Source organism: Nelusetta ayraudi, unplaced genomic scaffold (genome assembly GCF_046127955.1).
Source record: "Nelusetta ayraudi isolate G7.1 ecotype Tasmania unplaced genomic scaffold, CSIRO-AGI_Nayr_v1 ptg000002l, whole genome shotgun sequence".
Lineage (NCBI taxonomy): Eukaryota > Metazoa > Chordata > Actinopteri > Tetraodontiformes > Monacanthidae > Nelusetta > Nelusetta ayraudi.
Window position 1 is genome coordinate 5,248,881 of NW_027466052.1, and position 246,442 is coordinate 5,495,322.

Genomic DNA, 246,442 nt, shown 5'->3' on the forward strand with positions numbered 1-246,442 from the left:
GCTTTCCTCCGTGTGGGTGACATCAGCCCTGGCCTGTCGTAGAAACTGGGAATAGCTTTAAATTAGTTATAAGCCGTGACGACAGATTTTATGGAAGCGGTCAGACTGAGGTCTGAGGATGTAGCGAGAGACACTCCGACACCTCTTGCCTTTAATGTCATGATGTTAATGTTCCTTATGTGTTTAAGCGCTCATAAAGGCCCAGCCGAAGATAAATATCGTTACGTTTACGTGCACTTTATCAAGTGTTTGGCCGTCCAGTGATTAATGCATGCGATCATTAAAGAGGTGGCTGTGTTTATTGCTACATTTGGACACGGAGGTGCCCAATGTACACTTTGTAATGGACACTGTCTGGCCTGTTGTAGTGTATTTAAATGATGAAATGGTAATTATAGGTGAAACTGACGACACCCACTTCTTTTCCTGACTAAACTAAACACCAACTGAACAACCATCTTTTTAAAACAGGTGACATTTTGACGTCTTTGGATATTCTCAGTGCTACTCTTATTTTTGTCTGATGCCTTTTTTTTAATCAAAAAATATAAACATATATATGAATTCTCACAATTAGCTCAGCACAGGAACTTAAAGCATATTTCTATATGTGGGTTCTCAACGTAACAAAAAACGATGCACAGAAACAACAGAAATGTCAGATTTCTGATCATTGCCTTGTTTGTTAACACTTTTGCTCCGCTTCCTCTCACACCTTCAGCCTGGTGCCTGCGAAGGGAAGGTTTCTGTAAATATTTGTCAACTGGGTCAGAGTGGACGCAAACTTAACGTTACGTTTGCTGCTGTGTGAATTTTCAGTCATGTATGCTGAGATTCGGCAAGCTCGGGGCCGAGAATCAATCTGCATTTGGATTTGAGTCGGAATGAATCTTTTTCAGGGGAGACGGAGAGATTAGCTGGCCCCTCCTCGAGGACGGTGACCGGGGATTCCCCATGTTGCATCCAGACCATAGCGGCGCTCAGTGTTAACCACAGAGCGTTTCTATTCCATCATAACAGTTTGCCGATGTGCTCAAATTGGTTGTTTACGTAAATAATGAAGTCTGAATGTCTGTGTAAAAAAATGAGGAATAAAATCCCACTGCGGTTTATTTTGTCAATCCCTCATGAGCACACAACCATCTTCATGAAATAACGCAATCAGAGATATTTCATTACGTTTTACATAAATGGGAGCACTTAAAATGGAAGGATCCTGAGATAATGAAAGCAGATGGGCCATTTGATTCTATTGCATTCGTTTCTGCAGCTGTTGGGACTTTATACAAGATAAAACTCTAAAGACGGTTTAAAAATCTCAAGTGGAAATGATTCGGAAGAGCTTTCCACGTTGCCTGGTCGAGTCCTTATTCCAGCAGCTGAACATGCATTAATAGTAATCGCATAAGCAGACAAATGATAGCAGAGGGATCGTTAGAGAACAGAATCCAGCGGGCCCCTGTAATTAAAGGTTGCAGTGTATTTTTACTGCCTTAGATGGGATGAATTAAGTTCTCGTTCCCACTTTCATGTGCTTTTTTTTTTTCCCCCCTCATGCTAATCCCGGGCTCAGGCATGTCCCAACATGCTCCAGATACTGTCTGTTGTGGTGAAGTTGTGTTGCCAGTAAAACAAATGACAGATGCAGAAGTAAGTAGGGAAACGTGGGCGTCTTATTCTCCAAAGTCAGGAAAAAAAATCATGCTTCATCTTTCACGTGATGTTTGCAGTTTTACAGGGTGAAGAAACTCCAAAATGATCGCCCAAGTATCGCACAGTCGCGTAAGCAGGGCATTCGGCGACGATGAGCTGCAATTCACTGGGGTTTATTGTCGCGCGCCCGCCGTCTTCGGCCACGTTGCCTGCCGAGCGCGCGGACCTAAACGCCAGCGCGCAGCGGCGGTTTGCACGCGATTATTTGCACAATGGAAAGTGTTTTCGGCGCAGCGGCGGCGCTCTTTGTCGCAAACCTGTTTTGTAGCCGCGCGGCTTGGTTCCTGCTCTTTATGTAATAGCAACAGTGTGCAGTTGCCCTTGAGATCGAACTGGCTGTCTTTGATGCTGAGATGTGCGCAGGCAACGGCGAGCATGAGTCATCCGGAAGCCCACACACAAATACTTTGAGCAGCAGCCTTTCCATTTCCCAACATCACAGCATTGTCATGAGAACACTGCTTTTCTGTTTTTTTGTTTTTGTTTTTTTTCCCCCATTTAACCTAAAACTTGTTTTACAATTAAACCTTTTTTTGTGTAATATTATTTTTGGAGGGGGCACTAACAACTAGAGAAGATAACTTCCTGTTACTGGCAGACACATTTTCAACTTTTGCAGAATAAACGGCTGTAGAACAGCAGCACTGCCATCGCGAGCTTTCTTAGGTTGACCGGCGTTGGTTTTCAATCTCTCTTTCCCCTAAATGTATTCGTCGAATTCCTTCCATGTCGACGTGATGTTTAGTGCTGACTGGCCAGATAGGACAGAAAGCGATGTTGTCGAGATAACGCTGGTGTCCACTGAGGTGAGCGATGTTTTTCCTCGCTTGCCGACGTAGCTTTATGTAATGTTTACATAACATTCCCCCGCTGACGGTGTCTACCAGGCCGTGGCGGTGGGTGGTGTGGAGACTCGTGTGCCTCTGTGGTCATGACTTGAGATTTGTGTTGATGCTCGACCTGCTGGCTGTGTTTTGTGTGGCCACTCGGCCTCGATGGCCATCTCTGCGGCCCTGCGTCGTTTTCAGCCGACGTTGGTTCCCTTCCCGTTTGGCATCGGCAAGAGATTTGTTCATGTGGCCTATAAGATAAAAAAAGGAAATCTTGCAGTATAAACATGTACATGTTCAAAGTCATGGCACAAACATGACTTGGAATACCTATATCAGTAACAAGTTATACCTGTGAAACACTTGACCTTTAGCGTGAATGAAAACTGCTGCTCTGTTGGACAAGTTGGAAGGAAACAGATAAGGGGCGGAGCTGTTGTTGCTCATCTGTGAGAGGTATCGGCGCCCTTTCTGACATCACGGAGGGCCGATTTCCAGGGCGTTTTGTTTTTGCACACAGTTTGAGAAAAGTAACGCATGCAGCTAGGGATGTTAACAATTAATCGATCATCAATTAAGTATTTAATCGATTAAATTAAATTAAATTAGTCGCAATTAATTGAGCCTTTTTTTTTACATGGGGAGTTAATATCGTACATATTACATAATGTGTTCCAAATTTAGGTTTGCAGGAAAAATGGCTGCTTATCAATTAATCGTTTGATAAGTTCAATCAACTAACGATTAATGGGTTAATCTAACCTTCAACAGTCCTTCCTGACGTCTTTTGACCCTTGACTGTTCAGAGACGTCGGTCAGAGTTTGGTTTTCTGTCACTTTCGAAGTTTACGTTGCGTCCTCAATCTCATTTTCTGTTCCTCTCGCGCCCCCTGCAGGTTGTCCACCTCCTGCTCCCCGTGACAGATGTTGTCGGACAGTTTCTAGGGGCGAGGACGGGGCAGCAGTGCCGGCCAGCTGTGCCAAGGTCTCGTCTCATGAGAGTGGCTGCACCCGTCAGGTGCTGCCAGTGACCAGGGCTGTGGCTGTGGTGGGCCCAGCCCCGGAGGCCTTGTCCTACATCCCCCGGGCTCCCGCTGACCTGCGCTGCTCAAAGCCATGGATCAACAGAGGGACAAGTATGGCGAGCGGCCCACCAGGGCGGCTAAAGTTTCCCAGGGAAGCCGCAGTGGACACTCGTCACGACCGTCCGGCTCTTCCAGCTCCTCCGGCGTCCTCATGGTGGGACCCAATTTCCGTGTGGGCAAGAAGATCGGCTGTGGGAACTTTGGGGAATTGAAGCTCGGTAAGCTGAGGCCAAGTCGGCTAATAAGTAGAGCTATCCGTCGATTAAAATTTTTAATCACGATTAACCGCATTGTGTCCTGAGTTAACTCCCGATTAATCGCACATTAGTTGCAAATTTCTTAACTTGCGCTATATGTAACGTAACAAGATATTTATTGTGTTTCTTATACTCTACCAAAACAATTACGTTCTTAAACTGTCCACATACTTTCCAAAAAAGAACCGCTCAAACCATGAGGTTTTCTCAAGCCTTGATCGCATTAGTCAATCGTGGTATTTTATTTTGAAAATTAACCAGATTCTCAACTTCGAAACAATAAGATTTTCTTTTTCTACCCTCAAGCACCATTTTTTTTTTGTCTTCTGTTTCAGGTAAAAATCTGTACACCAATGAGTATGTAGCTATCAAACTGGTAAGTGTGCATTGTGCTCATGTGCATGACTCACCGTCTCTGCAGATTTATGAATCATTTGCTAATTATGGTTTTAAAAAACGCCTGTGATGGTGGAGACACTAACGAGCTGTGACAAGAATTCTCCGGGTCAGTGTGTATTCAGAGAGAAAAGCTGCCGCTTCTGTTGATCTCTGCACCGTAATAAAACCTGAACCAGCTTCACGAAACTGCAGTCGGGTGAGATGTGCATTTCCTGCTTGTCTCTCAAATTCTTCCCGGGACGGCTGTAGAGGCAGACGGATGTGCAGCAAATGGCTCGTCAGTGTTCAGCAGCTAGGCGTGTCTTTCCCCCCCCGAACGCCGGACTGGAAATCATGACTCCTGACTCATTCTTCTATTATTGCTCACCAGGGAGCAAGGCAGGATCAAAGTATCACCGTTACCAGGGCAAATAGATTTCAGCTGCTCACAGTGCCGCAAGACACTCCAGTGTGTCCAGTGTGTTTGGAAAATGTCGTCCAGTTGGAAAGACGGGAGCAAATCTTCCCGAATGTTTGGACAAATGGAAAATTATTAATTTTTGACAAGGTTTATGTGTCATTGTGGAGACTCACATTTTTTAATCAGGGCCCACCCATTACTCTTAGGAACAAGGGCACAATTTAGCAGTTTTTGTTTGAGATAGAAGAAGCAGAAATAAAGAAAATATATATCCATAAAATGAACTGGCAGTTTTTCTTCTCCCTCATTCTGTTGCATTTCCTCTGCATACACAGAAATGTTTTCTAACCTTTTGTTTCTTCTTTCACTTTTTCAATTTTCGTTTCACTTCTGTTCTTCGGTCACATTTACTAACGGCCGGTCTGTGTTTTCCCACTGTGCAGGAGCCTGTGAAGTCAAGGGCGCCTCAGTTGCACTTGGAGTACCGGTTCTACAAAACCCTCGGCACTACAGGTAGAGTCCCGGAACTACCTTTATTATTATTATTTTTATTTATTTTCATGTGCTTGGCTTGGTTAAATGATGCTGATTTGATTGTTGTGGAAGATCGACCTGGGAGATTGCAATATTTCCAAAACAAGTGATTACTGCACTACGGTCACAGGTCCAAAGAAAAGCTGCATCCCCAAGACACAAGTTTTAATCTTCAGAACTTAATGTGTGTGTGCCAGAGTACAGAGAGGTTGCTGTGCTTGGTCAACGGTGACCTTGCATGACGGTTAATTAACGCTGGTGCGGTTCAACATGGGAGGCGTTGACACAAAGCTTACGACCCGCCCGCAAAACACACGCAGCGTCGGGCTGCAGGTGAGGAAGTCAGCTGCTGCTGCTGGGTCACTGCTGGCTTCCTGTCTGGTGCCGCGCCACTTGCTCTTCGGCTAAAAGGTTTCTGTTCACATCCACCCCTAGTGGGCAGAGTCTGGCAGTGACTGACTTTGAGCCTGTGGGGTGTCCGGTTACATTTAATGTTGAAGCTTTATTGCTGATTTACTGCTAAAACTTATTGGACCCTGTCACTGTGAGCAGCAGAACAACTTTAGACTGGTCTGGGTCCCATTACAAGGTGCCATTTTAAGAATTGATTTATTGAAGTTGGAAACCCCATGCATTTACGATGTCCTGTACTGCGCTAACAATCAGTCTTCAAGATCCAGTGTGTAAAATTTGGTTTTGATTTGTGATTTTATATTGGTAAAATCTTAATATACTGCCCATAAATATATTAATCAAAGTATACTCACACTCTAATGAAAGTAATTTCGTTTTCCTACCAATAGAACAGTTCCTATTTATATATAAGAATATACATAGAGCGTGAGTCTTGCTCCCAGTTAGCTGCCATCTTGCATTGCCATATTTCTAAGGAAGCCTGGTGTGGACAATCCAGCTCCCCTCACAGCGCGTTTCGCGTCCTCAAATAAACCAGTGAAGGAGAAGCAGGACAAGGTATTCAGGTTTGTGTGCGAAGGCCACTGTAGTTCACAGGCAAGCTTAGGAGAGGGAGGGAGAGTAAAAGACATTGCAGTCTAAAATGTAACCACTTGATCGCGCTGTTTCCTCTCATAAACTTGAAATATTACTCACTGGACCTTTAAGTTTACAAGTGCAGATTATTGTCGCGCAGTCGGCAACATTTAGCGCACGTGCTGCACCACTCCGTCAGGTTCCGAACTGGATGTTTCAGTAACATGACTTTGTCCCGCGCAACAGAGCACAAGAACTATTAATCACAGTTGGGTGTGTCTAACCCTCATCTGTCGACTCGACCTCCTCCGTTGCAAACGGAGCCCCGACGCCGCACATCTTCATGACTGGTTGAACTCGCTCCCTTTGTGCGTCTTCGTCAGGAATTGTGTAATTGCAACGAGAGACATTTCTCAGCTTCTCTGTCGCCATTCTGCTCAGTTTGTCTTGAGGGATGAGTGGAAGCCTGCCGACGCCCTGTCACGGCGGCGGCTTACCAGAGTCCTGCGAGGATTAAATGACTCCAGGAGTGAAACAAATCGAAGACGGCCGCGTTTAGTCCTGGCACTGAAGGAACTGACGGAGGAAGAAGAGAAAAACAATCCTTTGACGGGTATTTGTAGCGTGCTGGGGGCGTGTAGCATAATCTAGAGCCTTCGTTCCATAAACACACCCAAGCTGGAGCCAAGTGTGGTGTCTCCCATTAATTAGACTCCTGCAGGTCACTTTCTTGGGTGTTGGCCTCAGAGCCAACGGTCGATGTGGAAACTAATGGCCGTCTTCTCTGGGTTTTTTTTTTTTTTTTTGAGGTCTCTGTGCTTTTTGGAGCTCTAAATGCATATATGATCACCGGACTGGGAACGTAATGGCTATTGTTTTGCAAATGCAAGGGCTGGAAAAGGCCAACTGTGCGGAAACTCATTAAATATTTAGAGAGCGGGTCTGCCTCTCTCAGCGCTAACCTGCCTCCGTCCTCTCCTCCAGATGGGAGAACGTGACCTCGTTTCTTCCTCGGCTTCGTGCCTCCTCTCTCTCTCTTCCTCTCTCTCCCTCCCTCTCTCTTGCCAGCGCGCTCGTGACAGCGTCTGTGCGACAGGGTCTTTATGAATTAATGCGCTTTGCCTCAGATGCTCAATCAGGTGTTGTGTCTGCTGCTCAGCCCAACTGTCAGCGGGCGTTTCACGTGGAGGATTCAATTGAGCGTAAAGCGCCTCCCGTCCCCTGGATATCACACCAGGATGTTTGCCCTCATGCGACGACGCAGCAGTTTTCATTGGCTGCGCACATGGGAGTGCGGCGACGTCGCTCCGTCAGGACGGGGTCGCGTCGGAGACCAGGATGGTTTCTGTTCCGGGGTGGAGCGGCTGCATTGAGCGGCTGAAGGGCCTCGTAGTGAAACCAGACACCGGCTCTGCGACCGAGCATCGCAGCGCCACTGACTAAATGCAGCTCGCTGCATCTAACTGGCACGTGGAGGACCAGAGAAGGTCTTATCCGCGATATCCGATCCCTTCATAATGCAGAATTCTCAAATCGCTGTTTAAAAATAGAATCTCTGCTTTTGAGTTGATACTGGAGTGTCTGTTTCTCCGCGCCGGTTCTCCTCCCCAGCGTTAATCCTTTCAGTCATCAAGAGAGAGATTTATTTATTTATTTATTTTTCTTAAAAGGAAACAAAATGCTCACGGAAAAGTATCGCTTGTTTGAGAAACTGGTGCGGTGTCGCGACATCGCCGCTGCCGTGCCATGCTGGCTGCCGTCACGTCACCGCACTGTGTACGTTTCCTCCTGAAACGTGATCCAGCCGTGGACGACGTCAGGGATGAGATGGCTTCTGAGAAGCTGAGGTCACGCCGTCCACTCTCGGAATGGTGCGCCACCGCACTGCGAGGAGCAACGATTAGCCTGTGCCAGTCACTCCTCAAGTCAACTGCTTCAAGGTGGAAAAAAAATTTAATGAAATGTCAAATCTGAGATTTCCTGCCCCCGATGAAAGAAGGCTCAGTGAAACGTGTAGTCGGCAGTCAGTGGCGTCGTTTAGGAGAAGGAAAGAGTTTCACCAGCTGCGTTTCCATTACAGTTTTTTGCAAAATAAAATGCAATATTTCTAAAAATTCGACACAGTGCAATGGCGATTTGCTGGTGTTTCCATTGAATGGTGTGAAGCGCATAAGCCATAATTCTCATAAAATCTCGCCCCGTGACGACCAGTTTGCTGTCAAGAATGGCTGTTATATTTTTCTCTTTGATCACTTGGATCACGCCACAAAGTGATCCTCTGAGATTTTTTTTTTTGGACATGGACTAACAAGGAGAGCAAACCTGGTTCAGATTTTCATCTAGACGCCAGCATTTCTACTGTACTTTAAAGCTGGTTTGAGGCCAGCAGCAGTTCGTGCGTGCGTGCGTGCGTGCGTGCGTGCGTGCGTGCGTGTGTGTGTGTGTGTGTGTGCGTGTGTGAGGAACACACACAGGCACAAGGAGAACATGAACCGCACCACACCGCCGCCCTACTGCTTCCACAAGCCCAGCTTTAATTATTTCACAATGCTTGAAGAGCAGAGTCGTCTTTATGCTCCTCGCTGCCTTAACATACCGCTCTATAATGTATCCAAGCACAGGGTTAGTTTGGGATTCAGCGTGTTCAAGTCGAAGCAACTTCAAATGTGAATGAGGGAGTCAAGTCGAGGTTTGAAGCCACTGAGGGAAAAGAAGGAAAATAATGATATATAATATGCAGTAACTCTGAGTCCAGAGTCAGTCTTGCCTTTTTGGGCTCGGTCCATAATGAGTCAGCGGAATTCAAACCTGATTTAAGAAAAAAAAAATAGCAAAAGAATGGAACCAGCCTGGCACAGCAGAACTGGTCCCATCACAAACTTTGACTGGTTGTTTGACAATGGGTTCTATAATGTGACCGAGGGTCCGGAGCAGCAGCAGATGAACGGAGTGTTTTGGCAACCCACCTCATAGGAGAAAAAAAATATATCATGGGATATGTAGAAAATGTGCTTTAATGTCAATTGAAAATGAACAAAGCATTACAGTTTAATATCTCTCTTTGACGCCCCACGGTATTTAGCTCTTTATTGAAACACAGACGAAATGGATGAAATACAGCTGTTTTATGACGAACTAGTATAATTTCTTCCATTTAAAAGGGCCAGATTAAAAAGCTAAACGGGCCGCATATGGCCCCTGGGCCATAGTTTGCCCATGCCTCGTCTAGACAAAACGATGCAGTTATCATTTCAACAGTGATGGATGTGTGTGAGGGCGTATTGAGTGAAATTCAAATTCCTTATTTTTTTAAAAGGGACAAAGTGCATGGATAAACATTTCCATGGGAGAGTAAATATACCCAAGTTATCTGAAGGCTAATTTCCATTTGTAGTCCCTTTGCCAGGTGTGAATAGACTCTTCAATAAAATACACAATAGACATAGACAAGAAGACATCACGGATATAGAAACGGTGGATAGTTTGCCTGTGCTTAAATGAAGTGTGGTTGGCCGTCCCGTCAGTCGTGTCTGTAATCACATGCGATCGGCAGCATGAATCTGACACCGAAGGTCAAGGCTCAGCTTAGCCGGGCGTGTTCTGTGGCTGCCACGTGCACTGTATCCCTGCACTGCCCCCGGGCTGTTTCAGAAAATCAAACGGGAGAAGTCCGAGTGGAACCTGAAAGAATTGCTAGCCTCCGTCGCAGTTTGTGTGATTGTTTTTTATTTATTTATTTGTCCCGTGCAATTAAGAGCACGTGGTGAAGCAGCGGACACACAGATTCAGTCTGTTCCAGCAGTCCAGTAATGACCGTCTCCTCCTCTGTTGGGTAAAACCTTGACCGAGCGCGCTCTTCGAAGTGAGCGAGCCGCCGAGCCGCTTTATTTACAGCACACCTCCAATCTGACACATCTTCAGGCCTCCCACAGCCGCCCGGCCTTCTCCAGCACTCGTTCCTACGGTACAATTAGCAACCCACAGAACTGCATAATGGCGTCCAGGAGCACAGGATGGAGCGCAGCACGACTCCTACATGCCCATATGCCAGCTGACAGCATTTATGCCACCTTTTCATCTCGCGGTGCGTTTCCCATCGCCCAGCAGGGGAAGTCTAATATGTAGAGCAGCAGAGCCTTGATGGATATATTAGGAGATTCGTATCGTGCGGCGTTCCGACATAATGGAATTGTGTTACAGCTGCAGTTGTGCTTCTCCAGTAAATCTGATTGGAATCAAACACACACACGCACGCACACACTATTCAACTGATGCATTTTCATTTGTGAACATTTTTAAAGCAAGTTGACTCCCTTAGCATCAAATGACTTAAATTGAGACACAAACGTCTGATTGGTAAAGTCAAGTATGATAGTTGGTTGTTTGGCAGACAGATGATCTCCTGATAAGTGGGCGTAGATCAAAAGATAATAATAAAAAAAAAAAAGTTCAACCTTCCCCATGCTGCCGCCCCCTGCGGCCTGCTTGCCGTGTCACTGTTCCCTGCAGCCGTCCTGCATCATCACTTCATCTGCAGGAGTCGGGATCGTGTCACTGCTCTGATGTCTTTTGTTTGGTTGTTGAGCCTCGTCAACGCTCCCAACACGACAGGGGGGGCGGGAGGGGAGGGTCACTTATTGTAGAACACGCCGCACACGAAAGTTACACGTGAAGCATAAACCTGCTTTTACACACGTACTGTAAACACGGATGTAGTATTTCAAACGATGCGCTCGATGAACAACCCCATGATTAAAGTCTCCCTTATGGCTCCAGAGCATAGAAAGTAATTAGGATAACGGTCCCCCCCCCCCCCCTGCCGCCCTATTTCTGTGCAATTATAGTATTTGCAACGACGGCACGCACACTAAGCTGCCTGATAAGCCAAGGTCTGGATGAACAGCAGTGCTGCTCTTTGAAGTGTTTTTTTTTTTTTTTTTTTTCCTGTTGTTGTTGCAAGGACCATTTTACCAGGACTGTGACTCGCGGAGAGCAAGTCACTGCGATAAATCATTCTTCCCTGATGCCAATTAGCAGTTCGACCCAATTTTCCGTTCTTTGAAACAGAGTTCAGGATGTGGTCAGCGAGACAACAAAGGACGCAGATATTTCCAGTCACGGTGTTTCGTGAACTGACCTGATTTTATGTTTTATGCGCATAGACGACGTGACATCCTGCAAGATGTTAGATTTCCGTGAGAAGCCCCAAAAGTCCCCCTTGTTTTTGGAGGGTTTTTTTTTCAGCCCCCTTTTAAAGATTTCAGGAATAAAAGGCAAAATGGCGCACTGCTTTTTTTTCGGAGCCTCTTCAGTACGAGGAGGTGTGGGAACCTTCTTTCAGTAAAAGGGATCCAAACAACCAGCCTGCCATTATCCCCGCTGCCTTGTCTGGACGGCGCCACGCTGAGCCGCACAGTGACACGGCGACAGATGGGAGGGATCTTTGGAGCCAGGGCCACAAAGTCACACGATTCGGTTGTGTTCAGGTTGCGGTATGAAAATCAGCTCTCGACGCGCTGCTATTTGTGGGCACCCAGTTGTTGTCTTTGACCGGAGGGTTAATGTTTACCTTGCAGCTCCCTCCCTCAGGGCTGTGCTCTCACTGGCCTGCCATCCCTCCTCCTCCTCCTCCTCCTCCTCCTCCACCTCCCCTTGAACCAGTTTGAGGCCTCTTATCATTCACCTCCCAGCAAACATGGAAATATCATTAGTCAGGGAAGACGGCAATAATAAACACTCCAGTCTGGAATTCCTGTGGGCATATACATCACGCTGGCGGTGTATCATTCTTCTTTTAATAATCCCTCATTGCGCTTCCTTTCAACACTTCTCGAATTGGCCATCATCCTTGACATGGTGTGTTCTTGCTGCATCTCATGCCTTAAAAAGTCCACAGTGTAAAATTTTTAAGGAAGCCCGTTTTTAGTGCAGGAAAATCAAATTACGACACAGAGAATACACTTTTATTATTGTATTTATGGGCAGTATGTTAAACCTTTATCAGTATAAAAATCATAAATCATGCCAAATTTTACAAAACATTGTACCTACTCCACCCTCGGTCTCAAATATTTTCTCCTGCTGTAAACGGGGACTTTCCCCATCCTTCCTGCAACTATGCAGGAATGCCCTCTGAACATTTTTATCAACCATTTTACAGACGTGACTGACATGCTGCTGTGTGTGTTGTGTTTCAGCCGAAGGTGTGCCCCAGGTGTTCTACTTCGGCCCCTGTGGGAAGTACAACGCCATGGTTCTGGAGCTGCTGGGACCCAGCCTGGAGGACCTCTTCGACCTTTGTGACCGGACCTTTTCGCTGAAGACTGTCCTCATGATAGCCATCCAACTAGTGGGTCCCAAACTTCTTCGACCTTTTTAATGATCGCTGTTGTTTTTTTGTTGTTTTTTTCTGTTCCTTTGGACTTGCCACGGTGCTGTGGTCCTGCAAATTTTGAAACCTGGCATTTCTAAGGGATTCTGTTCCGTTGATTGCACAAAGTGCCTGCAACAGGCGTTGGCATGCTGAAATGTAAACAGGGTGCGCAGTCTGCTGTCAATTTCAACCCCAGCACAGCTCCAGGTGCTGCTGCGGCCTGCAGCTGCACGTCGGTGTTGCACTGCAGAAGTTGCTTAAGTCGCTCAGGTCGCAACTTCACACAGCCGACAGCAGGAGAGTCCCGCTGCCAGATGCAGTTGGAATTAATGGAAAAATGCCGGTGGCTGAATCATTCCCTGCACCTCAGACTCGGCCAGTTTTTCAAGTGAACGTGCAGGATGTTTCAGCTCCATGTCGGAGGGTTCTTGGGCTTCTGCGTCACAGCCAGACTCTCCTCTGTGTTGATCACACGCTGGAGGGCGCCCTCCTTGCTTCTGGCACAACTGAAGAATGCCACAAAGCACTGTGAGATGTCACTTCTACGCAATCTCCATATTCACTTCGGCAAAAAGAGGTGTTGGAATCCTTTAAGTCAAATAAAGGAGGTTGCCGCTCATTACGTTGCTTATAATGGGGACGTTTTTCTTAACAAATTTCACCTCAGAGTTTCTGCACAAGTCACATTTCCCTCGATCAACGCGCTTTTGTTGTTTTGCGCGAATAGAGCTGCAACGATTAGTCAAAGTAATCGATTACGTCGGCATGCTCATTTGTTCCTGCAGTGCTGTACTGGCCGCTGTGGGTGGCAGTGTCGCTCGTTGTTTACATCCTGCAAAAACGGAAAAGGCTCAACAACTCCGACCCAAAGTTTTTAACGTTTAGGAATATTTCCTAGAAAATGAAGCAGCGAATCACGTTAGCTGCAAACTCTGTGAAGCTCACCTAGCATTCCATGGTAGCACCCCGTCAATATGCGAACGCCTTTAACGCCGACACCCCAGTGTCGCTGTATAACAAATAACGTTGAAGATTGACATTTAGATAAATTTTTTTAAATGATATACGTCTTTGTTAATTAACCATCAGCCTATGACGCAAGTCTATAATACGTTTTTTCGCACGTCGGAAAATCGTGGAACGAGCTAGCTTAGCGAATGATAGTTCACTTAGGTGAATGCATACTTTACGGCAGTAATTAGTGAATTAGAGCCCCTTTCAGTACTGGCGTTTATACTGAATTGTAACACTTTCACTTACCACTTACCAACTGTGTTATTTAGGGCATATTAATTCGATCATTAAGTTGTAAGAAATCTGTTTAGGATATTTAACTGTGATAAACATCGCATATAACATTTAAATCGTGAATTAATATACCTATGATATTTTACGTTGAAAAATATAACAACTATGTCACAGATAAATGCTTTGTGTGTCATTATTTTTGATATATTTGTTTCAAAACGTATGCTGTCAGAGTACAGTAACAGTATAACACAGGTGTGAAGATTCAAGAAGGAAAGTTGGGTTAAACAGAGGTGTAAAATAGATGGTGAAAATAAAGAAGATAATCCTGACTAATCGAAAAAAATAATCGATAGATTTAGTCGACTACAAAAATAATTGTTAGTTGCGAACTGACGGCCCCGTCGCAGTGTCGACTCCCACCGGGATGTTATTTTTGCTCCTGCGTTGGTGTTGAGCCACAGTTATAATCACTCATTGAGGCTTTTACTCTGTCAACGTAATGGACCGCAGTGGTGACTGTGCAGCATAGTAAATGAGTCCACTGTTGAACAGTCAGCACAAATTGGCTGTTTGTTGATGAACGATTAATCTCTTATCATACGACAGCGTCGGTGTGAGAGTGGGCAGGAAATGTTTTAACCCCCATTCTGTCTGAGTTGGCGTGAGATCGAATCACATTTTCAACTTCTTCCTTTTTTTTTTCCACTCGTCCTAGATTTCACGGATGGAGTACGTCCACTCCAAAAACCTCATCTACAGAGACGTTAAACCCGAAAACTTTCTCATCGGACGTCAAGGGAATAAAAAGGAGCATATTATCCACATCATCGACTTTGGCCTGGCCAAAGAATACATCGACCCCGAGACCAAAAAACACATCCCATACCGGGAGCATAAGAGCCTGACTGGAACAGCTCGGTACATGTCCATCAACACACATTTAGGCAAAGGTAAGGCTCTTCACGCACACTTGCTTCTTTCTGTGAGGTCATTTCTTCTAAGATACGCTTTGGCGTTCCTCCTATGAAACGTTATCTAATCTGGCACTGTAGAGCAGAGCCGGCGAGATGACCTCGAGGCCTTGGGTCACATGTTCATGTATTTCCTGCGCGGGAGCCTACCGTGGCAGGGACTGAAGGTATGCCGACGTCTTGGAAGGCTTCCACTTCTCTTACAAAATCAGTTTTGTCCAAACATTTCTCATCTGTAATGGAGACAAAGGCTGAGAGCAAAAATCAAATGAAAGCTAAACCTACCAGTGTTTTCTGTAAAACTAATTTACAGTCTTTTTTTTGTTTTTGTTTTGTTCAATCCAGTCGACTGTAGAGTCAGAAGTCTGATTAAATGACACATACAAAAACAAACTATTGAAAAATGATTTCAGAGTATTGGTCATTAGCTCGGGTTCTCACCGCGCGACTCCTGTTTATTCCTGCAGGCTGACACGTTAAAAGAACGCTACCAGAAAATCGGAGACACAAAACGGAACACTCCCATCGAGGTCCTCTGTGAAAACTTCCCAGGTAACGCTGTGGATGACTATAACACACACACACACACACACAGATGAGACAGAGTGAGAAGAATCCTAACTACATAGATCAGTGGTTGTCAACTGGGTTCCTGACAAAAATTTATTCCACAAAAAAAAAACTGTGAAACTACCCACGACGCTGTGACCCAATCAAAACAGCTGTGCGACCTACCAGTTGAGAAACACTGTTTGTAAAATGTACCCCACCTCCCCCACACACACACACACACATCAAAAATCAGACAGTGGCGCCCTCACTGAACTTGCCTGTCTCTCCCGCTGTCGTGCAGAGGAGATGGCCACCTACCTGCGATACGTGAGGCGCTTGGACTTCTTCGAGAAGCCCGACTACGAGTACCTGCGCACCCTGTTCACCGAGCTGTTTGAGCGGAAAGGCTACACCTTCGACTACACCTACGACTGGGTCGGCAGGCAGATAGTGAGTAGACGCCCGCGCGCGCGCGTGTGCAAACCCTCCGCAGATGAAAAATCAAAGTCGGTCTGGAGGGAGCCGACCTTGGTTGACCCTGACTCTCCTCTGTCAGCCCACACCGGTGGGGTCTGTCCACATAGACTCGGGAGCCTCGGCCATCACCAGAGAGAGCCACCCGCACAGAGACCGGGCCTCGCAGCACCCACCCATCAGAAATCAGGTATCGGCGCTTTGAATCTAATGACATTAACTCTTGCCAATGTGTCTACGGTTTTCAACTCCATAATAGCAACCGTTGCTAACTCCAACTAGCACTCTGATTGTTGTCAGTAAGCCGTTAATGAGTATTTTGGTGTGGAAAGCTGAAAATTCTACCGTTGGTCAAGCCAATGTGACCGAACGCTGACCCCCAATTCACACCAAAAGTGTCTGCGGCCATTAAAGTCAATGTGCAAGTTCACAGCAGGCAGGGCCTTGGAAAAATACGCAGTGGTTCTATTTCTTTTTGTTACGACCGCGTCAATCGCAGCAGGTAGATGCGTTCAGGCAGGAAGTCATTGGAAAACACGGTGGATCCAGCCCATCGTAATGTACAATCAGCTGGATTTAGTTTTTATATGCGCTGTATTTTACTGTGAAAAGTCAATGTGACGCATCGGCTTCAACACCGTCCAGTTCGGCCCTCAAATAATAAAGCAGATTTCACTTTAAATCTGAAACTAGAGTTAACAAAAGGCATGTATGCTTTAAATACCTGCATTTTGTATTATACCAGCAGTTTGGTTTAATTTTTTTTTTTTTCTTTCTTTTTTTTCACACTCGGCGATACTTGAGACACAGTTGGGACGGGCAAAAGAGTTTTGTTTCACCGTTGTTTCCTTTAAATACACACAACACTACCTGGGTTGTCGCGCGATCTTGCAATCCTCGCATGAACCAATCAAGCCGCCGCGCCGGACGCACTGCAGACGCTTTTGGTGTGAATCAGCCTCGAAGTGAAACGGAGATGTGGTGAAAAGGTGAAGTGTTGGATTGACGTGGAGGTCAGTTTGCTGCTTGGCTTTCCCTCGGCAACGTTTCCAGCAGCAGAGGTGACGCCCGTCGAGCTGCGCTTGTCTTCCTCTCTGCATTTAATGCATGCGGCGAACGGCAGAGATTTAATCGGTCCCGCCAACTGATAATCGAGTCAATGATTAAAGTTGAGAAGGTTCGTCGGAGCCCACCTCCATTCGGCTTCAGGCTCCTTCGTTCTCTTGGCTGAAGCCTTTGCTTTTTGATTCACACATTCATTTTGCTTGTTTGTTTTTTTTGTTTGTTTGTTTGTTTGTTTTTCCTTCATCATTCGTCATGCTGCTTTGCACGGTACCCGGCCTCGCACCTCCCCGCCCCCCGTCACCCTTCACTCCTCCGCATAATTATCCTGTCACCCCCCGCACCGCCCCTCCCCCCCTCCCCCCACCTGACTCGCGAGCAGACGGCCGTGTCCGATCGACGAGGAGCATGGGAGGTGCAGCCCACGCGCCAAGCAAACTCCTCCTACCTGACCTCCCACCTGGCATCGGACAGGCACGGGGGCTCAGTGCAGGTACACACCCCTCACCCGATCAGCCGACAGCCCTTCCCCTCCCCCTCCCCCCAACACTGTGGAGTCAGATCTGTCTCATAGGATCAAATCGGATTAAATGCAGGGAGGGGGGAAAAAGTTCTCAGAAGAATTTGATTAAAATGGAGAAAAACTCAATTATGTTTGTGTGTGTGTGTGGGGGGGGGGGCGAGGGGGGGAGAGAGAGAGCAGTTCAATTTAACGGGAATCCACTTGACCTTAAAGATCCACTTCTTGCATCATAAATGGACAAAGCTCTCGCTTTTAATGGAGGGCGCGTATGTGTGAAATACACCGAAAAGGGCGACGGTCGTCCTGCATTTCCACCTCGTTGATGAGACAGATCGACAACCACGTGCCTCCCCCCCCCCCCCCGCCCCTCTCCTCCCCTCTACACCTGGCTGGGAAATGTGATGTTTCTGCACCACCACATGCATGTCATCTGGCGCCACCTGCCTCAGACGGCGACAGACAGTGTGGATGAGCTGAGGGCACTCAGTGGTTTCCAGCTTCCTTCCAAGAACATGGAACGAGGAAAAGAAAACCGCCTCTACTTCCTCCTCGGTGCTTTGAGGAAGGTCCAGGTGTCAGTCTGCCCAGTGGCATAAAACCTCATCTGATCTCAAGACCACTCAGACATTCTTGTCTCATTGGTATTGGGGTGTGTATTCAATACAACATGGGAAAACTACAACCCGTACAACCGGCCAGACTTGAAGACATTTTCTTAATAGTAAGTAAGTCATAAAATAGCTGTGTGGGATCCTTTGTTTAGTGTTTTAAGAGTTATTTCAATAAAGAGCCAAACACCATGCGGCTTCAAAGACACTGATTTTGTTGTTGACGCTGTTCATGTTCAATAGATATTAAAGCACACGCTTTCTACATATCCCATGATGTATTTTTTCCTCCTATGAGGTGGCTCACCAAAACGCACATTTTAGAAGCCCTTGCGGCTCCACCAGTCCAAAGGTTTGCCCAGCCCTGCACTGGAAGCTCACTCTGCTAAACGCCATTTGTTGCCCTGTTGCTGGGCTTCAAACGACGAGGAGCTTCTCCAGAAGGTGCCGACTGGAACGCGTGAACGTTTGATTCAGAGCCGCCAGTGACGAACCAGTAGTGGTTTCATCTTTCTCTTATAGTACTGCCACAGCAGCAGAACTCTCAGGATCGGCCGTTTAAAACCTGTCAAATTATCCAGTTTTATCAGATTATGCCCTCTGATTGTTTTTGCCGCCTTGTTTTGCTAGTATTTTTTTTTTGTCCTGATTTTATTTTCCTGAAGATTTTGCCTGCATGCCACAGAAGCAGGGAATGCAGCTGCAGGCTTTTTGTTTTAAGGAAGGATTCAGTGAATCGTTTGGCTGTCTCTCTCTCTCTCTCTCTCTCTCTCTCTCTCTCCCTCTCTCTCTCTCTGCCCGTGATGCTAACGGTGACTTCGTGTGCTGCAGGTGGTCAGCTCGACCAACGGGGAGCTGAACGCAGACGACCCGCTGGCGGCTCACTCCAACGCTCCCATCACGGCCCAGGCGGAGGTGGAGGTGGTGGACGAGGCCAAGTAGGTGTCGCACAGCCGCTCCCTCACTCCTCCTCCCGCTCCATCTGTCGCTTCCACACTCTTCCTCTCCCTCTCTCTCTCTCTCTCTCTCTGTGCCTCTCTCACCGTCCGCTGTGCTGTGAGATTGTCAAGCCCCGCCCCAGTCCAGCCCGCCCAGCTGTCGTCACCCCCCCCCCCCCCGCCCCCCCCCCAATCCTCCTCTGTCTGCCTGAGAAAGCTCCTCGGGGCAAGGTTCCATTTCGCTCTTGGCGCACATTCGCCGCCGGTCTCACACCGTCGGTCACGAGCCGCTTTGGCGCCAACTGACTCAAGATTTTTGAAAGACTTGAAAGCGCTTCTTACTTCACAAGGTGGTCGGGGGGGTTAGTTTGAGAATTTTTCAACCATTTCAATTCGTAGCAATTTTCACTTGTTACTGTCATTTGTAAATACAGACAGATAATAAAATAGGGTGCGTTACCCTCTCACGGTGTTATGATGCAGTGAGTCTGCAGTCATGGATCCAGTTTGATCCAGTTTGAACCCACAATGAGATACCAGCTGCGTTTCCATTTCCCCTAGAATTGCGCAAAACCTAAATATGGCAATAAAAGAACTGGTAATGGAAACGCCTAAAATGTGAAAAACCTCAATAGCAAACGTAATTCTTTACGGCTTGTGCGCTTCACACCATTCGATGGACACACTTGCAAATCGCAGTTGTGCTTCGTCGAAATTTTTAGAAACATCGCTTTTATTTTGCGAAAAACTGTAATGGAAACGCAGCTGCTGTAGCTCTCAAATGAATTCCTTCACTGATTGGCCAGCAGTGTATTTCACGGGCCTGAGGAATCACACTGCGGTTACCGCGCAACAAACAGCTTCCTTTTCTCCAATCATGTTTTCATTTGAATTTTGATGCATCGTATGAATATTTCATGAAAACACGACCTAGTTCCCTTGTTTGGCGGCGCTCCTGCGAGACGCTTCCAAATTCGGATTTTAATTTGGAACTCCAGGTGGAACGTTTCCGAAAAGCCTTTGGCTCAGTGGGATGAAGCGTCCATCGGGTGAGCAGCACAGAGAAAGTTTATTTGGGCGAGTCGGGAGGGGCGGGGGGGCTTCCTCTACTCCTTCGCAGTCGAAGTCGAGCAGACCAATCAGATTAGCTCGTACTCGCCCCAAGGTGGATGTGAGCGGCAGTCGTGTTGAAGGCTGAAACCACTGCAGGCGGTTGTGATCAATTCTTTAAAAATGTATTGAACAGTTGATTTCATGACCTGATATTATGTGGAAGCGATGTAAAATACTGCAGCCAGTGTGTGTGTGTGTGTGTGTGTGTGTGTGTGTGTGTGTGTGTGTGTGTGTGTGTGTGTGTGTGTGTGTGTGTGTGTGTGTGTGTGTGTGTGTGTGTGTGTCTTGTGGGCATGTGTGTGTCTGTATGTGGCATGAGCCCCCGTCCCATCATCCTTTGGTCTCACTGTATTAATCTATCTCACGTTTCTCTTGACACTCTTTCCTCTCTCTTCTTCTGTAGCTGCGTGAAAATGCTCAACCTGTGGTGAGTCCCTCTCTGCTCGTCCACGTCAGACAGACTCATGGGACAGGGAGTGGACCAGCCGCGGCTGGGCCCAGTGGGCTTTACAAAAACCGGTCCCGAACTCCCCCACTGGCGCAACCGTGACGTAGAAGTCGCTGAGAACTCGCTGACTGCATGCGCCGTCACTTTTCGGCCCCCTTCTGTCGTTCTCCCCGCTCTCGCGATTGCCCTGTCTTAAAGTGACAGGAGTTGAAAAGCGAAAAGCGCCCGCAAGTCGACTCTTTGAACAAGAGGTCACATGAGGGAAGAAACTGAAGAGGTCCAGTGTGTAATATTTGGCTTGATTAATAACTTTTATATTGGTGAAAGCTTCATTGTGCTTTACAGTGCCCATAAATACTTTATTAAAAGTGTACAATCACAGTACAATAAAAGTCATTTGGTTTTCCTACTCTTAGAAATATAGTGTGTGTGTGTGTGTGTGTGTGTGTGTGTGTGTGTGTGTGTGTGTGTGTGTGTGTGTGTGTGTGTGTGTGTGTGTGTGTGTGTGTGTGTGTGTGTGTGTGTGTGTGTGTGTGTGTGCAGTGTATACGTACATGCAAACATGTATGTAGATATATATATACATGTATATACGCACATATTTACACATACAAGTATATACGCACATATTTACATATACATGTATATACATACATATGTGTGTGTGTATATATATATATAAAATACACACACCAGGCTATAAGGAAGCCTGGTGTGGACATTCTAGGCTGCCTGACAGCACCTTCAGTATCTCGGGTGACTGCTCAAGTCCTCAGACAAACCAACGAAGAAGAAGGCAGTCAAGGTTTCCAGGTTCGTGTGCGCAGAAGGCCACCGTAGTTCACCGGCAAGCTCAGGAGGGGGAGGGAGAGAGTGAAAGGCGCTGCGATCTAAAATGTAACCACTTGATGTCGCTGCTTCTTCTACAAAATCTCCAAATGTCACACGCTCGGCCTCTAAGTGTCATCCTCACTGGCTCTTCCAGTCCCTCATGCATGGCGCGCCGCCGCTCGCTACTGACCGGTCAATCTCAAAGTGCCAGTCGCTGTCCTACTGTCGTCGACCCGCGGCTTTATTTCTTCCCGCTGTTGTGTGTTTTGACGGACCACTCAGGCTCACTGTGTCTTGTGTTCTTTGTGTGCACTGCTCCATTTGTTTGCGCTGTTAAAAAAAAAAAACGACAACACAAAAACAAAGACAAAAAAAACAACTGCAGAGTTTGGAGTGTCCTCGCCTCAGTCAGACGGGGACTGAGCCCGACTCATCTTTTAACTAGTCAAACCATTTTTATTTTTATTTTTTCAAGCTCCAATAAGACTTCCTCAGCACATTGAAGGTGTTTTCTTTGGACCCGGCCGCTGGAGCATCGAGCCTCTTGTGTCAGCACGCCGCCTCACCTCTGTTTCTCCCTGCAGGTGCTGCTGCTTCTTCAAGCGAAAACGGAAGAAGAACACGCCGAGGCACAAATGATGGTCCGCCACCGGCTCCAAGTGTCCGGCCCCATTGATTGTGATTTTCTTCCCAAAAATCAATAACGGTCCCCTTTGAGTAGAGGACGAAGCGGGCGAGTGAGAGGTCTGGACTGGGTTGTTTTGCGGAGGGACGACTTCTGACCCGGTGTCGAGACGTTCAAGATGCTTTGGGGTTGTTTTTTTTGCTTTCTTTTTCCCATGGGAGTCTTATTTTTGGTCGATTGTTTTTTTTTTAACGCTTCTCCTCTTGGTTCCGTCTCCGAGCCGCATGGAAGTGATGTTGCAGGCCAGTCCACTCGAGTGACCTTGTTGTCGGAGTTTTGCAGCGGATAATCCTCCTTCCCTCCCAGACGCCCATCACTTCGCTTTCTCCCGTGGAGCGGACGGATGTTTCTCCTCCTCCTCCTTTCTTTTTAGTGTCATCTCGCCCCCTTCAGAAGTCCCAGTTGCGGAGCTGCCCTTCCTGTCAGCCTTTTTGGACCCCCGCGCCCCCCATTCCCCCCCGCCCTCCCCCTGACATGGGACCGAATGTAAATCTCAACGCAGGAGAAGCCCAGAGTGCGAGCGCCGATCCTCACGTCCAGGCACAACGAGCTTCAGTCTGCCATTTTTGCGCCCTCCTCCTCCTCCTCCCCCCTGCACTTTTTCTTTTTTTTTTCACTCCTCCAAAGATGAGGTCCAACCTACGGCGCCGCTGCGGCCGCCGGGACCCCGGGAGAGCTGGAGACTGGAGACGACGCCTCCCGCACTGCGTCTCTCCCAGGACGCTCGCTGCTCGCTTCCAACACGGCCGCCAGCCACGCTGCCGGCCGATCACACTACAGTCTCTCCAAGCACCTCCCCCACCCACAACCCCGCCCCCACCCTCCCGGCGGCGGACCAAAAAAAACAACAAAAAAAACAAAACCTGCTATTTATGCTATTTATCTCTTAGTTGGCACCATTTTCCTGAGCTGAAGCAAACACACTGAATGTATGGACGGAGGAGGAAGTGACTTCATGGCGTCGCTCACGTGCACGGGAGGGAAATTGCAGTTTGGGAGTTTTTTGTTTTTGTTCTTTTTTTGGTTGTTTTTTGTTTTTTCTTCCAAGCCAATGAGGGGGGATGAAAAGGTAGATAAGTGAGACCAAAACTTAACGCACGAGATGGTCGTTGATCTTGACAACGCGGCGGCTGGCGACGGACTCGACACCGGTCTCTCTAGAGCAACAGAGAGGAAGAGAGAGAGAGAGAGAGAGAGAGAGAGAGAGACGGTGCTGACCTTCTCTTCTCTTCTCTTCTCATACTTTCTCTCGTCTTCTCTTGTCGGGACGAGAGACGGCCAATCACAGCCTCGCCTCGCTGCAGTCCAAATGCCTTAACGCCTCCCCTCCTCCACCTGCTCCGCCTGCTCCTCCTGCTGTCCCTCCTCTTCCTCCTGCTCCTCTTCATCCTCCTCCTCCACTGATGACACCCGGCCACCATGTGACTTCATAACCCCGCCCTCCCTCGCCACACTGAGCACACTGGAGCCCTAGAGAAGCAGAAGAAGCCAAACGGACGCCGGCGGTGCGTTCGGGTGTCACACGCTGTTTGCGACGCCTCCTAACGTCTGGTCCCGCCCCCCTCGCCCTCTCTGCCCCTCCCCTTCCTGCGAGCCAGAGCTGTATTTTACCTTTGTCACGGCTCTGCTGACGCCCCCGCCCCCTCCCCCACCCGGCACCTTGTCGCCCACCGCAGACAGACAGGGGGCGCTGGTGAGCGGCGGTGTCCTCTGATTCCAGTGTCCCGGAGGACTTGCCTTGACGCGTCACCTTGCCTCCGAAACACAGTGAATTCCGTACATGGCGTGTTTGTTTGTTGTCGTGTTTTTTTTTTTATTATTATTTAAAATCTTGCTAATGTGAATTTTTTTGAATGACTTGTGTCTTTTTTTTTCATTTCATTCCAAATAGCCATGGTTTTATTGGGAACGAGTGGGTAACAAAGAAACAAAAGAAGCTTGAGACCACGAGTGCACTACATTTGTTGACCCTCGGCTCTCCCTGACGAGGCCCTGCCTTCTTTATACTGTAACGTGCTTTTTACTTTAATCATGACTGCCTGTGCACTAGGCCGCCCTCCAGCTTCCCATTTCTCTCTCTCTCTGTCATTTTTTCATTTTGTGCCATGACGCCGCCCTCCTCTGCAGCCCCCCCCAAGACTCGCCAGCCCGGGACGGTTGCGGTGTTCCCGTCATCCGGGGAAGGCATTAACGTGGAATTTTTTTATTTTTTTTTTATTTTTTTTTATTTTTTTGCGAAGTATCTCAATCAAGTATGTAAAGCCTGACGACGTTGTGTGTATTTTACACTGTATAGCTTTTATTTGTTGTTCCTTCTCACTCCTGAGATGTCAGCTACTCCAGTGTCTAAGTTATTGTGTTCATGAAAGTACTTGAAAATGGAAAATCTGCGGGACCTTTTTTTTTTTTGTCTTTTTAATCTCTCCTCGTTTGGTTGTCATCGTGGTCATTTTTCAAGTCTAGGACTGAGGACGTGTTGCGGCTATTTGAATGACAGGTATATACTGGACTTGAGAAGCGTCGCGGGTCCTCCTGCTAAAGAGCTGGTTGAAAGCCACCGAGCAGTCGGCTGCGGTCTCGGTGCCGGCTGAGGTCCAGGCCTGCATCTGTGAGAACCGTCAGCGCCGTTTCTGCGGAACACTTTGCAGCTCTGCAGCGTTTCTCCTCGCCGCCCGACTGAAGGTTTGGGGCTGAGCGGAGCGGAGCGGCTCGGCGGGACGTGAGAAACTGAACCTCACCCGCCCAGGATGTTGACGAGAGGAGATGAGGATCAGTTGTGATAACGGGGAATTCTGTCTTTGGTTTTGGGATCCTCTCCACGTCGGGCGGCACCCCGACTGCTCCATCCTGCCACCTGAGCGCGGCTGAAAGTATTAGTGCAGAGTGAGACCAGATGAATATCTAGACTATAATAGCCTCCGACCGTTGGCCCCTCCCCCCGCCCCCGAATCCCCACAGTGCCATTCCTGAGACGACTACTATGAGCCCCATGCCTTTTCTTTTTTTCCTTTTTTTTTTTGAAATCATCATTATTTTAATATCTGTGCCAGGAATCCTGAAACTGAATGTGTTGTCGTGGCTTTTAATTTTATGATCACATTCCATTGTGTGTCCTCGTTGGTTTGCTGTCGTTCCGATGAGAGCGGGAAGTTGGTTCCGAGCAGGTTCAGTACCAGAAGTGTTTTCGGAGTTGAGGCTCGCTCCGTTCTCTCTCTCTCTCCATCCGTGTTTTAAAGGAAAAGAAGTGATTGCGGGTCGTCTCCCAGCCTCGTTTTGGATACTCTGATGATGATGATGTTGTTTTTTTTTTAGCTTTGAGCTAATGCAGAGCGATTCCTCGGAGGACTGGCATGGCTTAGCATGGCTTCTCTGCGGCGGCTCTCCTCCCTCACCCCTCACCTCTCGGCCTCTCGCACTGTTTGGCTCCGTGAGACGATCCCACTTCCAGCCCTGGTGTAAAAATAAATAACCCCTCCGTGTGTGTGTGTGTGTTTTTTGTCTTGTTTTTTTTTCTCTCTCTCTCCTCACAGTACATTCCGTTTCAGTTGGTTATTTCTGACTTCCTTCACGTCACGTCAGAAGCAGCGCGTGCTTAGTTTGGTGTGCGTGCAGGTGTGATTCACCTTCCTCTGTGTTGAAGCAGTGTCAGTCATTGTGCAGGACTGTTGTGTGCGTGTGTGTGTGAGTGAGCGAATTAATGGCTGAGGTCTCTTTGGGTTCTCTGGCACTTCCCCCCCCCTGTTGCTGTACTGTAGAATCGTCTTAGATTTACTGTATATTTTTTTTCTCGGAGGGAGAGGTTTAGGGTGACATTTACTGCAATATTGTGATGATGATTTGAAAATTGTAAATTGTACAGAGTTCACACGATACTCTTTGTTCTGTTGGGAATCCTTAAAAAGTATGTATTCTTTCACTTTTTTTCTCCGCCCCCTCCCACCCTTTCAAGACTGTGGAAAATTGTACAGCTCCAAGAGTTTATCCTCCCTTCAGCATTTTTCAGAGTTATGATTAAGAGAAATCTTAAAGCTGTAAATAAATATTGTGTTGAAATATGAATGTCACATCAAAAATGTATTTGAATGAGTTAGTCAAGGGCTTCAAGAATGAAGGACCCACATTTTCTTTTTTTATGGTTTCATACTTTTATTTTGCAGAAAGCTTAAGGTCCTTTTTATCCGAGACGGCTGTTTTTTTTTTCCCTCCTGGGATTAATATAATACAATGTTTCACACATGAACCTTATAAAATCACTTTTTATTCCCTCCACATGTAAAGGGAAACTCCAGTTTGCACCCTTTTTTATGTAAAATAAAAGATCTCTCCACCTTGTGTGCATGTCTGCTGTGAGATTCTGTACAATGGCCAGCATGATTAGTTTTCAATGTTTCATTTAATGTAACCTTTTCTGGTTCAAAATGAAATGCATAGATATTGTCTTTAAGCTTAGGGTGTAAGGAATCTAACTATGTGACATTTGCCCGACTCACAATAACGGTGTAGATGCAGCGAGTGAATGAAGCGACATCAGAGGATCAAAGGTCCTGACCTATGAAAAATCGAGGTCTTGATGAGATGAACATGTGGTTTGGCCTTGTGCGTACAAAATAACGCAAATATTTCAATTGGGTCTTTAGCCCTGTTTTAATAAACATAAATATTACAATTTCAATTGGTTGTTTTGCCCTGGCAATAAACTTGCTCTGTTCCAAAGGTGGTCTTGTCGCTGGGGCTCAGTTCCCAAAAATGGTTTGGGAATGATAATGAATGAAAAATGGCCCGAAACTCACCGAAATGACCGTTCTATGATAGGAGGAGCAGGAGGGACAGCAGGAGACAGAGTGGTAGAATACAAAATGTCAACATGTCTGAGAATTAAAAAAAAAAAAAATGAACGTACTTTAGTGTGTTGGAAGTTTTTGGAGGTTAAAAAACAAACAAACAAAAACAAAAAACAGCCAGAAATTCGCATTCACCCTGAAGGAGAATATTAATAAACACTAACATTTCAATTGGGTCTTTCGCCATGCGTGTTGCAGAGCGCGTCTATCGCTGGGGCTCAGTCCCTAACAATATTACTCAATATAATATGAATTGGTAGTAGTGCTGAATTTCTCCATGCACTACTCTTCCTCTGCCGCGAGGAGTCACAGTTTGCCGCCGAAATTTGACAGAGGAGGTTGTCGAGAGAACTTCCGGTGCTGCGTAACTTCCGGTGCCTCTCTTCCACCGGTAAAGTCAATATGGTGCGTACGACAGGAGTTTACCTTCCCTCGATCTTCACAATCCCGAGCCATCCTCGTGTCCTGCATGACTAATACATTCTTTGAGTCGTTAGCTTGATCCCACGCAGTTTAAACATCAGTTAATTTCCGGTTTCACTCACATTAAATACATTTAAACATTAAAATGTCGACGACGTCGGCTTGCTTACATTTTAAATACAAAAACACGACTTATTACGCATGTCAGCGACACAAACGGGATGGCGGTCTACGCCAGTACCATCCCAAACAAATTTCAACTAAAAAAAAAAAAAAAAAATCCTTCGTATAATGATGTAAAAATTCTGATACGGTTCTCGATCAGCTTTATTTCCGTTTGATGCCCCGCCCCCCACACGTTCATTGTGAAGTAATCAGTGCCGTGTGTGTGTTACTGTACCTGTATTCACTAGAGTTTGTGGTTGTGTTGTTTTTTTCCTCTCTCCAGGGGCGGGTCAGGACCAAGACAGTGAAGAAGTCGGCCAGGGTGATCATCGAGAAGTACTACACCCGTCTGGGCAACGACTTCCATGTTAACAAGAGGGTCTGTGAGGAGGTGGCCATCATCCCCAGCAAGCCTCTGCGCAACAAGATTGCAGGGTAATCTTTTTAAACCTCACGTTGTCTTAGAATTTAAAATAATAACGAACAAACATGCACTCCTGGCAAAAACAAACACACAAAACAGGATGAGAAGCTCAGACGGGAATGTTGACAGGTGTAATAACCACAAAGAAGTGCAAAATAAAAGCTTTTGAATGCAGAGAATAAAAAATCAATTCACATAGTTTGAGGGGGGGGGAATAGATTGATAGAACTAGATTGATGATTGGTGCACAAAATAGGCGCTAAAGTACTCATGTCTTCCACATGAGTCATGTTACATGTACATGTCCAGGCATAATGGCTGTTCAGGCATATTGCTGACCTACGTAAAGCATTTTGCCTGGTCAGCCAACCTGGAAAAGTCTAGCAGGAGAGTGACATTAGACAGTTAGATTGCTTAGTGATTAGACAATTAAATTCCAGAATATTTGTTATTTACACACTTGACAGATTGTTTTAAACAATTAAAACCATCTAAAAATCACATCAATGATCTGCAAGAAAAATATATATGCCCGTGTTTTTAGGTTGGAAGGTTTTTGATCGTGGTCCATGACCTATTTTGTAGCCGGCCACTAGGGGGCGAACAAGGTGGTTTGGCGCCATTTGCGCGGGTCTCGCCTCATCCTCATGAAGAGCGAACAGGCTTGCCGAGTCATGTGAAAGATCAGAACACTGTATACTAGTATTAGTTGTGAGTGACGCAATGAAAGCAGCTGCCTCCTGCTGAAACACAGGAGTTCAGACTGTTGCACACGAGGTCCATGTGCACAATGAATTCTTTCGCCAAGTGAATTGTGGGTCAGCCTGTGGCGGGACATGGCATTCTTCATGAAATCAAGGCAAGAAAAAAACTTGCAGATTGTAGCCTGCCCATAAGGATTTGTTAATGCAGTAGTTTACGTTTCAGATATGTGACCCACCTGATGAAACGGATCCAGCGCGGCCCCGTCCGAGGAATCTCCATCAAGCTCCAGGAGGAGGAGAGGGAGAGGAGAGACAACTACGTCCCTGAGGTCTCAGCACACGTTTCCTCCCCGTCTTTGAAGAACTCTTCAGTTTTCGATTGTGATTTTTGCTTTGCGACGGCGCTAAAGCTCGTTTTAGCTGAACTCTCAACAGCTTTTTCACCTTCTCATTTGAACAGATTTCTGCACTTGACCGGGAGATCATCGAGGTGGACCCAGACACCAAGGACATGCTCAAGATGCTGGTCAGTTCAAATAGCTTTCCTGATGGGATCAAGTTATTGTTTGAAATCTAGAAACTATAAACCTGGTCTCTTATAAATGTATAAGTACAATTGGTGTTGCAACACCAAAGCAAAACATTTGCGGTGGCAGTTTGCGCACACCATCTTGTTCTACAGAGATTTTTTTTTTTAAATCACAAAAAAAAAACGCTGTGTGAAAGCTGATAACTGCAGACAACACAAGAACTGAAGCTTTAGCCCTCCAGCGTTTAGACACCCTTGTTAATGCAAGGATGCAGTGAGCTGCCTGTGCTTGTGAAACGTCAGGAATATTATTGAAAACCTGAGACGACAACTGGACTGATGAGTTTTCTTCTTTCTGCAGGATCTTGGTAGCCTGTCCCAGCTGCAGGTCACTCAGCCAGCTGTTGGAATGGACTTCAAGCTGGCTCGATGACCCAACATTCACTGAAGTTATCTTAAAGTGTTGTCAGAAGTCATCCCATCAAGTTTTTTTTTTCCAAGGAAAGAAAAACTCAAATATTGAGACAGTGGCAAAACATTCAAGTCCAAATTGTCATTAAAGACGTTGCTGCACTGCGCTTGGTCTGTTGCACGTGTATGGCTTCCAAGATAGTTCGAAATAGGGAAAATCAGTTTGAAGGTTTATGGAAATTTAAATGTTGCTTTTCTGCTGCTGAAAGTTAAGAAGCAGTGGACATCAAGTATATCAGGATTGAGTCACATCTAAAATTACACATTCGGTTATCGGTCAAGTTTAGGAAGGTCACTCTTAATCTGATTTTGAATTGAACTAAATGGTGCTGAATGAGGTTGAATTATAAAACATACAGTAAAAAGTGGCGAATTTAAGAACTGAACCAGCCGATTCTTTTAGCGTCAGCTGAGCCTAATGATGTGGCTCACTAAGAGCACCTGAAATTCTTCACACTGCAGGCTGAAAGCTTGCGAAGCAGCCATTTTAAAGGTTAAACCTACAATTGTCACCGATTGACGAAAGCTTGATAAACGACAAACGGCGTCGCAAACACCAACTCAGCCAGAGCATTAAGAGTCGAGACACGAGTCTTAATGCTTAAACACCTTTATTGTGCCCAATCTGAACATACTCCACAACTGTAAGTAGCGGCAAACTTGGCAGACCACAATGAGGTAGACTTTCAAAACTCTAAAAAGTAGCTGGGCTAAAAAGGGGTGGGATGGGGGAGGGGGGGAGAGGACAAAAGCTTAGCGCGACAAACCCAACAGATGAAGAAAAGAAATGTCGTCTTTGGCACACGGCTTATGGTGCAGTCATGTCAAACTGGAACAGGAAGGGGGGGGGGGAAGCGTGGAATCATGTACCGGCGGTCTACTCAAGCTCTGAGTTGATTCATTTGAAATCGTCAGCTTTGTGGAAGTTCTTACATTCAACAGGAAACAAGCAGCTGTTCTACTATAGGCGTGTCCCGCTGCTGATGTACAAAGTGATTAAAAACCACTGCCACCTCTCCAAACGTGCTTATTAAAAAGTGCAAAACAAAATGGAAAAAAGAAAGAGTGAATTAAACCGTCTATACAAGCAAATATTCATTCACTCCAGCCTCGCCACCGGGCTCCATAGTCGCTCAACAAGTTAATGGACAGCCGGTTTTGGGCTGCACTCACGTTGACAATTAATACAAGTGGACCAACAACGTCATACGTCTAACATTTTTGTGCCCATTTGGTTGAAAAAAAATTTGGGAGGGCAAATTAAAAAAAAAGGAAAAAAAAAGAAAAAAAACAACAAATGTATGAGAAAAAGGAAAAACTAAAAAAGGGGTGGAGGGGTTTCTCCCATAAACAGCCGCCTGATAGAATTCTGTTCAAAAATTTCTCATGTCATGACTTAAAACCGTTTGTGTACAAATTAGTAAAAAACTGCGTAAAAATGTCTGAAATGCGTCTGGTTAAATGAAGCCCAACATTCAACTCCCGAAAACGTAAGAAACGCCGGTTGGCCTGCACAGGAAGAGACGGACGCCAACTGGAGGGTGATGGGGGGAGGGAGGGAAGGAGGGACAAAAAAATAAATAAAAGTTTAAAGGCACTGTATGGCATTTTGCCAATGAACGGCAATGAGACTTGCATGACTGCTCTTCACTATGCAACACGTAAACAAAAAAGGAAAAAAAAAAGAAAATGCCTTTTTTTATCATCTCTAAATCTACTTCTTAACCTTTAGGCCGACTCCCATCTCGCCATCGGGCCATCAGTCTGGGACACACACATACACACACGTACACAAAAAAAAAAAAAAAAAAAAACTGCGTGTGAAGGGCCCATTATCTCTCCCAAAGTCACTGTGCATAGTGCCACTGTGAACAGCAAAAAATCTAGCAAGTGCAAAAAGTGAACATTCTCTAGAGTGAGATTCCCCAGTGCCTGGTGGCGATGCCGCGGCGGCGCCCTCACACCGAGGGTCCGCCCGGCACCGTGCTCTGCTCAGCGGGCAGCCCGGCCCCCTAGAGAGAGGCTGGGCCTCCTCCTCCTCCAGCAGCCCTTTGGCGGTTCAGGCCAACGCGACTCTAGCTGGAGTCTCGGTTCTTCTGGTTGCGCATGAGGGGCCGGTGGTTGCTCAGGATGTCCATGGAGTGCTGCCAGTGCCAGCAGGAGCGGCAGTAGTACTTGAAGCAGGCCTGAGGGACAACAAGCCAACAGACGCCCTCAGTGCTGCGGTCGCTCCAAGATTAAATGAAACTTGCATGTTGAGAACTGGCAGTGTTACAGTCTGAGGTTCTCGTGCCCATGTTGCTTCATCGACCTCTCTGATGCTGAAAAAGCTCAGGACATCAGACCCATAAACCTACACCTACCCTGGCCACTTGCAAGAAAGCATTAGACATATTACAGCAGCAGCGCTTTCATTTATTAATATTCAAACCCTAAATAGCTACAACAATGCAGATTAATAATTAATCAATATTTATTAACCTGTAGGTTAGGGTTAATTAAATATTAACACCAACCTTAGCACTAGCTCTAACCTCACCGTTAACCCTAACCCCAGACCTAACCAAAGCCCCAACCCCAACACTCGCTCTAACCCCACCGTTAACCCTAACCCCAGACCTAACCAAAGCCCCAACCCCAACCTTAGCACTAGCTCTAACCCCACCGTTAACCCTAACCCCAGACCTAACCAAAGCCCCAACCCCAACCTTAGCACTAGCTCTAACCTCACCGTTAACCCTAACCCCAGACCTAACCAAAGCCCCAACCCCAACCTTAGCACTAGCTCTAACCCCAGACCTAACCAAAGCCCCAACCCCAACCTTAACCCCAACCTTAGCACTAGCTCTAACACCACCGTTAACCCTAACCCCAGACCTAACCAAAGCCCCAACCCCAACCTTAGCACTAGCTCTAACCCCACCGTTAACCCTAACCCCAGACCTAACCAAAGCCCCAACCCCAACCTTAACCCCAACCTTAGCACTAGCTCTAACCCCACCGTTAACCCTAACCCCAGACCTAACCAAAGCCCCAACCCCAACCTTAACCCCAACCTTAGCACTAGCTCTAACACCACCGTTAACCATAACCCAGACCTAACCAAAGCCCCAACCCCAACCTTAGCACTAGCTCTAACACCACCGTTAACCATAACCCAGACCTAACCAAAGCCCCAACCCCAACCTTAGCACTAGCTCTGACCCCACCGTTAACCATAACCCAGACCTAACCAAAGCCCCAACCCGAACCCCAACCTTAGCACTTGCTCCAACCCCACCGTTAACCCTAACCCCAGACCTAACCAAAGCCCCAACCCCAACCTTAACCCCAACCTTAGCACTAGCTCCAACACCACCGTTAACCCTAACCCCAGACCGAACCAAAGCCCCAACCCCAACCTTAGCACTAGCTCTAACCCCACCGTTAGCCCTAACCCCAGACCTAACCAAAGCCCCAACCTTAACCCCATCCTCAACCTTAACCCTAGGCCTAACCTTAACTTTAACCCAAGACCCAACCCCAACAATAACCCCAACGTGGTACAAGGCCTTTGTGTTGCGGTCAAACACCCTCTAGTGGATGGACGGTGCTACTAACCTGGTCTCTGCAAAAGAAAGGCCCAGGTTGGCGAAGGCAAACTTGACACATGGAGTCTTCCAGGTAGGGGTCAATCTGAACCTGAGAGAGGCAGGGGGAAGGGTGGGTGGGGTCAGCAATAATCCTGGCAACACTCCAACAACTCAATAATTCAACACTGGCGGCTTTCAAATTAACATTAACGAGCAGAGAAGAGTTCTGCTTCACTGCAAAGTCTTTAATTAAAGGCAAAGCTTCCTTTATGAAAGATACCTCATTTTCTAAGTGGAGGTCTGAGTGATTTGACTGGATTCTGCATTAATAAGATATTCAGCACGTCCAGTAAATTACAAACTTGAGATCCCATACAGCTGAAGGTACTAAATGTGCTTGGCAGAAAATAAATAAAAAGTCAAGAGTCCATCGCTGACCGATGTCACAGGACGCCTACAACAACATCAACTTTCAGTTTGTCACGCGACCTCTCATGAAAGCTGATTTTACTAGTGAACATCTTTCATGCACACCAACATTTCAAAGCCATGAGAAACTGTTTTGTTTGTGCATTAATAAAATGTCAAGACACACATCGAAAAATCCACTGCTACAACATCTACACTTTATCAAGATGCTGCTTGCACACATGCACAACAGTAGTCTGGAATATAGAGTCAGATTATTCACAGAAGCTTAGCAGATCTGCTGTGCAAACATTTGCTTGATGTGTGCTTTATGGCTTTGTGAATATTTAAAAGATTTTTTTTGTTCAATTAACAGAATTTCAAAATACTCTCCAATTCTGCACCGCCCTCTGAAAGACACAATTTCCTTACCTTTTTTGTAAACTTGGGGGTTTTGATCTCTACGAACGCTGCAGACACGGCCTTCAGGTAACTGCGCTGATTGTTGAAGGTGACACGTCCAGAACCTGAGCAGAGTGGGGGGGGGGGGGGGGAATTACAAGACAAATATTTGACTCAACCGTTTTCTTGACAATCGGAAACTGAAGTGAACTTTGTGGAACTTGAATGACTGGTTGCCATCTTTGGTTCAGTTCATTCAAGTTCACGTTGCTCCGAGCTACAAGTGGTACAGCTACAGCAGCGCTACGCATCAACTGATCTCAATCATTAGGAAACTTGAAACAAAACTCAGACTTAAAAAATGTTAAAAGTAATTAAAGAAAATAAAGATGTTCATAATAGCAAAATTATAGGAGAAACTTGGGGATAAAATTGGTTTTAAATGTGCTGACCAAAGTTTAAACCAGTAATAAAGGAATTTTTCCTCTTTACTTACTGCAAAAGGTCTAAACTTAAAATTTTAGATCTTTTGCAATAATAAAACAAGCAGGTATACATCTTAATCAGGATTTGAGTTAAGAAAATCTATTTTAAAAAAAAAACTTTTCTTAAGTGTTGACATTAACCAGGTGACCTCATCTGCTCCTCACCTATGGGGTACTTGTGTTTGTCCGTGTCGATGCCGGCATACATGACGCCACCGAACAGGTCGTTCATGATGCTGGCCAGCGCCTCGGCGTTCAGCATGCCATGCAGCGCGCCCACAAACACCGTCTTGCTGGGGTCCAGACGCTGGGCGGGGCAGCGCACGTAGTTGCTGTCGGAGATCACCCAGGGGATCACCTGCACCTGAAACAGGGCAAGGTTCCAGACCGCACCAATCACAAGTCTGGCAAGGTCAGGTTGCAAAGCCACTCTCCAATGGTTTTAGCAGCAGATTCAAATACAAAAAGGTGTCTTTTAGATTGAATGAAGGAGCTGGCTGGCGCCTTCAAAAAAAAAAAATAGCAGCAACCAGGAGCCAAGTTGTTACTACAGAGAGACGATGACACTGCAAAAGAGACATTTCTGGGAGCTGAATGGTAAAAAAAAAAAAAAAACAGAAGTGCACTGAATGCATTTTCTGTAGGTTAAGATGCTTGAGTTTGAACCTCCAGCCACCTTAAAGCTAGAAAGACTTTTCCACAGTGGTGCAGCCAGACGGCAGAATAAAATCTCCAGCAGGTCCAGGAACAAGAAGCTGGCAGTTCCCTCCTACAGAGGCCACAGGGTTGTGTCACGACTTCTATATTCAAGATTTAAAGCAGAGGTGGGCAGACTTTTTGACTGGTGGGCCACAATGGGTTCTAAAATGTGACAGCGGGGCCAGAGCAGCAGCAGATGGATGGAGTGTTCTGGTGACCCATAGGAGGAAAAAATATAGCATGGGATATGTACAACACATTAGCTTTAATGTCAACTGGAATGGAACAAAAGCGTTACAACAAAATGTGTCTTTGAAGCCCCATGTTATTCTGCATCTCTTCATTGAAATGACTCTTAAAACACTGATGACTTACAGCCATTTTATTACTTAGTATTAATGTAATTTCTTCAGGTTCGACAGGCCGGATTAAAAAGCTCAACGGGCTGCATATGGCCCCCGGGCCGTAGTTTGACCACGCCTGATTCAAAGTGTGCAACTTCAGGAAAGAAACCAGCTCACTGTTCCTCCAAGCTATTGACCCAACATAAACTCCTTCATTCATCATGAGAAGAGCGTTCGACTCACATCCTTGCACCTCATCCTGCGGCTGGACATCTTGAAGTAGTACTCTCGGTTGTCCTCCGGGTGAAAGGGGTCCTGGGAGCAGGCGTGGAGCAGCGCCCTCACCGACTTGTCGCTCTCAAACACCAGATAGACGTAGCCTGACAACACAGTTTGGTTGTTCACAATAGAGAAAATCCAAGACGGGGGGGGGGGGATGAAAACCGGGAAGCCAAAAACCACAGAAATCGCAATACACATATTGTGTGTGTGGAAAATTAAGATGTGAAAAATGTTCAATACAAGGGGCCTTTAATAACCGAGCTTCACCGTGGGACCGTCCCTGTCTGGCCCCTCCCCCCACCTACACACACACCAGCTAGTGAAGGAGGCCGAAAGCCAAGCTCACCATCACACTGTGTGCTCACCGCTGTGCCGCCGTCGCCAAACCAAAACAACAAAGAAAAGGGAATAAAATTTGCCTACCAGCTCGTGGTTACCTTTGGCCACATTACCTTTAGGAGGACAGCGAGGGTGTTTCCCATCCTTACCGGGCCACTCCACCGTCAGAGGGCCGTAGCCGCTGAAGGTGTTGATGAGGCTGGCTGCAGGAGTCAACACATCACAAGGACCAACCAGTGACCACCAGCGCTTCTTGTTTGACATTTGCATCATTCATTTTGCAACACATGGACTGTTTTTCTACAGCTGTTGCTCCATTAACTGTACTCTGATTATGAAACGACGAGTTTGGACTTTCATCACTTAACTGAATTCATTCTCACAAGATCTCATGCGTCAAATGTGGCCCCGTCTTTTAACAACATTCTCATTAATCAGCTCCACATTGTATAAAACCATGATAATCAATGGCAGAAGTATCAAAAGCCGTTTCCTTTCTTTTAGAGGTCCACTGTATTAAATTTGGCTTAATCTAGGATTTTATATTGTTAAAAGCTTTAGCACGCACAGACGAATTCAGAATCACAGAATAACCCAGGTGTCCAGCCAGTCAAAACAGGCTGAATTGTCATTGAATAATTTCAACTTTGGCAATTGTGTCACTTCAACTACCAGCTGCAGTCAACATCTGAAAACAATCAGAGTACTTAACCTTTTATTTTGTATTTGTAAATAAAGGGCACAATTGACAGTGACCCGAGAGAAAACAAAGGTCAAAGACCAGTAAGCGTGTTTAAAGTCAGGCCTCTCGATGTAAAGTGGACACCAACCTTCTGTGATGTCCCAGGGAACGCCGCCCAGAAACACCTTGCAGGAGTACAGAGGGTCCTTGTTGTTCCGCGGAGGCAGCTGGCCGCTCCAGGTGAACGTGGCCTCGTTCACAGCTGGCAAGTCGACCGCCAAAAAGGAGGTTAGTCGCCAGCCTCGCAGCCGCCACACAACCGCAAACCATCACGCCCAGTTACCTGCAGCCTGCCGGTGCAGGCGCGCCTCCCTCTCAATGCTGAACAGGTCGTCCGACTGGTCCAGCATGTCGGCGCCAGGCCACGGCGAGCCGGTGCGCCAGCGGCGGGAGATGGCAGAGGAGGCGGGGCTGGCGCTGGAGGGCGGGGTCAGAGGCGTGCTGGAGTCCTGCGGTTCCAGACGGGAGCCCAGGCGCAGGAGGTCCTTTTGCATGCTGGACGCCAGGTAAGGCAGGGGAGGAGAGATACGCAGAGCCGACTGCAGAGGGAGGGTGGGTGGGTGAGTTGGGGGGTGGGGGAGAAGAAAAAAAGATAATCATCCTACTGAAACCATGAGACGTACAAAACATCATTCTTCCACTATCTCTCCATCTTTCGCCATAAAACCAAGAGGAAGATTGGATGAAGATGAATCAGTTCTAGTGATGGTGATGACAGAATCCACGCTGACCAGCTATCGTTGCACAGCTGCAGCTACACTTCAGTTGTCTTAGCCATCCTTTTAAAAACGACAGCGTAAAAAAAAAAAAACAGTTAGCAGAAAATGCTACTGGTAATTACTAAGACAGCCTCCTGTGCCATCTTTCTTGATAAAATATTTAAAAATCCAGTTTTGTTTATTCAAGCAGCAGCAAGGGTTTGTTTTTATTTTTTCAATCAGTCATGATGAGCCACGTTCAACGAATCTGACCAGTCAAGTTTTAGACATCAAGTCCCATCGATTCAAACACATTTTTAATGGCGTCAGTCTGTTCTGTCCTTGAAATCACTCTGAATGTTCTCAGAAAGACGAGAAGTGTTTTACCGTCACAATCATGCAACGCCAGCCACAGCTGCTTAAGAATGGTCTAAAAACAACAACAACAAACAAGCCTATCATTGCCTATCCTGCACTTTGGGCTGCTGGGGTCATCTGGGGTCAATCCCAGTTGACTTGGGGTGAAGTCAGATTAAGACCCTGGGCAGTTTAGAAACGTTCACAGTCGAACCTACAGACAATTTGCAGGTGCCAGTCAGCAGGTCTTTGGCCTATGGGAGGAAGCCTCGTACAGTCAGGACGGCTCAAATGCCTTTGAAGAAAACACATTTTCAAAAAGATGGCGTTACCAGCATGTCGCAGAGGTGGTCCGAGCCCGAGCTGAAGCCGCTGGTCTCAGAGTCTTCGGGGCTGCTGGAGCGAGAGTCCAGGAAGGAGCTGGAGTCCAGGCGGTTGGCCATGCGAGCCATGCTGTCGAACTTGGCCAGGAAGTCTGCAGTCATGCTCTCCGACTCGGCGGGCAGGTAGCCAGACGGCTTCCCAATGATGCTGCTGAAGGGGCTGTTGGGTATTCCCAGCACTGGGGAAACAAGATGGGGGAGCAATCAGGGGCCATTTCGGAGCGTCTGGAGGAGCCGCTGCAGAATCCTGAGAGCCTCGTCACCCAGGCGCTCCAGTCTGAAATGTGAGCAAACCGCTTCTGCACGTCGAACGGCAGAATCGGTTTTGTGTGCCGAGTCTGCGGACCTGCCGAGTCCACGCGGCAGGCTAACCGGCCAAAGATGCAGAGCCGGAGGAAGCCACCTTCAAAGTATTTTCAAATTTACAATTTCATCCACCGCCAGCCGCGCTTCCCACAGACACCGCACGCCTTCCCCTTCAGCGCCGCACTACCTGGAAGACGCCTTAACCAAACAAAGTTTGGAGTCTGCACGGCCATCAGGCGGCGTGTGTCATCAAGCGACACAGAGAGACAGACAGAGAGACAGACAGAGAGACAGACAGAGAGACAGACAGAGAGACAGACAGAGAGACAGACAGAGAGACAGACAGAGAGACAGCAGGGCCGGAGGGAATGACTCGGCTGTGGGCAACATTCAAATCTCTGGCCCATTTTGTTGCAGGCCCAGTTTGGAGGGATCTAAATGAAGTTGCGGCAGTCTGTTCGGAAATGCCGTGGCAAATAATTTAGTCCTCCAAACGGGTCATCGCAAGTGGGGCAACATCAGGCACCCTGAGGCTGATGGCGTCCGTTCGCACGTATGTACGCAGCAGCAGCAGCAGCCGGCAGATCAACAGGTGTCGCTTGCAAAACAGGACGGAGGGATTTGCGGCGCGTCTCGTCGGGGGCAAATGAGAGAAGCTGCACTGGGGTTCCTGTGTCTGCTCGCACTGTGAAAAGCATCCAGGCAAAAGTGCCTAATCATCCTTCCGGGCGACGCTACAGCCTGCTCGCACATTGGCTGCTGCCTCTGCAATTCTTCTAATAAAACAAACCACAGAACTAATACATGACCCCCACCTCCTCCATGTGAGTTCAACCACGTTCAACCACCAGCTGCCCCCCCCCCCTCCACCACCACCACCTCGAAACATAGTTGAAATGCTTCAGTACTTACTGGACGGGGAGCTGGACTGGACCTGCGAGTGGTGTGTGTGTGTGTCCGCGTCCTGGCTGCTCCAGGGTCTGTCCCATCCGGACAGCCGGAGAGACTGGAGGCCCAGCCCCAGGTCGGTGACACCCGGCGGGCCCCTGGACGACGGCATCTCCTCGGAGCCTGGCATGACACCGCAGTTGGGGAAAAGCATCCTGCTGCCCACTGCAGCCAGCTCCGACTCTTTTGGGTCCAAAATCCAGTTCGGAGGTTCGGGAGGAAAAAAAAAAAAAAAAGGAAAAAGAAGAAGAAGAGAAGAGACAAGTGTTAAGGCAGCTAAGGTAGAGCAGCTGTTACACACACAGAGACACAGAGAAAGTACAGAGAGATTCAATGCAAACGCTGAGGAAGAAAGCGAGAGGAGACGCCCGCCCGTCCGTCTGTCCGTCTTAGCCGTTAGCCTGATTGACAGGGGAGCTAACCTGCTGCCTCTGTGCTCGGTGGAACTGCCATGCATCTCCGTCTGCATCACTGACCCACCTAGCAGCATGTGACATGGCTGCTGATGCACTCGCACACCCCTGCTAATGACATCAGCACCCCCCCACCTCCACCACCACCACTAGCAGCATCATCATCGCCGTCTATTTCTTCCGGGTTCCACGTCCAACGATGGTGATAAAAAACTAAAAAAAACAAAGAAAATCCTGCGATGCCCCCTTCCCTCCCTCCTCCCCGCCTTCTCGGCTCATTGGTAGAATCACTCCACTCTGGCAGAAATAGCACTTCTCCGAGCGGCTCTGATACAGCCGCCTGCTAAAGCTGCTGCTGCTGCTGTCTGCTTACACCGTTTCCTGTTTGAGCAGAGAGGGGAGGGAGGGAGGCAGGGGGCAGAGCTTCAGCAGCAGGGTGGGAGGCAGCATGGGAGTTGGGAGCAGTGACTCAGCTGTTCTTTTTTTGTTTATTTTTCAAGCACCCTAGATGAAAAGCGAAAAAACAAAACAAAAAAAACCCTCAACAATTCCAACTAACTACGAGATTGATTTTTCCACATTGGCACACGCAGGTGGAGCGTATCAGTGCCTTCAGACTCTCAAAGCAGCCGGAGCAGCTGACTGATGAGGTGTTGCACCAGCTGCTGCTCCTCCCTCACCCTCTCAGGCCTGGAAGGCACCCAGCTCCAGCCCTGATTCAGCACCACCCAGCCAGGGGCGGTGGGAGGGCACAGAGGGCAGACATTCAGCTCCGCCTGGGCACAGAGAGTCATCATTTCACCGTCACTCGCAATACAGCCAGCCAGCCAACGCCGCAACTGCTAGACAGTAAATATTATATCTTCAAGCGGATTAAGGCTGGAAATTGTCTGTGCCAATACGTCTGCTGCAAATCAAGTGCAAGAAGAGAGCACGCGAGGCACTCGTCTGCTGAGTTTTTATTTCGGTGCATCTCACGAAGAAGTAGAAGAAGGGGGGGGGAGAAAAGTGCTGCAATGCTGCGGACCAGCAACGCAGCATGAATCAGCTGCTGGCACCCGAGTGAAAACAAGGTGAAACAAGTTTAACAGAGGGAAACGCTCGTCCTTTAACGCCACGCTGGAAGTAACCCTCAAAAAAAACAAGATTACAGCGGAGGCTTAAATATTATGCCCAGTCATAGTCTGTCATGCTGGGTCAAAACTATTTAGCCTTAATGCATGAAGCAGGATTTTTGAAAGTTGGGTAAATCATGATCACGCACTGCCCTCATCACTGAAATGAAGTGCATTAATGTGTTCAAGACACATCAGAACATTATAGAAGAAACGGCTCCCGGTGACAGAATATGCGAGTCTCAAAATCTGCAAGATTTACTCATTTGCTGTGTCTCATTTCAGGGTCTGCACCCTTCAGACTGAGTGTCCTCCGTCTGAAGGAAGCGTTCTTCGAGTACCCAGCCTAGAAGGACGAACCAAACCCCGCCTCCCCGGTAACCACTCGGGACGGTCTAGCCTTCGGCGTATTTGCTCATTTCGTCACCGCCGTTCCCTCCGGCTGGCCAATCCCGGAAGTGACGTTTTTATAGTATCAAGCTAACCATTGGTTCGCCATCTAACGATGCCGTTGGATGATCAAATAAGTAAAATCCTACGTTTAAAACTGGATACTTTATGTGAAACTTCAATATTTAAATGTATATGTCGTGTATTTACCAGTACATGCCGCAAATTTCAGCTGACTTTCCAAGATCTCACGATGCTTTGCAGCAGCACGCAAAGCATCATGGGATACATAAGTACGCGAAGGATAGTAGCGGTGCAGCCTTGGAATTGGCTAAAACGAGTGCGTATTTCCGAGTACGCATTTTGAGCGTCCTAAGCACCCTTGGGAATTGGGACAAGCCTTCGCGCAGTGCTATGACGCAACTTCCTTTCAAAATGCGTACTTCAAGCATGCAGACCCCTGAATTGAGACACAGCAATTGTGTCTTTCAACAAAGTAGCAGGAGAAACTTTCGGCAACCAGTCTTAACTTGGTAGGAGCACATTGTTGTGAATGCATATTCTGCAAATGCAGAATATGCATTCTGTTTTTCCGTTTCCGCTCTTTTCGCGCCTGGACTTCGGAATGTTTTGCTGTTGACAGTGAAGCCACAAATGAAGAACCCCTGGAATGGCATGCAGTTTATAGCGGCACGTGACAACTTCAAATAATAATAATTTTAAAAAAAAAAGAAGAAACCTACCTATATACCTACAAATAACCGTTTGGACTGAATCAAATTTCCACTAGGGCAGCTAGTTTACAACTAGAACTACAGGAAGTCAAACCAGAGCCCCTCTGATCAGCCACTTTCCGCGGCAGGTGCCACGTCATAACTATGAGACGGTCTGGCTGTTGCCAAGTGCCATTGAGATCATTAGATAAGGCCAGTTTTGCTACATTCCTCCCAAAATACATATATATTCTGGAGGTACATTTAACATTTTAAGAGAATAATAGTTTATTGAGTACTTTTCCGAGACCTTCAACTTTAAATGCCGAGTCAGAAGTGTCACAACGCGCTAGCAGCGTCTGGCTTACAGCCGCCCTCCAGCGGCTTTAGCATACCAACATCCTCCTGCCAAACCTCGCGTGTTTTGCCAGACAGTGTGTGTGTTGGAAGGGGGGGGGGGGGGGGGGGTAAAGTGGGAACTATATTTACCACACAACATGTCAGGCTTTCCCCTGGCACTGTTGGGTGTGGTACACACGCCGGTGAAGTCCAGCGCGTTGCCCAGCATGGTGTTCATCCTGCGGAAGATGTCCGCGTTGCTGCAGGTGGAGAGGGCCGGAGACTCGATGTCGGTGTTGTCCAGCCTGCGGGGGTCGTTTCTCTACGAGTGTGGGGGGGGGGAAACAAAACCAAAATACAGAGACAAGTGATAAAATGATAAACGGCTGAAAACTACAGTTCAAGTTTTTTTTTTTTTTTTTTTTTTTTTTTTTACTTCGCAAATGAGAGTCAAACACTTTTAAGTTTCTTTTTGTTTTTGTTTAAAGAAAAAGAGAGAGCGTTCTCAAGCACTTTGAAGTTCTTTTTTCCGTAAACGGAAGGAAGGAATACATTTATCACGGAGGAGGCGACTGTCACACCCAGCAGCGAGTTGTTGACCTGACGTTTGTGCAGACTTGTGTTCACTCACCAGGGAAAATGCCATGATGTGGACAGCCTTAAGAGAAATGCCACAAAAACACCAGCGCCCCTCTGGAACTTTTCATATTTATGAATACTGTGCAGCTCCGGCTAATTTGCGCAAATTAGCAGAACGTGTGCGCACTGCGCGGCAATTGGTTGGCTCGTGAGGGCCCCAGCGTGTTCACGTGCCACACATCAGACAGAGGGGCCGCAACTAGTGCGGGTCACGTGAGAGTGACGTAATGTCAACATTTTGGAGTTATCCCCTCCACCCCCGCCTCCCCCCTCAAACGTTCAAGTCGTATTCAACCCACTTTCTCTTGCCGCTTCTCATGCTGTGCTCAGGGTCTTGAATTCCTGATTCCTGAGATACCAGCAACAACACGGAATAAACGTTATATTAACATGATTTAAATGTTTATTTCATAGTGCTCTGCCCAAGTGAAAGGCGATTTTAAAATAAATGAACCATCCAAAGTAAATGCTGCTAATGTAAACGTCTCCAAAATCGCAAGAACAAGTCCAGTGACCTCAACTTAACTTGTCTGCATTAAGATGACCTGGACCACTGAACCTCCGCAGAGAAAACTGATTGGTGGCTCTGCTGTTTCAAGGCTGTGTTTGGACGCACATTTCTCTTTTTTTCTTTAACTTTGCAGAGTTAAATGAAAAAAATATCAAACGAACCTGTCAAATGTACTTAAGTAGTGGCCCTTGTAAGTAAACTGTTCCACAGTTACATTGCTTGTGAAAATGACACGATTTTATATTGAAGTGGGTTTTGGTTTTTTTCAAAGAAGTCACCATAAAAAGCTGTTAAAAATCCAGTTAAGGGCGGTTCTTAAGAAAAAGAACGATGCAAACAAACAATATAGGGTCAATAGGTTCATCATCACCTCTGCCCGTTTGCGGAATCAGCCACTAGAGGGCGACACAGGAAAACATTTCGATGTTTGTTCCTGGTTGGAAGCGCAAGATATGTCGTTTTAATTATAAAAGAAACTTGCACACTATTTAGATTGTTTTTTATTGACTTCATTTAATTCAATGTAGGCTAAAAAATTCGAATGTCTTACCTTCAAAAAAAATTGGTAAAATTAATTTACTCCGTCCTCGCCAACACATTCCAATTATGACAGGTATCTTTGATTTCCTTTTGCAACGTCATCCGTGTTTTCTATTGACTGTTATTACTTTGAGGAATATCGGTTCATTCGGGAAAATATCAGCGGCGGAAAAATAACTTAACAGGAAAAGCACTCAAGGGACACCGAATTTCTGGTGAAAACATGAACACACTCAGATAGAGATGCAACAGTGTTTTGTTTTATGGGGGAGCGGGAAAGTGCTCACATTTACAGAAGAAACCTGAACAAAGGCCAATGTTGGGGCTTTCACTTCAAAGCATTTCCGTCTTCACACTATTGATTTTATGTCAATTCAAATATTCTGACAAGGCAATGTTAGCTGACCCATTTATTTTCCCCATGAAGGGCAAGTTCTTCCTCATCTTTCCTGCAGTGTTTGTGTTTGAACATTTTTTTTTTTTTTTTTTGCATCAGCTCTCTTTAAGCATTTATCAAACATTCTTGGGGGCTGAAAAAAAACAACTTAATTTTTGCATTGAAAAAAAAAAAGACAATTTACATTTCTTCAATGTAGCACTTTACCGTCATTGTAGATTATATAATAAACAATACATTGGTTAAAAAAAACAAACAAAAAAACATTAAAAATACTGTATGTTGAAATAAAAATTAAAGTATGGCTTGAAGCTTAAACGGCTTTAAATTAGACTTGAATACAAGAAGGTGCAGCTCTCGGTTAGATGCTGACAGAGAGAAGAAATGCAAGGCGGTGCCTCTGATGATGCTGTCAAATGGAGGCAACACTTAATGCGGAACCAGTCGCATGTATTTACAACGACTTAACTGCTACAATAAAAGGGCAGCACCTTTTGGAGCGAAGCAGCTGCCTGTACGGAGAGGATCCACTTAACAGCCCCGCACGGCGCCGTCACGGTCTGCCGAGCAGAGAATCTTCACCCGCTTCTGGAGACGCGAGCGTGGAGGCCGTGAAGCAAACGGACGCTAATGCACCAGTGCATTACAAATGAAAAGTTGGTGTGAATTATTGATGGCGACGTCTGACGTGTGCAAGTTCAATTCCTGCTGTTAGCATACAGTGAAAGAGAGTCTGATTGGCCGCAGCCACAAATGACAGATGTCCAAGCTGGATGCATTCACCTCTTTTATTCATAAGATGGGATTTCTTTTTTTTTCTTTTTTTTTTTTAACATTTTAGTTATTACATCTTATGCACAGCAGATACGAAGACATACATGTTCTAAACCACAAACTAAATTCCTCCGCCGCCGTAATCCTGCTTCCCATTTCAAAATGGCCCCTTCTCCAAAAGCAACCCTTTTACACGTTTGTAGTCCAGTTCACATTCTGAAATATTTTACAGCAATCTCATTTTAGCAGAATGGCACGAGCCACGTTCAGAATGACCATTCTCTGACATATGCCCACTTCCCCCCGTTTTTTTTTTTTTTTTAAACAAATTGCACTTTTTTTTCCTCCTCTTTAAAACTACATCGACAGGATTATAGGATCAAAAAAGTAACACCAAAGAACACAAGAGACGACTAAACATCCAACTTATACAGGATCATTATTTTAGTTGCATAAAAATGCATAAATATACATCACGCAAAAAAAGTACAAAAAAATATTTGCACTTTGTTTTGCTCAAATAATGACAGACATTGATATGATCGTAGGGACTGGGATTGTCATAGAACGTAGGGATGCATTCACAAGGTCCATGCAAGATAAGCCATTTTACACAACAGCCTAGCTTTCACAGAGGTAAGACCAAGGTTCTACGGGAAAAACAAAAATACTTGCCGTCTACGCCATGAGGCAACACAAACACTAAGAAAAATTAGGATACACAGAAGTCTGCGCTCTAAATTCATGCCAAAAAGACTAACATGCAATGACTCTTAACGCCTCTAAACCTCCCGGGAGCAGCGGCCCACCGTGAGAGGACTAGCTTAACAACAGTAGCTTCGATACGTCAAATTTTCCTCAGCAACAGCCATTCCCTAGGACTCGACTTAGGCTGCTGCATCAGCTTTTGCGTTTTCTCTTGTCTTTTGTTTTATTAAGTGCTACGATGGTACCGCAATAGTTGCCAAGGGTAAGCTCAGATTGTCGACAGCAAGGTGGTTCTCAAACTCTCCCCCAGACAGGGCTGAGGAGGAGATATAAATACTGTTTGCTCATAGTAATGCACATTTGTCCATTAAATAAACCTGATTAAATTAATGAAGAGCTCGGTAAACCTCACTTCAGCTGGACAAAGGTGTGGTTTCCAGAGGCCTGGGGGAGACAGAAAACAAAAGTCAGTCCAAAACGGGTCAATAAAGATTCACATCCGTCGTTAAAAAAAAAACAATCAAGAAATGAAAACAAAACTGCAATAGTTTGACTTCTAACGTGTCAGCGGCTCTCAGTCTCAAGACCATGTGTTTTACTTTAAAACTAAAAGTGTGCAGAAAATGCAGCGGTTCTGTACGTCTTTTTTTAAATAGCGCCTTCTGATTGTGTGTTTAAGACAAATAGCAGACGGGGTCATGGCGAGACAGGGGATGCACGAGCAGTTCCAAGATTTGCTGAATTGAACACATCAGCCTGGTGAGCAGCAGGTCTCTGATGGAGTTTTACTAGTTTCAAGAAAGTAAAAATGAGGGGAGGGTCTCTTGTAGGAGGAGAAAAGAATCATACTCTGCTTTTTTGACCAGTTCTAAGGGAACCAAAACAAGAAACTACCCATGTGCCATCTGTGACGCATTCCTATCACCTTTTCTTCTGCCCCAGCCCCAAACGGCTTCTCCAAATCATCCTACAAATGTGAATGCAACCACGACTGTCTGCCGCCCGGCCGCGACTGTCTTTACATATTGTTCTGGGCCCCCTACTGGTAACTGTGGTTTGTCGGACGACAACTATTCTTGCCAATTCAACTGTGCGTGAAGTGGTGAGTTCCTGCTCCACCTCAGTCACATGCCTCATTGCCTGCATTTCCATCCAGTGGCGTGCAGGGGCCGTTTTGCCTGCACCTATTGGCGCTGCCTCTTTAAACGAGACGCCTTACACATCGGCATAGGACTGATTCTCAATTTTGAATGGTGGACTGATCCGGTGACAGTCATTTACATTAGGTCCGTCACAACTATTGTGAGCCACAGACAGTCGGAGGAGTTATTTGGAGAAGGTTTGACATTTTTGGTTACCCTTCAGCAGCTGCAACATTTAATAGCAAAAATCTGTGTCGGGGAGTGTTTTTTTTGTTTTCAGTTTCTGGTTGAGTGAGCAGTTGGGGAAAGAGTGGGAGTGGGGTTTGGCAAGATTCAAAAGAAAGGAAAGAAAGGAACAATGCACTGTTGCACCAAAGGTTACTCACTAAATATCTAACAAAACTGCCGGGACTTCCATCCAGGCTGGGAAGTCTCAGAGGGAGTAGGGTACCAGCGCATCTAAAGAGACACAAACACAGTCATGTGGACACCAGAGCAAAACCAGCCTCCTCTCCAAGTTTGAAACATCACATCGGCGCACACACTTTATAAAAAAAGAAAAGAAAAGAAGAAAAGAAATCTTTATCAGGGACACGGAACACGGTCCCTTTAAGACGTGCCCGCTGAAGCCATGGGAATGTGGGTCTGCTCACTGAGGACAACAGTCCCGGAGTAATTAACCGGCATGGAAACGTGGAGCACTGAACCTCTCCATGTGTTAAACATTTCCATGGGCCAAAGCTGCTGGTGTGTGCCTCCACCTTCCCTCTCGATCTGCCATCAGAACGCAGCAGATGGAGAACTGCTACTACGGGACAAAGAGCTTTATTGAGGGCTGTTGCAGCTCCAGGAATTCAGACGGAGATCAATCGGGAGAGCCTGAAGTCGCATCGAGGTGCACACAGACCAACTAAAGGGGTGAAAGGGAATAAAATTAAAAAGAAAAAATGGTGAGGGGAGAGAAAAAGCAAGTGCTTCACAGTTCCGTCATCAGAGTTCAATTAAAATCTCGCTGCATCTTTTGTCGGCTTTATGTTCCGCGGCAGGAGAGCTGGACAGCCGGTTGGCACCTCCAGAGAGAGCCATCAGCACTGACAGTTCCTCCCAGCAAATACCTGACATTCCTCGGCCCCTGGTGCCCAACAAACACGGACTGTGTAATAGCCCACTGGCTCGCAGCGCTCGCGCTCCGCCGTGCTCTTAACATTGGGAGGGAGGAAGTCGGATCACAATGAACTTCAAATGACCCAACCAGGGAAATATTTTCCACTGCTATTGTTGCTGAAAAAGGTCCTGCCCGCTGCAGCGGCAGCGCTGCAGCCTTTTGGCGGCTGCAAGTTCAGGATGTAAACATTTATTTTTACACTCATTGAGTAGTGAAAGGTCCAAAACGGTTCTGGGTGAAACGCCGGTGGCTTCAGGCCTCGTTTACGCTTCAGCCACGGCACAATTTCCATTTTAAGAAACCCTTTCGTCATTTTGTTAACCCGTCTTTGATAATTAGAAGACATGGCTCGTGTCATCGGTACCACAGGCTTCCGGCCTCCAGAGGGACGTGCAGAGATCCATTAAAGCGCAGACGTAAATCTGTCCGAGGCTCATCCATGAGCCAAAAACGGCCAGATGACGAGCGCAAAAAAAAAAAGGGGGATTTAAAGGTAAGCGCACCGACATCAAAGAATGCACTGATGGCACGGGAGCCGAGACGTTTTCCATTTTAAAGAGGACGTGCGTTTAACACAGCATAAATCAGGGGTTTAGTGTCCGGCCCATTTCCGAAGCATTACGACTGGACACGAGGGCGGCCAACTGTTGCTATGTGGGCTGGATGGAGAAGAGCGCAGCCTTACGGGGGCTGCAAGATCATCTCAACACTGGTGAAACAGTTTAGGACTGCACAGTTACTTCATTTATCATCTTTTCCTCTCTGCAAATCATCTAAAATTAAATGACTAGCAAGATGAATTTCTCCTTCCAAAAAAAAAAAAATAAAAAAAAAAAAAATAGGGCACGTTCTGTTTTTGTTGAATCAGTACCAAGCCACTTTCACACCCTTTAATTGTGAGAATCTAAGAGGCGTTTGTGTGTGTGTGTGCACGCAAGTGTGTGAGAGAAACACGAGGGAAAAAAAGGAAAGGAGATAAGAGGAACACACACCGGTTGCTCCCTCACCTGGGCGTGGAGGGCTGCAGCAGCGGCAGCGGCCGCCGGGTAAGTGAAGGCGGCGTGTGGCAGGCCGGGGGTCAGCTCCGTAGTGTACAGAGGGTAGGGGGTCCAGGCATCCGGGGATGCTGGGATCAGTGCTGCCCCTGTCAGGTCATCTGTGGGAAGTGCAGGGTGAACAGGGAAGACAACAGAGAGGCTGACTGACCAGGCCTCCGGTGTGCGGGCTTCAAGACAAACACCACAGCGGTCCGGAATGTGCAACCCCGAGGAGAAATTAACAAATGAACGCGCTGGAAAGCAGCTTCGCCCCAGCTCTGCGTCACGACAAGGTTTGCTCTGATGCCGGGAGGCTTCGGTTAGGGACGCTCAGATTAGGATCAGGGTTACTTGCAATTATTCACGTATCAACTTCAGTCATAACTGTTTTACTTTACTTGACAAAAGTTAAAAAAAAAAACAAAAACAAAAAAACTTGCAGCTCGACGTTGTCGTCACCCGTTTAAAAAATAAATAAATGAATAAATCCAGCAGGTGCTGAGGCAAAGAGAGCCCAGACTTGACTGCGTCAGTCATATTCTCCAGCTGGGCGAAAGCAAAGCAGCCGTCTTAAAGAGTCAAGATGACACATGCACGTGGTGGTGAGTTAGTCCATCATTTGTTAGACTTTTTCTTTTTTTTAACAGCCCCGCCCCTCTCCCCCAACGGTTTGCTGTAAAATAAAAACTCCACAGTATCCCTTTCAGAAAGCTTTTAAAAACTAAATAAAAAAAACGAAAATCTCAGAGCAACGAGGCCAGTTGAGTCAAGTTGCGGCGATGCCGAGGTGAGAGTGGATGAGAGCCTAGAGTGGTGCAGCCGTACAACTTACATGGGTCCCGTGCAATGAAGTGAGCTCCTAGAGCAGGGTGGATATTTGTGGGGTTCGGTGTGGCCATCAGCTTACTCTTTGCCATCTTCGTGTTGGCTTTAGCAAACTCTAAGCGCAGGGTCTGGGGGCTTTCGGGGTCAAAACGGATGCCCTGGGGGGAGAGACGCAGGAGGAAGGGGATGGATGGGGAGGGGGAGAATAGTCTGGTAAGGGAGGTGGGCTAAGTTTGAGCGGGGGGGGGAGGGGGAGGGGGCTGCAGTGGTCTCGCGTGGACCCCCTTTTCCAGGAGCCGTGTCTCGACACCTCAGGATGTATCCTTCACACTTGGCCCGGCGCCCCCTGAAGGCAGCTCTAGCCGGACCATCCTTTGGGACGGCGGCCACGCGTTCAATTACAACGCAGCAGTTGGCTACGCTGCGTTCGGAGCTAGCTTAAGTCATCAGAAGGAGCCTCTGCTGTAGGAATTCAAATTCCAGAGTGGCACACTCGACATCGGCTTCAAACTGTCGCGCTGCACCCAATTCTTATTTTAAGCAACGTCCGCGTTGCTCCGCTGCACACAATCTGATGCGTGCAACTGCTAGCAGCTAATCATGCCATCAACCGCAACAGTCTTGTCTAGAGAGGCTGCCAACTCAACTTCCAACTTCTGAGCTGAGCAGAAGGTGCCATGTGGCTACAAGGATACGCTCCTAAAATATTTCAACAGACTTGCATCTCTTTTTCCTCATGATGCACATCAAATTAAAAGATGAATATCTGCATACGCGATTAAAAAGGCGTGCCATGAGGAGACAGAGACGAGGAAAAGGGGGCCCGACGTCGAGACTTCCTGTGTACTTCCTGTCAGGTGTTTTTTTTTTTTTATTTAAAACCCTGCGTGTGTTCTTGTGCCCTAAGCGTTGTGCCCACATGCAGGTGAGTAGTATCTTGGGTGTGTGTGCTGTCGTCTGTGTGTGTGACTGCTGGTGTGTCTAAAGAAGGGCTAATGCTATGAGAGAGAAGTGTTAGATACTGCCATTGTGGGCTACTGGGTGACCGAAAAAAATAAGAGGTTACACTACTGAAGAATGTGTTCAATGTGTCTACACATGTGGTTATAGAAACGGGTATCACAGTAAAAGCAGTGGTATGCAAAATAAAGAAAGCTATACCAGGACTAAGAGAGGGAATGTGTATCAAGGTCAAAGTAAACTACCGTAAGTCTACGGGATTCTGGCCTCTTTCCAAAAATGACCCTGCCATTGAATTGTGAAAGACAGAATGGCTTGGTGAAAATTTGGAAAAGTTTAAAAAAAAAAAGAAAAGAAAAAAAACTCCCAATCAATTTCATCTTTTACAGTTTTAGAGGTTTAAACAAATCTGTTAACACACAGTACACCAGAAAACAGGAGAGGCCTAATCAAAAGGAAATACAAACGGCCATAAGACAGAGGAAGAGAAAAAAAACCCCAAACTAAAACAGGGCCATGCTTACATTTAATGCATTTTTCGCAGCTTCAGCTCCTGAACGACTATCAAAGGTTACAAACCCGACAGGCTGGAAGACAAGAGGGAGAAACACACTGACTGCAAACAGAAGGAAGACACTGCATTTTGTTAAGACAACAATCATTTTTGTTTCCACAGTATTCAGGGATGTCATTGCGGTCACTTCCACTGTAACCCTGGCACCTAACGCTCTCCTAACTCCATGTTTTCCAGGCAAAAAGCACCAGTAAAAAGCAGTGAAGCAGGAAGTGCAGCTTCCATCATCCTTTGCACTCCACTTGGCTTGTGCAGTTCTACTAGTAGAGTGAAAACGTGGCAGCTGATGAAAGAACTGCAACAAGGATTGCAAAAGTCCAGATGCTCTGGTGGGTTGGAAAGCTGATGTGATGCATGAGGGCATTTTTTTTTACTGTTGTGGTTTGACAATCTGAAAATCTGAAAATGACAGAGAGCCCAATGTGCAAACACACGTACGGCACCTTTACCAATAATCCATTGTTACAGTTTAGAAGCCTGTTTTACTTTTAAAAATATTGTTCCATGCAAATATGAGCTGGATGCTATTATAATGTCACAGCTCGAAAATAATTATGCAGAACAACGAAAAGATAATACTAGCGTGTGTGTGTGTGTGTGCGTGCGTGCGTGCAAGTGCAATGGAAGGCATCTCACCTGTTTTGATGTTAACTTAATCAGTGACCCTTCGTAACCCTGCGGGGAAGAAAGATAGCCAATTATCCACCCAGGAGTCACATGCAGGAAGTCAGGCATGAACACTTGGCTATATGGAGAGCAACCTGCCAGGGTGGTGCACCCTCACTGCCGGCAGACGTCTGTAGCAATGAGACACTTGGTCCAGTCAAAAAAAGAAAAAGCAAATGAAAGAAAAGAGGACCAAGTATTAACTGTCCCTCCCGGCATGTGTGAGGTTTAAGCACGACTCAACAGAACTGGTTTAAAGCTAAAGAACGAACATGTTGAGGAAAAGGAGCGGGGGAATTTTTGCCTGAGCGCACTATTGACAGATGGCTGATCTCTGCTGATCCTGACTTGCAGCCTCAGAAAATTATACAACTTTCACTGGCTTTGATGAATCCAGAGCTACAACACAAACCACATTTACCTTCAGGGAGTCGGAGTCGAGGAAAATACGCACGAGACAAGCTTTTATTTAAAAGAAAATAAAAAAAAAATAAAACGGTGAGCTCGTCTGTGAAATCACACTTTGCTCCATTTGCACACACAGCCAGCCATGTTTGCACAGCGTACGGGGAGGAGGGAGGGGGAGGAGTGGGTGGCAAGATAAGAACAAAAATGTGCATTTTTCAACAAACGCCAATAGCTGCGTGAAGAAATAACAGTTTTCACGGCGGGCCGGCCCTCTGGTCACAACCAATTGCGAGGGCTACTCATTTACACATTCCACAAGATCATCCATGTGCGAGGGATACCACTTCCAATTTGGTTAGGTAGGACACGGGCGGGAGGGGTGTTTGTGGAAGCGGAGCCCCGTCAAAAGAAAAACAAAAGGGGAGGAAAAAGAAAAAAAAACCCAGAACAATGGACAAACACTGTCGTGGCCTCATTACCATAAATGCAAATATCCGGAGCTCCATCAAGAGAGGCTTGTTTGAGACGGAACAGATGAAAAGTTGGCAAACAGTTGCTTAAAGGGGTTTTGTGTCGCTCAACAAATCCTTCAAATTGGGCTCCTGATTTTTGGGCAGAAAACTTCCCACCGACTGCACCTGCTACCCCGTAGCTACACCTCTAATTGGACTCCGAGACAGTTCGAAAGTCCAGCCGTGCTCAAAACGCACGTTTCCCTCAAAAACCCACAGGAAGGAAGTGGGCGGCGTGTGGTAAAACGTGCCGGTGTTTTTCCATTTTGATTTTTTTTTTTTTTTTTTTAGAATTCCTTGTCCATTTATAGGAATAGAACACGGATGTCCCATTCCTGCATGGATGAGGGCGGTCGTGTCTTACCTTGAAAGGTCTGAAGAGGAGGTAAAGCTCCCTTGGCTTGATGTCGACCGGCAGGCCACTGACAAACAGCGTTCGTACCTGCGGACCAGGAGAAAGAGACGCCAGCACTTTAAATCAGCCCAAGAGCTCGGTGGTAAAAAAAATCTGCTTGTCTGTTTTGTCTGCTGTCGAGGCAGCAACGCAGCAGGAGGCCAGAAATGATTTCGCAATTCACCAACAAATCAAACCGCACACAGATTTGGTGCAGTTTGCCAGAAGTAGTGCACATACGACAGTTTCCAATTGTTTTTTGAAGACCATCGCTGCTGACAAAACGACAGGACCAGCCAATCAAATGACAGCCAACCAGAAGTTGTATTGATAACAAGCCCACAGATTTTCTCCTGGCACGTGTTTAAGCTAGCTTCAACAGCTTTGAGGCTAAACCACGACTTCGAGGGTTGCAGCCGCTCATTGGCCTTTTCTTTTTAAAGTCAATTTCAATGAATGTTGGCGCATACTGATCAAAGCCTCCCTACTAGAAAGAATTCTTGGCTAAACAGCAGTGTGTGTCGGAGTTCTCGTTTTTTTCTGGAATAATCACCCAGTTAAAAAAAAACAAAAAAAAACTTAATTTTTTTTTTTAAATCACCACTTCTCACAATTTTGACAACCTGATAAAAACGCAGCAATTTCCTGTGGTCTCAGGATTGTGTCAGTGTGTTTATGCTTCCCATGAAGAACGATTGGTTAAGAAGGGCTCAAGATTCACACTCAGAGCGGATGCAACAGAAGGTTCCAAAAAAGCCGAGAACCAACAGAAAAAAAAAAGGTCCACCTAATTTCTCGGAGATTGAAGCCAGACGACAGAACTAGAGGCTAAAACAGTGTGTCACCGCTGCAGACAGCCATGTGTGGCTCGGATTAAAGAGCTCTGACTGTTCCTGGAGAAATTCCCATGAAAATACTTCCTCGCAACTGTCATTGATTTTAGATCAGCTGGAAAATGTCTCCAGACTTAAAACACAGGCTTGAAGTACCAGACATCACCAGCAGGAGACTTCCAGTCAGGGTCTGAACAGCTGGGGCGAAACATCAATCCAACCTTGCACATGTTCTGATTAGACACCTGAATACATCAAGCTTCTCAGTCGGCTGCAGGAGAAGTGGAACCGTCAATTGGATTTTCTTCACATTAAAATGCAAAAAAAACCCACTTTATTTTGCATCAGATCCCTTATGCTATACAACCAATTCAAGACATAAATAGTAAACGGACACGCTAATCTAAACTCTGAGGGAACGCAACGATTCTCATCCTGCCGCGGCCCCCAGGAATCCCCCCCCCCCCCCCCCCACCCCGACAAGGACCCCAGGAACCCTCCCCGGCCAGGAACTGAGAGCCCAAGTGGTGCGCAGATCAATGTGGCCGAGGAAACAAAGTGTGCAGTGCGAGGCCCATTAGTTCCCAGCCGGTGGGGAGGCCCTCGGTACAATGAGGGCTGCCAGACGAACAGCGCTGGACAACAGTGCACAGCGTGACACCATTTCCTTCCTCTGACCCGCGGGCCCCAAACCCTGCCGGCCCTCCGGCATTTTTCAGGTGGCGCACAGCAGCGATTCTCAACCCTTTTTACAAGTCAGCGCATAGATACACACAAGGAGACGCTCGCCCGAGGCCAGCGCAGCTGGACGACAGAGACGATTTAATCTGTCCATCAGCGTCTCGTTGACGGAGCGACCGCAGGGCGGCGGGAGCGACGAAATCCAGGCATTTTTAATTAAAGCGACAAAAAAAAAAAATATCTGCAGATTTCTTGACAGAAATAAATCTATTCAAAAGGCCTTTTGTGTTGACATTTGGCTGAGGTGTAGCGACAAACGGACGAACGGGGCTTCAAAAAATAAAATCTGGGGCCTGTTTGCTTGATCTTTGCCCTGAATTGTCAAAGAGAAGAAACACAAGGAGCAAATTAGGCCTTAAGGAGTCAAGTGGCCTCATGTGGCTTTGTTGTAAGATAATGGGGACAAAGGAGGCGCAACAAAAGCGCCTTTGCTGTCTCTCCATAGGAGTCATTAGGAAGGAAAACACACAGACACACGGGGGCGGCTGCGTTTGGAAGACTCTGGTAAGAGTGGCAGGTTTTTCACTCAAAAAATAAAAAAAAACTCATCAAATTAAAAAAAATAGCCACAACTGATGTTTCACTGCCAAAGTCTCACAAGGCTTGAAGAGGCCGCGGCGTCAGGAAACTGACGCCTTCTCTCCCATTTTTATTTTAGGCCCTGCGAACGCAACTATGACGCATCAAACGATGCGGATGTACGGAAACACGCAGAAAGGCAATGGAGGCCTTTATTCAATTAAACTCAGTACGAATACGGGTTCTGTTTTTTTTATTTCCACCGGGCACAAATGAGCACTAAATGAAGAAGCTCGTAAACTACAATGGTTCAGCCTTTTAAAACACCAACAGTGTTCGTTCAAGCAAAAACAAAAAACAAAACTGCCACTACGTCAGGTGAACAGCGACAACAGGCCTCGTATCTACGCATTAAAAAAAAGGAAAAAAAAGTATGGCGGCGGTGATTTGCTTTGATTGCTCAATTTAAACCGCTAATTACGGGACACCTGGTGATGTGTCAGGAAGGACTTTTGCTTTTTCTAATTTTTATTTTTATTTTATTTTTCTTTGAAAAACGAATCTTCACCGGGAACGTAACCGTTAAAATGTTTCATCATGCGGTTTGTGGCAGCATCTTTGAAATTTCCTTACAAGGAAGAAAATTGAGGATATTTAAAAATAAATAATAATTAAAAGCTGAATCCTCAACTCGCTCACGCACACATACACACACACACAAAACCCAACAAGGAGAACCGGCAACTCGCCCCAACTAATATAACAAACATTAACGATAAAAGGGGCGAATTAAAAAAGTTTAGTAGAACTCGCCTCTTCCTCGATGGAAACGTTGTTGTTGTTGGGCTCGGGGTCCGTCTTGAGGCTCATGGTGCCGCTGGTCTCCTCGCTGGCCGCCGCTGCCTCTGCTGCCGCCGCCGCTGCTGCGCACACAATCAGCTCCTTCTTTCGGCTCGACTGCTGGCCGCCGCTGGTGGTGAAGCCGCGCTGGAGGAGCTCCTGGTGGCGCTTGAACTTGGGCAGAGAGGAGGCGCTGAGGTTGTGGAGGTGTTGCTGGTGGTTCTGCTGCTGGTGGTGGGGCGGCGGCGATGCTGCTGCTGCTGGTGGTGGTGCTGCTGCTGCGGACGCCGAGCTATCCGTGGATCTCTTCGGAGAGCAAGTGCTGCGGGAGAGAATCATTCATGAAGGGTGGAGGGAGGAAGAGGAGAGGAGGAGAGGGAAGGAAGAGCGGCGCGGGAGAAACTGGACGTGAGGAGGTGACTGCTTCGATCCCTTTCTTTCTCTCTTTCTGTCTTTTCTCGGTCTTTTTTTGCCCCCTTCCTGGCGGTGGTGTTGGTGTTCGTGGCGGTGCTCCGTGTGTGTGTGTGTGTGTGTGTGTGTGTGTGTTAGTGTGCGTGTGAGTGAGTGAAAGATAAAGGTGGGGGGGAAGGAGTGCGCGTAAACCGGAGCCCGGAGGAGTCTGTGCGCCCTCACATCAACGCGCTCAGCTGTGCGAGTTTGTGCGGAGGAGGAACAAGTAAACTTTTCTCATTGGACGACCGCGTCTCTCTCTCTCTCTCTCACTCTCTCTCTCTCTCTCTTCCAAGTACGCAACATGACCACCCCCACCAACCAGTCTCTCTCTCTCTCTCTCTCTCTCTCTCTCTCTCTCTCTCTCTCTCTCTCTCTCTCTCTCTCTCATACACACACACACACCTCCTCGTTTCAATTAGGTCATCAATTATGTTTGAGTCCGCTGTGTGTGTGAGCTCTAATCAGGCCGCAGATCCACCTCAGCTGTTGCAGGAAGAGGCCTCTCTCTCTCTCTCTCTCTCTCTCTCTCTCTCTCTCTCTCTCTCTCTCTCTCTCTCTCTCTCTCTCCTCTGTGTTGGGGCGAGCGGGTCCAGGGTTCAGTCAAATTTGAATTAAAAAAAAAAATACAAATGAAGTCTGCACCTTTTTAAATTTGTTTTTTCATTTAAAAAAATTAAAATAAAAATAAGGCTATTTTCCCCTTTTAAAAATGTTTCTTTTCTTTTCTTTTTTTTTTTTTTTAAAGAAGACAGAATTATTCACAATTAATAAAATACACAGAAATGAACTGAGATGCACCTCGTCACAGATTTCAAGCAGCTAAAGTGTTGCGTTTCAAGGTATTCTTTTGCTGTTTTCAGTCCATTTCTCATCTTATTTATTCTTTATCTGCAAACAAAGAGCATTCACAAAAAAGCAACAATTATGTAAGACGGTGCAACGCATTGCTTTTTGCCATGATTTCTTTTATTTCAATAGTCTATAATTAGTAACAACAGCAATATCAAAAATAATAATAAAATAAGCGATGATTTCCGTTTTAGTGTTTTGTTTATTTGGACTTTCAGTGCAGCCGATGTTCTTCTACATGTGGACCAACAAGCTGCCATCAGCCAACTCTGTTTATTATTTTCCCTTGAAACCCTTCCTTTGGTGGATCTTCCCTCCATCAGTCTAATATTTGAGCTTAGTATCATTTGCTCCTCCGGGTTTCCTTTTCTTTTTTTAAATAAGTGAAGTCAGAGAAATCCATTTGGAAAAGTAATTAGAGAATTTACAATTTTGTGCTCATCTCACCCACCCAGCAGTGTCACATTGGTAGACAGCGGCACCAGAACCAGGCCAGTGAGTGTGTGGTTTACCCCTCTTCCCCAGGGCTGATGTGGTGCTGGTGTGAGCGGACAAGTGGGCCTGCGCCGTGCTGCGTAGCTCTGCGCTGGACACGAGCCCACAAGCTTGCAGAGCGTTTCCTCACAACAAGGCGGCTCTCTAAAGGCCAGGCAGCTTCCTGACTTTGTGTCGGGACACAATCGGACCCTTCGGGTTGAGCGGGGGGCGGGGGGTTAGCGAAGGGACGGATGTACACCCCCGGACCCCCCACCTCCATCCCAAACTTGCTCTCCTGCTTCTCCACACGCTCGCTTGCAAATGTCCAGTCAGCTGACTGAGCGAAGATGCACAAGCAGATGTTTGGGCCAGAGGTTCTGTGGCACGTGAGTTATAAATACCAGGCTTTTGTCTCAGTGTTTGTGACCTTTCATTGTATTTTCTTATGCGGCAGTATTTTTACCAGCAGCTGTGGCTGATTGCGTGATGCACGAATTGAAACAATAAGATGTTAATCACCTTAAGATTTTTTTTTTGTTCAGTAAATTGCTCTGAAAAATTATTTTAAAAATATCTGCTTCTTTTATATTTTAGCCAACGGCCTGCTGCTCAGATATACAGCACAGACCAACATATACAAATACAATAAGTGATGGAGGTGATAGTCAGCTGGTAGCCAACACACTTAGGAATTCCTGCCCTGTCAGAAATAAAATAATCAAGAATTTATTGAATTACACTTAGCATTTAAGGATAAATATTATCTTTATACTCATGAAGGTAAAATTCAAAATAGCCTCGATTAATAAATGTGCTGCTGAGTGTCGAATTTGTTCAATGTGTGCTGCACTTTGTGTCTGCCATTAGGTTGCTCCAGCACAGAGGGACCCTGTCCTGATGGACATCATCAGCATCTTGCAAGATGATAACATCATCTGTTTCAATTTTATCACACAACAATTTGTTTCATTCACCATTTAAATAAAAAAAAAATGTCTTCCTTTGCCGGATGCTAAAGAGCTTTTTTGTTTGTTAATCTTGTTTAGAATTGAGTTGAAATAATTTCATTTTTTAAAAAAAGCTGGCATTTCTTTGTTTTTGCTGCTTAAGAGATAAAAAAACCAACATATTTTCACATATTTTAAAAATAAAAATGAAAAAAAGAAACGGATGGTGTATGTTTCTCCCTCAAAAGATGCCTAAAGCGGCTGAGGTGCTGAAACCCTCTGAACCCTCCCTGCCTAAAGACGTCACCGTCATCCTCAGTGCCAGTCAGAAAAAAACTCTGCAGCGATGCCGCTGCCGCTGTGCAATGTCTTATTTATACGGCAGCCAAATTTAAAGGACCTCTCGGTGTTGTTGGACGCTCAGCTCGCAGGCCTCCTCCTCTTTCCGAGCGTCGACATAGAGCCTTTACATAATTGAGGGCCGAGACTCTTATGGCTGAAATCATCAGGAGGCGTTTATTTTTTCATACGGCTGCAGAACACGGGCCTCTGTGCGCACTGAAATTACTGCTCATTAATTGACAAAATGGGGGGAGAGGGGGTATAAGGTTTTTTTTTTTTTTTTATGGTCCAGCAGCATGTCGTTCGACTCGTCCCACGAGTCCCAATCCTTGTTGGGGCTTCATCCTGTCAGCTCAGGAGAATGTTCACATCCATAGGCGCGGAATGTGAATCATTCTTTTACAAATTAATACAGTCAAAAAGTAGATGAGGTCATATGTTCCCACAAAATACTGAAAATGTTGGGACCTGTGTGTATTTTTTTTCAAATTATACAAAAATATTTGTGAGAATGAAATGCAATAAGGGCATTAAAAAACATTTAATGTATCTAGTCTTCTTTTTATTTCCTGATTATGTGCTTTTGACTCCTTCGAAATCATCTATATCTATCGATATTTTTGTCAAACATGGGACAGAATCCCCTGTGAATTCAGTTGTTTAGACACAAAAACAGAAAAAAAAAATCTGAAAAAAGGTATTTTTTGTTAAAAAGAAAAAAAATAGATTCCATCGTAAATCCTAAGAAATGATTTGAAACTGAATCTAAACCTCTCATTTGAATTGTGTAAAAATATCCACAATTTTCCAAACGCCCCCACCAAAAAAACACAAGATGTAAAAACATGGCTGGAAACAGGAAGTAAAAAAAAACCCTTGGTGCAGAGGTGTTAATAGAGATGTTATTCTGACCAATCCTCCTTCTTTGTCTGAGCTAATCCACACAGTTGAGGGGCTTTAAATCAGATCTTTACGCCGCCCTCCTTTCGCCCGCCGCAAACACCTGACAGCAGCCGAGGCTGTGCAGCTCAGAGGCTCCGAATGAGCCTCATGTTTTATTTGCGAAAAGCGGCCCCATTGTCCCATAAGTCACCTCGCACAGCACTCTTCTGCTTCACGCCACGTTGAGCCCGTCCCAGCGCGTTAGCGTCACCCGCTGCTAAAGCACTTAACTTGTGTTCTGCGTGTCCTCTGTGGTCGGGCCAAACATCCATTTGGAGGAAACTTTGAAGCGGCGTCACCCACACACAGAGCGAGGGGGAGGCGCGGGGAGGCGCCCGTGACGTTTCCTGCATGCTCTGCCCAATAAATAGCCTGTTTTGCGAATACATTAAAGCTAATTGAGGACATGTGCTCCTCCGCTCAGACGGTGCGGCGCTTCTGAGAGAGCGGGATTGTGCGGGCGAGGGACTTCACCGGCGATGCAAAGCCAATAGTATCCTTGGTGTCACGATTAGCGAGTGATGGCTCAACGACTGCGTTTGCTTTTTTTTTTTTTTCCCTAACACTTGTCAGACGTTGTCACACCTGCTGCTGCGAGAGCTCGGCGAGGGCAGCAGCGCTCCGACATCTGCTGGGAATCAATCACTCGGCGGATAGCGCAGCACTAATACGTACAGCTAACATAAGCTAAGAGTGGGTTGCATTACTCTGTAGCAGATTGAAATGCTAAAAAGTGCATCGTGTGTGTCACAGTAGATCAGTTGGTGCCCAGGTGACAGAAGCCAGCAGACGCTGCCAGACGAACGACACGGGTCATAGTCGGCTCAGGAGCCGTTTCACAATTTTCCGTCAGCTCTTTGTTGCATTCTGAGTCTTTAACAGCAAAGACCCATTTGTAATTGATGAATTGTAAATTAATGCAGAAAGTAAAACAAGTTGTGAATTCAATTTTGCTGTACGACCAAAACAAAAGGAAAATATAAGTTTCCCATGTATTTATATCACGATTAGCTAACACTGCTAGCATGCTAAGCTCAGCCAGTTTTATTTGGAGGCATTTTTGGCTCCTGGGAAGAATTCTATTTGAGTTGGTGTTACTTTGAGGTTTATTTTTTCATTCCTGTTCTCATGCCTGTTCTCACACTTGTTTACACTAATCAGCCCACCTTCACAAAATAATCTTGGTCATCATATCCTGAATTGTGTCAAATATGTAGCCTTCCAACAATCAACACCCCCTTATCAAGCAGGATCTGACATTGAAATTCCCTTTTGTGCTTCCATGAACAAAATACTAAAATGCAAGCAGACTCTTAATCCAGTGCCACAACTGGGGCTTTGCCTTCAGTGCATTGGGAGAGACTCATGGTGTATTTACAGACTGATTACCATATGATTCGAAGGTAGGCAGGCAGCGTGCTGGGTCAATCAGGTCAATGCACTATCAATCTATGAAAAAGGAGAAAAGATGAGCATATATATTGGTGTTTACTGTACTGTAAAGTCCATTAAAGTTAACTTAGTTGTCAATGTTAGCTTCATTGACCTGTATAGAGTTGTATCCATGTGGAAGTGGAATGTAAAAAGTACTTTGAAGTTTTGATTGTGTTCTGTCCTGCACTGGCCCTGAACTCAAATATGATACTACTGAAAGATACAAAAAAAAGTAACCAACCAGTTGGAACGGTCGTGCTTAATGTTGGCAGAGGCATCAGCTCATGAGACAACAAAACGTGCCTGCTCTTCACCGGACTGCTGCAATTCCAAGAAAGGCTGTTCCTAACTGTAACTACCTAGCTAGCTACATATCAATCACAGCACTTTACTGTGAACTGATATATTCCCGGGGCGCAACTTCAATATTTAGTCTTCAAGTTTTTGCCCTTAACCTCAGTTCACTGCCTCCAAACAACTCAGCAACAACAGCAGTGTATTTGAAAAATCTCCACTGGGTGAGTGCCAGCAGTGGCCATGTTTACTGTCTCATACGAAGCAGAAAACAAAACTATAAGCAGGAAGATGAAAGTCTTGCCAGATTGTGGGACGACCGTGAAATGGTGTCTTGCATATTGTTAGCTAACATCCTCATCTAACATAACAACAGTATTTCTCCTGGATCTTGCGAGGCCTCCTTTTTTTTCTCAAGCACTTTTTTTTTTCATGCAATAAGTTCTGAAGAATCCAGTGAACGCCAACGACCGCCATCTTGATCTTTTTTCTTATAAGATCTATTTTCTCCTGCTCTGAAGCACCCAGAAAGTTCCCAGCCAGAGCAAATGCTGAAGGAATGACCCAGTGGGACCCTTTCGAACACTCACTCTCTCAAGAAGCGGGACCAAAAAAAAACTCCACAGAGATTTTGTTGACATGGGAAAAACATGTAACCTTCCACCCCCATATTCTCACCCTGTTTCTAATTTATACGTGGCAATAACAACAACAACAGATCAGCAACACAACAAATCAGCTGACTCATTCACATGTCAAAGGGAACATACAGGACGCACGCAGCAAAACGTGCGCTTTCATGGAAAATAAACACTTTTGCGGCATTCTCCCGCAGCAATAAGGTCTTCACTTCCTGTTTGTGTATGTAATAGGGGACACGGAGGGGTTCTGCTATTTAAACCAAAGGGCAGCGGATTCCCAGCTAGCTGAAGGCTGCTGGGACCCTGAAAGTCTGCAGCCAGCATCTCAAGGGGTTGTGGAGTGGGTGGGAAAAGCAGGAAAAGGAGGAAAACAAGATAATCTTGCAAAAGCAGAATGGAAAAAAGGGGATAATTAAGCAGGGGAAGGGGGAGTTTTTCTCTGTCGTGCGACGGTTCTCCAGCAGGAGCGGCGTTTCTAAAAAAACAGCATGTTTGGAGGTAGAAGAGGTTGAACTGGGAAAGTGGTTCTGCTTTAATTTGTTGCTGCCTATATACAAGTTAACCTCTGTACTTAGTGTACACTCTTAAGTAGGAGAAAACAGGAGTACTGCAGGATTATGAGGATTCACTGTCACCTTACAACTTAATGAGAAGGGAGTCACTCGCACCCCCCCCCCCAAAAAAAACAAACAAATACAAAGTAGCATTTTTCAAGGATTGTCCTTGATATGCATCAAAACAAGCAGCTGTTTTGCCCAGATTTCAAGTCTGAAACTTGAACCGTTCATCTTAAAAAGCTCCAATCTGACATATGTACACAAAGTCAGAATACGGCCGGACCGATCACAGAAGCACACAACTTCTCCTCATTCCCAAGAAGACTGGGGAGAACTTTGCTTAAGGCTTCCCTTTACTCCTGACTTCCCTCGGGACACAGTTTAACGCACTGAAGAGCATTGCAGCAGAGCAGTGACACCAGTCAAGTGTCAACAGACTCAACTGCTTGTGAAGAAATCTGATTGGCCCGATTGAAGGTGGGCAGGAAGTTTAGAACCTCCTGTTTTCAGATGACTTCATTGGGTTCGTTCTCTGATGGACATGTGAAATAATATCCAATGGATTTGGGATTTTGGGGAAACATTCATCGGAGCGTCAAAATGACCAAACTGCCACAAAAACCCTCGGATTCCAACCCCTGGGAGGAATAAGGGGAAAATCACAATTAAATTATTTTCAATGTAGGCCTTAGACATGTTTATTGAACCACTTTGGTTTGAACAAGAGAAGCAAATTAAACCCAAATCTTTGCGTAGACGACAAAGAATAATTAAGCCAAATGCAGCTTGTTACTTTTGCTTTACAGTCTCGTCTGAGCCGTGGAACGAGGACACTGTGCAGCAGCCTGTGGACATTCAACCAGCGCCGGTCGTTTGAAAGACAGGAAGTGCAACTGTTGATAACGATCACGCCCACCAGAGCCGGTAACGCCTTCCTCCTTTAGACTCTCTGCGGAGAGAAACTGACGATCTTCTTGGGCAATTTTTTTTTTTTTTTCCTTTCTGGACACTTAACTCTCAGCTGTGAGTTTCGGTCGTGTTCCATCTCTGGGCCCCGGCCGCTGGAATGTAAACTACCGACTGCCCACACATAAACACAGAGGGCTTCCCAACAACAGCCTGATGAGGCCACATGAAACACAGGAAGGGGATTATTGTTCCCATTTAGAATTCCAGATCATCACATAATTAAGACAAATTTATTTTACATGGCTTGGACCAGGCTCAAGGAAAACAGTTGTTGTTGCTGCTGGATTTGATTTCTCATCGGGCACTTTGTCTTTCAAACTACAGTTAGATTAGCAGCGCGTGTCCGTTTATGCTATTTGGGCTCATCGTGTTTTGGCAGATGCGTGTTTATTATATTGATTTGAAGATGACGTGCTTGTCAGAGCGAAGCCTGCCCCCCAACCCCCTACCCCCTTCCCAACCCCCTGCACCGTTCGTCGCTCTCCTCTGTGTATTTTCTGGAACTGCTTTGGAACCACGTGTTTTGCATATCTGGGCAGACACCTCGCAGCGATTGAAAACAAGCAAACAAACACACCCCAGAGTTACATTTCCTGCAACTGTCTGCGGGACACTAAACAAAACCTGGCAGACAAGCGACGCGACGCGGCGAGAGAACTTTAAAAAAACGAATGTTTGTTTTGGTGCAAAGCAAAACCCAGAAAATCACTTTGCACCACACGCACGTCTGTCATGCGAAGCTTTGTTTTCTCGATGAGATGTGACGCGTGGAGCGTATCAAGCTTTCAAAGCACAGTGTTGACAGCTTAAGAAGCTTCCGTCTACCACTGCAGCCGGCAGAACTGCGGTGTGAAGGATGAAGAGGGCATTCGACTTTGGCTTTGTTTAATTAAAAAATGCTACGTTCATGAGACAGCACGAGCAGCTGAATAGGTCCGTCACCTCGTTAGGCAGAGAGACTCCAATAAGTCCATACTGCACTGCAGTCAGGCCACAGGAGGGATAAACAGCATCGTAAAGGCACAACTTCATATTCAATATAGATTTATAATTGAGCTGATGCTTCTTTTTACTTTAGCTTTCATCGGAACCTACGAAAAGACTGAAGAGTCAAACAGCCAATCCAATCCGCTGTGTAGAACACTGGCCAGGGCCTTGTCGTATCAAATTACAAAAAAACAAAACAATAAAGAAAACTAGAATTCGAAATCACACAATTTATCCTGTCAGAGAGCAGTTGTAATGAAATAGGGAAGCAACTGGCGCAAGCTCCCATCAGAAAGCACAGAAGAAGACAGGGAAGACGTAGAAGTTTGGTAAACACACTGAGAAGTCTTCAGTTGATTTGGTAAAACCCTTTGACAGAGTCACCACTCACCACTGGGCAGCGCCGCTGGCTGATGAACAGGGAGCTTCACACTGCTGCCACGAAGCTGAAGTAGCAATAAAAAAATGAAATGAAAACAGAATCTGGCTGGCCTACTTGAACAAGACGGATAGAAGCTTCTTCCAATGACCTTTAAAGTGGTGCCTTCCCTTTCCAAATTCTCTTCTCTTTGTCAGGGAGAGATGAAAGATATTTGGGAACCTGGAGGAACTTGGCTCTGGGTCCACAGAGTCACATGCTCACATCTGAAATGCCATGGCATCTTTTTTTTTTTGTAGAGAGGAAATAATTCCCATCCTCGGTACGGACGGCAGAAGTGATAATGAGGTGAAAATAAAATGAAAGAATATAACGTTACTTTGGCAAAAATGGCTCTGAGTATTTTAACACCACAGCTACTGAAACATAACTTGAAGGAGCTTTTCAGCACTGCCCCCTGATCCGAGGAGCACCAGCCTGGTTCCAGGACGACCTCTTTAAATCTCAGCCGGCCTCCATCGGCCAGAACTCTCCCAGGCTGCACGCAGTGCAGGCATGGCTCCCGTCCCGCAGACCTCAACAGAGCAGTTTATAGCAGCTCCGTCCCGCTCAGAGACACTAAATCAATCAGGTGTGAATAAACAGCGGCCCCGAGAGCCGAGCCGAGCCGAGTTCTTCTGGCTGTGGCATTTCAGAGTGACGACGGTCTGGCAAGGAACCGATGAGGATCCTTTTCTACCTGGATGAAGGACGGTCTTGTCTCGTCATTCCCCTCTCGTCTTCATATTTTCTTTTGCTTATCATTTGTCTGTCTGAGGAATTAGATGTTAACAGTCCTCTTCCGCTGCAGTGACGAGGAGCTGCTCAGGAATTCAGCCGCAGGTTTGAAAGCAAGAGCTCACAAGGCTCAGGATTCCGAAGGTCCTACGTTGTTGTTTGAATATTACTTTTCCATTCTGGGCTCTTGCAGGGGAATCTGTTATGATTATTCTCCCCACTAACCTCTGAAAAACCTGTACAGAGCTCCAGAAAACAGCATTTAGCCCCCTGTTTACAGCCTCTTGCTAAAACAGGTTCAGCTTTCTGTCTGGAAGCCAATGAGTTGCGATGATTACGGACCTTCCACTCGTTTGGAAGGGGATGAAAACGTGGTGGTCGCATGCAGAGGGCGGAGCCAACACCTGTCCAAGGAGAGGGGGTTGGTAGCAGTGCCCTTTGTGATGTCCCAAAGAGCTCATTTCCAGACGGAATGAGAATATGGGACAAGCAAACGAACTGAAAAAATTAAAAGAAAAGGACTATCACAACAGAGTATTTTTGGGGGGTCCACTGACAGGATAGTCATTTTTTAGATTTTCTAAATTTTGTGTATCTGTATTTTTTTTGTATTAGCACACACTGCTGGAAAAGTGGGGCAAGCAAATGAAGTAAAGGCTGAAGTTTTCTCAATTCTAGGGAATATGCACTGGCAGGGGAAAAATAATAGACAGGCAACACTGGTGAAATGAATGTTGCATAATATGGGCCCTTTAAATCAAGTTGACATAAACAAATCACTGGTTGTCAACATGTACAGAGCATAAAGGGGGAGTCAGGGGAAGAGAGGGGGCCTCACACTCGGTCGCGGTGATAATTCACAACAAAGTGACGTGCTGTAAATAATAGAGTGGCTTTGGAGTACAGAGTTTGGCTCCCAACTGTACCAGGAAGTTGTTCCATGCCGTCGTGTCACAGAGTTTTTTTTGTAACGTGAGGCAAAAACATCCCAAAGTTCAGGGAAGTCTTGAGTGTTGATTTCTGGAAACTCTCTGCTGTGCATCAACACACACACACACACACACACACACACACACACACACACACACACACACAGCTCCAAGGATTCCAGAAAACGGATGTTTTAGCACCTGACCGGTTGCTAAAACATCCGTATTCATCAGTATTTTACGCAGCATTTTTTTTTTTTTTTTTTTTGCTGTTGTTTGATCGCTGTCTTGCAAAAAGCAGGATATTGGAGCTGGCTCTATAATTGAAAACCCAGGCATTTAATCAATGACATGTTCACAACAACACTCTCGCCACTTTTAGCATATTTTTCCAGGTCAAAAAGGCGCCCTTGCGCATACAAACAGGTTTCGCAATTGGCCCTCACACGAAAGCGAGGCTGCTGCTGCTGTAGTATTTTCTTAAGGTGAATTTTTCTTTGCAAATAGCTTTAAATTGTCACCCATTACGAGTGAAAACCTGCCAACCATTAAACCGCAGAGGGAAATTTAGGTTGCAATTTAGAGCCTGGAAGCAGTGAGCAGAAGTGGGAGCGCAGGAGCAGCCAGCAGAACTAATTTCATCAAATATTAAACTTGTTGAGGAGACTCGGTTTAGCCTTAAAGGATTCCACTGGGATTTCCGCACAGTCCGGCTGCATGGGGGGAGCAGGAGGATCATGGGACATTTTGCACAGGAAGCAGATCGAGCAGATCTCATTGAGTGAAGATTAGCACCAAAGAATCCTCGTGTAGAATCAGAACTTGTCCGCCACCTTAGTCCTCTGTGATACTTAATGTGTCCTGGTTATCTATCAACTCCTCCTTTCAGGGCAGCAAACGTTTAAAAGTTGCTCATAAAATGAAACAATACAAAAGACAAAAGCAGTTTTCCAAGAAGTGATATGTGAGGCTATGTAAAGCTTTGTGACCTGGCAGAAGCTCCAACTCTGCCTCCTGATAGGACACTGATTGGTCTGGTTGCATCCTAATCAGCTGATAACAGCTGTTTAAAGCTTTAAAAGATGGACCTGTGAGAATTCACATTCAAATCTCAGCCTTGAAAGTTTAACAACTGTTGAGTTCTTTAAAGCCTTCCTTCATGTCTTTATTTTTATCACAGAAACTGAACTGGCCCAGAAATAAACCAAATGTAAAACGTCTGTTTTGCTTTCCTCCTTTAAGAAATAGCTAACATTCTTCTATGCTTAAAAAATGTCTGTCCAGTCTGCTGTTACTTCATTATCTGGTGTTTTGAAAAAGAAAAAAAAAGGGGGGCAAAGAGGTTTGGCTTGATAACAAAGCCCCGCCCACAACCCTGACGCTGAGGCTCTGGTTTCCGATGACACCACCAGGAACAGAGCACAACTGTAATAATGGCAGGAAGCTGAGAGACGTATGGTACATCCTTCTTTCGTCTATCCTCATTGGTCCGCGAAGACAAATCAGACACAAACCTTTAATCTCCGTCTTCTCCTCCAGCTGAGAGGTCATCGGGTGACTCCTTCCTCTGTTAAATAAAAAAAAAAAAAAAGAAATCACAAAAAAAAAACGGTCCACATCCTGCGGGGCGACTCGGCCGCTTCAGCAACGACCATCAATTCCCAACATCTAAATATTAGGAGAGGGAGTGACGCTCAGCCTTCCTTCAGTTTATAGTGTGAGAGAAAAATGGCAAAGCTTCAAGAGGGGAAGCAGGTAAGAGGCACGTGCTCTCGCTGGGGCTCAGCAAAACATAACGCAGCTCACTCTCAGCCCTGCGGAATAAGGGAGGGGGGGGGGTGTTGATGCGGTGATTATAAACAAAGGGATTGTGAGCCATAATATATCTGTCTGCAATGTATAATATATCTGGGGTGACATTTTCAGCCCACTCACAGAACAACAGAATTAAACCTAAAGCTATTGCTTATCTTTAGCCAGTATCTAACTTTCCTTTTTAAAGGTGCTGCATTAAAACCATTTTCTGATATTGAAGTTCCAGAAAGAGTTTGGTGAAGTACCTCACAGGACAAGTAAAAACAACCCTGTGTGTCTCTCTGGAAAAGCTACACGTAAAGCCCTGTGTTTACAGCCTCCTGCTGAAAAGCTGGGTTTTAGCTTCCTGTTGAGCATGACCTGTTGCTCGACCTTCCACCAGACCTCGGTCTCAGCAAGTACATTTTATGGCCTTTTCGCTTGTTATCTTAGTAATTTATGCAATGTTTTTTTTTCCTTAGACTAAGTGTATCCTTAAACTGACTCAGGGAGACGTACAATGTACCTGTTTTAACCAGCTTTTAACTTGTACAAATAAATACAATAATACAATAATACAATAATACAATAAATATCTATCTAAAGTGAATTGAACCTTCAAATTGAGTAACTGTGGTTTGTTGAACCCAGATGTTGTGACACAATTAGAGTTTTGGTTCTCCTATCTTGGGAAAAAAAAAAAATAGGTGACATCACAAAGGGCTAGAACAAGACAGGAATTGAGAATCTCGTAAGGAAAGTAGAGCTAAAAGCAGGGAGCATTTTTAAATTAAATTAAAATTAAATTAAATTTAAAAAAAAAACTGTTTATCTATGTGGAAAAGCTACATGTAAAGCCCTATGTTTACAGCCTCCTGCTAAAAAGCTGGCTTTTAGCTTCCTGCTAAGAACGACCTGTTGCTCGACCTTCCATCCTCGGCCTCAGCAGGCAAAGGGAATTTTTCACAATATGGGACCTTTTTAATGGAGTAATTGTGGTTCGTGGAACCCAGATATTGCGACGACACGATAAGAGTTTTGGTTCTTCTGTCTTGAAAAAAAAAAAACATTTGTGACATCACAAAGGGCTAGAACAAGACAGGTAAATGACTGAGACCACTTCCTGGAGAGCCGTTGTGAAAATTAATTTCATACGGCAGCTTTAAAAAGAGTTACTGGAGCAAAGATCCTGCAACACATTTCGAATTTGACGTCTTGTCCGCATTTTGGATGCCAGTCTACCCGACAACTGCCTGCATTATTTGTGGGAAAGAGGATCTCGAAGGGAAAGTGGAGCTAAAAGCAAGGAGCATTTTTAAATTAAAAAGGAAATAAAAACAAAAAAACAAGTGCGTATACCTCGCTGTCCTAAAAGCGTCTTCCATCAGGAGCGAGTCGTGGCTCCGCCCGCTGCAAAGTGACTGGCCCAACTTTAGTTTGGAGAAACGGAGGCGGACTACTTCAGGTGGGCGTTTTAAGGGACGTGGCAGGTGCTGGGGAGGGGAAATAAAAAAAGCGGGTGAAGTAATGGGTGAACTGAAGCAGACTTTTTTTGGTGGGGGCGATTGAGTTGGGGGTGTGGGGTGAGGCGGGGGAGGTAAAGTGATGTGCATTACCCGCGGGCAGCCAATAGGCTGGCACCGAGCCGCCGTCCTCCATCGCCTCCACTCAGCTCCTGCAGCTGAGACGTACTTAGCGCCATCCATAATGCATGCTGGCCGCCGCCCCCCTCGTGCACAGGCCTGTCATGGCCGGTTCCCTTCGACAACTCAGCCCAACTCTACTTTTGGCCCTAAGAGGACGTGAGCGGCTGCATAATTTAGATGCTGCACGCTGTTTTCTGGGCTCATCTCTTATCAAAAATGTAACAGGCTGAATTTCTGGGGGAGTTTTATCTAAAAGCGGGGAGGCGGGGCTGTTTCCCGCTGGAGACAATGGCTGAGGACTGGCCCGAAAAACTTTGGCAACTTACTTTTTTTTGGAGGGGGGAACTTTACAGTGACGTCAGTATCATGCATGGCTGCTAGAACGCACACACACACACACACACACACACACACACACACACTAGACAGGCCTTGAACCAACAAACTAGCAAGTTCTCGGTGCTCCTCCTCTGGTTCAAAGCAAATGACTTGAATTAATATGCTGTAATTCTGCTGTTTGCTCCGCTTGTTTCTCTCTGGAAGTCTGCCCTTTGTGATGTCACAACAGGCGCTGAAACAAAGGGCCAGAGCGGGACCCAAAAACCAAAACCAGTGTCTTTTCCCAGTAATCCTGACCAGCCAATCATGACTGTTGATACCTTGGCTACTTGCCACACCCCCAGCTACCAGGTGTTGACTCCGCCCTCAGTTTGTCCCCTTCCCAAACATTTCGAAGCTCGGCTTTAGCAGGAGGCTTAAACATTGCGTTTAACGGAGGTCTGAATATGCCGTTTTCTGGAGATCTAGACAGAATGTGAATGACTAACTATGCTCTGGATTCTCGAAATATAATCTGGGACCTTTGAGCCATTAGTTTAAATTTTGTAAAAAAAAAAGAAAAAAAAAAGGGGGGGGGGGCATCAAAGTCGAACATACATAGTGGAGTTGTAAGGAGCAAACAAAAGGCCCATTGAGGAAGCCGGCACAGCCAGCTGCAGTCAGACGGGTCAAGGGGACCCAGGTCATCAATAGAAAGAGAGACTGAAGACAGAAGGTGGAACACCTGCTGGAGACGTCTGACTTCACTCACTTTCAGAGAAAAAAGGTGCATGCCTGCTGACGTGTTAAAGAAAAGCAGAAGAGGTGGACTGATCAATCCATTGGCCAAGTAATCATCAGCAGTGGTTCGTTTGATCGTCAACCTTATTTCTTCAGCATTCAGGAGATCGATTTAGGTGTGAAAAGAACTTCAATTGACTGATAAGTATTTATTTTAGTTTAGATTAAAGGAACTAAAATCATCCATCCATCCATCAGAAGAGCTGGCTGGGGAACCTTGTGTCAATAAGTGTCATCCAATAGGAAGGACTTCCTCAACACTTCTCATGAGCACAACTGCATTAAAAAAAACAACTAAATATTATTTTGCATTAAAAAAAAATGTTATGCATACTTGTCACATTCGCTCAGTCCTTATTGTAGAACTCTGATCACATTTAGAGCCTTCAGCCTTCACTTTTCGCCACGGTGCTTCAATTCACTGACACTGTGTAGCGCACCAGGCCCTCAGCGGCACCAGAGCTACTTCGGCCCTGTTTGCACTTGGTCACTTGTAACTGTTTTGGGGGATTGGATCACGAGAACGGATCTCGCAGCATCTGTTCGCATGTAGCATTAACATGCGTCTCGAGCGTGCCATTTGTGATCGCATTTGCACTTGGTTACTTCATGTGTTTTTTGCCGATCGGAATACGAAAAACGAAATGATCAAGTGCAAACAGGGCCTTATGCTTCCTGCAGAGGACCCTTCGCTTAATCAGTTCAATCACTGCAGCACAGAGAGCAGCAAAACGCTGTTCAGTTACTTACGATGTAGGTCGGCAACGAGCAGCCGATGCATTGCTGACGTTCAGGTGCACAGACTTTTGAGTCCTTTCTCCTTATCCTTATTTGGAACCCCCGGCGTTCCAGTCATCTCCATGCAGCTGCATCTTTCTAGGGATCTGAGATCAAATAGCTGTAAAATCAAAAAGTCAAGTTGGTCGGAATTCTAAAACAGTGGCTTCTAAACAAAATAATGGAAGAAAGACTTCAATTAAGAGGCACATATTCTACCCATTTTCAGGCCTTTTTTCATCCCAAAACCCTCCACATCTGCAGAAAACAAATTTTAACCCTGTGTTCACAGCCTCCTGCTAAGCGGCTGGCTCCAAATGTGAAGGCTCCAAAGGGACAAAACTGCAACATCGTCTCAGAGGACCGGGGTTGTTTCCACTGAACTGGAAGAGGTGAGGCTACTCTCTGTGACATCACAAAGGGCCAATTTCCAAAACTGTGTGGAGCAAGCAAAAGAAACGGACGGATGGACTTTTCCCATTTCCTACAGGTCAGGTGACAAAAAGCATTGGTGAAGTGAACAGTGTATAATATGGCAACTTCACACTTTTATCATCATTTTGTACTGGAGAGCACATCTTCTTTTTCTGTCCCACTGGGTATTTATCCAGGTTTCAGAGCCTGAAGCACACACACGCACGAATGATCAGTGAAGGAGCGTCTCGAAATGGAGCACAAGATGAGATGGTGAAGTACATTTTGTTTGTGTATTTAATACGAACGCCCCCCCTGCAAATGTTTAACGTTGCCGTGTGTGAGGTGCGTGTGAAGTCCGACAGACCCTGAGCGCGGTGACGGTGGCGGCTGGCCCCTCCATCCCCTCTCCTCGGCCCTATTAGGGCAGCGCTGACGCCAAACGACGCCTGCGGCGGGACCTGCAGCTCACTCCCACTCTGCGCAGAGCCAGAGTGAGAATGATGAGCTCTAAACACAGTTCAGCCTCAAATAAATAACCGCCGACAGTCACAACAAACGGACCAACTTGTATTTGTTTGAGACTTTGACGACTTGTCGCGGAAGGGGGCCGTATATGGGAACTTCTACCGGCTCATTTCTACATACAACAATACAATGATAAATAATCCTTCCGTGTCGTCACCTGTTGCGCTGTCCGAGTAATAATGTTCCTACAGCTTTAATTGTGTGTTGCGTCGTAAGTAAAACAACTGCAATGACCCACTGGCTAAAACTGAGTAAAACATTTTCTTAGCCCTCATCCCTCCACCCCATGACTCTGAGATTTCATTTTTTTTTTCCCCCAAGAGTTCTGTGTGACAGGTTCAATTTGTCAGAGCTGCGGGACAGAATAACAAAGAAAACTTTTCCTGTGACCTTCTCCATCAGCTACACAAGCTGCGAAGTGAGAAACACGACCGCAGCCGGGAGGCCCCCTGAAGCTGCGTAGATGCACCGCTCCATAATAGGTCATATCAGCGGCACGGCATGTAATTACTATTTACTGCGACCGGACTCCATTTATGGCGAACCGTCTTGAACCTGCGACTCTGTAATCTCCAGGATTTGCCGGCTGCTCACAGAAATTACTGTCACGGACCAGAAGATTCTTTAATACCCGATTCCCAGTAAGGTCAGGATTTCACACACCGGTGCGCCGCCCCGCACCTTTAAATAAGCCCTTGATGCTGAGTGTTGTGGTCATTCAGTGAGAGGGAGACGGAGGAAGGAGGGAGGGAGGGAGGGAGAAAGGGCTGAATTGAGACGTTTGTCCGAGCCGCCGTCCGACTGCAGGTGTTTCTGATTGCGGAGGTCACGTTCTCGCTCGACGCACGCATTTACAGACGTCTGCGGCTTTAAGTGATCAAACTTCATCGTAATCAGTATTTTAAGTGCGTGCGTGTGCAGTGTTTGGATAATAGCAACAGTCCGGTGGGTGCACTGGTGGTGGGGGGGGTCTGTTATTACAGCTTCTCATAAAAGCTCATTGTGGACACTTTGTGGTTGACGGGGGGGAAACTTGAGTTGGTGTTTAGGATAAGAGGCTCTGTGCTTCACTGTCAGACCTTTGTTTTTGTTCATCTCAGGCTGAAAGTATCTCAAGATATCTCCACCAAAGTTACTCGTTTAGCCCTCTGGTTAAAGCCAGGGGAAGTACCGTTGCCCTCTGTGACATCACCAAGAGATCATTTCCAGAGCTGCATGGCTCAGCGTGCAGGTGTTTTCTGACAGGACAGAGGCAGAGACTACAGACTCACTTTGCATCACATGGGGCCCTTCACAGTTTCATCTGTGCTGCTGTGTTTTCTCAACTGTACACAATCCATGAGGCAAAGTTCCCTGGAAAAAAATCACCTGCAGCAGCTGTAACTTCCTGCGGTAGTTGGGTGTGTTAATCCTTCTGCAGATTTAAAGATGATTTACAATGCGACTCTTCTCGGTTCTTACCATCTTATTAGTTGTCTGCTGATGGAATGGCAGCATCGTTTTCATCATCACATCTTGGCTCTATGTACATTTTTTCAGGATTTTCACCTGAAAAATAACAAAGACAAAAGCTGTATTTTTTTTTTATTTTTTTTTTTATCAATTTGGTTTTAGAATTAGTTGTCAGCCTCAGTGCAGCTACAAAAATTGTGGGTTATTGTGCTATTATTGAAACACGTTGCTGCTATACAAATGACTGGGGGAGGGCATAGAAAGGGTGAATAAACAATTAATCCTGTTAAAACAAAAACATTAAGCTTCATCGTGAGTCAGCGAGGCAGCCGGCCACTCCAACATCTGCCGGAGGTGCAGGGCCACAGTTCTCAGATCAGTTACGGGACGGAGATCCGAGCATGCGAGAAGTCTCGTGTCATGTTTAGCCTGGTATGCTAACCGGTGTTTCTCCTCCCCCATGGGACTGAGCGAGAGATGGGAAGACGATTTTATAGGGTCACTCCCCCCGTCTTCCTGTCTGCTAACTCCCCCCCCCCCCCATCTCTCTTCCTTCCTCCTTTATCTCCTCCCTCAATCGTCCTCCTCCTCTTCCTCCTCCTCCTCCGGCGCTAGCAGGATAGCATACCGCCTGCCACTTGTTTGGATAAGTTAATGCTGAGATGTCAGCCTCCATTCTGATGTATACCACCTGCCTTGGCCTCCGGCTGACCTCGTGCTCCAGCTCCCACTGCAGAGACATTCCAGTGCTTTTTCTGGCGCTGTGTTTACACTACAACAGATTGCGCCGCTCTGCCCCTCTGTGTTCAGCACCACAATGGGCTCCTTAACCAGAGCTGTCCTTTGACAGACGACTTAAACAGGAACCTGGCCCAAATCCTTGGATGTCCCCACGAGGAAGTGTTGTTGAAGACATTCGCTTCCAACACACGACCAAAAATCCCTCCAGAAACTCTGACTTGAGGTTTCTGTTTGCGTGCTTGGAGGAGGAGAGGCCAGCGAGCGGCTCCGGTCACTCGGATGCCAGGATCCTCCCACTCAACGCTGCGAGAGCTCATGTGAACGCCATGATCTCACTGCATCTGCCTCTTTAGTGAATTAGTGCTGTTGATTTGCACTGTGTGTCCACATCAGATCTTAACTGGAAGATTTACCTCACGTTTTTTTTTTTTTTTGCGTGTGCGCCTTTATCTCATCTGGAATAAAATTTAAAAATGTCTCCACTTTTTTTTTTTTCCAACACGGGATGACACAAACTCATCACAAAGAGTTTACTAATTTGAACCAGCCGAGAAAAAGTACTTTAGTGCTTTTGCCAAGGAGCTCGTGCCTTCCTTTAATGTGCATTTGCCTGTTTGTTTCCCCTTGCAAACACTCCTGAACATATTTCCAAGAAATTTAGTGGGCGGATGAGTCACGGGCCAATGAAGAGCCTATTAAATGCTGGCGTGGACAGCGATAGAGGGGTGGATCAAACAGGCTACACACAAGTATCCTTCCCCAACATAATGAGGGGCATGTCCGAATGAATGTGACACCCAGAAAACACTGGCATTTACACAAAGTCTTGGAAGTGGTGTGTACCACTTCTTGCCAATTGAGTATATATATATATATATCATATAATGTAATCATTGGGAAATTGTTACTGTACTGATTCATTTTTTTTTTTTAAAGTTCTGGGCTAATCGAAACACAACTGTTATTTATTGCCAGTGACCTTATCTGACTATATTTACTATATATGCATTACTTTAGAGTATAGCCTTAAGGTATCGCAGTTGGCAGATTTGCATCTAATATGCTGAATGGTGAAGGTTGAAGCGAGCCAATAAATTCTACTGTCTGTCACACTCTCCTGTGTCATAAGCAGCCAAGAAGCAAGTGGTTAAAAAAACAAACAAAAAAAAACACTGCAAAGAAACTGTCGAGGCTGCCTTCTAAACATGAAAAAAAAAGATGTTTGCGGCTGAGCCTCTACTTGAACTCACTTTGTTCCATCAGGTGCAATCAATTTGACTAAGCAGGTTCTGTGGCAGCTGTTTAGTGATGTGACATTCTCAGTGTATATACAGATCAGAAGGCGTGACACAGCGGCCACATCACGGGAATTGACGGCGCAGCTTCACTGGCAGCAGCTGGTTTCAATCCAGCCGTGACCACCTACATGGTGACGAACCCAGTGCCCATTAGTGACCGCACGGTGATAAAACACACACTCGAGCTGCCGTCGCACTCACCACCTGTTGTTTGACTCGACAGAACCCAGTGAATGACGTCTGAATCAATCCCCAAAGGGCAGAAAATATAAAAATGTGAAGGCAAAATAAGGTAGTTATTTACATGGTCGCCGTTGATATCAGGAAGTACATAAGCTATTAGTTACGTTTCCACATTTACATATCCAAAGATAAAATCCCCTAAAATGTTTATATTTTTGAAGTTGATAAAAAAAAAAAAAGGGGGGGGGGGGGGGGTGTAAAAAGAGATATAGCATTACCTTATTATTTACAACGAACTTTTTCGCCATCAAGTGGTCAGTAGAGGAACTACCACATCGTTAACTGGAGACCTGAGCGGGAAGAAGCTGAATATCAATAGTGAATCTGTGACTATCGGGTGTCAGAAAAAGTATTTTAACCACTTTAACTTGTACTTACTTTGATCTATCTCGACACTCAGTAAGAGCAATAAATATCGAAATAAACAATGTTAAAAAAGTATTGAATCACTTAACGAACATTTCACGACCACGTCTTTGTTCTGTAACTGAAAAATGAAATTGTGCATTTTGCCAAACACGCCGCTCTAAATGTATATTCAAGGTGGTGGCGCCATCTTGTGGTAATAACGATAACTACACGTAAAATGTCAAGATACAAAAATAATTGTTCGAGATCTTGAAACAATTTCATAAAAACAGCTATAATGTATAGGTCAGCTTATTATCAGTTCATAAAACCACAACAGCAACATGTTTTTTTTCAAAACTTTTAATGTAAAAGACAAAATAATACAGGATTGGATGACATGAGGGAATAATATATTTCTGTGCTCATTTGTCCTTCTCCTTCTGCTCCTTCTCCTTTTTGTCCTTCTCAGCCTTGGCCTCCTCAGCCTCATGACGCTTGATGAGCTGCTCCACTTCTTTCTGTTTCAGCACCTTGATTTTTGTTTTGCCGTCTTCTCGTGTCAGGGTAGCAATTTCCACTATTGGTGATAGACAGACACAAGTTACAGATTGGCATAAAGAAAGCATCACAGAACAATGCAATTTCCGGGTATATGTTATCACCATTTACACACTGCAAGTCTCTGGCATAAAAAAAAAACGAAATCCGACCGCTTTAGCAAAGAGGAAATACTAGATTACCTTTCTCTGCAGAGAGTTTGCTGACATCCATTGTTTTGTTGAGGACTTTGACGGCCAAAGCCAGAGCGGAGGAGAGATTCATCTCTCCTTCTTTGTAGTCCTGTTTCAACATGGACACTGCAGCCTAAGACAGGAAGTCATCAGACATCACACAGGTGAGAAGCAATAGGAAATAACCACAACTGTTAGTATATGGCAGTTAATTAGATTTGAAATAAAATTTCAAATTCAAATTGGCTCAGACTAATATTTGGAAACTTGTCTCACAGGCACTGTATTTTCATTTAAACCACCATTAAAGCAAACATCCTAGCAACTCTACACAATAAAGATGTCCACCATCACCTCTAAACAGCACTACCTGGTTCCTCTCTGCAGCGGTTGTTGCATTCATTATATTGAGCTATTTCTTAATACACTTACAGCGCTGTTGTTGCCGATGCAGGTTGCCTTCCAGCCACCGTAGTTGCCGCTGGGGTCGCTCTGATACAGCTGGAAACCATAGTGTTTGTCCCAGCCCATGTAGAGCAGAGAGACACCAAACGGCCGCTTCCCTGATAATCAAAACCACATGGTTGTTGCGGAGAGACCAAAACAAGGATAATGACAGTGTTGCCATTGTTCAAGCTTCTCCCCAACTGCTTTAAAATTGTTTGCAAGTGTGGAAGAACGGTTGAAACATGGCAAAAACTGGAATACAGTGACTCTTACCTCCAAATTGTGTGTATGCCTGTTTGATGTCACACAGAGCAGTCACCAGCTGTTCACAGGGGATAGGCTCCTGGTACTGCAACAAGTATCTGTGGAGAGAATAAGCACAACTGGCCTTAATCGAAAAGTGGGTAGAAACAGATCACCACTGATCAGATGAGTCTGGGTAGTTTTGCAACGTAGATCAGGCATGCTAATGAATACCTAACCCCCTCTCTTATTTGAAAACTCACCTCTGTGCAATAAGCCGCAGCTCATTTGTCAGTACATTAGCATCTGACGTGATCCCAGCAACGCTGCAGGCCAGGTCACTGAAAAATACATTTTAATACCACAAACAAATTAGAAGAAGAAAGTAAGGCCGACTTCATTTCTGCTGAGAATTCTATTCAGCTCACTCACTCATTGAGCTTGTAAATCTTCTCAGAGAAGAAAACCTCGTCGAGCAGTTTGTGGATGTTGCGTCTCTCCGCTGCTAACAGAACCCCATCGTTGGCCAGTATCCCCAGACATGTTCCAGCATGGCCAATGGCCTCCATGGCGTACTCCACCTGATACAGGCGTCCTGTTTAACGCAGGACAAAGATTACTTTAGTCACACCTGAACAGGAACCACTCGAACCGAAAACCACACCTTTATGAAAAGCAGGGATGAATTCCGGAGTTGTGTTTAAATGTGTAAAAAAAAAAAAAAAAAAAGAATAGTCAAAGTGTGATTTCATAATTTTAAACTGCAGAGTTTAGGGCAGAAACAAACTTACCCTCTGGCGAAAATATGGTGGTTCTGGAATCATATCTGCGAGACTATGCAGTAAAAACAAACAAACAAAAATATGAATTAGCAAGAAAAAAATAGAAGTATCATGTGTTGGCGAATAAAATGCACACGACATGCAACTCGGCTTCTTACCATGTCTTGTCTTTACACTGCACAATCCTGCAAAACCAAACATCAATCCAGCTTAGAGTTGGTAAAGTAGGAGGCAGGGAACAAACATCGTTTGCTAACTAAGGATAAAATGTTTTAGTCTACTTCTATCGCGATTTAAAGTAATATATGTAGAAGATAAATATATTCTACCAAATAACGTTTTACACAAAAACTACGCTAAACAATTCTCCTGACAGTTTCTGTTAAGATTATTGACGGGTAAGCTAAGCTAACTGTGTAACATAATGAATCGGCACTATCTGGGCATGCTACCTCATTAGCAAGCCGGCTAACTAGTTTCTGAGTTCACAGAGAGTCAAAATGTACATTTGCGTACTAACTGTGTCCAACCTCAAACATTTCTGTTGAATAGAATATAGACATCACAATTACCTTGTGTCTGTAAAATAGTTTTAACTATGTGTCAAGCCTTCGGTCCCAAACTCAGCGGTCCACTGCTTTCAGTTTTGTGTTTCCTCGCTGCGTTACTTCCTCACGCCGTCAAACCGACGTCCTGTGGTTCTACCCTGCAGCGCCACCTTCCTATAGGATGGCCGAACTCCAAAGGTATGCGTTGAAAGGACAACATAAAATGCACTTCTAGACTTGTCAAAATTAAATAAAATTGACATATTGTGCAGATAATGATCGCATGAATTCAATTGAAGTATTTAAATTGTACATATTTCCATTATTTTAGTGTGTATAAACTTTAGTTAAATTTGATTTATTTTGATCGGTTTAGATCAGTTTAATCTTTAATTTTCTTTAGATTTTCTAATGTATGTTTCGCATGTTAAATTGTGGCTTTGGTCAGGCAGTTGTGTCTATATCAAATTGGTATCGTCACTTATACACATGCCACGAGTAAATCAGCGGAATCTAACCACACGACTTACAACATATATGCAAACACATGTGAATGGTGGAAGTTTGCAGTTTTGTGAAACAATTACTTACATTAAAAAGGTATTTTGAGTTACCACTGACTAGCTGAAAATGATTAGGATAAACACATATTAATGTATTGTGCGGTTATTACTACTAGTCTGTTTCTTTCTTCTATGTGTTACCTCACGGGCATCATCAGTCCATCATTTTTCGCTCCTCTCCACCGTGGTGGTCGGCAGTCATGGGACGAGTAAATGAACGCAATCATCACTAGTGAACAAGAGAAGAAGATGACGCGCCGCGGCCGTGTCGCTATTGGCTGTGTGGCAACGTTTAAACCAGGCAGGACGGGGAAGTTACCTGACAGAGCGGACAGGTCGCTGCACAGCTAAGTGGTTGCTAAGGCTAACGCTTAGCCTACCATATGGCGCCGCGGCCGAGGACTGCACATTATTATCATTATTAGCAAGTTGTTGCCGGCAGGATGCCTTCCAGTCTGAATTGACATTAACACATCTGTCCCAAGTGGTAAGTGCTCGCCAGTGACACACATGCTCAAGTCTGTATAACTCAGGGCTAGCTCGGGCGTTAGCAAACACATGATGCTGGACACATCACGATACTGCTCATCATGGGGTGACAGCATTTCGGACAAGGGTCGCCGCTGTCGCCGTCACCTTCACTTGGCGCCGCGTTATTAACGTTAATAACCGGAAGTCATGAGCGGACTGTACCCGGTATGGGAACACCGTGTCCTCTGACTGCTGCTTCCTGTCGTGGGGGTCAAGCTAATATAGCCAGTTGACGAGTACTTCTGCGTGTAAACCTGACAAACCGGCCACGTTTCCTGTGACATGGACACAACGCTCTGCCTCTGGTAGTATTTGCTGTGAGACGGAACCGACGTGGCTTTCTGGCTTTTAGCCTGCCATGTTGCCTGGCGGCAGCGCGACCCTTGGACCCCCCTCACACCGCGCATGCATAACTGATGGGTCAGCGAGGACACGAAGCAGCTTCAGCGTCTGCCCGTCATCAGCCAGGTAGTGGGGTTGTGTTTAAAGCCACTTCTAATGTACAGCTTTGCATCCCGTATATATATATTTGTTTTGATTTGATTTGATTATTAACAGACTCAAGGTCCAGTTCACAAGGTTAAAAAAAACCCCGAAAGAAAACAAACATCAGATTAAAAAAAAGAAAACAAACATCTGTATATATATCTATATATAGATATATATATATATGCGTTTGTGTACATATGTGTGTATATGTATGTATGTATATACAGTATATATGTGTGTGTATATAAGTATATGTGTGTGTGTAAATACACAGCAATCGTCTGATGACGGGTCGCCCTCAGCTGGCAGGATGCAGCAGAAACGCAACATCCAGATCATCGAGTGGGAGGACCTCGACAAGAGGAAGTTCTACTCATTCGGGGTGTTCATGACGATGGCCATCCGGGTCACCGTCTACCCGGCCACGCTCATACGCACCCGGCTGCAGGTGCAGAAGGGCAAGTCGCTGTACGGCGGCACCTTCGACGCCTTCTTCAAGATCCTGCGCTCCGAGGGCGTGCGAGGCCTGTACCGCGGCTTCATGGTCAACACCTTCACGCTGATCTCGGGTCAGGCGTACATCACCACCTACGAGCTGGTCAGGAAGTACGTCTCCCAGTATTCCGAGGACAACACGGTGAAGTCGCTGGTGGCGGGAGGTTCGGCCTCTCTGGTGGCGCAGAGCATCACCGTCCCCATTGACGTGGTCTCTCAGCAGCTGATGATGCAGGGCCAGGGGCAGCACCTCAGCCGCTTCAGGCTCAACGCCAGCGCCGAGGCGGCGAAGAGCAAGAAGGTTTTCGGACAAACCAGGAACATCGTGGCGCAGATCTTTGCGGCCGACGGTCTGCGGGGTTTCTACAGGGGCTATGTGGCTTCTCTACTCACCTACATCCCAAACAGCGCCGTCTGGTGGCCTTTCTACCACTTCTACGCAGGTCAGTGGCCGCACGTCTTGCGCCGGTTTCCTGTCTCTGATGTGAATGTCTTTGTTCATCTGCAGAAGACAGAAGAAGTCAGCACTTCTTATTCACATGTTTTCACGCACCCATCAGGAATTTCAGGTCTGGTCACAGATCAAGGAAGCAGCACTCAGTGGATTGTTAATTACATGTCTTCAACTGTCATTTTAACAACGTGATATCAATTCTACTCTCACTCTTTATTTTGTTACAAATGTCTGTTTCGGGATTTATTCATCTGGCTTGTGTGACACTTAAATGAGGCAGATTGTGGGATGTTTCCTTCATGAGCACAGAGGTGAAAACTAAGGGGCCGTCTACACCAACACTGGTATTTTTGAAACCAGTGTGTTTCTCTGTACAGTTTTGCCTTTGATCCACACATAACCGCGGTTGTAGGCTCCTGAAACCGGAGTCCAGGATGAACTATTTGGAGAACTCTGTTTGCAGCTGTCACATGTGGACAGGAGAACTGAGGAAAACCGCAATAATCTCTTGTCGGCATTGTCAAACATCACAGTGTGCGAGGGTAAACAGTGTCTCCATAGAGACTGGAGGACGTGGCCAGCTGTTGGAGTCATGGCGTTATGGAGCGGTTTGCCAAAACACTGCCGGCTCTGTTGAGCAACTGATCAGCGCTTTGTGATTTGACTGACACGACTCCCAATCCACATTTTGTTGAAATTTTTTTTTCTAATTGATTTTGAACTCATGTGTTACAGTGAGCAGTAACGCCACTTTGCTGTCAGTTTTACATGACATACACACAATGTATGACATTGCTTGAGGCGGATTTTGCGGTTTCATGTGAACGGAAGTAGCTTTTATCACCCCCATTGGTGTGAACAGGGAATTTCTTTTGTAACCGGAAGCCAAAAGGTTTGGTTTCAGAACCGCCCGTGTTCGCGTAGATGAGGCCCAAGGCGGCTTTAGAGGCAGCAGTGTCTCAAATCACCAGACACGCTAGTAAACTTACGGCTTTAAGACAACACGAGACGACAGAGAGTGAGAGATTCATGTGAATGCAATCGGCCTTCTGTTATTGGTCTTTTTGAGATAACCAATGAACGAGCAGCAGCCAACAATAGCCGAGTGTCACAGTTGCTGCGTTTAGAATCGCAAAACCCAAATATTGCAATAGAACACTGGTAATGGAAACACCTCAACTTCGAAAAGCTTCTCTTCTAGAGGTATATCGCAAAATTGTAACGGAAACACTTGTTTGCCATTTACGGGTCACCGGATGGGACCCATGTGGTCACGTGACCAGTTCACTTCAAGTGAAAATGGCGCGTTATGTTTGGACGAAGGAGGAGACGGAATATTTTTTACAAGTAATCAAAGCGAAAAATATAACGAGCATTCTTGACAGCAAACAAACGTGACAAACCAAAGCAAACGTAATTCTCGCAGGACGAGCTTTTATGAGAAGTACGGCTTATGTGCTTCGCACCATTCAATGGAAACACCGGCAAATCGCAATTGTACTCTGTCGAAATTTTAGAAATATCGCTTTTATTTTGCGAAAAACTGCAACGGAAACGCTGTTCAACGTCCCTTGTTCATTTGGCGTCCGTCCTGCTAATATTCCAGAGCAACTCTCCAAACTGGCGCCGAGCGACTGCCCTCACCTCCTCCTGCAGGCAATGGCCGGACCCCTGGCTGCCGCCACCGCCTCCACCGTCACCAACCCCATGGATGTGGTCCGAGCCAGAGTCCAGGTTGGTCCGCCAACGCGAGCGAGACAGCGCCAGCCAGACGCTTCCACTTTGTCTTTAGAGATTAGGAGGTTTGCCACGTCATGCATGTCCTCTGAATGTCTGTCCTGCTCAGGTTGAAGGAAGAACGTCGGTCGTGGAGACGTTCCGGCAGCTGATCCGGGAGGAGGGCTGCTGGGGGATGACCAAAGGGCTGTCGGCACGCATCATTTCCTCCACGCCCACCGCCATCGTCATGGTGGTCGGCTACGAGGCCCTGAAGAAGCTCAGTTTGCGACCGGAGCTGGTGGACTCCAGACACTGGTAGGCCGGACGCGGAGGGATCAGTCACGGCCAAAAATGGAGTCGGTCCGCACTGTTTTAGAGAATGATAACCTGTAGGCGAGCCACGTTCCCTCAAGAGTGGCTTGACGTTTAAAGGTCCCATGTTCTGGCCATTTTCAGATTGTTTTCCACCCCAGACTTCATTAGAGCAGCATCCTGCAGTTATTCCACAAAATCTCTCCATACCCAGAAAACGGCACATTGAGCCTTCTGTTTGCAGCCTCCCTCCGCTTCACCACTGCACTGTTGGACCTTCCACGTGTCGGGAAGGAGATCAAAACAAGGCGGGTTGTCACCAACCTGGGAGATGCGTTTATGACATCACAGAGGGACTATTCTGTTCTAGCAGAAGAAGTGAAGGATGGACTTCTCATGTCTGGGGACTTCACAATGTTGTTTTGGTCAACTGAATTTCGCCTAGTATGAAAACTAACAGGGTTGTTTTTTTCCACTGGTACTAAAAAAAAATTATGTGCGTTGCTGTCATGTGTGCTTCCAGCGACGGCTGGAGAATCTTGTTTTTATTGTCTCTACTGGCCAATGTTTGAGCCGACACTCCAGTAGAGAGTCGGCGCAACAGTTGATGTGTCTCGTAACTTTGGCCGAGTGTCGAGCCGTGTTCACACTCCCACGAAAACCTTGCAGCGCTAGCAACGTTTTATTTCTGTTCTCGCCTCACTGACCCCTTTGCCTGCTTCCTTTTTTGTTTTTTAGTTTTTTTTAAAAATCCGCATTAGTTGCAAAACCAAACCCAAACAGACGCTGCGTTTGTTTCGGACTGTAATATTATTCAAACCTCGGTTACGCCGCACAAGTAAGAAACTGAGTCAACAAAACGGGGGAGAGTAAAGGTCTGCGGAAAATATCTGACCGTGGAAGTAATTAAGACACAATTTGAGCAGGAGGAGGCTGAGTGATGCTGATCATGTCATGTCACTGTTGTGATGGTGCAATAATGTAAATGTTTTATCCCTCTCAGTACAAAACGTGATTGTATATATCCTGTAAATTGCGTGTCCAAGTCAAACATTCTGCATAATCCATATTTATATTTGAGGGGTGTGATGGGGACGAAGCGAGGCGTTCAGGTTCATGCAGTTTCTTTTTCTTACTTTGCCTTCGTGTTTCAGCTTTTTGTTTGTCTTTTTTTTTTTAACACCAAGATTTTTCTGTGAATAAATCAACACCAGATGCGGTCACTTTGCAGAGCTTATATAAATATATATTTTAATGCAAGATGGGTATGACATCAGATGTGGGCTCTGCATTGATGCTGATGAAGAAGAAGAAGAAGAAGAAGAAGAAGAAGAAGAAGAAGAAGAAGAAGAATGTGAATCCAAACAAAATGACTCAAGCTCAACTCTAAACCAGATTGAGGCTTGTGGTTGTGGCATTTTCATCAAATGTAAAATTTTATGGTTTAAGTCCTGCAGCTCTCTCACCTTCAGTGTCAACTGCTGTCATAATGATGATTCTCACGTCGACCTTTGACTCTTAAATGTGATTCTGGTTGTAATTCAGAGCTCAGCGGACGTTTCTTGTCAAATCTTCGGGTCTGTTTTATCTATTTTGCCAATAAAACGTCACTGCTGCTCAGAAAACGTTTGCCTTCACTGGACGTCGTGTCAGTTTCAAATTACTGAGGGCCAACTGCATTTCAAAAATCAAATATCCTTTATTGTCAGGTTATTAGGAATAATGAGTTAAAAACATTAAGAAAGAATCAGGGATTCTGTTAGGACGCACACACTCAACCACCCAAAAGACCCATTGACATCACTAGTGATGAGGTAGACTGTAAAATAATAGATAATTATATATTATTATGGATAATTTCAGAGTCAGACTAATGTTAAGTTGTCATAAAATGCCCAAAGTAAGGATGAAAGATGACTAAAATACAGACTAAAGCACATCTCAGAACTCTGAGGTCTGTTAAATCAATGTTGAAGATATTTTGGGGGAAAAAAAACATTGAAAGTCCAACTTAAGACAGAAAAATGAACGGACGTGAAAACAGTGACAAGGTTATAGAGGTGTTTTCACTGCTGTTTTCGATCACTTTTTCTTTATTTTTTCCCCCCGTTGTCTCACTAATACAAATTATACCCAAGAACAATACAAGGGGGGAAAAGAGTCACAAATCTTTCAGGGCTCCTGATTTGAATAAAGAGCCCTTGTCTGCATTCTTATCACAGACCCTTAGAGGTTCACTCTCCCCTCGTCAGCGGGACGAACTGATGAATGAAACAAACAGGGAGGCCTGGCCGGGACGTCCCGGCCGCTCCTTTCAGCCGACAGCCAGCAGCGGCATGACTGAGTGCTCCCCGTCCGGCTCCTCACATTAATTATCCGGCCGCGTCGGGGAGGCACTTCGTCAAAAAGACGGATGAGGGTGCTGTGAGGCGGATGGGGGTGAAGAGGAAGGGAGGCAGAGGCTCCCCCATTCTCAGGGGGGCGTAACTGTGGCAGCGGCATGTGTGTGTTTGAGGGATGAAAGGTGGGAAAAAGGCCCCGGAATCGCAGGGTCGACGTGAGAATGTGGAAATTTTGCAGTTGACCGTATTTCATCTTTGAAGGTTAAACGTGCGGTTTGAAAAAAAATGCAACGGCAACAACTGAATGAAATGAGGCGGGGCCAAAACGACAGGTGAGTAAGAACTGTTGTGTAAAAAGACATAAAGTTATAAGGGGATTAAACACAAAGTTTGGGGAATGACTAGAAACCCTCAGAGTGACTCTAGTGAAGTCACAATGAACCAATAGTTATCACTGGTTCCTCGCTAACAGTTAATAATGTGATTGACAAACACCGATCCAAGCAAAGCAACATAATAATACTTCACCCCTCATGTTGCACTTCGTCTAGCAAAGACTGACCCCGGCTCTGTTTGTCATATCAGTCTAAATTAAGTCTGTTAGAAACATTTTACAGTTTCTTTGGTTAACCTGAGTTGAAGATACCCTCATATGGTCCTCGTTACAGAATCTTTATTTTGGGATTAATAAAGTATTTCTGATTCGAATTCAGCGCTCGCAAATATGCAAAGAAATAAAACATAACAACAAACAAACAAACAAAGCATTAGAGGAGAAAGAAATTAGCATGAATGCACAAAGAGGAGCTAAATGAGTCATTTGCATTGAGATTAAAGCATTAGGAGTTTGTGTGTGTGTGTGTGTGTGTGTGTGTGTGTGATTAATGATGTGGGGAGGAGTGAGTGAGTGAAGGAGGGAGGGAGGGAGGGAGGGAAGGAGCAGTGAGTCGGACCCAGGCAGGCAGGCAGGCAGGCAGGCAGGCAGAGGGGAAAGAGCCTCGAGGATCAGAGGACGGCAGAACAGCGGAGGAGAAAGATGCCCAGCTTCGAAGGCACCTGGAAAATGAGGAGCAGCGACAACTTCGAGGAGCTGCTCAAAGCTCTGGGTGAGGATGAGTTCGCCCTTTTTGTTTTGTCCCTCTCAAGGTTTCAAAGAAGGTTTGATTGTCGCCTCTGTCGACGGTTTGTGGATGGTTTGTTGTTTCTGGGGAAAGGCAGAGGAACTGATGTGAATGTAAGAGTTCCAAAAACTCAAACTGCAGTGGAGGCGTCTCAGAGGGTGATTAGATCCCGCTGAATTTCAACAAGCTCAAGCTTTTTATTTCTCGCCCCATTAATGTTCATTTATTTTTGCCTCTTTTAGCCATATGACTTTTAGTCACTCCGAGAATTCCGACGCTGGCTCACCGTCCAGCTTGAAATAATAGACCTGCTGCCGTGTCTGACTGATTTAACAGAGAGGATGGATGGATGGATGGATGGATGGATGGATGGATGGAAACAGGCTAGACAATTTTCCACCCTGTCATGTCTGCTGTATGGAGACGCACTAAACAGAGGCGTCAGCTTCAGCATTCCTTCCTCTCATCACTTTGCTGCCTTCATATCTGCAACATCTACGCTCATAGCTGCTGCTAGCAGAAGATAGTTTTTTTGTTTGTTTTTTTAAAGGGAAACTAGACAGCTTTCATTTTTCATTTGTGAAAACTGGACACGTTTCTTGATTTTTTTTGGGAAGCAGAAGAAGACAAGGGGGAATAAAGTGTCTCAGAAGGAAGGAAGGTTCGAACCTCAATAAAGTTATATCCATATTGCCTGAACATATTATTTCAAGGAAGGGGAACAGCCATTGGATGATGCAAGAGAGATAGAGAGAACTGTCCAGGAGTTGTCCAGCCAATCAACCCTTTGTGATGTCACAAAGGTCACAGATGGCCACATGGAGGCGCGCAGTGAGCATTATACAAGTAAATGCAGAAAAACAAGAAAAGTCCACGTTCTACTTACCCTTTGTGATGTCACACAGAGTAGTATTACTGCTCCTAGGTTAGTGACCATGTCCCCCTGCCTGGGGCTGGGTTTTGGCTCCGCCCTCTCTGACCGCCTTGTTTTTTTTTTTTTGGTCCTTGTGCCACGTGGAAGGTCAGACACAGCATGGGTCTTAGCAGGAGGCTGCAAACAGAGGGTTAACTGTGCTGCTTCCTGGAGCTGAGGAGATTTTTGACTGCAACGTGATGCTTGTAAAAACGCTTTAGCGAAAGCTCATGACCGAGGCGAGAAGTGTAAAGAGACACAGGCAACGAAACCAGAGCAGATTAAGATGTGGCTCAATCTAGTAAATCAGGGAAAGAGTAATAACTACAACACGCACCTGCCGTGTGTGTGTGTGTGTGTGTGTGTGTGTGTGTGCGCGCGTCCTCAGGTGTAAACGCCATGCTGAGGAAGATGGCGGCGGCGGCGGCGGCCAAGCCGCACGTGGAAATCAAGCAGGATGGCGAGCGCTTCTACATCAGGACCTCCACCACCATCCGCACCACAGAGATCGACTTCGTGGTCGGGGAGGAGTTCAGCGAGGAGACGGTGGACGGCAGGAAGTGCAAGGTGGGCTGGGCAAACGCTGCGGGAAGGACATTGAGAGATGAAGGAAAAAATAGATAAATTTGGTTTTGACTTTATGGGCGACCCAGTGGCTGGTAGTTATAATAATACTATGATAATACAGTAATTCACATAGAAATACAATATCAGATACAAATCTAAAGTATTGATCCCATCACACAGATATCCATCAATACCAATAACCACATTGGTATCAGTATGATCAGCACTTGGATTTCTACACCCATCACTCTTCCTGTCCGCAAGAAAAGACAAAAATGCAAGAGAACAACAACATGAACAGAAACCAAAGTGAAACCTCATTACAAACTGCTGTTTGACAGAGTCTGGCCACTTGGGAACGAGAGAACAAGATTCACTGCAGACAGACTCTGCTGAGCGGCAACGGCCCCAAGACCTTCTGGAGCCGAGAACTCAAAGGGGACGAACTGATCCTGGTGAGAATCAGCAAACACAAACACGGCAGCGGGTTAGAGCGAAGCACTCCTGATTGGACCCCACAGAACCAGCCGCCGTCTCAAACCACAGACAGACTCCTGATCTTCCTGCTACTTCCGCGCAGATGCGGCTACAGCAGCTTTGCCGTGTGACTAGTGAAGAAGAGGTGGTTTGAGACGGGGCTCCTCATTCTCTTCATCTATATTTTTTTTTTTTACATAAGAATCGTTGAAGAAGTAAATTGTATGTTTTTTTTTTAAAGGAAGATTAACGCTGCAGCATCCACACCGTGGCTTTTATTTAGAATCTGTAGCTACCTCAATTGGGAGTTTTTCAAAGATGGGCCTCGAAGTGCGCAAGATCTTGGGTGATCAGCAAAGTAACCGGCGGCGTACTGACGACTTTTTTCTGCTCATCGTTGATGCAAATCAATTCCATGGTGTGACTCTGATGAACCCTGAAACAGCAGCATCGGCAGCAGACAATCAAACCAGACAAGTGCTGTCACGCCAAGTACTGTATTGTTTCAAGGTTCATCCAACACTTTGATAAAATTGCCTTCTTTGGAAAATGTGTAAGAACTCCCATGACGACGCTCTGCTGTCCACTTGATGGTTTCCATCTGTAACGTGGGCGTGGACAAACATTCTGCAACTCTGAGAAAACACATAACGCTGCCAGATCAATCTCCAGTTTTGTCTGGAGCTTCGGAGCGAACCAAAAGCCCAGGTTGCTTTTCTTCGAGGTTTCATGTTGATCTTATTTTTCTCCGCGGCAAAGATCCACATTCACGAACGAGGCACACAGAAGGCTGAAAGCCGGTGAGTTACAGTCGGCTGCAGCGCCTCCTCAGGCCTCAGCAGGGAAAAGTAAATCACGCAGCTGTTCCTCCGGGATATCACCGCCATGCCTTTGTCATTAGGCCGCCCTGCGTGATCTCGCATCCTTCAGAAACACTTCGGCCTCCAGTTCCCGTCATCTCGCTGAGACAAAGACCTTTTTCCCCTCCTTCATGTAAACATCTGGCTCTGCTTGGATTTATGGACCAGATGGCCGAAGAAGCCGAGTCCAGTCTGGCTGCAGCGGAAGACCTCCGGTTAGACGCTGTGACTCAGAGCAGCCGGGACCTAATCAGGGGAACATCAGGCTTTAGTTTGGCCTGAGAGCCGCTTTCTGAAGCCAGGACAAAGCTTTGATCACAGCCTTGTGTGGTTTTCTGCGCGATAAGGGCGTGTGCGGCGGTTCTGCTCACGGCTAACTGGCGGCAGGAGGGGCTCAGACCTCAAGGAAAACAAAGTTCACCGAGGAATCAACTGGTGGGAAATTCTTCTTGATGTCAGGATTTACCTGATGCTCAAGCAAAATGAAGAGACGGAAACTCCTTCACGGATCCCTCGGAGGGCCTCCGATTCACCTCACACGTCCAGAAAACCCAAGTACAGTTGTCTCGTCTACTGCTCTTCCACCCTCTGTGACATCACAAAGGGCTGCTTTACAGAACTGTGAGTTTTGGTACGCACCTTCTGACAGAACTGAGCGATAGCCGACTTCTCTCATTTCCTGCGCTGTTCAATGACGGGCTACAGACGTGGAAAAAACGTCTGGAAAACCGTTAAGTGACCTTTGACGTCGTCCCTCATCGCCAACAGCGCCATCTACAGTTTCCATGTCGTGACCCTTTTTGGTAAACACGTCGCTGGTCCATGTGGATGAATCTAAAACACATCCTCTACAAGTTTATTCTCACATAAACAGAGGCTGAGCTGCAGGTTCGACTGAACGCGACGCAGCTCCGCTGAGCGCCTGAGGCCACTGAGGTTCCTTGTTACTTTGTTCAGTGTTTCATATCCATCTTCTCCTGAAGGACGTGGCCCTCAATTGGTTCCTTTATGATGAGAAGAATGGAACCATATTAAAAAAAAACTAATAATCTGCACCGAGAGCCCATCTGCGACCTGGGTGATGGAGGCTGAGCCCCGGCGGTCCCTCCCTCTAATACAGGCGTGGGCAAACTATGGCCTGGGGGCCATAAGCGGACGGTTAAGATTTTTAATCCGGCCAGCCGAACATGAAGAAATGATAATAATAGTAACTAAGTCATAAAATAACAGTTTCTTCCATTTCTTCAGTATTTTAAGAGTCATTTCATTCAAGAGCTTTCACATTTTGTTGGAACTCTGCCTTTGGTCATTGTTAAATTGACATTAAAGCTGCATGATGTTTTATACATATCCCTCATACATATTTATAGGCCCCTTGTCAAATTTTTAGAAGCCATTGTGGCCCACCAGTGAAAAAGTTTGCCCGCCCCGGCTCTAATGTCTCCCTCGGCATCGCGCCACCTGCCATGTGGTGGCGCCTCGCTCCCATTTTTCACAGCTCCCCTCCTCGACCCACCGTGCCGCCCGGCCTGGGATAATGATGACGTGGGGGGGCTGCGGTCGGCCATTGTGCTATGCCCCCTGACGACCATAAATCTCTGGACTCATTCGCACCCACCTGCCCTGCGGCAGCCAAATGACCAGTGTCTACTGTCCTGCTTTGTCACTTCTGCTCCTTTAACAAACCAGGACACGAGGGCCAACCACTGCTCACATGATCTATTTGGCCAATCAGAACCATTCTGGAGAACGCCACTTGCAGACAAGTTAGGATGCAGCTTTTTGGGCCCATGGGAACTTTTTTGCTGCAGTACCTCGAGGGGCCACTGGAAAAATAGAAAAAGGAAAAAAAAAGATTGGATTGCCACCATACTGCCAGTCCAGTATCCAGTTCTTATACATCCATGGTCTTACTCCCAGCCGGCTGCCATTGATGTCACTGTTTCTTCTTGAAAATCTCCAAATATTACACACTCGACCTTCACAATTCCTACAGGGTAAAATAAATGCCACAAGAAAAGTGTTTCCACCGTCTCAATAGATCAATCATGCACATATCACCTGCGATGCCAATCTGCGTCGCAATACTGGTAAAACAGGAAGATGAGGAAAAAAACAAAACATTTTCATTACCTCTCAGATGGTTGCAGGAAAGCAGAAGGATAAATGAACCAACAAATGTCTTCATTTTGTCTTTATCTCGCGGCAGATCCTTGGAGCCGATGACGTGGTGTGCACGAGGATCTACGTCCGGGCGTAGAAGATGGCAGAGAACGTTTGTTTCTAAAGCGCGGACGCGATGTTTCATAAGAAAAAACAAAAACTCACTCAAATGTTTTCATATGTGATATTTCAATGCATTTGCAAATTGTAACTGCAACTATTTAATCTTTTTTTTTTTAATTGGGAAATAAAGTAAAAAATAAAAAAAAAATGTTGGCTGTTGCATCCTTCAGTGTTTTGCTCAAAAGTATGAACAGCGTCAAGATTAGAAATTTTGCTTCGAATATAAATTTCAGAAAAACGGTGAAGAGAAGGAATTGGCTGAGGAAACGTGCGTCTATTTAAAGGAGAGTTTAATGCCAAACACCGTACTAACACTCATGTACAACATCGGAAAGTCAGGAGAAGACAGAAAAAGACACATGAAGTATAATACAAATCATGTTGTTCTGTACAATCAGCTTAGCCAGACAGCATCAGCGTGCGTTGTCCCATAATAAACAGGAAGTAGAAAAATAAAAACCTAAATACTAGGGGTTCCCAAGATTGTCCGGAGCTGCTTCCGTTCGAACGGACATCAAAAACTACGACTGCAGAGGGAATGAAACGCTTTTATTTTCTACCGTGTTCCTTTTATCACCGGCGAGTGGGAAACGGTCTGAGCTGCGGCCGCGCGCCTTCATCCGCCTGACGACACCTGTCGGCCCTGAAACACTGCTGAAGACGCTTCTGTCTCGCTACAAGAGCAAAAATACAGCGTGGTGGCAAAAATAGTCAGAAAAGGGAAAGAAAGAGCAATAAAACAACAGTTAAAAAAGGAACGGTTTACATTCCTCTTTAAAAATGGATCAGACATTCATTTTGTATTACAGCAACAAAGGAAAATAAACAGAGCTTGTATGAATTGTGGTTTAAGGAATTATTGCTTGTTTTGGTTCCCCCCCCCTCGATACACGGGCTGAAATCCAATCAGAGTTGGGGCAGAAAACAGTAACTACTCATGCAGGTGTCTCTTGTTGTTGTTCAAGGACGTCACGTTCCCGGAGCTACATTCAATCTCCCCGAGTGACGGCGACGCGACCGAGAGCAGAAGTGTGCTGAGTCTATCTACGAAACAAAAGACTTTGGGAACAAAAAATGTAACAGGGCGCAAAGAAAAGCGAGCAAGAAAAAAACAAAACAAAACAAAACAAGGGACTTCTCCAAATCATCAACATCCTTTGGTTAAAAACAAAGAGAAAAACGTTTTTTAAAAGTTTCTTTTTCTTAATAAACTACTCTGCAGCATCTAGCTAAAGACTGGAGCTTTGTGTACGTTCGCTACACATCCATAACATCTGCTCATAAGAAAAAAAAGAAAAGAAAGAGGATCTCGGTATAAACAGCGTATTTACACCAGGCGTTTGGATGGCCATAAATTACTGAGGTGGCTCGACGGCAGCGGCGTCACCACAGGTGTTTTATAAATATATACATACATATCTATGTATATATATATTTATATTCATATATACACACACACATGTATCGTGGTGTATTCCACCTTTACCACCACTGAGGAGAACGTCCACAGGCTCAATGGATCACAGCTTCCTGCTAATTCTCCGTTAACTGGCTGAGGTTTGAGTTTCAATCCTATCTATGATCAAAGAGAGAGAGGAAAAAAAACAAGAAAAAAAAAACAGCATTTCACTGTTTACCTGCTGAGTTTTAGTTATGAAAGACTTGTTTTAAAAGCTGCAGGAACGCTGTATAATCGATCTCATGTAAAAAATAAAATAAAATAAAATACACAATTTGTATAATTATTGGCGCTTCCTTTGCCGAGACGCGGCGGTTTTCGTTGTCGAAAAAAGGTTCCCCGCTCACGACTCGCTCGGAGATAAAGGAGGAAGAATCGCATCCAGTTTAAACGTTGGCTGGGCGGAGCGACGGGATCGCGTGGCGTTCGTCGGGCGGGACTACAGAGTTCGGTACTTGACCCGGTACTTGTTAATGGGGAGATAGTGGAGCACTTCAGGGACGCAGCTGGTGGTGCAGGGCAGCAGGCCCTCCTGCTCCTCGCCCATCAGCCAGCCGCGGGTGCCGGCGGCCATGTCGCTGGTGACGTGCTGGCTGGCCCAGGTGTCGAGCCAGGCGTGGAAGTCCCGGTGCAGCCGGGTGTTGACCCGCTGGTGCGACTGGAAGAGATCAGGAAGAGCCCGTTTTAAAAAAACAAAACAAAACACGCACGCACGCACGCACGCACGCAAACACAAACAAAAGCAGCTCTCGTCTGTTTTTGCTGCTCCCAATCCTGACTTGGATGAACGACATCTTTCATAGCGATTCACAAATAAACACACAAAAGCACGAGAAAGGGGGAGAGCCGAGCAGATCCAGCGGCGTGTGCGTACCTGGTGAGCCCGCGTGAGCGCCGTGTGTCTGTACATGTAGTCCTCGGACTTGCAGACATAAACCATCTTGTAGGAGTTGAGCTTGAACATGCACTCCATCTTCAGCTCGCTGCCGCCCTCTTGTGTCTTGTCCGAGGTTGGCTTGTTCATCCTCTCCTGCTGCAGCTGCTCCCATCCCCTCTGGCACTTTCTGATCCGTCTCAAGTTCCTGCAGGGGGGAAAAACAGAAAACACAAGAGTGAAGCCGGGCGGCCAGAGAGGAAGCCAGCTGATCGAGTCACACAAATTCCAAAGAAAAGGTCCTAATTTCAGTGACAATTTAGTAATTGACAATGAGAACTGTGTTATTTTTAGACAAAAAGAAAAAAGGATTTCTTATGAAAATCTTTGCAGAAAGGGCAAATTTGAGAGGACTGTCCCTTTAAATAAATATATTTTAAATCCATGCACTGCAAACTCACCCATATCAGAAATAGAAAGGGAGTGAAACCATTCATAAAGTGGATCTATAAGAGCAGCAGTGCTGGTAATATTTGGGTGCACACAGTGCACACATGTTACCACCTAGAAAATGACCTCTTCAGACAACTATTTCCTCCTCGTTCAGATTGTGTGCAGCAGATAACAATCTGTGCAATCACTCACCCCACTTGAACAAACTTTTTTTTTTAATGTGTACTTACCGCCGAGGGTGACAGGTGAGCGGAAAAACCATGAAGCCTTTTTTTTTTTTTTTTTGCCTTCAGGCTTCCACTTAAGAGACATGACAGCGAAGACAACTTCAAGTCAAACAACTGTCAGAGAAGCGAAATATGAGCGATAAAAAAGTCGCTACGTTTGCAATCGTGAGGTGGTCAACACCCAACGTGACTGGACAAGAAACCGCAACAAACTGGGGATTTCGTTTTTTTGTTGCATTTTGTTGCTTGTTGTTTGCTCAGAGAATCTTGACAGAAGGCCACAGAGGAACTTCAAGCTTCACGTTCTACTTTTTATTTTTTATTTTTTCAAGACTTCTGAAGCACCTCTCGCTTGTTAGGGGGCGCTGACACTGTTTCCGCCTCTAGAGGGCGCAGCAGTTTGAGAGGAGGAGGGGCCCATCGTCAGCGGAGCCACTGATGGGCAAGTGGGACAGAAGAAGAAGAGCTGAGAGGCCATGTTGGGCGGAGCCTCACCTGGGGAGGAATACGGGCTTCTGGGAAAGATGTTCGCGGAGTTTTGGAGACGCAGAATCCGAGTTGAGGTATCTGCCCACGTAGTCGGACCACCGCTGAGGAGGACAAAGCAGGAAAACACACATGAGTCTCTTCTGCGTCACACTGGAAATCTTCTGCTTCATGATTTCAAAATAAGCCTTGATGAATCTGAGGGTAAAACTTAGATAGAGGCACAGTGTGTAAAATTTCTGCCACCAAGTGGTCAGATTTTAGACTGCAGCGCTCATTCGCTCATCCTCCCTCTCCCAAGCTTGCCAGTGAACTACGATGGCCTGCGCACATAATCCTGGACACCTCGTCCACCTTCTTCTTTGTTGGTTAATTTGAGGATGCGACTGTTCACCCTAAATGTGAAGGTGGGCTGCTCGTCCACACCAGGCTTCCTTAGAAATATGGTGGTGTAAGATGGCAGCTAACTGGGAGCAAGACTCTTGCTCTGAATATAAATAAGAGCCATTCTAAGGATAGGAAAAACAAATTACTTTTATTGTAGTTGGAATAGACTTTTATTATATTTGCATATGTATTTACCAAAATAAAAATCATTAATTAGATCAAATATTACACACTGTACCTTTAAAATATGTTAGCAGTAATTAAAATTGTAAACAAAGTATAATTGGCCCAATAAATACAATATTTGTGCTGTAGTTTTTCTACCACAAGCATGAACACATTATGCACTAGCAAATCACAGCTATATTTCAAAAAGCAAAAACACTACAACTTCTGATCCGACGTTTCCGCAAGCACAACAGAACCTCATCAGAAATGTCTAAAATGATCTTTTTGAGCTGGAGCTCTGCAGTCTATGCGCACCAGGCGCATGAACACCAACACGAACGTCAAGAACCAACAACATGACGACTTGGACGACGGTTACCTCGGAATCAGCCGGTTCATCAGAGTTCTCCTCCTCGGTGTCCAGCAGCTCCACCCCCAGGCTGACGGAGCCTCGGCTCTTGGCAAACATCAGCTGGACAAGCACAGGCAGAGGGAGTTGACGGCGGGCGTGCGGACCAGTTCAGCCAATAGAGACATCGCTACTGTATCAGGTCATCTCCTCTCACCTTGAAGCAGTTCTCATCCGACATGAGCTGTTCCGCTTTGCGCTGGTAGACGCTCTCGGCCGAGGACCGGGACGACTGCGTGGACAGGGCGCCCCCTGTGGCCTTGCTGGGACACTCGCTAAGGTAGAGCTCCGTCACACGGGCGCAGATGTCGTCGGTGACGAGGTGCTGCAGCTGTAAGGGTCACAGGTCACAGGTGAGCACGAGTGAGCAGCTTCTGGTTGGCTTCAGAGCGGAGAAGAGGTCTCCGCCCCAGCAGAACAAAACACAACATCCAGTCAGCGATTCTCTTAAAGTGAGTTTGAGAGAACGGTGACTTTTTAAATCTGACCCATGACGTCATGGGAATTGGTTTCGACTCCATTGTAAAACAGGCGGCGGGAATGTTGAGCGCAGACCTGGCGGACGATGTTCTGGACGAGCTTGTCCATGGTGAAGGCGATGTAGGAGTGGATGGTGAACATCTCCCTCAGGGAGTCCTCGTACTGAGCCGGCTCCATGTTTCCATCCAGGAGGTTCCGCACCATCTCCAGGAACACCGAGTAGTAATCCTCCACGTCGACGTCCACTGTTGGCGGAGAGAGAGGCAGAGAGAGAGAGAGCATTGTCAATAATATTTCTGTGAGCAAATAGTATCACAGTTGTGTGTGACAAGATAAAATGTTATATTTTGCAAGAAACTTAATCTGTAAATTTCCTGTAAAGAACACAGAACGACACGACCAGTCAAAAGTCACCCCATTAATTTAATGTCTTTTCTTTCATTCTCATAACTATTGACTTTGCAGTTTCTCACTGAAGGCATCAAAACTATGTATGAACAAACATGGAATTATGTGGGAAACAATACAAGTGTAAAAGAACATGTTTCATATTTAAATTCTTCAAAGCCGCCGTTGATAAAAGGCATATTTAGAGTTATTTAATGTGTTTTTCTTTGCTGCATAATTACATAAATCTTCCTCATATATTTGATGTCTTCAGTATCTACCTGCAGTGTAGAAAGTTTTAAAGATAAAAAAAAAAAAAATTGCATGATAAGGTGTGTCCAAACTTTTGGCTGGTAATGTACAGCACGCAGTTTTTTTTCATGAGTATTTTTTTAACCAACCGTGAAGGTTGACGTGTGTGCACTCACTGGGCTCCTTCAGCTTCAGGTGGATGGCCGGGCTGTCGTTCTTCTCCTTCGTCTGCCCCAACACCTCCCGCTCCCACTCGCGCTCCCGCGCTTCCTCCTCGATCTGCCTCTCGGCCTGCGCGTAGATCTTCAGCAGCCGCGAGCAGAGGATGTGGTGGAGGCGGAAGAAGATGTACCAGTAGTTGTTGACGTGGTACAGGTTGTACGCGTCGTCGGTGCCGCGCAGCTTCTGCGCCGCCGCGTTGCCGAACAGGAGCTTGGACTTGGACGGGCTGCCGCCGGGGAGGCCGTTGTGCTTCTTGGGGCCGTCCTGGTCCGTCTCCACGTCTTCCTCGTCCTCTTCGTCGTCGTCCTCCTCCTCCACGTCGGAGAGCTCCCCCCGCCGCGCGAACAGCAGGTCGGGGATGAAGTGGTGGATGATCTGCTTGATCTTGTACTTGTCCTCCTTCTGGATGCCCACCTGCCGCTTGACGTGGTGGATGATGAGGGCGGCGGCGTCCTCCAGGATCTGGCTGTCATCGTAGGTCAGCGTCATGTGTGGGCCACCAGGCGGCGCCGTGGTGGTGGTCTCCTCAGACGCACGTTCTTGGCGCTGCGGTAGACGGACAGGACGAGATCGGTTATTACACCAACACTCATGCCAGTATCGGATACCGGGGTTGAGTACTCGTAAAATACACTACCAGTCCAAAGTTTGGACACACGTCATGCACAACTTTCTGCACTGAAGACAAGATATATGCAATTATGCAGCAAAGAAAACATGTGAAATAACTCTAAATAGGCTTTTTATGAAAGGTGGCTATTTTTAAAAATTTAAATATAAAATGTTTGAGCTATTTTACATTTTTATTGTCTCCTACATCATTCCATGTGTGTTCATACGTAGTTCTGATGCCTTCAGTGAGAAACTGCAAAGTCAATAGTCATAAGAATGACAGAAAAGACATTAAATTTAAAGGGTGCGTCCAAACTTATGACTGGTTGTGTAGGTGCCAATAATCACAAAACCAATACCGGTTGTTATGTATATATGTTTGCTAAATTTGTGTTTGCACTGCAGTGAAACTTGTGGCAGTCACCCATGTTCTAGAAAAACATGCTGAGGAATGTTTTTCAAGTGACAACATCTGTGGATTTTTTTTTTTCTAATGTGTAATGGCCTTATTAAGTACTCAGTATCAGTAAATACTGTAATCCAAGTAATGTTACTCGACCGGTTCTGTAAAAAAGTGCTATCGGTGCACAAGCGACTCTGGCGGCTTTGTGTGCTTACGTCGTCGTACAGCATCTCGATCTCATTCAGTAGCGTCTTGGAGCGCAGCGCCTTGGTGTCGTTCTGCTTGAAGTTGTTGCCCTGGTGGTCGAGCGACTTCAGGTAGTACTTTTCGTTCTGATCCCGCCAGATTTTGTTGAAGCCTCTCTGTGCCTCTCTCCACTCCTCGTCCTTCATTTTCAACCTGGGTGAAGACAAACACGGGTGACGCTAAAGACGCTGAAAAAACAAAACAAAAACAAAACAAGAAAGCTTCCGCCCAACAACCGGAGAACGTTCACAAAGAGACCGGGAACCTTTTCAGCACGATGGGCAACGCCACCGCCGGGTTCTTCTTCAGCCCGTCGATGATGTCGGGGGCCTTGTCGCCGTATATCCTCTGCACGGCCTTGCGGTGGACGACCTCCGAGGAGCCGCCCAGCGTGTTGTCCAGCCTGAAGCGCAGCTGCTCCTCGGCGGACATGCGCGACAGCCGCCGCTGCACCGTCTCCAGGGCTCGTATCGTGGCCAGGTTGGTCTCCAGCACGACGTCCAGCTAAAAGGGGGGCGGGGGAGGGGAATGGCGAGGTAACGGCGACAAAATTAGCGGTGTGTTCAACCAACCGTGTCTGTTGGTGACTCAAAAATAGAGACTTTTTTTTTTTTTGAAGGGTTTGTATTCGTCACCTCAAACCGCTCGTCTTCACATCGATAGATGTTCTCTTCATACTGAGTCTTCTTGGAGCTCACAAATGTGGAGTCCTCAGACCAGGATGGGAAGGAGACCCATGTGTCATTAAGCACCTGTTGACAGGACATTCCGTTCAAAGGGATTTCTGTTTAAGCAAGGCAAAAGGTTGCACCCCCCCCCCCCTTCCATTGACCAGACGCTTCATCTCCTTCATTAGTACCTCTCTGCACAGCTGAGTCCTTCCTGTGCACTTGGGCTGCTGGTAGCTCTTGGGCAGCGCTCTGTAGCTGGAGCCCAGCCTCTTGCAGGAGGCGTAGTCGATCTCCATGGCGATGCCCTCGGTGGCTCGCTCCTTGGGCAGAGTCTCGGCGTGGCTCGAGTCGCCGTGGCTGGACTCCCGGTAGCCCAGGAAGTTTTTGAACCACGTGAAAAGCTCCGGGAATTTTCTGCGAATCGCGCCACAATGCATGTTAGGAATGAAAAGTAGGTTCGCGTGACAATTTAGGCCAACACTTCATAACTGTTAATAACCAGAAAGGAGCTTTAAGTCGCTGGAAGACCAGATTTTTTTCATCAACAGACGTCAAAATAAAATGCCACAGTTTCTCGTCAGTACACGGCACAAAAGCCTCAGCGACAAGAAGCAAGTGGACGCTGTTACTCACCCCAGAAATGGGATGACGAGTTGCACCAGCTCAGTTTGAGAAATCACTTCCTGGTTGAAAAGGTGCAGGCACCGCAAGAAGTTTTCATAAGCCTCTGGGCTCCGCAGGGCCTTCCGCACCTGCGGGAAGAGACTTCAGTCACCACCAGAGGCAGCAAACCCCCCTGTGCATGGGAACGACTGAGACGTGGAAGACTCCGAACTGACCTTCTCAAAGAACATGGTTTCAGTGCTGGTGCTGTGTTTGCCCATCTCGGACATGCAGTGATCTTTCCCCATGATTTTGGGTTTCTTCTGCAAAAGTGTGCAAAACGTTATTGAACTTGCGTAACTTGCTTTTCTGCGTTGACGGTTGTAAGGCTACAATGTACAAATGCAGGTGCCCACCTTGACAGGTGGCGTGGGTGCCTGTCCTGGGGGTCTCCTGACTGGCAGCCCATTCTGGCTCAGCCGCTGCTTGTTGTTCACCAGGGGCCTCTTCACCGTCCCGCCATGGTCGTTACGAACCGAGTCGGCCCGTTCAGCCACGGCCTTGCCCAGCAACTGAAAGGAGACCAACACACCACAGCAACCAAAGAAATGTGACCAAGTTCCTTGAGAACTTCCCAAACAATCTCAAAGCATCACCGTGTCGTTTAGGTCAAATCCCCTCAGTATTTAACACGACGATGCTCATGAAGCTGTTTGTACTTCAGTCCAGGAGGTCGGTTCTCTCAGACGCGACTAATCAAGTCTGCAGTGGGTCTCTGAGCCCGGGGCCACAACTCACCCCGTTCATCTTCCTCAGAGTCAAAAGGTCACGTCAAACAATTGGACAGTTTAAATATCTCGGCCCCACCCGGGTGGGGCTATTCTATTGGCTACCTGGGATGGGAGGGGCCTAGCCACTGACGCGCTGCACTCCAGACAGCTGATACAACAGCCAGCCCTTAGAATTAACCAGCAGCCACCAGTCGTATTTTCAGCAGCCCAATTGTCTGACTTGGCTGTTTGGCCAACCAAACGGTACTGCAGTGGACATAGCAAAACTGATTGTGTATGGTGGGACATGTGAATTATGGGTCTCTTATGGATTATGGAATGGAATATCTTACAAGGATAAACACAAGGCAATATTTATGTTTTTAAAGGAAACAGGATTAGGGCAGAAAATATGATATTAAAGTAGGAATTTGAACAAAGTAATTTTGAATGAGTGCCCCAAAAATCTTCCATAGGCCATTTTTTTTTCCAAGTTCCTGTATTTCTGAACTTTGAGGCATTACATAGACACTCACCACTGAGCTGTTTGCATCAGGCAGGAACTGGCCGAACTCTGACAGCAGGTCCTCCTGGTTCTTAAAGAGTCGGGCCACCTGAGTGTAGACCTCCTGCTCGGTCAGCGCCGGGGTGTAGTTCCCTGCTGCCTCCTTCGCGTTCCTCTGCTCTTTCTGTAAAATGAGATGAATAGGTTTTAAAAAATAAGTTTTGTACTTCTTCCTACTCCTTTTCGAGCATATTTAAGTTTCTGGATATTTGTTTTTTGTTGTTTTTCTTAGTATTAGGCTTGTATATTTTTTTTCTTTTTCTTATTTTATTTACGAGAATTGTGTTTTTTTTTTATGCTCAAATAAGAATTCAGTTCAATTCTGATGAAACTAAAGTGTGACAAAACCTCCTGCGCACCAAACAGCTCCGCACGGTTGAACAGCGACTAACCTGGTACGTGTGCAGGATCTCCAGGAAGGCCTTGTAGATGTCCGGCTGGCCCTGGAAGCGGTTCTTGATCTTGTTGACATAGTTTATGGCGTGGTTGAACTCCACGGGCTGGTTGTTCTGGAACGGCGGCCCGCCGGTGGGCGTGCTGCTCACGGGAGTGTGGGACTGAACGGTGGGCGAGCGCGGCGAGGCGTAGGATGGGATGGAGGGGTTGGGCTGGCTGGTGGGTGTGTGGGCTGGAGACTGAACGGGCTGCAGGAAGGGGGTCAGACCAGGCAACGGGTCAACCTACCGACTGACCACAGGTTTGCTAACAATCACAGCTCAGGCGATGCCTTCTGCACCCATGGCACGCAGCACAGGCATCTTCATGAGTTTTATAAAAACAGTTTTAAGCAATGAGGATAAAATGCATCGGCCCATTCATTCCAGTCATTTGATCTGAGACGCTCATAAACTTTAAAACATTCCACACTTTTCAAATGTGTGTCTGGCCCTTGCCTGAGTTACTGACCACACTACTTTATAAGACACTGCCTTGGCCTCCAGGGCCACAGTGAAGAGGTTTCTAAGGGTCAAAGCTGTCATTCCATCACTTTTTGTAACAGAAATAATTTATGACACACAACGTGTTGCATCCACATTCGGATATTCTTTTACTTTTGGCTTGTAAAGTACATCACTGGTACTTTTATACATTTATTTTTCACTCTAATAGCTGACGAGGCACTGACCCTGGAAGCAGAGGCCGTATGAGTCACTTTCAATTGAAGGACATTTCCCGAGGACAGTTACTAAACAAATGGGCCAAACTGACTCCAAACCTTCAACCTTGTTGACGGACACATGAGACGACTGAAGTGATGTAGATTACCTTGCTGGTTTTACTCGGAGCAGGCTGGGTGGGAGTGGCTGGAGTGTTGTTGGTCACGGAGTGTTGCCTGCTGAGGGGAAGACTTTGCGGGTGGCTCGGGGGTTGACTGGAGGCTCCAGTCACAGGGATGTTGTGGACAGAAATGCCGTGGGGAGTGATGTAGTGGATCTGGCCGGGCGTCGTTACGTTGACCAGGTCGTTGGTCTGAACCTCGATCTTGTACCCAGGCGGCAGGAAAGTGTTAAAACCCATGATGAGGTCGGGGTGGCCCTTGAAGAGCTGCGACACACGGTTGATGACTCCTGGAGTGTCGATGCTGCAGAGACAGAGTGAGTCACGGGGATTTAGTGACTCCCAGCTAACTGTGCGCACGCTTTCCGAAAGTGGACAAAAATGCTGAAGTTGCACCGTCTCTCCTGATAAGACAAAAACAGAGTCGAGTTGGACTCACCTCTGTGACTTGAACTCCTTCATGATGTCAAGGAAATCATTATAAACTTGAGGCTGATTTCCAAACTGCAGTTTCACTTGATCCAGATAAGAGAGGGCATCTTCAACCTGAAAAGTCAGGATAGGATTTTAAAGTTCATGAAACCCCAATTTTATTTTTTAGCAACTTTATTTTGCTCAAAGTATCTTCTCTCTCTGTGTTATCTGTACTGCAAAAAAAAACAACTAAATTTAACAAGAAAAAAAATGGAGATTTATATAAACTTAATGAAATCAACATATTGTGCAATTCACAGTGAGCACAGCTGTTTTTGCAGATTTCCATGCAAACGCACCTTTAGCCGCTGAAACTGCTGCTGTCCTTGCACTGCTGGTGGATGGACGTGACCCTGGACCACCGCTGGTCCCTGAGCCTGAACAGCAATGTTGTGTCCATGGGGGCCGATGTGAGCTGGATTATGCCCGTGTCCGGTGGAGCCCTGAGACAATGTAGGCCCCTTTTTAGGAATGACAGCCGTTGCAATACCACAACTTTGAAGTGTTTTTGTCTCTGTGACAAAGTCTCCTTCAAATGTCTAATTTCCCGAGATGTGACACTCGTGACAAGATGGTTTAAATCATGACTCAGTGTTTCATTGGCCAGGAACTACTAACAGTTTGCATACCTGATAGCCTTGAGGGAGAGAATATTGGATGCCAGTGGACGGCTGCATGCTGTCAGCGGCTGCCTCTACCACAGCAGGAGTCGGGAGGGACAACTGCAAGTTTTCTGTAACGCCTTGAATTTGGGGACGTCGGGGCTGCTGTTGCTGGGGCGCATATACTATTTCCTGGTCCTCCAAACGTCTCTTCATCGTGTGTTCATGCTCAAAGGGGCTGGTGGGAGTCAAGAGAGAGACAGGAAACAGTTGAGCCGCACCAAAAACGAGGCTTTGGTGGCAGCAACAGTAGCTACGATTATTCATAGTGGAGGTCATGCAGTTCTTCTTCCAGGATCTTCCGGTGGAGATCACTGACATATACTGAGTTTAGCATTTATTTATTTTTTTTAATTACACGGCATGGCTTAAAATACATGGGTAAAGAGACTGTTGATAAAAGCATGTGTGAAAGAAATGTCACTTTTTTCCCCATAAACCGAATTATTGAAACCCCGCTAATTTTAACGCATAGTTTCATGAATGATTTCATTTCCATCTGTATCAACGGGCAAAGTCCTTTATTATTTGCTAAAATGGCAAAAATAAATAAATAAATAAAATAAAATAAAATAAAACATGGTAAAGAAACATAATATTTACGAAGCAACACACAACCAGAAGAATTGGAAGCATATATATACGGCAACACATTACGACGTTCCCAACACATATTCCACGCAAACCCGAGGGAGAGTCATTTTTAGACAGTCCCTAAACTGACGTCGCCGCAGTTGGCCAACGGAGCGCGCACGTCCCTATAAAGCCGAGCTGCAGAGCTGCGGCGTTAGCAGATCAAGGTGGCGGCGCGTGCGGTCTCGAATATCTGCGCTCGGCCTCGTCACGAAACGCAGATTTACATATCCATCGGCTCGCCAAAACGCGTAGCCGAGGCATAAACAGAAACGTGGGGTCGAAGGTGTTCGATGTAATAATTTTTTAAAAAGGGGGCGCAGCGAACATTTGGCGAGAAAACGGTGCGGGCACGTAGGCGCTGTCTCCCTCGTCCCCTCCCCCTCTCTGCCAAACACTGATCGCCTTCCGTTTTGGTGAGCTGACCGCCTTCGCGTCTGACGCTCGGTTCACGTCGAAACTCGAGGTGTACGAGCAAACGCACGAGTCTTTTTTTTTTTTATTATTAATTTTTAACTGGGCGAGAACAGAAATGGCACTAGGAAATTGGCAAGTTTCGGATCCTCACTCTTCCAGCTCACCATTATCACAAAACAAGACTGCTCACTAGCGACCCAGATGGGCTAAACTGAGGCTAACTGTCGATGCCTTTGCTTTCGAGTAGAGATATCTACTGAAGAGAATTAGCAGCCGTGCCTTGTCCTGGTTGACACGCGACAGCACAGCCGGCTGTAAAGTATGTGACACAATGACCCATCGGTACACACAAATGACTAAATAAAAGTTACACGACCAGGAACAAACATTGTCAGTGCAAGTTGAATAGGTCAGAAAGAACGGCAAGTGGCTAACACGCTAGCAGTGGCATGGGCAGTACATTACGTTTACGTCGCATTAGCACCAAGTTGCGAGAGACTCGAGACGGAGGGAAGAAATTGTTAGTTTTTCTGTTCAAGAAGAAAACCTATTCCTGCTCAACCCATCAGTCGAACTCAATGCGACGAAAACTAACTTGGAATGTGCTTTCAGGTCAATGTGTATGGCGTTAGCTACCGCTAACATGCGAGCTAACGGTTGCCGCTTAGCTGGCGAGTATTACTTGGAGCAGCGCCGTTAACTTTTCCCTGATGCCAGAGGACTCCGTGCAGCATTTTCAATCATATGGACACGTTTCCTTGGAGGACTGTAAATATGTTAAAGAAAATGAGATACGAGTACAAACTAAAGGGTGTTCGCTCGGCAAGGTTACATAGCAGCTAGCAGCTGTTAACTCCGTTAGCACAACAACCAACCCCCCCATCAGTGTCGTGTAAGTGGCTAACTGGCTAATGCTAATTTAACTTACCCCGTATAGCTGCCACCAGCAACACGATGACACAGTGGGGTAACAGGACCAAGCAGCGAGTCTTTGCCTGCGTATCCTCCGTCCTGTGACACCAGAGGGAAGTCCAGTGGAACGGTCGCAGATGAAATAGTCCGCGTTGGCTATGTCGCTAACAACACTATATGTATGAAGCGGTGTTCCGTGCTCAGAGGTGTGTCTACCGCGGAGGCACCCGAGTCTCCGCCCACTCTCAACTGGGATTGGCCACATCTCCAGAATGAAAACAAATACAATGAGGGCAGTGAGCCAGTACTTCCTGTTAAAGGCGCCTTGCGAGGACTAAATCAATCTGCTGGAGCCTTGCAGAGTTACTTTAAATTCTGTCAAATAAATTAAAACCATCACCATCAGACAGACTCTTCTGTGATCCTGTAAAAAAAAACAACAAAAAAAACATGAGCCGTTTACAATGACACATGATGAACCACATCCGTTAAACCTAAATAGCGCCCTGACCCCATCCCAGAGAGCTGGAGTCTATTTAAACCTCCAATACTCCAGTAAAGCAGCCTTGTAAAATTGGTTGTTAGACTTCCAAAAACAGCACATTTATCCCTCTGAATAAATCCTGCGAAAGGAGTTCAAATGGAGGTGGGCTGAGAGGGAGCGGAGTTTCCAGGGAGACTGACCGAACTTCTTAGCCAGTGTGTGTCACCCCGCCACTACAAATCACATCTTTCGATCTGACGGAGCACAACACAGAAAGGTGTTTCACGCAATGTTATGTTAATTGGGTGAGGATAGTGCACCCACCAGCACACCCAACACTCCAGATTGATTGATTGATTGATTGAGTCATTCATTGATTTTTAAGTGAACTGTATGAAAGGCCACAGCCCAACCTCTAAACAAGATCAAGAAAAGTTGCCCAAGAGTGGTTACTGCACACAGCTGAGATGTATTATTTGTCTGTAATAAACATACATTCTCATCAACTCCTAGCCAAAATGTACGCGATACAAAACATTTCTGATGAATCCATCTATGTGGGAGTGAAGGAGGGTGCCAGACTCTCAGGCAAGAGAGGAACAAAGCATCGGGTCCTGGAACTTTCCTGAGCTTTTTTGTCACCCGAAAGAGTCGACACGTTAATGCAGGCAGGGGGTCTGGCGGGAGGGGGTGCGAGGGTTGCAGGGAGTCCTATTGTGTAGGTGGGAGGTGTGAGGGTCCACCGGTAAAATGAATTTGCAGAATATCCAGCTTTTACAGAATACATATTCCTCAGTGGTATTTCTCAGGCACAGAGTTCATAAAGAATCAGCGATGTGATAATCTTTAAGTACACGCTGCTGAGTGTGACAAAGTGCAAGAGTTGTACACGTGTGAACTCGCATGTACAATGGAACTGCAATAGAATGGAATCTAAATTTCGGAGGGTTGTCAAGTAAAATATTTCTTGTTTACATTCATGCATAGCCAAAGGAAACAGCCACAATATGAAGGTGTTGCAGTTTAAGTTGTGATGCCGCCTCTTACCAGCAAAAAAGTCCAGAGGAAAAAGGGGAGGCGGTTAGAATTAAAGTGGATTTCATCACAACGCTTAGCCCTTTACCTTGCGATAACACATTTAGCCAATCCAAGAGTTCGTTCAGATAGGTTTTTATATGGTTTTCAAAACATTCCGACAATCTAGCAATGTCACATTCCAAACAGAATTTGGAGTGACAAAATGTTTTATAAGAAAGCGATGCTAAGAGAAAGTGTTACCCAAAAAGTAATAAAAGTTGTACTGTTGTTTATTTTCTTTTTCTTTTCTTTTTTTGATGTTTTACGTTTAAGTGTATTAACAACAAAAGGTATGTATAAATGGAACAAATTGGCAGTGCAGGAGTTTTTTTTTTTTTTTTTTTATTAAATCTTTGCACCCACAGACCAGAGCAGAAACTCACCTACAGTATGGATATATATATATATGTATAAATATATATATATATTCTAATAGTGCGTTTTGAACGTGCAGGAGGATCATTTATATGTACCAAACAGGTGAGCAAGAACAACCATGATGTGACAGAGCCAAGGTTCTCCGCGTGTTCAGAGAAGAGGGATGTTTCGGAACAACATGCTGAGGGCCGTCAGGACGACACCTGCTGCCGTCAATGGGGAGGCCAGTTTAGTAGCTGCAACACAAGAAACCAGGTTAATGTCATGTCTGTAGCAAGGACGAGAGCCAACAGTCTAAGATGGTGTTTGGGAGCAAAAGTTGCAACTGCTGAAATATGAAGTGTGTCTCAAAGCACATGTTTTTGCACCAGAGTGCAGACTACTATTGCTGCACTTGAAATGGGGCAAAGGTTTTGCGTGTGCACACTTCACATTTCAACAAACCTCATTCTACTCGTCATTGTCAATTTCTAATGAAGAAGTCCGTACAAGAGCAGGAAACAGTGATTTAAAACCAAGTAAGTCAGTAAGTAAGTAAGTCAGTCAGTAAGTTCTCTCTCTAACAGTCTGGAACAGCACCACCCATCTTAGAAGTTGAGCACTACACAGGAAGTGGACTTCCCTTGTACAACAGGGCATGTAAACAAAGTGAGACGCAGCCACTGCTTCCACTCTGCATCCAGCCCAGTCACAGGTATCAGTCTCAACTGCAATTCTATAGCCAGTTCTCTTTGGATGTTTCACATTTGCTTACAAGAAGGGGCAAGTACAAACCATGTCATTATTACCACTTAGTCTCCTCTCGACAGTTTGAGAAAAATAAAACAAACACATGAAAGAGGAAGTTTTCAGAGCCCAGACAGGTTAATGTGCTATGTGCCTCTATCGAGCCGAGTGGTTAACGATCAGTGGAGAGTTGATCGATATGACAGACAAAGAAATAAATATTTGACACTTTACCATGAGAGGTGGTCGCGACACCCGTTGCTGTGGTGGCGTCTGCCGCGAGGGATGTCGCAATGGATGCCGTGGTGGTTGCCGCAGCAGCGTTTGCTGGTGTAGGCGTCGTAACCACCAGGCTTACACGGCCCGAATTGACGGTGTAGACTCTGGTGAAAAGATTTTGGACCAGCATTTTGGGCTGAATGGATCGGCCGCACATGTTGGGGCACGAAGCGGAAGGCAACGTGGGCATGCACAGATTGACTCGACATTGGATGTACATCTGAAAAACACAGGCGGCAGTGAGAGTTAGCCAAGGTGAAGCACATTGGAGTCCCCCGACCAGAAAGTTCCTTATGGACAAAGTTTTAGCTGCACTTGCAAGCTTCACTGGTTCTTTGTGATGTCTCTTTTTTCTTAGCATGATGCTTGCTAATAGATAGATAGATGTACTTTATTGATCCTAAATTTGGAAACTACACAGAGCTGAGGGAATACATGGCTGCTATACACAATGACCACACAACAGCAGACAAACCTTGGAGCCGCCTTTGTTTGCCATTATTTAAAAAAAACAAAAAAAACATTGATGAGTCTGACATGGTAATAGATGCAAACATGAACGTATTCATTCAGCAGAAGTTAAATATGAATAATGAGTATATGGAATAATGATGGCATCACAGCACAATGTGTGGGAAGGAGACGCTGTTGATATTCATCACTGAGAAACATTGACAAATATTTGAGGGCTGTAGCTGCCACCTCGTGGCACAGATTTGCGCTCGAAGCAGCAGCCGTGGGCTCAATGTGTGGAATCCTGCAGGCAGGCCTGCCAGAAAGCGCTGAACAGTGCTGTGAAATACGCACCTCAGACTCTTGGGTTTCCACCATTGTCAAATTTAGGCGATAAACCCTGGAGGTATTTGTTGATGTAAAAATCTCTACTGCACTGCTGGACGTCGAACACCTGAAGGAGGACGATATGATACATGATATATTACTTTATTAGTCAGCTTATGCTGAAATTTGTCTTGCAACAACAGGACAATGCAATACAATAGGTACAATGTTTCACTTTCCTTAAATGTTTACATTTCATAGGATGCCTAAGCAGTGTCGATGTTTCTTTAATACTACATGTAATACAACTTACTTACAATAGAATACTTCAGAGCCAATATAAGCTCCTCCCCTATGGTCACAGATACAGATTCAGGACAAACAGCCATGTCGAGCTTTGTGCCCTCATCCATCAGACTCATAAATTGCTCATTTACCTTTTAAACAATTCTTCTAATCATTTCTTAGAATGTATTTATTATATGCTGAATGTTGGGACTTATATTTTCACGTTTATTTTATCCTATTTATCTATGTTCATCTCTATTTATTATCTGTATTGCAGTTTTATTATAGCAATTAAGACTGTGGTGCTTGGGAAAACCCAATGGATGCTCTTACATTGTTGAGTGGTTTGTTGTTGTGTTAAGTTATGATATATGTTATCTGTATGCATACTGGTGCTTTTACACAAATGAAGTTCCTAACAGATAAATAAAGTCATTTGAATTGAATTGAATTGAAATGACTGTGTCTCATTGCATATGGTGGCAGGAATGAGGGCATGTGTCACTGACCCTTGCTCAATGAGAGGCTTGCAGTTTGTATAATCATCTGTGGGACACTCCACACATCTCGATATCATCTCGGCCTGCTGTATGGAGCAGTTGGACATCACGTGCAGGTCCAGGGAGTTGAATCTTGAACCGACGGCGCCCTCTTCCACGTTTCGGCGAACTCGATTTGGGACGTCATCAGTGCGAAACCTCGGCTTGCCTGTGAAGAATCTCAGTGGCCCATCACCTGGCTGATGAACTTCAATCCAAACATTTAGCAGACCAAAGGTCTGTTCCTCTGTGGGTATGCTCATCTGGTACTGTGGCCCCTTCACTTGGACGCTGGGGATGCGGCAGGCCAGTGGGAGGATGAGGATGGGCTTGCGTCGGACCACAGAGAGGGTTTTCATACTGTGCAAGGTGTTGGTGTAAACTAGCTCCGAACCAGATTGCTGAAAGAGACGCAAATCAAAATACGTGGTGAGGTTTTGTTAAACTGCAGCAAAAAAGTTTCTATAGTTCAAGGGATAGTTCAACATTCTGGCAAATTCACCTATTTCCATAAGTTCCACCTATAGCGTTTCAGTACATTTCCTTTTAATTATCAGTTAAGTAACGATAGCACTGTCACTCCGCCCACATATAGTCCTGGAAATGAGTTCTTTGTGATATCACAAAGGGGAACTCATACCTCTCCCAGGTTAGTGATCACGGGAGCATGGCATTGGTCCAACCTACATTAGCGGGACAAATTTCCCTTTGGTCCAACCTCCCCTTATCATAACCGTAACCCTAACCCTAACCCAAACCCAAACCCTAAGCCTAAGCCTAAACCTTAACCAATGCCTGACCGTAATGTGTGAGGTCGGGCCAATGGGCAATTTGTCGGACTAATGGGAGGTTGGACTAATGGGCCATTCCCAGTGACAACACCCCAGCCTTGGAACCTTGGAACGCCAGAGTTTTAGAGGGAGGCTGTAAACAGAGGGCAAAATATGCTGTTTTCTGGAGACGTGCAGAGGTTTTTTGGGATAAGTCTCTCATGCATGGCTGCACAGATTGCTGCAAATGATGTAAAAAGACACCTGGATCAATCACGTTGTGTTCTTTACCACTGGCGGTTTGTCATTTATTGCCCAGCTATCTTAAAAAAAGTTTTTGCAGATGCACAAAAGCAAATCCATACGGCATTTTTTCACCAAATGTTTCTGCCATGAAGTTGTCAGCATGCAGCAAGTTCAGGTCCAAACTGTTGCAAGTCAAGTGAGGTGCATGGATCACATTTTAAGTGGAATCTGCTGAAATTAAAAAGTAAAAAAAAGTTTTACCACGATCTTGGTGCCGCAGCCGTCCAGGGAGATGCGTGCCAGCAGGTGTGTGGTGTTGTAGTTGACCCGACACGACGGGCTGTTGAGCTGCAGCTCATTGAGGTTGATGTTGTTGAGGGAGGAGACAGGAAGCACTAGAACCATCTCTGTCTCGTCACACGTCAGCACTGCACGCGGAGGCAGCAGAGAACTTTCAGGATTGACAAAAAACCATGCAAACCTTTTAAAGTGTACTTGATTTTACCTGTTCCAGCAGGTAATGTTGCCATTTCCCCTGTGGAGAGTCAACCAGGTTGATTTCAGTGAATATAACACGTAGTGGCGTTTCGTGTGTAAAGTCATTATAGAGGCTGAAGATCTTACTTTGGTACAGCCAAATGCACCTGGGCTCGGACTGTAAACTGTAAACAACAAGAAGGAACAGTCAGACCTTTATCTTTACAAGCAAGACGTTTGTTGAACAGTGGAAGGTGGTGGCTGAGGACGTTGGCTTTTATATCCATCTCATGACAACTCTTCTTTTGTTGCTTTTTTTTTTCAAACTGTATTTTCATTATTTATTTATTTATTTATTTTTACCTAAACTCTGTTCAGACCTTGGTTGATTTTGCCCAAACATCATGAATTTGCATCAAATCCAGTGAGGCAGCACAGCCAGGCTGTTAGGCGGCATTAGGTGTGTGGTTTCATCGCCTAAATAACACAACATGTGTGTGAGATGCATTTTCTGCGTGTTACATATGGTTTCTGTGGCGGGGTGACCGCAAAGTTCAATTAGTCTCACAGCAGTTGCCCCAGTATGGGGGTCCCAGTGGAAACTGCAACGTTCAGCCTCGCTGTGTAATTTTGAATTCAACCTCAATTCTACCACTTTTTTTTTTTTTTTTGAGGTGTGTGTGTGTGTGTGTGTGTGTGTGTGTGGGGGGGTATTTAAAAATGTCAATTGCCCCCAATAAATTGCAGACTGTAAAATAAACAAAATAACCCTAACCCTGTTTCACAAAGCATCAAAGTTGTGTTCAGACAAATGACTTGGTTGAGTTGGTTGGTGTAAGACCCGCTCCTGGCGGCCCATTCTGGCTCCGCCCTCACCTCCCGCCATCACTGAGCGCCGCACCTGTTTGTGTTCGCGGCGAAGCAGATGGGCAGAAGCCTGGTCAGGTTGTTGGGGCTGCGGACCCACGCCATGGTCATCATCGCCAGGGAGTCGATGGTCTGGAAGCCCGCCCGGAAGAGATCGGGAGGGCCGACCACGGCCACCTCGGACACACTAAAAAAAACAAACAACAAAAGCAGGCCCGGCGACCCAGAGAACCGTGATCCGCTGCTCCGTCTGAAACTGAGGAGAGCTTAAAGGAAGGAACGTGACAAACCTCTCTTCTCGAAACATGTACTGGGCTCTGAAGGTGATTTGCTCGTACGGCAGCACAAACAGCGTGGTGTCCTCGTCGGGGGTCTCGCCCACAGCCATGGGCTCGTCGCTGCAGCTGGAGCTCGACTCCTCCACTGCAGGGGAGGAGAAAATAATGAAGGGCGAGCGCATTCTGACAGCCTTCTTTTTAAGCTTAACAGCAGCGGAGTTCAGTGTTGTGACGGCGACGATCATTTAGCAGCTGCTTTGGTTTGTGTGGTTCAATAACCATGTTATACACATTATCTATTTAACATTTGAGACTTCAGTGAAGAAGTGTTGCATCGAATCAATTGTTCAAAACTCTACGGCTCTCCAGAAAAACAGAATCTTTAGCCCTCTGTTCACAGCATCCTGCGAAAACAATCTTGGCCCTCAATTTTGGAAGGAGACAAAATCACAGTGACCTTTAGGGTTTCCTTAGTAATGGAGTACAAATACTTTGTTACTGTAGATTGACTAAGTAGATTTTTCAGGTATCTGTACTTTACTTAAATATTTCTTTTTCCTGATGACTTGTTACTTTAACTCCCTACATTAGTACACACATATATGTACTTTCTACTCCTTACGTTGGAAAAAAGATGTTCTTACTTTTGTGTTTAAAAGCCTTTAAAATATATACATTTTGTTCAAAGTAATTCACCTAATATTTATTATAGTTGTTGTTGCTTGAAGTGGAGCTATTTGAACTATGCTGCTGTGTAGTTCAATATAAAACTGGATCATATTTTAGATGGAGATTATTAGTACCTCAGCTTTGAGATCACTGCTCAGTATGTTTTCAGTACAGAGAAAAATAACAATGTAGAAAATAACATGATTTATTGTTATGAAAAGTGTAAACATCCAACGATGGCTCACTGCATAATACAATATTGTACTATATGAAGATCTAAAGCTGTACAAACGTTTTCATCAGAACGTGTATTTTCTTACTTTTACTGAAATAAAAGAGTGGGATTCAGTACTTTTACTTAGTGTGAATACTTTTGCCACCTCTGTCCTTGAGTTCACGCAAATTGACCCTTGCCGAGGATGCACCTGCAAGGAATTAAAAATACAATGACACTGCTTTTGTTGCCATATTTTGTGGAGGGTCTCACCAGTCAGCGAGAGGTGCACTGGGACGGCGCTCATGGCTGAGAGTGCAACTTTCGATTGCTTCCATTTGGGCACAGGAATGTGATCCTCAGCCATCAGGTAGATGTAATATTGCCCTACTGGTGCCTTCCCGGTGAACGTGAACATGCATTGATCCTGTTTGAACAAACAAATCAATGAAAAAAAATAAGAGAGTTAAAAAGTCCAATTTTCTCAGGCAGGAAAAAAAGTGTTTGGTGACACATGATCAGAGGAACAATTCTTTGTAAATTAAACAAAAAATATAGACTTGCACTGTGCAATTGTCTGGGGTCAAACTCAATCTGTCACTGCAGGTTAATAAAGGGGACCAGGTGAGTCTCAACATTCACACGGATGTGACGAGAAGGCCATTATCAAGTCAAGTGCTTCCTGGCAGCTGCTGCCAGTATCTCCGCTTTGTTGGCCGGCCAAGAATCTTCCTCAGTGCGTCGGTGACAAAATGGGGATTAAACAGCAGCTGCGGTCAAACTGATGACTGATGACACAGTCCCACACTCCCTGTTTTCACAACACATTCACATGTGCATTTTGGTCTCTCACACGTCCAAACAAACAAACATTCCCATTGCTATACATAGTATTTTTCCTCACTTTATTTCTGCATTGACTAAAGCTATTTTTCAATTGGAAGTTTTTCAATGCATTTTTTTCTCTCTCTTTTGAAATTTTTCTATATTGCACTGGTTTTCAGCAGTTAATAAAGATGACAAATAAAGGCTTTATAACATTATAACTAGCACACACTTTTAGTACACAAAAATGTTTTTGTTACTTAATTTGTAGACACATCTACTATGTGTGTTTATTGCCCAAACATTACTTTATCTTGTATAATGCATCGATACACAATCAGTCAACACAGAATTGTTGTTCTTACAAATGAAGTAACTGGTGTATATTACTGTAGGAACAGTACTTTATAGATTATTAATAAAACATTTACACTACTAAACTCAAACTGATCTACTAAAAGTCTACTTAATATTCTCAATGGCAACTTCGGGGTTGCGTCCATCTTGTACCACTAGTTGCACGTGTTCATTTTTCATCATAACAGAAATGATTATTTCTTTGATCTTACAGCAAACTGAAGCAGCTTGTATCATTCACGCCCTATTCTTGAACTATAATAAATCATTGATTCCATGATGCATCTAAGTCCATTTCACACATCCGTCTGTCTTTTGAGCCTCAGTTATTTCAGATCTACTCATACAGCATCCTTCAGTTAATGACAAAAACCTGCAGTAACTTCAATTAGGAGACGTGCAGCCAACAAACAAAAGCTTTGTGAGTCCACCGCGTGCTGCTCGGCCTCCCGCTCACCTCGTCCAGCTCGATGAAGGAGTGACGTGGGCAGCTGACGCACTCTCCCAGGTCGGCGTCAGCGAAGCGGCACCGCACTCTGTCGCCGTCCGGGTCCTTGGTGGACAAGTGGAAGTGGTGTGGGCAGTTCACACGGGCCCTGATCAAAGTCGCACAACAAAAACAGCAACAACAGCACGCACACACACACTGATCAGGTTCTCGGACTTGAACTACGCCAGTTCACAGCGAAACAAAAACTGCATTTTTATTTTTTTAAAACGCAAAATATGTTTTGTTTTTGTTTTTCGCACACAATCTAACGCATACATCTAAGGAAAATCCCCATGTTGTCTGGGGTCATTTACTCTTTGATTGAATTGACATTGATGTAATCTTCTCCCAGGGATGTAACCAAAGGGTAACTGAAGTTACCTTCAGGGCAAATGGCAACCATTGACAAACGCTGGCAAAAAAACAAAAAAACATCAACAGTCAAAATTATATCTAATTAAAGTCTATCCAATTAAAGCCAGAGAACGCTGGCTACGGTGTCGTTAATTAACATGCCAGAGCACATTCCAGGAATGACATGACAGCCAATGATGATCCGTCCTGTCCTGTTTGTCAAAGTATCTCATAAGTGTGATTTGTGTATGTTGTGGCTTAAATGGCATCATTTGTTTTTCTTCAAATTATATTTCCTGCTCTGTAACTAATGTGGCAGATTCTGGTTTTATCTACTTATTAATATATTTCTTATCTGCAGCTTCAAACCTTTTATTTAATTTCTGACTGATTTTATTTTACTTTGCATGTGCTTTTAACTAGGAGGACACTATTTCATTTATCTGTACTTGTACCTAGAAATGACAAATAAAAAACCTTTGACCTTTGGAGATTATTGAAATGTAAATTGCAATATAAATAAAATGTATTAGAATTTTTTTTATTAACACTTAACAAAACAGCACCTAGACTAATTCACTGGAAGCAACAGAGGCAGTGAACCCTTGTGTGTGTGTGTGTGTGTGTGTGTGTGTGTGTGTGTGTGTGTGTGTGTGTGTGTGTGTGTGTGTGTGTGTCTGACTGTTTTGAGTCACCTAAGTGGAGGTGGGAGCGCCACATAAGCAGGATTGTTGAGCCAACCCGTGTTCCCGCGGACTACTGGCGGTGTTTTCAGGGACACAAACATTTCTGTGTTGGACCTAAAAAACAAACAAACATTAAAGAGAATAGTAGACGTGGAATGCAGAATTCTGACACCAACCATCCATATTTGCTTGAAATCATTCAAATCAGTGTTGTAATCACAGAGAAAAGGTGGAGGTCTTTGCACACACAGCTCGGTTTGACACTGTTCAGCCAAAAACCTTTAATTCGACACAAAGCAAGTGAATGTCTAACTATCATAAATATCCACCACTTATGTGGATAAGTGGGCACTTCCTTAATTATTTTGCCACGCCAAATGAAAAGTTTCCTAAAATAAAAATTTGGATTTATCCAAAGTATCCATGTGGTAAAAACCCTGAAAAGTTTTAGAAAATCATTGAACAAAATTTAAGTTATAGACAATCTTTTTATTTTTATTTTCATTTATTTATTTTAAAACTGAACCAGCTAGCAACAACGTGAGGCTTTCTTTTGGCACAATTAGCCACATGGCTTCCAAACACCACCTTTTCCATTTGATTTTCTTTTTTAAACCATCCAATTGTGATGCTAGCCAGAGCAACATCCACGCTAACTCACTTTGACCTCTTTAACAGCTGCAAAGCTCGCAGCGCAGCTACCTGTGTTTAAGGACGCCTTGAAGCAGCTGCTTGCTAAGAAAGCTGATTAATAATAAAATGCTGAAAACAAGTGGAGGAAAGAATGATTTCTAATCGAGGGTTGGGTAGATGAGCGCGCAAAGTTTCCATTTTAAAACTCTTCGCCCACAGGCTGCATTGCAACATATTTTCTGGAGTGCAGCCACAGCGAGTCTGACACACCCAATCCTCCACCTTCACCTGTGGCTAGACTCAGACAACTCTGACCTCGGGTGTCAGAATACAAGGAGGCAAGAGAAGGAGGTCATCAGTGCTTAAAGGTTTGTGTCGTACCCTAAAGTGATGCTGCCGCTGTAGTTGCTGGGGACGGTCTTCTGCCACTGGCGGACACACCAACCAGGGTCGGGCTTGAAGCCGTTGAAGGGCAGCGACGTGCTGTGGACGACGCAGTCCTCTGCACTGGCACACAGGCCCGAGAGAGAGGGACACGGCGTGGGAGCGATGGCGCTGAAGTGAGCGCGCACCTGCAGGAAGCAGAGAGACGGCGTGAGCAAAGATGACCACCAACCATCCTCCAACCCACCTTCTGGGAGGAGACCCAGAAGTTCTACATCACTGAAGGGCATTCAAATATGTACAATCATCTATTTTCTGTTTCAGTTTATTTTATTTTTATTTAAAAAATAAATAAATAAATAAATAAACTTTGACTGTTTTATATTACCACTGTTTGAATTGAACACGTCTTTTTCTGTTGTTTTATTCATGTTCTTTTCATGCACAGCCACAAGGTGACTCCCCATACGATAATAATTTTTAAGTTTGGATCTAAAACACAAAAGAATTAAAGTCCTGAAGTGAAAAAAAAGTTGCCTACCATTTGTCCATTGCTGCTGCTCAGGGGAACCACGTGGACCGTGAGCCCTAGAGAAGTGGCCTCGCCGAGGGAGGAGACCACCAGTAACAGCGCGAGGCTCTGCAGCACAATCCTCAGTTCGTTTCTCATCTCGGTCAAACCAGAACCTGCGGAGAGCCTGTGAGGGAAACTGAGACGAAAGCAGTTTCAGTCAGGCAGGTCTCATTTTTAATGGAGGGCTGACAAAAGCTGATCTGCGGTTTGTACTCCGAAGACGTCAGAGTGATGTAGGAGCTGACAGACACGACAATAGCTGATCTAACTGGTACCTAGGCAAAATTCCTGCTATCTATTAGCGCTTTGCTACGGTTTGACAGAATGAATTGAAATAGTTAGTAGTGCTTCGACAAAGCTTGAATAAAAAAAAGAAAAAAAAGATTTAATTCTAATAATTGTACTGCGCATTTTTCCAGCTTGAATTTTTCTTACACTGTTGGGTCAATATGAAAAATGCCCACGTTTGAATATTGAACTTGAACATGTAATGAACTTGAGACCAAGGTGAGCAGTAGACCACTACACCAGTCAAACACCAATGCTTTTTCTCTGTGGCTCAGTCAGTTCTTTTGCATGTCTGTACATTTTTGGACTCGCTAAGTACGGTTGCCAGACGCACTGTTTCAGGGTCCAATATCATTTCTTTTTTTTTTTTTTTTTTTTAATTTATTTGCATCCAGGCCTGCTGTGCTGTCGCTGAGGTGACCATGCCTGACTGTGGATGTTCACTGTTGTATATCTCTTGTCTTATCCTGCATCGTCGTGTTTCTGTTATGGATATGGATTGTAAAATAAATTGGCCTTCAGGGATTAATAAAGTGTAACAGACTGTTCGGTGCGAGAGGAGGTGTGTCCCTCTGGGTTGCCGTAGGGCGGAAGAAAAAGGAGAGGAGAAGAAGTTGTTCTGTTCTGTCCGACAACATTAAAAACATACGAAACAGGACACTGTCCACCTGTACTTTCGTCTCCTGTCCCGTTGATTGCTCCCGTACACCCACACAATATAACCGCACCCGGGACGCTCGGCTACAAAAGTATTCTGAATCTGAATCATTTTACTGCTAGTGAAAGATTTAAAGATTACAATTTTATATGTAAGTGTGGCTTTAATATAGTACAGGACGGCGTGACTGCTCCGTACATGACTGAATCATCACGGGTTTGCTAAAAATAAGCGCTCACCTGTCGCCTCAGGCACAGCGCCGCAGGTATCAGATGCACCTCGCATGCACCTCTTGTGTTTGCGTTACGCTTCTATTTCATTTAAAATTAGAGAATATCCACAACAACAAAAAAAAAGCAAAAATAATTGACTGAGTCAGAAAGTGAAAGTGTCAGTGTTCCACTGCTCGCTTCAATTTACAAGAGGTTCAAAAGTGCGACAAGCGACGGGCTTTTGATCGCACGTTGACTTCTTTTTTTTTTTTTAGGCCGTTTTTAAATGATAAACTTTTACTGAAATCTAATATTTATTGCCACTCGGTTTTGAGATTGATCAGAAGATTTTGTTATTCCTTTGCCGTTTTAACGATGGTTTACAAAAACAGGTTTCTAACTGGGACAGATTCACAGGTTACTAAAAAGGAATAGAAAAGCCAAAGCAAAATGCACGTCATGCAATTACAAACCGCAGAATACAATTAACAAAATTTACTAGTTATACACTAAACGTGTGTTTTATAACTGCGTTTCTCAACCGGTGGGTCGCGGAGCTGTTTTGAATGGGTTGTGGCTTCGTTGGCAGTTTCTAGAGAAAAAACATTTATTTTGCAGTGCACACAGGTCAATTCAATCATTTCAAAAATGTATTTATGGGACGTAATAGTGAGTGGGCTATTGTTTTTATTTTTGTGGAATAAATTTGGGCTGCAACTTCATTGTAAGGAAATGAAATGTGGGAGCCGAGACTCCACCAGTTGAGAACCACTGTTTTATAATATACTAAAACATGAAATTTTCTTTTTGTTCCCATTCGCTCAGTTTTACCATCATTTATAAATAATCAAAAAGCAATCATTTCATAACAAAACACTTAACACTTATGCGTCAAACGAGCTCCTGGAAGTCCAACTGAGCTAAACAACAAACAACATCTTGGTTCTCAAGTTGAGAGGCCTTTTCACAGAACAGGTTTCATGCCAGCCTACGGAATGCTTTACGGAGAATTTATCATATATTTCCAAATACTGCAAACACAAAGCAGAACGAATGAAATAAATCTTACCTGAAACCAACACGTCTTACTCTTTACAACCCAACCATGCACTTGAGATCCATGCGGTGCCCAAGACTGGTTTATTTGTGAGCTACAGGTGGGGTTAAATTTGGGAAGTGATGGAATGGAGGTAAACCAGTTTTACGAGAGGTCTAGAAAAAGAAGGTGCACGTCAGAAGGCCGTCACTACGACACATGATAGTTATGTGTTCACTGCAGCCTTTTTTAAAGACGCGCTTGCAAGTTGCGCAACGTAGAAAAACAACCACACAACGTCTGCAATGAAAAAAATTCTTTATTGAAAGAGCAAATTGTTGACATGAAAAACAAAAAGTCTTAGTCACATCCAACCTGACGTTGGAGGCAAATCTGTGGTCCTTTACTTTTTTTTGGCAGAAAATGCACTTGGTCCATAAATTACATCGCTTTTCAATTAAGACTTTTTTGTGATGTTTTTTCTTTTGATCCAATATTAAATCTTAGGACAAATACATACACACACACTAGCATCAAACATCGTTTTGCAGTGCGTTTGGTCAGAAAACGGAGTTTGTCCCAGCTTCTAGACGGAGAGGAGTCTTTTCAGGGGTTGAACCTCGAGGTCTGGTCGGAACAAGGGAGGTCTTCTGCTGCGTTGCACCTCTTCCTGGGTAGTTCTGGAAACGTGAAGCCACGACGCTTCATTCGCTGCCAGCCGATCCACTACTGGCCATTTTTCACGTTGAGCATCTTCTCCTGAGGTTCGCCACCAAAGAGTAGGGCAAGTTAGAAACGCTTTGCTCCAACGGCTGCGACGAAGCTCGAAATGCAGAATGGCCTCAGCTCATTAAATACCTTGATCATCGTCTCCAGCTTGATGGCGTCGGCAGCGAACTTGCGGATTCCGTCGGACAGCTTCTCCACGGCCATGCGGTCTTCGTTGTGCTCCCAGCGGAAAGCCTTCTCGTCCATGTGGACCTTCTCCAGGTCACAGGCCTTGGCTGCGGGAACCAAACAAACCAGCAGAGTTCAAGCGTCAGACAGTCAATTCGTTGCAATATGAAGCCAAATATCTTTCACTTTGGCGATGATGCGGACCCTCCTCTCACATCTTTCTCTGCGACTTCAAGTGTTTGACAATGATAGGATGAAAAACGACAACAAATGAACAAAGACCTTTTAATTCACAAGTCATTAGTTGGGCGATTCAGGTGTGAGATAAAGCCAAATTGAAGTAGGTGTGGTGTGGGCTAATTAGATGTTCTCTAAGTCTAAGTGCACATTAAGACTTGTAGAGCTAGCTGGGCTGTGCCTCACACAACTGAATTAAATGTGCATCTCTGCACCAAAGTGCCTCCAACGCATGACCTTGGAGTTCCCACACATCTTGGGATTGTCGTTTGTCTTCATACGTTTTCGCTTGTTGTAGTTTCAATTTATTCTATTTTTTAAAATGTAACAGCAAGTTAACAGTCATATGAACTGATGCATACAGTACCGTGGCTGCAAATGCCAGAAAGTACTATTTCTGACTGCTATTCACCGACTTGCATGATCATATAGGTTGGTATAACTTTACAGGTATACAAGAAAGATACAAGATGCAGGTATATGCATCCTGTGCTTTTGCAACAACAGACTTTTGTTGTGAGTGATGTGTAGCACGGTAATTAAAACCAGGGCCAACCAGTTCATAGCGTCATGCCCCTGAAAGCCACAACCCCGCTGCAGTCAACTAGACATGCCGGTAGTCGTCACATTAAAGGCCCCATATTAATCCCGATTTCAGGTCTTGTTTATTTTTATTTTTTTTTAAATCCCAAATCTGAGTGAAGCAGAGTGGCATCGACCATCCATTTGCAGAACCTACATGTAGCCCGGACTGTTGTTGCTGAACTGGAAGATGCATCAGAGCCCTTTGTGACATCACAAAGTGAAAACTGTGTTGCGAGCAAGTGTTGGTGAATAGTTGTGCGAGGAGGGGGAGAAAAAGGGAACCTGACAAAGCATCTGGCTACTCTATGCAGACAGCTAAAGGTGCAGTGATGTATGAAAAATCATGCGATTACTGACTGTTCAGACTACTGAAGAGCCATCCGCTTTCAATATGGACGGGCTAAAAATTGGATTTTGACTGGCAGTCTGAATGCGGCCTAAGAAAGTGGCCACTGGATGTATACAGCATGTATTCATCCACTGCTTCAAGGATGGAGGTGTGTTGTGTGAACAAGCCGTCCGCCCATCCCGACGACTGACAGCTGGGGAGTGAAGAAGCTCAAAGTTGCCCTTTCAGTCAAGTTTTCAATGATGTCAACCCATGATTGTTTTGGCCTGGTTTCAACGAAAGTGATGGGAATTCCTTCCAGAGCTGATGAGACTCTACGGACGACAACACAAACGTGAATACCTTTCTCCACATTGAGCATCTCTGCCACGGTGCTGTGGTCCTGGCTGAGCTCCGCCAGGAGGCCGGGGGAGATGGTCAGCAAATCGCAGCCCGCCAGAGCTTTGACCTCGCCCGTGTTTCTGAAGGAGGCGCCCATCACCACGGTGCTGTAGCTGAACTTCTTGTAGTAGTTGTAAATCTTTGTCACGCTCACCACGCCTGCGGGAAGGGGAGACGTGCTTTATGTCTACGTTTGATGGGAACGTCAGGAGAAAATGACCTTGACTTTCTTCAACAAACAAAGAACAAGATATGTAACCACCAGGCAGGATAGTGATAATAAAATGCTATGCTTTGATTCTGTAAAGGCTACATCCATCATTTCACCTGAGAAAGACAAAAAACAAAACAAAACAAAAAAACAACACAGCTTTTCTGCTGCTTTTGTTTTGACATTTTACTTCTTGTTTTTCACATTCAGTAAAAAGTCCAAAAGTGGTAAACTTGACTTGATTTGTTTTTCTATTATTATTTCTGATCTAAAGGCAAATTTATTAAGTGTAAGTACATTAATTTCACGATGTGAACACCGCAGCAGGCAAAGGCAACCACCTGTTTAGTCGACATATTTTTACAGAAGAAACTGCACTCTGTCCAACGTATCATCTAAAACACGCATTAAACTGGCAGTTTCCCCTCATTTCAGAAATGAAATGTCATTTCTCTGTGTAGCCTATTCTCTAAATATTATTCTGAAAGATTATTTGCGGTATTTGCCTGCCTGACGTGCGCGTGCCGTACTTCTGCCTGCAAGAGCTTCGAAAGCCTTTTGGAAAGAAAAAGACGAAGGTGAAGTGCAGGTGAAAGATGTTGAAGCCAAGTATGTGTTCTGCAAACAGAGGATAATTAATTAGCGAGTCCTGTCACAGAGTCTTCACTTTCTGGAGACAAAGCACTGATTGCTCCTCCGGTCCCCTCCCAGCCAGTCCATTATTATTATTACCAAAAACAAAAAACAAAAAAACTTTATATAAAAAATTATTTCTGAAAAGATTAAAGTAAAAATACTATTATACATCTATTTTATTGTGCAGACATGCAATTTATCTTATTTGTTAACATTCTGTGTTGAACAGCTGATGTTATGAGTTAATACAGAAGCTTAGGTAGCATTTCTTTAATCCATATTTTTAGTAAAGCTATGTAAGAAAATATTAACCTAACAGTCAATCACGGGTCAAGGGACAAGTTCCATGATTCATGATCTCTAGTCAGACGTGGACTCACCGAACTGGATATGATTTAGTTCAGTGAGTCCACGTCTGACTGAATGTGATTAGTTGTGTAAGTTGGAACTTTGTACTTTTCTATTCCATTTCTTTTACTTTATTATTTGCTCTCAACTCGGTTAAACCTGTTGTTGCAAGAAGACTCACTTTCACAATGACAAGAAAAAAAAAAAAAAAAAAAAAAGACTTCATCTCAACTTCTGCACTTTGTACATTTCTGCATGTCAGATGGTGAAGAAGGCGACCGTTACCTGGATCTTCATGTGGCTCGTAGCTCTTGCGCTCTGTGTTCTCCTTGTGCCAGTCCAGGATGCGGCCAACGAAGGGAGATATGAGAGTCACCTTGGCCTCGGCGCAGGCCACAGCCTGAGCGAATGAGAACAGCAGGGTCATGTTGCAGTGGACGCCGTGTTTCTCCTCCAGCTCTCTGTAACAGTCAAAATGTTCACACCCTCAGCAAGGAAACGAGACAAAAGACGAGCAAACAAACAAAAAAATTATACTCTGTAGAGCAGAGCAGCTGCATAGAGCAGCTACGTTGTGCAGCTCCTTCAGCTCCAGAGTGCTGCACCCTCAGTGGAAGCAGTGCCACCGCAGGTCGTTCCTGCCTGCAGCCATCAGGCTGTACACTCAATAAAATCCATCCCCTTAACAGCTTAATCAAAGGTGCAATGAAGTCTTATTCATTGTCAGTGTGCAGATAGCTGTAAATTCAACTGTCCATATGATGTGAATTTCTTTAATCAACATAATTCTCGATCTTTTGGCACTATACAGTTTTGCTGCTGTAATTATGCAAATTTCCCCACTGTGGGATCAATAAAGGTCTTCTTCTTCTTCTTAAACCCAAATCAAAAGACCGAAAGGCTCATTCAGATCGGTGCAAAGGTGCACATAATAACGAGGTATTCTGATCTAATTATCTTTTTCTGTACAAACTCGAACCACTTAATTATTAAAGGCAACAAACAAACAAAAGAATCTTCACTTTGCTTTACTTCATTGACAGCGACCTTGACAGTAATGCCACATCATTTTAGGTTTAATCATGTTGAATAATTTGGCAACATGTTTTTGAAAATAAATATCAAGGGCTGAAGCTGACTGAAAAAACAGACGTGACAAATTGCTGGAAAAAAAAAAAAAAGCCTCAGTCACACGCTTACTTGCCAGCCTGGATTCCCTCCCATGTTGAAGAGAGCTTGATGAGCACACGCTCCTCGCTGATGCCTGCCTCTTTGTAGAGAGCGATGAGCCTAAGGGCTCTGGCAACCATCTCATCTTTATCAAAAGACAGCCTGTTACAAAGAGACACTGTTGTTTAGCAAAGGGACACAGACAGAAAATAGTATGCTGTAATTCCACATACTGTGCTCCACTTGGAGTTACTGGCACCACTGCCCGAAAACATTTACATTATTCATCCTTTGATTGGAATGGAGAACCATCGCAGTTCCAGACCCATTTGACAAAGACATCATTAAGGTGTCTTTGTAAGACTGTAAACATCAAACCGGTTTGTTTTGCCCACTAACTTGCCAAAAATGTTCTGAGCAAGCAATTAATTCCAGTTAGTTCTTAATTATTACTTCTGACAGCAGGTCGGCCTCTCTGCTACAACTTTCTAACTCAAGTCGTCTGTGAAAGCTGATGCAATAATATTAGTCATGTGTTTTTTTCCCCAAAGTCGGTGTCATTGTGGAAAACCCTCCCAGTACAAACACTAAAATATTTTTAAAGGGTGGATTTGGTGGTAAGCAGGAAAGCCTTTTGTAATCTGGAAAACAATTCAGCACTTCAGTCAGACAACGTGTTGTTTAGTCTTGTCGGAGTTCGTGGCTCTCGAATGGCAAGTCATTCATTTCAAGTGACATGATTGCCACTTACCGAGCGTCGACCTCAGTAGACACCCTCCCTGGGACCTTCTTGAGAATCTCCAGCCCAAAACTCACAAACAGTTTGTCCATAGTGTTTGCTACCTGCTCCTCTTCAGTTCTGAAACATAAAAGAATTAGGAAGCTCATCAAAATCAGGCCGGAGATGCACTGCAACTTAGGGGAATCATCCTGTGGTCATGTCTTATGCACTCGGCCAGAACAAGGTTTAGGTTGCGAGTGTACAAATTAAAGTACAAGAGGAAGCAGAGTTTGAAAGATTGGCAATAGCTTGCACAAAATAATCAAGAAGTCCTGTGAAACCTGCACATCACAAACCTTTGCTTTTTCTTTTTTTTTTTATTTATTTATTTTTTTAACAGCTTGAGCTCACAGTGTGGTTTAGAGGTCCAGTGTGTACATATCGAAAGGAAGCCTGGTATTTAGGGTAGCTAGACTGAGTGCGTGTGGTATTTAGGGCACTGTCAGGCGGGCTTCCTTAAAAAATGGCGGTGCAATATGGCAGCTAACTAGGAGCAAGGCCCTTGCTATACTTATACTCTTATATTTATATGTGAGAACCGTTCTAAGGGTAGGAAAACCAAATGTAAAGAGAGTATAAACTTATATTAATGTATTTATGGGCTGTATGTTAAGCTTTTGCTGATATAAAAATCATAAATCAAGCCAAATTTTACACACTGGACCTTTAAAAAGCAAACAGATTGAAAAACATAAAAATAAATTCATTTAGTTTCAGATGTAGGGTAGGGCCATTGTTTGCCTGCATCCTCTTACCCGCCCTTAGCGATGCCATATTTAATGGCCTGGTCCAACAGGTGCTGGTAGGCAGGCATCTTTGCAGCGGCCAGGATGAGAGACGGGTTTGTGGTGGCATCCTGAGGCTTGTACTCGTCAATGGCTGTGGGTTGAGGAGAGACGATGTGATTAAAAACACAAACTAACAGACAGACTTTTAGTGTCCGATTAAAAACATCATTTTAATTATGTTCCAGATAATATTTTACTTTGACGTTTTATTATTTTTTTTACTACTTTATTTCACCTTCCTAATAAATTGTTTTGTAAATGAAATGTTTTTCTTCATTTCCTATCACTACTTATTGTTCTGCCAGGTTACTGGAATCTACCGCTGCTGCCTTAGGTTACACTGTGGACAAGTTCATCAAGGGGCCAAAGGCAAATCTTAAACAAAAAAATCTTGGCGTGACAAATGGCGCCACCCAGTGGAACACTAGCATCCCAGCTTTGATTTAAGGTGGTCAAATGCTTTTATTTAGGACCGCTACAAATTAAGGGCATAAAATTAAAACTTCTGTGACTTCAACTTAATTAAATCACTCGAACCAAGTTAATCACTACTTGTTAACATCTGATCTCTAGTGATAAAAACTAGTTTGTACAATCTATAAGAGTCATTATAATTCTCAACAGTCGGGAGAAACATGGGAAAGGTTTCATATCCATGTGTTCTATAATCTAAAGGAGAGCATCCTGTTGCCATCTGACGGACAGAACTGCAGATTTTAATTTAATATGGGCTAAGAGGAGTGGCCTGTTTTCCTCTCAGCTCCGATTAGTTGGCACCAGAGTCCATTTAGTGATGCTGGCCAGCCGGCTCTTCCGTCCAAGACAAAGACGCCCTCTGTTCTCTTTGCTCCTCCTTCCACCTCAGATAAACAGGAATTTATTCATTCTGCAACAGCTTTGGAGTTGAAAAAATTGTATCTCAGAGATGGGGGCGTGTGTGTGTGTGTGTGTGTGTGTGGCGGTGAAAGCACTCAAACAGTGTAACCATTTCAGCATTAACTGTGACGAACATGAAATCAAATCCCATCTTCACGAACAACCTAATTTGAGGACAAAGCGTGATATCATTGCAACTAAAAAGTGGCAGCGGTTGACGACTACACATCTGTTCCTGACGGTGTTGTGAAGAGAAGTGGGTGATAGTTCAAGGGTCAGGGAAGATGAGATTCAGGTGCATTCAAGAGGGTTTCATGGACCGCCGGAAAACAACACGAACAGGACAAATAGCTTCTCGAACCAGACTAAAATGAAGCGGGCCTTGGGTAACATTCACTGAGTGCCGCCCCCTCATCAGACAAGTCTTTGCCTAAAGTCAGTTAAAGTATCTTACAACATGTTTGACCAAGGCGTTGCATTTCCTATGTCAACAGAGACTATCTGGAAATGTCTAACCTGAAAGATCTTGCATGTACAAACTAGGCAATACTGTGCCGGTGTCCAAATCAAGCAGACGAGTAGTCATGTTGCCCTGCAAAACTGCAAAACACAAAAACCTGGATGCGGTAGTGTGTCTGTGACGAAGCCGATCAGGTTAATCCGGCCATTAATTTTACGCAGACTTAATTTACTACGCAGTCATTTGCCCGTATTGCTGTAAGACCAGGCTTGTAAAGGACCAACCCCTAACAGGTTATTAGCCTCTCCGCTACCAAGTCACTCACACACAGGCAGTGTCACGCCTCGCTGAACCCAACCTGTTCTGTCATGTCACTGTGAGTGTACGAATCCGGGACAAGGAACGACATTTTTTTTCCTTTTTTGCATCACAATGCAACAATTGTTACAGCATCCAGTTCCTCGTTCAGACACACTGGTGAACACGACCTCTTTAAAAGCATGCACAACGGGACATACGAGGAAGTAAAGGAACTAAACGAAACGTTTATGTTTTCAGGTGTCATAGGGTGCAGCTGCAGCGTTCTGGAAGATTCCAATACCAAATCAATGATTTATCATGTCACCACATACACATAAATAACCAGCCACTTGGGTGTAACTTTTATAAGACGCGGCTCCTCACGTATTTCTGTCCAGCAAATACGACACATCGGTTAGCCAGCATCGGTTGCTAACGCGGCTAACGCGACAAGTTAGACAAATTGGATTAGGAGCTTAACAACTTTAATGGCAAGTCTGACGCGGTTCAAGTGGTTCGCTTTTACAACTTCCCGTATTGCGGCTACGGTGACATTTAAAGGACGTTAAACGTTAACGGCCCCGCTGCGTGTGGCGGTAACGACACGGCGGTCAGTCACATCAAACACCGGATCCTTCCTGCTCGGATAGCAACGGTGCTAAACGGGGCTAGCCAGCCTTCTGCTGGGTTTACCGTTAAAGTCTCCGGTGTCTGCCACCACGACGGTGTGCTTCTTCAGCTGGTTCAGCGCAGACTCCATTTTTCGCCGCTTGTCTGGTGATTCGTTGGGCATGCTGAGCAGAGACTGGAGCCCTTTTATACACAGAAAACACGTGAGAGCTGGCGGACTCGTCAGGGAGAGAGAGAGTGAGAGAGAGCGAGACAGAGGGAGGGGAGACGGGGACGAGCCGACGGAGCGACGGGTGTCGTGCCGAGTGCTGCATGCCTGCCGTGAAATGAGTGCACCTCGCCGGAGCGCGCACCGTTGTCGCTCCAGAGAGACGTCACATAGGTCGTGGACTACCATGTTGTTTAGTTCTTTTGTCAGTTGCTAAGCATTAGACACACTGTCACAATATTTATTCATCAGTGTGTGGATGTGTAAAATCAGAAGCACTTAAGAGCTAAATAAGCAGTAAGGAGTGCAGCGTGCTTTTCTCGCACAACTTATCACTTTTTGGTGACACCATGCTGTGAAAAGCTGATGTTTTGTTTCTGGTATTGTGTGCCCTACTGAGTGGATACAATGAAGTTTGATAGCTATCCACCAATATTATTATAAATACCCGGTAAAGTCGCCCCCCCAGGAATGTACTAGCGGTGCGAGCTCCCGCGTGGTGCAGAAAATCAGGCAGGCATGCCGAACTCAGCATGACACCTGCGGAAGTACTCCTCGGGAGCGCGCTCCGGAGTGGGTCAGGCTGACAGTGAAGAAGGAACCAGGAAAAGAAACATTCAAAATACAAAAATTCGCACAGGCAAAACCCTACAGTTTTCTATGTTTCGTTGCACGGCTGATCACCCAGAAACACATTTAGCCCTTTGTTTACAGCCTCCTGTGGAAGGACCACGTTATTGCTTCATGAGCGTTGTCTGACCTTTCACATGTTTGGTTGGGGAACCAAGTAACAGAGTATCCACTTGTGGTAACATCCTCATAATGTGGCAAAGACTGTGTGCAAGAAGTGCAACATTTAAAGGACCCATGCAACACCGTCTACAATGTATGGTGGCCTCAGAGTTTTTTTCCACTTGTCTTTCAAACTTCACTGTATTACATTGCAAAGCCTTGGAAACGGTGATACAACAATGTAAAACTCTCCTTCGACCATAGTTCTATGGAAAACTGTATTTACGTATGTATTCCTCTTACAGAGTAACATCAGTATAACCACTTAATGTCAAGAAAAATTGTGCATCAACCAGCTGGCTGCCTTTATAGTATATCATGTATAACAAAATCAAAGTAATGCTGTTTTCTTTTCTTTTTTTCTTTGTAGTAACAAAAAAAAAAAGATAATGCATTCATTTGTATGCATCTTTTTTTTGTGGTCTGCCTGCTTCGCTTTGCTCTGGTTTGGGTTTTGGATGTACTTTGTGTGGCTGTCCTCCATTGAGTGGTGGGCCAGGTCCCAGTGAATGTGCTCGTTGTGTTTGCACATTGTTGTTTTGCTGCAGGGCCGATGTACTTTTGTCCATTGTCCTCCTGCTTTTGTGGAACAAACACACTATTGTGTTTCTGCTGAAAGTGGCAGGTAGTTGGCAGTAGGTGCATCAACATGTTGTTTGGAAAATAGTGAGATGTGTAATTCAATGTTTTGCTTAGTTGTTTTAAACTCAAAGGTGTGTGTTTACAAGGGTACATACGCATTGCAATTTAATTTCGACAACACCCTAAATATTTTGTGATATGCAATGCCAGCACCTTGTCTAATTTTATGCCTCTTGGAAATTTTAGAACTGCTAGATTTGTCTTTTGAAAGGGAAGTGATTAGAACATTTTACAGTCAATGAGCAAACTAACTGTAATGTAACCAGAAAGGTGTACAGTTGACTGTATACATTAGTGGTCTAAATGCAAACAGAACCAACACAAGGGATCCTCCAGTGGTTTGTCTGCAACATGTAACATTTACTCCACAAAGAATTTGTGACATCAGTGACAAGATTCTAATCATGCAACAAGTGTTTGACACTTCCTTTAACGTGGTGTGTTGGAAGCTTTGGACACAGTCCTGATTGTAGAATTGACTGTTTTACACTAATTTGCAACTGCTATTTCCAAAGGACCATGGCTTAAAAAAAGAAGAAAAAGCGCCACGACTAATTTTCTCAGCTCAGACCCTTCAGGAAAAGCAGGCTTGCTGAGAGCAAATCAATAACTCTTCTGAAAGGTTGGAGTGGGCTGTGCACAACTGTGGCTTCACAGTAATGAAAGAGTCTAATGGGCTGCTTCCAGTTTCCTCATGATTAGGATCTCTAGATTCAAATACCAACTGGCTGTCACTCAACCTTGTGAGTTGAGTCAGTGGAAAATTCATTTTCTTTCTTTGTGTTAAAAGGTAAAGATAACTTAACCTCTTTTGGAATGTCTGTGTCCACCAGAAAAAAACAAGACTAGCAAGAAGTTTATTTGTCAGTCAAAATTTTTTATTAACCGTGTCCTCTGAGTTGCATAAAACTGCTTTATTTGAACAAAGAAGGGTTTATATACGTGTTTTTAAATTAGTCATGAATTAGTATAATCAATAATTTTATTTTTCACTATGCATGATTTGTGATTGGCTTCAATGTCAAAAGGACCTTTTTTGTTCCCTTTACCGTCAGCAATTACGGATGTAGTTGTTGTGGCCTCAGGAGCCACTAGATGCCGCCATTACGCTGTTCAGAGCTGCCGTGGTCATCACATGGGCTGTCATGTTGAGAGAGAGAGCGAGGGAAAGAGAGAGAGGGAGGGTAGTAGAGAGGGCGAGAGAGAAAGAGAGAGAGGGAAAGTGTGTGGAAGAGAGGAACTTGCGAAGTTTTTTGTCAAGCGGTGAAGGAAGCAGGGAGGCAGCAGGGAGAGAGTGAGCAGCCTGGGAAAAGTGAGAGGTAAGCACTCAGACTTCTCTCATAGCAAACGTTCCCTTCAACGCTCTCTCTCTGCACTCCAACTTCTACTCTCTTCCCTTCTTCTTTCACTCCCCCACCTCCCCCTGGCGAGGGATGCTGGATTCTAACAGATTTGGTGAAATAACCGCGGAAACCTTTCAAGCTCTCTCTTCACAGACCCAGTGTGAGCTTGTGCATCAGTTTCACTGAGGGGAGGCACCGATTAAACCCGACTCATTTGGCGTCTTTTGCCCATAAAAAGTGAATTTGCACCTGATCGCTGCGGCCCTCGTAACCGCTCGATTCAGCCAGAGGTTCTGTGGCAATGTTGTTTTTTTTTTGAAGGAGGCTCTCAGTTTGGCAGTGGAATGTTGCCCTCGACTTCGATGGGAAGACATAAATAAACTGTGGGAGAAGAACAACATTTGAGGATAGCGGTCATTCCTCAGCCTCTCCCTCCGGTCTATAGTTTGTTGTTGTTGTTGCTGCTCCACCTCCCTGTTCCAGAAGGGTTTTGGAAAGAACTTTGGGCCTCAGTGCCTCCACACATCCTCAACTGTTGGCCAGAGTCGCTGCCATACAATGTGACCTTATGTGAGGTTAGTGCAGCGCTCACGGACCGCTGCGTGGCAAATATTAATGTCAGCCTCACTGGCGGCGGTGAGGCTGCAACACCTGGTGAGACGGCCGCCAAAGCGAGAGATGCTCTTCGCCGCTCTTGAAGCCAAGCCGTTGTTTTGTAGTTTGCGTTTTCTCGGTGTTGCATCAGAATCTCAGCAGTCACTCTGGAGCGGGAGTCCTGTCACACACAGAGTGGGAGAAGAGAGAGAGAGACAGTGAGAAAGAGAGAGAGAGAGAGAGAGAGAGAGAGGCTGCTTTATGTGTTTCCAACAGAAACAACAGACCATAATGCATTGCAGCTGCACAGCTGTCAGTGAGGAACATGATGGCATGTTTTCTTATTTTAAACTCAGCTGGGAAAAACTTCATGGCTCCCCCTCTCCCTTCACCCATCCATAAATATTAATGATTATCACTTTGGGTATGAATAATAAAAAATTACCGTCCTCTTTTGAGAGTTGCTTGGCCGCATGGCGGAACATTTTCCTGTTGTTTTAAATGCCGAATACGTTTCTAAAAACTCTTCAGAGGCTGCAGGAGTTTGCCGCTGCCGAGATATTTGTAATTAATGCCATCACAGGGCCGAAAATATCTTCAACACCTACACAGTAAAATCAACAGCAGCGACCTCTGAACGCGCCTTTGTTGTGTTTACGACCGCGGGAAAGAAAATCCGACTTCCCAAAGGTTAGCACTAATTTCGGGAGCTGCCAGGTGGGTGTGCGGTAAAATGTAACAGCTGAATGCAGGCAAAGACTCCAAAACTCTGGTTTATTTTCATCAAAGGCCAATTACTACAGTTCAGTCTGCGAGACCTGAGAAATTAGCCTACGACGAATCAACCTTTGAAGGCTGTGAGGATTGTCGAGCCGTGAGGTTAAATGGCAAGAAGCCACGTTGCTGGTTTACTATCGACCTCTTTTAGTGATTAACTAAAACTGTCTGTCCTCCATACCAAACTGCAGCAGCCGTGCAGATGTTATGGATTGCTGCGGTGTTAACAGTCGACACAAGGGCAGGTCATCAGCTCGTTCTCTTTGATGCTAATATCCCGATCAGAGCGGAAACAGCGGCTGCTGTTTCCATTGAGATATTCAGTGAGTGCATTGTGCATTTAGAGCAAGTCACATCACACGTCACCCATCCAGGTGGAGCTCTTCTCAAATCCAGATTTCTTGTTGTTGTTGTTGTTGTTGTTGTTGTTGTGTATATGCAACCGTCAGATAAAGAGACCCAAGAAAGCAATTGTAAAATGGAGGCCAATTAAATATTCTTCACACACAAAAGACAACAAATCCATTATGGATTTTTATCGGCAGTAGAACCAGGCAGCAACACACTGGTGCTCCCTGTGGACGTGAGGGTCAACACCAGGCACCCGTCTATGATGTGCCACCAATTCTTCTTCGTGCTCTTCCGAGGCTCTAAAGGGCAGCTTGCAGCAGTTACATCGTGCAAAGAAAAACATGAAAATGCTCTGGACTGGAGGTTGGCCAGATTTAAGAGAGTAAATCAGCAATTCAGTTGCCTTGATAAAATGTTTCTTTTAGGAAATATCAAAAAAGGACACTGCATGGTATACACCAGGAGTCACCAACCTTTTTGACACTGAAGACACTGAGAGCTACTTCATGGATCCTGAGTCATATGAAGGGCTACCAGTTTGCTAGACCCTCCTGAAATAACAAACTCTCTGAGTTATATATTATTACTAATGATACTCATCTATGTGAAGACACTGATCACGTTAATGAGTTCTCAATAATTATCAACAGTGACTGAGCAAGGTCGGATAAAACTGAATTTTAGACGCAGCTCAACGAGTTGTGCAATTTTCCAAATAGGCCTGCGGGCTGCTACCCCCATGTGTATACCATTATCAACCCAGTTATGGTGTCACTACACACGTGCAATGTGAGCAGTGGATCGTTCTTTGCCAGATCAGAATGAGCCATCGTGAGAATGAAGATCTCATTCTGGTTACCGCGACATGTCAACGCCTCCATCACAATAAATAACCCCGCAGGGGCACACGCAGCTCTTGGAGCATCTTCTACCGTTGAGTGAAGCTCAGCAACGCGGGAAAACATTCCTCTTTCCCTCGGATGGGACGGGAGCTTTTACTGCAGGGAAAGAACCAAAACACTGTCCAATGACAGCGCACCTCGTCCACCACCGCCACCACGAGTGTTTTACTCTGGCTAAATTAGAATATGCACATTCCAGTGTAACTGGCAGCACTCCCGTAGCTGCTGCGCCTGCAAGTGCCTTATTTGGAATGCTGTCTCAATCAGAGCACAGAAAGTAACGCAGATTGAAGATCTTTCATTATCACTATGCAAGCGTAGCGGAATTTTCTCTTAGCTTTCACCATAAAAAAATAGAAAAAGTACAAATATACATGCAAGAGAAGTATAGCACACAGAAATGTGTTGTATAGATTAAGATATGAGGATATAGAAAATAAAATATATAAAACATCTCTATATATACAGACATTAAATTGAATAATTCACTGTGATGATATGTACATATATATTCGTATTTGGTCGTCCAAGCTATCAGTGCCGGGGCTGAGTTTCAGCAGCTTACATGTGTGAAATATGTGCACATCAAAGAAGTGAATTATTTATTGACGAAGCCCTCGGCATGGCGGTGTCGACTATGGAGCTGAGGCCACGGTTTCCTGTGTAAACAGTCCACTCGTGCTCCGTATAGAAGCCAGTTGTGACTGGGCTGTGTGGCACGACCATGAGGAAGAGGTGGAGGAGCTGGAGGTGGAGGAGGAGGATGGAGAGGAAGAGAAGGAGGAGGAGGAGCAGGAGGAGGAGGAGGAGGAGGTGCGGGGTGTTGATCTTTAATTGGCAGGGCTGTTTGCTCAGCTCTGTGGCCACCCCGGCCTCTTTTAGGTGTGGTGGCTCCCTGGATAATTGCCCTGAACACTGGCTGCAGTGAGGGCAGCGGTAACAAGGCTGCATTGTACCGCCTCCTCCCTCTCGCTCCCTCTCGCTCGCTCCCTCTCGCTGTGTGTGTGTGCACGTGCGCGTGTGCGTGCCGATGATGGGCTCATTTCACTCGTCGACTTTCCCTCGCCTCGCACTTTTATGTCCCTTCAGCACATTCCCTCCCCGTGTTTCTTTGCCGGATCCCGCCCGGCGCTGCCGGCCTCACTTTTGTTCCCTCAGTCAATTTTTATGCGTGCAGAGTTCAGCAGCCCTCGTCTTCCCTCCAACACTCCCGCAGAAGAGAGGAGCCGGGCAGCGTAGCAACACAACACGCTGCCGTGCGATGTGTAGGCGACACGTGTGAGGGTGTGTGTTTTTTCCCCCCGATCTAGCCTGGAATACACACTACGTGTGTGTTGAGGGAGTTGTTTGCCACTGATTTTAAGTCTATTTTAAGTGTGTCACACCACAAAGAGAGATTTGAGATAGCGGTGCGATAAGGCCGGTGTAAAAATTAGCGATCAGGGCCGACAGGCACAATTTCAGACGAGATACCGTCAGATTAAACTCCAACTCTTCTTTTGTGCTCCCAAGCAGAAAAAAACGAAAGCTAGAAACTGAATAAGAGAATGTTGCAATAAAGATTCTTTCATGTTTTACACGGAAACAGATGAAAAATTCCCCTCCCCCCCCCCCTTTGAAGAAACAGCGTGTGATTCAAAGGTGGACTCGGTGGCTCACGCACGGTCGCTAGCATCACTAGCAGCGGCAGCTTCAGCTTCTTGGAGTTTACGTATTCGCTGTTGAGTCACACGCCATTCCATTGTGATTCACGTGCATCTTTTCTCGGCTCCTCCGCGCCGACCGGCCGTCATTCAAACACCATAGTCCTCCTGAGTGTTGTTGTTCACCGGGCAGGTCCCTCCCTTTATGAGCTCAGCAGCATCTTCCCGGCAGCCACTTGCAGTGGCATCGTGTCACCGAGCGCCAGTCGCTCTCAAACGGGCTTTTTGACCGGGGCTGCGGGGGAGGGAGGGGAGTTCCTTTCACACAGGCACCAGATCTCAGCCCGGCACAACCTTTGGGATTCGGTGGATCCGGAGAGCGCAGCCGAGTGATCTGAAGCAGCCACGTGTTTTCATCTGGTCAATATGGACCAAAGTCTCAAGGGGATGTTTGTTGTTTCCCTCCCTTGAAGCTTTGCCGTCCGGAATCCATGGACTTCTGAAAGCAAAAGTATGTGTGTGTGTGTGTGTGTGTGTGTGTGTGTGTGTGTGTGTGTGTGTCTCTATTTCTCTCTCTCTCTCTCTCTCTCCCACACACACACACACACACACACACAAAGCTTAGCTCCTCTTCGGAGATGTTACCAACAAGCCAGGACCACAAAGCCACAACCACACTTTCCTCCCCGCTGTTCACTCTCAGTCTCACGCCCAGATCAAGACACATTGGGAACATTTTTTTTTTCTCTCCTTCATTATCTCTCTCTCTCTCTCTCTCTCTCTCTCTCTCTCTCTTTTCATTTGCCGACATCTCCCCTCTTACTCGTCTTCTTTCTTCTTCTCCTCCTCCTCCAACAGGTTCTATTGTATCTCACTCCGTCTCCTGTCTGACGTTCCCAACCGCTCAGTTGCCACAGCTCTTTTTTGACAGGCCCCCACTTCTGTCGAGCGGTTTTAAAATAGCAGCAGCCATTTACGCTCTGCAAATAGCAGTCTAAATAGCAGTTTTTTTCTTCCTTTTCTAGGAGGCCATTCTTTAGAAAACATGTTGTTGTGCACGTCGGAGTGAATTCTCTAGTCACGCTGCGGCCTCCCACACAGCGCCTCCCAGTCCGACTCTGCACTGTTCGTGCAGCCGGACGGAACTGCTCTCCCTCGTCCACTGGCTGGTTCCAACCGAGCAGCCGGCACCGAGCTGGAGCATATTCCGGTGGAAGCTTGACGCTCATTCGCATTCATTTGTGAGAGCGGTTCACGGGCCAGCCGTTGCCACTCTTAACACGGCCAGACTGACTTTATAGAGGCTGGCTGGCTCCGAGGCGAGGACACGGCTCGCGCTATAGACTCGGAGCAAGAAAATAAATAAATAAATAAAAAATTCAAACAGCCAATTCAATTCTTTAAATCAGAGAACATCCTTCTTGCAGACTTCAATCACACCGACTTTAGAAACTTTTCCAAAAGTCTGCAACGCCACTTTGACTAAATGTGTTGACGGCAGTCACAATGGAAATGGCGTCTAATGCAATATTAAACAGAGCTTTTTTCCTTTTGTTTTGTTGACGAGCTATTATCTGCTTTTAAGTGTGACAATTTGGGGCTGAAATTACAGCTTCGGCTCTTTGTCAGGCTCGTCTTTGTTTGCTCGTCCCATCTGTATTTAGAGTTTTTTTTTGTGTGTGTGTGTGTGTGTGTGTGTGCGTGCGCGCGTGTGTGTGTGTTTGTGTATGTGTTTTCGTGTCGAGATCAGCACTCTTCTCCTTCTCAGCAGGGAGCCCCTGTGAGTAGAATTCAGCAACTTACTGCTCACACTCAATGGGACGCAACCGAAGCTGTGCTGCTGGCACAGATTCTCAAGGAGCTTTTACACTCCCACGTTTGTTATCATGACTGGTTGTCTTCTACTTTTTTTGAAAGAAAGAGCAGGGAGAGATGATCAGCTATTGTTTCTCAAAATAATCTCGCTACTTAGAGTTATCTCGGGTCATAATTAAGAGACAAGCATTGGCTGTTCCCTCTTCTAATTAATGATTCAAATGCAAAGACCAACGCGCCCTTGACGACTCTGCGGCGGGAAAAAAAAAACACAGTATCAGAAGCAGACGTGCCGCACCAACAGCACTGTCTCACTGCTGTTGATGCATTAATAAAGCATTAACAATATTCACAATGAATAAACAACAGTCAGAGGGGCTATTAAAGGCCCCATATTACATATTTCTTCAGCCTAGATTCCGACTGAGCAGCTTCACGGGACTAAAAGAAGACTTTGGAGATCCAGAAGTTTATCCATCTGTCTGTTTACAGCCTCCAGCTGAAACTCTGACTTTTAGCCTCCGGCTGAAAATGATGCCATGTTGGAAAAGATACAAATGTTAAGGGCAGAACTAACTGAGGATGTTTTTTATGATCGACCAGGGAGAGGTGACAGTTCCTTTTGTGACATCATAAAGAGCTTATTTCAACAATTCTTAGAACATGCTTTTTGGCAAAATGTATGGAAGTATTGGCAAAGTGAATTCTGTCCAATATGACGCCTTTATATTCCTGCCTTTAATTCTAACAGTGCCACCTGATGAGTCATTAGCAGACTGACTTTTGAACACACTGTAGTGATTTTAATGGTTACTTCCTGAATATTTTAAAATGTGTTTTTTTTTTTAAACACAAGGACATTCTTGGCAGCAATTAGATTTTTTATGACACCCAAATGCTCTCCTTTTTGGTTGCCGTGTTGGTTTTCGTTGGCAACCATGTGTACCAAGTGTAATGTTAGCAAATGTAACACAACATTAGAACAGGAGGAAAAAATATTACCAATTATGATGGAAAGAAAAGTCCTTATTTAGTGATAAATGTACATTTGGAGACACACAGCCCTCCATGTGCGATGAACTCCCACCGCTACAGACTGATTTTTTTCCTCCCCCGATTTTATTTAACACAAATGATAAACTGGCAATTATGCACATGTCTGCTGCTAATTAAAAGTGAGGAAATCAGGAGTTGGCGTTCTTGTGAACATGGTGCTTTCTTGTTGCTAACCATTAAATAGCAGCCACAGCTTCGCTGTCATGCTAATTATAGTGCATTTCTGTCTTGTGCTTTTCACAGGTTCCTTGCCGTCTCCAGGCTGTTGTCACGCGGTTCTCTCTTTCTGTTTGAGACTTTCAGGCGTTGTTGGAAGAAAGTGATATGATTTTTAAAAAATCTGTTTTCAGAGAGATACTTTGCACTAAAGAGACATTTGTTCTTTATCTGTGTGCTTTCATTATTCATCTTCAGCCTTTTTCTGTCCTGGTCACTTTGTTTCTTTGAAAGAAGTGCAATAAGAGGAAACTCGAGCTGTAGTTTTCTCTTTGCTAATGATGCCACATGCTGACCTCCTTCCCCTCCCTGGAGCTTTCGCTGCGTTGTCCTTGGACATCAGGCAGCAGAGCACATATGAGGTTTTTTATTTTGCAATGCAAGAGGATGTCAGGCGACACGAGTTGTCTCATGGTGGTTCAGGTCGCAGACCACCTGAAAACAGACCTTGAGTGTGAACGTTACGAGTCGCGGCATGACTTGGGGATGATTGTGACCCCTGTCGATTTCTACTTTCCGTGTCTAATTTATCAAATAACGACAACAAACAAACTATAAAGACCACGCGGCAGCGTTTGTGGGTTAGCGCGCGCACATGACAAAAACAAAGGCACCCTGATTCCATCAGCATTTGAAAAAAGGGGAGGCGGCTTTATCTTCCCGAAGGAAACATTTCCTACTTTGATTATAGTGGCCTAGTTAAGAAGAAAAGTCATGTCAAGTGTGACAAATCACAAAGAGTGTGAGTTGTTTATTCTTTTAGCCTCAACAACTGTGCAAGGGTACCATTATCACTTTTCTCTTCGGTGAAGCTCGTCAGCATTTTTTTTGCTGTTTGCTGTGTCCCAGCAATAACCTTTATGAAAAAAAATGCCATTCTGGCATGATGGAGGTAATTATATTTGCAATCGGCTCACACTAGCTAATGTCACGCATCATTAGTCCCACTTAACAGTGATTTCCCCCAGCAGTGTAATTAACCCTCATTTCGAGGTCTTCTGTGTCCTGATCACTGTGGCCCCAGTTAGGTGCAACACACACGAGCTGGCTACGCTTATTGGCACACAGATAGAGACGGCTTAGTGAAAGGACCCCGCGAGGCCACTGAGCACCACTTAAACTGGGCATAAAACCACTAAAAGTAAAGGCAGAGAGGTGCAAAACGGCCATAAAGAACAGGGAAGCACAGTAAAAGTAGACACAACATAAAACAAAGACAATACAAAACAACCGCACATAGGCACATAAGCCTCTTACAAGTCGGCATCAGGGGGAACATACACTGTAAACATGAGATGTTTTGTTTTTATTTTATGTAGGATGACGAAGAAAAAAAAACAAAACACAACATCAAGCGGGGGAGGGGGGGGGTGGTAGCTGATGAAGGACACTCTATTTGTGCTCCTATCTGGGTCTTGCGGTTGTAATTAACATTCACAGGCTGCCACTCCTCAGTCCACAGTGACTTGCTCTCATTGAGAAGTTCACAAGATACTTCTTTATTGGCCCAGTCGGCGGATTAGTTTCCATGGAAACAAAGCTGTCGGAAGTCGGGAGGAATTCGCTGCCCATCGCTGGTGTTGGTTCCCCCGCCGTGGGGGGAAAGTTTGAGGGTGAGCAGTGGGTTGCGGTTCCGTCGCTCGAAGGGACCGGAGAAAGTGCTGACGTGCGTTTTAATTCCAGCGTCGTCTCGCCTGGCTGATTTGTGTCATAGCCGGGTTTGCGTCACCAAGGTGCTGAGCAGAGGACTGAGAAGAACAAACTGAGTGATGTTTGAAAGACCTTGCGTCAACACCCTGATTAATCCCAGTGTACTGTTTGCATGTTAGCAACTCAACCAGCGCTTTTAACGTGTGGCATCTAGCATGTGTTCATCGCCGCTCCGAGGACAAGAAAAGCCAACAGCCCGGAAAATCACATCTGCTTCTCCGAGTGCTCGTCAAAACATCCCCTGGTGTGTTTGTGTGAAAACACAAGCCAGAGTCGCTCTCGCTTGTTTCCACCTCTGCGTTTTTCGTCTGCCCTAAAGGGTTCCCTGCCGGCCTCTAAATACAGGAGGAAAAAATAGCGAGTGAAACAGTGTGCAAAGACTCGCTTCCACCGCTGTGATTAGGCCTAATGTTGCAGAACGTCCTCCCGCAGACAACTGGGACACCGAGGGGCCGGTTTGCAGTTTGTACGGATGGCCACCGGGGGCTTAATGAGCCGTGCAGTGAGACTGCAGTGAGAAAGCCCAGTGACCTCACTGTGAGTGTTCACACTCAGAGAGGGATAAACAACAGGCGAAAGTTCAAAAAGTGATCATCACACGAGCTTTTTCTCCCTTCTGTTGGACAGAATGAATCAGCCAGGCTTCAGTTATGTCATGAAGGTGGTTTAATATTCTGTGTCCGACCTCGTTGTAAACAAATCCAGTGAAAATGTTGAATCAATAATCCGATGCACCTGCAAGGATTCTCCTGGCAACGCTTAACAAAGTTAAATGTCCTGTTGAAACACTGCAGCGCTTGAAGCCAGAGACATTTATCACAAATGAAGGATAATATATACTTTTTTAAACTTTACTCTAAACCTGTATTGACAGTTGCCAAGCAGCACCAAGAGGCAGATCCACACTACTGTTGATACCCAGTGGCGGACCGGTTCTTTATGTAAATGTAAATGCTTGTCATTGGTGAAGTAAAACGACAGCAGCCGTTTCTTTGAGTGGCTTTGACAAACTAAATCGTGCATGATGATTTTCCATCGCAGATGCCTCTAAATGCTACAGACACTGGTCCCGAAAGGTGTGAAGAAGACGAACTTTCCCTGCGATCGTGCCTTTCAGATTTCACTGAGGACGGGAATGTAGAAGTGCTGCAACGGACCGCGCGCTCCCTCAGCCATAAAACCCACACACCCACGTCACACAGGCTGTCAAACAGCATTTCACAGTAGGGCGCAGATGCGACTGAGATGAACTGTGGAGTGTGCAAAGTTAAATTTAGCTGAGCCGCAAACGTTAACAAAAACATGTGGCAGCATCTGCATCTCGCCCGACTGCCTCCGTGTTCACGCGTCGACGGGCCGGCGCGTCGTCTGCTGTCATCAGTTACTGTTACATGACATTTCTGGACAATTAGGGAAAATCAAACCACCTCAACAAATGCGGAACATAAGACGAGTATCACTGGATGTCAGGTTAAAGCAAAAGGGTTAAATTAATGTTCGATATAGGGGCGCACACGTAATTGAAAATGTAGAGTGTGTGATTTAAAGCATCTAGATGAATTCATCGGATGGAGAGTGAAGGGTTTGTCATGTGTGTTTGCTGTTCAGAAGTTTGCGTATTTCCAAGCACTTTGGCCTTGGATTTAAATTGGAATAAATTGATTGTCACTGCGGAGGCGGAACCTACGTCTTGCGTGGGTCAGTACAAAATTAGATGTTGCCCCAGAGGAAAAGGCTTGGAGTTGGAAGTTGAAATAAAATAAACTAAATGAAAAACGTGGACATAGTGAGGAAAGAGACATGTTTGCTAAAATACTGCATTCCGAAGACAAGTGGAATACAAATCGGAAATGTCATTTATACACTGCGAAAAGGTGAAATGATTTTGTCTGGGTTGAGCTTTAACTCCGCCTATCAACAGAGCCCATCAAGAAACCACAACTAAAAACAGCCAGCAATTAACTTCACTTTATCACAAGCGTGATTAAGTGAAGTTAATTATATGACAACATACATAAAACACTTACAATATATGGGAATATTATATATATTTTATATATATAGCAATATCATTGCATTGCAGGTAATTGTTAATAACAGATGATGGATGTGTAAAGTGAGACATTTTTCAAGATTATAAAGTGAGCTGTGATGACGAAGCTGTGCATATTTCGACTTGCTAAGTTTTTAATTTTTATCACAATGTTCAGAATAGCTCACAGTTCTGTCAAAGGAAATATATCACATACATTTTCTGTCGGTCAGAGGAAGCCACTGCCTCCCAGTTTTAGCCAGTGATTCCGGCGATAAATGACTTTCCCACTGCAGACTCGGGTCAGCAGTCATCCACGTTAATGCCAGGCCAGTGCTGGTGACATCAACTGCTCAGCGGAAAAACTCTGCGCCGAAGCCACCGCAATATTAGCTCCTCTCGCTGGCTTGACTGCAACCGGCAAAGATGTTTCCTTCATGATTAGTGATTTGAAACTTAATCATTGACGCTTGTCTGACTGAAAAATTAGGATGACATGTGGTCCGGGCCTTAATATGAGAATAATCCATCATTATTTGTCACAGGCAGGTTACCTGGCTCCCAGCTTCAAGGGATGCTGCCACGATGAGCTGCCATCCCATAAGAGCAGCAATCCCTCAGGTTGCCTGCACTAATGCTAACATTCTTTCCTCATTCTAACCTCACCTATGGCTTTGCTAAAAGTTTCAAATGTTTCATGTGTCACTTACATGTAGAAGCGGTAATGCGTGCAAAATCTCGCCTCTCAAAATCTGGCATTTTCAAGTTGTGATCGCAGCGCTGTGACACTGTAACAGCAGTAGCTGCCACAGTAATTATCTTGCCATCACAATCTCATTTAAGCCCGTCCTTATCATTATCAAACTGATTACAGCCCATAGCGCAATAGAACATAATCACATATTGGCCTAATTTTTGCCAGCTACGATTACGTCTCGCATGAGACCTGCTATTAGCAATTTCTTTAATTTCAGCTTTACAGCCTGGCAGGTTGTCAACCTTTATTTCAGGAGGCCCAGAAATCCTCTCCACCAGTGAGATTCGTAGAAAAATAAAATTTAAAAAAATTGTGCTCTCGTTATTTCACAGCTCCCCTGGCTGTGCTCTAACCCACCGGCGAGGTTTCAGTGTGTGTGTGTGTGTGTGTGTGTCATGTGAACAGGACAGCACTGTGCGCGTCACCTCATCCTGCACGCCAGCCTCAACATCGGCTTTCATCTGCGGCGAATAAAAAAAACAACAAAAAAATTGGTGACTTTAACCTTCTGCGACATTTCACCAGGCACGGTCTTCGCAGTCTGTCAGACTGGATGATGTAATTTTACATCCTCCTGGGATTCAGAGTACAGCAGCAGCAGCAGCAGCAGCAGCTCTGGGGTCTGAAAGCCTCGGCAGAGCACCGGTGGTCCAAGGCCTCGGCAGGGAAGATGCATCAATCACCGCCGCCTGATCCCAGCAGCTTTACATCTACTCCAGAGACTTCATCACCCTCTCCAGGATCACGCACGGGCTCTCCTGCACAGTGGCGCCTGTCTGAAGAGCTCTCTGATGAGATTACTCACAGCAGGCTTTTATTTATTTCTTGATTTTTTTATTTTTTTTTTAAACTCTGCTCGCACAGATGTGCTGCTCTGTCAAGGCGGTCGGACGGGGGAAGGACAGACGTCTTGCCGCGCCGCGTTTCTCTGTGCGTTTGCAGCTTTGATGGCAAAATGAGAATTGTCATAAACCGAAGTGCCGGCTTATTGCCATGTGCTCAAGTAAATTATACAACAGCGGCTTGAAAGAGCCGGAGAAATTGTTAGATTCGGCCCATTATTCGAAATAAAATGTCAAACAGGGGCATCAGCCGTGCCTGTGGGCGCAAAATTTCCTCCTCTCAGATTAAAAGCGGTCTGATCAGAGGTTGCAGCTTCACTGTTTACACAGATGGCAAAACTTTAATTATAGCAACCCATTTTGACGTGCACAAAGTTGTCTTATTTGCTGGAAAAACCGGAGGAGGATGTGTCCAATTAAAACCACAGAGCTTTTGACAGGGTGCAGCAGACGAGACGAGGAGGAAGCTGCGCTTCCACCTGAACTGCCAATCACTGCTGGCTAGCCTTTGGACAGAGGATAATTATATGACAATCAGAACGCATCAGAAAGTGTGCTCATGGACGCAGTTGGGAATAAGGATCGTCACAAATGCCTCGTCTTGTTCCAAATTAAATTTCTTTGGAAACTGGGAAGGGATGTGATCAGAATGTTGCAATAGATGTGCTGATGTGAAGCACCTTTAATCTTCATAGCTACTGATCACAACTTTTAATATATTTATGAAAGCATAACTAAAACGCTAGATGGAACATGTACCAACTTCACAGATTAATTCATTCCAGAAAAAAAAAAATCCAGAGGCAAAAAGACAGTTTGAATTTTGTTAAGTGAATTTTTAAGTAATATTTCGAAATGTTGCTTCAAAGAAATATAAAAAAAAAAAAATCAAACAAAAGTGTTATATTTGTTGGTAAAAGATGGCGTGTATTATATGGCAACAGGTAGAGGCAAGGAGGAGGGAAGATTTCAGGAAGTGACGTCAACTGGCCAAGTTAGAATCATACTCATAGGTCAGTTAGCGTTTGCTAGTAATGGGAACACTGCTCTTAGATCAAGAGAATCTGTCGCATTAATGTAGTGCAGGTCATCGTTCATGCCATTTAAAAAAAACAACACCCTGTAAGCTGACTGGATGAGCCTCACATCACATCAAATGGATAAACAACAAGAAAACAACAACAACCAGAGGCTTTTTTTTTCTGCCTTTTCTTTTTCTTCCCCCGTGACTTGAGATTAGCTTCCTGCTTAAAAAAACCCCAAAACCTGCAATAGTAAGAACCTAATAAATGCTGAAAATGATTCTGAAGATGAATTTGCTGCTTCTCGAGATGGAAGAGTGACATTTGGAGCTTGAGATCTCAGGAAGCTCCTGCTGTGTTGCAAGGTTGGAACGTAACCTCTGTCAGATCTTATAGGACGCGTGTCATCGTCTGATTAGAAACGCTGATGAGTTAATCAGTTCTTTCTGATAGAATATCGAGCGCATACATTGCATTGCAAGCTTAAACCCCCGACTGAGCTTTTATTCGCTTCCGCTGAATTGGATTGTTTTTTCGAGTGGCGTGCCAGTACCGAATACAGCAATCCAAATTGAGACATTGAGTCTCTGGGAGAAAACTAACACACACACACACACACACACACACACACACACACACACACACACACACACACACACACACACAGATTGATTTTCACAAATCAAATTTACTCAACAGATTTGATATTAACTACAAACTGCACGTCTCGAGCGGTTCAGATTTGATTTCATGCTGTTTCACGTCTGTGTCCATGCATGTCTCACATCTTGCTGTGTCTTCTTCTGTATCATTCAATCAAAAACAAAAAGCAAACAAAAAAGACAAAACGGAAGCAAAACAAAACAAAACAAAAAACTAGACTGTTGGAGAATCTTAAAGGATTCATTCAACATTTTCGCAAATTGCCATTCATCCCTATAGTCACGAGTAGGTACAAAATTTTGACATGTAGTATGTATATTTGGATGCATGAAACAAATACTTGGAACTGCTTTCTTGAGTAAACTACTGGGCGGAGTGACACAGTGGCACCACAGATAGTGCTGCTCACTTGGTTTTGTCTTGGTTAGCAAAGAAATCATCTTGGCCATTCACCTCGAAGTCCACTGTGACAAGAGATCTGCTTCCTCTTGACAAATGTTTGTTTGGATGACGAGAGTGGCTGCGCTAAAGGTGCACTTTTGGAATCACTCCGGATAGCGGATATGTACCCAATGTCTGTCTCGTAATGTCACATTATTATTTGGTAGGGTGACGAATGTGCAGGTCACCACTGGTCCAGATGTGTTGGATTGTGCATTTGATGAGTTTTGAAGGGAGAAGACCTGTGCTTTTCACCTCCATTTCATTCACTGAGCTCACTGACTGACATCTCACTGATTTGGCTACAGGGATACTTGGCAGTAGGCCAATTTGCCATAAAAAAACCTGAGCTATCCTGAAACAGCAATGATACGGCTCAGCCCACTGGTCTTCTGCACACAATTACAAGATGGACAACTACTATACTACTGTACTACTTTGTTGAACGCCGTATGTAATGTGTGTCAGATTACATTGAGCATGATGGACATTGTGTGTCCTGGCTGGCTACACCTTAATGTAGTGTGGGCGGTCACACACACTCACACACACACACACCCACACCCACATATGTATGTTTTCACGTGTGGTGTGTTTGTGCTCATGCAATAAGTAGATGAATTTACATCACTGCCAAACACTGCCTCTTGGGCTCCTGGGAGGAGTTTTTTTTCCCCCCTCCATGTCTATAAATACATGTCTATACAGAAAGCATATTTGTTCTCCGCCAGCGTTTGACTGGCAAGCATGGAAATAACCTTCTGGCTAGAAGGGATTAGCCGCAGAATGCAAATGGCAGATTTCAGACATGTGAATGCATCATGTTCGCAGGTGTTCAGTGGTGTTGAGGAACGACTGGGATCTGTCACGGGCCTGCTGACACCTCCTGTGGCGGAGCTCTTGGCTGAAGACAGAGAGGCCTTAATGACACTTGGGGAGCTTCAGAGGTTGTAAATGAGGGTGGGTCGATTTCCTCGCGTTCCGACAAAATGCTGCAAAAGGAGGTCGTCTGCTTGCCTCAGATCAGACGAGGAGGTAGGAGGTGGAGGGTAATTGATTGAGTGTTTTAACTAGCCATCAAATAAACACTAAGTTAACTAAGGAGGAGCATGTTTGGCCTGCCCAGAGGGACGGGGTCCACGATGTTTGGCTTGTCGGTAACAGAGCAATGCTTCCTACTGGTTGAGGACCAAAACTTCATGCTTTGCCTTGTCAGCCTTGGCCCAAATCCAGCGAGCAGTAGAAAAAAAGGCCTCAACGTCATCTTTTAATAAGGGAATCTCAATCCGAATCCCTGCTGTAGACGGCCGTAGCTACAAGCTTAAATGAGCTTCCTGTCTCTGAGCCACTGCCTCGTCCTCCTCAAAGCCCGCTGAGCTAGGCAGCCAGGCTGATGGGAGCTTATTAAGATGGAACTGCCAGATCCAGCCACCCTAAACCATTCAAGAGGTGTGCAAAAAAAAAAGAAGATGTTATTATCTAAAGCAGGGGTCCCAAACCTTTTAGAACCTGAAAGCTACTTTTTCTCAGTTATTCTTGAGGTATATATGATTATTAATGAAACTGATCGATGTGAAAACAATGATCACGTTAATGAGTTCTCAATAATCATCAACAATGTCTCAATATGGTTGGATGAAATTGAATTTTAGACACAGCTGAACGAGTTGTGCTATTTTCAGAACAGGCCTGCGGGCTACTCATGTAGTCCTTGGGCGCTACCTGGTGGCCACGGGTACTGTGTTGGTGACCCCTGATCTAAAGCCATGTGGCAGCAGTTCCATGATGACGCCACTGGGGCAAGTTGATTACTTGTTGTCTGCTAAAAACTAATCAAGTGTTTCTATGACACTTTTGTGATATACCTCGATATGTATACGTCTGAAAAACCACCTCATGAGAGCGCAAAAACCTTTTAGCAATATTTGAGAGTTTTTTTTTTTTTAAGTTTACGTGTGTAGTTTCAATTACCAGTTTTTTATTGCTGTATTTAGGTTTTGCGTAAAATCCCAGGGGTAATGGAAATGCAGCGAGTGAGGCGTTTTGAGGTGCAGGTTGGATTGCTCGCAGTCACTGATTGCTGCCTTCTCGATGGCGTTCCTGCTGTACGTTCGTGCAAGTCGCAGATGATTTGCCCTGTTTGGAGCTGCAGCCAAGGCCCTGATTAAGACGGCTCCTTTTACGGCGATCTCAGGGTGCTGATTAGCTGTAACCTGGGCTCATTTGGACTCGCTTCGGAAAGTGACAAAACTACTTCAAAGAGAAAGTCAGGGCGTGCGTTCATTTTTCTGGCGGCTGCAGTTTCACGCCTAATGTTGCTTGGCCACCAAACAAGGGATAAAGGGGCTGTGTGCTCTGCGTGCGGCGAGCAAAGTATGAATATTTTAGGATTTGCCCTCTGAAAACGTTGTTTGAGTTGGTTTTTTGAAGTGTAATCACAAATTGACAGGCGCTCTCTAAATATGCATGGGAACTGTCAACACATATTAGGCACCCCATTAAGAACGGAGCCGTGCATTTATACTTGTGTTTTCGAAATTTTTGAGAGCGCGGAAAAAAAAACACACACATGCCCGCCGACGACTGCGTGGTGTCTGCGCCACCAACTGGTATAAATAATTAAATTTCAATTTCCTCAGTTCACCTTCACTAATGATTCACTTTATGCCTTCGGGCTGTCTGAACTGGAGCCAAAATGGAGGCGGTGGGGGTTCATTTTAAATCACCTGGGTTGGACTATTTACCAACATTAAGACACTGTGATGGAGAACCTCTTAAAATCGTCACACGCCGTGCCGCCGTCCTCGGCAGCTGGTTTGCACACTTTTGCTGGAGACAGATTGGTTTTTATCAGGGCCTCAGTCTCTCCCTCTCTCTCTGTCTCTCTGTCTCTCTCTCTCACTCTTTCTCTCTCTCTCTCTCTCTCTCTCTCTCTCTCACACACACACACACACACAGGCAAAATTAGAGATTTAAATAAGCAAGAGATGGAGATTAATGCCGAAGGGTATGGTCGGTCACGCCCACTTTTTGCCTCTGTGTGCAGCACCGTGCCCACTGTGGCTGAACACTGATTATTTCAGCCAGATATGTTGATGGTGGGTGGGTGGTTGGGGGGGGCCTTGTTGCAACATCTGCATCTCCAATCACCTGCGTGTCAGTTTAAAGCTGTTAACACGCAAAGCCGCTTTGGATTTTTCATTGTTTTTGTCGCCAATTGAAAGAGAAAAAAGATTGAATGCAAAAGCCCGTCCGATGAGCACGGTGGTGTTTACTCTCAGTAAACGCGCACGTTGAATTAAGCATGATTTCTATTTCTGTGGCAGCTCCATGCAGAGTGGCCATGGCGCTTTGGAGTATTTTCGTGCTGAATTTACCAGATTTCTGGCCACTGAGAGACACATTTGAAGAAGAACAAGAAGAATTGTAGGATTGTTTTTTTTTGCTGCATCCACAGCAGCAGCAGCAGCAGCAGCAGCAGCAGCGTAGGCAGAAGTAAAGCGTGGGCGGACACGAAGGAAACCAGGGTGGACAAACGTTGCTTTTCCCACCAGTTTAGACATAATTTGTGGTTGTGATTAGATTAGATTTCGCTGCACTGCTCGGCGCTAAACATACCTGAAAAAAATGAATCCAATCTACACTCAGGTCAGCAGGTTTACTCTTTCAAACCTAAAGGAGGCCGAGACAGACCAGCTAATAGCCAGTAGAAACAGAAGCCAAAGGTGAAAAACTTTTGCGTCCTCACATTTACAGGAGTGACCTGGAATACTGCAGTGTGCCCGCCAGGCCCATATCGAGTGGCGTCAGAGCGACCAGTTGGACAGAGGCACTGCAAAAGTACAAGACGTGCTACAAAGCAGAAAAACAATGGCAACCCGCTACAATAGCGACGCTATGTTTATTTTTAAAATGATGCCTTTCGAAGTGATTCCTTGGTCGGCATGAGGTGCAGAGACAGTAAAACTTTTGGGTAGTAATCGTCTAAGCCCCAACATTTCCTGCTCAGAATAAGGAAACTGGCTTCTCTCCCTTTTTTTTTGTAAAAGTCTCTGGTTGCTCATCCTCTAATTGGCTCTTCGCTCCATGTGGACCTTTTGTACATTTGGTGATTTCTACACCCTTTGCAGCGGATTATCTGGTCTTTTGTTTATATATTTTTTTGTGCCTCATTACATTTCAAACTTGACTTTGTTGTGTTATGCTGTTTGATTTTGCCTGCTTTCTCTTCGTGCTCATGCAGGTCAATTGTGTAGTTGCCCTTCTTTTCTTTCTGCTGTGATTTACGCACCACTGATTTGTTTAATTAATTTTTTTTGTTGTCACCACACTGTTATATAGTATTTAGATTGACGGTCTGTCGCTGCGTACTAACGTCTGACTACCTGATTTAGTAGAATGTACCTCGATGAATGCCAAAAAAGCAAAAAATCATTATCATACTCATTTGTTTTTTGTCTTTTGCCATGCGTTGAAGGATTGATTTTCCCACTAATGACAGCGAGTTGCTTGAGGAAAAGGAAACCAATTTTTTTCCCCCTTTTTTTTTTTTTTAAATCCAAAACGTTTTTTTCTCTCTATCCCTCAGCACAATGGATGCAGGTGGGAATCATCCTGGCTCTGTTTCTCCTGCCGCCCACACAAACAACATATCAGTTTGTCTCCAAGCGTGTCGCGCACAGTAATTACATTTCACCGTGTCGGCGTACGCACGGCCGCGGACATCAATGGGCTCATCCCAATGCACATCGTGGCCGGGGAACAATAGGCGGGCTCACACGCTTTTCAATGCGACATAATTGTTTTGTGTCCCCCTCATGTAAAATCCCCTTGTTGGATTAATACTTTAATTAAATCACTTAGTTAATAGCATTAATTAATTGTAAATCATTTTGCACAGCCGTGTTAAGCCACCACATTTGACTGTGGGGTGACTTGTGAGTCATTTTGTCTGGGCTTTTCTTATTCTACGACAAGTGACACATGCACTTTTGTTTTGATTTTAAATTCATATTGCTGTGCTGGCCATGTGGCACGTGTCTTATCTTGTAGCTTCACCAGGGATGCTATTTATTTCTAGCAAATACTCTCATATTAGAAGATCCAACAATGTGTTGTCTGGTCCAGAAGCGACTGGACCCCAAGTGTTGGATTGCTGGATTACGTCCCGAGGTAGTACTGGTCTTTAGTTCTTATTTCTCATTTATGGTATGTGAGCTGCAGGTCTGCAAGTCTGCCTGAAATTCCGTCCATCCCAGCGATTTCACACTCCGAAGACTAGTTGGCTAAGGGAGCCGCCCGAAGGCGTAAATCTTCTTGGCCAGTGTTTCGCTCTCCTTAATCCCCTCACTCATGTAAAAATCCCTTCGTCTCTGGAGGCAGTGCGAGCAGAAAGGAAGAACTAGTGAAGTGGTGTGGTGGTTGAGGTAATTACCGGCTGCGGGCCGTCATCACTCGGGCTGCGTGCATGTTTTGCCTGCCAGCGCCCTCCTCTCTCACTCTTTAACACAGCGAGATCATTATTAAACAGTATCTTTGGTGGAGACGTTTGGCCACCGGCTGCCGTTCCGCATCATCAAACAGCGGCGGACGCACATATTTGGATTCAATGTCAGGGAGCAGCAGACGCTGTATCCAAGTACTTCCTGGTTGTACTGCCATTCCCTGTGTTATTGTTATCACCTGACCCTTTCACTTCCTGTTGTTTTTTGGCGAACCCAGTCGCCGTCCTTGTGAAATCAGAGGACTGAATTACAAATCAACATGTTACACCGACATTAAGGCCTAATTAAACTCTTCCAACTGGGTGGTTAACTCTCAGATTTGCTCTATCATTGAGCTGCTGTTGATTTAAACTGTTGGTTTTGCAATCTGGACTCACACTAATGATGTCTGGAGGCACAGACGCCTCTGTGGTTTTTTTCCCTGTATTTTTTTTTGCTCACAGTTAGTAAGAAGAGCATTTATCCAGGAGGACCGCAGTTGCTGTGTGCTGTGACTCCTGCTGCTGCATCGATCTGATGGCGCTGTGGTCACGCAAGCCTTTTACAAATTTAGGAGGAGCGGAGATTGGTAAACACAAGAGTGAAACACGGAGGATAGAAAAGTCATCTTTGATAAGGGATGCAGAGGGACAAATTATTCTATAATTATTATAATTATAATAATAAAAACAGTATAAAAAAATTTTTTTTAGAGGTGGTCAACGCTTTACCTACAAAACGTGCACGAGCAGCCACACAACAGTGTCAGCAGCAAAATTGCTGGCTTGAGGTTTTAATGAGGGCAAATTAATCAAAATCCAGCTCCTTGTTTTGATCTTTATCATCCTGTCCAGCCCGTCGCCTCTCTGGCAGTCAAGGTACAAAAACAACAACAACTTTGCGTCGCTGCTCTGACACTGTATGTCAATTATTAGTTTCACGAAGCACCTGGGGAAATTCAGTCAGAAAATACAACATTATATTTTTTTTAGGAAATTTTTGCAACCCTTAAACGTTAGACAGACATATGTGTGTTTAGTGAACAGTCATAAGATCCCTGATGCTCTGCCGTCGCAAACATAATTTGTAGCAGAGAAATGATTCTTTGGGAGACAGAACAAACAGAACATTAAAATTAAAACCTTTGTTGTGATCATATGTTGTGCTCTAATGCAATAGACTCAGTTGTTTGTTGATTTTTTTAAGTTTCAGTTTCATGGTGATTTCTGTTTGTGAAAATGACATGTAAAGAGATGAAATGGGGTGGGGGGGCGAAGTAACAGCTGGGAGTCACACGGTGTTAGCTGATGGAGATGAACCCGCAGCGGAGCCTCCAACACCACCAGCAAGTCCAAAGCGTTTATTTTGATTTTATTGTTCATTCATCTCTTCTTTTTTTTTTTTTGTCAGCAAAGCGGCTCTTAAACGCCCCGTGACACAGCTCAGCTGTGCAAAACATTTATTTCCCATCAGAACTATTGTTATTAATCTCCACGGATGTGATTACTCGGCTATGTTTTATCCGGGGCTGTCAGCGGTAATGTGCTCTTAGTCGCTTCATCTGCCGCTGCGTGTTTCCAGTCGAGCACAATTCTCGGCTTGTGGTGATTTCGGCGCCGGTCACAAAGTGATTGCCAGCCCAAAACATTATTCGCAAGTGCAGGTTGGCTGCAGAAGACAGACTTAGACATAGCGACACCACACTGAAATTGTTGCATGGCAAGAGAGATTGGCCTCGGGCCATTTATTCATTGCTCATCAAAGTCTCCGACAACAGCCCTCCGCCTGTGATTTGCTAGATGCATCTGGAGCACCTGTGTGTGGCAACGCCATCGCAGTTTAACAACATGAAGAGGTGACCTCGCATTTAACTTGTCTGGTGGAGAAAAAAAAAACCCAACCTTCAATAGCCTCCTAAGGCTGGTTTATCAAATGTGGTCTGTCACGACTCCAGATAGGAAATGTTGAAAACACAATGAGTCTTTTGTTGAATCGTAATGCTTTGACCTTGACTTTTTTAGGTTCTTCATTTCTGAATAGGGAAAAAGCTCGCTGGTGTGCGAGACACCTCATAGAGCAGTGCTGGGCACAATCTATTAGAATCTTCAAATCAAAAGCAAAAATCACTTTGAATGTTTGCCTCCGTGACTAAATCCCGACGAGCCAGACAGACATATTTTCCTGTCTCGTGGATCCACTTGAAAAGTACTTTTGCGCCGCTGTGAGCTCGCTGCAGTTATTCTCGTAGCCCGTTTTTGTCCCAGTAAAGATATTCATAGCTTTAAAGAAGGGAGAGGTAGCCAGACTTCTCCTACCCCTACAGACCATGGTGCAGTGCAACTCACTCAACACACTGGCCTATTTTGAACACAGCTAGCTGCCGTTCAATATGAGTCCCACGTACATAGACACTTGAACGTGTCACGTGGGTATCATGTTCCCATGTCAAATCAAAACCCTTCTTCCTGTCACGTATTAGCACGGCGGCACCACAGGGGAGATGTTGCCGAACGTTCTCCGTGTTTTTTTTTTCTTACCGCTTGTCTCAGATCTTTAATGAAGAACCAGAGGACAGAAGAACGCGTTGCCTGTACGGTCTAATGAGAGCTGCTGGCGTGCAAGTGGGACACGTGAGCCTTGAATTCTCATTGTCAGGCAGCATCCATGTTGACAGGAAAAAAATGAATCAATTCCCACTCTGACAGACGGCCAACGTCGCACATGACAGGTAGGAGGCACAATAGCGGACCTGCAGTGCAAAACGCAAGAGAAAAAAAATCACTTTCCAGTCATCATCGACTTCTGCCACATAGAGAGGATGAGGGGGGTCACTTGGTGACAAGGGTTGTCGCTGATCAGATGAAGGCACAGTGCATGTTTTGAATCAGACACGATGCTCTCGCACGATTTCAAAACACAAGACTTGGTTAATTTCAGAAGCTTCTCATGGACCTTGTCGCCCTACGTCTGCTGTTGGCTACCTTGAGGAATATGAGTCAGAAACTGCATTTACAATGTTCGCAGGCGAACTTAATTCGAACTTCTCTGAACTTCTTCATTGCAAACATCGGTCAGTCGACCGTCTAAGTGCTTATTGCACAACATGTTGTCGTCTAAAATGACGGATAACTGCAAATCACAAACAAAAGTGTATGATCCATGAGTGAAGACCACAACATGTTCTGGTTCAAAAGAACAAGTTTTTATTTTAAACAGTCGTGCCGTTCGCATTTCGACATCGTGAGACAAAGACGACACCCAACGAAAAGTTCACACGGCAAGTTAGTGAGACACTTTTTTTTTAATGTGGCAATCCCACCACTGTTGCTGCTGCTGCGTCTGGTTCAATTCATTGTTTGAGTTGAGAGCATTTCAGTTCTACTTAAGTGCCTTGATTTTGTAATATTTCACCGCTGCAGTGTAAACAGTTTATATTTTCCACAAAGTTCTGCCGAAAGTTATAAAATATGGCGTAAACACTGGATCAGACCTGTCGCATAAATATGATGCACAAAGCCTTTTACTTCTTCGGGCCTTTACTTCAAGTTAAATGACGCTCACATCCCATTTTTATGAGCTACTTACCCACAACACGACACATGACTGGCAAAAGAGGTGTAATGATTTGCGGCGTCGTGGCATCTTAAAGGGGGAACCACTTTGAGCGAACCGCCTCCTCACTCCTCTCTATATATTTTATTAAAGTTGCAGCAGATCTTAACAGATGCCCTGGTAACTGGAAAAATAAGTGGGATGAATGGCCCGCCTTACGGACGGAAGACATTTTCCATCCGTGCCGTGATTCATCACATGAATCATGCATGAGAAGCGAGCCGAGTGTGGGAGACGGATCTCTGCGTATACATTTGTATTAGGCGCAAGTTCTTCTTCTTCTTTTTTTTTTTTAAATCTGAATCCCAGAGCAGGGCTGCGCACTTATGCTGAATAATATCAGTGACTGCTCTCGAATGACGAACGACAATGGGACTGATGGAGGTAAAGGGCAGGCAGGTGGACAAGCCGGTTGGGGGTAAGTGGCAGAGTGCCAGCTGAAGTGATGCAGGCTGAAGGGAGAGGCTGGTGCTGGAGTTTCCCTGACTCTGGAGAGGGCAGAGCGCTTGAATAATGAGGTACAGACTGGAGTACGCAGCACAGTGATGCGGAGAGTCCCGGGCTGAGGAGGCTGACAGAACCAACGCACCAAGTTTAGGGGGAAATATGCTGGAATGCACAGAATCCTTCTAACCAAAGAGAGAGTGAGAGGCAGAGTAATAAGGTGGGACCAGTGAATCCTGCTGGGTCCGTGTCTGGTGGTAATGATGTGGAGGCTGTCATGCCTCTGCGGGACAGTGAGAACAGCGATGGTGGCAACAGGGAGAAAACAGGTGCGGAGGGAGTGGGGGTGTGGGGGGTTGAATAATTGAATATACAGAATGGAAATCTTGCTCGCCGCAGGTGGAGGCGACGCGACAACTGGAGATTGAGCGCTTCCGGAAAGTCAAACCGGGTCAACTGGTCAACAAGGAAGTGGAAGGAAGTACGAAGACAAGATTGTGAGAACGTAACGCAATCAAGTCTGAAGGTGAAACTCCAAGAGGACCCGGCTGCTTTACGATGTTGTGTAACGCTGCAAGTTTCTGGATTGATCTCACTTGTTCTAGGTGTTTGTTTGCGTTTCCATTACAGTTTTTCGCAAAAAATAAAAGCGATATTTCTGAAATTTCGACTAAGTACAATTACGATTTGCCGGTGCTTCCATTGAATGGTGAGTGGCGCATAAGCCGTAATTCTCGTACAATCTTGTCCCGTGAGATTTTACGAGAATTACGTGCACTTTTGTTTGTTTACAATTTTTTGCTATCAAGAATGGTTGTCATATTTTTCTCTTTGATTACTTGAAAAAATATTCTGTCTCTTCCTCCGTCCAAACATAATGCACAATACAAAAAAGTTGTTTTGAGAAACAAACATACTCACACGAGACAAGACCAAACAGGAAATGAAGCGAATGTATGAACCGCCTTTTTTTTTTTTTTCTGTATCTGTGACTGTTTTCACATGAAATTTTAACCGCCTTTAAACTTGTCTGCTGTTTTTTTTTTCATTTGAGTTTTTGTGGGTCTTGATAGTTGGAGATATTCTGAAACGCGGGGGCGTTTCCTCTTCGTCTCTCTTTCAACTGGAGATACTGTGAACACACCGGCTGCACAGTTTGGTTTGGAGAACGATCACAGCACACCCAACTACCAGGGCTGGCAGCCTTGAAATGTGCTGCCTGGCAACAGGCACAACAAGAAGCTTTTTCAATAAGGGCAATGTGGACTTTTTATGTATTGCTGTCTCGGCGCCACAAGACTCATTGCTAATATTATTATAGCTCATATTTTCATTCACTCACAGTTTCCTTTCCATTCACATTGTGGGTAATGGTTACCAGTCGGCAGAGACAAACCCTTTCATATCAGTTAAGATCCTCAGCTGAGGCAGTTTTGTTTTTTTTGGTATGTTAATTCAGGGATGACTTCAAAGTGAAGAAAAGTGTTATGTTACCGCGAAGCTTGTGGACATGAAAGGCGCCACGAGAGCTGACTTCTGTAATTGGTCTTTCTCATGTAACTGGTTTCCCTGAAATAAATTGAGCATTGAAAAAACATCAATGTTGTGTCACTTCGACGCAACTAAGGGTCGAGAGATGTGGCAGGACAGCAGCGACGCTAACCAAGCGTTTCACCGGTCTTATACAGCAAGTTAAAACCATTTGGACTGGTGGATTGATTTCGACGGCCAATCATATCTCGATCTCATGAGAAATGGGGGCTGCAGCATCAGTGAGCCATCTATCTATCGATCATGAACTGAACTAAGTCATTAACTAGTTGATGCATCCAAGGACAAAGCCGGCAGCTCCCCGAACTCCCCTGTAGACTCATTAAAGCAATGACCCAGATGGCCGGCAGGGCTGCCGGAGAACTCGCACGGTCGCCTCGCAGTGTCGTAGTAGCAGTGGTGATGGGAGTTCACACGGTTTGAGGCGGAAACACACTCTGGCTGAGTTGTTTCCTGCGTGTAAATCTTTGCTAAAGTGCAGCTAACACGAGCATGAGCGAAGCCAAGCGTGCAGAGAGCAGTCTGGTCTTCTTCTTCTTCTTCTTCTTCTCTCTCTCTCTCTGGCTCTCTCTCTCTCTCTCTCTCTCTCTCTCTCTCTCTCTCTCGGTGCAAGAACAACCTCTGCATATGAGATGAGTTCCAGTCCGGAGGCAGAGCAGCGGGGAGAGAGCTAGCACACAGAGGGGAACGCTTGCCACCGCCGCAGCTTCTGCAGCACCGGGACGTTAAATATACAGTTTCTTTGTGCGTCGTCGATCCTCCTGCGCGCGTGGATGGTGGTGCGCAACGATTGGCGCGCGCGCGAGGGAACGATCGGACCGCCGACACGCTGATTGGCCGCGCTGCCGTGCGGTGGGGGGAGAGAGGGGAGGCGGGGCGGAGCGGTCGGGGGGAGGAGGATCGTACCTATCCTATCCGGACCGTGAGCCCGGTCAGCCAGCCAGCCAGCCAGGTTCCGGAGGTGGAAGGTGGGGGGGGACTCGCTGCTGCCGGTGGTGGGAGGCTGTGTGTGCAGAGGGGACGGCGGAGCGGAGGCAGGGAAAGGAGAGAGAAGGGGGAGGAAAAAAGAGCGGGGAGAAGAGAGAGAGAGAGAGAGAGAGAGAGAGAGTGAGAGAGAGAGAGAGAGAGAGAGAGAGAGAGAGTGAGAGAGGGAGAGAGCGAGAGAGCGCGAGAGCGCGAGCTCGAAGGCAGGCAGCGGGACTGACTGGAACGCCGCCGCTCAAACACTGCAGTCTTTCTCCGGCTTCTCCAAGGGAACCGTCCTCCTCCGCCGCCACCTGCTCCACCGGCTCCCGCCTCTCTCCGTCCACTTTTTTTTTTTTTTTTTTGCTCCCGTCTTCCCCCCCGCCCTCCCCGCTTTTCTTCACTACTTGCCTGGACGTGACCGCCGTCGTTGGACCAACCTGCTCTCCGCGCGCCTCCACCCCACCGAGAGGGGGCGGGGGTGTGATTGACGGACTGTAGTAGAGGGAAGAGGAGGAGGAGAAGAAGAGGGGACGCACACTTTGCCTCACTGATGACAGTCTGGAAATTAATTACTCGCCGCGGACAGCAGCAGCAGCAGCAGCAGCACAGAGAGGCTGCACAGAGGAGACAGAGGGGAGAATAACTGGGAGTTGGAGCCGCGTGGCGAGCAGGTAGTCGGGAAGGAGCGCCAGCTCAAGCCCACCTGCGGGGCCAGTTTCCAGATAAAAGGGACAAGTTAGCGGAGAGTCAAAAGACGACGAGCAAGGAATTCCAAAGGGAGACTCATCTAAAGAGCCAAAGCATGATCCTGTCACATGCATTATTCATCACCTCATGCTTCTCTCCAGCCTCCCTGCATCTCTAAAGAAAAAAAAAAAAACACCCCCCGCCCCCCACTCATCTTGCTCATTCGTTTTTTTTTTTGCTCCCCGCCTTAAATTTCTTTTCTCCTTCTTGTTTTCCTGCTCATTTGTGCATGCGGAGCGGAATACGCGTCGACTGTCACAACCACACGCTTTAAACGCCGTCGTATTCTGTCGACTCTGTGGGGCTAGTCTGTGAGCTGCCCCTGCCGAGTCAGATTAAGGCGACCCCCACCCGACCTCCTCTTTCCCCGTGGGTCCTCCCCTAGCCGAGACCGCCTGCTCTAGGGGGTCTCGCCCCTATCCAGCCCAGGCGGGACTTCCTCCCCGGGATCGTCTCTTCCGAACCGTCCCGCGAGATGAAACTGGGGGAGCAGCTTAGCTGCGGGAGCAGAGGCCGACACCTGTGCGCCTGCGATTACAGCCGGAGCGGCCGGGGGCGTGCGGACGCGCCAGCGTGTGTTGGGATGATGCCCTGAAAACACACAGAATTACACAGGTTGCCGAGGCAGGATTATGCGAAATCCCCTCCGCCGAGTATCGCCAGCGCAACGGGATTAAGGAACTTTGCTGGCCGGTGAGCGGCAGCCCCCCGTCATCTCCCGCAGACCTGCTCTGTGATAAAGTACAATGATCGTTGTAAGCTTCCACTCGGGGGTCGACTGCCGGGGTCACGGTCGCCGGGAGCTAAACTGAGAGCAGGCAGAAGTTTCAACCTGTCAACCGTGAGCGGAATTGCCTCTGGTGCCAAACCTCACAGACTGATTCATTTTACTTTTTAATTTTTTTTTGGCCACAAGAGACTGACTTAGCTTTCACAATGAGACGCTCGAGCACAGACGAGACTCCGTACCGGCGCAGTCCGTCCCTGGACAGCAAGGCGGAAACGCCGCCCTTCTCCTCAGGCTTCCACCGCTTCAGCGGGGAGTTCGAGTACAAGCGGCCGCCCTTTGCCTTTGGCTTCCACACCACCAAGGGGCCGCAGACCTCTAAGGGGCGCTATGCGCAGGGCAAGAAGTACGTGGTGTTTTACCTGGACCTCTCCTTCATCTTCCTCCTAGAACTGCGGCGCTGCAGGATGGCCGAGGGCTGCATGATCGCCCTGCGATACGGAATGGTCTTCTTCAACCTGCTCTTCTGGGTGAGTTGCATCTTTTTTTGGACCCTATCTGACAGTGTGTGTGTGATGTGTGCAAAACTGTTTTCCCCGTGTCTTCTTTCCTTCTTGTTTTGTTTTTTTGGCTGTAAGGAGTTTCTGCGCAACGTGCCGTGCGAAGACAGGAGAGAGTGGATGGGCTGTATTGATTCCGATCATGTGCACAGCGCGGAGCCGCGAGTGGGCGACTGGAGGTTTCCCGCCGCCAGCTCGCTACTTTAGGAGTGGGGCGTGTTTCCTCGGTTAAATCTTGGCCGTAGTTTGAGCGTGAACTGCGCACAGCGCCGCTTGCTGGCGGGGAACTGCGGTGCTGGTATTCTTCAGCTGCTCCTCGAGTCCAGTCTGGTCTGGTCCGGTCCTGTCCGCACTATCTGACCCTACCTGCTTCCTGTCGGCGGCTCCCAAGTGGGAAGGCCTGTCTCCAAGTGCGCGCCTCGTTCCGACAGCTCATCACTCTCACAGTTTACCGCCGAGACTCTTTGCTTTGTCCGTTTATCTGTTTATCGCGCTACTGCCATGCTGGCTGGCTGTTTTTTTTTTTTTTTTTTTAATGCGAGCTGAATGGATTTTGTGCTTTACCTTGATTTTAATTTTTTTCTCCACACTCCCAGTCTTTAATGCCGTCGGAATGAGATGAAGCCTTGAACTTTGAAATGTAATCTGTCGGCCCCGATGCAATCTCCCTCGGGGAATAAGCGACCTCTTCACCTCCACATTTTCTGGCAGTCATAAACCTCGTTCAAAGGAGGGCAGCCGAGTTTGTTATTAGCACTATGTATGCGCGCCCGTGTGTGTGCGTGCGTACGTATGTGTGTTTGTGTGTGTGTTTGCTGCCAGGCATGTTGGGGATAAATAACAACCACATGACCGCGACAAGCCGTCCTCCTCTACAAAGCCAATTGTGTTATGGTGCTCCAGGTAAGACGGGTAGAGCCTCTCCGATAGAAATCCTGTCTCTGAAGATGACACGTCCCCTCTCTCCGCCGTCAGACTTCACGTCCCCGGGATTTCGAGGCAGCCGGCAACATGTCACACGCTACATCGCATTTGAGAAGCCGAGGTGACGCCAGTGTTTTTGAAAGTCTGGAAGGAGTGTCACCATCCGTCCCCCCACCCCTCGACCCCTGGCGATAAGATTTAGACTTTACTTTACGCTCATAAATTCCATCAAACATATTTTGTGAAAATGTTTTAATTGCATTGTCTCTAATGGCCAGCAGAGGGCTACCCCACTGAATACCAGCACCAAACCGTGATTTATAAGGTGGCTAGTTTATTTGTTGATTGACCTGGATGGAGAGACACAGCGCTGCTCCTCCACCAGCTCGGTTTTCCAGCGTCAGACTGACGACGGCACTTCACACAAGGCGGACTGACATTCTTCACAAAAGCACACTGTTTTGTGTCAGTGGTTTCGACGCAACTTTTTAGTGGAACTGCCTTACATTTTTGATCACACATGTAGCCTTGGATACAATAAATCGGTCTGAGAGAAACCTTTGCAATGGTTTCTCTCCTTCCTTGCAACACACTTAGCAAATGCAATTTGTGCGCTGGGGCTCGACATCATCCGAGAGAATCATTTCCATTTTGTAAAGGCTAATAAGAAAACGAGATTGTCCGCTGGATAACGCAAGAAGGTTATTTATTTTGCTGCTCTGGTTTGCAAAATGAAAAAGAAAATAAAAATTTGATGATGAAAAGGCAGGACTTAAAAAATGCTATCAGCTTACATTGTGAGTATCAACTGGAAAGTTGTGTCTATCACCCAGTGTGGCGAGGTGGCCGGTGAGTCACAGTGCATTTCAAGGTCGGCGTGGACGGGCACTTAACCTACTACATCCATGACGGAAATTTCTTCCTTGCTAATGGACTGGAGACCAGCTCAGCACCATTGGACTCGTTATTGATCATAATACATGTCCAAGCACCGTGAGCAATTTTGTCTTTCACAGCAGCGTTCCCCAAACATTGGTTTGGGTCACTGACTACTTGCCACTGGATCTAAAAATGGAGAAAAAAAGAGTGGAAACCCACGCTGACCGGTCAAGAAATTTTTCCAATTCAGAATTTTAGTTTTTACTGATTTTCGGATCTGATTTTCTACCTGAGCTGATTCCAGCTCCCATGCACATCCGACGCCCCGCTGGCTGCGGTACGAGGGGCTCAAAGCAGATAAAAAGATAACAACATCACCATTGCGACTTCGCCGCTATTCCTCTGAATTCTCCGTATGTTTTGCAAAAAGACAACAACAACGACAAAAAAAGAAAAAAAAAATCCCCCAATTGATCCTCCAGCCTGGTTGTCTGCCTGCTCCTTTGAAGCTCTGCAACGGTGTTTACCCAAACCTGATAGTGAGCAAAGTGTTTGATGGAGTTTCCACAAGCTGGATGTGACCAAGAATGTGTGTTTACAGCCCATGAGGAGGATGAGCTGCCTGCTAATCCTTTGCGGTCAGACGCTTGTTTGGGTTTAAGGATGGAAACCGATTGAAGGACAGACCTTCTCATCGCATTTTATTTTATTTATTTATTTATCTATTTTTTCAAATCTCAGCCCGGCATCAAACGGTTGCAGCCATGCTGAGAAAAGCTGAATCTTGGGAGGATTCAAACTGCGGTGGGAAAGATCAGAGAGGCGCTTGCTGAGGCTGGTAAAATAAGACCAGGAGGGGTAAAATATCAGCCCTCACCTGCTGTTTCTCAGGCCTTCGCTGGAAAACCTTGAGAATCCAGTCAACATCCATCCATTTCTCGACAAACTCTGATTAATTAGCAGGAAGTCCAGATTGATTCCACGCTGTCTGCACCTGCGTCGGAATCACTTCACTCTCCAGGTGAGAAGATACACATCATTTTTCAAAAGCAGCAAAAGTGTGTCTCAGTGCAGTGGCGTTGAAGAGACATTATTGAGGCATTCAGAGCCTCACTGGGGTTATTCAGCAGTTTAAAGAGGTTGTTTTGCCTTTAGAGGGATCGGTTTGCATGAGATTCTTGAGAAGCTACTGCTTTTCCAGTCATGGTAGGAGGCCCTCGATCGTCTTTTCCTTCCTCTCGGAACCATTAATGAGGAACAAAAGCCCGTATGCGTTCCAGTCGTTCAAAGACGTCCAGCAGTTTCAGCCGCAGCATGAAAGGAATCCACAAGATCTCGCTTTGCATGTGCCGTGCGTTAGTCTGACAGATGAGGTGACGAAGTGAATGTGTGCGTATATATAGCCACACACATATATGATAAATTACAGTACAAGCATGGTTCTGTTTGGGGATCCCCTGCTCTGCCCGAGGCAGGAAGAGCACACCTTCCTGCCCTTCACGAGCCATTGTGAAAAGCAGCAAACGAGCCCCACAGAACCAGAGCAGCATAGGAATAACATGGTATAGGATAAATGCAACGCAACTGAGGAGCTGGGGGTGGAGGCAGGTTGCTTGTTAGCTGGCAAAGTAAGCAGAGGAAGAGACCGAGTCAGGGCGGTTTTAAAGAAGGATCTCTGCTCTTAAGGTAGTTGTCCAATGGAAAGCTGAGAGGAAGTCAGGTGAGCCTTCAAGGGATTGGAGCTGCTGCTCGCAGGGTGAGCTAATTAGGGCTCGACGGCGTGACCTGCCAGAACCAACCGGATGCTCAATATTTAAACCTGGGTTTCTCACGTCAAAGCGTTGCGGTGGTGCCGCTGCGCCACCACGTGACCGACGATGACCGTCGATGGCCGTCGCCATCATCACGTATGGCCACAAACGCAAACACGGACAATTTGGAGTTACCAGCTAGTTCAGCATGGACTCTGGAATGCAGCGGGAAGCCAGAGCACCGGAGGGAACCACACCCCCCACTCCCAAACCTCCCCAAGCAATGTTCCAGCGCCAGCTTCCAGCTAGGCCGTCTGACCCTATGCTACGTCTGCGCTCGTGGGTCATTCACTCCAACCGTCAGCGCCAATAAAGCCGCGGCTGAAGAGTGCGTGAGTCACCACGATCTGCACACACGACGACGCGCACGGTGACAAGAGTTGAGGTCAACACCGGCGATTGACCAGGGCCATTCAGCTCTGGAATGTGAGTCACTTATGCCAAGCTGGGCAGAAAGAGCTCAGAGCCTTGACACGGCAGCGCCGTTCAGTGCGGCTGAATGAGGAGCGGATACGTTGCTTTTTTGGCTTTGTGCAAAAATGAAGCGCTTCCCCTCCCAGGACGCCCCTCAATAGAATTCAGAAATGTGAAAAGGGCAAAAGAGATTTCTGCAGTAGGCGGAGGGTTACCTTTGCAGATGGAGCAGGAATCGCTTCGACTGAAAATTTCAACTGTGGGCTACTTTAAAAAAAAAATACAGAAAAAAAAATCTGCGATGTTGCACAACACTAATCGTCTTTGGCGGAAAACGAGCGTGCTGTGTGAAAAGCACCCCACAGCCACAGAGCACCTCGGCGAGTGCTGCTAATTTACAGTCACTTTTTTAATTAATCTTGTTAGCGCAAACGGGGCTTTTCCACACTGCAGGGGGAAAAGGGAGGGGTGGTGGTGGCAAAAACCACGTCGCGACGGGTGAGACTGGGACAGAGGGGGAAACGACAGGAAGAAAGCGACGGCAAGGGGCTGGTGATGCTCTGAGCGCTCTGAAGTTGTGTTTACTTGTCATCGTAATGTAGGTCAGAGCCCAGAGGAGGATCCATACGTTGCCGGAGTCGTGAGTCGGCTGCACCAATCTGTGCGGATTTCATCAGATCGATGGGAAGCATCTCTCTCTCTCTCTCTCTCCCTCTCTCTCTCTCTCTCTGCTGATTTTAGTTCTGTCAATCCTGTCCAGACTCCCTGCTGGAGCTCAGTCCATCGACTTGTGGCGGCACCGTGGGGACGCGGGCAAAACTGAGGCTGCACTTTACAGTGTTGGGCTTGTTTGCACATCGGCATATCGCAACACGGTGACACTGGAGAACGTCCGGGAAAAGGATAAAGACAGAAAAAAAAAAATTCTATCTGCTGTATTTGCTCTTTAGCTAATAAAGTAAACACCCCCAGTGCTGGTGGAACACTTCCTATTGGCTGGCTATGGCCACATTTAGGGGCTGATTACACAAATATTTATGCAGTTCTGCATTGTGTTTACACAAAGCCGGCATTTTCACTGAAACCACAAAGACCGAAACTGCGCTTTTTCGAAAACGCTCCTCGGTGTGGATAAGTTTAAAAACGCCACCTTGCCCGGATTCGTGTAAACGCCGGAATGCTGATGTCATAGATCTAAACTCCTCCCCCCGCCATGCAACTTGAGCGGCCATGAGGTGCAGATGACCCCTCATAACAACAACAACCATGTCAGGCAACGGACTTGTTGCTGCTACTAATGACCAGCCGGCAGTTTCACCATAAACCTCCACTACAACAAACTGCAAAGAATATTGAACAGTAACACAGTGTTCTCCGTGGTGCTAATGTTTTTAGCGAGCTCCTGCTTCTTTAAACATGGCATGCTTTATGTGTTCTTCTTCTTCTTGCGCATTCAGGGAGTAAACTTGCCACACCAGGCCTGGTGTAGGTACTACATAGTTTTTCAGTCATTTTCAGCGTATCCGTGTAAACTTACATTTTTTGGAATACGTCTTTGTGTAAACAGGTTTTTTTTTTGAGAGTGTTTTTGAAAATGAAGTTTCAAAGAAGTCTGTGTAAAGGGCCACTAAAATTGAGAGCTAGCTAGCTCAGTAAGGGCGGTTCTATCGGATCAGAACAGGGAGACCCTCTATTACAGGGCTGGAGGGAGGAGCAGGCGATGGCACTACAACAGACTTGCCTCACCATATACACACACACACACACACACACACACACACACACACACACACACACACACACACACACATGCTGATGATGCAATTGTATTTTTTTGGGATCGTGGTGCTCCCTGCTGCTCACCAACTATTTGGCTGAGGAGGTACACACATGGGCCAAGTGTTGCAGTTCTCAGATAAGCAGCCGGCTGCGTTTCACTCTGCTTCTTCACTGCTTCCGTGGCAAAACTGCAGAAGGCTGAGGCGCAACAAAAAGTGTTGTATTCCATGAGAAATTACGTAAGGGAGAGTAAACAAACAAGCGTTTCTGCAAATGGCAACTTTGAGTGTGACGCGATGGCAAAAATACCGTTCAAAAAAAGCCTTTAGGAAAATCTCACAAATGTTTTTATTGGCTCAGTAAAAGCCTTAAATGGATTGTTGGTGAAGCTGCTCTTGCTTTATGACTGCTGCCAGTTGAAAACTGAAACCACTTTGACTCCTTTTCTGGAGATTCTGGCAGTTGCAACGTCACATACAGCCGCCGATGCATTCGTTAGCGTGTTAAAATCCTTTTTTGAAGCTGTTTTTTAAACCATAGTACTGAAAAACCGTATATATTTAAGGAAGAATTAACAAACGATGCTGCTACCTACATGCACCAGTCAATTTATTAGGCAAAATGCTCTGTTAATACAACCAGCAAATCAGCCAATCCCACGGCAGCAACTGCATTCAGGCACCTAACCGCAGGAAAGAAGTCTTGCTGAAGTTCAAAGCGAGCATCCGAATGGGAATGAAATGGGGATTAAAGTGACTTTGAACGTGGTGAGCACGGCCGTTGGTACCAAGGACGAGCTACTGCTGATCTGAGCAAACTATTGCAAGGGTCAGACTAATTTCCACCTGATCGCATCCAGCTCAGGGGATGCTTCTGAAAAAGGGAAGAATATCCAGTGAACGGCAGCTGTGTGGAGGAAAAATGTCTCGGTGTCAGGGGTCAGACTGGGCAAAACTGGTTGGAGACCACAGAGAGGCAACAGGAAGTCAACTAAATCCGATTCCAACTGAGGTCTGCAGACAAGCATCTCTGGACTCACAGCACCTCCGACCATAACGCGGAGGAGAAATATAAATACATTCACACTCACCGGCCTCTTTAGTACTGACCATAGCTGAGAGGTGCTTAAGACAAGCCACACCTCCTTCCAGAAGCCAAGACGACGCACTTCATCAGAGGGAATGCAGCAGAACCCAGGCTTCAAATGAGTTAACAAAGCTGTACCTCGTGTCTGCTTCAGTTTCCCTCTTTCAATGCAGGCAGCAGGCGTCTATATGGGTTACCTTTGACAACGTTAAACAAGTGCGAAAACATGTTACATCAAGGGATTTCGGCAAATCTCATCCGTCGCCTACTCCAGTCAGCTGACACGCCGCTACGAAGCCAAAGACTGGCTGCCTCTCTGCTTGTTTACCTGGTGACACAGTTAGGCAAACTTCAGCGAGGTATCAGACTGCGACGGCGGCGGCTGGCTGCTGCTGGCACGGCCTGTCAACGCACGCTAATTTTATTCTAAACAAAAGTTCCTTGTCAAACATGTTTATGTTGCCGTTTGGCTGCTAAGGTGGTTTTCTTTTAGTGGCTCAGACGGAGTTTTATTTACAACGAAGCCTGTTTTACTATCCCTGCGTCACTTAAATTCACGTTGCTGTCCACGTTCGTCCATGTTCTCCCAATGTTAAAGGCAGAGGAGGACACAACTGCAGCCTCGACCGGCCGAATCTAGTTGCCCTGCGAGGTGTCACTTTGCTTTTGAAAAGCTAATTCTGCCCTGAACCAAACACTGCGGGTGTGTGAGTGATTAGCGCTTCAACTCTGCGCATTAACAATGTCTTTGGTTTGGGATCTTAGTGCTTCTGAGGATTTCTAACATTCTGGATAAAGCCATTTGATATGTTGCTTTGTTGAGGCTGTATTAGCCAATTTGATTGCTTTTTTCTATACGTCTACAAAAAGAATTGCCTTCCCATTGGCGTCTGAATCATTGATATTCTTTGGGTTTATTTAATTGTTTCCTTAAAATGAGTTACATAGCACTAATTATACTGCGACCCCCCCCACCCCCCCCAAGTATTCACGCTTCCACCCGACCTCGGTGATCCCGCTTTTTCGCAGATTTTTTTTTCATGAACTGAACTAATAACTTTGTATAGAGCCCTGCTTATTACTCATTGCAGTTATGTGTGACATGTTTGGAATGAGACAGGAGTAATGTGCAAACGATACAGTAGTACTAAATCACTTCCATTGGCATTTGCATCAACTGTGTTTGTTGTTTTCCTTTTTATTTAATTTTTTGACATTCACAGTGGGGATCCTCTTGGAAACGTAACCCACCCCCACTGTATGTACACTTGGTGGACACCGAGGACAAATTGGGTTTTTTATCGGCCAAACCATTTCTGAGGCGGTGAACACGTGGTAAACAACTGTAAATGCAAATGTGCGTTGCGGTGCACATGCAGCAACTCCAGAAGTAGGACAGGTGGAGGCGGGAGGAGACAATACCATCAAACCGGGAGGCTGACCCCGTTTTGTGAAAGCAACACGGCTGCTACACGCGCAGCTAACGTAATTTCACGCCACTGTTGTTGTTGTTGATTGGGGTTGAGGAGGGGTTGAGTGGGCAGTGAAGCCCGAGTGCGAGGAAAAGGACGATCGGATCCTAATCAGACCTGGATCGAGTTTGGAAAAGGTCGGCGGCAGGTTCGCTGACATTAATGAAAACTGAGCGATGGCTGGCCGACAGATGCGATTCACGAGCATTTTTAATCATTCATAAAGGACACCGGAGGGATAGATGTGTCAAAGTGATGTGCAGGAAGGCGGCCCAGCTCCCGTATATTGCGGTGTGGGGGGTGAGGGGTAAAGTGCGCGTGTGTGTGGATCGTTGTGGAAGGACTGCAGACACGGTCGGCAGAGACAGAAGACAGAAATAAAACTGATTTACACAGCCGCTCATTTACAAAGATCACCTGGTGTCAGGTGCCTGTGTAATCCCGTCAGGCCCCCAGAAATCAAAAGGTAGCCGGCGTGTCACCAAGCTCAGTCCCCAGCTCGGGGAAAAAAAAAAAATTAAAAATAAAAAGGAGACGGCGGCAGATGTGCGAGACAGGGGCGCGTCTTGAAAGTGCATATGCTGAGCTCCTCAGACTCGGCAGACGGGCCGTGGGCTTTTTAATCCGAGACCGGCGCCGCCCCGGCTCTTTACAGACGGAGGCCAGATGGAGGCGACGGGCTTTAACATCCCCGACATCCACTCGGTGGAAGCGGCACGATGCGCCTAATTGACAGCGGAGGTGTCATGAAAGCAGCCTCAGTTCAGGGCGGCGCCGCGGTCCCAGGTGGGAACGCAAACAGCAAAGCGACGCTGATCACAGGCTGCCGCATCCTGTTGTGACGGGCGCTAAAGGCAGCTCGCGGGAGGGAAAAAAACTTCTTGTTCTGAGAGGTGGATTAAATGTTAATCATCAATCGCTGCCGGGGATCCCTGGGAACGTGGAAGAATATGCACTGGGGTTCCACTGTCAAAAACAAAAAGAGTGAAAGAGGATCTCTTGTTATTACTATGAATTAATTTATTTATTATTATGATTGTTGTTGTTGTTGTTGTTATCACTATACAGTGACCAGCCACTTGTGTCAGAGCTTCATAAGTAACAAATCAAATATCATTTTGAGTCAAAGGGTTCAGTGGATGAGATTTCGAAGCCTCTGATACAGAAAACAGCCTCTGTTTTCTGATGTCTTTCTTGATCTGGCCAATCTTTCAGATCCGTTGACGATGCAGTGTTGTCTTTTCGTCAGCATTAATAGAGAGTGAGAACACAACAACAGTCCTACCCGGTGACCTTGTCAGACGCCGTCGCTGAATGTAAATGCGTCACTTGCCAACACGGTGCAGTGTGCGGAATACTAATTGTTATTTTTTTTTACTCAATTATCTCGCTTTTATGATAGCGCAGTGCCCAAAATTTTAAACGACATTCATCTCCAGCGAATTTCCCCAGCCTGCTGTGTATTGTTGTTGTTTTTTAATACTTTCTTTTAAACATCACACGTTGGTCCAACATGTGACGATGCCAAATTTCTACAAACGACAAAGTCTCTGCAAACGTGTCTCTCTTTGATGGTTCCCTTCGTGTCTGTGAGCCTTTTCAAAACTGCTGCGTGTGTGTGCGTGTGCTGTCCACAAAGGCGGGAAACATTTTTGGATGGCGAGTCCACTTTTCCGTCAAGTGCATTTCATGCATGACGGCGACACAATGAGCTCCACAAAAGAACAAAAAAAAAAAAAAAGAAAAAAAAAGGCAGAGGCACCATCAGAGATGGGTTTGAAAAGAGGAAATGATCCCCCCCGCCACCACCTCCAATTTCATGCTAAGTCCCTTCAAAACCCGGCTCCTCGCCTGATCCTGCACTTTATTGAAGTCACATCACACGTACAGTAAGTGCTTGGTTTGCGCCGAGGCTCTTTTCAAGTCCCGTCTTTCGTTTTTTTTTTTTTTTTCTGACCAGCAGCGGCAAAGCAAAAACAAGGGCGCCTTGAATGCTGATGAGCTAGCCGCGCTGTTTTTTCACGTTCACTGTACGCACGCTGCGGCGTTTTCTCCGAGCGGATGTCTCGACCGCCGCGAGCAGCGCCGATCTCGTAGCGAGATCAGCCGGATCAGAGCTGATGGGTGGAGAGATCAAAGGACAAAGCCGCGGCCTCACACGCGCGACAGGAAGTTTGGCTTCTCCTTTGTTGTCGGCACTTTGAAACTGGAGGAGGAGACTCCTGCCGCCGCAGCTGCGCTCACAAGTTGGGAAGCTGCGGTTGCGGATGGAAAAAAAAAAAGGGGGACGTTATCGGAAACATGATCCAACCAATTATTCTTTCACAATTTTTTTTTTCTCCTCGGGTTGGCTCGCGCTAATAATCCTCACGCCTTCCAATCTGTCAGGAAGAAGTTCTGCATGCGTTAGAATTCCGATTCCATTAGCGAAGACGCAGCGAGAGAGAGAGAGAGCGAGAGAGAGAGAGTGAGAGAGCACGGAATGGGAAACACTGGAATCTCATTGGCCTGTGAGCAAAGGGCGAGATAATCTGAAGGGCATCTTCCAGAACAGCTACTGAGAGTAATTGGTATTTCCATGGTATCGGCTCGTTCATAAACACTCGCACTTGTTGCCGTGACTCTTTCAACAGCAACAGCTTGCTTAGAAGGGGGGGAATAAAAAGAAGAAAGAAATCACAGAGGAGTGTTCGGTCTTCCATCTCGGCTGCCTCGTTGAGCTGAAATGAGAGAGGGCAGGTTCTTCACTTGCGGGAACGATTCCTCCTACAAATCCTCCTCCTCATCATCATCACCATCACCTTCATGGAAACAATCTCTGAAACTGGTGCCAATCATGTTGCGGCTAAGCAAACGTCTGCGCTGCTTCCCTAAACGTGTCCAGAGTTCATTTGAATTCCTTGATGTTGTCTCAACAAATGTTCCTTTCGATGTAGTCATCGGCTCCTTTCCTTGTAATAAAATCAACAACTCTGTTCTGTTTCTCCTTAAGCAAAAATAAGGTTCTTTGTGTGAAGTTCTCCTTCGTCAAGGCAGCTTGTGCGCGTTTCTCTCCGAGCAAGTTCTGTCACAATGAGAGATTAATGCTCACTCTGTGAATATCCACTGCAGTTTGCTGATTAAAAAACTTCCCTATGGATTTTCACAGAAAAATAAAAAACATAACAAAACTTTTTTCTTTTTCTTTTTTTACCTTCTTCTGGGCATCCCTCGGGACTGCTGCGATTCTACAGGCAAGCTGCAAGCGTCCACCGACCCATGATGTTGGTTTTCATGGCTTATGCAAGCGAAGAATCAAACTGGAGTCTAGATTTAATTTGGCAAGGAGGCACATTTACTGCATCGATGCCTGCTCCTCTTCCGCTCATTAACAAGCATTTATATACCTGCATATACACATATACATACATATATACTTATATGTATGTATACATATTTGTATATACACACACACACACACACATTAGTGAGCTGATGCATAGATGAGGCTTTAAGGATGCTACAGAAATAGCGTGGAGAATCAGAGAGTGAGGTCTCCAGAAGCACTGCTCAGGAAAAAAAAGGGCAATGCAGAGGATGGGAGGAACATGAATAGAGATGGGGGAGAGGTCTCAGTCAGGAAGGTGGAACAGGCAGGAGAGGATGTTGATGTGTCGTAGTGGTGCCACGCAGTGGCAAAATGACTGTGGACAATCGGAGGAGCAGATGGTGGCTGAGGAGAGGAGGACCAGGAGGTGGAAGATAGAAAACGGGGCAGCACCGCTTCTAACTACCACTGAGGGTTAGAATGGGAGAGAAAGACAGATGGAGGGGGTGGAGTGGGTTGGGGAGGGTGAGGGGGGTATTTTGGGACGGGTGAGGATCGACTGCGTTGCAGTCCGCTGTGTAAGTGCGGCACTCGGAGCGGCGTGGATGTGCAAAGGGAAGGATGCGGAGCCACCGCAGGGACCCGAGCCGGAAATACTGCTGGAGGAGGAGTGCAAGGGGAAGGAGGGTGGGAGGTGGGAGGACAGAGGCTCAGCAGGGGGAGACATGCAGGTTGCAGGAACAGGTGGGAGAACAGCAGGTGGTGAGCCAGGCCGGTAAAAAATTGTTTCATTTTTTTGCGAAAGAGCCGGTGTTGGTTGAGGCTCAGGAGGGACGACTTCACCTGCACCTCCAGGACCTAAATATAAGACTCTGTAAACAATGAGCAATGCGTTAATCATCAAGTGAGAGTTAGAGCCTCAGGATGTGTTGTTAGGACTCTGTTGATGCCAGAAATCTCTTTGCAACACGATGGATGAGGCGTCATTTTAGGCAGTGCGACACCGTCAAGTTTCCAAGTCCAATTTTAATCAGCACAACTTTTGGTTGGAGCTCTCAGCGCAGAGAGCCCGAGATGAGACGAGAGCGGCAGGCAGGTGCACGAGCGCGAGCTCTTTATTAACTCACACAGCCGAAAAGAAATATTGAATGAAAGACGAGTTCCACTCTCGTGTCTTTGAACAAAAACGATGCTGCGCAGGAATCGATGTGGCGCCTCGCAATCGAGCTTCTGCTCAAACAACTCGGCGCCGAAAGAAGAGGCGCTCGAGCGTGATTCAGCCCGACAAAGATAAGAAAAATCAAAGGCGAGTTATGAAGGCTCAGATCGCTCCCTGTACTGCCCGACGTTGCTGCCTGGCGTAGTTGAAGTCCCGCCCTGCCACCATCCTGACGCTACACATCTGTCAGATTACACGACATCCCTCCCACCCAATGCAAGAGCCTGATTAGGTTAAAAGCTTAAAAAGACCTTGTCGAAAAAAACAGCCGTTTGTCAAGGTTTGTGCGAGTCTGTGTGACAAGAATGAAACTGAAGCTTTTGATAATTAAGTCTGATTTCCAAAAGAGAAACTCTGGTGCTGCTGGGCGCTCCTATGCAATCCGTTACGATCGCCGGGCAATCGCTCTGTGGATCTGGCCCTAAGTCTTCTAATTCAATGTCTTCTGTTCAAGATAATAAGCCATGACTCCGAGTCCCTTCAGAAAAAACAAGAAAACAAAAGCGAAGAAGTTTCCTTCCGTTGCCCCTTCGACCAGGAAGAAGTGTTGAGTGTCCAATTATTGTCTCATTCATTAAACAAACAACACCGCCGCCGCCGACTGCCAGTGTCATTAAGATGAATCACTGCTATCTATAGTCTGGTTCCCTGTCCAGCAGAGGCATTTGTCACGGAAGCAGGTCAACTCCGACGGAAATAAATAGCCCCCGAAACTGCCCCCAGTGGGCCCAATCCCAGCGATGCGGCGCGGCGCCGCACCCGCCATTGTTTCCGCTCGCTCAGGTGACAGCGCGGAAACGGTTTGTGAAGTTTAGCCCCATCTGGCCCTCAGACAATGATGGAAATGTGCCAGGAGGCTTCGGCTCCACCTGCCACACGGCGCGTCGCGTTAGCATTCAAGCGCAGGAGCTCGAGGTGTCTCATCCTTATTGTCTCCGTGCACTCCTGTCTGCCGGGACTCAACACCGCCGAGCGTCTCAGACCGCCTCAGACGCAATAACACACTCGAGCGCGATAACGAAATTGCTTCTCCGTGGAAGCAAATGCTTGTCCGGTCGCTCTCAGGACAAAGCAGGCGAGTGCCAGAATAGCACCGGGGGGGAACTCAGCACAATCTCCCCAGCGGACGAGCAGTGATCGAAGTCCTTCCAAACGTTTAAAGAAAAATTATGGACATGCTGCACATCCTTGTATGTCTTATGAAATAGTCCTGTTTTGGTCCCACTTGGGGAAGAGTTTAGCTTTTCGTGAATGGGGAAATGGCAACAGTAAATAAATGAATAAATAAACTAAAAAATAAAAAATAAATCTATTATACAGTACAGTATATACACATATATACGTATATATGTGTATATACATGTACAACACAGCTATATATACACATATCTATATATATACATGTATTTCATATATACATATCTATATACATATATAGATATGTATATATATATATATATATATATATATATATATATATATGTATATATATATGTATATATATATATGTATATATATATATATATATATATATATATATATATATATATATACATATATATATATATATATATATATACAGATATAAATATAAATGTATGTGCTTCTTTGGTGAGTGATAAAAAATATATATGAAAAGTCATATGACCAATACAAAAGAGAAAAGAGAATTGAACATCATTTCATCACAGATTATAGTGAATCACACTATCGTGCGGATTCAGTAGCTTTTTGAAGTAAGTCTCTGTGAATCTCGCATCTGAAGTAATAATGAAAACAATACCGGTTCGCATGTTTTGATGTCATGGGCGAGAGAAAAGACAGTTAACGAGAGCGTTCAGCGCTGGCTGCTGCAGCCTGACGGCCGCTGGGAGCGAGGGAGGGACGGAGCGAGGGAGGGAAATCCAGTCCTCTGTTTTCTTCCACTGGGACAAGTGGGAGCCTGCAGGGTAGATGTTGCATGTCCACACAGCGGGGATGTGCGACGATACCGGTGGGCACGGCGGCCCTTTAACACAATCCTGTAAGCTGCTGACAGCATAAACATGGAGCCCAAATCCAGAAAGATCTCATGAAATATGCATCCTTCCAAACAGATACAGGGCATTATTTTTTTTCCGAACGGCAAACTGATGTGGATAATAACACACAACAAACCGCCAACTATTTCTTTCACTAACAGCGGCAACGGGCCCGGCGACAACGCTGTAATTTGCTCGTGAGATAAAGATTTATTGTTTCCCACCACAGAACCTGACAGACCAGATAAATGGGAACTATATTGGATATCAGCCCTGGAAACAGCAAGTGTAATAGACGTTAATAACCTTTTTTAAGATTTTTTTTTAAAACAGATTCTATTACAATATCAGCCAATCAGAGGAAGGGAGCACATACCATGCATGGAATGTATGTGCTTCTGTTCCTACATTAGTGCCACATTTTGCTCCTTTTGATAAGGTGATTTCGCTCATTTCTAATGAATGTGCTTCAACAGGAGGCACAACGTTCTTTGGTGGCTGCTACTGCAAGCTATACTTTATGGTACTCATCTTAAAAACAAGTGGAAAAACAGTGGGGACCAGAACAGGGTCCTATGTGGTTCACTGGTGTGTGTGTGCGGGGAGCAGCTGGAGAGCATCGCTTTTAATTATTGCTGCATTTATTTATTTATTTATTTATTTATTTACGCCTCTGGTACGTGCTGCTACATGTGACATCTGACAGCAACATCTTCCAGGCCAGAAATGATGAGATTCTGTTTTCCCAACAAGGTTCCTAATTAACATGCGGGCTGTTACTAGCTCTTCTCCTTCTTGTTCTTGTTCTTCTTCTTGGTCTTGTTCTTCTTCTTGTTCTTGTTCTTGTTCTTCCTCTTCCATGTCCTTTAAAATAACTAAAATGACACCTCACTGCTACAAGTTATTTCTTACTACTGAGAAACTGCTGGCTCGTCAGTGAGCTGCCTGTTAGCGAGTGAATCATCTCGGGCAGTAAAAGTCCTGGCGAACTACAGCAAGCCCAGGTCTCCTGCTCTTCAAGTCATTGTCACCGTGACACTGGATCAAAGGAAGGAGCTGCTGCAAGCTGGTTTATACATTTAGTTGCACTGGGCATGGCACAGCATGGAGAAAGAAGGTGCATCGTTGCCTTTTACTTTTATTGCTTTGTGAAGCAGAGCGAGAGTCATGTTGCACACCGGACAGATCTGGGGTTGTGCCCTGTGCTCTCCAACTGGCAGACTGAAATATACATATTGTGATGTATATTGATGATCTGCTTAGCGCTGCTGTCAATCTTTGACGATTTGAGAAAGATTTTGGTTTGGGGGTAGAAAATGGCTTCAAAGCTTTCCTCAGCAACAACGTTAAATTGGAAAATAAATTGTTTTGGTTTATTCAGTTTTTTCTTTCCAAAGTTACCTGGGAGGGAGAAGCACATTCAAATTACGCAGAGCTGGAAACACGGAATTACAAGCAGACTTTGGAGGGAACCAGTTTACGTTTGATTTCACAATGGTAAAATGCTCCTTCTCTGAAAATAAAAAACAAGTACTTTAATTTACCTCTGCACATGGTCTGCTTGGAAACAGGCTAGGCGGTGTTTATTCCAGGAGCACTCTTGTGGAGGTGTTTCCTTCCTGATCACAGACTCTGCTATGAAACGACAGGCCTGTTGTTCAGGCGACAAACGCTGCAGTTTGCACTTGTCGGCTGAGTCCAAAATGACAGGGGTGCTTCTAGAGCTGACAGTTATTTTGTCTATCATTCAAATTAGGCCAAGAAGCTCAATTAGGTGTCCGTCTGCCACCTTCTGCTGAGGTGGGCAACTTGTGCCCTTTTTTTTCTCGAAATTAGGCCAAATCAGTTGAATCGGACTATTTATCAAAAGTTTTTAACATAATTTATGTTATTATGATTTAGACCAAGAAGAAATTTTGACCAGTTTGCACCAGTATGAATTTAGCGCTCCTTTCCGTATTGGCAGCCAGTAATTTTTAGTATTTCTTTCCAATCATTTTCGACTGCCTTTGTTGGCGAAATGTTGGCAGTTTTTTTTGACACTTCCGCGCTGGCTTCCTTTTTGAAAGCAAAAGCTCTCTTTGTCTTTCTACACTGTCAGTGGGTTTTCCCTCAGAGTCAGAGAAAGCAGATTTACGCCTGGTTCGCACCGGCCGCGGAAGTGCCGCGTCATACGAAATCGCGAGCGTGCGATTTTCCGTGCGTTTCTCCTCGACGGTCGACAGTCGCTTCTGCTCAGCTGCTCTTTACTCCCATTCAGACAACTCGCTCTTCTTCTCCACTTCCAAGATCAATTTCACATCGTCCATCCTGACTTGACAACAACTCATCTCTGACTCTCTGTCACTCTTTCCCCATTTGTTTGTGTGTTTAGACACCCAAAATCCCAACCCCGCCCCGTAGCCGTTGCTCTCTTTCTTATGTGTGTGTGTGTGTGTGTGTGTGTGTGTGTTTGTTTAATCTCTCTCGCACTCTGTTACTTGACAGTAATAAATATAACGTACACAAATATGATCACATTTGTCACTCGCAGTATTTTATTTTGAAAAATTTCTCGCGTTTCTTTAAGTGACTTCCAGTTCAACTTGACACGGATCGCTCGTGGCTCACGTTGTGGGGGTGCGTGCCGCTTTGTGTCTGGTGTGAACGACACCATCGGTTAACAACGGCGCCGAAAGGAAGCAGGCTCCGTTCCGTGGCGCTTTGCGGCACTTCAGCATCCGCTGTGAACCCGGTCTCATCCTTAAAACTTGGCAACAAGTTGTATTTTCTCACTTTGGCGGCATTGCAGAGGCGACTTATCAGGGCTCACTTCAGACAGAAGAGGTTCCCTAATCACGGTAATTGCTGCCAGAGTGTGGAGTGATTGGGCAATCAGAGGAAGGCTCTCTGATGCGGGCGCTGCAGCTAGCGTTTCCCCAGTCTGCTCGGGCCTCCTGGTACTTGAGATGTTTTGCTGATGACACTCAAATTCCGATCAGTGGGTGTTGGCTAAAACTTGCAAATGTTAAAACCCAAGTCGATTCTGCCAAAATACGTGGGGAGGGTTGAAGGGGGGTGAAAAACAACACAACAACTCACAAGCAAAAAAGAGAAATAACAGCGTGCGGCACAGGATATTGACGTTTCTGAGCAGCATCAGCAAAAAGCACGGCACTGATCATCAAACACGGCAGTGAAGCAGCACTTGACACCAGGCCTTTCATGCCCACAGGCACTAACTCTGTGCTCTACTGGCGGATGTGCTCGAGTCACATTCACCACCAGCAGGTTCTTGGGTCAACCTCTCTAATGACCAGACCGTCCCACCAACTACAGCCGTTGATTGATCCTCTCCATCCTGCTGAACTCAGTCCACCCAGCCTCTCTTCTTCAGGTTGCATGAGCCACTGTCAATAAAAAAAATAAATCTCTGTAGATTTATAATGTCTAATGCAGGCCCTTTTCCCCGCCAACACCTGTAGACTGCATCATGGAATGCGTTGGTAGTTTGCCTGCGTCTCAAACCAGTCAGTCGTGCAGGCTGCCAATTTGAAGTAAATATTCACCTCAAGAGAGATCAGTAGAGTAGTGCGAAAATTTACAGAAATTGCAGCTTGAGGGTTCGGTTACAGCATTCAAGTGAGTGAATGCAACTAAACGATGCAGCCCAGCTAGGAGCAAAAGCTGCCGTTGTCTCATTATTCTGGGGATGGACCATCTTCATGCCAGTCAATTTACCCTAATATTTCCCATTAAGCACGCCATGATAATAAAACAGCTCTTTTTACGCACCGTCAATATACTAAATCGAGGCTATCAGCCGCGGTGGGTCCTGACGGCTTTAAATGGCTGACCTATTAAAAGCTTACGTCGTGCCAGCGAGGCTTCATGGCCGATCAGGAAGTGGGTTGTGTTTGATCACGCCTCCGCTTTCCGTCCAACACGACTTCCCTGGCACAATCAAAAGCTGTTTGATCCTGAGACTACAACACCAGCTCCAGTCCCCCCCCCAACCCCCCCCAACCCTCCCCCATTCCCATGTTCCCCCCAACCCGCTACTGTCTATTTGATGTGCATACCTTTTGAAATATTTACGGGGAACCCCTCCATCTTATTACCAACAGATCCAGAGCTCCTTCGACTGCCAACTTATGTAAGATACCATTTCTTCTGCGACGGTCGAGCTGTCCTGCCACATTCCTCAAAGACGCTGGGAAAACTGTTTTTTATAAAGCGATGCCTTGTGACGCTCCAACACATGCATTATTCTCTGCCAAAGATGCTATGGATTACTCAAAACACAGTTTGTCAAGTCCAATTACAGCCAAGTGGTGAGCCTCTGATATGTGCAAGCTCAGCATCTTGCTTCCAGAGTCACACAGACACAGCCTGTGAATGGTATTAGCAGCCTTTCCACCACCACCTACTCGGCTCTACTCACTTTTTAAGTTTTTCTGTTTGATGTTGGTTCCCGGTGCCAGATGCTGTTTTAGTGCCTACTTGGCCGGAGTCCAAGTGAGTCCAAAATGTTACGTGAACAGGGTTGCTCGCCATTAATTGGACAGGGAACGACGACGCGGGATGGTTCAAGAGAGCGACTCCTTCACAATAATCAAAGCTGCCATTTAAATAAGTTAATAAATAAAAACTGGCAACAGCCACTAGGCGTTCTTACCTCCTCCGAGCTGATAAGCGCTTTCAGTACCAGCGGACATTCAAACAGCGTCGAGAGAAGCTGGAAAAACTAAGAACACGATTAGCATAATATGAATATGGTACCGCACTATATGAAGTAATGAGTGTTTCAGGCCACTTCGTTCTGATGACTCAGCTGTGATAGAAAACTGGCTCGAACTATGTAATGGCAAAGATCCATTAAACAGTATGTTCTTATTGCTGCCCAAGAACCTCAATGCAACATACAGTTCTTCAAGGATATTACGAAATTTAAGTCAATTATTTTAAATGAATTTGATGTCTATTCTATTAGTTTAATAATTACATGAGGATCTTCTTGTTGATTTCACCGTCTGCTTTCTAAAACTGCAATAAGATCAAAAATGTTTTGGCCACAATATATGTTGACGTATTCCTGTCTCCAGCTTCCGTATTTGAAAATGAGAATTTCTTATGGTTAAATAAATTTCCGTCACGTGTGCTTGAATTTCATTTTGACTTTATAGCACAATTGAAAGTTGAATTTGACTATTAATTGATTAATTAGACCAATTTAAACTCAGTACGGGTTCTAATATCACAGTATCACCACCGCGTTGTGTGAATAATTCTAACGCACTCACATTTCATTGACCGATGAGGAATCGCTGGCACAAAGGCAGCATTCTGGATCAGCTCCTTTGTCTCCTGTTGCCGGGAGACAAATACAAATACAGGAAAAAAAGGCGCTTTTAACGCACAGCAAGAGAGCGGCTGGGCGACCGGAGCTACCTGAGTCGGTGCTCTGATGTTGGCGAATACCAACTTTCCTGTTTGTTCAGAGGAGGCAGCCTTTTTGTCTCGCTGCCCGCAGGACTTTCGTCAAAGAGCGCTTGTTTCCCCTCGCAGTAATAAACAACCACACGCGGAGGAAAGGCAGCGTGGCGGCAACCGTCGAACGGAGGGTGAGGGGAAGAGCCGCTACCTGTGTGTTGTCACACCGGCGGAGACGAAGCCAATAGGAAGCTGTCGGCGACATCACAGCTGAGACAGATAGGTTCGTAAACGCTGCCGCCTTGGGGGGAGGAAAAGCCTCCCGTTTCCCGACGAGAGGCTGAAAAGCGAGCAGCAGCTGAGCTCCTGTAACCTCCACAATTAGCACCGTCAGCACGTCTTTGGCGCTAGCGGCCCTAGCAAGTCGTTGCTGCCTTTTTTCAGGCAAAAGACAAAGCGGCTAAACTTGCACCTCGCTGCTGTTGAACGGTCCTGCCAAGGACTTTTGTGAACACACTGCTTTATTCCCATTTTTTCACTCGTCTTTGAAATAAATATGAGCATTAGCAGCTTTGTTATTTTTTTTTTAAATGAAACTCCTCAGCAGATAGCTGCGGCCCAGTGTTGCCTGTTACTCGCTACCGCTATGCCGCTACCTGCCTATAGAGCAACAGAGGGCTCCCTGCTGTGCGGCTGAGCAGAGTGGGCGTGCACGTGAGCAGAATGAGCGTTTCATTCGATTAATCTACTTTTTAACACCTTGACTGTGGGCTCTTGGGGTGAGAGTGGTGAGGTGGGGGGAGGAGGCGGTGGGGGCGGGGGCCACGTTGGGCAGTCTATTCAAAGTTGCCGAAAGCCCTCCGTCCCCTCGGGTGGATTCGCCTCGCTCAGCTCAGGACCGTCGATGGCGTTTTTGAACCGGAGACTGTCGGCGGGCGAGATGAAAGCAAAGGTGGATAAAGGCAGGGTGAAAGGTATTGACAGCGGAGGAATGCAGGGGAAGTGTGACAGATGAGGGAGGTTGAGAGTGAGCAAGAGTGTGGGGGGAGGGTGTTGGGCTAACAATGGAAAGAGGAGGAGGTGGAGGATGAGGTGCGAGCAGGTGGGAGGCCTTGAGGGAAGGTTGTGTTAATGATCGGAGCAGCTTGGAGGGAGAGGCGGCGGCGGCGGCGGTGAAGAGATGGGAAAGAACAGCGGCACAATTAAAAGACGAGGAATTAAAATGTCAAGGCGGCCGGGACGACGACAGGCGACGGGGAGGAGGGCAGAGAGCTTTAACAAACGGCCTCGCTCAAGCCAGGCGTGAACACAAAGACAAACAAATAAAACACGCAGCGCAGCGCACAGGTTGAGGCGAGGCGGAGAGGCTGGACGGCACGGAACAAAAGCGCTCTGAGTGAATGTGTGTGTGTGTGTGTGTGTGTGTGTGTGTGTGTGTGTGTGTGTGTGTGTGTGTGTGTGTGTGTGTGTGTTTGCTGATGTGGGCTGGGAAGCGGTGATAGCTGCGATCCAGAGGGAGCCAACAGATTATCACCAGTGTAGATTCATCTGATGATTGTGCTTAAATAATTACTAAATTAAATATGGGTGCAGAAATGAAGGCAACGCTTAAGAAGGGAAACAGAAATGGGCCCCAAATTGTTTCGTTAGAGACTGAATTTTTTTTTTTAACGATTGAAAAAAAAGAAAAAAAAGAATGTTTTTCAGAGAGCGAAAATGCTCTTGTTTAAAACAAAACAGGGCGGAACAGACATAAAAGCCAACAAGTTCAGCATAACCACATAATGTTCAGTTTCAAAGTGGAAATATGGCTAGTAGCATGGTCACAAACTGCTTTTAATGGGTTATTTATTTTTCAGTGAAATGTTGCAACTACAGAATCCTGTATATGATCTCTTATATCTGACTTTTAATTGGAATACTGTTATGAAGCCGTAAAAATTTGCACTCGGGGAAACCAACAGCCAAACTTTTTTGACGCAAACGATGTCATCAGAATTCAGAATTTTATCAGCCGCTGACAGATGTGAATTGCTGAATCAGTATTCCGCCGAGCGTGAGTCGGACCCCATCGCCGCCGATACCTGATGATTCAGCAAATCCTGGATTAAATTGAAGCTCTGGGCAGAATCTCTGCTCGATAGCAGGAAGTGAGCATTGATTGCACGTCAGTGTCAAATTCCATCTGCCTCGCGAAGGTCAGCGCGGTCTCGCCCCTCAGCGCTCGAGTATATTTCCACCGTATCGTCTCTTTCTGCTGTGTGGGTGCTGTGGCGTTTTCACACCGGCGGAGTTTTCGCTGCCGCGGCCTCAAGTTCTGAGAGCGGCCGCGGGACGTCCCTCTTGGTTTCCTAGCGATCGACTTTCAATCGTTTGCCCATGCTTTCGTTCGCGATGCTAGCATCGACATCGCATGCGGATCATTAACGTTAACGTGCCAGTAAAGATTTTTTTTTTCATTTAAATTTTCATTCATTCATCCTCTAAACCAGCTTCCTCAGGGTCAGCTGTCAGGGAACCCGCAACCTTCTCGCTGTGAGTCTGGGAAGGTTCCCAGTCATCGCGGTCGTCATCCTCTCATCCGAAAGGCCTCTTCGGTTCTGACGTTCTGAAGAAGCCTTTCAGATGGACGGCGAAACGTCTTCAAGATCGCAAGAACAGGTTCAGGTGACGGGAAAACTTGTCTCTCAGCGATCTTCTCACTAAAGGCAGGAATATTCAATACAGGCTCTTTATCACCGACACACCGGTGTTGTCATTGGACTCATCACCTGGGGCGCCGCCAGATCCTCCTGGAGCTATTTTTTCCTCCCTCAACTCTCTCCATTCTTGTCATCAGTCTCAACGAGTGACAAGACTCCGTCCTTCATCTCTCCTTCTTTTATTTTCACTCTCCTCAAGTGTTAAATTGCTTTCTTTTCATTTACCTGGGGTTTTAAAAGGATAGGCCACCGAAAATGAATTGATCATCAATTGAATTAACTTAACTAACTTAACCCTTCCACTTCTTGCTGTGAGGCGACGGCGCTGACCACCGCGCCGCTGCGTCTCCCTTTTAGCTTTTATTTTGAAGCTATTTCTGAGCTCTGAATACTACGCGCCGCTCCCTCTGCGATGTGGAGCATCTGCCTCGGCATAACGCAGCTTTCTCCGCGACCCCTCGTCGACTCCGCAGCTCCCTGATTGAAAGACCTCTCTCTCTCTCTCTCTCTCTCTCTCTCTCTCTCTCTCTCTCACTTTCTCTCTCTCTCTCTCTTTCTCTTCCACGTCCCTCTGAGCCGCTTGGCTCGTTGGCTGCGGTCTGACGCTCCTCGGTCTGCCCCGCCTCCTCCCTCCATCCACTCCGCCTGCCCTCCACCTTTTTCCGCCTCGCCGTCAGCGCTCGTCCCTGCCGCTGCCTTTGGTCATGCGGTCCTCCCGGGACGCTGCGCCGCTCCACTCGGCCCCGTTCCCTCCCTTCCCTCCCTCCCTCCCCTGCCTCGCTGCGTATTAATAATTTGTCATGCCACTCTCCCTCTGCAGGCCACTTCTCATTGGTTTCCATTTCTGTCTTGCCCAGCTCTGATTTGTGATGCCACTGCCGTCCCCCTCACACGTCTCATTGGTCACTGTCCGCTGAGCTTTCAATTACCCTCCCTCCCTCTCCCTTTCTCCCTCTCTCTCTCCCGCTCTCTTTCTCTCTTCCTCCCCCTCTCAAGTTAGTGCCACTTCTCCACCCTCCCCCCGTTGTTTGATCTCATACTTTGGCTGTCAGAGATTGGCTCGGCGACGACACAGAGGGAGCGACTGAAGGTGTTTTGCATCCGCAGAGCCTTTATCTGTCGGGACCGTTGGCTGCGTGCATCACCGGAAGGACGCATGAGGCCATCAGTGTCGGTTTTGCCGATATTATTTAGCCGGCGTGAGACACACAGCATAGGTAACGCCATTACACAGCGTCATTAGTATCAGCCGAGAGCACAGGGAGGCATATTAGCAGGGCGACTGGGAGTATGGGTCCATTATTGGAAAACAGTGACGACATGTGTTTTGTGAAATACTGCACTCCCGTTAACCGTTAAATGTGATTGGCTCTGTGTGTGTGTGTGTGTGTGTGTGTGTGTGTGTGTGTGTGTGTGTGTGTATGTGTGTGTGTGAGTGTGTGAGTGTGTGAGTGTGCGAGCAAGGAGCAAACATTTTTCAGCTTTCAAGGGATTGTTCACCCAAAATTGAAGTTGCATCTAATTACCCTTCACCCAACGCCAATAGATTCTCTGATGACATCTGAAACAATTTTTTTCTTTTAAGTCACACAAGGAGGTATGCAAATAAACAGAACTGGCTATAAGGAAAAGCCACAGAAACAAGATATTCTGAGGTGCTGGTGACACCACTGGTGTTGTTGGACGTGGCTACAGCTGAACTGCTTTCCCTAATGTGGATCAGAAGGTGTCGCCCAGGGCTTCTGGTTTAATAAAAGCGTGAACGTTTTCAGGTCTGACTGTTTAGTCAGTTTATATTTGAGATTCAGGGTGAGTTTAAAATGAATGTGTTTACCTCAAGACCAGGACATCAGAGAGAGAGGCCTCTTTGTCGGCTTTGTTTGGCCGATGCAGCAGTCTGACAATAAGCCAACTGGCTCTCGCAGCCAAAGTGTGTCTTTTTTTGTAGCTAATGGCAACAGCACCACAAAATGATTTCAGCACAAGGTTCAGCACTTCCGACAGACTGAGTGGGAGGTGGACACGCAGCCGGACCAAAACCACCGGCGGAAGCATATACAGCAACACGGCATCACTTTCCCCACCGGGTCGCAGTTGACAAAAAGCAGGGAGAGTGTGTTAGATTTTATTGGGATTCTGAGTCATTTCGCATAGCTGAAAATAGGGTGGCCATATATATAGTGGACACTTCTGGTCCAAAGTCAGAGTTTGGCTCCATGACACAGGATACAAACTATCTGAAAGTGTTAAGTGCTGTAAATAGTGTATCCAGATCTATATATACAGTACATCTACAGCGATATGCATGGATATAGATATAGATATATTTGTCTGTATAGAAAAATAGCAGATTTGTGATGTTTTGCTTTAGTTGACAGCTAACCTGCCGGTATAAACTCTGTTCTGCCTGTCAAAGCACAAAACCTTCCTCGGGGGAAACCCAGCAGAGGTTTGATGGAGGGATTAACTGCAGCCGGGAAACCTGAGAGACAAGCCGCATGTCTGCACCATTAATATGATCACAAACATTTGCGAGCTCTGGCCGAACTCTAAAAAAAACTGTCGTTTTCACAGTAGTTTTCCTGTGGAGGTTGGAAACTGTGTCTGGGTAATTTATTTATTTGTTGTTGTTTTTTTAATTCCCTTATTGGAAAATATTCTGTTTGCTTTTGCTTTACTCCCCCCCAACATGTTGTTTCGTCCGATGCTGAGGTTTGTTTGGTAAATTGACATTACACTTATTCCGAAATAATTCATTGAACGGACAAAAAAAAACCCAACAGATTTTAATTATTTTCCGCCATATTTGTTCCGACTCCAACCCAGAGAGACAAAAGAGAAAACACAGTGACAACAATGAAAACAACTCCCAATGCTTGTAGTTTCAAGAAAACTCTCAAATCTTGTCAGGTCCTCTTACTATGCACCGCCAGACTAGCAGTCATCCCGCAGTCGCCCCACACACCTCTCATTTTCTGTCATCCAGTGCCGTCCGCCACAGCCAGACTGATTCACAATGAGACACTGGCAGTCTGCTCCATGGCCTTGCACTGGTCACGAACACGGACAAAACTGTAAGCGCAGAGACGTGCAAACCGACCGATCCGAGGGGCAAATCTTGAGAAACAACCAGCCTGAGCGCTTCTGGACAACTCCTTCCCCCCCCACACCTGGGCTACACAGCCGCAGTATCGTCCAGAGTCGCTTTGTCATGCGTGGATTGGACGGCGTGATGGAAGACGCCCCATCGTTCACACTAACTAACGCTAAGCCACTTTCGCACTGAAGTTAGGGGCTTGGCACTGTGTTTTCTTGAACGTGGTTTGACTCTCAATCAGTCGACGGGCTCTGACACCTGCTGGACAGCCGCACAGCCTCCACTTTCACAGCTGCATGTCTGCTGACGTCATCACGCCGAGATCGCGTAGATGAAGCGCGACAGAATTCAGGGAAGTAAACAATGGAGAGCAAAGTGGAAGCGAGTCCGGCGGTGGCCGGTGTTCTTTGTTGTTTGCCGCTTTTGACTGTGGAATCGTTCCTCGACTAGCCGGCGTACGATGCCGTCGTTCACGTCGGACTGGAAGCGGCGTGGCTCGCGGCTCGCGGCTCGCGCCGTGACGAGATCGTTTCGCCACCTGGTCTATTTCGAGCCCCGAGCGAAAACTGCCGCCACCGTCGGAACGGGCATGACAGCGTCCGATTGTGTCAAGGGTTGTGTGTCCACGGCAGAAGGCGACAAAGCGGAAGTGATTTGTTCATCTTGCGAAACAGGTGGCGCTCCGGCTGAGACTAAGTCTGTTTGCATCCGATAGCAGCAGGACGGAGAGAGCAGGAAAGAGCCCCGTCGTGCCACATTTTTAGGTCATTCACCTCCACCAAAAAGAGAAAATAAAACCCAGCAGTGACACCGGGGATGGTAAATGAGCTATTTGGCTGCGCTATAAATATCTCTCAGTCGCAGATTCATCTGTTAACGCTGAGCTTTTATTTAAAATGCATCTGCCACTGATAGTGTCATTTCCGGCAGGTTGCCACTACACAGGAGTCCTGCTGCTATCGCTGCCAGAACTGAACTGCGATTCAAATGCTGATGTTGACATTTTTGCTCAGAGAGACGAGCAAGGTGGCCGCCGGCTGATACAGAACACGTGCTGGAGCTCACTGGGCTGAGTGAAACGGGATCTTTCGCACGTCTTTCTCACGTCGCTTCTCTCTTCGAGGACAGCAGACACTCAGAAAAATAAAAAAAACACGCGGCAGCAAGAAAACCCCCCAAAAAACGAAGCAGTGTTTATTAAAAATATAACACTTGTCATATCAACCTGAGTGTTAAATATTCTAATGTGTTCTAATGTGTGATATCTTCATTTAATAATGTGACACATTTCCAAATGCCCTTATGGGTTTTTTTTTTTGTCTCGGAGTGAAACACCTGACGCATAGACATCAAGAAAAAAATAAAAATAGAAGCTTGGATCTGCATTTTTAAGACGTTCTCAGTTTTTCAAGCGGCTGCTTCAGCAGGCTCGCGGTTTTTCTTTCTTTATTATTTTTAAATTGCGAAGTTGTGAATTTTAACAGTCCTTTCTGTCTGTTGTCATTGGGCAAATCCATGCAGTTCTTTTACTGACATTCGCCTTTATGACGGGGCACACTTAACCCATTTACAATAGATCACGTCAGGACTGTAAGGGAAGAAAAAAGCTCATGTTTGCACTATGTGCAAAACATTACAAAGAAAACAACTTCAGCTCTTAAACTGTCTTGTGCGTTAAGCTAGTTTGCTGTATATTCTCCGCGACCCGACTGTCTGTTAGCTTTAGTGCCCCCTCCTCCATTTTTAACTTCTCCAAGCTTTAACGATCGTCTGGATTATCCCATTTCAAATGTATGCGACGTGGTGACCTTTTCGTCAGCGGAGTGACCTTTTTGGTGGCTAATCTTGAGGATGAACTCGGCACCGCTCGCTCTCCTCCCAACTCCTCTGCAGCCGAGTTTGTCGGATGAAAGCTGCACCGGTGTCGTCTGACGAGTTCTCGCTCTTCACATTCGACCATCCTTTCACCTGGGCGGGTCTGGCGGCAGTCGTCTGGACCGATGCTCGCTCCGCCAAAGGTAAAAGACGATATACCAGTTTTTTTTTTTTTTTATTGCCTCTGGTGAAAACGCCTTAATGCAACCAACAGTGTTGCTGCACCAAACTTTTACTGACCAAATGAGTCTTGTTTTATGATTCGTTGGCAAACTTAAACTTTGAGTGAAGATGTGTTGAGAAAAGACGACAGTTCAGTGCCTGTATTTTGGCCAATGCTTAATTTTTTTTTTTTTTTTTAATAGGACAGTTATTACTCTCTGGCTCAGTCAAGTTGGGCAAATGAATAGAATGAATCAATGCAGACATAGGATGGCAAAGCCATAGAATTCTTGTCTTCTCCCAGTGCAGCCCTGTGGTTTATAGTTGCAAATACAACTTACCAGACCCGAAGTAAGACATTAGAATCATAAGCTAAACTGCTCCATTTATTTTAAGCCCTTCCTGTTCTGTAAACCCTTAAAGGGGTGTTGAGGGCCTGTTGCTATTAGCTCTATAGCGATGAGTAGCTACTTTCCATTGAAATATCAGTGGCTGTCGCCATCCACCACAAAGTCTCTCGTGATCGGATGTGAAATTTTTGACACTCAGCAGTTATGCTTTGAATGTAGTTCCGGCTTTGCATTTGCCTTGAATGCTACTCTGTCACCTAACATCACATTATCCTTTGCTAGCGCAGCGAATGGGCAGGTCACAACTTGTCCACCAGAGCGTTTCGTGGCGAAATTTGCCCCCCCCCACAAAGAAAATATTGAACGATCCCTTTGATAGTGCAGCTCTATTTTAAAAGCACAAAATTGAATGCTCCCCACCCCACCACCCCCCACCCACAGACCACACCCCCAATGCCACCAGCGCCAATTTCCTCCATCCATCACGCCAGTGATGGTGATATAACAGCCGTAGCTGCAGCGGGTCACAGGGGATTAATCACTTGAACCCGAATCATAAATGTGACATTTCCCCCTTCAGGTAAAACAGTCACATACAATGCATTGCCCTTCCAATGTCACATTGCATTCTTGTATGTGCTGCTGTGGTGATGCGGCAGCACGCTGGCACTGGGGAGATGTCTTTATTTCATTTTTTAATGCATCAATTTAACATGGAGTTTTAGCATGACTTACAGTACGTGGCACACTGAGACACGCAGACAGTTTAGAATGACACTCTCTGTATTAACAATGCCTGGAAGCACAACATTCATAATGAAGGAGCTGCGGAGGAGGGTAAACTGTGGTGAGGGGTCTCTATTTGTCCCGGCTCCAGCGAAGCATACTCGCCTATCTGTATACACGTATATGTATATATGTGGTTCTCTATTTAACAAGTAAGAGGCCTTCATTGACGTCCTACTTAGTCCTACCTAAAACAATGCACCTAATAATGTCAATATGGCGCCACGGCTCGAGAAGGAATATCACTCACACATTACATCACCGCAACAGGCTCAAGCAACACTTGATTTCCGCAGCATTTAAAAATCAATATTGCATTTCCAATTAAGAGTAGGAACCTGAGATCAGGGAGTAACGGTCCAGACTCACAAATATAAGGCGACATTGAGAGATTAGAAAACTGAGTGTGATGAAGTCCACCAGTTGGCTGTGTGAGCTTAAACGAGTTGGTCCAATAAACGGCTCATATAAGACACCAACAGGAGGATATACCAAACAAACAAGAACAACAACAGACAAATTATTCATTGAGAATAAAAGTATTTGCATTAGTTTCTGACAATGTGCCAAAGCAGGAACTCACAAGGTCCGGCTCTGTCTTGAATGTGGCGTGGCAAGTATATCTGTGGTCTCAGGGGGTGGTACCAGTCCCTGCTGGGAGCGCTGCCACTAATGGGACAGGAGAGCCACTGGTGGCCTGCATGACACGACAAAGAGCCCCGAGTGTTTTAACGCGCACACTCACACTCACTGACTCGCTCACTCGATCGCTCACTTGGTGAGGAAGCAACAGAAGTGAAGGATGGAGTCTACTGGCAGGAGATTTTTGCTGGGGTGCATCGAAAAAGTCAGTTCAGCGCAGCATGGATCCTATTTATTTATTTTTTTTTTATGTCCTTGGGCCCTTAACTGGAAACACAAGTCTGTGTGTGTGTTGACACTTTAAGCTGTACTGCTGTTTTCTGACAGGTGGTCGAGATTTCTCTCGCCTTTTCATCCGCATCCGTTCTGATCCCGTCGCTGCCTCACCTGTCCAGCCTTCCCGCCCTGATTTTCATTTTACCCACATCCACGCTGTGAACACGGTTTTACGGTTTAGATTTTTATCCGGCCAGCTGTGGCTGTAAGTCTGTCGCCTGCGACGATGCAAATTTGCCGAAAAGCTAAAATTACCGATGATTCGTGTCCGAGTGCGACAGAAGCCTCCCCAGACTGACGCGCTATCTCTCTCTCCCTCGCTCTCTCTTCTGCCGTCTCGCCCTGCGACGACGCTGCTCCGACAGCGCGTCTCACAGGTAATAAATATAGTCGTACGGCTGCTGTAAATCTAAAAATAACCCTGTCAGCTGGGGGTTTGATACCTTCAACGCACTTACCCACCAGTCAGCCGCAAGTCTCTGTGGCGGTGGACGGCCTCGGCCGTTGCTCTCCGAAGCGCCTGCGTCACCGAGGAGTTTTATGCGCTCGCGTTGCAACGTCGACTTGAGCCACGTTCCCACACGGCCACGCGTGCCGATCCGACAACGCCCAGGGGGTGGGGGCAGGAGGGGCAGGCCGACCGTAACTCCCTCCCTCCCTCCCCCAAAGTTATTCCCTCCCTTAATAAATTCCGAAATGGCTCCCCGGGAAAATTGTGGAATGCTTCAGAATTAGGTCTTTAATGGCTTTTGAGGGCAACGCGGAAAGAAGAAACGGAAAGAGAAAAGGAAGAGAGAAAAAAAATAAAATAAAGCGACCGCCGCAGGGACGACAGCATGACACGCAGCCCCGAAAGAGACGCTCAGGACATTAAATAATTACGTGTAACATAAAAAAAAAAGAGCAAAAATGACTTTCTTTCTTGTTCCATCCACCCCCACCCCCACCCACACACACCTCTTCTCCTGCCGGTTTTGATCCAGTGTGTCACGCCGGTGCCAGGACCCACACCCAGGATGGGCACGGGCCTGATTTATTATGCGGTTTTAGCACCTGACATTAGGGAAATAAGCTGAAGTATATTATGTGCCTTGCGCTCTGACTTTGCCCTGGGACTGGATGCCTGCTGTCACCGTGTCTGACACGCCGGGGCGCCGCGGCAACAAATCAGTCTATTGCCCAATACCCGCTCGCTGTAATGAGCACGGACCTGCAGGGCGCTCCAGGTGTGTGCGTGTGTGTGTGTTAGTGTGTTACTGTGTCTGCGTGTCTCCCTCGTGGTGCTTTGCAATGGGGGGAGGAGAGAAAACTCCAGAGATTAGAGATTTATTGATTGTCTTTCCCTCCCTCCTTCCCTCCCTCCCTCCCCCGGGGTCCTCCATTCCCAGCTAGGTTATTTATGGGGGATTGGGGATGAGGGGGGGGGGGGGGGGGGGGGCGGGGGGGGGACTGCAGAGGCTGCAGTGTTGAGCTCTGCAGTGTGTTACAGAGCTCCGCTCGTCGCCGGCCTCACTTAAAACATCATTCCGGAGGTCTGCTGAGTGCACCGGCAGCCTTATAATGGAGGGACAACATGACGGCAATTAGGAGCACGTCCCCCGCCCCTCCCCCTCCCCCGCTCCCTCCCCTCCTCTGCTCCCTCCCCCCTCCCGACTCATTTTGGTCGTTGTAAATGCGCCGCGGTGTCTCGCGCAGCTGCTCTGTGAGTGTTGGGATGTAAATGTGGGCTGTGGCGCCGCCCGGCACCTCTGATAGGCACGAGAAACACAAAACAAAAAAAGCCGACGGTACGATGGCTGTTTGCTCTGCCTTATAATGACGCCTTCAGTCGAGATTGACTACATTTCAATGCAGAGCTCAATCGGACTGAGCGCGATTTCACACCGGTGTTATGTCAGGTGCAGATGTTCATCGCCACCGTCAGCTGGTTGGTCAGAAATTCACCAATAGCGATTTCACTGTTGTAGCCCATATTTACCACAGCGAATATACTCTTGTAGTGAGCGCTGTCTATCAGCTGTCTACATCTGCTAGCTACAGAGACTCACAGCAAACACGGCTTTCTTTGAGTATTAGAAAATCAAATCAGCACCCAGGTAACATTTTGATTTGGGCTGCCTGAGACAACTGGTTTCCCTCGGCTATCATGTGTTGTGGTGACTCCCCGCCGAGCCGTTCCCAGTGTACGACAACCCGCCGCAGAGGCTTCACAGCATCAGCGGATGAAAGCTTCAAACTGCGCTGAGATGACGCCGCGTCGCTTGTCGCCAGAAATAGCGCCGCGCGCGTTTGCGTGGCAAGGCTGCCTCATTATTAATGAATGAATTATCATTTGTTGTAAACGCAGGAGATACGCAAAAGCGTTTAAGAGGCAAAACAGCGGAGCGCGGAGCTTCACGGGGGGAATCTGAACACTATAGCGCAACCAATCCAACCGCTGTGGCCAATCAAGATTGAGATGCGGTGCGTTTGCCAGCAGAGTCTGTCCATCATCAGAGTCTCCATCATTCCGAGCTGCAGGCTGTGTTCTGTAAAGCTTCAGCCAGTGAGCGCACTTGTTCAGACTGAAACGTCTGTAAAAAGATCATGTCAGGTGAAATATCAGCTCAGAGATACTGTACATCAGCAGGTAGGCAGGGAGACTTGTTGTAGAACTCGGTGTAAGATCTGCACCATGTATTGCGACATGCAACAAAGGAGAGAATACTACTGCTGGTAGTAGTGCTACAACAGTACAGCTGTCAAATCCCCAGAGCAAAAGAAGAGAAGACACAAATCACATTGAAGATACAATCGTGTTAAATTATATTGACAGCTTCTTTTTTTTTTACATTTCAAACAAGGAACCAATGCAACTCAAACTAGAACTGGCTCAAGTCAAAGCAGCCGTGTTGTTCCCTTGTTTCAAAGTCAGAGTGAAAGGTCTTTGCTAGCCGACAAGTTGGGAGTTTGGTTTCGCCAGCTGGCGCTGCGATATGAGTTACACGGCTGCTTATGGCTGCTTCGTATTACACAAGTGAATATTGTAATATATTAATAAACTGTAATGACGGAGCACTCGAGTGTCAGAAGGACTTTACCTGTCAAGCGACCGATGGATGTGTTTTAAAAGTGAGTCTAATGTGAAGTTTGGAGTTGAATGGGTGTCTGTTGGGGCGGGAGAGGGAGGGGGAGAGATAGTAACAGAGTCGATTAAATAATCACTCTTCACACGACACACATGTGTTGACACCCCCCCCCCCCCCCCCCCCCACACACACACACACACACACTTGTGCAGGTTACTAAAGTTTTTAAAATTTGACTTTAAAGTACAAAAAAAGGGGGGATTCCAATATTCCGAGTTGCCTTTGTCAGCCTTGAGAAGCGAGGTGTTACTGCTGGTTATTGCTACAGGCTGCTGAAATTTCATTTTGTGCACTGAAGGTAAACAGGATTAAGATCAGATTCCGGAGCGCCGAGGTTATCTTCCGTGTGTTGGTCCTTGTACCTGTGGAAAGAGAGAGGGAGAGAGAGAGAGAGAGAGAGAGAGAGAGAGAGAGTGAGAGAGAGAGAGAGAGACGCCTCCGTCTCAACACCCTGCAGCTTTAGAAATTGCCTGTTCTCTGTTTTTGTCGACGGCTGCCCGATTTAGACGGAGCCTCCGGGCCAAATGAGTCTTTCCACGCGTCCCCGTTTCCAGAATTACCGAGTGAGGAGTCGGCCGCAGGATGCTGCGCATCACAGCGGAGGTTAGGAGTTGAGGCTGCTGAGCTTTTTTTTCTCTCTTTTTTTCCGCTACGCAGGAGAGTCTCCAAACACCCGGGGGGAGGGGCAGCCCTTCAACTCCCTGCCGCTCCTCAAAATACATCTCAAGATATTAAAGTTTCCCAGTATTTTTGGTGTCTCCGGCAGAGACGACTGGGGTCGTAATGAGCGCTGTGCCTGAGCAGGTGAAGATGAAAGTTTATTTGCCTTAATAGAAAAGGGAAAGCGTGACTGTACAGAGCAGCCAGATGCAGGTCTCCTCCCTGCAGGACTAACGTGTTGGATGCAGGATGGGAGAAGGCGTCTCGCATTTAGTGCTCAGATGTGGGTTGGACCTAATTCAGTTTGAGAGCAGGGACTTTATTTGGGGGGGATAAACACACTCTGAAGCTCTCTCTCTCTCTCTCTCTCTCTCTCTCTCTCTCTCTCTCTCTCTCTCACACACACACACACACACACACACACACACACACACACACACACATACATGCAACAGCGTACCTTTTTGATTTAAGCGCTGGGAAGGATTAACGAGAACAAAACAGACAGCCCCCTGCCCTTGTAAAAGTCAAAGCTGCCAATAAATCCTGATATAATTAAAGTTTTTTACAGCAGTCTCACTCTGCCTCGGTTTTGATCACTCTTGGCTGTTATGGAGACGTGAAAGATGTTTATCGCCGAGGATAAATGGCCGAGCCGGAGAGGCAGAAAGCCGGGATTTTAAGAGGCTTCGCGTCCGGCCGCTTTGGACTTAACGTCTCCCGCACGTGTTCCAGAGGTTCTCGCCCGCGTGATTTTTTCCTGCCCCTTCAGGGGCGGCCGCTCACTCCCGAGATCTGCTGACCACAGCAGGCTGTCCGACTTTAAAGACTCCATCGTCCTCCGAGCGCAGAACAACTGATTTTCAGCTTGAGCGGCAGAGCTTTTATGGGGGGGGGGATAGGTCAGAGTGTGTGAACGTGCAGTCCAGGTACGTTCTCCAGGTATGAGGCGGCTAAAATGAGCTGCGAGGGTAGAGATCGCGTGCGTGTGTGTGTGCATGTGTGCGTGCGTGTGTGTGTGTGTGTGTGTGTGTGTGTGTGTGTGTGTGTTTGTTTGTTTGCCAGGTTCATGAAATGTTGAAGTCTCGGAGAAGCTGCGATGCCAGGGGCAGGTTTCAGTATTAACAAACAATATGATACTGTGCTGGTGCATGTAGGTGTGTGTGTGTGTGTGTGTGTGTGTGTGTGTGTGTGTGTGGGATGGCAGGAAGCCAGATCCAGGAGAGGATAGCGGCAGAGCACACACTCTCGCCGTGCTGTGGCAGCATTTGAAGGCTGGAGTGGATCCACTCGGCATGCAGCCAATTTTAACACTCATTGCTTATTAGTTTTCTGATAAAGACCAGACAGAAATATATAAACTGACAGCAGGGGGGAAAAGAAAATAACTCTCTTTTTCAACGTATTTAAGCCTTTCCAAAATAAAACAAACAAACATAAAACAAACCAAAAAAAAAAACTCAGCAGCTGCTTCAAATTTTTTTCTTCTCCAAACTTCTCAGTGTGAAACTGAAGAAAGGTTCCAAGGGCCACATAAAATCAGCTCTGTAGTTCTTCAGCCCATAATGTGAGGCCATCCACCCGTGCACTCTGAGTAGCAGGGGCGAGTTGTGAGACAAGGAGGTCTCGCACACCAAATTCACTTCATGTGGAAAAGAGAAGGACAGACAGGAGGCGTATGAAGTGAAAAAGTGGTCCTGCTGCCTTGCAGTGCATCATGGTGAGCAATTTCAAATGAAAACTGAGCAATGATTAGACCAAGAAAAGGAACAGGCCTAAACTGCTCAAACTGTGTTGAAAACAAGGTGTGTTTGTGTTGCATCCCGCCCCTTCAGACAGACGCCAGAGGTGAGCAGGAAGTTTTCAGGGAGCGTCAGCGAGGCTTTGTTTACTCTCTGGAAGATCAAGACGTGGGAAAGGAGAACTGATCACACAGCAGTGGGGGGGAAAAAAGAGCTCTGGGATTATTGAAGGAAAACAAACAAACAGGGAACGCTCATGTTTCATTTTGCGATGAGACGGCAAAGGAAGCGGCTCTCGGCCTTTCCGCCGCGCTTTGTGGACGAGGCCTCGCCTGCACTACAGGAAGCGAGCACAGCAGCGCCTGGAAACGAGCGCGGCCGCAGCAGGAGTTGGAAAACATTGTTTCACATCGCCGGCCTGATAAACAAGTCCGCGGCAAATTGATCTTTGCGGGGGCTCTGACTGCCGACGACCCTCCGCCGCCGCTTCCCTGTGTTTACATCTGGCTGCCGCTAAAAATCGACTTTAATACGACCTTCCTGCAGCCGCTTTTAATTCGGGATGAGTATTTACTTTTGATCTCCGGCTCACTCAGCGGTAGCTGTGCTGAACGGCTGTCGTACTGCTGCGATGCCCTAAAGGGGGCTGTGCAAAGATTGTGAGAGATCACAAAGAAGCAAAAAAAAAAAAAAAAAAAATTACAAAAAAGCCACTGCAAAATATCATCACACCGAGGTTGTGGGTTTGATTCCAGTGGTTGTGTCTGTTTTGGAGTTGGCATGGCCTCCCTCTGTGTGTGTGTGTGTGTGTGTGTGTGTGTGTGTGTGCGCGCGGGTGCACGGCTTCTCTTCCAGCTTCCTGCCGCACTACAAATTAGGGCTGAAAGGCAACACTGACTTGTCTGCAGGTGTGCATGTGAATCGCCGTTTGTCTCTCTGCGACACGCTGCTGATTGGTCCACGGTGTAGCTCCGCCTCCAGCACAAGACAGCTGGGATTGGCCCCCAGCAAGGGGTGGATGGATGGATGGATGGAAAATGAGGGTAAATCAGGAAAAGCTCAGCTGCCGGCGGCTCCGCAGAAAAAAAAGGGTGCCGAGCCTGCATTCAGTTCCACCCTCAACCTGCATGCTCGCTGTAGAGCCAAACTGAACTGAGAAAGGAGTAAATCAGTTGGGAATGTGATCCCGTTCAGTTCGTTCACTAGAAAGATTTGTTCTTTTCCAACAAATCGTTCACGAACGATATAGCACTGCTTTAATTTAATGCCAAGCGTGGGGGCAAGAAACACCACCTGCACTCAATAGTGAACTGTCACAAGTGTGTGATGTTGGACTGGCTTCATGAGTCAAAGAGGAAAAGTGGAAACTGAGTTAAAGTTAAAGCACAAGGCACAAATAAACGTGAACGCATGCAATAAAAAAGGTTGCACTTGTTTGATGTGCTTTTATTCTGGAGGGAGGAAGTCTGGACAGCAGTTCACCACAGAACCAAAGGAACAAAAAAATTCAAACCTCCTCTGCTATCCCAGTTTTATTACGTCGAGGTATTTTTATGGCCGGCATTTTGACTCGCTCCATATTTAAAAAAAAACACAATGTTAATAATAAAAGAGGACAAATGTGTCGGGAGGCCCGGAATACGGTCGAGAAGGCTCTGCAGCGGTAAGAATACCTGGTGGTGGCTCCGGTTTCTGCTGCTGTGGAGTTCAGGAATCTGACAAAGGAAATGTTTCAAAAAAAAAAGAAGAAAAAAAAGATCAACTCAGATGTTTGATGGATGAAAGTATTTTTTTTTTTTTTTAGAACAGGACGTGGAGGATTTTTTTCTTTTTGTCACAGCAAGAGCAAACGCAACAAGGAATTCTGGAGAGAAATTCCTTTTTGTCGGCGCCTTCCAAGGGTGTGACTGAATGTGTTCCGTCACAGTCACACGGAGCAGCCGCAGCCCGATTTATCATTTCCTTCGCCACTTCTGCATTTCCAGTGTTCATTTGCCGCCTCCGCTGCGGTGACGCCTCGCGAGCCAACGCTAACAGAACAGAATCGGAGCAAACTCGACGTCTCGGCGCCGCCAACGCAGGATTGGACGGTGGCCGTTTAAGGGGAGGGGCTTCGTGAAGGGCCAGTTATGTTGCTGAGTGACTAAAATGATAAGAATGCATATTTAAAAAACAAACAAAAATTTGCTTGCTAATGGTTCTGACATCTACGAGGCCGCTCCTGCTTTGCTTTTGTGAAATATTTAGCTCACCTAAAAGTTGTTTTTCCGTTTCTGTCTGGTGGTGAGTCACTCTGACATTTCCTCCGGTCAAAACTATTTTCAACCCGGTGACATCGGAATTCGTCAAGATCAGCACGTCCGGCCCACTTCAGTCTTTGAGAGGAGATGAAAGCGTCTTGTTTGACCTGTGTGCTTCTACAGCAGCAGTGAGCGTTTCTCACGGCTGCCCGTTGTTGTGAAGATCACCCCGACAAAACAGACGCACACGGGAGAGAGGGGAGGAAGTGTTTAGTGACTCAATTGAATTTGTTTTTCTGCACGCCCAAGCAGCAGCAGCAGCAGCAGCAGCAGCAGCAGCAGCCGTGAAATTTGACTGATGACAGGGAGACTTTGTTTGGTGAGGAAGTTGCACTCTCCGACGAAACGTGTGTTACCTTTTTAATTACCAATTCCGCCCAGCTGCCAAGCGGCTGGCCACGCAATGCTTGTTTGTCATCTCGTTGGCATTTCCAATTAGGAGTCCGCCGCGCGCCAGCTCATCACGAGAGCCTCGACCGCGGGAGATCCAGGAGAACCGGAGGAGAAGGTGTCTGAGGGGGTCTGCTGTTCACGTCGTCGTGTGCTCGCTCAGCAACACCAGGCAGGAAAGATGTTTATTATCAGTGAATTCCCCGGTCAGGAGGCAGCAAACAGCCCCAGGTTTCCTGTTTTCCCAAACTGCACAATTCTGGCCAGGTTTTATTTTTGTTTTCAGTTTTGCACAAGAAGGTTCCTTTTTTTTTAAATATATATCTCTTGACTTCGTTACGCACAGGCTTGATTGCACGTTTACCTAAAACCCATGAAGGACCGTTGCACAAGAGCCAAGGATTTAACGGTCGCACACCGGTTGCCAAACAAAGACTGTGGCGTGCAAAGCAGATGCCAGCTGAGTGCAATGGAACGTGAATCCATTTCAACTGGTTTGGCTGCAGCCAAAAACGGCAGGTGCTGCAGGGACTTCGACTCCTTGGTTAACTGCAACCTTCCACTTTTTTTTTTTTTTTCTTAAATGAGAATATGTTAGCTGGCAACTTCCGCACAACCTTCCCTTGAGCAAACCTCTTAGGGACTAAGAAAGAGTTAAAAAAAAAAAAAGTTTGACAGTCAAAAATATTGGTTGAGAGAAATTGCAAATGTTTGTTTATTAGGTTTGACAAAACATTCACATTTTGTGAATTTTGAAGATTTGATTTTTTTTTTCTTGTTGTTCCTAAAAATGTACAAATGCAATATTCTTCAAATTGTGCAATCAAAGCTTGGATGGAAATGCCAAATAATTCAATTAATTTAATGTGTCAAAAACGAAAAAATGGGATCAAGAAGAATACAATATATTTGGCCTTGTGGACAACATGCCCTTTCAAAGCTCAGGACCAGCTGAGTCCAACTTATAGCCTTAAAACAAGCCACTCCAAACCATTTCTTTTTTCTTTCTTTCTTTTTTTTTTTTAAATTGAACATTGTGTTAATAAAAAACACACACACACAGTCAAGTCTAAAAAAATTTACTTCACCTTAGTTTGGTTTTCATTGAAGGTTAAAAAGAAAAAGAAATAATAAAGTTGGTTCAAGAAGGAATAAATGATGAATAAAACAACCAGTTCACCTTGGCTGTCACATGAAAGCAGCGCAGCCCTCACATGAAAATTCTCTATATCTCCACGGACGCACAATTTGCTCTCAAGCACAACTCCTTGTGGGGAAGAAAACCTTCTGTCCAGCCTTCTGGTGTTCACACTCGGACTCAATATCTGTTCAGAGCGGAACCGATCACTGCTCACAGGCGATCAATAACCAGACTCTGAATGTAGGTAAAATTACTTCATTAATAAACATGTAAAAGGCTCAGAGCATCTCGCTGCTGCATCCCAAAAAACAAAAATAAAAGCCTACACGGACATTTGTCTGAGGGTTAATGCTCTCTGTTCAGCACAATCCACAGACACCTATGTCTATCTTTCCCTGAGAGGCTTTCTGAGTATATCTTTGTGCACATTTTCAGCCATCATTAAGGTAATAATTTGACTTTAAAAATATGGCTTTTGACTAAAAGGAGAATGGAGAAAACACTTGAGGATTAGCAGTGAATAATTTACATTGCAAAAAACTAAAAAAAATAAAATACTTATTTATCCCTGAGATTAACTGGGATCAGTTTTCTTTCGCCCTGTCAGAACCAAGCAGTTATCATACTCAACTTCACGTGACCCTAATTAGCCGAGACACGCTAAGTGTCTGGATGAAGGGATTTATATGAAGATAAAACACAAGGACGGTTTTCCTCGGCTTAAGTGAGCTGGCACACAGACCATGCTGCAGTCCATGTGGCCTCCTAAGCTTTGCCATGTCCTTCAGTGACCGAGGGGGAGAAAAAAAAATTAAGAGGTTGATCCATCTATCCAACCTCTGTTCCTGGGCTCAGGTTGGTGGAGGCGCTGCAGCCTACCCCAGTTGTCTCGGGTGAAGCCAGAGTTAAACCCCGGACACAGGAAGCCGCCGGTCCAGGAAACTGAACCCACAGCATTCTTGCTGTGCACCACCACACTTTTGTGTATGAGAAAGAACTAAGTGATTGCGACTGTAAGAGAATTGGGCAACTGATGGTGCTGCCTACTTTTATTCCCTTTCCTGTCGACAAAGTATTTGAACCAGCAAATCTGGAGTTTGCAAGCTTTGTTTCCCCCGGCTTCCTCCTGCCGGTCGAAAACGTCCATGTGAAGCAAACTGTCTACCCTGTCTCCGCCCAAATAGAATACGGAGGATAGCAACCTGAAAATCCAACAGCAAGTCCAGGGGCAGAGCGGAACGCGTCCTATTCTCGGAAAATCGAACAGAACTTCAAACAAAGCTACTGGCACTTCGACCTGCCCTTAACCCAAGTCTCTAAAACTACGCAAAGATTCATCGTGCACGACCTGTTTCGAGTCACTGTTCACCTCAAACTCATTAACTCCTTCAGCTTTATGATCAGTTGGAAGATTTGTCCCAATCAAGGAGGATTATATCGACGACTCAACTTAGATCAAGTGGGAAGAAAGTGCTGAAACAAATACTATATATATACAGTATATATATACTGTATATGTATATATATATATATATATATATATATATATACATATACAGTATATATATTCCTTCTTTGAATCTTTCTAACCCTTTCCTCTGATTAAACGCAGTGGGAAGAGAAGTGCGTCTCTGAGTCATGAAATATATCAAAACCAACAACCTTTCTACCTGATCACAGCGGTATAACCATTAAAGCAGATTTAAGGACGGGAATCTTTTCTCTCTACATAAACTGAATAAATGATTTGGACATCAAAGCTCCACACAGGAAATAAAACATGAAGCAGGTGATTCGGAGCCATCGCTGCCTGATGTAAAAACCTTTTTCCCCCCTTCACTTTTCTCCTCCCTATTCCCAAGCGCTTTGTGGGTTTTTTTGTTTTTTTTCTGTATAAGTAAGAAATTACGTTAAAACCTTTTTCATACGTGACATTGCCAGGGTGGAACCTTTGAATCGTCACACATTATTTGGAGACGGTGTCAGGCATTTGTGGGGTTTGTTTTGGTGCCCTCTCTGGCAGTTAGTGAATAGTTCAAGTACCAACAGGAAGTACCAACAAGAAGTATCAACAAGGAAGTCCCAGGGAAGCTATAAAAATTGGAAGGGCTCAGGCCTTCGTGTCCTTTCACTGTCCAAACTGCCAGAGGTTGATTGCTGCCTGTAAGTTCAAATCATTACTGAATCTGTATTTTTTACATGAGGTTGCTGCTCTTGGGTGTGTTGCTTTCACCAAGTGGCATCTAGCCTCCATGTTTGTGAAATATGAGGGTTTTTTTTTGGCATCATTTGCATTTTTGATGATAGCTTTAACTCAGTTGAGCTGCTGACGCTATGCTAATGTGATTGTTTCTAATTAAGCTAAAGCTACACTTGTTCATGTTATGCTAACTTGGAATGTACACACTTGTTTGCTGATGCTAGCATGCTAATACTAATTGAACTTAAACAAATTCCAACATTTTCATGGAGTGGTGTCCCAATATTAATTATATATTTTGTTTTTTCTGTTTCACTCTATGTCCATTGTGTTGAGTCTGCATCAAATTACCTTGAATGCTTCTTCTTGACTCATGGTCTATGTGAATAGAATTTGGCTTCCTGTCAAATTGTGGTCACTACACCTCAAGGTGGACAGTAGAATGTTCCATTAAAGAATGAATGTGAACGTGGACAGATTATACGGAAAAAATCATCAAACATCTTTCTCATGTGAGCAGAAATGAACGCCATAGTTCCATTAGAAGCGTTTGCAGGAAAAGTAAAAACTCGACAATACATTTCTATTGTGAAGTCTGCTGCCCAACATCCTGCGACTGAGCACTAGGGAAAACAATGGCGTGAGTAAAAGTCAATTACTAGTCTGTCACTTTCTTCCCAGATCAAAAGTGGAGGATTAGGGAAGCGTGAAAACCGTGAAATCTTTGCTTAACGTGGTCGCACTGTCCCCTGACTGATCCTGACAAACCTTCAGTGGGAGGCAGATTTCATTGAGGCTTTCTGCTGCTGCTGCTGCTGCTGCTGCTGCAGCAACTATTATTATATATGCGCATGCTGCTGCCATTCTTTCTGGGGCTTGATGCCAAAATGTGAAGACCTTTTCTAGTTTTAACTATACGGAAGACAGAATAATTCCTCATGCGTAGGGTCTGTGACCCTCCGCGTGCAGCTGCTGACGTCTTGTTTAATTAGCAGCCATCAGGGTTTCCCTGGCTGATTGCTAATTTTCAACACGGTCAGTGTCGCTGCAGAATTACACCCCTCGTCGCCGTGCCCTCCCCTCCAATCACCTCCGAGAACCCCCTCCAGCAGCAATCCTTCACTCCGCTCGCTGCTCATTAGAAGCAACACTCGGCGCTGCAGTATCAAGGTCTGCCGTGTGTGATGGCGAGCCAAACACTCCCAGTTTGCCACCTGCAGAACTCCGAACGCTACCTTGCTGCACGATGCCTCACGAGTACTATTGATTTTTGTTTTGTTTTTTTCTTACCCCACCTACTTTACCCTACTTCCAGCTCTGGAGCTTTTTTTTTTTTTTTAATAACATCTTGGGTTACAACTGGAAACTGAAAGAACACAAAGCTTGGGGTGGGCGGCCAGAGGAGGGCAACAAACCTGAGGCCTGTCAGTCTCTCTGCGCTCTGGGAGTCCTTTCCAGTGGCGCTACTATATGGCATTAGTGGTTTTTTTGGGTTTTTTTTTTTAATGACATGCATCATTAATGCGACAGCTGCCCTGCAGCGCCCCTGTACACTGTTGCTCATCCCCTCCTATGGCTCCTAACAAAAAAATAAGACACTTGACGATCAAATGCTGGATTTTCCCAGTTCAGGTCTAATCCCGAACATGTGTGAATGTTGCAACTATACAACATTTTCACCTCAATAATCAAGCTCTTGAGCAGTTGTGATAGTTAAATGATGTGTTCCAGGGAGAATGAGCCTCTTTGCGCAACAGCGCCGCCTGGCCCAGCTAACTATGAGAAACACAGTGTTTCTGAGCATTGCCCGTATTTTTTAACAAGGCAACAACTGCAAGTCTCTAGGGCAGGAGTCACCGGCCTTTTTGGCACTGAGAGCTGCTTAATGGGTCCCGAGTCATATGAAGGGCTACCAGTTGGCTACACTCTCCTGAAATAACAAACTCTCTGCGTTATATATATTATTAGTAATGATAGTCATCTGTGTGAAGACACTTATCAAGTTAATGAGTTCTCAATAATTATCAACACTGACTTAACAAGGTTGGATAAAATTGAATTTTAGATGCAGCTCAACAAGTTGTGCAATTTTTCAAACAGGCCTGCGGGCAACTCCTGTGGTCCTTGGGGGCTACCCACGTTGGTGACCCCTGCTCTGGGGGGGCGCTCTAATGACCAAAACAGCAGAGAAGCGAGCAACCAGCATAATTCTCCTTCAAGCAATCGCACAATCACACAATCACACACACACACACAATCACACATCAACGTTGTTTAATTTCATGTATCGGGGTTTGGCTTTAAGAGTGAAGATGACGACTCTTGGACTGAGAAAGGTCTCCACTGGCGGCTGGTGTCGTAGCGGTGTCGTTTGTTTTTTTAATCTAACGAACTTTGAAGTCCCAGCGAGCGACAGTGAGCGCTTCCTCCCAAGAAACTCTGAAAGGCTTCAGAAAGTTGCTGCCAAGGAACCTTCCAAACTGGTCGCGTTTCCACTTTGGTTCTCCGCGGCTTAAGCCAACGAGGTGCGGCATATTCATTACAGAGCTCTGGAGACGCTGCTCGGTGGACCGACGAGCCAAGCTAATAGTTTAGCCTGGATTAGGTTTATGTCGAAATTGTTGGAGTGATGCAAATTCATGTACATGTTGAGTATTTACTCAGAAGAAGATGGGATTCCTTTCAATGGTCGGCTGCTTGGAAGCTCAGTTTTGTTTTGTTTTTCGCTTTGCTTTTTATTTTCTCATCCTGCTGCTTTCATTGTCCAAACCCTGACGCCGTCGTCCTGACGTCTCTAAGTGTCCCTGTGCTTCCCTCTCTCCCCTGCAGCTGGGCGGATGTGGCATCCTGGGCGTGGGAGTGTGGCTCTCGGTGACCCAGGGGAACTTTGCCACCCTGTCATCATCGCTCCCCTCGCTGTCTGCAGCCAACCTGCTCATCGCGGTGGGAGCCATCATCATGGTGATTGGCTGCCTCGGCTGTGTCGGAGCTGTCAAAGAGAGTCGTCCTCTGCTGCTGACGGTAAATCATTTTGAGGGAGGGGTTCTTGACCTTGACACACCTCCGCGCTGGCGGGTTGCTTTTTTGTATGCGTAACAACAAAAAAAAATCAATTGTGTCTGGAGAGAGAGAGAGAGAGAGAGAGAGAGAGAGAGAGAGAGAGAGAGAGAGAGAGAGAGAGAGAGAGAGAGAGAGAGAGAGAGAGAGAGAGAGAGAGAGAGAGAGAGAGAGAGAGAGAGAGAGAGAGAGAGAGAGAGAGAGAGAGAGAGAGAGAGAGAGAGAGAGACTTTACAGGCATTTTCCTTTCATTCCTTTTAAGAATTGTAGCCATCGTTCCAAATGATCACATGCCACAGCACGGGTGACCTTATTTAGGCCACCTATGTCAAATGTTTACTTTTTCGAGCTACATCCTCATGTTTCATTTACAATCGCTCACATTTGTCACACGACTGATATTTCATGCATTGCAAATGTGCAGGCAGGGAAAAAAAGCTAACGTGTTTTTTCAGAAACATTATCCCTGTTACTGGCTGCATTTCAAGGGCAGGTAATAATAATGAGTAAAATTTTTTTTCTTTTTTTTAGAACTAGACAGTCTCTGATAATGAGGCTGCACCATCTGAATTTTTGTATTTTGAAAATCCCCTCCAGACAAGAAAGGCCGAGGCTGGAGAGCGTCTAGGCCGAGATGAGACCGAGGCCACGTAAAAATGCTCTCGAGGTCGATCTCGAGTACTGCAAGCCTGCGTTCTCTCACAGCCTAACTGGATGTCTTGGTGGCTGACTGTCTGACTGACTCGGAAACTCAGAGAATTCAAGGCGATTCATTTGGGTGGTTTCTTCGTCTCCGTTGTTCAGAGATGAGAACTGAAGTGTTGTTCGGCAACTACTGGTGGAAGGTGGAAATGAGTCTTTCAAGTTGTGCGATTTGGTGTGTGAACGCAGGCTGCACGCGTGATCCTCTATAAATAGGAATAAACCAGGGGCACCACTCCATTAGGTTAACAACAGATTTTTTTCTTTTGAGCAACTTCTTCCAGAAGAAGGGAATAAACCTCCCCTTAATGTCAGTAAAGGGGAGCTTGCAGTGCTTTTCTTTCTCCCAGTGGCCTTTTGGTAACAGGCGGTTTTTATTTGTTCTTCTGTTTTAATTATTGATGTCCTGGGGGCAAACAAGTTTTCTCTCAACAGACAGATTAAACAATAAAAGTGGCAGCGTCCAAATAAATGAGATCAGGTGCTGTCAGTGGCCACGCAACTTATAAAAAGCTAAAATAACAGCGCGAAAAGAAAAAAAATGTAAATGTTGCTGTCAAGTTAGTTTTTCTAAGAAGAAAAAAAAAATGCAGAGCACCGGCAAGAGCTGAACACGAACAGCTGCAACAAATGTTATTTTGTTTTCTCATTGTCTGCGACCGCTTTCCAACTGCCTGCCTTCAGTCCGGGATTGATCTGACTGATTTCAATCATCAGAGCGGAGCAGCTCTCCGTGACGTTGGAACAATGTTGTAAAAGGGGAGGCAAAAAAAACAAACAAACAAACAAAAAAAAGCAGCGGCACCCTTTAAAGAAAATCTTTTTGGCATAGAAAGAATCACAGATACGACCGACTTTGATGAAGTTTTGTGGCGGTGGTGGCGACAGGCGCCTCTGTCATCACAGTCATCACATCAAGTGCGGCAACAGAAAACAGGCGCAGATGCTCGACTGTCTGGCCCGGCGGTGATGAGAGCAATGACCTGTTTTGTCCCGGAGTTCCCTCATTTTTCTTCGATAATTGTATTTCATGTCATCGGTTCTCCTCCATTTACATTTAGAATCATGTCTAATGCTTAGTTTCGGGGCTAAATTAGTTCTGTAAATGTTGGACTTTCAATTATTTTGCATTTAACCACTGATGAAGCACATCTAGAGGCCTCCATTAAGTTTGGTAAATGGTGCCTCGATCCCCGGGGGCCCTGGGGAGTCCATCCTAGTTTTTTTTTTGTCCACCTTCCACTTCTTCATTACCCAGCCCCATTCCATTTTTCTTTTCTCTTGTCATTTGTTAGCTGTCTGTTGTTTGCTGTTTGTTTTAAACTTCCATGCGATTTTACCTGCAGGGTGAAACAAAGTGTTCGACTTCAGTGCTTTGACATTATTGCACACATGCAATTCCCCCTTTTGGAAAATATAAAAAATGATTAGCATGCATGCGTGTCTACATACATTTATTATCACTGACTGACTGTAATGCGTCTACATGAGTGACTGATCTGACCGGCCTTGAGAAAGCAGCTTCCGATTTCTGTCAAAAATCATACATAACAAAGTGAGGCATCCTTCTGTGCTCTAGTAATACAATTTTTTTTAGTAATACAATTTTTGCAACCTGGAATTTTCTGCCGAGCTCTCCTGACAAAGGGCCACCGCAGTGATAAATATTGCGACAAAACAAACACGCTTTGTGCAATCAAACACTGACGACGTGTGACGCTAACACAAAACACTCGTCGCTGGAATGGAAAACAGCATTAATCACGTTTAAAAACGTCACAGCAGGAGTGGAGTAATTACCAACTGCGTGGGACTCGGCCCACGTGCTGATCATTAGCGTGATGTGCGACACTTTCCCCCACAGTGACTGGACAAATTGTGGTGGGTGTCAATGTAATGACATGGGGGACGGGGGGGATTAGAAATGTGCTCTAATGAGTGACGCAGCAGCCTGTTCTTGGAGGGGATCAGACCTTCAGACCTGGCCGCTAATTAGGGACGTTGATCACCGTCAGGGGAAGCAGAGTGTTGGGACGCCACCGTCGGACGTTTGAGTAGCCGCTGTTGCGTCTCGTCATTCTCAGCAACATCAAAGTTCAGTTTTCTTTTTAAGGGTGATCTGGCTGCCTTCAAAGCCCTTTTCTCCCCGCAATACTTAAACATCTCAGCAAACAGTCAATCAGTTCTGGGTGAGCTGTCTTCTGGCTGTTCAGCTGCCCCACCCATTGGTCAAAATCACAGTAAAGGAGACAGAAATGTAAAATAAACCTACCAAAAATCATTGATTAATTAATCATTATCAGGTGAAACTGGAATATTCTGCTTTCATTCAACGAGTAGAACCGAAAACAAAATCTCAAGGTCCAGGAAGAGCTGCAATGTACTTTTCATGAAGCCATTTTTTTTTTTTTAAATCAGATCTTGACTCTGTCCAGATCTAACAAATCAATTTCGGTGGTCTACTTCCAGCAATAAACAAGGTTTGTTTGATTTGAGCTGCACAAAACAAGCGTTTTTCACTCCAGAGGCTTTACTATGACAATCAGGTCAACTTGTCATGTAAAAAGTGCAGGTGAATCCAAACGCCTCACTTCAGCTCAGCAACACGGAAATAGCCAGCCCATCTAGAAATGCACAATTTCTCATTTCTCATACCCGGTGTGTTAGTTTGCAAGCCAGTAACACTAATAGACATGTTAAAGAGCTGAAAAAGTCAGTTCTTCATGATAGGAGCCCTTTAACGTGACATAACGTCACAGTAAAGATCCCTTGGATGACATGGACATTCACGAAAAAAAAAAAAAAAAAAAAATCCCATTTCTACCAATAAATAATGGGGCAATGGGTAATTAAAGTGTCCACTGGTGGCTCCAGACAGTCAATACTGAAGCGAGTTCAAGGTGCACAGCAGCGCATGACCTCATCTCCCCAAAGCCTAGTCGGGGGCTGAGTTCCCGCCCCCTGTGGAAATGGACGCAGGCTGTTTATAGAGGCCAGCCTTAACACAGCTCCTACACCTATAGAGCCTTCGAAAACTGATTAGAGCCGCCGCATTAAGCCAACACGGACATCTCCTCCAAGACCTCCATTGGCACCAGCCAGATCTCCAAAGATATTGATTTGGAAGGCGCCTGAAGGACGGGGAGTCTGACATGGCTGAGCCACTGTAGCCTTAATATTGCTGAAAAAAATCATGGCACGGCCACAACGTCAGGGGAATCGATCCCCACACCTGGACTCTTGATTGCGGTTCTCATCCCAAAGCCCGGCTAAGGCATCGATTTCTGCTAAGCAAGGGTATCAGCGCGGCAGCCCGAACAAGACGCGGCTTAATTAACAGCAGGCATCTGGAGTGTCTCACGCAAGTCCCCATCATGTGTGCTGTCTCTGTTTTGATTGCGCTGGCAGAGTGAAGCCTTTCTGCCTGAAATTAGGAGCAGGACTGACGGTAAACTGCGGACCGACTCGGCTCGGCGGCGCCGCTTTTCTCTGGTGTGAAGGGTTCCACTGCGATGAAAAAAAAAGAGGAAGGTGCAATTAAAAAATATCCTTCGAAGAGCTTGGAAGCTTAAACCCACAGGAGCTCTAATCTGTTAGCCTGAGACGTCTGCGTCCTGCAGATTCCGAAGCGAGCCAGCTGTGGCTCAGCAACTCTGGAGGGATGAAAACCTGTAACAAAGCAGGAAGCCACCGCTGAGACAGGACAACCACGGCGTCTCAAGTGTCTCTCCGGTGGACGTCGCACCGTCAGACGGGTTTGTGCAAAGTGGCACCTGCTCCCGGGAATCTTCCACAGGAAATGCAGGAGCAAGGACAAAAATAGTAATTACAAAAGGATTTTCTGAAGGAAGGAAGGGTTGAAACAGGAAGAGACACGCTGCTGAAACTTCTGAAACTATTGGCGAGTGTGACGGCTCGTCAATGAAAATGTCATCCTGTGTTCTGCGTGCTGGGAAACGTCACTTCTTTCTTCATTTTTGCTCCAACCCCACAGACGTGACTGTTGAGAACAATTGACTGCACCAGAAAAGTGGCAGCAGCAGCTCCAAACAGTGTTGTCCGTATTCAGTTTGAATGGTGACAATCAAAGACTTTAAAAAAAGCAACAACAGCAACAAAAAACATTGAGCTTCTTTAAGTGTTTTGTAATTGGATTTGCATCCCTGTAGCAGAAAAACAACGGACCGTGCGCCCATACAAAATAAGCTCAGCCCCCCAAATTTAGATTTCAACTAAAATTTCCTACATTTGCAAGCATTTACAACAAAATGCGTTACAGACATAAAGCAGATACAAAAGTATTCTGCTGCCCTTCCTCCTGAAAGCAGAATTCGTGATTGTTTTTGTTTCGGGTCTCAGATCAGTTCATTTGAATTCAAACTGTTCCCTCCTGTGTGGACCACTGGGAGTTTGCATGCGCCAGTGTTCGCCAGTGTGTTCTAATCTTCATTTTCAATGGAGAGAGCAAACGCTTTGGAATGGCTCCTCTATATATAATTTCATCTTTTTTTTATTATTGTTATTAGCCTTTCTGCGCAGTCCACAAATAGCTCCTCATCACCCCCCTTCATTTCCAGTCATTTGATAATATTGACTTCATTCAATGCAGCAATTTATTCATTTTATCCTCGCTAATTCAAGAGCTTCCTTGTGGTATATTAGAGACACAAAATGCCGTCTTATGTCGTCAAATGATCCCACTGAGTGCGACTACTGCTGCTGGCCTGCAGGAGAGGAGTCATATCCCCCATTAAGGGCAGATGAATGAGGAAATATTCAGAGAGCCGCAGGGGAAAGGCTCTGTTTGTTTTCCAAGTGCTGCTGAATATCCCTTTCTCACCCTTAACGATGTCCCTTCGCTCCCTGCTGTGATTTCACGATGACCACAGTGCGTAGCCAAGTCCGGAGCCGCCGAAGATGTTTATTCTCTCCTTCGAAAATGTCTTTAAGTATTCCCCTCTGTGAGCAAAAGGTCAATCACAGTTCAGTGGCCACAGGTTAGAGCCACATGAATTATTAATGATCGGATTTGACAGCACAGTAGCAACACAAGTTGTTTTTAAAAGCACAGCAACAACAAAAAAAAAAGGTGCGCAAAATGGAGCCAAATGTCCACACACTTTTTTTTCCTAATTCCTGGTTTCCATTTAACATCAGACACGAGGCAGTTTTTCATTTTCCGTATAAAATTCTTGAAACAAAAGAAAATGAAAACGGGCTGTTTCCCAGGTTCCAAGTTCTAATCGGGAAGTCGCTCCACATTGTCGGTTTTCTCATTGCTAAACCAAAATGTGTCGGCCGCCAAGAACTCTGGCCGATCGATTTCTGCGTTCCGTTGCATGTTACAGATATTAACCTTCGAGTGGCACATTTTGCCCAAGGAGAAACATTGATTTTGAATATGCCTGAACACTGCCAAGTTTCAACAGTTCTCTAGTTTAGCTCCTCCATAACAAAGAAAAAAAAAAAAAAAGCCTTTGCACCGTTTTTGTGACCAAAGCACATTCTAAGGAGTTCTCTGCAACATTGCTGACTGTGTGTAAATATAGACCACACTCAGCATGGAAATTTCAAAAAGTATACTCATAGAAAGGGGTTGTTTTCCAAGGTTTTATGAGTGAGGACAGATTCAGGATTATGTTTGCTTGTGGAGGATTTTCTTCTGACCTCAAGTGGCCTGAGAACTGCTACTCTGAATGAAGATGCTACTCATCTTTGGCAACACCCTTTTTCAAAATAAGACTCAAGTGCAAGTCAAGAATTGTGGCACTTTGAAAGATAATTTGTATTGTTTCAAACTTTGTCCCTCTTGTCTTGGATCATCACAGATGTTGCGTTTTTTTGTGTCTATTTTATTTACAAAGTTGATTGAGTATGTGACTTTCCAGTAAATAGTATTAATATCTAGAAATTGAAGCCTGGTAGAGCTTAAGAAAAAAAAAAAAAAATCGAATCATTCAAAGACACCCCAAGTAAGGCATTTCAGTCTCCGACCTTACAGTGTTGTCGTGCTCAGTGACTCAGACAAGGGTGACGCCAGAGACCTCAAGGTCTGTGAGCACCACGCTTCACGCACTCTTCCACCAGTCACTGTCAGGCAAAAAGTCTGGAATACGCTCAAGACAGATGAATATCTTGTGAAAAACAAAACAAAAACACCTGAGCTTCAGACATTTGTTTTGACCCTCTGAGATGGTCTTATGTTGTGACTCACTCCCCAAAATTTAAAAACAACACTAAAATACTCGTCTACAGCAGCAAGTGATTCTCTTGTGTCTTGAATCCAATGAAAGCACAGAAATACATGGGGAGAGACACACGATAAAGACATTTCAATAGCTGTCATCCACAGGTAAAAAATACATCAGGTGGGCTTTCAAACACTCTACATCAAACCGTAACATATCTGGGTTGTTGAATGTACCTGGAGTTGGAATTGTGTAGCCATTGAAGGCTGAGGTTGAAGACAGAAAAGCTAAATGATTAGGTTGAGACACAACTTGACTGGTTCGCCTACTGAACCCTATCGAAAACTAAGAAACTTAATCGGGCCAAATTAAATTAGAAAACATTTGTTTGTACCCTCCTATGAAGGCTTAATCATGACAATTTAGCACATCAACATTTACAGTTCTTTCCACCTCCCATAAAGCTCTAGGGTTAGTAAGACTTACTTCCTCTTGTTCTAACTACAGTACCGCTCGTATCTGGTTTCCCAATGGTTCCCCTGAGACTTGAGTTCCTTCAGGGAGTTCCTGAGTGAGTAAGCCCAGTAGAGGTCCTATGACTCTACAGATGCAAAAGCAACCATTATTAAAGTCAGCTAAGAAAGGAAAGTACTACACTGTGATGGTGAAATCTCCTGACAAAAATGGAAAAGTTCCCCTGCGCCAACGTCCGGTTTCATTTAACTGATTTGGTTTGATTTTTATTTATCCCAAACAACCACAAGTAAAACAGCCAATATGTGCCACAAAACAAACAACAACAACAACAAAAAAAGATAAACTGCAAGTTCAAGAAGGAGCTGAAAGTGTCTTCACATCAGTCAGTCACAAGCCGTCCTCCCCTTCTTGGCTGGGATATAGGTATGTGGGAGGCGGAGCGACGTCCTAGCAGATAGATTGATGGCAAGCCTGTTTTTTAACATTCACGAGCGTCTGCAGGTGGATTAATCAGCCCAAACTGCGGTCGTTCTTCAGAGTGGAGTGCGGGCCGTGGACTGACTGGAATAAAATGTGGCTTTTTAAAACTATTTTAAAACTTAATAGCGGGGAACAGTAGCTCCTCTTGGCTGTGTGTGTGTCTTGACCCGTCAGTTGGGACAAGTGTGGCTGAACACTCTGTATCTCTCCAATTGATCATCCCGGCGGGCGACCGCCGGTTGTTTCTGTTCCTCCCTCTCTGCTCCCTGTTCACTTAATCCCTCCTCACTGTGGTGTCTCAGGTCCTTTTCTTTCTCCTCAATTTGTTCTTCATAGACACCACAGCGACAGGTTTTTTTTTTTATTTCTCCCTGGTAAATTATGTCTTCAGTCGCTCAGCCGCCTTCTTCTCTTCCCTTTGTGTCTCCACAGTTCTTCATTTTGCTCCTGCTCATCTTCTTCTTGGAGATTCTGGCCATCATGCTTTTCTTCATCTACCAAGATGAGGTAAGACGCCTGGATGGCTCACACTGGGTGACATCATCCTGTTACTCTCCCCAGCGAACTATGTTGAAACGTGATTCTGTGAGCGTGCGTCTCTGCTTTAGAGGCGTTTTCATGTCTGTAAATCATATAGTGTGTTGGTTTAGTATTGAGCACATTCACTGACATTTTTTCCTTCAACACTGGTTTAGTACAATATACATGTATTTTTTTTCTCTTGGCTGGGATCTTTGGGGAGATATTTATGGATTTGGGTCTAGGAAACGGAAAACATGATCAAGTTCCTGTGTAGTTGAAACCTCTAACTGAACTAGCACTTTGGATATTTCCATATCAGTCCACATACCTATTGAATAGCAATTGTTTCACACTTCTACCAGGTTGAGGAGATTTTGGATTTATTATGAAATGTCGATCACGTTACCCAGATGTTGAGCTCCAGCGCAATACGGAAACATGTTTACTTGACTCTGTATTTTTGCACGTTCTCAACGGACGCTAACCTGATTTCCATGAGGCTGCATTTATGCACATTTTTGATTTGCACTTCTTAATTTCAGTGTGTGTGTGTTTGTGTGTGTCCGCCCTTTGCTAAAAGCAAAGCAGTTAATGACTTACACTAACTAATCTACGGTTTGAATGTTGAAACGACTTCCTACAGCACGAGAGCAATAATGTATCAGTGTTGTAAAATACTTGACATGTTTTAAGTGTCTTTTATTGTTGTTTCTTTTTTTTTTTTTTTTTTTAACCTTTCGGTTGAACAAAAAAATTCTAGTTTTAGGAGGAAAACAAACAAACAAAAAAAAACCCTGACAGATGACATATCAGGACTAAGAAGAAACACTGGTGTTCATTGTAATAAAGTCAGTCAGTCAATCAACCTTTATGCATGAAGCGCTACATCACATCCAAAGACAGTCAAGGAGAAAACGACTGATCAAAAGCAAAACGAGCAGCAAAACAGGTTCCATCAGGCGTTCACTTCATTCAGAAATGGCAGCGTCAGATAGAGAGAGAGAGAGAGAGAGAGAGAGAGAGAGAGAGAGAGAGAGAGAGAGAGAGAGAGAGAGAGAGAGAGAGAGAGAGAGAGAGAGAGAGAGAGAGAGAGAGAGAGAGAGAGAGAGAGAGAGAGAGAGAGAGAGAGAGAGAGAGAGAGAGCACAGGTTCACTTTTTCGCCCAGTAGGTAGGTACTGAGTGAAGATGCAGTGTCCAGCTTTAATTTTGCTGGTGAATGTTGTGCTGAAACTGCTCAAAGTCCATATCCTTGTCATAACTCACTTGCCATGTTCAACCCCCCTGCGTTCCATTATTCATGTGCTGGTGCGGAGAGCGTTATCCCTCAAGACATCAGCCAAGGCAGACGCTGTTGTATAGTACAGTAAAATAACATTTTAATAGTTGCCAGCATTGGACACCGCACTTGCTATGAATATAAACTACAAAGAATCGGAGCGATGGATTTGGAGTTGAGCGATAATTTACAATTTTGCGGAAGGCAGAATGTGGCACTGTGGCGTGACGGGAAGAGGACGGCTAGGGGTGCTCATAGCGGTGGTGCACCCTTATCACGTGATCACTGGGACGTGTGATTAGAGGCGATCAAACAAACAAACAGTGACCTTGAGGGAGTCGAGCGTCTTCCTGGACAAACTTTTGCTGAGCTGCACCAGCAATACATCGCAGCACCACTTTGCTGGGTTTCCAATGGATGTCTTTGTTGTTAGGAATCACCTTTTTCTCTCAGGATCTGCTCCCCGATGCGAGTGCGTCTCATTATTAGGTCTCTGAATTATTCAGTTTTACCATCCCAAGAGGCGATTAGCGAGAAAGGGGTGAAAAAGTTATTGATGGTCAGGATGTTTAGCGGAGCTGGTGGTGGTGGTGGTGGGTGAGAGGCTTGAGGGGAGGGTGGGTGGCGGCGTGGGAATTACTGACGCCAACAGGGAAGCTACTGCCGCCAAAACTGCCCGAGATTTACAACAGCGAGGGATTTGTTTTCTCTGCAAATAGTTTGATGAAATCGATTTGCCCTCTAAACCAAATCTGTGCTGTATAACAACACAAAGTGTACTTAGCAGCCCGGGTCTATTTATTATTTAAAAAAACAAGAGAACCCCTGAAAACAGTCCCACACTTTAAAATATGGATGGTATTTTTTTTTTTTATAGACAACTATATGTTTAAACATCACTGTGTATAGCAGTGGCGTAGGCAGAAACTGGAATTTGTGGTAGTAAAAAAAATAGATTGCGTATCTCCTTCAAAGAACAAACAAAAGTAGAATAGATTAAAGGAAAATGCACAGACAAGCTGAGGAAAACAGACTTCATATTTGTGTAAGATTCTGCATTATGAACAATATAACGTCAAAGCAAAGGTCAGGAAAGGTCAGGAACGGGGGCTGATTTGGCTGCTGGAGCCACTGGTGTTTTCCTCTTTGAGGCGGTTGCTCGCAGACAATTGGACAGTGACAATCTAAAGGCTGAGCGAAGGGCTACTTGTGTTTCCGGATCACCTGTAACATGTAAATAATAAACAACTTTTTTTTTTAGTTAGAAAAAACAAATGCCGAAACAGCAGCCATTACTGGCTACATGCCAAAGTTAGTGTGAAGTAATAAGAGTGCTCAAAAAGGATGAGGTCGTGCCCATACAGCAAAGAGTAAAGCACTGAAGAATCGTGCTAATATGCATTTCTTGCACTTGCAGTTTGCAATCTGCCGCTTGCACGTCTTGATGCATGTGCTGGAGGTGGCAGCGTCACGCCTCAGTGCAGCTAGGGAGTCGTGTACTTCCACAAAGTATTGGAATTCTTTAGAATATGGGAAAGTGAAACATCACTGCCTCCACTTCAAAATTAAAGCACTAAAATTGAGGCAATCTTATAAGCCAAAGTGCTTAATTGGCTCATCTTCTGGGCACAGAAACACGTCTTCGGGAGTGAGCCTCTTCTGCTGATATGTTGAGCATTCACCTCATTAATCTCAAAATCTAAAGGTGGAAAGACCACTTATAAGGCATATATGATTTAAATGTTTGGAGCAAAATAAATAAATAATTCCTATCACTGATGCACCATTTATAGCCCAGTTAGCTCACAGTCTCCTCCATTATTATACCTTCTGCCCCCCAACAACTCAGGCTGCTCATTAAGAAAGATCTTAAAATTATTTTTCGAGTTCAAGTCACATTTTGTGGTAAATTTTGGGGTTTTCCACTCTCTTATTACAGTGAACCATTTCACAGATTTAAATGTGTTTAAATCCTTTTTTAGCTTTTGGACTTTTCCACCATCACCTTCTTGGCTCCGCTTAAGTTTTGTTTGTTTTTTTTCATTCTGTGGTAGTTCTTGGTTACAGGTGCTATTTTTAGTACCTACTCGGCCACGGTTCCAAGCGAGACGAGCCAAGCCAAGCCAAAAATGCAACGTCAACTAAGTGCAGGCTGCAGATTGGACAAGGAGCAACGGCACAGAAATCAAATGCATTCGCATTAGCAACCACACAACCTCTGCCAGTGCCGTGGTCTTCTGTGCTTAATGGCACACCAAAAAATTGAAAGGCAGAAATAGGGCGAGACAGAGCGACTGGCAACGAGAAGGTCTTTCAAGTCTGGTGTCAGGCTGATGGTCATTCACAGCACCAGCAGACGTTACAACAGTGTTGAGAGAAGCTGGAAAAAATGAAATATGAAAAAACTAAAAAAAAAAAAAAAAGATGACTGTAATACAATAAACATGGTACCATGACATATGTCAATGTACTTTTGGGTTGCTTTACTGTGACAACACCAGCCATGTTGAGGTCTTTCTTAATTGTTCTGGAAAGCAACCGCAGATGACTCCAATGGAGTTGTCCTAAAACTGTGAGATGGATAGGAAAAAATAAAAAAATGACATTTGTCTCGTCTTTTGGATCTGGTCACAAAGCACGCTGCGGTAACAGACCACGTCGATGAAGTCCATCCCATGCTGCTGGCGTGGTCACGCTCAGTGGCTCAGTTTATTACGCCTGCTTGAGACCTGATAAAGAGCTCCGCGACGCGGCTGGAAGCGACTTCTAACAGCTCACAGATCTTCTGCGCAGCTTAAACGACCGCCGTTTGTTTCACTTTGTTGGTTCCTGAGAATGATAGAAAGGTCCCTGCGGGTTAACTTCAGAGGAGCCTATGTGGCTCCGGGTGCCAGAGGGGATAAAGACCAGTCTGACTCAGCTGCATGATATAGAAAATTGATATATAGGTATTTTATATGTATGCCCCATGAGTTTACAACCCTGTCTGCTGGACTTTATTATAACCACAAGGGAAACTGATCCCGACTGACTAACCAGGAGGAGCTATAAGACACAGAGACCACCTGCACAGTAGACTGCATTTTGATGTCTCTGTTAAATGGCCTCTCAAATTGCTTCGATGGAGGTATTTGGTCTTTTGATTTGTCTTTTTTCTTTGAGGCAAATTCTTTTGCTGTCAATCCACTTGTGCCAAAGTTCTCCCGCTTCTCTGCTAGTCGAAAAGACACTGAGAGGATGCAGCTATTTAACAATGGTGAAGCCATAAGTCACAACTCTTTGATTTATTTTGAGTTTCCCCACACAAGTATTGTCGCCAAGTCTTCGCAAAAGAAAAGAAAAAAATTGTATCGCAGGATACGATCGATATTTTGTTGGTGGGCTAATATGACCATTTCAAAACAAACTGGCCTTTTCCCCCCGTTCACTCTGGTTTGTTTTTTTTTATTTTGAGTAAATAGTTGCGATTGGGTGGAAAATGTTCAGAAAATCCATCCATCAAAATTTTGGTTATTTGGAGTTCAGCAAATCAAATCATGTTGAAAACTCTTGAACTGTGAGGACGGATCAGGTTGGTGACCAAATGCAGGTCAGGCCAGTTCGGCTGAAGCCCCCCCGCTGGTCAAGGTTAATAATGTTGGCTTAAGGTAACGTCTACATAAGTACCGTCGACTTATAATACCCTTTATGGGTTCTGCCTTTTAATGGGAAATGAGACTTTGTAGAGAAAAAAAAAAAAAAAAAAAAAAAAAATGTGTTCATTAAATACCCTGCAGGGATTGTGAAAGGTCTCAGCAGAAATGGAAACAGCGAAATGAAGCCATCCAAGCAAAAACGTCGACACTTCACTGGGTACAACGTCGGTTTTCGAAATGATTTGCTCTCCTTGCCTGGGTTCCTGCGATCTGCCTGAGGTGAATACAAAGCCGGCGTGCCGCGGTATTAATAGGATATGGTGCCTGGTGCGTAAATAATGCGCAACCCGATCAATGAGAAGCAACGCGTCTGTTTACACAGATTCAGACAGACTCGTTACATCACCGTCTTCATTTACATTTCAGAAGAAATAAACATTAACTATTACTGCCCTCTTTGAGCTTTAATGGTTCTATTGTTGAATGAAGCCTCACGCCTGACGTGCGGGGGCCGACCACGAGCGGCTGATAAGATGCGTCAATCAAACGGTGACATCCATGGACTGCCTCTTTGATATCTGGATTCAAATCCAATACCCGCTTGACACCGGGCTGGGTTGCACATCTCCCGACTTCAAACGCTCCTCGCCACGAAAGGTCCCATGGCCGCGAGGTTTCTTCTTGACGCTGATGGTTTGAAATTGGTGAAGGAAAAAAAAAAAAGAAAAAAAAGATCTCCCCCTAAACTGCTCCGGGTCATCACTTTGTGAGTTACACTGTACTTGTCGCCTCCCCCCCGCCACCCCAAATACCCCATCCCACCCCTCCCTATATTGACTTGAGCCAAACGTGTTTCATCATGAGCCTTTAAAGCCGGTGATTGTGAAAGTCACGAGAACAGCTTCTGACAAGCGTGTGGTCCCACGCTGGCTGTCGCATTTACACTTAGCGGTCATCACTCTCCTGATGGAGCTTCAACAGCCAAGAGCTCTGCATAAAAAATAAACAAGTAACTTGGTTTGAGGCGGTTACATTTTATTCCTTGGTGTATTTTTCTAAAAGTGCGTTTTTAAAATAAGCCATTTTGCTCTTAAGTAATGTCAGCTGCATTTTCAAGTCTTAACTTTTTTTTTCTCCATAACTCTGTTATATTTTCAAGGGGACCCGACACAGAATTGTGCTTCTGTACGTGAGACATTTTGTTTAGTCCAAAGTCACTCAAAAGAAAAATTAAACTGCATGCGTATTTGATCAGTTGAGTTCTTTGCCTGAGGCTGGTCCGCCACTAATAGCTGTCCCCTTGGAAACAGGATATAGTAACAGTTATGGCAAGAGACGGCGACTCTCCACATTTAAGGTTATGTACGACATAATTGTAGCTAATGTTAGCGTTCATTTGGAGTGTATTTCATGCGATTTCCATGTGTTTCTTGAGGTTTCACAGAAAATTCTCAAAGTCTCAAAAAAGTCTCAATTCTCTAACTAACATTGATCTGAAAAAATATGAGCAAGAGGCATCATTATTAAGGTTTTAGAGAGGATGACTGGCCAGTTTTAGCATTTTTTGCCACAGCCATTTGATGCTAGGTGTTGACCAAAACTAGGCACATGCACTCTGCTGTGCTGCTATGTTATCTGAAGATGAGCACTGTGCACAGGACATTCCTGCAGTGAGGCTCACACAGCCAGATTAGCCACTCAGTGCCGCTGAGATCCTCTCCTTGTCTGCTTGTCGCGGTGCAGTGCTGGCAGTGATTTCCTGCCTGCTTGTGTGCTTTGGGACGAGTCAAGGTGAGGTAATGCCGCTGTAAAAAGGGAGTCATGAAGAGCGATGGCCCGGTTGCCTCCCAAAAGACCTCGTCCAGTGACCCGAAGGGCAGTTCAACCATTAAAGTGAGTCATGACCAGCAACTATCTTCAACACCAAACGTGGCGTTTCATGTGTTTCATTGGGATGGTGTCATTTGTAAAAGTTTTGAAATGTCTTTCCGAAGCAATAAACGCTTAAAAGAAAAATAAAAGTTGTAGGCTATTATATATAGGCCATATAGGTTGTTTTGTACAATTAAAAATTGCAATCCAGTCAGCTGCAAATACAGGTGTCTTGTCTTGATGCCATGCATAAATACATGAGAATTTCACAATATGTTTTTTTTGTTCATTTTGATCGAAAAAAGAAACGTCAACGTTTCAGTGATTTAAAAAAGAAAAATCACAATTTAAGTCACTTAAATAAACTCAAGTGAGAGGTAAAAACCGTAGGTTTAAAGTCAGTTATCAAATGTAGCTGTGCATGTTACATAAACCTGCCTGCCTGATCGCAGTTCATGATTTGATAGTAATCACTAATGCTAGAGCATGAGCACGGAAATACCGCTGTACATCTTAAATAAACAGGTATTAATGTGTTTGTAAAATTCTTCTTTAAGTGAAACTTAAAGAAATATGCAACTCGAGCCATCTTTCAGGTTTCAAGACTTTTTGGCCTTTCTGGTAAAATCCTCACATATTTAATAACTCAGGAGAGTATTTTTCAACAGCTCTAATTAAAACAAGTTATTTCCTGAACTCATGCGTGACACCGGCAATGAAGTGTTAATTGTAAAAAAAAAAAAAAAAAGTCTGAAAATACATTAATTTTATCTGCCAATTTCTACCGTTTCTCCCTCATTCTCACATCTATGAATGCTCACATTAGTCTTGTCCCACATAAAAGGGTGATCATTTTAACAGAGAATTGTACATTTAATTGTGTGCTGAACAGCTGAATTGCAATCAGTCATGCAGCAAAGCAAACTGCAAGCGCAAACCGCATCTAAACCCGGGGCCAGTTCCCCCCGATTAGCTTCTCTTTTTCCGCGTCATTACTGTTCGGCTTTAGCCGTCAAAACATTTTTGCTTGTCAAGGTATCAATATGCAGCGCTCCGGTCGGAATACATTTCAAGCCTCAGAAATTCTAATTTGAAGAAACGCAATTAGACAAACAGCCCCGGCTAATCGCACGCCCACGCCGGTGCCACGTTAATACGGCACACAATATGAGGTGATCAACATCTGACGCTTTATTTGTTTTGCGAAGTCCTGAAATATGTGTGTGACGGGGGACTGCGCGGGTTGGAGCGCCACACACAATGCCGAGCTGTTGCTAAGAGATAATTCTTAATGATTGGAACTGCAACTCAGCCGGGATGCTCAAAGTGGTGGGGGAAAAAAACAAATCCAGAGAGCAAAGCTGGTGCCTGTGGAGGCAAACTGGAATATGCAGCCTCTACAACTTCAACAGAGAGGCATGAAACTGAGTCAGTATAAATACACTCTGCCGGCCGGCAAGACGCAGGTAAAGACTGACGACTAATGAATAATGCAGCAGTTGATGTTGTTGTTTGAACTGTAGACCCGTGTCAGGATGCTCAGCCAAGAGAGATGAGTCTTAAAAAAAAATCAATAATGCATCACTAGTGTGTACAGTCAATAGCTATATTTCAATAATTATAATGATATTAAAAAAAAGTTATTTATATATGTGTATATATATATATATATATATATATATATATACATACATATATATAATATGATGATAGCGCAATGCTGCAGAGTGGCCAATTTTCTGCTCTGACCTCCCCTTTGGTGGCTTTATGCCAAATATGAATGTATTTGGTATTCCATCAGAACCAATAACCTGCCTGACACCAGCCAAAGAGTTGAGTTAGCCGCTCAGCTGTGCAAATACACATAAGGGGAATCTCTGAGTTGCGCTGAGCAGAGTCCCATTTGCCGCGTCTGTTCCATATTTTATTTGAATAACGTTCACTTGACATAACAGATGAACCAGGCGAGGGCAGGCACTTGACTCGCCGCGAGCCACAACACTCAGGAGGAAACCGCCAGGGTGCGCCTAACGCGCCGTGAAGCGCTCGCTCATTGGCCGCCACGCACGTTGACCTAAGTGTGCTGTCCAGACAACACTACTTGAGAAGTTTGGCAGCAGGGCCCTCAAACTTGGTCCCTCACGGGAGGAGGGGGAGCAGAGTGCAGCTGGCTAGCTGCCGCAGCGATGACGTCCAAGACCAGGAGTCAGGCAGGGACCCCGCTACACCTGGCAACTGGTAATCAGAATGAAATCTGCTTTAGACATCCGCAAGGGGAAATTACTTTTTGCTGCAATTTCAACTCAACTTGTATGAGAACAAGAGAAGTCGGCAATGAGGCAACAAGAAATAGCAACAAGGGGAATCGAGTATCAAGTCGAAACAAAATAGATCAAAGAAAAAAATAAATGGAATTAACAAATGTAAAATGTATATACATATATATATATATATATATATATATATATATATATATATGTATATATATATATATATAGCTAGAAAGATAGATAGATACTGTATTCATGCTATGCAGGAAATTAAATACATATGCTGTTACAGCAGCATTCATTCAGTCCCTCAACGCTCTTTGGTAGCAAAAACAGATCCCCTCCACAAATTAAAATGGCTTATATCATAAAAAATACACACATGCATGATAAAAGCAAGAAAAAGTAACTGGCCCGTGACACAAACGTTTGGAACGTGGCCATAGCTGCTATGTTTGCGTGATATTCGAGTGATCCAATTGCTCACATAACCGTGGTTTCATACGTAACCTTTGTTCTCTGCGGGTGGAAGATGGGACAAGAAGCTCAAGGTTGCCTGCGTTTAAAAAAACGAATTAGTTTACAATTAACTTAAATCGTTGAAGGCCTTCTTTAAAGCCTCGGGAATCTCGTGTCGGAGCCTCAGCACGCGCCTCAAATCCGCCGGCTGTTTGGGAGTTACGCCCCGTAACTACCATCCTTCCCGCTAATCGCATTGATTTTCCTCCGTCACATGGTCTGCCAGGTGTTAATCAGAGGCTGATTAGAGGCAGCGCAGAGAAATTGTAATTGATCTCCCTGAACCGTGCTTCTAATTGCTTCGCCAGAGCTACAGACCAGTAGCATGAAGGGGAATTCACAAAGTTTAAATAATTCCTGCCCCGGGGGAACAAAATGCCAAAAGTTAAAGACGAAAGCCTTGAATTTGTGACTTGGCTATCAAGTTCATTATCTGAAGGGTGGATTAGAATGTAGAAACTCACTCATAGTACAGCTTCTCAAGAGTGGACTGGGCCGTGCTTAATGTCCAGGAATATCGTGTTTCTTCTAAGAAGGGCACAGCGTCTTCTCCGAGTCCTGCCACACCTTCAAAGATTGAATCTTCTGTCACAGGCCAGAGGTTCTAAATGGTGTAGCAGCGGTATGGAATGGTGTGTCTGCGGTCTAAATAATTACCCTATAAAGCCCTTCACTTTGATCCAAATGCTCCCAGAAAATGTAATCTGGGCTCAGTGGAGGGAAGACGTCTTGGCTGAAAAGTGACCCGTTCAGTTTGGGGACCACGTGAGTGAAGGGAGAAGAAACCCTGCGAGGCTTTTACTGAAAGTAATAAAAAGATCGATCGATCGAAATCACGTCACAATCATCACTTCATAAGATAAAACATCCCTGAGAACACGAAGCCGGGAAAACGTATTTCATCTTGTTCGATGCCTCGCGCTGACTGACTACAGCCACAAAAAGCCAACAGGAAACATTATCCCAAATCTTTTATCTTTCTGTAATGTCTTTACTTTATCATGCCATTGTCTTACTCTTCCTATTACGTCTATGACACAGGTAATGGATGTCTCCCCTGTGAAGTAAATGGAGCTATTTTTTTCCTTTTATGATGCCGCGCGTCTGAGTGGAAATTCCTTTCTTGTGTCTCTTTGAAACACGGCGTCCCTTCCCCTCTAAATGGAACGCTTCCTTCCCCTCGGAGTTATCAGGACTCCCGGACCACTTCATCTGCCCCGCGGTGTGTTTGCGGTGTGCCGTACGGCTTCCCTTTTTTTGTGTGTTTGTTTCTTTGTATGTCTGTTTGTCTTTACCTTTTTCCATCCGCTTCCTCGCGACACCTCCATCCCTCCTTTTTCAAATTCACGTATCTCTGTCTGATTACGCCTCTGCACACTTTTCTCAACTCTCTCCGCTTGTATCCCTGCCATGTAAATAATTGATGGCCCGTCTTTGACTGGTCCGCTCTAGCTAAAGGATGGCCAGAGTCCTGGGGACAACATCAATGCCGAGTTAAAAGTACAACTGCGACTTGCGCGCCCGCCTGCTTGCCGCACTTGCAGGAGACACTCTTTACTAATGACCTACTTCTATTTGAATGAGATTCCTCTCCTCCCCGCTGTTTTCCCCCAGACCGTGGGCTTTATCTAGTCCACCCAAAAGGCGCACAAGAGTTCTCTTTTCTTACATCAGCTCTGACGCAGCTCATGCATGGCTAATGGACTTGACTGCATTCACACGTTCCATCAACAGTTTGTTGCGAGAAATTACGGCCCGTCTTGTTTCTCTTGTCATCCAAAATTCTCTTTCATCGCTCCCTCGCCAACTTGGAGGCAGCCCCATGATGATGTAATCGTGTTTTCAGATAATCCAGTGACATCAGTCTAAACTGAGCTCTCATGGTGTGACGGGAAAAGACAGATCCCACCAGTTTGGACGACATTGATGAGTTTTTTTTTGGCCAATTCCGATTCTTTAAAAAAAAAAAAAAAAAAAATTCTTAATTGATAGTAAAAGAGAACACTTTTTTTTTTTAATGAAATGGAAGAGGATGTGATAAGAGCAGTGGACGCAGACGCTAGGGTTAGATGGAAGCAGATGATTGGCTGTGGAAAATGAAGGAAAAAGGAAAATGGTAGATGGGCTGCACATATATAGCGCTTTTCCAGCACCTTCACGGTACCCCAAAGCACTTTACAAAGGCCTCTCATTCACCCATTCACACACCAATGGTTACTGGCATGCAAGGCGCTGCCTAGCCCCATTGGGAGCAATTTAGGGTTAAGTGTCTTGCCCAAGGACACAAGGACGGACTAGGATGAAGCGGGATTTGAACCGCCAACCTTTCGGTCATTGGACAACCCACTCTACCTCCTGAACCACAGTCGCAAAGTAGCAAAAGACACAAAAGATGATCCGCTTTTTCAGATTGTGGAGTCGGTCCAGGTCTGGTGTGGCAGAGCCCTGGACCTCGCAGTCCTGCAGACAGCTTGCAAGCGCTCCCACTGCTCCAGCTCGCCCCCCCCGACACTGACTCAGGGGTTCTGAATCAAAGATGTGTCCTTGGGCTTTGACATCGGCAGACAAGAAAAAGGTGCGATCTGGAGCTCGAGCGCCTCACAGGGCGAAGGTGCCCCGCACTGCATCAGTTTGAACAGTAACCCGTTTCTCTGACTACAATTCTGATGTTACTTATCAATTTGATTGAATTCACACTTTGATGTGAATCATATATTTTAACGTTCCAAAAATCCATGTTTCACGCACGTGCAGTAAATCCATCCGTCATCACGAGCTGATCATGACCGGTCACCGCATCTGCTACCGGATGCGTCTGGCTGTGTTTCTCGAGGATTTGTTCGGATCCCAAATGTCAGCGGATGGCTAAGGGGGGGAATCAAGCCCACAAGGAGACAGAAAGGCGTCCGTCCTGCGAGCGACATCTCAATCCAATCCAGAGAGTTAATGTGGCGGTGAAGATGACACTTTGATTAATGGCCTCTCGTACTGCCCCTCTACCCCCCCACCCCCTCCACCCTCCCTACAAGTGACTCATGCTTCCTGGAAATGTCAGATTACAGTGAGGAAACCAGGCAGCAACTGATCCTTCTTCGTTCCTTGGAACATTTTCACAAAGGCGGCGAGACTCACTCAGCGCGCTCCTCTGATAAGCGTGGCCCATATGTCCCGTGGGGGAATGGGGGAATGGGGTGGTGGAGATACAACAAGGTGGCTCCTATGGGTACGTAGCGTGGCAAAAAAAACCCAACAAAACAAAAAGCAAACAGCTCAATCAGGTCTGCAGAGGAGAAGAGGAGAGAGGAGGAGAGGAAGGTCAGCGAGGAGGAGCGGCGCCACTGATGTCTGATAAGACTGACCAGCCCAATGTGTAAACACAGCCGTGCTGTTTGTGTGCATGCGCGGCCGGGGGCTTGTGTTTGCCGTGCTTTGGTTGTGCGCTCGCGCCGTGTCCCTCAGGTCTTTGACTGGGCTGCTGGGTTTAAATGAATGTCACCGCAAAACCCCCAGTGTGTTTAAGATTGTTTATCTCTGCCGCCGTGTTTGCGCGCAGGCTTTGCTAGCGTCGATTCAAAGCTCGTGGAAAAGAAGCTGATTTTGTTGCTTTGTCGTTGTGTGTGTGCGTGTGTGTTTTTGTTTTAAATCATGTTTGTTTAGGTTCGCACCGCTGAACCGCAGCCTCAGGAACTAAACCCGCATGGACCCGAGTGTTAGCATGCGCGTTGCAGTGCACTGCAGCAGCTAAGTACCCTGCCGGCCAGCGGTGTGTTTGCACAGCCGAAGAGCGTCGAACTCACCCTCTTCGCTTTTGTCGCTGCTTTGAAAAGCCTGGGATGCTCACTTTGGCCAGAAAATGAAAACGTTGCCCAGGGAGACTCTGTGGTGTCATGGCCACAGTGAAGTGACACGCTGTGCGTTCTCTTATACAACTTAAACAAAAAGAGACATTTAAAATCCGAAGCAGGAGCCTGTCCCTGCCTGCAGAGTCCACTGGAGGATTTTTTTTTTTTTTAGAACAGTCTCCAGTTTGTTTTATGCATTTCAAAGCGGTTTTACACAGTGGTCCCTGAAGCACGAGCGCAACACAAGTTCTGTTTACATAGCGTGAATTCTGTAGTCGTTCCTTTTTCCAATATATAGTGCGCAAGTTGGCGTTCTGTCTTTAAATTTTAGGTTGAAACCAGGACCAGGATCCAGTTTCGAAGCGGTTCCGTGTGCAAATGTGGAATAGCCTGACCTGTCGGTGCCACTGGGCCACACCAGCCAGGCACGGCTGATTTTACGAGGGCGATGGCTGTCCTTTGATTTGAGGCAGCATTGGCTGCGTTTAGGGGAGTCGTGACAGAGATCTCAGCGCCGTGAGCTGGGCGAGCTGTGGTGAAGAGGCTGACGAGGAGTAACGACCACTCTTCAGAGTCGACCGTGACAAGAGGCTGCAAGAAGTCGCTCACGCTTTGAAAATCGCGCGAAAGCAGCAGGTCTCTGTTCAATCAGAGGCGACTCACTGCTGGAATCTGCCCTGTCTGGTAGAAGTTGACGCTGATGTTGATGCAGTGCATGAATATAGCACATGCGCTTAATGTATTCCGTGATTTTGTGTTCTCTAATTGTCTTTTCCTGGATAAGTTCAACATCTTCACATCTTTTGTTCGTCTATAATGGCTGCCATCGTCTTAGAGATGCAAAGCTATTCCTGTTTTCCTTTTCTATTTCTTCATGTTTTTTTTTCTTCCTTTTTTGGCAGATGGTTGACATGAAGCATTTATTTGCAGTTCTCTTCAAAGAGAATCAGGATTCTAAGTTTGCTGCCTCCACAGCTGTTCTCACGAGATGAAAATCAAACTAAGATGCAAAAGGATGATGAAGGCGCTGATATTTGATGTTTAAAAATACAACATCATCTATCACACACACACACACGCACACACCACCACCACATTTCCATCTTCCGTGTCTATTAAAGGCTTCTCCCTGCTTGTTGTTCCAGATCGATCACTACGCTCAGCGGGATCTCAAGAAGGGGCTGCAGCTCTTCGGCACCGAGGGCAACGTGGGTTTGACCAACGCCTGGATGATCGTGCAAACCGATGTGAGCACTGCACTGCCTGCAACTAATTGCTGTCTTCTTACGTTTGAGAAATTCTTTATTTTATTTACATATTTGTTTGATTTATTTTCGGGCGTGAAAGAAATCTCCCAAAATTGTCCGGAGAGGTCAACTATCTAGCCAGAAATATCCAGTGTTGGCGAGTAATCTATTACTATACTATAATAATCTATTACTAACAACTTTTTTTTTTAGTAACAGAGTAATGTAATGGGATTACGCGGGCAAAACTGCTAATGATATCATAATTACTTCAACAAGTAACGATTCCATTACTTTTCCGATATATATAGCAATATTTTTCGCGTTCATTGTACGTGATGTGCAGGAAACAAGACGTTCTCAACTGTTACTTTATCTTTTTTAACTAAAGTAATTAGTAATTAGTAATTGATTACTTATGAAACAAAGTAGTTAAAGTAGTAATTAAATTCCTTTTTAAGGAGTACTCAGTAATCAGTAGTTGGATTACTGTTATGGAGTATTCCCAACAGCACTGGAAATATAAATATAAGACTTTTGCTCTTTGGAAGGTACCGCTGTCTTCAAACTAAAATGAAAAAAACAAAAAAAAACAAAAAAACAAAACAATAGTGACCGTTGAAGGGCAATCCCATTCCACATTCTGCTAGTTAATGTTCATCAGTGCACTGACGTTTGACTCGGTGTAATCTGGTCATTTTTAAGGAGGAGGTTGAAGGGAGAACATAACACAAAATAACATTTGTGTAAAAAGATTCTTCCCGCCAACATCAGCCAGTCGCTATTGGTTAATTTTCACTTCTCAATCCTGTGCTGCTGTTGTTGCCGCTGTTTAAATTCCACCGGAGAGATGATCATTGGTAAGGACGCTGGGACGCACTGCCATGAGAGAGAAACCACGATTGCCGACACAAAATGCAAATGTGTCTGTGAGCGTGTTCGCTCGTGCGCAGAGGTTCGAGTGCAGTGACAGGACTGCAGCCTGCAAGTGCAGTCGCCATTTGGAAACATTCGACTTCAAGGGCATTCCTGCCCCTCTCTTGTGATGATAGCGGTGTGACAATAGCGATGCACAAGGTTTCTAAAAGTTTGATGCCATTGATGAGTCGCTGGCGAGATAACGCGGCAGCAGCCCCAGGGTTCATCCTGAATATGAAACATTAAAATTAAAGGGTGCACATGAATAAAAAAGACGACTCCAAAAAGAAACTAATCACTATGGGGTTGAATGGAAGCGCGGTACATTGTGTGTGGTGATGTGATGTACTGGTTAACATATCCAGGTGGCGGTATTGAAATATTCAGACTGATGCAGCTTTTATGTTTGATTTTGTTTTTTGTGTGAATATAAAAAAAAGTGTCCTGGCAATTCAAGTTATTGCACAGTTCATGATAAACCGCAAGTCTTTTTTTTTTTTAAGTGAGAAAGTTTTGAATGAACTCTATCTTAAATTCAGCGCAGGCGTTGCCTGGAGGGTCGTCTCAGGCGTGATTCCAGTGTGAAATGCGAGTCCACCAAATGAGGAAAACAACAGGGGCACTTTATCTCTCCAGGAAGCTGCACAGATAAAGTGTGGAAATAGCGGAGGCCCCTTATCAGAAATCTATTCCATTCCTGAAGGGGCAAATATGTGGATAAAAAAAAAGCATTCATCTGAGTTGGAAAACTATTATAATTTTTTTTCCCCGGATGAGACAATTGAATGTGAACATAAATAGCACGGCAGTTCAATATCATTTTTATGCGCCCCTCATTTCTATGTTTTGTCCGCACCTTTGGCAGGGACACGTTTTTATTTCTTTTCATATCATGCCAGCCAACAATGGCTTTTGTCTCTTCTCTCGTTTCCGGTGCAGTTCCGATGCTGCGGGGTAACCAACCACACGGACTGGTTCGAGGTCTACAACGCCACCCGAGTACCAGATTCCTGTTGCCTGGAGTACAGCGACAACTGTGGTCAGGATAACCCAGGAACGTGGTGGACGGCAGTGAGTTTGGGCAACATTTTCATCTCACTTGTTGGGTTTTTCCCTTTGCACAACTTTCGTCACGCAGCATTAAGGCGGTGGCATTCCAGGCCTGTAAACTCTCAACTCTCTTATGGTGCTGACTCAAATCTTGAGTCAGCACCATATATTGGATCCTCCTAAATTATTCAATTGAAAGATATGAAAATTTATTTAGCGCTTATTTAACCAGGTAAACAACGTCCAAAGGCCAGAAATCAATACCTGGTTTGAAAGGCGTAGCTGCCTATTTGCAGCTGATGTTTTTGCATCTTATTTCCAGGATACAAAGTTTACTTCCCGACTGATTTGATTTTTCATTTTCTTATTTTGGATACGCAAGAACCAAAAACACACGTTAAGCAAAGTGTATTGTTCCAGCAATGAACAACAGAACATCATAGTATACATGATGAAAAAAAAAAGCCAGGGGCTCTGACAAGTCGAGAGAATACAGCTGGGTATTTTGCAAACACAGTTGTTTTGCTTTTTTGAGGCATGGAGTGGCAAAACATCCAATAACATCACCTCATCGATGGGCCGTCATTAACGTGACCTTTAAAACCACCTTTCTCCATTCATCAAGAGAGGTTTACAATCTGACTGAAATTGACGCAACGCGACATAACAGAGCAAGTGGACCAACGAGCTGGAACGCCGCTCTGAGTCTCGGGTCAGAACAAGCGACGTCGCCGTTGTTGCCAACCGTCAACAGCATCAGACTATTATTCTTTTTCGTCATGTCATGCTGTTGTCAAGGTGAACCAGTCTTTATTGTTAATTTATTTATTTATTTGAATGAAAAAAGTTACTTTTTAAAAGTTTTCATCACATGACCTGAAACTGCAGCGCCGTGCACACAAACTGTTGAACCGAGGAGCGTCTTTTGAAACTTTTTTGGTTTGAATAGTTTGACCCGAAGGTCACGTATCTGCAGTGTTCACACTGTGAATAACCAACGCTTGCAGTCTCTCGGTCAAGATTGAAGCAGCAGACGGAGGTCAGAGAGGATTCTACACTAAAAACACATTTAAATGTTTGCTAAAGACGGAATAATATTCACCATTCGCAAATCCAACCCAGTCAAACTACCACCAAGGGCAGAATTGTCGATCAGACTTATGAGGGGAAGAGCAGTTGTTGGACAACCAGAGCCATGCCCCTCTCATACTCTCCTCCAATCACATTCTCTCACTGCCAACTAATCACTCCACCAACCTGATTTCTGCTGGCGGCAGAACAATAGCGCAGACATTTGAAGACATCGCCGCCCCGTTTCTTCTCGTAAAATACGAATGTGACTTTTCCACCGCTTTTGGTCAGATGACCGAATAATCGACAAGGGAACAGCAGCAACCCTTTAAAAATACATACTTATAAATACATGTTTCGGTAAGAAGAGCTCGGGAGGGTTCAGCTAATGCAATAAACCTTTGTCCACAGGGCTCAGTCACATATTTATGGATGAGAGAGCGTTATTAAGTAGCGGCGGCACTTATTTCAACATTAGCTGTGGTGGCGGTGACAGAACAGCCTGTTTTTACATATGTATAAGGAGAGGGAGAGAACAGAAAACACCCTGGAGCCGGCTAATGCACTCGGTGTGTGATACATTTTGAAAGCAATTTACATTCTGTTGTCAAAGTGGAATAATGAAGGGCTGACCTTCATTTAAATGCCATGGATGCAAAGAAGAATTGTTATTATTAACAATAAGAATAATAATTACAATGTTGCCGACAGCCGGTGGAGATGCTAAGTGCAAACATAGTCACTTAGCACTTTAAACGTTTTGGAAAAATGAAAACCTAATTGTTAGATTTTATTATTTTTTATATATATATATATTGGAGGTATAGGCTCATTATATTTATACAGCTAATGGCTTATGATGTGAACTTTATAGAAAGTTCTCAGCTTTGCATGCGTTGCAACCCTCACTTCAAGCAAAAACAGAAGTTTTGGCGCTCACTTGACAAACCCGCTGCAGCTATAGTTCCTCGCAGGTGCCAAGCACAGGCATTTGCAAATCTTCACTCTCAGTGGCTTCACTTGAGGCAGCCATGAACATGAAACATGCGTCGGCCTGTGCCAGCCCATTCGAGCCGTGTTTCACATCAGCAAATAGACAAACATCAATAAACTACGGCGAGTCGAGGAGGTAAAAACAAAGCAAGATGTGGGACGCCATCTGCCGCAGCGTTCCCTTCCACGCTGCAAATCACACGTAGGGCCACGTTGGCAAACCGCCCGCCAGCTCCGAAGATTTGCGTCGCAGTGAGTGTTTCCATGGGCGACATAAGGGAGGAAAAAAATGACAGACAGAGAACTGCAGCATCAGAACTGATCCCACTGAAGTCAGCTGCACAACTCGACAAGCTAAAAACAAGTCAAAATAAGTGCATGTGTGAGTTGGAAATCACCTACAGTCCATCCAAGTCCACTGGTCGGAGGCCTAAAACTTCAAAAAAAAAAAAAAGAAAAAATCTTAAAGAGCTCCCAGGTGGCAGATGTAGACTCAAAAAGGAACCGTCGTATTTAGAAGCTCCCATCTCCTGCAATTTGTCACCCGGCCTTTCGGCTCGCACGCCGCGGTGGGATTGCAGCAGCGGCTGCTGTGGTCAGCAGGACTGCTGCAGATAATGAAGCAGAGATAAAAGGTCACTTTCAGCGAACTGTGGAGCTTCTTCTCTGCAGTCATTTGATAGCATTTCGCTTTCAAGGTTGAGTGTGTGTACGTGTGTACGTGCGCGTGCGTGCGTGCGTGCGTGCGTGTGTAGTTCAGGAGGTCGGTAATGGCTCACAGATAGGAGTCGAGGGACCCACTGGTGTTTGACGCTTCGTTCGTGCCTCCACAGCCGGAACTTCACCGACGCTTGCTGAAAGCTGTCAACGATTTACAATAACTCCCAAAGCAAAGCTGCCAATGTTACCAGTCCGACACCTGCGTATTGACCAGCAGCTGGTCTCAACCCCTGACTGCATATAAAGAACCCTCTGAACCTGTTCAAAGAGGAGGCCAAAGCTTGACAAGATGCAGAAAGACTAAAAATTAGTGGCTGGTTGAAATTTTCTGCTGATTAAAAAAAAAAAAAAAGTACCAATGTCCAATTTGTCAAACTTGCAGGTAAAAATGGCCATGGTTGTGGGTGTGGCTCTAGTTTGGTAGTAATAATTTGCTGAACTTTGCGCCTCAGTACCTGGACTGCTCGTGTGAAACTGTTCGCTAATCGCTGATGATAAAATCGAATCACTACTGCACTGAGGCGAGGAGGCAGCCTGGTTTCTCTTTGGGTTCGGCTCCTGATTTAATGACTCAACACTGAGCTTGTCCGGCCGTAAAAAATATGGATTTATGTATTTTAATATGCAGCCCTGTGTTCCAGGTGGGTTCCAGTTTGGTAGCGGTTTGAGAAAAGTGCTGAAGCTGCTCTAAGTTCTGACAGGCTGCTTGACTTTCCATACTGACCTGGGCACAAATCTTTCTCCCTTGTGCTGAGGAAAATAGTTTTTCTTTTTTCTGGCTTCCAGGAAGCTCCAAAACACAGAGTAGTTTCTATCGATTTATACTATATTTAAATTCCTCAACTCCAACTTAACACGGGTATATTTTTAAGAAAAAGCAGCACAGTCACAGTTTTGAGGTAGCACAACAGTTTCACCCTCACATCAATAAACCTACACTTTTGCAGAGGCAGAGGCTCCAGATACAGGATAGTAGCTCTGACAGAAGGTTCATTAGCAGCACACGTGCTGAAGTGGACTAAAAATACCCTCAGCTCAACTATTCACTTAACTAGAAAGGCCCACCAGAGAATAACACATTTGGAAGCACATATATAGAAAATGTACTGGCTATGAATAATTACAATGTGAAACATGTAGCAAAGGCTGCATTAGCTGTATTAATAGAGAATTTTACAGCGTTAACTACCTTCCTCTTTGTCAGGCTGTTTCGCAGTTGCAGGCGGTGCAGGTGCCCTTAAAGTCTTAGAAGTAGAAAATATACCTTTTTTTTTTTTGTATAAAGTCGACATAAAAAGACCAAATTTTGTGAATAAAGTAGAAATTTAATGAATAAAGTCGATGCAAATAAAGTGCAAATTGGTGAGTAGACTGGATGGATGGTGGATTAACCCAGTTAGCCACAGTTAAAAGTAAACTGCCGAAAACAGGCATGTGTTCACACACAGTAATCAGGAAACTGGCGAAAACGGAAGCACTCCGCTAGACTCGCGCAGAGCCTTTCGACTTAATTCTCGACATTTTGACTTACTTCGGTTTTATTCACTAAATGTTTGTCTTTTTTACGTCAACTTTATTCGACTTTAATATCAAAATTTCAACTTTATTCTCGAATAGGAAACTTAAAAAAAAAAAAAATCTATCTTAATTTCTTTTCTCTCCTTGTGGCCCTAATCCTCTTCTGTACAATACACAAAACCATGGTTGGAACAAATAAAAATAACAATGTGAACTTAACCAGAATCAAAGCACACCTTTGCTAAAATGTAAGTCTCTCGCGGCAGAATTGTTTTTGAATAAATTACACCTTTAAAGGTCATGTGGACGAGGTTCAGTGCAAGTCTCAATAAAGGAAGTGCAGCCTGCTCCTTAAGTTAGAAATCCTCATATAACCGGAATGTTTTTAAAAGAAATATCCTTATAAAATGCATTCGGGCAGTGTCGGGCATTTAATATTCAGGCCAATTTGCCAAAGCAAATCACAGCTGGAGTGTTGGGTCGCAGTGCTGCTCCCGCATTCACACCGCTGAGTGTTTGTACAGCTGAGGGGAGAGAGAGGACGGTGGGGATTTGTTGAATTTTGAAAAGTTTCCCCCAAAGAATAGTAGGTCAGAGAAGGGGAGAGGGGCGGGGAGGGGAGATAAGGACGTTGCCTTGGGGGATCTTTTAAGTAAAAGAACAATTTTTCTCTTTACTGTTTTGAGATACGACAGAAGAAGCCTCGCTGGAAACGGAACGCCGTCGGATTGAAAATGGAACGGGCCACATGTGCAAGAGCTAACATTTGTCTGTGTGTGTGTGTGTGTGTGTGTGTGTGTGTGTGTGTGTGTGTGTGTGTGTGTGTGTGTGTTTCCATCCACAGCCATGCTACGAGCGAGTGAAGGACTGGCTTAATGAGAACCTGGTGGCACTTTGGATCTTTGCTCTATGCACGGCACTCACCCAGGTAATTATAGCTGATATTTTTTTTCTTTTTGGAAAGCGTAATTGTCCCGCCCTCTAGGATCTCGAGGCTCAGACAGAAGCGCTCACGTTGTGAAAGGGATCTCGAACACCGAAAGCGTCCTTTTGCATTAAGCGGCGAGCGCAGGGACGACATGAGGCTGGTGCGTTCAGAGCCCGACTACCCAGACTGGGTTTTTTTCTCCTCCTCTTCCTCGTCTTCCTCCTCTGCAGACGTGTTAAATGATATGCTTCCGCAATCCGAGAGGGGCCACGTCGTACGATACCTGCAGACTCGTTTTCAGTCAACCTTGATTCCTTGTGCTAATTTTAAAGTGCTGGCAAGAAAAATAAAAGAAAAAGAAAACCAGACCGATGTAATCGCTGCCAGATGAAAAATCAGAGACATCGGTGACATTTGCCAGCTGTCGCGCTGCTTTACATGACAAAAACAATGACACAAACGTGATCCACGCTCGCGCAAATCAGAGCCTGTTACCGCCTGACGCCGTCTCACCTGCCTGGTTCCTACTGACAGGCATGACTGAGTGCTACCACTGGCTATGTTGTATTTGTCTGGGACGTGCGAACATCCAGTGGGCAGGATGGTGCGACATCAAGTCTTGCTGTTGCCATGTGACAATGACTTTCAGCCCTCGGGCTAAACTACCCAAAACGTTCCCCAAACATTGACTCGTCCAGGGTGTTAACCTGCCTCAGTGGACTCACCCATCCCCATGTAAATATCAGTCAATTCAGCGATACTGCCACTCCAACATTCAGTTTCTACTCAGTGAATCCAGAATCCTGGCTGTCATGGGGTCCTACATCTTCACACATTCACCGATGTCAAGGTGAAATCAGACCCTTGCGATGATCCTGTATGGTCGCTTCTCCACACTTGATTTGTATGCCTATTCACAAACTAAACTACAAGTTGCGTAATTTTACAGACTTTATACTTCTTTTTTCCATTTCATGCACATAGATTCCCCTAAACACCGGCTTTTAATTGCTAAAACTTGAATATTTAACAATGGTTAGCCTTTGTTTTCTGTATGCTGTACAGAAAACTGGAACAAACACACACAATGTGGGCATGTAATGTGGACTTGCACAGCTTCTACAACTCTGGTATTCTATGTCACAGACACCTGGAAGTCTAGGCTCTTCTGAACATGCCATAGAGGGATTTCATACGGCGGCGCTAGCCACGTCGTCCCCTTCCCGGCTCGTAAACTCTGAGAGTTTAGAGCTTCTCTCATCCACATTAGAGACATTGTGGTTCAGCAAAAGCCCAGTGGTTTCTCCCTGACATTGAGATTCAGAAAGCTGTCGTTGCGCCACGCGAATAAAGGCCCCAGCAGAACCTGCATATATTACACCAGGACAGACTTGACTGGCGCGTAGCGGAAGCCGACCCTGAGGCAGTAAATGTGGATGGGAATTTTTAAAAGGAGGCTTGATGGTTTATACATAAGTTCCTGCGCAACTTTTCTAAATGGCGTTAGACACAGCGCGCTGGGAGCGGAGTCACTGGGAACTTGTTGAAAGACGACCCGCGCACTGGAAGCGAAAACGGCGTGTCGTCATTCTCTTCTGAACAATATACGACAGGAACTGAGCGTCGCCGCCAACATCCATCCAACCAAGATTTCACTAGCTGGATCACTGTGCTTGTGTGTGTGTGCGTGTGTGCTCTGTGCGTGCGTGCGTGCGTTCATTTCATGAAAAAATTAAAAAGCCTCTCAGCTTTATCCAGGATCGTTTGCAGCGGGGCTGGAAACAAAGTTCCCTGTCGGCCAGTTTATGAAAGATTCAGTTTCCTCCAAAAAATTACTGTCATCATGCTGCCACCGCAATCCAAGGTGCCGGCGACAAACCCTGTAATTTCTGGAAACACTGCAGCAGCCTGAAGTCAAAAGTGCAAGGCATACATATATTTTTGGAGAAATGCTGGAGTTCAGGAGTATGTGGTGACAGGCTTCATGCTGTTCATCAAACCCCTGAACTATCCTTATTCTTTTCCTTTGGGCTGTTTCCCTCCAGGGGTGGCCAGAGCCACTCATCTGCTTCCATCTGACCCTCTAATCCTCCAACCCTTTCCTCTCACACCAAATAACTGTGTGTTCCTCCACCCACCACAGCCTCCTGCCGACCACTTTCAACCTCAGCATCCTCCCACCCAGATATTCACTGTCCCTCTGGACACATCCATACTGCCTCAGTCTGGCCAGTTGTAGGGATTGACCATACTCCAAGACAACAATCAATGTTTGACAATGTTAATGCTTGCCTGACCTGTTTTCTTTTCTTTCTTTTTTTTAAGGTATTTGTTCAGAATTTAACACACCTTTTAAGTACTTTTTGACCATGACAATCTGTCATCTAAGGTGACTCCCGGGAGCTTTGTCTCCTTGGCTTGGTTTACTTAAACATCCTTGGTCAAAAATATTTAACACTGGTTTATCTATAAGTGCAAGATTTGAACCATTTAAAAAAAGATTCAAAACCTGTCTCTCCATTCAACCATAGCTATAGCTTAATAGCTTCGTAAAATATAGCTTGATGAAGACAGTAACCGGTTAGCGGTCCAAGGTAACCTCCCTGTGGAACGCCATATTTCACCATTTTAAACTCAGAAAAACTTCCATTAAAGAAAACAGTCTGTGATCTATTCTTTAGGTAGCGCTATACCCACTTTAAAGCCGATACAGAAAAGCCATGTCAATACAATTTGTCAAGTAATATATTGTGTTTAATTAAAATTCAAATGCTGCTGTGAAATTAAGCATCACTGCACCCACAATTTGCTTTTCATCAATAGCTCTTAGCCAGTCATCTGTCTTATGAGTCAGCTCTTACAGTTTTTCCCTCCGACTCACTCGAACTTACTGCAGTTCGACAAGTTATTTTTTCGATTTGTCATCTGACGTCGCAGCCATGATGAATCTCAGAGTCACCACGAATGGATTCCCACTCTGAACCTTATCGTCTCTTGTCTTTTAATTCTGCAGATCCTGGGCCTGGTCTTCTCCATGACAATGTTCTGCCAGTCAGTGAAAGTGGAGACCTTCTACGCCTAGGAAATCGACCTCTGTGGTCTTTAGGACATTTGGATTGTTTCTCATAAAGAAGGACAAATATAGTCTCTGTTCCCGCTCCTCCTCCCCTTCTTCCTCGTCCTCCTCCTTCTCATACAGACTCTTCTTTCCAACGCTTGTCCTTTCTGTGACATTCCTGCTCAGATGTCACAAGTTCACAGTCCCCCCCCCGTCCCCCCTGCTAACTAGCAACAAGCACAGTGTCAGTGTAATACCTGAGTTCTATGGTTTGCTCTATGTCTAAAGCTAATTTTTTGTGATATATTTTATCAAGCAGTATTACAAACATGTAAACAGAAAGTGTAACTTTTTTTTCAATCGTGTTTTCTTCTAAGTTATTTTACGGTTTGTATGTGTTATAAAAAGAAAAAGAAAAGAGAAAGTACGCGCTACGGAGGGAAAGTGCACAATGTGAAGTGCTGCAAGTGCATGTCTCCTGCAACGGTGTGTATTAAATGTTTTGGCTCCACTCAAAATCTCATCTCGTCTTTGGCGAAAGCAGAAACGCTCCGCCGTGCCGCTAATAAACACATGAGGTTTGGCCAGGAAATGGTGTGTAAAGTGGCTGATGTTTACACCCTCTACTGAGACGTGCTAGACTTACTTTTTTTTTTTTCTTCAGCACTCAACTTAATCAGGCCTTCATTATATAAATGGAATGAAGCTAACAACCCCAGCAAGTGGCTGCAGCTTTTCAGAGGGAGGATTTTTACAAAGGACATGAGGATTACAGCCACGACAATGAGACCATTCATCAGAGGAAGTTTTAATGAACAGGAAGCATGCGTTTATGCGCGCGCGCGCACACACACACACACACACACACCAGAGCATCAATCGTCACTCCAAAGACAAATATTAAGCTGCAGTCTTTGAGGTTCTCTCTAATCCTTTGAGACGCTTTAGACCTTTTTTACCCAACACCTTGACTGTCTACTACAATCCAAAATCCACGCACCTTGGAGACGAGGTTTGATTAAACAGACCCACAGGAAAGACCTTGAAGTGTTACTTCCCCAGCTGCACGTGGATTTCTGAGCACCACAGGTGCACCAAGTCAAGCAGAGAAAGGTCCCCCCCCCCCCCCTCATTTCCTTCCCATTTTTGGTTCAGCCACCAATTTTTTTTGACTAAAGTGGCCAAAAATCTCAGTACTCAGGTGTCGGTGGAAATATTAACACGCCACCCTGGGAGGTAAATAGATTTCACAAATTGGTCAGGTGTTTTGCGTCATGGCGGGAACATTTCATTTTACTTTCTGGCAGAGGAAAAGGAGGAATCACTGGCTGTTCTTCAGACCAGTCCACGCCAATAAATTCAAAGGTATACAACCTTCATTTTCTTTCCAAAGATTGCAGTGGAGAATAAAAAAACAAAACGATATACCTCCCGAACAAAGCCTGTTTAGCCCTCTGTTTGGAGCAGGGGTTGGCAACAAAATGTTATTTTATTTCCTGGTAAAATTGGAAAAAACAAACAAAAACAAAACAAAAAAAACATCTCCTGTTCCTTGTGCCTCCACAGGAAGTTTATGTCAATGTCTGTATCTGCAGAGAGGACTGTCTGCGGAATCAACCAGTGGCCAATCCGAGTGTTGCCTCCAGCCACAGGTGCAGTTTGTGAGAACTCGAGTTCTAATCTGGCAACCGCAGCCAAGAGGCCAGACAACATTTCTGGTGCTAACTGAGCCGCAGGGACGAGGGACGAGGCTGACATTTGCTTGCTGTGCTGCCTCACAAAGACCCACCATAATCCCAGATGCTGGACTGTCATCTGAAGCTGCCAAAACAGTTGCCAACTATTCTCCTAACCACCCCCACCCCCAACAACTGAACAACTTGATGACTTCTAAAGGTTTGCCGTGCAGCGAACTAGTCCAGTCTCAAACGACAAAGCAGTGCCTGTAATGTGACGGAGGAGATGGAAACGATGGTCCGCCACCAACCTGCGGCCTGTTATTACAGAACAGTAAAAGAAAAAACTTGACTCCACCTTATCAGACACACAATTAATTAGCTTTAACATCTGCAGGCTAAGGTGAAAAGCAGTGAGAATATACTGGCGGTAGTCGAAAGTGAATTCCAGGAGCGTTTTAGCAGCACTGGTGCTGCAATACCACTAAAACACGAGGGTGTTTTAGTGGCATTCCGTTGTCTAAACTGCCAGATGAGGATGGGGAAACAATGCGAAGACATTCAGGAAGGACTGACAAGTACACTTGGTGTTGCAGCAACTGACTCTTCCAGCCAGAGAGTGAGCTACGGGGTCTGAGGCTCTGTTTAGGGACAGACAAAGCGCGTGAGAGACAAAATGAGAGAAGCTTTTCAAATAAGAGCAACTCATTTACTGCTTTATATGGAAATGCCGCATATTTGTTGCTTGTTGAATGGCCTTGGGTTGTGTCTGCCATGTGCACCTGGAAACTATACAGTGACGTTTCACAAGCCGAGCCAAGCTAAGCTACGGCGCCATCATCGACTCAAAAAGTGTGATTACGGTGCAGCTGGCATTTTGCATTCTGTTGTTTTCACTTCAATTGCTGAACCTGACAAAGACACAACTTTCAAGGGTGTTAGATTTGAAATTGAAAGCAGCGACTCTTTTTCCAAGTTCAGGGAACTTAAAAAGTTTCCACGTAGGCACAGCAAATAGCAAATTGTATATGTCCATTTTTTTTTTTTTTTAACATCAACAATGAATTGCATCTAAATAACATTCAAATCAAGAGTGGAGTAACCCAGAACTGGGGCCTAACAATAAGACATTGCCTTGTATTTGTGTAACCTAACCTGCAGTAGCGAGGCTTCAGCTCTCAGGCGTAATGGAACGCCAACGCTTTCCATTTCCTCCTTTCCTCTTCCCGGACACTTTGCCGTATTTGTACAAAAATACCAGCGCCTCCATTCATTACCTCCAGAATTCCTCTTATCGCTCTGGCAGATCTCTGTCCCCTACCATGTCTAATCCATTATTCATCCCCATGTTCACGGGCTTTCTCCCATCTTGTGCTTGATCAATAAAACATCCCTGTGTGCTTGCTCCCCTCACCTCTCCAGCCTATCTTCTTGTTCCTGAAGCCAAACTGCGAGCCCACGCTGGGCTGATGAAAGAGCATGCGCTGATGGCCTTTCCAGACGGCTCAGAGAGAAAATGACTACAATCCGGGCCATCGTCTCGCCAGCGTGAGCGAGCGTTGCCTCTAATTCAGGAAGCGAGAGTAAGTCTCCATTTGTCACTGGTTTGGAATTCTGACTTTGAAATCCAGAGATGGACGCTCCTTCGAAATGGGACCTTTTATTCTTGTGTCAGCGAGGAGGCTTTTCATCCGCTCATGGCTCCAGTGTACAAAAGATCTCATTCTATATAGGCCTGTTTTGCCACACTCTATACAATTATATAAAAAAAGGATGAATGGGTTTCTTTAGTCTCTCAAATAACTCCAATAAGAACCTGGCCAGTGTGTCAGCGACGCCATTAGCAACCCGGTTGGTCATCAAGAGGAACAAATAGGAACAAATGTAATATTCCACACTCCACTATTCCTCCACTAGATTGCATTCAAGCCGTTTTGTGAACTTTCCTCCAGTCCGCAACTGCATTCCCTCAACAATAGTAACGTGAAAAACCTTCAATCAGTCAAACCGTATGCAGGAAGTGAAATTCCATCGCTTCAGAGCCGGATGCCGTGTTTTGTTCAATGTCAAATTAAGGAGATTGTAAAGAGATTCAGGCTGTAAGAGATGCAAAAAAAAAGGAAAAAAACAAAACAAAAAAAAAACACCCACGTAGCATTAAAAATAGAAAAGAAAAATCTTTTCTTAAGCAGAATAAAATACAGTTAGTGAGTAAAGTCCAGATGGTTTAAGGTCTCCTTCAAGGTCTGCAGTCATTCGCGGCGAGAAACAACCGAACGCGCCTCCTTGTTTTCTTGAAATAATGAAAACCCATGAAAACGCTGCAATGCAACAAAAAACAACAAGCATTTGTAACTTGACACAATGAAGGTCAAACAATAATAATGCTCATTATTCGCCTTCGTCGAGGCTGAGACTTGACTGCAACCAACACAGTCCCAGCCAACAGGCAAGCAGAGTCGGCAATATTCTGAACACAAAGCTCAGAAAAAGCTTTCTTTCTTTCTTTCCTTCCTTCATTCTTTCTTTCTCTTTCTTTCTTTCTGTACAGCTACTGGCAATAATCTAGCTGTTGATGTTAAAGATCAAGATGGAAAATGAACACAAGTTGCAGTAAGAAGTAAAGAAAATCTCTCATTTGTTCACATTGGTTAATAAGTTCTTCCATTATTCTCTCTCTTCTGCTAAACCAGAACACAGAGACTGAGCCCGCGGAGTCGGTTGCAGCACTGCACTTGTTTTTGTCCATGTGTTGCCTTATGTGTTATTGTATCACTGGTAAATATGAACAGATGACACATTCATCAGCCGAACTATGCCGCATCACGTTGTTTTGCTCTGCTGACTCACACCAGCTCTTTGCTGTGTTGAATGAACCTGGGAATGACCCGACACATATAAACACATTTAATCTCAGTGAATTATCACAGTGGCTCAACAGTTGTGCGAGGTTATGTTGTCTCGGCCCTCTGTGATAATTTCATGCGCACCTGAACACAGCAGCGGCGACTGAATGAAAGCAGCTTTCAAATTAAGGCCCCGCGTGGATTTATTTGTCTCAAGAAAAAAAAAAAAAAAAAGAATCAGTGTGAAGACAGTTCACAATGTTTATGAGCATTTGGTTGTACTTTGCATGGCTCAACTGGAGACTGTGAAAGGCAAAGGCTGCACTCTGCCGAGTCTGGTGCACGCGGCCATCTATCAAACCCAGGCTGTTTCTGTTTAAATATGCATCAATCGACTAGCCCGACAAATCACAGTGCAATTTGTCGGCGGCTAGAAAAATACTGTTTACTTGAGTTCGCAGTTTACATTCTTCAGCATGAAAGGCAGAACACTGGGTGATTATTTTCAGACTGGTGTAATTGCCTCTGCAGTGGGGTTTTTGTGTTGCGAGACATTATTTTTTCTTTTTTTCTTTTACTTTTATTTTTTAATGAAATGGAGTGCCAGGACCGGCATCCTGGGCTCACACTGGGCTCAGCAGGGGTTATCCAGGTGTTTCCCTCCTCTCTTTCTTTTTTGACAGAAATAAAAGAGCTCTCGATT

At 45.5% G+C, this 246,442-nt stretch overlaps 11 protein-coding genes across 23 annotated transcripts in view; 5 read left to right on the plus strand and 6 right to left on the minus strand.

The window, feature by feature from the left end:
- Positions 1-26,369, plus strand: part of csnk1g1 (casein kinase 1, gamma 1) — a 29,126-nt gene extending 2,757 nt beyond the window's left edge. Inside the window, exons 2-14 of one of the 5 annotated variants that reach the window (XM_076019053.1) lie at positions 3,440-3,846; positions 4,221-4,261; positions 5,128-5,197; positions 12,406-12,557; positions 14,548-14,782; positions 14,885-14,970; positions 15,271-15,355; positions 15,657-15,805; positions 15,912-16,019; positions 17,274-17,384; positions 18,854-18,960; positions 20,477-20,500; positions 21,937-26,369. In XM_076019053.1, coding sequence (XP_075875168.1) covers positions 3,660-3,846; positions 4,221-4,261; positions 5,128-5,197; positions 12,406-12,557; positions 14,548-14,782; positions 14,885-14,970; positions 15,271-15,355; positions 15,657-15,805; positions 15,912-16,019; positions 17,274-17,384; positions 18,854-18,960; positions 20,477-20,500; positions 21,937-21,991 — 1,410 coding nt within the window. In that variant the 5' untranslated portion in view covers positions 3,440-3,659 and the 3' untranslated portion in view covers positions 21,992-26,369. Of the gene's footprint in view, positions 1-3,439; positions 3,847-4,220; positions 4,262-5,127; positions 5,198-12,405; positions 12,558-14,547; positions 14,783-14,884; positions 14,971-15,270; positions 15,356-15,656; positions 15,806-15,911; positions 16,020-17,273; positions 17,385-18,853; positions 18,965-20,476; positions 20,501-21,936 lie in introns of those variants that run through there. The other 4 variants (XM_076019072.1, XM_076019062.1, XM_076019083.1 and 1 more) reach the window with 4 other exon arrangements.
- Positions 26,370-27,142: 773 nt separating this feature from the next.
- Positions 27,143-29,701, plus strand: LOC142883853 (small ribosomal subunit protein eS17-like). The gene is made up of 5 exons (XM_076019134.1): positions 27,143-27,283; positions 27,750-27,901; positions 28,818-28,923; positions 29,055-29,120; positions 29,485-29,701. The coding sequence occupies exons 1-5, from the start codon at positions 27,281-27,283 to the stop codon at positions 29,554-29,556; spliced, it is 399 nt and encodes a 132-aa protein (XP_075875249.1). The 5' UTR covers positions 27,143-27,280; the 3' UTR covers positions 29,557-29,701.
- Positions 29,702-30,188: 487 nt separating this feature from the next.
- On the minus strand, positions 30,189-43,320 carry cpeb1b (cytoplasmic polyadenylation element binding protein 1b). 4 transcript variants are annotated; one of them, XM_076019111.1, is made up of 12 exons: positions 43,161-43,320; positions 42,680-42,851; positions 39,524-39,742; positions 38,255-38,484; positions 37,151-37,406; positions 36,956-37,069; positions 36,239-36,328; positions 35,748-35,884; positions 34,627-34,825; positions 34,007-34,101; positions 33,195-33,275; positions 30,189-31,780 (listed from the first exon to the last, which is right to left on the minus strand). In XM_076019111.1, the coding sequence occupies exons 1-12, from the start codon at positions 43,173-43,175 to the stop codon at positions 31,670-31,672; spliced, it is 1,719 nt and encodes a 572-aa protein (XP_075875226.1). In that variant the 5' UTR covers positions 43,176-43,320; the 3' UTR covers positions 30,189-31,669. The 4 variants fall into 4 exon arrangements, with proteins under 4 accessions (XP_075875226.1, XP_075875218.1, XP_075875241.1 ...); XM_076019103.1 differs by having other exon boundaries at positions 36,224-36,328; XM_076019126.1 differs by lacking the exons at positions 42,680-42,851; positions 43,161-43,320 and adding an exon at positions 40,040-40,359 and having other exon boundaries at positions 36,224-36,328.
- Positions 43,321-45,390: 2,070 nt separating this feature from the next.
- Positions 45,391-57,406, minus strand: LOC142883860 (RNA-binding protein, mRNA-processing factor 2a). 3 transcript variants are annotated; one of them, XM_076019148.1, is made up of 8 exons: positions 56,688-57,406; positions 53,752-53,829; positions 52,438-52,476; positions 51,752-51,814; positions 50,275-50,425; positions 49,398-49,561; positions 47,627-47,699; positions 45,391-46,542 (listed from the first exon to the last, which is right to left on the minus strand). In XM_076019148.1, the coding sequence occupies exons 1-7, from the start codon at positions 57,051-57,053 to the stop codon at positions 47,634-47,636; spliced, it is 927 nt and encodes a 308-aa protein (XP_075875263.1). In that variant the 5' UTR covers positions 57,054-57,406; the 3' UTR covers positions 45,391-46,542; positions 47,627-47,633. The 3 variants fall into 3 exon arrangements, with proteins under 3 accessions (XP_075875263.1, XP_075875272.1, XP_075875280.1); XM_076019157.1 differs by having other exon boundaries at positions 49,413-49,561; positions 56,688-57,401; XM_076019165.1 differs by lacking the exon at positions 47,627-47,699 and having other exon boundaries at positions 49,413-49,561; positions 56,688-57,405.
- Positions 57,407-78,390: 20,984 nt separating this feature from the next.
- Positions 78,391-80,980, minus strand: LOC142883897 (proteasome subunit alpha type-4). Its single transcript, XM_076019220.1, has 9 exons — positions 80,830-80,980; positions 80,416-80,442; positions 80,267-80,309; positions 79,908-80,070; positions 79,739-79,816; positions 79,506-79,594; positions 79,218-79,348; positions 78,795-78,918; positions 78,391-78,631 (listed from the first exon to the last, which is right to left on the minus strand). Exons 2-9 carry the CDS (start codon positions 80,416-80,418, stop codon positions 78,477-78,479), a joined length of 786 nt encoding a protein of 261 aa, XP_075875335.1. The 5' UTR covers positions 80,419-80,442; positions 80,830-80,980; the 3' UTR covers positions 78,391-78,476.
- Positions 80,981-81,244: 264 nt separating this feature from the next.
- slc25a44b (solute carrier family 25 member 44b) lies at positions 81,245-86,993 on the plus strand. Of its 2 annotated transcripts, none has more exons than XM_076019207.1 (4): positions 81,245-81,855; positions 82,691-83,326; positions 84,944-85,071; positions 85,184-86,993. In XM_076019207.1, the coding sequence occupies exons 2-4, from the start codon at positions 82,699-82,701 to the stop codon at positions 85,373-85,375; spliced, it is 948 nt and encodes a 315-aa protein (XP_075875322.1). In that variant the 5' UTR covers positions 81,245-81,855; positions 82,691-82,698; the 3' UTR covers positions 85,376-86,993. The 2 variants fall into 2 exon arrangements, with proteins under 2 accessions (XP_075875322.1, XP_075875314.1); XM_076019199.1 differs by having other exon boundaries at positions 81,248-81,855; positions 82,663-83,326.
- Positions 86,994-88,661: 1,668 nt separating this feature from the next.
- On the plus strand, positions 88,662-94,525 carry LOC142883907 (cellular retinoic acid-binding protein 1-like). The gene is made up of 4 exons (XM_076019231.1): positions 88,662-88,816; positions 90,133-90,311; positions 90,653-90,766; positions 93,858-94,525. Exons 1-4 carry the CDS (start codon positions 88,747-88,749, stop codon positions 93,906-93,908), a joined length of 414 nt encoding a protein of 137 aa, XP_075875346.1. The 5' UTR covers positions 88,662-88,746; the 3' UTR covers positions 93,909-94,525.
- Positions 94,526-94,811: 286 nt separating this feature from the next.
- LOC142883874 (paired amphipathic helix protein Sin3a-like) lies at positions 94,812-108,202 on the minus strand. 2 transcript variants are annotated; one of them, XM_076019179.1, is made up of 21 exons: positions 108,001-108,202; positions 105,990-106,200; positions 105,660-105,803; positions 105,326-105,432; positions 104,875-105,190; positions 104,001-104,252; positions 103,568-103,732; positions 102,690-102,845; positions 102,510-102,596; positions 102,304-102,422; positions 101,859-102,084; positions 101,635-101,751; positions 101,265-101,503; positions 100,969-101,152; positions 99,693-100,284; positions 98,953-99,122; positions 98,555-98,728; positions 98,368-98,460; positions 97,443-97,537; positions 96,268-96,475; positions 94,812-96,051 (listed from the first exon to the last, which is right to left on the minus strand). In XM_076019179.1, exons 2-21 carry the CDS (start codon positions 106,176-106,178, stop codon positions 95,833-95,835), a joined length of 3,852 nt encoding a protein of 1,283 aa, XP_075875294.1. In that variant the 5' UTR covers positions 106,179-106,200; positions 108,001-108,202; the 3' UTR covers positions 94,812-95,832. The 2 variants fall into 2 exon arrangements, with proteins under 2 accessions (XP_075875294.1, XP_075875302.1); XM_076019187.1 differs by having other exon boundaries at positions 103,580-103,732; positions 108,001-108,201.
- A 1,420-nt stretch (positions 108,203-109,622) lies between these two features.
- On the minus strand, positions 109,623-122,738 carry LOC142883915 (uncharacterized). Its single transcript, XM_076019244.1, has 15 exons — positions 122,587-122,738; positions 120,327-120,495; positions 119,783-119,973; positions 118,778-118,882; positions 117,696-117,834; positions 116,330-116,483; positions 115,186-115,318; positions 114,930-115,082; positions 114,176-114,213; positions 114,057-114,086; positions 113,813-113,979; positions 112,506-112,936; positions 111,736-111,835; positions 110,884-111,148; positions 109,623-110,159 (listed from the first exon to the last, which is right to left on the minus strand). Exons 2-15 carry the CDS (start codon positions 120,453-120,455, stop codon positions 110,074-110,076), a joined length of 2,121 nt encoding a protein of 706 aa, XP_075875359.1. The 5' UTR covers positions 120,456-120,495; positions 122,587-122,738; the 3' UTR covers positions 109,623-110,073.
- Positions 122,739-122,854: 116 nt separating this feature from the next.
- taldo1 (transaldolase 1) lies at positions 122,855-131,453 on the minus strand. The gene is made up of 8 exons (XM_076019256.1): positions 131,266-131,453; positions 128,904-129,027; positions 128,119-128,226; positions 127,398-127,529; positions 126,483-126,658; positions 124,964-125,161; positions 123,412-123,557; positions 122,855-123,312 (listed from the first exon to the last, which is right to left on the minus strand). The coding sequence occupies exons 1-8, from the start codon at positions 131,363-131,365 to the stop codon at positions 123,280-123,282; spliced, it is 1,017 nt and encodes a 338-aa protein (XP_075875371.1). The 5' UTR covers positions 131,366-131,453; the 3' UTR covers positions 122,855-123,279.
- A 2,586-nt stretch (positions 131,454-134,039) lies between these two features.
- On the plus strand, positions 134,040-241,728 carry tspan4a (tetraspanin 4a). 2 transcript variants are annotated; one of them, XM_076019277.1, is made up of 8 exons: positions 134,040-134,163; positions 162,989-163,068; positions 207,703-207,894; positions 216,210-216,284; positions 230,860-230,961; positions 232,819-232,950; positions 238,076-238,159; positions 241,173-241,728. In XM_076019277.1, the coding sequence occupies exons 2-8, from the start codon at positions 163,006-163,008 to the stop codon at positions 241,239-241,241; spliced, it is 717 nt and encodes a 238-aa protein (XP_075875392.1). In that variant the 5' UTR covers positions 134,040-134,163; positions 162,989-163,005; the 3' UTR covers positions 241,242-241,728. The 2 variants fall into 2 exon arrangements, with proteins under 2 accessions (XP_075875392.1, XP_075875384.1); XM_076019269.1 differs by lacking the exon at positions 134,040-134,163 and having other exon boundaries at positions 161,239-163,068.
- The last annotated feature ends 4,714 nt before the right edge of the window (positions 241,729-246,442 follow it).

Excerpts from the sequence above, each read along its gene's own strand:
- LOC142883853 (XM_076019134.1), top strand. Across the intron at positions 27,902-28,817 it reads CTGCGCAACAAGATTGCAGG|ATATGTGACCCACCTGATGA; the intron begins GTAATCTTTTTA and ends TTTACGTTTCAG. Across the intron at positions 29,121-29,484 it reads AGGACATGCTCAAGATGCTG|GATCTTGGTAGCCTGTCCCA; the intron begins GTCAGTTCAAAT and ends TTCTTTCTGCAG.
- cpeb1b (XM_076019103.1), bottom strand. Across the intron at positions 35,885-36,223 it reads TAAAGGTAATGTGGCCAAAG|GCTACGTCTATCTGGTGTTT; the intron begins GTAACCACGAGC and ends CTGTGTTGTCAG. Across the intron at positions 34,826-35,747 it reads GCAGGATGAGGTGCAAGGAT|GTGCAGGTGATCCCCTGGGT; the intron begins GTGAGTCGAACG and ends GCCCTGTTTCAG.
- LOC142883860 (XM_076019148.1), bottom strand. The coding sequence starts at position 57,053 with ATGATTCTCTCCCGCAGCACTTGCTCTCCGAAGAGATCCACGGATAGC. Across the intron at positions 53,830-56,687 it reads ACGTTTCCATCGAGGAAGAG|GTACGAACGCTGTTTGTCAG; the intron begins GCGAGTTCTACT and ends CCTGGTCCGCAG. Across the intron at positions 49,562-50,274 it reads CTTCATTGCACGGGACCCAT|ATGACCTGACAGGGGCAGCA; the intron begins GTAAGTTGTACG and ends CACTTCCCACAG.
- LOC142883897 (XM_076019220.1), bottom strand. Across the intron at positions 80,071-80,266 it reads CACCATATTTTCGCCAGAGG|GACGCCTGTATCAGGTGGAG; the intron begins GTAAGTTTGTTT and ends TGCGTTAAACAG. Across the intron at positions 79,349-79,505 it reads GGCATACACACAATTTGGAG|GGAAGCGGCCGTTTGGTGTC; the intron begins GTAAGAGTCACT and ends TTTGATTATCAG.
- slc25a44b (XM_076019207.1), top strand. The coding sequence starts at position 82,699 with ATGCAGCAGAAACGCAACATCCAGATCATCGAGTGGGAGGACCTCGAC. Across the intron at positions 83,327-84,943 it reads TTTCTACCACTTCTACGCAG|AGCAACTCTCCAAACTGGCG; the intron begins GTCAGTGGCCGC and ends CTAATATTCCAG. Across the intron at positions 85,072-85,183 it reads TGGTCCGAGCCAGAGTCCAG|GTTGAAGGAAGAACGTCGGT; the intron begins GTTGGTCCGCCA and ends TGTCCTGCTCAG.
- LOC142883907 (XM_076019231.1), top strand. The coding sequence starts at position 88,747 with ATGCCCAGCTTCGAAGGCACCTGGAAAATGAGGAGCAGCGACAACTTC. Across the intron at positions 88,817-90,132 it reads GGAGCTGCTCAAAGCTCTGG|GTGTAAACGCCATGCTGAGG; the intron begins GTGAGGATGAGT and ends GCGCGTCCTCAG. Across the intron at positions 90,767-93,857 it reads AAGGGGACGAACTGATCCTG|ATCCTTGGAGCCGATGACGT; the intron begins GTGAGAATCAGC and ends ATCTCGCGGCAG.
- LOC142883874 (XM_076019179.1), bottom strand. The coding sequence starts at position 106,178 with ATGAAGAGACGTTTGGAGGACCAGGAAATAGTATATGCGCCCCAGCAA. Across the intron at positions 101,752-101,858 it reads GGACTCAGCTGTGCAGAGAG|GTGCTTAATGACACATGGGT; the intron begins GTACTAATGAAG and ends TCCTGTCAACAG. Across the intron at positions 101,153-101,264 it reads TTGCCCATCGTGCTGAAAAG|GTTGAAAATGAAGGACGAGG; the intron begins GTTCCCGGTCTC and ends GTCTTCACCCAG.
- LOC142883915 (XM_076019244.1), bottom strand. The coding sequence starts at position 120,455 with ATGAGAAACGAACTGAGGATTGTGCTGCAGAGCCTCGCGCTGTTACTG. Across the intron at positions 115,319-116,329 it reads AGTGCACCTCTCGCTGACTG|TGGAGGAGTCGAGCTCCAGC; the intron begins GTGAGACCCTCC and ends CCTCCCCTGCAG. Across the intron at positions 110,160-110,883 it reads TGTCGCGACCACCTCTCATG|CTACTAAACTGGCCTCCCCA; the intron begins GTAAAGTGTCAA and ends CTTGTGTTGCAG.
- taldo1 (XM_076019256.1), bottom strand. The coding sequence starts at position 131,365 with ATGCCCAACGAATCACCAGACAAGCGGCGAAAAATGGAGTCTGCGCTG. Across the intron at positions 126,659-127,397 it reads GAGGGAATCCAGGCTGGCAA|AGAGCTGGAGGAGAAACACG; the intron begins GTAAGCGTGTGA and ends TGACTGTTACAG. Across the intron at positions 123,313-123,411 it reads AGCTGGAGACGATGATCAAG|GAGAAGATGCTCAACGTGAA; the intron begins GTATTTAATGAG and ends GGCGAACCTCAG.
- tspan4a (XM_076019269.1), top strand. The coding sequence starts at position 162,748 with ATGAGACGCTCGAGCACAGACGAGACTCCGTACCGGCGCAGTCCGTCC. Across the intron at positions 230,962-232,818 it reads GGATGATCGTGCAAACCGAT|TTCCGATGCTGCGGGGTAAC; the intron begins GTGAGCACTGCA and ends TTTCCGGTGCAG. Across the intron at positions 238,160-241,172 it reads TATGCACGGCACTCACCCAG|ATCCTGGGCCTGGTCTTCTC; the intron begins GTAATTATAGCT and ends TTAATTCTGCAG.